The 260439-nt window shown below is 40.5% G+C and overlaps 7 protein-coding genes across 9 annotated transcripts; 5 read left to right on the top strand and 2 right to left on the bottom strand.

The window, feature by feature from the left end:
• The first annotated feature begins 21070 nt into the window (after positions 1–21070).
• On the top strand, positions 21071–40261 carry SRD5A2 (steroid 5 alpha-reductase 2). Its single transcript, XM_065632479.1, is given in 7 exon segments — positions 21071–21113; positions 21116–21136; positions 21139–21460; positions 36693–36856; positions 38347–38448; positions 39454–39604; positions 40195–40261. Coding segments are annotated over 7 exon segments (870 nt in total).
• Positions 40262–63171: 22910 nt separating this feature from the next.
• Positions 63172–104950, top strand: LOC135986995 (protein ELYS-like). Of its 3 annotated transcripts, none has more exons than XM_065631603.1 (37): positions 63172–63200; positions 65560–65648; positions 68605–68731; positions 69924–70177; positions 73882–74062; positions 74829–75036; positions 75207–75323; positions 76306–76390; positions 77097–77247; positions 78217–78349; positions 78438–78619; positions 79084–79145; positions 80084–80212; positions 81678–81768; positions 81856–81945; positions 82108–82248; positions 82946–83050; positions 83585–83678; positions 85012–85135; positions 85250–85306; positions 86345–86491; positions 87346–87533; positions 87705–87849; positions 87944–88075; positions 89204–89351; positions 89440–89590; positions 90129–90236; positions 90668–90863; positions 92081–92284; positions 93617–94046; positions 95717–95819; positions 96705–96811; positions 97237–97415; positions 99499–101320; positions 102090–102223; positions 102867–102964; positions 103604–104950. In XM_065631603.1, the coding sequence occupies exons 3-37, from the start codon at positions 68611–68613 to the stop codon at positions 103794–103796; spliced, it is 6810 nt and encodes a 2269-aa protein (XP_065487675.1). In that variant the 5' UTR covers positions 63172–63200; positions 65560–65648; positions 68605–68610; the 3' UTR covers positions 103797–104950. The 3 variants fall into 3 exon arrangements, with proteins under 3 accessions (XP_065487675.1, XP_065487676.1, XP_065487674.1); XM_065631604.1 differs by lacking the exon at positions 63172–63200 and adding an exon at positions 63263–63360 and having other exon boundaries at positions 87944–88063; XM_065631602.1 differs by lacking the exon at positions 63172–63200 and adding an exon at positions 63263–63360.
• Positions 104951–112406: 7456 nt separating this feature from the next.
• LOC135986968 (protein ELYS-like) lies at positions 112407–131943 on the top strand. The gene is given in 25 exon segments (XM_065631538.1): positions 112407–112527; positions 113720–113973; positions 116097–116277; positions 117043–117085; positions 117087–117248; positions 117819–117935; positions 118903–118987; positions 119699–119849; positions 120819–120951; positions 121040–121221; positions 121681–121742; positions 122682–122810; positions 124276–124366; positions 124454–124543; positions 124706–124846; positions 125592–125696; positions 126231–126324; positions 127553–127676; positions 127792–127848; positions 128829–128975; positions 129717–129904; positions 130076–130220; positions 130315–130446; positions 131583–131730; positions 131801–131943. Coding segments are annotated over 25 exon segments (3225 nt in total).
• Positions 131944–132170: 227 nt separating this feature from the next.
• LOC135986945 (protein ELYS-like) lies at positions 132171–148802 on the top strand. Its single transcript, XM_065631501.1, has 16 exons — positions 132171–132230; positions 134441–134644; positions 138349–138576; positions 141684–141774; positions 141862–141951; positions 142109–142249; positions 143044–143148; positions 143866–143959; positions 145062–145185; positions 145301–145357; positions 146150–146296; positions 146716–146903; positions 147075–147219; positions 147314–147445; positions 148439–148586; positions 148657–148802. Exons 1-16 carry the CDS (start codon positions 132171–132173, stop codon positions 148800–148802), a joined length of 2100 nt encoding a protein of 699 aa, XP_065487573.1.
• A 6864-nt stretch (positions 148803–155666) lies between these two features.
• Positions 155667–165888, bottom strand: SCCPDH (saccharopine dehydrogenase (putative)). The gene is made up of 12 exons (XM_065632813.1): positions 165620–165888; positions 165257–165369; positions 164295–164375; positions 163711–163840; positions 162133–162182; positions 160409–160539; positions 159756–159873; positions 158489–158608; positions 158314–158370; positions 157686–157797; positions 156722–156803; positions 155667–156286 (listed from the first exon to the last, which is right to left on the bottom strand). The coding sequence occupies exons 1-12, from the start codon at positions 165822–165824 to the stop codon at positions 156181–156183; spliced, it is 1305 nt and encodes a 434-aa protein (XP_065488885.1). The 5' UTR covers positions 165825–165888; the 3' UTR covers positions 155667–156180.
• Positions 165889–190036: 24148 nt separating this feature from the next.
• Positions 190037–245271, bottom strand: CNST (consortin, connexin sorting protein). The gene is made up of 11 exons (XM_065630812.1): positions 245065–245271; positions 229076–229510; positions 219374–219570; positions 215344–215374; positions 212738–212824; positions 212164–212278; positions 209685–209706; positions 209410–209503; positions 204513–205387; positions 196041–196176; positions 190037–194354 (listed from the first exon to the last, which is right to left on the bottom strand). The coding sequence occupies exons 2-11, from the start codon at positions 229458–229460 to the stop codon at positions 194149–194151; spliced, it is 2148 nt and encodes a 715-aa protein (XP_065486884.1). The 5' UTR covers positions 229461–229510; positions 245065–245271; the 3' UTR covers positions 190037–194148.
• Positions 245247–256772, top strand: TFB2M (transcription factor B2, mitochondrial). Its single transcript, XM_065630813.1, has 8 exons — positions 245247–245656; positions 246550–246638; positions 247568–247721; positions 248105–248253; positions 249735–249824; positions 250876–250938; positions 252148–252299; positions 253595–256772. Exons 1-8 carry the CDS (start codon positions 245332–245334, stop codon positions 253779–253781), a joined length of 1209 nt encoding a protein of 402 aa, XP_065486885.1. The 5' UTR covers positions 245247–245331; the 3' UTR covers positions 253782–256772.
• The last annotated feature ends 3667 nt before the right edge of the window (positions 256773–260439 follow it).

The raw sequence follows: 260439 nt of genomic DNA, 5'->3' as shown, positions 1-260439 counted from the left end.
CATTGCATTAAAACCTGCCCAATGAGCCATAGAGAGAGTGGCACTGAACTGCTGTGAGTTATACTGTCTTTCCTCAGGGTGGAGATGTTATCAAACTTCAGCCAAGACTAAATCACTGAGCCGAAGGGAAGCAGTTCCAAATGTTTCCCTGTAATATCTAGTTAAGAGTGTTTCAAATCACTATCCCAGAATAAAAAGTCAGTCATTAAACAATTTGCCAAAAGAACAAATTATCCCTATGGAAGAAACATAACCATTAATTAAAGAAAAGATTATGTTGATCAAAAGAAGAACTCAAAACACCAATAAACAACCAGGAATAACTTCCTGAACAGAAATCAAATCAAGCCGGAGATGCAAGCTCTACACTAGAACTAAGAAAAACTTACCTTCTCTACTTAGTAAACCAGTTAGTTCAATTGCCTTTACCCAAGTGCACCTCTGGCACAAAAGATAAATCTATTGTCTCTTGGAATACAGACTATGAAAAGAAGAGTGTCTCCAAAGAGACTTATCTGCAGAGACCCACACTTAGAATTGTTGACGTGTTTTATAGATACAAAAAGGAGCCAACTGCCAAGCCTCAGACAAACTACTGAAACTAAAACAGTTCATAGTCGCTAATCTCCAGCATCATCACTGGCACAACATGCACAGCAGCTGTCATTCTCTATAGCCTGTATCATTTCCTGTTGCCAGGCTTTAGGTATAGCGACAGGTCCCACAATACATTGATTGGACGAGTAAAACAAGGTAAAATCCAGAAACAAATATAATTCCTATCCCATCTTCGGACCCATCCAAAAAAACAACTGAGCATGTCCTCCTCAGGACACGGTGAGACTAAAAGCATGTTGATTCCCTGCTCCCTAGCTTAAAGTTGAAACCCTCTGCCAAGACAGCTGTCAGTCAGACCAACAACTCACAACTTGTACAGAAATTAGACACCAAATGGACACATGGGGAGGATACTTTCATTAACATCAATCACAAGGGAAGTTTCTAAAACAGCATCCTTGGGCCTTGCCATGAAAATAAGATGTCTCGCATCTCACATGTCAAGAGAAGCCCTAGGTGGGTGGAAGGAGTGCCAGTTGAAGAGTTTCTCTGATGTACCCAGTACCAGCTGTTATTGGAAGTCAAGGGACTCTGGACTTCCTTCCACGTGGCAATTCCTTCATTCCTAAATAACATGCTGGAAATTTGCCTTGGAGATCTAGATGAGACATGACACCAGTTGTTGGCTAAAATATGATGCTGACATGTTGGTACAGGGATTTGCTTGAGCAAATTAATTTTAAACTTTATAATTGCAGCAACAAGTAAATGAATAGCCCTTAAATCCATGCTTAGTGTAACTGTTTTTCTGAAATAGGTTTGAGAATAACCACATGCTTTAAGGAAGGCGCTCAGAAACACTGAGGTGGGTTGGAAAGAGATAAATACAAGTGATGTCACCAAATACCATTCCTTGTGCCAGTCACAACCTCTGTTTGTTGTTTAGATGATGATACTTGGCAGATAAACCATGACGTGCAAAGGTTTGACCCCATACAGGCAGAGATAGTATCGATGAGCACTTTATCTGGCACCAGGAGGTCATTATCACTGGTGGAGGACTCATGCTGTGAAAGCACGAGGGTCGGCATGTGACTAGAGTTTGGTGCAGATGGATTAAAGCCAAATGGGACTGACAGGCACTCTAGAGAGGGAAAGAGACCTATAAACCCTATGTCTCTCTGAGGTGCACAAGCCCGTGTAGGTCCTACGTGTAAAACGACAGTAGACACCAACGTTTCAGGACCTGCATCCCAGCCTTCCTGTACTTCCTGTTTTTTCTCTAACCTCAAATGATATCCTGACTTGGAGAGGGCAAAGAGCTAAGAAATGCCAGTGTTTATGTTACTCCACCTCTGGGCATGGTGGGCCCTCTCAGCAACCCCATCTCACTTTGGCTGCACACTGTGGCATCCCCTGCTCTGTTTACGATAGTATTTATGGCAGCTGGATCAAGTCTCTTCCCAAGGGTACGGCTGTCAGGACAGCTAATGAGGTGTATCTGACAGAACTGCATTCACAAGACTTTATAAGGTGATGTTAAGAGTTGTCTGCTGTCACAAAGCACAGAGCCTGGGCAAGGCATGAATTCTTCTGTGGAAACCCAGGGCAAACTATTGAAACACTGAGATGCCCACAAAAGAGAGATGCAGGACACAGTCACACCCTGAGGGTCTGAACAGCCATTGCAGAACTGCATTTACTTTCAGCAAGCTTGTGCGTATCTACAGGGCATTACAGTACAGTGAGGCCTCCATCATGGCTCCTGCTGTGTTTGCTGTCTCAGACTTACAGGCAGGGATGAGACCCGCTGTGGGAACATCACAGCTCAGGACACTTTTGTGTATGATTTCCTAGGATATTAAAGTGGCTAAGGCATCCTTTGTTGCACCTGCCTTGCATCCTTTTTTGCGCTGTTATCCTAGGGAAATGAGTGATGAGATGTGAGTTCACATACATAGGTGGATCTCCAAAAAATGAGACTAGGCAAGAAGAGCACTGAATGACCTGTGCCACTAATTTCATTGCTTCGGAGAGCTTGAATATGGGGTTTCACATCCTAAGGAAAGGCCGGCAGAAGGCACCCTAGAGCTGAAATCAGTGATGAGCTATAACTGCACTCCATCTGCCTACAGGCATGTGGGCCTTCACAAAAAGTTCCTCAGTATCACAGATGGGTACTAACCCAGGTTCAGACAGCCTGAGATGAAGATAGTGCATCTGTCTGGAGATGGAGATGAACTGCAGTCAGTTCTTTGGAATCTGTTGTGTGATGAAAGGCCTGTTACTGGGATGATTCAGCTGTGATCAGATTCTGAGCTGGTGAAAGAAAGTAATTCAATCCCACCACGAATTATTGCATTTTAAATAATTTCTTCATTCTAATTTAGGATAAAAAGTCAAAATTTAAATGAATAAACAAAACCTAGAATAAAAATTTGGAGAGAAAGAGAAAAATGTATCCAAAGTCATATAAACCACCTTATGACAGCATTACTGACATAAAAAATTGCAATGTAACGATGATAAAGAAATAAGAATGCTGCAAATAAATGGAGAGAGTTGGGCTGCAATCCCTCGTTTTTATTTTAAGTAATTCCATCATCATTATTCTGAAATTTTGCAGAAGAATTTATACATTCCCATTAAAAAAGAAATTTCAGGGAAATTAGTTTTCCATCTGTTTTGAAAATCGTGGAGGAAATCACAGTCTTTAGTTGGTAGTAAGTGATAACCAAGTGTTCTTACCAATCTGGTCTTAAAACTTGCATTTAAAAATATTGCATGGACGAAACAAACTTTTTAGAAGCAATCGATTTGCATTGAGCAAATTCCTGTTCTTGCCAGCTGAAGGCATAATTTGGGTCAGATGTCTGAGGAATACCCGGCCAGGAATAGATGAAGAATTGTTGAGATTTTCTTTGAAACCCATGATGGGGTGAATTTCAATTGTCAAAATCCTTGTAAAGTCTAAGCAGGGTAGGTTCCTGCTGACTAGATATTCATGAAAAATAGCTAGCAGCAGAAGAACGGAAAAAATGAGTGGGAAAATGTAAACCAGGGAATATAGCAAAAGCTTGAACAGGAAGCCCAGTCCTTGAGAAACTTTTTGACACCCAGAGCATGAACCTATCTTCAGTTGGATCTGTGGTCCCCACATTGCAGGCCACAGGCGCTTTCAGACCAGCAAGGGGCTTACTTTGTAATGCACCAGGAACGTGTCGTTGTTCCTTGGAGCAGCACTGTTCCCATGCTAAAAAGAGAGACACAATTGTTAGAGACAGTCTGGAGCCTGCAAAAGAGAGACGTACAGCCTATCCTAGAATGTGTGATGACAGCTGAGTGTCGCTTGATTTTGTGATTGTCTGGGATTTTCCAAAGCACCTTGGGTGGATAGGTACCCACTTCTCAGTGGCATCCAGTGAGACTATGTATTGCTTTCCTGCACTCCTTTCAACATGTTTAACTATGAAGACTGGAAAGAGGCAATTCATTTTTTTGGGGAAAACCTGTTTCTTTCTGACCTGGGAAGGAATACCAGCTCAAAAATATTCTCATCAAAGGGAGGTAAAGCCATATGGGTCTAGAACAGCTCGGCTGCTGGGGTGCCCCAGATCCAAGGGTTCCCAGTGTCCATTGGTCAGCATGAAGTGCTGTGGTCACTGCATTATGCCACATCTGTCCCCAAACCTCAGGACTGGGCAGCCCTGGAACCCCACAGCCCGCTGGCAAAGCCACCCACTGAGGGGCTTGCAGGGAAGGACTCAGCAGCGTTTCCACAGGAACCAGCATGTTGTACCTGTATGTTGTGAGTCACTGCTCCAGACAACAGGAATACAAAGCCAAAGGACATCGATGCCTCCTCCCACACAGCTAACCCTGCTGGACTCAGGTCAGACTTTCTCAGAGTTTTATAAGAATCCAAAAGAAAATACTTTTAAAAGCACTGTAATTTCAGAAACAAACAAAAGATGTAAAGTCACCCTATGTTTAACATCTACTAGAGCTAGGAAGTCATCCCAAACCCTACTTGAGCATCCTACCACACACATCACAGAAATAACCGCATTTAAAATTTTGAACTTTTATGTAGAGGAGTTTCTTTAACATTTGACTTATAACAGTGACCATTAGATGCCACTCTCTCAAGGCATGACAATTTCTTCGATGCTTTTCAAATGAGCAAAGAGTATGGAAAAATACAAAAGGAAACCCTGTTCAGCCCATACTGCAAGTGTTATGGTAAGGAAAAAAAGTCTTTGTAAACCGAAGTTTACTTTCCCAAATAAATCTCACTATTACTAGGCACTATTAAATAAAGAAATTCTGTACTGAAATGGCAATTAAATTTGAAACACATTTGAAATAAAACCAATTTAGATTACTTTTTTTTTTTGGCACAATGACAGTCCTTGTTTTTAGCCAGCTCTTATTATCTTGTGAACCTTTCTGCTGCTATATTCCCATTCCTTTACTGCCAAACCTGCTTTTCTTTCTTCCATAAAAAACAAAAATGCAAGAATGTGGTGATGTTTCAATTGATTGTGTTCCTGACAGAAATGGAAATTCAGCGGCACCATGGCTGCATCTATGTATAACTTGGTCTTTAGGAAATGAAGATAAAGCTTTGAATGTAATTGTGCTAACAAACAAAACACAGCAGGTGCTTAAATCTACTACAATTTGCTCTTATTAAGTCTTGCACCAAGAAATTGAAAATGAACATTTGTCAGCTGATCCACATTTTAAAATTAATTAATCAATAGTAATATGTTTACCTCTAATATGCTTAGTGTACTTTTTTACCTCTCAAAAACTTATAACATAAAATCAATAACCCACATTGATTGAAATTATTCAATACAATAACATATAACTTGCTGTGTTTTTAAAACTTAGGTTTTGTAATGTAGAATTAATTTTCAATGCCAACTTTCATGCTGCTTTTTTTACACAGAATTCTGAGTAAAGAACTGTTGTTAAAGAACATAGCTGAGAATGTTATCTCTGCTTTACAAGCAAACACACACACATCTATATAAAATATCTTCTTCCTATCATCTTTCACTGCTAGATTCAAAGTAGGTAAAAAAATTGAATTTTTTTATCTAAAAGGAAAGGTGCAGAATGAGATGGAGATAATAAGATGGAGTGTACAAACGTACAAAAAAGATGTTAAGACTGAAACAAAGGGAAGGGAAATGTCATACAGCAGCCCCCCCTCAGATAGAGGTATACAAAGAATTGATTAGTGCCTTTTCTTTTCCAACAAAACAAAAACCAGGCAAAACAGCACCTTTTTTTTTTTTTAACTGGAATGATATATTAGCTCATGCTTTGCAGATTTAAGCAGCTGTAGTATTAATAATATTTTTTCATGTTTTAAATAAAAATGCTCTTTTGAAATGCATAATTGACTTACGTTGACTAATTTTTTTCTCTTCATTTGCTTCTCTTTTGTTGAAAACTGAACTGAACCTGAAAACATGTTTCCATATTTCTCCTCCTCAATTGCTTTAAGCTACATGGTCTATAAGGTACCGGAATAGTCTCTGATGCCAAGATTTTTCAAAATTCTACTCTGATTGCACAAATATTGCATCCCCCCACTTTCCACAGCCTCATAGTCATTAAATGGTGTGTTAATAGTACTGTTATTCTGAGAAATCTGATTTTATCTGCTCCCAGGATGATAGGCTTTTCAGTAAGTGGGAATTATGAAAAATATCTTCTCAGCTACAGTACCAGTGTCTGAAGAGTCAACATGGATTCTGGAAGAGAGAAAGAAAAAATGGAAACATGTCGGGACATGGCTTGAAGCATTTGAGAAATTTCTGTCTTGTGTTACCAATGCATATTGTGTTTTAGAAGTTTCTAAAGGCAAATGCCTACTCAGTGGGTGGCAGAAGAGCAGAAAGCTCTTCCTAGCAGAGTATGGGAGGAGAGAAGGAGAGGTGACTGCTCAGTGCCTTCATCAGTTGGCAAGTGTGTGGAGGCATTTTATCTTAAAAATATGGTGCAAGGGCACTAAATGTGCCCAGTACTTCCTTATGCATTTATCCACAAAAGACCTCCAACCTTTTAAATGAACTTCCATAGACTGTTATGGCATATTATCAATTTTGAAGCTGCTCTACATGTGTTGTTAATATGCTATGGTATTTGTAATTGCATACGACCTCCTGTGACATTAGAAATTTGACTGTCCATCCCAAAAGACATGCACATATTTTATGAAGAGTGTGCTTCAATAAACCTTTTAATCAAGAACATATGCTCAATAAACAAAAAGCTTGTATTGATTTCATAAATGGCAAGACAATGTCAACCTTGAGCCAAGCAAACCATTGCACAGCTTACTAAAATAAGTGCGTAATGGTATATGCGTAACGAAGAATGGTAGGTATATGCTGGATGACCATCACTGGTCTCCTAGTCTCAGGCCTGGGACTAGTGAGACAACTGTCCCACCTCTCAGCTCTGCACAACATTGCAAGAGATTCCCTGTACAGGAGCAGCAAATGTGGAGGAACAGGAGCAAAAGGGTGCTGTGGTCATGTTCTGCATCTTTCCTTCATGTCCTTTTCCTTGCATAGTCATTGAATACATATTCTCTTGACAGCTTTTCAGTCACCCTCCAGTTCTTTTGGTTCTCATCCTGTAGTGTGTGTCTTGTCTTGCAGTCTTTTAGTCATATTTGCCATCTCCTGGGAATGGCTCATGAGATCAACAAGTATTTCTATATAGGCCATGCCCAAGCAGGGGTGACCAGAACACAGAAACCACACAGTTACATGGCACAACAATGTTAGCCAACTGCCAGCATAGATAAAAAGTTATTTTCCCCTAATTTTTTTCAGTTTTGGAATTTAATTTCTTTTTGCTCTTGCCATTGTGGGGAGTGCCTGAAAATGGAAAGGCATTTTTCCAGTTAAATCTCCTGGCAAACTTCTTCTACCATTGTTATGTGCCCTAATTTAACATTCCTTTGTCAGATGAGTTCTACTGGAGATGTTCTGATGATGACGGTTAGATGACATTATCCTTACTTCTTTGTACAGATCTAATGCAGCTCACTGGTTTTGTCATTACACCTGGTGCATTTCAGGAGCGTTTTTTTTCACACATAGGGCTTGCTGCTCTTGATATATTTTAGCATCCTGTGATTGCTGGGAGGAAGCCCATGGGGAGGCAGATCTCCGTGGAAAGACCCCTCAGCAAGTTGTTATGATAGAGTTTGATGCTCCATAATTTCTTCCAAGAGCTCTTTAGCATATGCCATCAACGTTCAGAGAAAAGTGTGACATTTGGCCCAGGCTGTGCCAGAACAATATGACTGGGCAGGCCTGGCCTGGTACAAGCTGAGGCCTTGTGGAATGGCATAGGCAGGAATAATTGCAGCAGCAGTTGCTCAAGCTTGGATATACATCGGCATGACATTTTAACGTATTTTGCTTTCAACTCCTAACAAAGTGGCAAAGTACTTTCCAGTTATTTTGAGAAAAAATATGGGTTAAACTGGGAAAAAAAGGGCAATATCAGTAAAATACTTTTTTTTAAAAAAAAAATATTCATATAATAACATAGATGAAGAAAACTAGTTTGTCCAAATAAAATAAGCAGAGTGGAAAAGGGGATAAATAGACTCAGCTTATTTCCACTATTCCAGAAGTCATTATAAGCAGTGACAATAATAATGCCTCTACTTGATGTTGCTAACACTTCCATGTTTTCTTCCTTCCTATATTTTCCCTGCCTGAGACTAATTAAAAGAATAGGTGAAATGTTCAGCATTTTTGGGGACATCACTCATACAGGAAAAACAATACATTTCTCTCCAGTTTTAGGAAAACCAAAATATTTTAGCTAAGATATGGTATTTTAAAGTAAAGTAATTCAAAAATTCATTCTGAGAAAGATACCAGCCTTTCTGAGAATGAGGTGGATGGAAAATGTCTTTGCCCTCATAGAAAATTCTTAAGACTAGTTTTCTAAATAGAGGAAAAACCTCTATGTTTTATTCACTTGGCAGTGATTGAGCTTGGTGCTAATTTCCGCTGAAACATACCAAATTTCGCACTTAAGATGACTTGTATGTCCTTTAGAAGCTTTTAAAAATTTGCTGACTAATTCTCCAAACACCTTTCTGTAAGGATTATGGCCTATTCCCTCCTGGCAGGCTGAATATACTTGAGCTCCGCCAAATGGCTGAATAGTCTCCATCCCATGCCTGAAAATTAAGCAAGATCATTCTTGCCCTTCTCATGGAGTTTCTCAAACACCTGTGATGTTTGCCAGCAGTGTAGGTGCCTCCACCTGCTACTTGTAACACTAGTTCCATCAAGCAACAAAGGCACGTTCAGTTACTGTGTCTCTGTAGATCCGAACTGTGCTGATTGCCTTTGCGGCAGTTCAGCTAGTTCCACGTGAAAACGTTTGTCTTTTTCAACATTCAAGTTAGAATGTCATGCTTAAATCAGACTTTTTTTCCCCCAAAGGCTTCCAATCATTGTCTTTTAATTCCAGTGTAATGAACTGGTTCCAGTTCATGTTCTATCCCGTGCACAGATCAGTTCTCATTCAGTTCTCAACACAACCAGAAGCTACTTATTACCTATGTGTATTAACAAAACTACAGCTGACATCTACATTCAGACAGCTGGCTGGTGACTGAACAGCCAGTCTGCGCCTAAGAAAAGCAGATGTTTCTGTATCCAGGAAAATGTGTGGTTTCATGCCGATTCAATACAGCAAGTCAACAGGTCAGTCAGCCACTCGCTTGGTAACAGTAAACAGTTAAATTCGATGGGACTGATGAGAATTATATTAAAAGCATCATGTAGAAACACATATATTCCACATATGTTTAGTTGCCTGCATATTTGTAAAAGTACATGCCACTTTCATATGTAATACAGGTATTCAGAACGTGTTTCTAAGAGAAACTAAAATTTGTCCTGGGTGTGCACTAGTTTAAGTGCTCATTCTGGTTTTAGAAATTTCATTTTAGTCCATGTGAATTCATATTCCACTCGTTATTGCAGTTAGACATTTTTAGAGTTTCTATAAAGATGTAAGTAGACATTTGCTAAGTTTTAAAAGTATGTAAGTTCTGTATGCTTGCCGATATGCAGAACTTCTAAGTTATGGGACCCGACATATGGCTTAGCGCAGGCAAGGTTGCTTCTCTGCTGTCACTGACACCAAGTGAAAATGTTCTCAGTTTGTTCTTTTTCTTTATGTAGGTCAGCACTTCAGCTATAGTCGTCCTCTTATTCCACCAGAATCATGTTGATCTTATTCTAATTCTCTTAATAAAAGCCATAAATTTTGATTTTAGCACTAGTTAATGATAACAATACTTCTAACTTGAATAAATGTATGTGGATCTTCAAGAGAACTGCAAATGCCACATTTCTGAAACAGACTCTAGAAGCAACAACTCCCAAATAGCAAGTTCCTGTCTCCCACCATGGAGGAGATACAAATTAAAGAAAATGTTGCCAGAACACCCCCAAGAAGATGCCATGTCCCCTTCTCCTCCCCCAGCCCATGGCAAGTCTCAGCATGCTGTTGAGGTGTGCTGATTTTGGACCAGGCTTGTAAGCTCATTGTGAGGGAGAGCGCAGCTGACAGGGAGATGATGGAGGAAAGCCACAGATCCCACCACTGTGACCCAAGAGGAGGCTTGGGAGGGAGGGCCTCCTGGCTCTGCTCAGAGGCTCAAGCCTCTGAGGACAGCTGTTGGCAGCCCCACTTTACGTGGGAGGAAATCTGCTTACAGGGGACAATGTGACTTTAAAGCTACTACTCCAGAGATGTAATTTTTGGTTCACATGCTTCCTCTTTCCTGTTCCTTTCCACTCACCCCACCTTTGCTACAAGTCCTTGAGAGTTAGTGAAAGGAATTAGGCAGTGAGCCTTACCCAGGGCTCAGCAGCATGGTTGCAAGGAATATAGGGTATCAGTGTAAGGTAAAGGGCTCCTGCAAGGGTTGGAGCAATTTGTAGTTCCCAAATGGACAGCAGGATGGATGGTGTCTCTGAACACTCTCATGAGACACGCCAGGAACGCATTAAACAAAACAGCAATCTAAACAGTCCATGTAAGCTTGACACATCCCTTAGCTATAGCCAATCCTTTAGGCAGGCATGCTCAGCAGCTCCAGAAAATGAGCAACCAGAAAGTAACCAAATGCTTGAAATACCAAACACAGAGATTTCTGCTTCCTGTATGAAGTCAGAGTAGCCTGGAAAACCAGAGATAAACAATCTTATGGCCCCTCCATTACCACTACTTGAATACCAGGCTTGCAAGCACAAAAATACTGAAACAGAAGAACAACCAAAGCTGCTTATAACATAAGTGAGAACAATGTCAAACTATTCCTAAAAGAATACTGCCAGGGGTGAAATAAAAGAATTATGTTTCAATAGCAGAGTCATAAAATCAGTGTGGCCCATGTTGTTTAAGGTCATGCCAGGAATATGTCAGCCTCACAGACTGTGAAGTCAGAAATGCTTCATCACCGGTACAGCTTGCTTTGTGCACCAAGGCACAAGTATGGGCTGTGCCATGAAGCACAGCTGCTAATGACAAGGTCTTGCAGGGCTGGCGATGCACACTTCCTTCGTTTTAGTTCCCTGTGGTCTATTTTAAGCAAGTAGCTCACACTATTGTAGTGTTCAAGAAACTCATAGTCCTGAACAAACTAGCCTTCTTACAAACCAGGGAATCATGACTTAATAGAGTGCTATAATTGCCCTTTCACAAACCAGGAGCTGAGGAAAAAAGTAATTGAATAACTTGCTCAAAACTACTTGGGCAGTTTCTGGCAGATCTGAGAAGTGAATATAGATCTCCCCAGTGCTGGGCAGAATATTGAACCATCCTTTCTCTTGCTAAACTTCTATTGTCTGCTCAAGCATATACTTAGGACAACAGCAAAGTCTGAAGAAACAATATGAGAAAATACATGTCCCCAGGCTCTCCTCTCAAATGGTCCTGATTAAATCTAACTCAAAATGGTAGCCAATGAATAGTATAGCATTCCCTTGAAATCCAAGAAAAGGCCATATCCAACCTTTCTGAAGTCAAGAGGAGTCTTTCCAAGGAATCTGAATCAATTTTCAATGAATTTACAGGGGCAGGGAGGAGTTATGTAGCAAACAGAGATTAAATGCATGTTAAACAGATGCTATGCTGATTAAAATATGAAAACTACAGACATGCACATTAAAAAAAAAGCCATAGTGTTTGGTGTTAGCCCACAGTTCAAAAACCAGTCCTTTTGGCTACATCATGTCACCTGGTAATCCTGTACTGAGCACTTCATACCAGATACTTCAAACATTCTGCTTGGATCCATGAACATATCTAATCACATGTTCAGTACACAGACACTCTGCCCACATGTCACACACCTTTCCTTCCTCACATTTGCTCCTCCAAGATCTAGCAGCCACTGCTCTCTGCTCAATCTATGAACAACCCCACTTGTGTCTTCCCTCCAGTTCCTGCTGGCATTTCAGATGCCGGACTGTAGATCTTCAGCTGTAACAACAGAAATCTAGTTGTTTTTCCAAATTTTTGTATAAAGGTAACACAAGGGTCTGGGTGCCTTTTATTATCCAGATGGTGTGTTACCCAAATTCTTACTATAACTGCCAGACACAACTGATTCTCAATCTGCATGATAATTTCATCATGGTCTATCCACTGCTTATTATATTGACAGAAGTGAAAGTTAGTAGAAATTGGCAAAGGGTGATTCTCCAGCAAGGCTTTTAGAACTTGCAGCACAGCAACATGTGGTGTCCTGTTACTAGATCAGTGCCAAATAGTAAATGAGCCAAAATTAAAACAAACTGTGAGGATAACAAAATACACCAAGAAACAATTAGAGGTATAATCAAGAATATCAGCTTCTAGCAGACCAAGTCAAATAAGACTGCTTTTCCAGCTTCTACATTGCACAACCTTTACTGTCACCGCTACCCTATTTAAATTAAACGCATTCAGTTATTTACAAGTAGGTATATAACCATAAGCATGCAACAATCCACCTGATTACTTGATCACACAACCTTTCTTAAATAATCTAATATCTTTACTGTTGCTGCAAATCTAACTGAACTGTTCAATGCAGTATGTGAAAAGCTGAACTCTAGAGGCTGGGCTGGTAAGTGTACATGTTAGTAGTTGGGTTGGTGGCTTTGTGCCTCTATTTATTTTCTCTGGCTTCTGCTGGAGAAACTCATCTATGCTCTATATGACAACTGGAGGTGGTTGGGAATTGTTACCATGTCACACTGTTCTGGAGAACACTTTATTTCTAGGCTGTATCTTGACTTCTTGAATGGCCAAAGAAGTGAACAATGTTTCTGGCATGAGCTTCATAAGCTCACGCTTACAATCAGAACAGGAGTGGTTTTAATAAATCTGGCATTTGCTTCTTCTTGCTTCACATATACTCACTCATTTCAAGGCCAGGAAGAACCTAATTCACCTTAGCTGAGTACTTAACAGAGGCCACTTTCTTTTATCCAGCTACTCATGTGTTGAACTCAATAATTATACCCACCTGAAGTATATCCTCTGGAAGTGCAGCCAGTCTTACTTGGAAAGCATTAAGCAATGGAGAATCAACTGCTCCTCTTTGAAAGCTTATTCTGTGATGGTTGCCTCCAGCTTTAACATTTTTTTAATTGAAGTTGGGTGTTTTTTAATTCCAGATATTGGGGTTTGTTACACATTTTTCTGATAAACTAAAGAGTCATTTAGCACCAAGTATTTTATCTCTGTGAAGGTACTTTCACTTGTATAAAGTCACCTCTCAATCTTAAAAAACAAGTAATTTTAAAATATTGCCGTATGATTTTTTTCAGTCCTAGAATCCTTTTATAGCTCATTTCAGCACTTTCGAAAACATCTTTTGTAATAAAATCAATGACAGATTTGGAAACAGAATTGCCCTTGTAACTGGCACCATCATTTGTAAATACCACACAGATTTAAAAGTACCCAGAGTAACTCAGAGGAGAATGGAAAGAGTTGAGAACGTGAAAACAGAACTCTGCTCTGTTTCATGTGAGGTCAGGAAATGAAGGTCCTCATCTTACAAGACATCCCGTTAGGTCTCACCAAGAAAAATCAAATATGTTTGAAAAAGTCATTTATATTTGCTTTAAAGAAATAAGTGAGGTGCTTATCTTACGTAGTTTGTGAAGAATAAGCTTGCAAAAGATGATAAGCCAAAAATCAGCAAGGACCTATCCTGCCACGTGGGAGGGAAAATATCCAGGTTCCAGGAGTCAGCTTGACAGATGGGACCTCAGTGGCTCTTCAGAAGTCGAGGCTGTTATGACAAATACCCATAATTATTATACTTTTCTTGCTCAGATACATGGTTCAAGGAAAAATTTCCCTTTCATTATTTGCACTCTGCTGATTTGACTTACTAAACTGTCAATTGTCCCACCTCTTTAAAAACATAACAAACAATAACATGTTGATTTTGTGACCATCGAATTTGTTTTAGAAACAATGTCTTCAGACTGGTGTAGAGCAATCTAGTCTTTCATTAAAAATAAATACATTCTGGCAACTTTGGCTGCATCTAGTGTGCTGAATTGGATGATGCCATGAATGGCACTACAGGGTAACTGTTAAATTGCTAGAATGATCCTTGGCACAGTTTTGGCCTAAATCAAATAAATCTCAGCTGGGATTATAATGCATGCTTCCGAAGTTAGTGCTGGCAAGGGTCTGTTTCCTACAGACAGGAAACAGGAGTCTGCAGACTGCCTAGAGTATCATCACTGAAAGATACGACCAGTTCCACTCCTCTCAGTGGGACAGGTCATACTCCAAGGTATACTTTGACACTGCAATTCACAGGCCAGTATTCTGGGCTGCCTCACTTATGCACTTGTCCAAAGGAAACAACTTATATCAGTGATACAGTATTATCATCCCAATTTTATTGCAAATTTTACTTTAATTGAGGTTTGTTTTAATGTCTTAAATATTAGGATCAAGAGATTAAATGAAGAGGTTAGCTTCATTCAAGTCTTGTAATTCTGGCAGAGAATCCATCCAGTTACTGAAATGTGTTAGCAACAGTAGTAAAGGGTTCATTGATAAGTTCCCTGCCTCAGTTTAAAAGAAATTGCCACAGAATTTAACAGAATCACAGAACAGATGAGGTTGGAAGGGATCTCTGGAGGTCATCTGATCCAACCCTCCTGTTCAGCAGCCCAGAATACTGGCCTGTGAATTGCATAGAGCAGGCTGCCCAGGACGACACCCAGGTGGCTTTTGAATATCTGTCTCCACAGACTTTCTGGGCAACCTGTGCCAGTGCTTAGTCACCCTCACAGTGAAAAAAATGTTTCCTGATGTTCAGTCTCCTGTGTTTTAGTTTGTGCTCATTGCCTCTGGTCCTGTCACTGGGCACCACTCAAAATTACCTGGCTCCGTCTTCTTTACCCCCTTTAAATGCATTGATGAGATCTCCCCTGAGCCTCCTCTTCTCCAAGCTGAACAGTCCCAGCATTCCTAGCCTTTCCTCACAGAAGAAGTGCTCTAATCCTCTCTGACCATTTCCATGGCCCTTCACTGCACTCCCTCCAGTACCTCCATCCCTCTCTTGTGAGACTGGGGAGCCCAGACCTGGACAAAGCACTTCGACTGTGGCCTCACCAGTGCTGATTAGAGGAAGGATCACTTCCCTCCACCCACTGGCAAAACTCCTCCTCACACAGTCCAGGACATGGACAGCTGCCTTTGCAGCAAGGGCACAGTTTAGAGCTGACTTGCATAAAGTACTGACAGGCAGAATGCTAATACTGCTGTATTATCACAGTTCAGAGAATTCAAGACACTATATAATACAAACAAAAATTCATATGGAGATATTCATGACAATGGTCTTGTGTATCACACTGAGTTACCCCAAGCAGCCCATTCTGTCTCACGGTGAGGGCCTGGGCTGCCTTGGTTTGTTGCAGGCTCCCAGTTACACAAAACAATCACTAGATGCTTAGCAAGGCACAGACCTAAGGTATTAATTAAATTTCTTGGTTTTGAACTTGCTAACCATTGTAAGAGCTCAGAACCCAAAACTTCTCTACTTTACATGGTTGGAAACAGACCCTACACAGGAAACTGAGGCATAAATATGTATCTGCAGGACCTGAGTACTCAGAATTTCATGCCCAGCCAACTCTATATAAGGACACCAGCCCTATTCTGTCCAGGTGCTGTCCCCTTCCTGGACTCTGCATTTCCATGAAGGAGAAAACCAACTGCATCAGCTGGAAGCTGTGACACACTCCAGGCAGGTCCTTGATTTTAACAGGAAAGTCCTAGGACCTCCAGGAACAGCATCTTCCCTGCAATTCAGCAGAGCTAGAGTTTGCACAGGGTGGATGTGCTGCTGGCTCAGAGCATCCATACCACGGAGTCATAGGCTGGGCAGGCAGCAGCAGTGGTACAGCGGCAACCCCTGCTGCCAGGATTCAGGTAGTGAAATGCAGCGGCATAGAGGCTGTTTTACCTCTTTGTTACTTCCCTACATGGCAAGTAAGGGAAAAAAAATACCAAAAATCATTAACAATGCCTGGCGTTTCCCATTGTTGGGCCCCACCTTACATCATTCATAACTTTGTCAGCTCTAACCATACAGTCTATGGTTTTCCAGGTTTGGTGCCTGCTCAAAGGGTTATGGAAAAGGTCAGCCACAATTCAACTGTTTCTGAAAAGAAAGTAACTAACCACTCCAAGACATTTTCTTTGAGCTGCTCTAGCACCCTCAGGCTTTGTAGAATTCACATGAAATTTGTCAGGAGGTGGCCTTCCCGTCTGGGACATGCCAAGCAAGAAGTCTTTGAAAATATGTGGTTTACTATGAACAGGAGAAACATGTTAGAATTTATAGCTAATTTCCCAGGAGGTATTGTCTGCAAAGACAATGTCCCAGCTTCTGGTGAACACAGAAACTGCATCTCTGTGGTGTGCAGACTCGGTGCTTTACACCAGACACCAGATGAGGAAGATTCTCTCGTGCTCCTCAAGCTCCCCCTGCTTTTCATTTTGTGATTCTCTGGCTCAGCTTCAATGAGCTAACTCAGTTAAATTGTGTTTCCTCATCTTCTTGTAACATTTAATGGCCAGAGGTTTTAGCACTAACAAGCTAGAACAGGTGGGGCAGTGTGGGTTTAAATGTATCTTCTTTCTCTGCTGAAAGAACAGTATTCTCAGGGATCAGAATATGAAAACCAGACAACACATCAAGAAATGTTACTAGATAAAATAAGATGAATTAAAGGAGAGAACTGGGGTTCAGATTCTGATCTTGTGGCCGATTTATATAGATGCTGTTCAAGAAAATCTGAAGTAAAAGGATTAAAATATTAAGTCTCTCTGTACTGTTTGTGGGCTTTTGTTCGTTGTAGCTTTTGTATTCACCCCAGTAACCATCCGAATACACTATTAAAAATAACTTGCTGCAAAACTCTGTGTGCACTAGTTTAAAGTTAATCCTGCAAGAGATTTATTCCTCCATCTTCGCACATGCTGGAGTAATCTGCCCTGTCTTCCTCAAAACCTGTTCTCACATTTCCACCACTGTCAGGAGTACAAACAACAGCAGCAACTTATTTATTAAATTTCACAAGCCAAGTTAATGCACACTTTTGCAGTTCTAATTGGTTTTTTTTTTACAGTTGCTTGCGCAAGTCACAGAACAGACCTTTAGAAATGTAGCCTTACTAACCACATGTTGTTTGGTTCCTACTCTTTCTTTGCATCAACATCTTTGACTGAAATAAAATGAATAGAATTTTCTCTGTTTTTAAATCCTTTAAATTTTATCTGCTGGATCTAACATGTGATGCGAAGTGACAGTCATGCAGCTTCTTATGTCAGTAAATGACTATTCCTGCTAAGTAGTAAAAGACTACTTCTGACTGAAAGGGACATGTCTATATCAGATTATTAATTCTGTGCTCTTGCAGCATCAAACATTATATAAGTATAGCACAATAGGAAGTGAACCATGAGGAAACGAACAGTTTCTTATTCAGTGCCTTATACATGTGATGTAAAACAAAGTGTCAACAGCAGCTGATGGCTCACAATGTTTCTTCAGTGTAACTACATTCATGTCAGCACTGGAAAGATATTTTTTCAAAATTGCACCAGTGCACATATGACTTCTGGGAGATCTAAGGAACTACCTTACAAAACTGTTCATATTACTAAGGGTTCTCATTCAGAACTTAATCCTGCAGCCCTTCCTAAAGATTACATGTGTGCAACTGCAAGGACTGTACACCTAATGGTACTCTCTACACCAAAGCTCCAGGTCCTTCTGGTAAAAGTGACAGACTTCTTCCTTCCACTGTATGCTGATTCTGGATTAAAGGAGCTCCCTCACGTAACCACTGAAAGGCAGTCAAAGAGAATCACTCTGTTCTCACTCAGATCTACCAGAGAAGGGACATCTTCCATGGGATCAGGGGAGGCACAGGCGTGTCAGAAGGCGGCAGGCTGTGCTCTGGGAATGTGACGCTCCAGTCGTTCTGGGATTCTGCAGTGGGCCCTACTGATTCTTGGTTACCTCTTGAACTCAGGGAAGAGGCCTGCAGTAATACAAAACAACCTTGATTTCCATCTGTAATTTTGTTCTGAAAAGCCTTTTTTTCCAGATGATTCCTATTTGTACCTCTGACATACCTCATTTTGTATCTCCTGTACATTTTGTACAATTCAACTCTTCAGAGAGTTGGATTTTTCTCTTCAAAGATAAAATAAGCCCAGAGTTCTAAAGTTTTATCAGATGTGCAAACAGAGCTTAGACTGTAGGAAAAACCTTCTCCCTTCAAATTCAGCAGGCCTGCAAACACTCTACTGTTGAAGTATCTTTTTCCAAAAAATACTCCCACTGAATTATTTACTGTTGAGACATAAAACAAGCATTCAGAATATCTGTAATTTACTGGAGGAGAAAAAGTCTGAATTAAATGGTCTGTGTTTTGTAGCTTGTTTGTGCTGGCTCAAGATTATTTCATGGCAAGATTCATTACTGTCTGGTGCTCCTTTGGGCTGATGAAATGAACATCCACATATGTACCCATGGGAAAAATAAAGTTTGGTTTGAAGTAAAGTTTTGGTGATCCTATACAAAACACATTCTTTTAGCACCACATCTTGTTACCTTCTCAAAACCTGCTGATGTATACAAAGAATGCTTCTGCAGCACTGTTTTCACCTTTCTCATCACCATCCCCGATGCGGTACTTAGGTGAGAAGAAGGAATTCTCAGGGGAAGATTTGCCCAGCAGTTGAATGTGATGAATAATCATGCAGTCTTTGTCTCCAACAACAAACATAAATGCTGTGGTACTTAACTTAGAGGAGTGTCTGTCCACAGAAATTACCTCAGAGCTTTAACTTATAGAGCAAGAGTGGTATTCAGTTCTTCTGACACATTTGTCTAGACATCTTTTGGAGACAATGGAGAGAAACAGGCTTTTCTATGTTGTAATTCATTTATCTGTTTTATTACCTCTTTGGATGAGATGAATCTCACCTTAAAAGTGCCTCTTTCTCTCCATGGACTGGAAATGGTTTCTACGTGACTAGCTCACTTTTTAAACACTAGAAGAACTCCCACTCCATTTGTCTTCCCCTGTAAATGAGTAGAACTAGGCCCCTTCTGCTTGAATTCAACCAACCAGGATGATCAGCAGGGGACTACGTGGAGCTACCAGTGCTGTGTTTGAGATCACAGCCCCCTCTAGTTCTTATGCTGCGCCTCCTTTATAGTTTTAGTTTGAATCCAAAGCATACTTTTGAAGTGATTCCCACAATCATCCCCAACTGACTACTGAACTTTGATATGCTTCATGAAACAGGCACCTTCCTCCACTGATGGTTCACAGCCAGGAACCGTTTCTCAAACACAGATACCTATGCCACTAGCTTCTCATCACCCGCACTGCTTTATGGCTAGCATACCTGGCACACTTCTGGTCCAGATCAGCTAGCCCTCTTTTATACACAGCTGAGGGATGGCATGTGCCAGAGTCTGTCTCCAGCAGGCAGCTTGGAGGCAGACAGGCATCTTCTCTGGGTGAAGAGTGCTCTGGCACGTGGCTGACAGCCATAATATGCCACACATCTCCAAGGCCAGACCCTTTTTTACTAATGACAATGAACATGACCTTAGCGACTACAACAATCTGCAAAGATAAGAGAGAAATTGTCCATGGCTGAAAGAGCTCCACTCTTCTGTTTTAAGTAACTGCCCCACAGAACAGCCAACATAAAAGAACAAGTGCTAAAGGATAGTCTGTAGCCTGGTGGTTTGGTTGGTCACTGCAGAAAGGGAATCCCCTCAAACAGAAGAGGCAATTGAACTCAAATTTCCTACATCCCAGATTAGCACATTCACCATTCAGACCTTGGATAAAAACCAGCCACTACCTCTGCTCCACAAGAGCATTTTGTGTGGGGTCCAGTCCCTTGAAGAGCTGGGTCCAACTGCTTTCTCAGTGAAGATGCAAAATGACACAAGATGCAACTGTAATTTATGGTCTTGAGGTGATATGCAATGGCCAGAGTTTAATGTTCCATTAGCTCTCCTGCAGTTTGACAATCCTCACCAAGTGAAGATCCCTGAGAAAAGAGGCAAAGAAAAGCCTAGTTCCTGGACTGTAGTTTTAGGCAAAGGGTTGTCAAAACTGCTTCATGTGTTTGAGACTGAAGGGTTTCTGAGCACAGCCCAAAGCTAGCACTTACCTTAGGGTCACCTTCACTAAAACTTCGGGCACGTAGAAAGTTTAAGCATGGTCTGGTTATGCTGAATACGAGCTGGAGTTGTCAGACTGGTAGGTTTTGGACTGGGTTTCCCCAGTCCCACCACCTGCATCTATGTTTGTTAATTTCCCTCTGGCTCTTAGCGTCTCTTGCCTTTACTCTCCAGCTGCATGCGAATGAGCAGCTGTCCCTGCCACCAGAAGGCTGCTGAGCCAGCACATCACAGATCACCAGACAAGCCACGGCGCGGCACATAAGTGACAGCGGCACTGCAGAGCGAGTTATCGTTCCACGGCCTGCAAGCGGCCTCGCGCCCGGTGACCCGGGAGTCCCGCAGCGACCCTGGGTGGCACTGCCAGGCCGCGGGGAGCCGAGCCTTGCAACACCTCCCCGGGGCAGAGCGAAGGGCACGCCGCCGCTCTCCTCTCAGCGGCAGCGCTGCCGCCCCGCCACCCCCGTGCTCCCCCGGGCCTCGGCGGCCGCCCTCGCGCTGGCTGCCAACGGCCGCCAACCGTCGCCCCCCAACCGCCGCCGTCACCCCTGCGCCGCGACGGGGCTGCGGGGTCGAGCCGCGCCGGCCGAGGGAGGGGCCGCAGCGGGCCCCGCGGGGGACAGCTCCCCTCGGGGCGGGCTGGGGCGCCTCGCCCGCGCCGGCAAGAGGGGCTGCGCCCTCTGACGAGCCCGGGCGATGGGAGGCAGCGCGGCGGGGCGGGGTGACCGCCGCGGCTCTAATAAGGCCGGGGCTGGCGCTGGCCGAGGGCTGTTTGCCTCGGTGCCCCCGCCCGCCCCCGAGCATGCAGTGCTTCCCCAGCCTGGTGCTGGCCCTCAGCTCGCTGCTGGGCGCCCTGGCGCTGCTGCAGCTCTCGCTGTACCTCCGGGTGCCGTCCCGCTACGGGAAGCACGAGGAGCGGCTGTGCCGGGCGCGGGGCCGGCTGCCGGCGCGCTGCGCCTGGTTCCTGCAGGAGCTGCCCTCCTTCCTGGTGCCCGCGCTGCTGCTGGCGCTGCGCAGCCCGCCCCGCCTCGAGCCGCTCGGCTGCCGCCTCCTCTGCTGCCTCTTCTGCTGGCACTACTTCTACAGGTACCGCCGCCGGGCACGGCTCCCGCACCCCCGCGGCTCCCCCCGCCCCCGCCGCCCGCCCGCGGCGCCGCCCGGAGCCGCCCCGCCACCGGCCCGAGGCGCCCCGGGGGCGAGCGGCGGCTGCGAAGATCTGCGGCCTCCCCTCGGGAGATAATAAACCGAGGGAAGCTGCGGGAATGGGCGCAGCCGCGGCCGGGTGGGCGGTAGGGCTGGGACAGGTCTTGGATGCAGCATCGCTCCCTTCCCTGTGAGACGAGGTCCTTCGCATGATCGCCAAGAGGAGGGCGCGGGGGCAGCTCATCCACGGCCCCGGCCTTTGCTCCAAACGCAGGGGCCGGTCGGGTCGGCGTCTCTCCCCTGTCCTGGCCGTCGGGGGAAGGAGCAGGTGGTGGCCGGGTACTGGAAGCAGGGGAGAGGATGTATGTTTCGGAATTTTAGCTTTAAAAAAATAGGACGAGGTTTCGCTAAACTAGAGCAAAGTTTTGGATGAAACTAGTCCAGATATTGTGTAAAGGAAACATGCGAAGCGCTTTTGTGGGCAGGAGAAGCGCAGCGCCTGCCGCGAAGGGAGCAGCGCCGGCCACCAAAGCAAGCCGTGGGAACACGCGTGAGGACGGCCCGAGTGCGCACCCACTGCGGCTGTGAGAGAGCGGGGACTGAATGGGCCGCGTTGCTGTGCAGTTAGCACAGGAAAAAATCAAAGTCACTGCAGGCTTTCTGTACTACAACAGAAAAGTTGGCGCTTTATGCTCAATTCGTCATCTCCACTTCACTACCAAAGTACCGATTTACCTTTTTTTCCCCTCCCTCCCGTTTTAGAAACTTCATCATATCAGATGTCAATGAATGCTTTAACTCTAATCAATTCTGTACTCACTAATCAGGAGCTCAAAGAAAAAGCAGAGTTTTGACCCACTGTTGGTGATAACTCTGAATTGACATCTCTCTTGAATTGTGGCCTGGTTCTGCAGTCAGAGGGACTTGGTTCTGGAGTATATCACCAGAATATATCTTCTGACATATTGAGCTCAGTGTGTTTTATCTGCTGTTCCACTTCCATTTTCTATGGAGTTCTTTCATGATGAATTTGGCTTTTAGCTCTCTGTTCATGGAAAAAACTGTTTTTTCACAAATGGCAAGTGCATGTGACAATGTTATGCCATTACATAGTAGAGAGCTATGTAGCTTCTGAGGCAAAACTTTTTCTGACTTGGTTTTTCATTTTTTACCACGATTCCTATTTCTATTTTTTATTTTGCTTCATGGAAATAGAAAACATTAATGTAATAATTGATCATAAATTATTATTTGCAACTCAACCAAAATCAATATGTTGAAAATCCAGCTGTTGTATCTCTACAGACAATTTAGGGATAGAAACTCTAGGCTGTTGTAGATAAATTTAAAACAGAGAATGGTTTAAAGTGCTAAAACACTATGTTAGAGATAAATTTGTTATCACTAACATTGTCTTTGCTGCACTAAGTCCGCTGGAGGACACTAGTGAAATCAACAAGCACCACTAGACAACTGAAATAAATGTTACCCTACTGGTATGCATACATCTTTTGAGCCCCTGGCTTTTTTTTCAACATTACTGCTAGACTTAGACAGAAGCACTGTGTTTTCACAGATTTGCTTTCTCAAATAATTTGGGAGTCTTCTCATCTGTGGCTGGAGTATACTTTTCCCTGGTAAAAATAAAAGCCCTCATTTTAATCAAGTCTGTATAACAGCCGATTTAGTTTCTAATACTGCATGTTACTCCAGTACTATTCTTACAGTGCGCACTTTCTTCTCATGCAACCCATTATGAGATTCTACTGAATCAATTAATATTTGCGATATTGTATTAAATATTAGTGCTCTGTTGTTATGTAAAAGAGCAACAAAAATCGCAAATTAGGAGTTTTTCTGGGTGTCATCTGATGCTATGGGGACAGGCAAGTGCTTTGAGGGATCCTTGGTAAAATGACCAATGGCCACAGGGTTGTGGTTATAGTTAGAGCTTTATTATTACATAAAAATTTTAACAATCAGCGTAGCTTACTGCTATCTATGATTTCTAGTAGATAGCACAGCTTATTGTTACATAGATTTTTTTTAACAATTAGCATAGCTTACAGTTAAATAGAATTTCTAATAATTTGCATAAGTTTCTTGTTATCTAGGATTTTTATTTACCTAGATTTTTAGTCACCTGGACCCTTTGCAGATTGGATCAAATTCTTAATGATCAGCATGTGATACAATAATTGTAATCTAGACTCCGACTTCACCTAAAAGATTGTGAGTTACTCACTCAGTCCTCAGAGGAAGAATATGATATTGGTGGAGGCATCCCTGACCACCGGGGGATCACAGGGTTTGCCATCCAGCAGCAGTTCCTGTCTATGGCCACTCGCAGCTGCTGAATTTTATAGGCAGCATCTCATGTGCTGTTACACCTCCCTGTTCCATAACGTGTGCTGCCATTTCCTGGCAACAGTGCTGGTGGGCAAACGGTCTTATTGCAACGTTGAAAAAGGGGTGGAAAGAAGAGGGATGGTACGTAATCAGCACACTTATGTATTATGGCTGTTTGCCTTATGAAATGGCATTGGTTATGCCAAATTACGAGGGGTTAGGAGCAGGGGGTACTGGTCACGCTGGGTTAGGGCATTTCATCAGCATATAGTATTTGGAAAGAGGTTCAGTACTTTGATATAACAGCCAGACCTTATCTCTATATTTTTCAATGTATTATCTTTACTAGAAATAATCTAACAACTGTTTAAAATACTTTTGTGATTAAACTTGACTGCAAGTGTAATGAGTAAAACATACAATTGATCAGTAATAAAATTACGTTTACTTAATGGATGCAGCCTACTGCAGTTTTTCTGACTTTAAAATTTTGAAGTGAATAAAGCTGTTCCACTGTTAATTATAAATATGTTTTGTTAATCTACTCCTACTTTTAGTGCTGATCATCTGGCGTCTGTATTGAAGCATCCCTTTATGTTTGTGGGAAACAGAGAAAAGCTTTTTCATATATTGTTGCATAATATAGTGACTTATTTCTCTCCACAGGGAAGATTTTATTATTCCTAATTTTGTCTCATCTATTACATCAAATGTGCATGCGGAAGGGAAGTTTTGATTAGAGGTATGCTCAGAAGGACAATAGAGTCCATAAGGGAGAAATATAGATTTTTAAAGGACTGCAATGCTAGCTGTTCTTCCTTCCTATGACCAGCTGTGCTGCCCTGGTAGCTTGTGTTTGAAGCATATATTTCAGACTAACTTGATCTGAAGACCCCAGAAGATGGAGGATCCATCATTTTCTTTGGAGAATCCAATGTTTTCTTTGGTGGTGTAGTCTTCTGAACTCTTTCACTATCACTTAAACAACATATTTTAAATGTCTTGCTTTAATTTGACTAATCTTGATTTCTTCCCACTGGTGCTTGCCATTTCTTGCTCTGTGCTAGTTTAAATTAGCCCTTGGTATCATTTAGTATTTTCTTATCATGATATCGCTTATACAGTAATCGGATCATCTTTCAATTTGCTTGTACAGAGCTGTCAGATCCTCCTGCATCAGTGTGATCCAGATAATATAGGAGCACATGATAATATTTCCTATGAATTGGCTACTGCACATGATACGGTGTTTACACTGGATTTATGGTTTTATGGTGGATTTATGCCAGCTACAGAGGAACAGACATTACCTGATCTGACACAGAGTTGGAGTGGTGCAGACAAATGATACTTCAACCAGCATGAAGCCGGTCAGGATAAAATTCCTTTTAATAAATTTAGGAACGGGTTTAAACCGGCAAAATTAATGTCCTGCTTTTGTCCATGGTTTCAAGTAGCTGCAACTTTTTTTTTTTTTTTTAATCTGAAGTATCCTAAACCAGATTTTTCATGTCACTGCACCACAGCTGAAGGTCCTTAATGCAAGACTTTTTTTCCCCTCAGCCCTCAGATAATTTCTGTGGCTCTTTCCATCTTTTTCCTACATCCTTTGAAAAATGAAGACATCAGTGTTGGATGTAGAATACAATACCAGATTCATAGTAGCATAGCTAGATACAGAATCACCTTCCTGTTCCCCACATGCTACTACTGCACTCACAGACCAGAAGAGTGCTTTTTGTCTTGGAGTGTTTCCAGGCTACTTTGAGCTGGTGTAACCACAATTGTAACAAGGTTACAATGTACCGCTCCTTCGGAATGGTTTGTGTTTGTATGGCTGCATTTCTTTGATTTTAGAGTAACTTTTCTATATGGGCTTAGTACTCAGTAATGCTGTTCTACCCACATTGATGTTCACCACTTGTCTAAAATTTGTGCCGTGTGCCAGCTTTATCAGTGGTAAGTTTGTGTTTATTGTGAGGTCATTGAGGAATATGCAGGAGCATTGTAAGGACCACTCTAATCCTCTTCTGGACACTCCCTGGGTTAATGCCGATGGCTCCCCATTGACAGGACTTTGTAGGACCTCTCTCCTAGCTTGGCAGAGCCCCATGAGCCAGGCCTGGCAGGTGCTGTGCTCCCATCCAGCCCACTGCTGAAAGAGAAGGGAGATGGTAGTCTGAGTACCAACTGCTGGACAAAGAGCCAACCTCCCCTAGCACAGTTTCATACAAAGATTTGCTGCCCGAGAGGATGCAAGAGGGAGGTGGATGGAGCCAGGAGACCTTCCTCCCTTCCAACCATGGCCTAGGAGCAGCAGTCCAGTAGCCTGTGGTGGACTGTGACAGCAGTACGCTCTCCATCTTTCTCTGCCACCACTAGGCAGCAGCCTCTGTCTTCGTGGCAATCACAGGCTAGTGTGTTCCCTGAGGCTTTCATGAAGGGCTGAAGGCAGACTGCTGCTGCTGCTGGAAAGGGAGGGGAGGAATCCCCAGTCCCACTCCCTGCCTCTTCGTCTGCTGCCCTTAGTTAGCCAGCTCTTAATCTCTCCATGTGTACTTTGTTACCACAGCATGGTGGGAATTTAATCAAATCCAAAAGCTTTATGGTGCTAAGGTGAACATCCTGTAAAAATCTGAATTCGTCACATCTGCTTTAGGTAAACTCATAGATTCTTCACTTTCATAAGGCCGGGCCTGTGATGATAGGGCCTTCAAAACTGATGGGGTGGGAATGCAGAGAAAAGGAGGAAGAAAGTGAGAAAAGCACTGAATGCCAAGTCTGCCATCTGTATATGCAATCTCTGAAAGCCTGGCCATGAGCTAAAAATGGTGAATGGCATAAGATGTATGTACAGGAATACTTCTTGTGATAAATTACTTACAAACTATTTTGCTCTGAAATATAGTTTGTTATACAGCCTTTCCTGCTAGAGGGGCTGTGCTGGTTAAGGAATACAGTGAGAATGCCACCTGAAGCCCTCAGGTGGTGAGGAGAAGCCTGTTTGCATCATAGAATACCAGGTTGGAAGGGACGTCAAGGATCACTTGGTCCAACCTTTCTTGGCAAAAGCACGGTCTAGACGAAATGGCTCAGCACTCTGTCTAGCTGAATTTTAGAAGTGTCCAATGTTTGGGAATCCACCACTTGCCTGGGGAGATTATTCCAATGGCTGGTTGTTCTCATTGTGAACAATTTCCATTTTGTGTCGAATCAGAATCTCCTCAGGAGAAGCTTGTACCCATTACCCCTCATCTTTCCCATGTGACTCCTTGTAAAAAGGGAGTCTTCATCTTCTTTGTATCCATCCTTTAAATACTGAAACATGGTGATGAGGTCTCCCCTAAGCCTTCTTTTCTCAAGGCTGAACAACCCCAGTACCCTCAGCCTTTCCTCATATGGCAGCTTCCCAGTCCTCTGATCATCTTTGTGGCCCTTCTCTGGACCTTCTTCACCCTGTCTACACCTTTTTTGTTTAGTGGGGACCAAAACTGAATACAGTATTCCAGATGCAGCCTGGTGAGCACTGAGTAGAGTGGGATAATGACTTGTCTCTGCTGGTGATACCCTTACTAATGCAGCCCAGCATCCTGTTGGCTTACTTTGCTGCAGCAGCACACTGTTCACTCATATTGAGCTTGTTGTCCACCAGATCCCTCAGATCCCTTTCCACCAAGCTGCTCCCCAGCTGGGTAGATTCCAGCCTGTGCTGCATTCCTGGATTATGTTTTCCCACGTGCAAGACCTTACAGCTGTCCTCGTTGAAAATCATAAGATTCTTGTTAGTCCACTCTTCCAGCCTATCCAGATTTTCCTGCAGGGTTGAGCTCCCGTAACAGTTCCCTTACCAACTCATCCTTCACTGACAGTGGGTCTGTGTTTGCATCAACCTGGATTTCTGTTCCCAAGGCCTGGGACCCAACAGTGCTGGTAAAGACAGAGTTGAAGAAAGTGCCTTTTCAGAGTTGTTGGTGACTAATTCACCTCTCCTGTTTAACAGCAGGCTGACATTTTCCTCCTGTTTCTGCTTGGTTTTTATGCACCTGAAGAACTCTTTCTTGTGGTTTTTGACATCTCTGGCCAATTTCAATTCAAGCTGAGCTTTTGCTTTTCTAACTGCATCTCTGCACACCCTGGCAATGTCCTTGTAGTTCTCAATGGGTATTTGTCTGCTTTTTCGTCACTGGTATGCTTCTTTTGTGGTTTTGAGCAGACTCAGCAGCTTGCAGTTAAGCCAAGGGGGTCTCTTGCTCCACCTACTTACCTTACCTGTAAAGGGGATGAACTGGTTTTGTGCTTCCAGGAGAGTGTTCTTGAAAAACTGCCAGCACTCACTAGCTCCTTTATCCTCCATGGAGCCTTCCCATGGAATACCTCCTAACTGAGCTCTAAATGAGCTGAAGTTTGCTTTTCTAAAATCCGAAGCCCTTGTCTTAGTACTAACCTTCAGTGTGCTCAGCAGGATCCCAAATTCCATAATAGTGTGATCTCTGCAGCCAAGGCTGTCACTAACCATGGTATTACAAAGCAGGTTTTCTTGGTTTGTGAGGTATTTTGTGTTGTTTCATAAGGAGTTCTAGTTTTTTGAAACACTAAGTGGATAAACAGAGAGATTAGATTTAGTTTGAAGTATATCTATATATTTCCAAGTGATACTCCCCTTACTAATAGTTAATATAATCAGACCATATAATAACTACCAAATTCAACCCAGACATTATTTTTTTTTCTCCATAGAATAGTTGTTTTATCCTTTTGTCTTAGAAAAATCACCATTGCTAAGCGTCAATAACTAAGGACATTTTCATTATTGGCCTCATTAACAGAGCTGGATTCCGTACTCCAGTTGTGGCCTCATGGGAGCAGAGCAGGGCAGGAGAATCTCCTCCCTTGACCTACTGGTCACACTTCTTTTGGTGCAGCCCAGGACGTGGTTGGCTTTCTGGGCTGCAAGCACACACAATATGAAAATGTAATATGAGTATGGGAGCGCTGTTGGAGACACCTGAAGTAATCTTTCCCCTTTGCATGGTGTTAATAGGAACTTAAATGATACTGTGTCCAGCTGAACTCTGCACTTTATAGAAGACAATGACAAAGTAGAAGCGGCCGAGAGAAAAAGAACTGTGGTCTAGAAATGTGACATGTAGAAAGACTGAAGGACTCAGCATTGTTTAAGCTAGCTAAGAGAAAACCAGTGGAAGACATTATAATGATGTACAACTGTATCAAACTGCAAAGAATAAAGGAGTAAAACATTCTCCTTGTCTACCGGGAACACAGTAAGAAGTAACAGGCCTAAACAGCTGTATAGAAAACGTAGCTTAGACATTAAGGAAGGACAGCAACTGTAACATACTTGCTGAAGGGTTGGAAGAATCTCCATCAATGGCAGTAGTGAAGAACAAGCCAGACGAATGTCCATCAGGAATGGTGTCCACAGTCCTTAGACTGATCATCTTTTCCTCGTTCTATGTATTTTACCTAGCAATTGGAATTCTGGGCTGTTGCAGGCTTGGTCATTACAGAGCATTGGACCTCATGGAAATCTCCCCTGTGCTAATGTCATCTGTACTGGCCAAAACACTAAGAAGAAAATTTAGGGATAATATGTGGCCAGGAACTGTCTGGGAATGGGAACTTGGAGTTATCTTGATGAGAGAGAGGCTCTGACAAGAAGCCAGGGTGCAGGGACAAGAGCTGGAATTAGCTGAGCAAAAAAACTAGTGTGAGCAAAACCTCTTGCTCAGGCTGCAGACTGAACTCAATGCCAGGCTAGCTATGTCGGTTGAAACCCTAACTAAACTTGGTCCAGATTTATACTTGTATGAGGATTAGAGGACTGGACAAGGGTCAACACGACTAGATGGATTGTGGTGATGACAAATGTGCAGATCTCACAGTTCTTCATGCTTACCTCTACTACTTGATGGTATCTAAAGGGCAGCAGTACTCACACATTACGAGAATGTTTGTTGTTTTATCTAAGCAATGGTGTGTCAAAGGCTTGGCCAGCCAGAGCATATATTTCAGCAAGGTATCACACTATTTTATTCTACAGAAATAACCACTTGATATTTATGAGGACAGATCACTTTGTTCCTATTGGCAAACTGTGAGTGTCTGCCAAAAGCATGAAATGTGTGCCAGAGTAACTTTACCAGACACTATGCTATGCACTTCAAAAAGCTCACTGCTCAACTGGAGCAGAGAGTTCAAAGAGTTCACAGAGGCTGAGAGTGTGAGCAGAACAAAAGGATGCATCTCCATGAAAAATGGTACAAAATCTAAGAAAGCACAAATCTGTGCTCTTACAAGTGCACTTAGAGAAATCGTAATTATTTTCTGTAAGTGGTCCTCATGGGGCTGAGAAATGACCAAAGGAAGCCAGACATTTAAAAGCAGCATGACCAGCGGGTTGAGGGAGGTGATTCTTCCCCTCTAGTCCACTCTTGTGAGACCCCACCTGGAGTACTGCATTCAGCTCTTGGGCCTCCGACATAAGAAGGACATGGACCTGTTGGAACAAGTCCAGCAGAGGGCTATTTGTCTTTTAAGAGAAAAGGTCCATCATGCCATATATCCTGGACTCCAAGATCCTGGCTGTATAGTGTCAGAGGACTAACTGTAGGTCTATATGGGATGGTACTGATTTCAACAGGAGGAAATATTGCCTTTGCTTTGTTAGCTTCACTTTACCTTCCTTGGCTATGAAAGAGCAGAATATTTTAAAAACAAATCCCTGTCTTTCCAATGAATTTGCCTAGCTTGGCAGGTGATGGTGAGAAAGATATTAAACATCTGGTTCTAGGCTCTTGCTTCAGTTGTCTTTGGTTATGGGCATTCAATAAATTTTTCCCAATGTTTCATTCAGCTCTCATTCAGATCTCCTTTCCACATTACAAACAAAAAGGAAGAAATAAGTGGTTAGCTAATAGCAAATATAAATAAAATAATATTTTGTAATTAACGGTATTTAAAACCTATTTGGTGTTTGTATACCAACAGGTAAACATTCGAGAAACAAACATACCAATATAAATGTTTCCTAAGTGTAACTTGCTGATGGATTGTGACTTGCCAATGCAGTTTGTTAATGCACCAAATCCAACAATTCCATTCTTGATTTCCCTTTACAAAACACATAATATTTCAAGTATAGGGCTTTGTTCCTATACCTGCGAAAGCCAGTAGAAAAGATAAATGTTTTTCATGATTCAATGCCTTTTTTACCAGTGACAAGGAAGAATTCTCCTTTGTTGGTTCTAATTGGATGCTGGTAATCACTGGGAGATACCAGATTTTTCCAGTGAGAGTTTCAGAATAATGGAAGAACAACAAGAGGACCAAGGAAATAATTTATAAACAAACTTGCAAACCACTTTTGAAACCTGCCTGCTGTTGCTTTGCCTTGGAGTTGAGCCTGCACAGTTCTTCTTTACTAATTAAAACCAAATTCCTTTTCTTAGGTCCTGTTCCTTTCCTTTTCCTTCTTTCTTTTTTTTTTTTTCCCCCCCAGCCACTTGTATTTTATTAAGTATAGCACATCTACTGATTCCTGTATTCAATGTGAAGAGGATTCAGTTTCATCCCTAAAATGTATTTATCCTTCTTACTTTGCTGTGTAGCATACCTAAAATTTGTAACAACCAATGAGGCACTACTGACAAGTGGTAGATACTCAGAATGACTGACTTTAGGTGTTTATAGTGTTGGGACTAAGCATTATGTAGCTCAGATTCCTGAAATTTGTCCAAGGTCAAATGCATCATGGCTTTTTACCTTTTTTTTTTTTTGGTTGTTGTTTCTTCGTTGTTTGTTTGTTGTTGGTTGTTTGTTTGTTTCAGCAATTTTTGCCAGTAATACAGAAGCAGCACTTTATTTTCAGCCATTCACATCAGATACACGTGCTTTTGCAAATGTTTGTAGATTTTTTCCTATAACGCCACTTTATTCAAATGCGGTTGTAAGCAATTGAGCTTTTCTGATCCAGCACCAAGGATTCAACTTGAAATCTGTATTTAACTGTGTGGCCAGAAGTCAAGTGCAGTTGCTGATTCCCTTTGACTGTCAGTCTTTGATGGAGTTGGCTTTGGCAAGTGCTGCCATCCACAGTGTCAGCCTTCCTGGGATAGCAAGTATCACTCTTGAGCTTCACTTGTAAATGCTGGTATTAAGCAATTGCTTATCTGTTCTAGGGAGTTTGTAATTTTTAACTTGTTCAGTTTGTGTGTAATGTTGTTAGATGAGTCGTGAGACATTATGAAACCCTGAAGTTACCATACTGGATTAGGGCAGAGGTTCTTCACAGCCAGTCCTCTATCTTGGCAGAAGTCAGTATTGGATCAGTCAAAAGGAAGTGCAGTACATGGTGGTTTGTTGCCCAGGGCAGCGGCTATCTTCTGCCTCAACCGGAATATGATTTATCCCCTGAAATATGAAAGTGAATATGCATCCCAAACCTTTAGACTTTTTCTTCTCTTTATTAAAGGACCTGTGTGTGTCTGTAACCTGTGGTTATCCTCCTTCTTCTCCCAGTCCTACTGAGTTCTTTATTTCAATGTTCTTTCAATATTACCTTTAAAAGACATTTCTCTTCCTTGCATTCAAACTACCTCATTTCAGTATCATGAAAACTCGTGGTCACAGCTGTTCAGCTCTCCCAAATTAATTATTTTCTAATATTATATGTTATTTTTTAACTCTAGTATGTTTGTTCTTATTAACCTCCAGTCCAAATTCAGCAGCCCCAATGGTTCAGTATGACAGTCTCTTCCACACCTATTCTTATTTTTCCGCTGAATCCTTCTGCATTTCTACTGTCTTTGCCTTAAATCAATGCTGCCCAGACTTTCTGTTCTCCATTGCCCTTCTTCTCAAGAGCTCCCCAAACCCAAGCATGATGACATCTGTCTCAGGGTTTCCTCAGTCCTTCTCCCACCCCTTGATCAGATGTGTGCCTGCGTCTCTTGACCAGGAAAGATGAGCCTGCTCCTGCCAGAAGTCTTCATCCAACCGTGAACCTGCTACTAAGAGACCACAAAGAAATAGTGTCTCTACGAACAGGCTTCAGATTGGATGAATTTCATAAGTTGGCCACAAACAGCGCAAGGATTGTAAATTGAGCAATTTTTTTAGACAGAATAATTGGAAATGAACCTGACATTACAGGTTTACTATTGTTTTATACAGCTGAATTGGAAGCTTTTCAGTAATATGTATATCTTTCTTGTTCCTTAAAGTATAGTCATCAAAAGTTTGTCCAAAGATCTTTGGAGGAACATGGAAACAGGATGTTTTGCATGAGGCTTGGAAAGGAGACCTAATTCCAACTTCATGTTAGTCATAACTAGATCTGTAAATCTACATGATTAAAATAAAAAGGGAGTCTTCTTGCTCCCATCACATCCACTGGACAATGATTTAAGATGAGTTTACAAACTGGGCCTTGGACCAGGAAGTAATTACAGTTATCTGATGGTTTCACGCAGTCCCTCTCTTCTGGAGGCTGGTCAGAGTCACAGGGGCTGGGCCAGGGCATTCAGACAGTGCCCCAGCATGGGTAGAACAAGCCGGGCTATGGCCAGCACCTGCCTTTGAAGGGAAAGGCACCACATCAGCCTTGCCCACCTTTGCGACATCTCCGATTCCTGGCCCCTAGTTCATTCCAGTTAGAGCCAGGAGAGGGCTCGGTGGCTGGATGGGCAGATACAGGAGTGGGCTGGTCACTCACATGGTGGGAGGGAGCCAGCTGCCCCCCCCCCGGTTTCTTAGCTGACAGCCTTGAGCCCTTGACCCAGCTGCCCTGGGTGTAAAACACCTCATAGGCGCTAGAAACACCTCAAGTTTCCAGACTGGAAGATGTGAGTTGCTATTGTCTGACCTACTGCATCTGGGCCCTGGAGAGGAGAAGACACAACAGCAGCATAAACATCTCCAATTAACAAGCTGTTGGAGGAGGACTGAGAACCCACTCTTAGTCGATTACGGTAACATTTGTGAAAAGATTTCCACCTTCTGTGGAAAGAAGACCAAACCTACAGTTTCCCCCATTTGGGTGAGGAACTCTGGAGTTTTCAAGGAGCTGGACTAATATTTCTAAGACAAAATTTGATGCAATGTCAAATGATTTTCTCTTCAAAACCTGTTATTCTGGAAAATAAATCATGCAGAAGAAGATGAATAATTTATTATTGACTCATTTAAAAATAAGCTGTTGGCAATGGCTTAGTCAGATGCAGTGCCTTGGGCCAGTAAAGATAGTAAAGGAATAAAGGATTAGTCATCAATACTGCACTGAAAGAAAAAGGTCAAATTTGTCACTGGTCTAAATTCAAAAGGCCAGTTTTTGTTCTGTTGCTCTAAAATGATGGCCTTCGGTACCCCTTTGATTTTCGCAGAGCAAAATAACTCCAGCAGAGATACAGACTCTTCCGTGGAGTATTTAAACCTATTAAATGTCTCTGCTTTATCTCCATTGCTTTTTCAAAATCCATCAGGAATAGTTTGTGAACCCTCAAGCAGCTATGTAGTACAAACCAACAAGTGCTGTATTAAAACAAAGACTTAGGGCATTGTTCAGATACAGAGAACTGAATCTGGCCTCTGGATTTACAGACCCGAGCAGATTTCCTCAGAGAAGTTGCTCTGCAACAAAGGTTCTTGGATGAAATCCTTACTTGGATTTTCAAAACTGCTATGAGGCAGGATTTCAGTGATGCCAGGATTTCACTCCCTCAACAAAAAAAAGCTGATGCCTCCTGGCTCCCCTGTGACTGTGCTTTGCATGCAGGTTCTTTCTGTCCTGCATCCGCAGTATCCATGGTAGATAGGTCGCTGATTTTTGCGCTCTTGTTACTGCAGGATGTCACCTTTCAATGGCATATAACCTTTATCCTGTAATAGCAGCATCGGGAAGCACCATGGCAACAATCAACTTTGCTGGGAGCTGAGAAAGGCCATCTTGTGCTAGAAACTTCTATTTGCATCAGCTGTAAAAATTAAGAGACTCACAAACATAACTCGTTTTGACAAAGGATAAAGCCGGGCAAGTCCCACTCCTATCTGCTGTATAAATCTTCTGAACTCACTTTGTGTGTTTGATATCATTCTCTTTTCTACATGATTTGCTCTCTCCAGGTTTCCATTGTAATTTCCCCACTTTTTCTCATAGCTGTTCAGGCCCAATTTGTCAATACAACTTCAACAGGCAGGTCGGATTGCTAAAACTGGCCTTGCCTACTTGTAACTCCAGCCTCCCATTCCTGAAAGGCAAAACCAATAATTATTTACTTTATCACTTTACTCCAGTGAGCTTTCCTTTCCATACTGTAATAAATAGGACAAATGTAATACCACTGTCTGAAAAATATTTTCCATACCTCTTAGTTTTCACTATAGAAGTATTTAGCACTTTTCATCACAACTGTCTTAACTGCTGGAAATCTGTCTTGCCTTCCTTTGGAAAGCAGTTAATAAATTAACATGTTGTTGCTTGTACTCTGCTTACTCACTTTCAGACATGCTCAGCATGATTTAATCTAGATTTATAATGTTATGACATTTTATGCCTCAGCTTGTTTTAATTGGTATTGGCAAAATGGGATGTGGATAACTTTTCAACAATGTTTATATACTGGTGTGATGAGCGCCATCCAAAGCTCAAGAGGGCAAAAGAAAGAAATTAAGAGTGTAGATTTTACCACATACAGAACTTAATTGGCCAGGTAAAAAAATACCTAACAAATATGAATATAAATTTTCCATTTCACTCTCCCAAGGATGATATGGATCGTCCAAAGTGTCAAGAGGGGTAAGCCCACCTGAATGAAAGTTATATGAACATTAAAAATAGACAAGCACAAATTATTTGCTTCTACACATGTTAACGCTAGTGTTACCACAACTTTTGCCTAAGGAAGCCCTAGGTGCTGGAGCTACACGGAAACCTTGGTGTTTAGCATATTAAACTTAGGGTTTTAGCTCTTCTTATTTTAAAGAAAACCTTGAAAGCATGCAGGAGAGGCAGGAACTGGAGGCAAAGCAGCTCCCCTCAAGCAGCCAACAGCATTGCTGTGCCTCTGCATCAAAGCATCTGAGCAGAGCAGGACAGAGCTGTTGTTTGTTGGAGGTGAGCAGAGGTCTCTAAGTGGGGCAGGAGAGGCTGGGGAAGGGGTTTACAGCCTGGGCTGTACACCGCAGGGGACGAGAGGGACACAGAGGTCTCAACACTGCCTTCAACTCCATCTGCCACCATGTACTAAAGCCCTCAGGGATCAGTCCTAGCAGTGGGATCATGATTGTCTTCTCCATAACAAAGCTCCTCCACAGTGTGGCATATTAACACTCATTTGGGGAATCAATATCGATACTGGTACTGCCCCTCACTGCTTTGGTTTGAACATCAGTGTGCCCATGTGGCTCCACAGCATCCTTTGCTTGGCCCTCTGCAGCATGACAGCAAGGTCTTAAACTGAAAACACTGTTCGTGGGCACAAGTTCCTCATTTTACCCACAAGGGAGAAGGAAGGCAGAGAGACGTTCCCAAGGCAGGAGCAATTCTGGATGAAATTTCTAGCTTCCCACCTTGTGTGCAGTCCTGAAGGACCAGAAAATATGGCTATCTGCAGTATTTCTTGATCCCATTAGTTGCTGAACTCATTTTTTTGCAGTTCTTTTCCATTTTTTTATCTTTATTGACCTTTTAAATATTTTCGTGTTTTGTTAAAGGTTTTGGCTTTTTTTTTCTTTTTTCCTACAGCAAAGAAATTGCAAATACAATGTTATAATGAGTAATGTGCTGACTTTATTTTCTTATCTACCTTAGGACATTTATTTACCCTTTCTTCACTAGAGGCAGACCTTTCCCACTGCAATTGCTTTTCTTTGGCACGTTATTCTGTATCTATAATGGCTTCCTCCAGGGGTACTACCTGATTTACTGCGCTGAATATCCAAACGATTGGTGCACCGACATCAGATTTACATCAGGTAATTACAGCTGCAGTATTCCCAAGATCTAATCTCCAAGCAATTTGTTAGCATTTTGAATTACATCCTAATCTTCGCTGAACATGTAAGTTAAATCAGTTGTGATAGAAATCAGCATAAAACCTGCCTGCTGGCCCAGATAAAACACATAAATGTGCAGTGATTTTTTTTTTTCCAGCCACCTTTGAAGGCATACAATGTTATGTGTTAGTCTCAAATCACCAGCCTTGTTTTACTGACACCACTCCAGAGCCTCCCACTGCTACAGATGGTGGAGATGCAATCTCAGGCTTCAGCTGAATGGGGATGCGCCCTTGCTCAGCCAGAAGTGTCCACCCAGCAGTCACCATGTGCAGATGCAAACTGTGGTCTTCTCTTCCCTGCCAGGGCTCTTTGCACTTGATGCAGCTATTCCAACTGTGAGATAGAAAAGAAGGGCAAAGCCACAGCATAAATGAGGCTTTAGAGACAAAGGGCTCTCTTTTCTCATGTAAGGCACGTGGGAAGATTAGAGATCATGCATAGTCTGGTTGTATGTTAATATGGTTCCTTTATATTCTGTAACTTAATAGCCTAGCTGAATTTCACCCTGTAAATCTCTGAGAGAATAACGGAGCAAGAGCAGCTAGGTGGCATTACACATTATGTGCTGCAAAGAGGATGTTTTTTAAATGCACATATAGAAATAAGGATTAACGTGGAGGTCTGAGGAAATGTTTTGGATACGACAGGCATAAAATAACCAAGGTACTTTCTATATGCTGTTTCAGACTGTGGATGCATGTTCAGTCTTTTCAAACAGCATCACCTATTAAAAATCCTGGACAATGTTTAGTAAGAGCTCCCATACCCAACAAAGAAAACACCACATCACATAACTTGCATGATAAATAAAATATATATTTAATTTTTTTAAAAAGCAAATCAGCATTACCAGTACTTGAAATATTAAATAAAAGCAAACTGTATGTTATGCCTTTACAGACTCTTATCAACTTTCTGTTGCTGCTGGAAGTGTTGAGGTTTTATCAGCACTTAGTCTTTCCTACACTTTGTAGCACACACCACCTCTACTTCTTTCCTTTCTTCCCAATCACTGTCAGAGACAGTTTTCTCAGTGTCTAATGTGGCATGAAATGTAGGGCATGTCACTTGCAGAGTTTCTCAGTCAAGTGCCTCTAGTTTTTCAGCTAAATGGAGTATGGTCAATGAAACATTCTGGCCAGAAGCTGTCAGGAACCTTCAGCGAGTCATGGCTTCATGTGCGCACCCATAGCTCTGCCCAGGTAGCCTCGCTGGCAGTCGACCACACTGCCCTGAGGTGTGGGTTCCCTTCCTGGCTCCAGCAATGTGCTGGAGAAGTTTGTGTTGTCTCTGCTCCTTTTTCCCCAGTTGTAAATGAGAGTCATGGTACTTGCCTACAGTTCAGTAGTTGCTCTGCAGGAACGTCCACAGCTGCTGTCTTTCTAATCTAATTGTTTGTTTCTTAGGCCTCCTCTTATTTCTGCTGGGAATGGGAATCAACATTCACAGTGATCTCCTCCTGCGCCAGCTGAGGAAACCCGGAGAAGTCACTTACAAGATTCCTCAAGGTATATTCTTATCCCCCACCTCCTTGGAGAAAGCAGGTCAGCAGGACAGACAATGTTTTCTGACTGAATTCACAGCAAAGCAACAATAATAGCAGTGACACCAGTACTGGCCAGGTACTCCATTCAGGTGCCCCTCTGAGCTGGAAGGACCAGCGTCAGCTGGCTGCAGACAGTTCATGAGAAGCAACAAGAGTATCTGGAAAACATGAGCTGTGAGGAGAGGTTTTAGGATTTTAGCCTTGTAAAAGTCAGCTGCAAAGAAGGAAATATTCTCCTCCGTGCCCAGGAAGAAGTAGTCATGGACTTTTTACACTGCAAAAGGGAGACTCAAAGTGTATACTTTAGGAGAAAAAAATAACACCAAGGATGTAAGGTGCAGAATTTCATTTCCATCTCCTTCAAGGTGGGGCTTGATGAGGAAGTATGGCTGTGGGCCAGACCGGTGAACTGGGTAATGTCTATCTCTGTAGAGCAATATGGATGAGGATCCAGGAGGTTCCTGGTTTTGATGTTGACTCCTGCTGGCTTGTTACACATGGCGACAACTCTTCCCTAGATTTTCTCACCTCCAATAATTACCTGCCTCTTGTAGATGTTGTGATTAGCTAAGATGTAAAACTGAAATCCAGATTTTGCATACCCCAAAGGCAATGGAGTTGTAAAATATTTTTTAGGCCCTGAAGAGAATTGACTAATGTTAATAATTTCATTTAAATCTAATAATGGACTTTCTTAAGCCCTTTCCCAAATGAAAATAAGTGTTTGTGAAAGTGCTGGAAGTCTCTGGGTTAGAAACACCTTTGATCGTTGTATTTGTACAAGAGTCTTGTATTATACAAGATCCTTCTTTGGCATGGCTCCACTGGCCTCAGGGCAGTAGGTTTAGGTTGCTGTTATGGGCTCTAAATAAGAAAGGTAGCATATTCTGCTGCTGACTCTACGGGAAAGAACTTTCCACGTGCATGAGATGACTGTAAAAGTTACATATTTTGTCTGTTGATGCAGGAGGACTGTTCACCTATGTTTCTGGAGCCAACTACTTTGGAGAAATTGTGGAATGGTTTGGTTTTGCCATAGCAACCTGGTCGTTACCAGCCTTTGCCTTTGCCTTTTTTACTCTTTGCTGCATCGGGCCACGTGCTTATCACCATCACAGGTATCAAACTGTTTCTCACCGTATGCTGCTTTTTGCTCTTGGAGTGCAGTTTGCAAAATATCAGGGAGGGGCAGAGGAGCAGGGCCAGGATTCAAGATAAGATTGAAATTTAATACCATGTACAAGAAGTGTATCAGCTTATTTGTGACTGGGTGAATGTAAAGCAGTCGTCTGGAGCCCCTGTTGAGTCAAGTGAGCCTGACAGTCGTTTAATCTGACATGAGTTACATCACTGCTTCCGCCATGTTAAAGCCTCTTTTTACTGAGTCTTGTATAATAAATGTGAACCTTTCCTAGGGGTTCCCTTGCAACCTCTGCAGGGCTCTGGAGTACATATGGTCCCTTGCTCTGAATTCCTAAAGTTTCTCCTTTAGGTCTGTCAGAACCTTAACAGTATTATCACTTTTTGCTTAATCAAATAACCTGGTGTAAATAGTTTTGAAATGCCTTTTTTTTTTGCAGAGTAACACACCAAGGTTACAAAGCAAGGCAGTTTGGAGGAGTTGTAAGGTTCCTCAGCTGAGCTGTATTGAAACTGTGCGGTTTGCTTGTGTGTATGCAGGTTCACTCTCTTGCTTATTTTCTTTCAGGTACTATCTCAAGACATTTACGGACTATCCAAAATCAAGGAAAGCCTTGATTCCCTTTGTTTTTTAATGACTGAAATATGGACTCTGTGTTCTGTTTTTATAGGGCTTTTTTCAATTCCTAGTTTTAATGTTAAGTCTGAGTATAATTAATTGTACAAATATAACCTGGGGTTGTAACAGACAAGAAGGTAATTTGGAACTGAAGTTCTTATTTTTAATTACAGAGGAAATTGCAGATAGTTGTGGGCAAATGGCCTCCCCAAACAACATGTTTGCTTGTCAGTGGAGTTCTCTCTATGGAAAATGGATATATAACTACACTGACATCTAAGAAAAAGCATTGGCTAAAAACTGGTGCAAAAATAAAGTAGAAAGTAAGCCCGTGACTGCAGAGAAAGTCTTCAGCAGCCACGCCAATTTATAGCACTTCTGCAGCTGCTTCTTCCTGCCTCCACGCCAGAGCACACGTGCCCTCGCCCTGCCGGCACTGCCTGAGGTGTTGCCACGCTTCAGAGGGGAGTAGAGGTCTCCTTTGCCAGGAAAATAACTCAGCCCATTATTTTTCATCTAAAAGCCAGCTTAGCTCCTGGAACCATAATGCAACAAGGAGATACTTGTGCTGGCACAAGGCTGGGAGCAGTGTGCCATAGCACAGACGTGATGCGAAGTATGTGGGGATGGAAGGATCTTAGGCTGACACTCATAAGCAGTGTCTGTGTTTCTTCGTTAAGCAATACTCTGCCCACTGGCAGATGATTAATCTTCAGCCATCAGAGTTTTTGTGGTTTGTTTTTTTTTTTTTAAATGTACTTTGTTAAAGCAATTGCAGCTCCATCAGGATATTTTTCTCTTGCAAATCCAGAGTTCTTTTCAGAATAAAAATTTGTCCACTCAAAACCACTCAACTGTTATTCATTAAAAGTCTTGAGATGGTAATGTATGACAAAAATTGCAACAAATAAAAAGCTCTGTGTTGAAGAAAATGTTCTCCAACACTGACAGTATGTTTTGTCTATGGAGAACATTGTCAGATACTCAAATTAGGAAATGATACAAAGATATTATTGAATTTTCACAAAAACACAGGATATATCTTCTTAATTTCAGAATATAGTTACAAATTTTCCCAAAAATGTAATTAACCCCAATAGGAAGAGACATCTCCATGGATGCTGGTCATTAGAGTTCCCCTTTAGAGCATAAAATCCTGCTAAGAATCATGCTGAGTAGCTGGAAAGAAAAAGACCAGACCGCACATACTAAACATTCTATCTGCTGCTGGAGTCACCTCACTGACTGTACACAATTTCCTTCAAAACACAATAAAATTTATGTAAAACAGAGCTGTGCTAGCCTATAAGTTGCTGTTCGCTGAAACAAGTCTCTGTGATGTTGCTGACCCAGGCCTGCTCGTGCTGGCTTCCTCCTTCTGGGCAAACCCTCCCTTCTTTGGTTGTACTACTAATTGTCTTAATTACCGTAGAGCAGAGCAGGCAGGTGAGGCTGGGTCCCATTGCACTAGTCCCTGTACAGCGCACACGAGAGATGGACCCTTTGCCATGTGTAGGCAAAGGTAAGGGAGCCATGAAATAAGGCACAAGCAGAATTGTCATTGCACGGGCCCTGAATTTCACATCAGCACCATAAATGTATTTTCTTTTGGTTTCCATATTTAAATTCTCCCTGTGGAAACACACAGGGAGGGGCGGTTGCTGGGTGTGAAGTCGGGGACAGAAAGACTGGAGGTGATGAGGGTGCTGGATGGGAGGGAACAGCCTCTTCCCCAGGGAGTGGATGCTGAACGTGAGCAGCCTCACAAGTGATGAGAGAGAAAATAGCCCATTGGTGTCAGTGTCCATGGCTGCTGTCTGCTCCATCTGTTGCTGAACCTGGGGAGGGAGCAGGGACCAAGCTCTGCTCATCCTTTGGACCAGAACAGGGTTTGTGCAGACTTCTCCATCCCTCCCACCTACTCCTCCTGTCAGAACAGGGCTACTCCATGCATTTATTTTCTCTGGCTTAATATTTACACCAGATGGACTGTTACTATTGCCACTATCAGTCCTGGGACCAGATACCTGCTGCAAGGATTAGGGGATCAGGGTGGGAGAACTGATGCTGGCCAGAGGTGGGAGCTGGCCTGCCTGGAGGCTGGGTGTGCCCTGCAGCCCTGTGCGCCTGAGCACAGGGTGCCTCAGGGTGCTGGATGCCTTGCAGCAGCAAGTCTACCCTCTGTCAGAGGCCTTGGACACACTGTGAGGAAAGAGGCTGCAGGCAGGAAAGGAGCGTGTCTTCCTACTGCCCTGCCCCATGGCATTTCTGGAGAGCAGGAGCAACAGGTGTGCTTTAAACCCCTTACAAGCAATGATGGCACTTAATAGTGATGGAGAGACAAGCTTTCCCCATGTCGAGTTCCTCAGTGGGGCTGATGGCTGCCACCCCCCCAGCAGGGACACTAGTCTGCTCCAGAGTAGCACACCTGGGGGCACAATGCTGCTGAGAAGTTTATTTCATCATCCCTTATTTTTATAAGGAAAAATACATTCCCCTTGTCTCTGGGAGAAAAACACAGTAGACATTTTCATATTCCTCTGCTCAAGCCTCTGGAGGCTATGTGCACATACCATCTCAGAGTTGACTGTAAAGTGTTTTGAAAAGCAGCACTTTTCTGACTTTCTTTGCAATGTCCTTTTGTTCTGCCAAAAGCAAACAGAAGTGTCCTCCAATGGTAAGCATTTAAAATAATAGCTCACTCCTTTTCTCCCCCTTTTGCAATACTGTTTTTCTGTTTGGTTTCCTCCCATCATTCACATTTCAGTTTTCCTTTATCTTCGTGGATCATTTATGTTTGGATTCTGTTCCCCTGGAGAGGGCCTTCCTGAGGACAGCTCTGAGTGTTGCTGCTCTGCTAGAAAGACCTCTCTTACATGGAGCTGATAACATAGCCTTCGTCCCTGCTGGCAGCCTGCTGAGAAAATTCATCCTTTCTCCCCAGGACTCTTGTTAATTTAATTATTTTTCTATTGTTCGAGTGCTTTTTTCAAAAGCAGACTTTCCGTAAACATGTGCTATACTGCTGTGGCAATACACAAATGGCTTAATCATGCATCTGACAGTTTCTTCTGTGAAACATGTTTTCTGCACCTAAGTGATCAGACAGACCACTTATTGGTACTATAATTTAGATATCTAATCTCTTCTGACAACCAAACGCAGAATTAAATGCTGTTCACTGGGAGGCAAAGAGGAGAACAATGGCACTTGCCAGCCCTCATTCCCATCTCTGTGCACCACACACACTTCAGCCTTTGCTTGGCTTTGGTCCATGCTTCAGATGAGAGGTCACTCAAGACAATAGAAAACCAGCTCCAGGCAACGCAGGGCACTTGTAGCTATTGTTTTAAAAGACATATTTTACATAATATGTTTATACAAAAGGCAAAAAAAAAAAAAAGGCAATTTTGGCCCTTGAGTGATTGTCTTTAGAAAAAACGCTCATCTGGGAGCTGCACTCCTGCTCCCATTACTCTCCTGGAACATGAAGCCTCTTACACTTGGCCAGAAGCCCTGAATACTTCTCTGAAATACCAAACCACGGTGTGTCCTGGAACTACAAATACCGAGGGACTCTCCCTAGATAGGTAGAGCTCTCTAATGGCTTGGGCTCAAGAATATCTGTTTTGTACTCTTGATGGTGTCACTGATTGACTGATGAACTTCAGCAAGTTACTCACCACTTTTGAGTTTGTTTTCACTTCTGTTGCTTCTTTCTGGAAGTGGTCTTGAAAGCCAGGATTTGTTTTCATCATACTTGGCAAAGCAGTCTCAAACTCAACTGAGGCTTGTAGGTACTATTATAACACAAATAAGATACAGCCTGTTGCATATTCTTGGGACACCATGTTATTATAATATCGTAATATTGCAAAATACTCTAAAGATATGTAAGATCTCAAAATGCACTGAAATGCATCTTAAGGAGATATTTCTGTGATATTCCATCACAAAAAAATGCTAGTGCATGTCACCCCTTGAACTTCAGAATGATTTTCTGACAGCAGAGGGATTGCCTACTTGTATTTGATTGACTTGTCAAATTGGCAAAGTATTTTTAATGCAAACCACCATAGGATCTCATTTAAATCCAAGCATATTCCTGGAAGCCTCATATCCTCTCTTCTTCCACTTCTGGGGTCCTCCTAATTTCTCAGAGAAGGCTTTTCACAGAATCAGAGAATGTTAGGGATTGGAAGGGACCTCAGAAGATCATCTAGTCCAATCCCCACGCCGGAGCAGGAACACCTAAATGAGGCTACACAGGAAGGTGTCCTGGTGGGTTTTGAATGTTTCCAAAGAAGGAGACTCCACAACCCCACTGGGCAGCCTGTTCCAGTGTTCTGTTACCCTCACTGTGAAGAAGTTTCCTCTCAAATTTAAGTGGAACCTCTTGTATTCCAGTTCGAACCCATTACTCCTTGTCTTACCATTGAATGTCACCGAGAAGAGCCTGGCTTCATCCTCGTGACACTCACCCTTTACATATTTATAAACATTAATGAGGTCACCCCTCAGTCTCCTCTTCTCCAAACTAAAAAGACCCAGCTCCCTCAGCCTTTCTTCATAAGGGAGATGCTCCACTCCCTTAATCATCTTTGTTGCTCTGCGCTGGACTCTCTCCAGCAGTTCCCTGTCCTTCCTGAACTGAGGGGCCCAGAACTGGACACAATATTCCAGATGAGGTCTCACCAGGGCAGAGTAGAGGGGAAGGAGAACCTCTCTCGACCTACTAACCACCCCGCTTCTAATACACCCCAGGATGCCATTGGCCTTCTTGGCCACAAGGGCACAGTGCTGGCTCATGGTCATCCTGCTGTCCACCATGACCCCCAGGTCCCTTTCCCCTACACTGCTCTCCAACAGGTTGTTCCCCAGCTTATACTGGAACCTGAGGTTGTTCTGCCCAGATGCAAGACTCTACACTTGCCCTTGTTATATTTCATTAAATTTTTTCCCACCCAACTCTCTAGCCTGCCCAGGTCTCGCTGGATGGCAGCACAGCCTTCTGGCGTGTCAGCCACTCCTCCCAGTTCGGTGTCATCAGCAAACTTGCTGATAGTACACTCTATTCCCTCATCCAAGTCATTGATGAATATATTGAATAATACTGACCCCAGTACCAACTCTTGAGGCACTCCATTAGATACAGGCCTCCAACTAGACTGTGCCCCATTAACCACGACTCTCTGGCTTCTTTCCTTCAGCCAGTTCACAGTCCACCTCACTACCCGATCATCCAAACCACACTTCCTCAGTTTAGCAGCAAGGATGCTGTGGGAAACTGTGTCAAATGCTTTACCGAAGTCAAGGTAGACCACATCCACCGCTCTGCCATCATCTATCCACCTCGTTATGTCTTCATAACAGGCTATGAAGTTGATCAAGCACGACTTCCCCTTGGTGAAGCCATGTTGACTGCCCCTAATGACCCTCTTATCCTTGATATGCCTTGAGATGGCACCAAGGATAAGGTGTTCCATCACTTTCCCAGGGATGGAGGTGAGGCTGACCGGTCTATAGTTACCTGAGTCCTCCTTCTTGCCCTTTTTGAAGACTGGAGTGACATTTGCTTTCCTCCATTCCTCAGGGACCTCTCCCATTTCCCAAGACTTGGCAAAGATGATGGAGAGCGGTCCAGCAATGACTTCAGCCAGCTCCCTCAACACCCGTAGGTGCATCCCATCTGGACCCATGGATTTATGGATGTCCAGATTGCTTAACTGGTCCCTAACCTAGTCCTCACCAACCGAGGCAGGCTCCTCCATTGTCCTGCCTTCTTCTGGGGCCTCAGGGGTACGGGGCTCCTCAGGACAGCCTCCGGCAGAGTAGACAGAGACAAAGAAGGCATTTAGTAACTCTGCCTTCTCTGTATCTTCTGTCACCAGGGCACCCACCCCATTCATCAGTGGGCCTACATTGCCTCTGGTGTTAGTTTTATCTGCCATGTATTTGAAGAAGCTCTTTCTGTTGTCCTTGACCCCTCTCGCCAAGTTTAATTCTAGGGAGGCCTTAGCTTTCCTAGTTGCCTCCCTACATCCTCTGACAACAGCCTTGTATTCTTCCCAAGAGGCCAGCCCCTCCTTCCATGATCTGTAAACTCTCCTCTTCCACTTGAGCTTGCCCAGCAGTTCCCTGTTTAACCACACAGGTCTCCTGGCTCCCTTCCTTCACTTCCTACGTGTCAGGATGCTCTGATCTTGAGCTTGGTAGAAGCAGTCCCTGAATGTTAACCAACTATCTTGGGCCCCTTTACCTTCAAATACCCTTGCCCGTGGGATTTCCCCTAGCAATTGTTTGAAAAGGCCAAAGTTGGCCCTGCTGAAGTCCAGGGTTGCGATTCTGCTTGCTATTCTGCTCCCACCACATGAGATCCTGAACTCCACCATCTCATGGTCACTACAACCAAGGCAGCCCCCCACCTTCACTGCTTCAACCAGACCCTCCTTGTTAGTGAGGACGAGATCCAGCAGCGCACCTCTCCTAGTCGGCTCTTCCACCATTTGCGTCAGGAAGTTATCGTCAATGCACTGGAGGAACCTCCTGGTCTGTGGCTGGCTGGCTGAGTAGTCCTTCCAGCAAACATCAGGGAAGTTAAAATCCCCCATAACAACCAGAGCCTGTGACTGTGAGGCCGCTCTCAGCTGCCCGTAGAAGGCCTCATCAACTTCCTCACCCTGATCTGGTGGCCTGTAATAGACACCCACAACAGTGTCACCCCTGCCAGCCTGCCCCTTAATTCTCACCCACAGACTCTCAACTTGCTCCTCAACCGCACCTGGACAGTACTCAGTATGTTGTAGTTGCTCTCTCACGTAAAGAGCAACTCCACCACCTCGCCTGGCTGGCCTGTCTTTCCTGACAAGGACACAGCCATCCATGACCACATTCCAGTCATGCGAGCTGTCCCACCATGTCTCTGTAATTGCCACCAGATCATAATCTCCTGACCGAACGCAGGTTTCTAACTCCTCCTGCTTATTCCCCATGCTGCGCACATTGGTGTACAGGCACTTCAGGGAGCGAGCTGAGCACACTGATTTCAGCCTAGGGGGATGGGAGGCCTCCCGGTCTTCATCAGTTCTAGAGTGCTGCCCCACTGGTGCAAGCCCAGCTACAACCCCATCCCCCTTTGAATCTAGTTTAAAGCTCTACAAATGAGCCTTGCTAATTCCTGCGCCAGCATCCTTTTGCCCCTGCGAGACAAACCTTTCCCTTTTCTAGAGATATCTCCTCTCAAACCCAAACACTGCTGTCCTTGCATGAGCAAAGTGATCTAGAAAACAAATCTCTGATAGTAACTCAGGGCCAGGGCCTGCCAGTTCCTCATGAGTAGTATCATACTCTGTCAGTAAAGGCATTGATGGCCACTGAGCCACTCAAGAATATGCCATTATTCACTATAAACAGACGTAGCAAGTCTCTTGTCTCTGGGAGTAAAGTCAGTGGGCAAATATCAAGAAGTGCCTAATGGTAACACCAGGAAAAGTAAAGGAAGATTTTGAGGTCTGGTTCTGGTTTATGTTATCACAAGTTATAAGTGCCTTTCCAATGAACTTGTCTTCACTGCTATAAGTCTAAAAGGTAAATGAAAACAACACAGTTTTCAGAAGTTCATTAAGTTAGTTCATTTGCATATTCAGCAGAGAACAGACTGATGCAAAATTTGGAATTCTCTGAGCACCATGACTTTCAGCCAGGTGCTGAGGCCTCTCCCCACCAGCAGAGACACTAGCTCCTTCAGGCAGTGATTCACAACACCCAAGCTTCAAGTCCACAATCCCACGTAGGAGACAGGTATGCTAGAAGTACACTCCAGTGAGCCCACATCCATCCATTAAGGGCATATGCATTGCTTATGGTTAGGTGGAAGACAGCTGTGTTTGGGCACTCTGGCCCACAGTGTCATTCCCAGAAGCTGAGTTTACTGTATCTGAACACTTCTCATATCAGCTCCATCATCACACGCATCTGCCAGGTTGCTTTTTAGTCTGCTTGGCTACTTTTCCCAAGTTTGCCATGTGAAAATACACATAATATTGTCACAGCCGTGCTTCCCTACTATACCAAACAAATCACATTTTCTTGGACTGAATTTTTTTCACCCTGCAGTGTTGCTGCCATGAGGAAAGGCTCCTCACTATATGGGGATGTGTTGCATTTTTACACTGTGTCGTAAAAGATGAGGAGGTTGCTGAGGGGTTCATTTTAATGGGTTCACAACAACCTTGCATGGGCCTGAAATGAGTCTGGATGGAGTGTGTTTCCCCTGCCTGGCCGAGCAGTGAGAGCTCCACGAGCTCCCAATCCTCCCATGCTGAGCCCACCGACCCCCAGGAGCTGTTCATGGGTTCCCCCTGCTCACAGGGCAATGGGTATCACACCAGTGAAGGGGGACTCAGCTCTCCAGTAATCCCAGGAGAGTCCTCCTCATCTGCATCCCCAGCCTCATCTTCCTCATCCTCACCCTCGGGATGCTGCACCAGAGCAAAGCCTTCCTTGCCCAGTGCAGCCAGGTACATGTACGCAGTCCTGAGTGAATCTTCTTTCTGTGATGGAAACTTCTGAAATTACTCCTGTCTCCCCAGCAAGAGGACAGCTTGCAGGTGATTTGGTAATCTGCCTCTGCCAAAATAGTACCCTGCCATTTGACCAGAAAATCTGTGTTTCAGATCTCTGCAGGAACAGAAAACCTGTCCTTTCACCAATTACAAACTTGGAAGGCATTCAAGTAGAAGAAACCAAGAAAATGTTGCTCATGGTAGATTTCTAGAGATGTGGGAAGCTGGCTCCAGTAGGCCCGTTTTTAAACACCAGCAAATATCACTCTTAGGATAAAAAGCTGGTTTGGAGGAATTAAAATACATTTGCATCATTGGAGCTGCCTGATCTAAATCCTCTTTTCCCTCTGCCGGGAATTTAGAACTGGGACTCTGGTACTAAATAGGAAAGCGTGTATTTCAGCACTGAACATACTAATCCTGCCTTCTGTGCAGTAGGGTGAAACCTTACCCTCATGTCCTGGCAGCCTCGCACACCGAGAAATGTTTCTGGAGATGTTAACTGAGCTATGTCAGGCAGTCCACTTACATGTGATACAACTTGGGCTTCACAGCCAGCAAGCTAGAGCCCAAGTCCAAGTGTTTATCAGCACATCTATGGACAAAGTCATAAACAGCAGAACACGGTGACTGTCCCAAAACTGAGATGGACACCCTGGAGCTGTGCTAGTAACGTTGGGTTGAACTCAGGCTTGGCAACCAGCACTTCTCAGCACATCAAATGGAGAAATTCTCTGTGACTTCAGCAAAGCTCTGGTTTCACTCACGCTTCATCTGTTCAGATATATTAGTGACCTGTAGCCAATGATTTTCAGCACTGTTCCTACCCAGTATCCAGCTATGTGTTAGCCATAGCAACTCAGGCAAGCTGCTTTTCATAAAGCAATATTGCCATTTTCCCCTGTTTCTGACTGAGATGCCATTTCACAGGTATTTTCAGAATTTTTTCTCTGCTTAGGTCTTGGTGTCTAAATGCATCACGTACAAGGGGGAGTATAATAGACCGAGTTTGTACCCCTAGGTCTTTCCGTTCTCTTTGTTATCAGAGTAACTCTTTCCAGTCTGGTTTAGCCACCAGTTCAAGTAGAGATTGCTACACCTGCAGCCCAGATGAGCCCATCTGCCCTTCTGGCAGGATGGAGACCAACCCACACAGCTCTTCCTCTCTCAGCATCCCATGAGGGCAAAACCTTGCACCATTTGATCCCATTTGATTAACTTACAGTTTGCATGGGTTTTCTCTTGTTTATGTGCCAAGAACAACCTCCTTGAAGAGTTTGGGTTAGAAAGGCTACCAAGAAAAAGTACACTAATTGGGCTTCCTTTATAAGATGAGGTGGGTTCTGATGCTGTCTCAAACTTATCCATTTGTCTAAATTTCTTCTGTTCTTGTAATCCAGACATCATCTGGTTCTACCTAACTAATTGTTATCATTAATGTGCAACCAACATTCAGTGAAACCAAACTACACCTTCAGGCCAAGTCCTGGCTTTACAGGGCAGCTTCTGCCATAGCACTGTGTTTCCCGAGGTTTTCTAGCTGTGAGCACACCTCATCTGAGGTCTACTGACACTGTGCCACTGCTGCTGCTCAGAGAACATCCCTGATTCCCTGAGTGAAGCAGTGACTGGGAATTGACTAAACTGGAAGTTGAGTAAATCAAAGGAATGGCTTCGATTATGCCAGATGCCCTGGACAATTAGTGCATTACAGAGGGGGAAAGACCTGAACTGCAGCAGGAAGTCTGCCTGGGCAAGCCCCAGGAGGGTAGCAAGCATGTGACAGTTTCTGACAAAAGCACCACATTTCCTCTACCCAACACACTTTTGTTTGGAGTCTTCTGCTGTGCTGAAACTCTGAGAGGAGGAACAGCCATGGAGGGATGACTCAGGGCCATGTTGGAGACCAGGAGATGGCTCAGAGGTGGAGCTGGCTCACAGGCCCACTGCAGCCTTATATCAATCACAGGGTTGACTCAGGCAGTGGTCAGGCTGGAGAGGCTGTCAAAGGTTGCAGTGACTTCTTCTTGGCATATTCTTTGCCAAAAAAATGTCCCACATGTTCACCAGCTTCCATCTGACTTAATCTTCCCTGAACACGCGTGACCAGGCTTAGTCACAGGATTGCAGGCAAGGGCTCAACCTCTGCCTTTTTGCACTATCACCAAAGCTTACTGCAAGTGCCTGGCCTGACATATCTGACAACTATATTTACCTTGTTTCATGTCTGTATCACACAGGGAACTCATCATAGTCCTGAGGCTGATTAATGCGCCATGGTGAACACCCATGACACCTGCCCAAGGGATCTCTGTGGGACTTGGAAGGACCTCCTGTGGAGTCTTCATCCAGCCTGGAGAACTGCTCAGCTTTAGCAGCTCATCCTTGCAAGAAGCAGCTCTTGGCATCACCCTCCTGCCAGAGCTGTCATAGGGAAGCTATTGTGAGAACCAGGTGCAAGCTCACTCTCCTGAGGTGGATGCAATGTGCTCCCCACCCTGCTGGAGACAGTCCTTCTGTAGGAAAACATGTTGTCCAGCTCCTATAATGGGAAATGGCAGGAAAGACTAAGAAACATATTCAGAAGAGCTGAAAGAGTAAAGCAGACTCATTCTCCTGTGGGAAAAAAAAAAAAAAATATATATATATATGTATATATATGAACCCAAGATTTCCCTGCCTCTTCCCTGAGCTCAGGAAGGTAACAGAAGCAATGAGGGGAAATGATGAAAGCAAAGGTGTTTTGGGCCTGTTCCCCTCTGGGGATCAAAGAGTGAAGAACGCAGATGGCTGGAGGAGCAGCTCATCAACAGCACGTTGCCTGAGTTGGGCCTAGCACTGCATGTGACCTGCTCTTGATGCTGGGTTTGAAACTCTTTGGCGTTGGAAGGATTTTTAAATTGTAGCAAAGTGTGTTTTGGTGATGTTTTTGTCCCTCAGTCTGAGGAGATGTTGATAGTCTCTCTTCCTACCAACTGCAACGCTGCGATTGCTTAATGCAGTGTTGTTCACGTTACTAGTTTCTCAGAGCATTACAAGTTTCTAACCTCTTGTTCAAATGATTTGATGAAAATATCATGATTGTTTTATTGCTATAGCCATAAACATCAGATGCTGCACAAGTTTTAGTTCAAACAGCCTAAACTGCCATTTACTTCAGGAAAATTACCATGACTAATTCGTATCTTTCCATTCCAGAATGAGTTCCCACATGTAGGGAATTAACTACTTTCAGAAAAAAATTGCTTATTACCAGTAAATAACTATTACTTTGACTTGCACTAACAGTTGCTAATACTGCAAGATGGGGAGGGAGAGGAACACATGTCTGTACCAGCTGTTGTTTCACTCTTGTCCAAAAAGCACGAAGAAGTTGTTGGCAATCATGGAAAAAAGATTTTCTTTCTTCCTCTTCAAGCACAAGTATAACAGCTGTTGCTTCTGGCAAGTGTAATTTTTGCCCTATTGATGTTCAACCCATACAGAATTTTATAACAGACCAAACAAACAAACAAAACACAAAAGTGATAGAAGTTGTGCAATGAATCAAACTCATTGCCCATGGTTGGCACTCAAATAAGAAAAGAGAATAATCTGTCCACATGAAGCTGTAATGGCCCTGAAACCAGACCTGTTCCTTTCACTAATCTCAGAAGAAGTGCAGCAGCAGGCAGGGCATTGCCTCAGATTTCCTACAAGTCCTTTTCTGTTGCTGTTCCAACAACTGCATGCCTTCTCCCTCTTGGCAGCAAGTGGCTTTCTTGATAGAAACTTTATTTATTTGTCCTGCATTGAGCCACAAGAGAATGCATGCCCTGCGACAAGGCAGCGGCACAACGGGGCTCCCCTACGTGTGGCTGCTCGCCTGCTCTGCTCTCTGCTGCTGGCAGAAACTTGCAAACTTTGTCTGGTTCAGCAACACAACATCTCCTTACTCGATGAAGTAGATGGAAGCACATCATTTTGGTGGCACACACAGCTTTTTCCTATAATTGTTCAGTGTCAAGGCCACAAGAACAGTCTTCTCAGTGCAAGCTCTGTCGAGGCAGCCTGGGATGTACAGCAACCAGAAACCCACATAGTGCTGGTCCTATGGGGCAGCTAAACCTTTGCTAGCAAACACAATCCCTATCACTATGTATCACAGAAAAAAAAAATCACCTTCTCAGTACAAGCAACACCTGAGCTCTGATTTTTCTTCTTTTTTTCTTTTTTTTTTTTTTTTTTTCAGCCAAGCTGCTCAGTTACCATTTTCAGCATCATCCCTGATTTCCCTCAGTTGGCCATGAGGTTTTAACACCATATGTAATCCCCACAGTTCAGTTCCTTGTTTCTCTCCTTTTCATTCTGAGGACCTCACTTTTGTCCCTCTGTCTGTCTCACTGGTACATGGCACTATATGCTGGTACTGCCCAAAAAGGCTTCAGGCTGAGGTGAAACAATTCAGATGAGCTCACTGCAAGTCTTAAAAGACATTGACTAATATTAAGGACTTTGGATTCCCTTATTAAAAATGCAGTGGGTTAACCACAACAGAACTCTTAAGTACACAATTCTGAGTGCATGCCCAGGGATCCAGTGTATCAATCTCCAGGTTTATGTTTCTTGAGTTACAGCAGTAGTTTTTTTTCTGGCAGACCTAACAGGCAACACAGTCAAAAGCAAATTCTAAACTTAACCCTCCATCACAGGAAGCTGATTTTGATTAATAAAGCTGAAGATTCGGAGCAGCTAGAATCTACCATGTATGCAAGGAACTAAAATGATTTGTGATACTTTGGAACAAACCACATTCAGTCAGAAGGGCAGGGGCTGAGGAGGAGGACTCCCATTCTCACAGTTTAATTCCAGCTGAAGTGAGTGACTCAGTCAGCGTGCATACTACAGCAGTATAATTTGTCATTTGACCAAAAGTCACAATCTTGACATGGAAATGAGTAGGTAAAAGCCAGTGATTTGTTCTCATACAGAAAGAGGGATTAGAACACTGAATTAGCCTCTTACAGCTTGAAAAATCTATGCATCTTTATTCTCTAAAGCCAGGGCCAAGTCACAGTGATTATTTTTAGGTAGAATTCCCTTTTGAAATCAAGGGCAAATGTGGACTAGAAGTCAATGGTGCCATCTGGCCCTTCAGCAGGTCCTTGCATGCTGTTAGCTTTGCAAAATTCAAGGAAGGTGATGTTAATCGCCCAGCACAGCAGCTGCTGCTGGAGCTGTTCCTTGGCTGAAGTGCTGCTCAGCCAGCAGCCAGAAATGCCTCCAAAGTATATTTAATTTAGCAGTGTATTTTTCTGAGTTTATTTCTTAAGAGGCAGCAGTCACTGGTATGAATAAATACCCAGTTCCACATACTACCCAATTTGAAGCAAGTCTACTCAAACAGGTGACTGCAAGAACTGGGATACCTGACTAATGTTTCTGGCTCAGCATTGGATCTGTTGCACAAATTTTGGCAAGGCATTTCTCATTATAGCTGTTTCCCTTCCAGTTTGTAAAGCTGCAAGCACTTTGTGAGACAGGCTGAGTATAATCCTGTCTTTATATGAAGCCTAATGAAACAGGACTCTGATCTCAGCCAGTGCATCTAGACCAAACTTGTTGAACTTAGTTTTTTTAGCTAGATGCATCAAAAAAAAAAAAAAAAGACCTCAGCAGCCTGTTGCCAGCAGCAGAGCCAGGAGCACACTGCAGTGACTGGCAGACTGCAAAGAAACCTCACATCTCCTATAGGACTGCAGGACAAGTCACATAGTGAAACCAGGTAAAACTTGCTTTCAGTGAGATCACCGACCAGAGTCCTCTCAGTGACTGGTCCTGGTTTAAACACTACTGTAATAGAATAGAATCATAGAATCATAGAATAATTTCAGTTGGAAGAGGCCCTCGAGATCACTGAGTCCAACAATTAACCTAATTCTGTCACTAAACCATGTCCCAAAGAACCTCATCTATACATTTTGTAAACACCTCCAGGGATGGTAACTCAACCACCCTATAATAATATAGTAATATATGCAGTAATGTAAATATATTAATATTATAATAAATATTACAGTAACATAAATGATTGTAAGTGAAATCATACAACTTGCTCATAACCTTTCATGGGAAGAAGCTAAACGTTATGTATTTACATGGCACCAGGGTGCCAGCCATGGTGCAGCAGCATGGCCAGTCCCATGGGGATGTGCTGCATGTGGTGGCACCCAGGAGGAGGAGATGGCTCTGCTGGAGGCGCTGGCAGCAGGGGGGCAGCACCCAGCCCTGCATCTCTACTGAGCTATTGAAATAATTCCTAGATTCATCCACTGTTTGAGTCTTTGTCTGCAAGGAGAGGGCAAAGAAATGAGAAAATAAATTACTTCTTTGTCAGCATTTTTTCAGGGAACCTCAGGTTTTTCCCGCTCACTGATGCTGAAAGCTGTACAACCTGCAGCAGAAATGTTTGCTAGCAGAAGGGAGAAAATAGTAAATATACCCATTTTTTTCCTCACTTAAATATTTTCTTACAATCAGCAAGGAACAGCAACACAAGTTGGCAGACAAACTCATTTACAATGCTCCTTGTAGGACATCAGCATCCGTTTTGCATGTGAAAGCTGCACCGACTTGATTAATTAGCATGGTACAAGCTACTGGTATAGTTTCTAGTGGAGATGAGGAGACAATCCAGCTGACCCCTGCCTCAGGTGACGTGTTCCAATGGAGCTGGTGCTACATACAAGCTGGGACTCTCTGGCAGTGAAAAGACCCCTCCTCAGAAAGCCCCTGGGAGCACCAGGCAAAGAAGTAAAGTCTAATACAGGTCAGGTAGTGCCAGTGCCGGGAGCTGCCCAAGGAGTGCCAGGCTGCCCAGGGAGACCCTCAAGCTGCTGGCACTCAGTTCATTTCCATTATGCCACTTCCAGAATAATATTTTCTAGCTTTGAAATGATGGAGTAAGAGAAGCTAAAAGGACCATTTATTCGCAGTGAATCTCTGTTCCAGCAGTTAATGAGCAGATTCAGCAGACTGAGTGACGTCTCCTCCTCTAAATTGCTCACACCAGAGGTCACCGTGGCTCTTTCAAGGGCGCTAGCTTTGTGCTAGATGTCTCTGTGTGCAAAAGGATGGATTAACCTTTATTTTTGAGTACTCGTGGGTCAAAGTCAACCAAGTGCTGATCACTTTCTGCAAGGCGCTGAAGCCCCATTGACAAATGAGGTGTCTTAGCACCTCTCAGGAGGCGAACAGCATCTGGCAGAATAAAAGGCTGCAGGGCTGAGCTACCCAGACAGCCTACACAGCAATAAATCAGACATCGCAGCTGCTGTGCTGGCAAATATATTAGTCACTCATACTCAACAGTGCCTCTCGCACAGCTGGGCACACTGACATTAAACCTTACCTGAGCAGGGAAATGACTCTTCAGCTCAAATATTTTCAATAGCTGGTCTGTTGCAGATGGTTTGAGGAAACACGGATATCCTGCACTCCCCTGCACACAGCCATGAGGAACTTGCATAATTCGCTTTGTCTGCTTAGAGAGGAACTGCCGGATACCACACACTTTTAAAAAATCTGCACTTGACAGTAATTTCAACATGTATGACCACATTCCCTGTGAAAACAAGCCAGTTTGATTTATCTTCCTTTTCTCAGGTTGTGTTTTCCAGCATTTGTGTTTTTGCTACATACGTTTGGATTTGATTGCCTCCAAGTTTTCCGGTTTACATCTTTTGGCATTTTGACCTAAGGTCATGCACAGAGACTATAACCACCAAAAAAACCACCTAATACCAACAATCTCACATTGATCCCTTCCCAGCTCCAGTTGTGTTAAATTAGGGCACTCCAAATTTGAACACAGTATAAACCACCTTACACATGCAGTATTTGCACAGTGATAACAAAATGTAGTCAGCAGGGTGATTTTGGTGCAAATGAAACAATTGTCCTCTTAATTATTGAAGTATTTTTATTTTAGACCTCAGAAAGCTTCTGCAGAGTAGTTTGCAGCATCTCAGCACAGCAGCTCACTTCTCAGTTCCAGTGCACTGCCCCTTGCTTTGTGCTGTGTAAACTGAGTTCAAAAATCCCTCTGCAACAGAAATCACAGGGAAACTGTGTTTCAGAGATAGGTTTTAAGACTTTACTCTTTAGGATTAATTTCTTTTGTTCCAAATGTGCAAACTCATTGTTCTTTTGTTTCAATATGAAAAGTTATAGGGCTTTGTCAGAGCTATAAGAGAGACCAGAAATGCCACCTCAGATCTGAACAAATTATCTTTTTTATTTTGTGGGAAAAGCTTGATTTTGGACTAATGACTAATGACTATTGAGATTTATCAGCAAACCATAGGCATAAAAACAGTACGATTAATTCAGCCACATTGCACATGTGCTATGTAGGAACTTTTATTCCTTGCCTACATAAAAAAGTATCTGTTGTTTACACCATTGAGTATAAACCCCAGTTTTCTTAAGATATGCAATGCAGACCAAGTACTACTACCAGAATGTGAACGTCCCACTTTGTTGACTCTATTGACATGACCTTCACGTTGCACAACGAGGGACATCAGTTATCATAAAGGCTGAGTGAGTGAAACGCTGCTGGAGAATTCGGGAATTTCTTGTGTGGTCAGTTAAGAAAAAGCTGAAAAGAAAGAAACTGCCTGCTCTGAATTAACTGGTATAAGGTATATCCACATCAGCACAGGTTACCCTTTGTTTTGATATGTTGGCCATTCTAGATACACTGGAGCAACAACCTAGCTTTACCTGCAAGAACCTAAAAAGAAACATGAAAGGTAAATAAATGTGGGACATGAACTTCCCTATAAAGAACTGCGTATATAATTAGCGACTCCAACACCTGGGGGTTATTTTGCCTTTCATTTCATGATCAGTATGGATAATTGGAAGGTCTTAGAGCAGTCTAACAAGCACCACATATGGGAGAAGCTGGCTTTGAGATTTAATTGCCTATGCCCTAAGCAAGGTGCGGCACCAGCTTCCCAACCCTTGATGAACAGGGCAATTCCTCCAGCCATGGGCAGCCAGCTCAAAGCGAAGCTCCCTTCTCTGCAATTTGTCTGGGTTCCCTCTGACGTTAGAGGGAGACCCAGGCACCCCAGAGGGACTTTCATGCTGACCCACCCAGATGCCTCTCCCGTCACAGGACAAACAAGGTCTCCTGAAGTGCACACTCCTTCCTCCAGCTACAGAGGGAGCCCAGATGACTTATTTAATTTATTGGCGGAGGTAGATGCTGTAGGTGAGAGGGTGTATGGTCCAGGGCACTGCAGGGTTGTAAGTGAGGGAAATCTGATTTATGGGTCAGTCAGCATAGCTAAAGAAAACCAGTCTTTCGGGCACATTTAAAGTAGATGCTCATCTTTAATACAGCTAAAGTTAGATGGGATAAATCCTGTAATAATGACCAGTTTGTTTCTAGAAGCAATCATCTCCCTTGGAGGTAAATCTGCATTCCTTCTCAGCCTTGCTATTGACAGAACAATATTAATTTTGGGTTAACATGAAGGTTATTGCATTGTGAAGAAATGCATGTACTTGAGGAGAAAAAAACTGCTTATGTGGGCAATGTAAAATACTTGAAATCTCTTGTTTCCTTACTTCGAAGTGACTGCTTTTTGTAGATCTTAAGAAGATGACATAGTGTCCCTAAATTGTGAAATTAAAAGCCTGAATGGCATTAGTCAAGCTGCTAATATTACTCAGAGGTTCCCAACTCCCTGAAGCCAGACCTTCCAGCATTTGTCATCTCTCTGCTGCTCAGCTGGGAACGCGTGTGCACAAACTGTTAGAGCAAAGACAGGTCTCTTCAGCACCTCAGCTCACACCAAACCTGTTAACCACAGGACTTCCCCAATTGCCACACACAGCAGAGGGGTGACAGAGGATCACATCCAGAAACCACCTTCCTGTCCCAACTGGATTTAAGGACAGAAAAGTCACATTTTTAATCAGCAAGAGGGAGATGTCTAGGCTTCAAACAATTGCCTCCAATAGAGGGGGGAAAAAAAAAAAAAAAGCATAAAATGCAGCTGGGAGTATCTCTGACAATCAAGCTGTTACATTTTTTAGAGATTAACCCGAGATGTGCTGCTCAAGAAAGCAGTTTTCAAGGTCTCCTTTGGTCCCTTTTTCTGCTTGAACTGAAACGTGGGCACTTCTTTCTCTCCTTTTTTTAATGTCTGCATGACTCTTTAGCAACTGTGGTTCCAACCACCATTTAGTTTTCTTTTTCTTTGGGAAATTCTGGAGTGCCTCTCTTTATATTAAATTACTGCCGCTCCAGTGGAGAATAGAAGAGATTCTGTTATACTATTTTTGGTTCATTAAGCTTGTAATTACTTCGGGTTTGATATTGAAAAACAGTAATTAATGCTTTTAATGTGTAATATGAATAGTGCCCTACAATTGAATGAATACCATTTTAAAGGAAGAATAGAAAATATTTATTCCCAATTAAATATAGAGTAGAATTAAAGACTGAGAATATTTATAAATTACTTAAGAGGAAAAAATGTCTAAAACTAATTGCTAGTATGGCATAAGCAGGCATTCTGCATCCAGAAAATTAAATTAAGATTAGTCTTTTAAAAAACCACAAAACATAAATTTTAAAAAAAATCTCAGTTGAAACAATTCACAATGAAACCCCTCAAACAGCCCAAACTCCTGCCTGTTGGGTCTGCGTCTTTTTAATAGTTGGCTTTAAAGACAGCGGATATGTTTTCCAAATAGATTCCTCCTATATAATTACTAAAAGGTAGTGTTTAATTACTGTTTTTAAACTTGTATCGTTGTAATTACATATTTGGATAAGTATAAACAAATCTCTGAGCATCCTATGTTTATAAACAATCCTGTGCTTGAAAATAATTATTACACCATGGCAGCATTTTCTTTTCTCTTCCGCCTGTATGCCACTAATATATGCTTACAGTTTGAACTTCATTTTAACACAGGGCTCTCTTCATCTGAGGATCTGCTTAATTTTGGTAGAGCTTACAAAAAATTTCAGACCGTGAGCACCAACTAAGAAGTGCTTTTAGAGGATGCTACTGTATGCTCATGATGATTTGAAAAAAAAATATTATCAAACACGCACAACTTTCCATTTTAGCTTTTTGAGGCAGATCTGCAGATAGTCAAGCAACACAAAGGCAAAAGCTTGTGGAGGTTCCTCTTTATCTCACCCGCCAGACTCCAGCACGGACGGTATAAAGCTCGGTCCTTGTCCTCTTTCTCTTCTGTTCCTTATCTCTGGGTAATCCCAACTGCAAACATAAATTCAGCTGCTGAGCAACTTAAAGATCCCGTGCTCTGTTTGGATCAGTCTCTCTTGCCCTGCGAATGTCATGTTGCCCAGCTCGTCTGAGAGTCGCTGCCCGTGTACAGCCACAAAACTAACACGCCTTCAGAATTACATTTTTCCTCCCCAGAAACACTTGGCAAGGGTCAGGCTTCCTCTTGTGCAGGCAAATACCATCTCACAGATGCCCAGTGACTGTGTGCACAATCTCCCCCAGTCAGTCAGCAGCCGGGGTGTCCTGTGCACCCTTGTTGCCTGGCACGGTGGACTCCTTGTCCATGACTGGCGCTCTTACGTGCTACGAATTAATAGATCTAAAATGGCAATAGCAGTGACCAAGTCATGGTTGGCATTTGCATAATAATATGAAGAATGGTAGACAACCTTAAGAGGCACAGCTGTAATTTAGAGATAATGTATGCTGTTAATAGTGCTGGGAGAAGTTGAACACTCCTTTGATGATCCTGCCACTTCTTAGAAGCATTGCAGATTTGTTTATTAACAAAAAAAATGTCTGTTCTAAAGTCAAAGAGTGTTTTGACCATGTTATAATACATACACTCAAAGGGGCAGCATTAGACTTGCGCTTTGAACTTGACACTTACTTGCTCTCCTTTCAGTGACTAACGGTGTAACCTTAATTTTATGTTAACTTGCTGGCTTTTTTGCATATGTTTTCATATTAAAAATAGGAGCAAAACTGCAGCTAAATAGCCTACCCTTCTAAAATCCAGAGGGACTGGGGTGGGGCAAGCAGTTATCAGGTGAGTTTGGGATATTGGCAGGGGCTTCCTCTCCTGGGAAAGAGGAGGTGAAGAAAGAGGTGAGTGTCTGCTAGTTGTCTTAGAAACTCTGAGTCTAACAGGGAATTTTTGCTGTAATGGGAAACAGATCAGTCCTTACTTAAAAGAAGCTATTTTTCTGAAAGAGTGTATGGAAGTCTCAAGTAGGATCATTTAGTGTCATTACGTGTTGGGGGTTTCTTTTTTGAGTAAACTTTTTTGAGCACGTGTTATTGTGTTGCAGGTTTGAACATTCATCTCAAATTTAGCTGCTTTGCTCCAAAATAAACTAAACTCATTACGGATGAGCTGAAGAAGTCTAGAATGCAAGAACTGGCTTGTAGTCTAATTTTTCACTCTTACCGTTTGTAGGGTATTTTAGGATGTAAATGTGGGAGTGTAAGAGAAAAGGTAGGTATTAAACTCCTGGATTGACACTTAATAGCTCTGGTATTTTCTGGACAATTTGTAGCTGTAATGAAAATTATCTTGAATGTGATGCGCAATGAATCTCTTTGTGAAGAGAATCTCTTTGATACTATGTGGGCTGGAGAAAATAATAGCACAAAAGTGAAAATTCTGTTAAAATGCCAAAGACTAAAATTCTCTCAATTTGTTTTTAAAGCTGAAAACAAGACTTAGTTCCTTAGTTTAATTGGAGAGACAAACATAAATTATGCTGTAAGCAGTACTGTAAGTTCAGTGAGCCTTAGTCAACTTGTGATAATAACAAAACACTCACATTAAAGAAATTAGGTGGCTGCCATTTAAGCATGTTAGTGACTGCATTATGCTCTGCTGAAGCTGGTATGGCTAATGGATTTTGTTTATTTCAGATAAGCATAAAAGAAATAGAGGTCTTTTGGTAGCTGAAATAGAAGGAGTGCCATATTCTGAACAGGCATGTGCAGATTGGTTAAAAACTGTCTTCTGCATGGTGATGGAGATTTGAATACACACAACACAAAGAAAAAAATGCCTAATTCCTGGCTACCTGCAGAAAAAGATGCGGTCCTAGCGACAATTGTTAGGTGGAAAAGGGGTTGGAAATATCTTCCATCATCTAATTCTTGCTCCGTACAAGGAAATGGGACTTTGCTCATTCTTTGTTCAAAAACACTGTTGCACAAGAGATACATCAGTGTGCTATCACCATCTCATCCTAACTGGAACAACATCCAGAGTGTCAAAGTCATGAACTAGGATTCAATGAACAGCAATTCACAAGTACAGTGATACTTCCCTGTCCTGATGTTGCTGATGTTCTGCCTCCGAGAAGTGAAATCCAAAAGGGTAAGTATCTTGTCAATGTGATGGTGACATATACCTTGTGTTGTGAAGTCAATGGAAAAAAGGTCACGACTCAGCTTCGTAAATCGACACAAAGAACTATCATCATGATGGTTGTAAAGGATACTTTTGTACAGATAAAGACTTCCAGCTGCCCTGGCTTTGGAGGTGAATGTGTGCAACAGTCATGGTTTCTATCTGTAACAAAATGCTTATTTATGCTGTCATATGGATATTTTTAAAGTCTGAAATTTTATCTAATGTCTACAGCTAAACGATTTTAAGTATTTTTAATTGCTAGTATTATTTCACTAAGGTCTAACTATGCTTCTGCTTCCGTGCTGTTTAGACCACTGCAGTCAAGTAGGAACAACTGCAATGAACTAAAGACCAGGGACCACGCATGCCTGGAAAATGCACAGAATTCTCTTCTCGTTGACACTTAACGTATTTTATGAGCAAATACTCCTGGCATAAGCCCCATTCAGAGTGCTGAAGGTTAGTACAGGGTGGCGGCCTTTACAGACACCTCCCGCGCTCGTACTTCACTGAAACACGGTCCCACGTTCTCCGGAGTTTTCACTGGCACTGCCAGGATTGCACCTGTTGCTAAAACAGCTGTGCTTGGCAAGAGTCTGTAATGAGGTGTAAAAAAGCCACAAACCAAGCCTGCAAACTAGTACTGAGGAGTTCGATCTCCAGGCTAAGCCGGGGCCCGAGGCACAGTGCTGCCGCCCCAGCGCCCTGTTGAACGGGCGGGCGCCGTTGTAGGCCAGAAACTACACTTCCCGGCGTGCCCCGCGCCTGCCCCGGAAGCGGGCGGGCGGAGAGCGGAAGCGGCTGGCCGCACGGCACGCTGGGACGCGTAGTGCGGCGGCAGCCGCCGCCCAGGGCCGTGTCCCGAGAATTTGAAAATTCCCGCGGTGGCCGCGGCGGCTCTCGCGAGAACTCCGCCCCCCGTCCCGCCCCCCGCGCGGCGGGTGAGCGAGCGAGGTGGGTGCCGCGCGCGGGGGGAGGGGAGCGGCGCGGGGCGCAGCGCAGCGGGCCGGGGCGCGCGGGAGCGCAGCACGGGCCGCAGTCGGTTGCGCAGCAGCCGAGCGTGTCGCGGGCGGAGCCGCCGTAACCGCTGCGGGAGATGCCGCCGCTCTCACTGGCACGTACAGGGGAAAGGCGGGCTGGGGCGGGGGGGTGAACGGGGAGAGAAAGGTGGAGGTGGCGACCACCGCCCGCGGGTTCGTCCGCCCGGCTTCCTGCGTTCCCCCGCACCGGCAGGTACCGGGTGCTGCTGGAGCGGCTAGGCCGCCGCCTCTGGCGCAGCGCGGGCCCGGCGGGGGCCTCAGGCCGCCCGGCCGCTGTCTCCCGGCCCTTATGTAAGTGACCCCCTGGGCTGCGGCCCCGTGCCCAGCCACACGTGGCCCGGCCGCTGTCGGGAGAGGCCGGGGCGGCCGGCGGCGCGGCCTGGGCAGCGCACATGGGAAGAGGCGGCTCCGCACCCGGGAGGCGGCCGTCAGAGGCTGGGGGGCGTGGGAGATGTGGCGGCTGCCGCCGGGAGCTTTCCCTCCTGCTCGGCCACCCGCCGCCCGGCTGGCGCACGCCCCCGCCTCTCGCTCCTTCGATCACTTTTCGGAGGGTCTTCCTTTGATTTCTCCTATTTTTTTTTTTTTTCCCCCCATCCCCCGCCCTCCTCCCTTTCGGTGTCGTTTTCCAGGAGGAGGCGGGAAATTCGCTCTCTGCGTAGAGCGGCGGTCGCGGGAAGAGGCTGGGTTTAATGGGGAGAGCAGAGCTTTGCAGGAATCCAGCGCGTTTTGTAGGGATCTCTTGGTTTTTTTGCATGAAGCATGCATCACGCAGCAAAGTTGCTGACTTAAACAAAAATGCTTGATTTCTTGCTTAATGGAATGTGACTCCAGGTTTGGAGCATCTGCCGCTGGAAAGAAGCGTGGTGTCAGGCTTTCAAGGCTAATAATTGCTTCCTGATCCTGTTTGGTAAAATTATGGGCAAGTTCAGAACTTAATTCTGTTGGGAATGCTGAACCCCGTTTGGGGTGTATGGCTAAATGTGGTAGTTCATGTGCTGCCGTCAGTCTGGCTGATTGTATCGGCCGTCAGTCTGGCTGATTGTATCGGTCTGAGCTGGGAGCTGCCCTGTGCATTTGGGCACACGGTCCTGTACCCTGTTCTGCTGAGGATGCCTCCTCATTCCCTGACATCAGTTCATTTTCCTGCATTGATTTGCTGGGGATGTGCTTCTTTAAGACAGTGAAATGAACTTAATGAGGCTTCTATTAATTTTGTGTCTTCTGCCTCATAAGCTGTCGGATATAGTTTTAGACAAATAATGGTGACAAGCCTTTGCTGGTGTGGCGTTGCCTTATTTGTGCAGCGGAGAGAATACTGAAATTGGTAGGAGAGAGTCAGCAAACACCTGGGCCTGTTGCGTGTGTTGCAAATGTTTTTGCAGTTCACCTTGCCAAGTTACTGTTTGTAAAAGTATGTTTCAGAACTGGATATTGCAAAGCTGTCTGGGCAGCCTGGTCTCTAGGTGGCCCTGCTTGAGCAGGGAGCTTGGAGCAGGTGACCTCCAGTGATTCTAGAAGCTCTTTCTCTTAGTTGTGATGTTGTGATTCCGGAATTTGTGCTGGTAGGGGCAAGCGTTGTGGTAGCGCAACGGCGTGATATGCTGGCAATATCTTGTTAGCTCTTGCCTCCTATTAGGAAGGCTGCATGTGCGTTCTGTACTGAGCTGCTCAGCACCTACATCTGTCTGTCCAGGTATACAGAGCAATGCAGAAAAGAGCATAATTTCAGAACTGACTTCAGGAACTTTTGCTAGCTTAGCCACATTAGACAGGGACTGCCACTCTTGACTGAAGGTGTAGTCGTGTTAGAGCATAACTATAGGTGGTAGCTGGGTAAACCGGCTCTAGTGTCAGCTTCTGATCTGTGTTGGTTTGGGTTGTTTTTTCATGTAAAGGGAAATCAAATCTATGATCTGGAGCAGGTACAGGATGTTAGCTGTTGGGGGTTGTTGGGATAGAGAGCTGAAATTCTTTCTTCTTCTCACCTTATGCTGCAGATTTGTGCTTCTTGAAGAGCTTGCGGAGCATCTGCACGAGCTCTGCAAGACAATCTGTCTGCTGCACTTGAAGGAAATAAGCCTGGTTGTAGAATTCTGATACAGACCGTCCCTGTTAGGCTAGTGGCTTATTAGACTAGAACTTGGATTTTGGATTAAATGTAGGGGTTTGCCTAAAACAGCAGGGGGAGATTTTCTGCCTAAGTGGGACAGAAATGACCCAGTGGTACTCGCTAAGTCACCTGCTAACTCACTCACTGACTGTTCTTTCTGCAGGACTAAAATAGGACAAAGTGGAAATTCAGTCAACCTGACTACTGAGGTGCAGAAAGTGTCTTTTCCATCTGCCTGCTCCTCCAATGCTTGTGAGTTGCTTTTTTTTTTTTCTTTTTTTCCCTTCTTTTCTTTTTGTCTGGGGAAAATGTCACTGAAGGAGTCAATAATAATAATTCAACAAATTCTATAATTGCCATCTTTACTTGTTATTCAACAAAGGGGATACTGATTTATCTCAAAATAACTTAGTTTTCCTTCCATTTCTTCTTCTTTGACATCTTCCTATTCTTTGTCCCGTTTCCTCAGAAAATGTTATGCGAATAGTTTCACACAATGTTCTCCGTTCTCTCATCACCAAGTAACGTCTCCTTGAAATCGCTTAAGCTTCCACATCTGGCTGAATGACAGAATGACACCTTTCAGTTGCAACCTTTTTCATTGAGACCGTGAGTCTCTAGTGCAAGAGGGAGTTAAAAGTTGACTGGGTTTGTCTTGGCTGGTGTCCTTTCTAAAAGGGTTTTTTAGCTCTCCGTGCAAACTGAGGGTGTAGTTTCAGACATGTATGAGCTGTCATAATGGCTTACTGCCACAAAGTGGAGACGGATGAATTCCCTCTCCTTCCCAGTGCATTGTCCTGCCTCCTTCCTTGTGCCAACTTTGATCCTAGCTAGTTCTCTGTGCAAGCCACTTTAACTTGCTAACCTGGTGGAAAACTAGCTACTTTTCTGGGTTAGTAGTAGAATAAAGGAGCAGATGGAGAGACGGGAGGCAGTAGCAAGGTCTCTCTTTTGGTGGCAGTGAAGTCGAGGTGTTTTGTGAAATTATATCTTCAGCTGTAACTGACCATATTTTTAGCTTTTACTTCAGTACACCCATAATGTTGTTGGCATTTGAAACGGATTTTCATGTACTGCCTTTGGTCAAAAGTGACATAGGCTACTTTGGGGGAGGGTTCATTTTTCAATGTTTTCATGAATGGTCTGGATGATGGGGCAGAATGTACCCTCAGCAAGCTGGCTGATGATGCAGAACTGGGAAGGGTGGTGATGACACCAGGGGGTCATGCATCCATCCAGGGAGACTTGGACAGGCTGGAGAAATGGGCTGAGAGGAACCTCATGCAGTTCAACAAGGGGAATTGCAAAGCCCTACACCTGAGGAGGAACAACCCCATGCACCAGTATATGCTGGTGGCTGCCCAGCTGGAAAGCAGCTTGGCAGAACAGACCCTGGGCGTCCTGGTGGACACCGAGTTGACCTTGCAGCAAAGGTGGCTGATGGTGTCCTGGGCTGTCTGAGGAGGAGCATTGGCAGTGAGTGAAGGGTGGTGATCCTTCCTCTAACCGGCACTGGTGAGGCCACACTTGAAGTACTGTGTCCAGGTCTGGGCTCCTCAGTCTCACAAGAGAGAGATGGAGGTATTGGAGGGAGTGCAGTGAAGGTCTGCAGAGATGGTTAGAGGGGATTAGAGCACTTCTATGAGGAAAGGCTAGGAGAGCTGGGACTGTTCAGCCTGGAGAAGAGAACATTTTTCCCAGTGTTGACTCATGCGTAGTGTGGACCCTGACTTACACTTCCCGTGTTGCACACGCTTGTTTTCATGCTGGCAGAAGATACTGGAGCATATTCTGAAATAGAGTGCTTGTGACTTGAAATGTAGGAGATTCCAGTGCCCAGGCTTCAGAGCATAATCTTTCTTCACAGAAGCACAACTCAAATAAATTGTATTTATTTCTAAACATTTCTCTTTAATAACTTTGTGTTGTTCCAGCGTCTAGTCTTCAAAACTAGCTGTAACCTCCTGTGCTGTAAGGAAAATAGGTTATTAGTGCATGCTGGAAGAAAGAATCATAAAACTTTATTTGCAGGAAAGCATGTAGAGTTACCGCAATAGGCTTTGTGTGCACATATAAGTGGCTGGCTGTACTGGTTTGTAGTGTAGGGTAAGGGTTCTGTTTGATGCTGGAGTTGGTCAGCATGTGTAACACCCAGGAATAGTGGACTATATATAGTGAACTATGTATATTTCTTCGTGCAGAAAGCAGTGCTGTTTGAACAAGAGAACTGAATCTGTCTTGTCTTCTAGAGGCTTTTTCAATAACCCAGAGAGCTTGTGAATCATAGTTACTTAAAGCAGCTTTTATTTCCGTATGTATGGAATATATCTTATTAAGCCTCCTATTTAATCTTGTAAATCACTTCAGCTTTTAAGGTTTCTACAAAAAAAAAAAAATCTGTCTTGACATACTGAAATGTGAACTCTTTGCAGAGCACCTACAGCAGTGTGCAAACCGTCTGAAAGGCCTAGAAATTTTTGCAAAATACTGCAGAGATGTGATAAGGACAGGCAATAGGAAGGAAGGAACTGGAATAAGGAATTATGACCATTTAAATATGGAAAAAAAAAGTGTTTTAAAGTGCTGTCCTATTTTTTCACCACAAGTGTATGGAAAACAACTTTCTAATTGATGAGCTATGCAAGTCTGTATAGCTCGTAATGTGGAAAAATCAACAGTCCCATTTTCTGGAAGAATTCGAGAATGTGGGTAACTAATAACTTAGTATTCCTCAGTGTTCAAAATAAACATTCAAAAAGTGAGCAAGACATAAATGGTGTGTGAAATCTACTGCAAGACAATTGACAATAAAGTGTAAAATCAAGAGAAAGCACAAATAGACACTTATACCTGTTATTGAGAAGCCTTTTAAAATATCGTTTTTCTCAGATAGCATCTTACTAACTTATGTGAGTAGAGTTGAACTCAGTGAATTGGGTTTTTTTCCTCATTACTTATCTTGTTAATACCCCTCTGTTGCTATTTGGTGGTGATCTCATAGGCATGAGGAAAGCAAAGGATTCTCCTTTTACTCTGCTGTGAGATCAAAAACTGTCCTGAGTGCCATTTTTTTGAGGAAATGAGCTACAGGCGATGTATCTGAGATTATTCACTGCATTCTGATGAAACTTCTGTCAATCTCAAAAATGTTTATGGCTGACATGAGTATTTCTGGTGTGTGTTTGTTTATTTGTTTTTTTATTTTCAGTGAAGAATGCGAGACCTAACGGCTCAGGTAACGAGCAGTCTGCTGCAGTTTCCAGAGGTGACTATTCAGGCACTTGGGGAAGATGAGATAACCCTGGATTCTGTGCTGTTTGGGAAGTTTTCTGGAGGTGAGCATTTTCCTTTAAATTTGGGTTTGGTATAAAGTTGTTATTGCCTGGAGGTTACCTGAAGCACAGGGTCGTAGTATCAGCTGTGTCAGGCTGGTGGTGTTAAGATGCATCAGGTTTAGAGAGAACAAAAAGGCTGTTTTAATGGTTAAAAATGCTAAGGTTAAAACGTTAGCATAGTTAAACTTTGAAATTACGGCAACCTGCACCGATCTTGTGCTATGGAAATAATTTACTTAAACATGTTGAGCCAATGAGGCCTGTTCAATTTTTAAATAAAAAAAAGGCAGTTTTCAGAAAAGTAATAGTGTTGTTTTGGGCCATGTTTATTTGTACCAGCTCAAGGTCTATGACCATCATAACATCACATGCAGAAATAGTTCTCCTGTGGTGTTACAGAGGCAAACCCCCCTGCGTTTTCTCTTCTAGTCTGAACAAAAACAGAAGGAAGAGGGAGGATAAGAGAGGATAAGCGCTGCAGCCATATTTGCAAAGTATTTAATAGGATGCAGATGAGTATCCAGTGAGAGTTGCTGCAAGTGGCTAAGCAGATTAGGTAGCTGACTTTCTAGGTGATGGGGAAGTAGAGCTGGATGCCTGTCTGGATGTCCAGGCTTCTGTGAAAAGCAGGTGGAAGCTCTGTACCTGATAGTAAACGCAGTAATTGAGTTAATACTTCCTTGGAGTTTGAAGCGGTTCAGTGAAACACCATATGTGTGCCCATGGAGTGCCCGTGTTAAGGTAATTTCTTGTTGAAGTCCAAATCCCTGCCTGCAGTAGGCGTGTGTCAAGTCAAATTAATAGACTAGAAATGAGCTGGTTTAGATTTGTTATTTTTGAAGCGTGCTTGAAGTCTCGTATTCCCGTATGCATTGAGATGATTTCTAGCAAAAACAAGCCGAATATGGTATAAAGCCTGTAGATTGACACATTGTCACCTCTTTCCCAAACAATCGAAATTCTCCAGTGCAGGAGTGACAAGTGCAAATGCAAAATAATAAGGTGGCTAATTTTAAGATGTATTGCTTGAGGATTTCAGTGGGTGATTTCAAATAATTGACCAGATTTAGGTAAGTCAGTCTTCATTTTTTAGGTACTTTCATGGGAGGGGAGGGGCGGTGACAGTGGTTGTTCAGTTGTTTTCAGTCTTGTGTTGGAAATTTGCTTTAGTCAGCTCTCTTTTCTCTTACAGGGAGAAATGGCCTGGCATGGTTGGCATGTGGCCCCCAACTGGAGGTGGTGAACTCAGTGACAGGAGAGCGGCTCTCTGCGTACCGTTTCAGTGGAGTGCATGAACAGCCGCCCACCGTTCGTGTGGTCAAGGAGTTTTCCTGGCAGAAGAGAACTGGACTCCTGGTCGGGCTGGAAGAAGCAGAGGGGAGTGTTCTTTGTCTGTACGATCTTGGAATATCACGAGTGGTTAAAGCAGTTGTTCTTCCAGGAAGGGTATGTACTTTTTATTTGCAGAATCAAAACTTTTATGTTGTTGGGTGCTGCAGAATCCTGTTTCAGCTTTTCGCTCTGGAGCGTTTCTTTGTAGGAGGTGTTTGTTCTCTGTTGCATTAATATACCATGGCTTCAGAGTGTGCCATCTATAGGGCCTTGATGTAAAATCTTGGGCTTAATGGTACCATTATCCTTTGAGTTTACTGGTAGTAAACCAAGTTTTCTGGTTTCATTGTAGAGCACATAGTTGCCTAATTCTCCACTTCCACAAAAAGGCAAAGAAAAGGAAAAGAAAACAAAGAAACTCCACCGTTCAGAGTGTCTGTAACATACATTTCCTAAATGCTTGATTTCTGTCAGAAAGACTGTCTTTCAGCTATCTCAGACTTCCCTGGTTGTGCTGTAAATGGCTTGGACACATTCCCATGATATCATGGTCTCATTCTCTTCATGTAAACAAAGAATCAGCAGAAGTTAGAACGTATGTTTTTATTGCGTTAGAATCTGTAACAAATAAATACTTATTTATTACTCAGTTTTCCATAATGTGATTAGGTTTGACTCGCTGGAATACAGGTGGAGTTTTGTTTGTCGTGCTACAGTGCCATTACTAGTAGAAAGCATGTGTATTGTGATAATTTCTAAAGCTATGAGTCGGGTTGGTGCTCCTCTGTGTCAGCTTGCTGATCATCTTGATAAATCTTAGAGTTTTAGCTGGAAAGACAAGCTGTGTGCTGACATAAGCATGTAAGCAATAACTAAATTATGTTTGTGAAAAATGACATGGCTTTGTTAAGCCTTATTACTTAATAAGTATGCTGGGAATAGGAAAAGGAAAGGTTAAGAAGGAACATGCCACATCCTGAATCTGTGTCTACAGAAGTGATTTGAAATAGACTGTAGTTATAACTATCGGTTGTATTATTAATTTTATTATTAGTAATAGTAGGGTGTTTTACTACAGGGTGTCTCAAAAAGATGGACCCAATTTCAAAGCAGTATGTTTTATGATGGCAACATGTTACAATTTATGGTGGCACAAAAACACAATCTTTGATGTGTCTCCACAATCTCAAGTCGCAGGGTGTAATGTCTGGGGATCTTGGGGGACAAGACTGTAGTGACAAGCCTTGGGGTTCCATGCGACCTATCCAATGTTGAGTCAGTGTGTCCATCTTTTTGAAACACCCTCTATACCCCCCAAAAATGAATGGTTCAGGAGAAAATATGAAGAAGCCTTGGGGGGAAGAGCTGGCTTTTGTGTGATGAAGGTTCTGAATTTTGGAATAAAGCCAAAGCTTATCTGAGTTTTTGCTCTTATTCCCTGAGTGCTGTTGATTACAAGTGTGTTTGGTCTGTTGCTTTCATCTTACTTCCTGTCTTTTTGCTGTTAGATTAGTTAGATCAGTATAGACAGGACACAGGTCTTGCTAGTTGGACTGTTAATTCATAAGTGGCGAGTGGGAGTAAGGGTAAGGAGAAACAAGTACATAAAACTTTCACTTGACCATTGTCCATATGTTTTGAACTTATTCTGTCACTCATATGTCCAAGTGATACATTACATAATATGTTTTTAACCTGCCTGAACGTTTCTCTGATTTGCACACTATTTTTAGAAGTAAAATGCAGAGCTGTTGTTAACATCACTTTATGCAGTTTTTGTTGTTACTATTTTAAGGCTTTAATGAGCACTTTAATGGATGGAATCTTTTCTGTGTGGGTATATCTTCTGTGGACAACTAAGTTGTAGAGGTTAACATGAACTTAGAGTAACTCTGGTCCAAGATATGAAGCCATTAGTGTACTAATACAGGGTATTTGTAGTGACTACCTGCCTTCTACTGTAAATGTGTAGTCATTCAGAGGGTAAAGGAATGAGTTAAAAATACCTAACTCACAAGCTTAGAAAGAATTTTGCCTTTTTTTTGTGGGAACCTGTCTCTACTTGCGCTCTGGATATACATGTGAAGTGCAGCAGAAAAGGGAAAGTGTTGATGCATTATTATTTGAATTGGATTCTACTAAAAGCGAATCTGAATGAAACCCATTAATTAAATTAAATTGGTTTATAATAGTTGTATGTTTCAGAATTCTTGAATGGTATTTTCACAAATATTCCTGGTTTGTATGAGGCAGAAGGGTAGCATTCAGATTCAGTGAGCTGAGAAAAGTTTTCTTTGTTCATTCCCAGAATGAGCTGGCAGTAGTCTAGGAGAATATGAAAAGCCAGTGCATAGTGCAATGGAAAAATATGCAGTTTCAGGAGCTTCTATGGGGAAAATGGAAGTGTTAAAACTGGGAAACATTTGTACAACCAAAAAAATCTTAGACAACAAAGTTTGAAGCAACACTTGAACTTTGGCTAATTCTGCAGCAAGATATGTACAGTTGTTCTGTTTTCCTCGTAAGGGTCATCAAGACTTGGAGCAGCAAGAATTTGAATAATCAAAATGCTTTTGATAGTCCTTCGAGTAGCAGATTAGATTAGAAATTTGATTCCATTTATATGAAATCTGAAACAAAAAAAATGTTATCTAAATTACTGTAGGTTCTTCTAAGATTAGAATTCTCGTGAGCAAGATGAAAGGTAAATTCTGTAGTAGATTGCCAGGCAGCGTAGTCATAGCAAGTGCTTCATGGGGGAGAGGGAAACCTTTGGGGCTTGGTTATTTTTGCCCACCTCTGGGGGTAAAATAAAACACATGAAGAAGTGGATCCCCTTACGATGCTCACTTATTTGTTCTATTTTCCTGTAAAAGTTTGTTGCTCATGTAAAGCTTCCTGTTTTCATGGTGTTGCATTTTGTAAGAAGGCTGAACGATGGCCCGTGTTGTTTTGTTATCTGGCTTTAGTGCAGGAATGTCCGTGTGCTGTGTCCCTGCCCCGGCAGTCGGTGCTGTCCTGGGCTGTGCTGCAGCGTGTGCTGAAGGGTCTGGCTGCACCTTGCGATCCAGTTGCACAGGGGCTGCTCCGCATGTGAGAGAGCCGGGTGCACTTCTTCCTCAGCTGGAGTTGGCTTGCGATCTAACAAGCTGCTGTTCCTCTTGCTGTTGTTTTAGGCCGGCTTTTGAAATTGTTGTTAACATTGATAAAAGTGCTGGTGTGTGTTAAAAGCTTTTTTTTTTTTTTACTAAGCCAGGATCTCCCTTGGTCACTTTCTAAAGATGTTTCATTCCCATGGAAATGGTTTGTCCACTGTGTAGCTTGAGCGCTGCCTGGTCTGACTTGCAGCCAGGAGTTATCCTGATACCTGTTTGGCAGAGAAGGCACGGACCGTATCCCAGCACTGATGGGCTGTGAGCAGTGGGAGAGCTGGATTTAGTTCTGTCTTTCTTTCTGAAGTCCCTTCCATATGATGAAGTGTCCTGCCAATAACTGACTTTATATATTTTCTTAGAGTACATTCTTCCTAAGTAGGAAATGGAAATTGGTAAGCTGTGATAGTAGAATGCACTGTTTACATTGAAATTAATGGAATTCAAAAACTGTAGGAAATCTAGAAAATGGAAGGCAGTAACAGATTTTGGAACAAGTCGCACTTTGTTTTTTCTTGATATGATTGGAAACAATGTTCTGTTTTTAAGTCTTACGATCCTGTGTTTACTTTCTTGTTTCTGATGTGCTTGTTCTGGCTTCACTTTCGAATGATTTCTGTTTAGCCTGTCAAACAGCCTAAGCATTAACGTGTGGGTTTCCTGTAGGTAACTGCTATAGAACCCATAACTAATCATGGAGGAGCCAGTGTGAGCACTCAGCACCTGCACCAGGGGCTGCGCTGGCTCTTTGGAGTGGCTGCAGTGGCTACAGATGTGGGTCATCTACTCCTGGTTGACCTTTGTTTGGATGACTTGTCTTGCAGCCAGAATGAAATAGAAGCATCAGGTAAGCTTGCGGTTTTCCACCTAGGATTTAAAAGTAAGAAAGCTCCTGTCTTTTAAATGACCAGTATGCATCCCGCATTGTAGATACTGGTGTGCAGACATTTGGGACAAGTGATTACAGGTGGCAGCTGACATTGTATAGTCCTGAACTCTGCTTCAAACTGGGAGTGGCTTAGTAGTCCTCCTAATGTCATAAATGCCTGTTTCCCACCAAGTCCCCTGCGTCGCTCTGATTCTTGCCAGTTAGGTGTAGGAATTTGACCACCTGAGTCTGTGCAGCTGCCCGGGAGGAAGTTTTGCCAGGGTTTCCCTACTTCTTGAGAATGTTCTGCTGCTGTTAATGGCCTTGGGGCGAATTTTAGGCTTGTTTTTTAAAATCAACACGACTTGTCAAAAACAGTGCATTTGGGTGAATGAAATCTCTAATTTGCGTACTCAGACTGCATCTACGGTTTCAGCTGTTCCAACAGTGGCTTCAGGAGTTGAGGTCACTTCACATAGCTTCATCATGAGGCCCAAACTCCTGATTTAAAGAGTCCAAGAAGAATTTGTCTGTGAAGGCTATGCTGTTACTTGGTTTTGAAATGCGAGTGGGAACACCTGTCTGCTCTGAGGGGTTTTCTGTTCTTTGAATACAAACAAAACGGACATACCCATTTATGCAACACTTTTTTGGCTATTTCACCTGGGATGGTAGAATTAGATTATACATCTTGTCACCTAAATGGCATAACACATTGATTTATTACCTGGTGTTGTGTGTTTAGATCTAGAAGTTGTCACAAGAATTCCTGCTGAAGTTCCACAAAGGAGAGAAACTGTGACCAGAGAAGGGAGACATATGTCTTTTCAATTACAAAATCCTTCAGGAACAGCAATAGCAACCCTGTGCTACATAAGCAGAAGCAATCAGCTGGCTGTGGGTTTTTCAGATGGCTACCTGTCCCTCTGGAATATGAAAACTTTGAAGAGGGAGTAAGTAGGCCTTTGTACTTGGTCATGCCTGGAGGGGTAGAGGTCTCAGTTTTTTTCTGATGGAAGTATGAGAATTTCTTCAGGGACTGAAATTGTGAGTATAGTCTTGGAATGTTTAGAAACACTCCCCTCCCCCCTTTTTTTTGTTTTGTTTAAAAAAATACTTGTAGGTACCACTCTCAGCTTGAAGGAGGAAGGATTCCTGTCTATGCTGTTACTTTTCAAGAGCCTGAGAATGATCCTCGGAATTGTTGCTACTTGTGGGCTGTTCAGTCTACACAAGAAAGGTGAATAAAAACTTACTGTAAGCCACAGTTTTTGTTTTGTTTTGTTTTTTTTCTATTTCTTCACATACAGTTAGGACATGTATATTTATTTTGTTTATTTAGCAGTGGAGGATATTTTCTCAGGTATGGAAGTTGTTAAGCTTACAATGCCGTTTTTACAGGGTGTAACAGATGTGAAGAAGGGCCTGCTTGTTCCTACCTTCTGAAAGAAGGCAAAGCAACAGAGGCTTTATTTTTTTGCCTACATTCTTAAATGAATTCCTTTGTTACTTGAAGACTGCTTCATGATTTGATGATATTCAAACCACTGTATTGAAAATACCATCAAAAGTAGTTGAGGCTGCAGATCTAGGACAGTAAACATGCTGATAAAAGAGCCCGCTGACCCTAAAGGAGGGTGGTGACAGTGTTGCTGATTCCCTGGTGCCACCTTCAGCAGCCTTTGGAGCCTTCATGTTCAGTTGTCCTGGGAGAAAGGAATCCCTGTTCAGCAGAACAGTGAAGGGTTTCCTGCTGGGCTGATGAATCAAACCAGTATGTGGAAGGGTGCGGTGTGTGCAAGAGAGGGACTGGAACTTTGGTGGGAAGGGAAGGGGAGAAAGACCTCTCTCTTTCAGCATCAGCAAGCCGTTTAATCAGCTCAGCTGTTCACAGAGTGGCAATTGTTTTAAGTTTGACTTTACAGCAGTTTTGATTGAGAGCTCTTCACTGTGAAGAACTATTTCCAACAATGTTTAGTCCATACAAGTTATTAAAGCTTTCAAATGGTATGGGCAGCATTTGCCCCTGAAACTGTTAGTGTCACATCACCTCCTTTATGTTTTAATGGCTAAATGTGATGAATTTTCATGTTTAGGGAAGTGGTGTTATCCTTTTCAGCAAAAGCATGGTATTAAGAAACTTCGGTCAAGATCTAATAAAAAGAGAATGAGGACTATAAAGCAGCTTTGTAATCAAATTTCATAATCGCTTCCTTTTTCAGTGAAGGTGATGTTGTGAGTTTGCATCTGTTGCAGTTAGCATTTGGTGACAGAAAGCGCTTGGCATCAGGACAAGTCCTGTATGAGGTAAGACGTGCATGTATGTGAAAAGAAGAAAATGGTCATTTTTCTCTGAGTATCAGTTAAGTCAGCAGGGGTCATATTTACCGTCCAAATTCAGAGACAACCAAAAAAAATCAACAGATTGGCAAAAGCCAAGTCTTCTTGGGCATGGCCTTTGTCCACACTTTCTGAAAACAAGTCGTACAACTTTATACTGCAGAATTTTGTGTTTGAACTAGATTCAGGATGTTCTAGACATGGACGTCCTCTCGTTATGTGCAATTTTCCTAGCTGCTGCAATGCCATGCCTACTCCAGCTTCATTTGTTTTGTAATCAAGGCATGAAACAAAGAGCTTTGCATGCATGTGCATCACAGTATTTCAGATATCTCTTTGGAGATACGTATTTAGCTTTGTAAAGAAACCTTGATGTTGCAAGGAATTCTGCAGCACATGTTTAGAACTCAATGATGTCAGGGAAATGCTAAATTTGGAAAACGTGCAGTGCCTTTACAGCCCAACTTACCCATTATGATTTCATGCCTCGTTCCCTTGCGTATCAGATGTAGTTTCTATTTGCCATTGGAAAGAAGCTCACGGGAAATATATACATATATATATATATATATAATGCATATTATATTGGATATACACATTCTTTCCTATTTAGGTATAATGTATGTTTTTATGTCAAAATGACCTTTTCTCTCTTCTTGTATTTTCTCCCCAGGGTCTGGAATACTGTGATGAAAGGTACAGTTTAGATGTCACGGGTGGAATCTTTCCCTTGAGAGGGCAGACCACCAATACCAAATTACTCAGCTGTCAGACTGTAGAAAAATTTCGCAACCATGTTGACAGAGAGGACAGCATTAATGAAGGTTTGTTCTGATGTCTGTGTTTGGTTATTCTAAAAGAAATAGGTTTGGAATCTAAGCAGTGAATGCCGTTCTGTACGCACTGCCTGAAGGTCTTATACATTGAGTGCACCCTTGGATAACACCAGTTTGGGCAGGGGTCTTGATCTGCTTTGGGGGTAGGAAGGGCCTACAGAGGGATCTGGACCAGCCGGGTTAATGGACTGGGTCCAACGGTATGAGGTTCAACAAGGCCAAGTGCCGGGTCCTGCACTTGGGTCAGGACAACCCCAGGCAGCGCTACAGGCTCAGGGAAGAGTGGCTGGAAAGATGTCTGTCAGAGAGGGTTCTGGGGGTGATGAACAGGTGGCTGAACATGAGCCAGCAGTGTGCCCAGGTGGCCAAAAAGGCCGAGAGCATCTTGGCTTGTATCAGAAACAGTGTGGCCAGCAGGACTAGAGAAGGGACCGTCCCCCTGTACTTGGCCCTGGCGAGGCCACATTTCAAATACTGTGTTCAGTTTTGGGCCCCTCGCTACAAGAAGGGCATTGAGGTGCTGGAGCGTTTCCAAAGAAGAGCAATGAAGCTGGTTGTCAGGCATTGGAACAGGCTGCCCAGGGTAGTGGTTGAGTCACCATCCCTGGAGGTGTTTAAAAGACGGGTAGATGTGGCGCTTAGGGACATGGTTTAGTGGTGGACTTGGCAGTGTCAGGTTTACGGTTGGGGTCAACGATCAAGGGTCTTTTTCAACCGAAATGATTCTATGATTCTGCAATCTGCCTGTCCATTTTTCCTCTCTAATAAGTTCTTACACCTAGAAGTTCTTATCACAGGGATGTTTCTTCTTTTGTGAATTTTTTAAGCTGTTCTTAGTAAGGGTTATGTTTCCTGAGGGATATACCAGAATTCAGCCAAACCAGAAATGATGTTTTAACAATACCAGCTATATCATATTTTTGCTACAAGTAAGAAACAATGTCTTGTCTTTTACAGCAATCTCTCCTGACACCAGTGTATCGATCTTCAGTTGGCAAGTGAATACCTATGGTCAGGGAAAACCATCTACTTATTTGGGTGTGTTTGACATCAATCGCTGGTATCATGCTCAAATGCCAGATTCACTAAGGTAGATTTTTGATAAGGTTGTTTTCAATATTCGTGCAAATAATTCATTTGACGGTCGGCACTTAGCTTATGGTCTTCTTTTCTTTAAGGCCAGAAGAATTCCTTGTTGACTGCCCATATTTTGCATTGTGGTCACTGGATACTGTAGTAAGCATGACTTCTCCGAAGCTCATTTTGGATATTCTGGTACATGAGCGGAGTCTAAGTCGGGGAGTTCCTCCTTCTTATCCACCACCTGAGCAGTTTTTTAATCCAAGCACCTATAATTTTGGTGAGTATTTCACTGCTTGTAGTAGTGATGAGTTAAGTTGATGTCAAATGCCACTTATTTGTTCTCCTCTTCCTTGCTTGTCACTCAAACACCAAGCCAAAAAATCCCAAACCCCTACAAACCAAACTAGGATCACGTTGTACAAATGACGTATTTAATATGGTGAAACATATTTGAGAGTCTGCCGCGTTTTTGTGCTTCTGTAATGTAGCCTGTGCAGTGATGACGATTATCAAATGCAAGGACTTTGAACTGAAGCTCTAAGCACAGCACCTCGATAGCAGTAGAGAGAGAATTTCTACAGCCAGTAATGATTTTTTTTAGAAGAAGTTCGTAAGTGATCTGATGAAGGAAATGGCTACTCAGTTAACATCTTTCCAGACACTGCTGTTTAAAAAATGTGAGCTGGTCAGAACAGAACTGTGAGAGTATGGAATGTTGTCAAATGTTCGTTGTTTCTGCAGATGGTACGTGCTTGCTGAACTCCGGAGTTGTTCACATGACTTGCACTGGCGTCCAGAAGGAGGTGATCTTTCGCTGTGTCTTTATTGAGAATGTCAAGAGGTGTACCTGTTCTAAGTTTTCAGTTGCACTGCTCTCAGTACAGTAGTTCACGCTTGTCCTGCCCAGCCACTCACATAGTTGCAATCATATCCTGGCAGTTTTATGCAATTGGTAATGTCTGAATTCCACGCTTGGGACTGCACAAGTACCGTTGTCTCCTCTTGAAGCACGCCCAGGGATTGAAGGTCTAGAAAGGAATACAACATTGCTCTGGGAGCAAGAACAAAAATGTCGAGGAAGTTAGGGAAAACTATTCCTCCTTTATTACCCATCAGTCCAACTGCCTGCATAGTCTTGAGTTAGGGTTTTGATCTCTGACTCACTTGAAAAAGGAGGACAGAATGGAGAAAATGAAAAATTATGTGAGCGTTTGAGAAGAAATGGATTTCTTTTTCTCCCAAACTTGGCCAAATTACAACTTCCTAGGCACTGCACAGATTGTGACAAATAATTTTGAATTCAGTTTCAGCTCACTAAATATTTCCAACGTAAATCAGCTTCTCCACAAGCAGGCATAGAAAGGGTCTTCCAAAGCGTGATTTAAAGTTGTGTGTTGGTTTTAGTTTATATAGAATGTCTTTTGTGTCAATGCTGAAGGAAAAAGAACAGCCCGTGTATTGACGGAAAAGTTACACAATCCTTAATTAAGCATTGCAAGGGCTGATCTTTTGTTTTACGGGAGTTTCTTTTTTTAAACTGTAACTGTTGGTTTGGTTGCCTTCTTTAAGACTCTCCATAGTCATGCATACCCGGATTGCTAACCTAAAGCATCCTCCTGATGTAAGCTTTCTGGCAGGTTAAGTGAATGTTTATGTTATCATTTCTCTTGGTGGTTATCCAGAACCTTAGTGATTGGATAAGAATGCTGTCTAAACCCGTGGGTTTTGATTGATGTTTCAGACCTTGAATTTTTTAAAGAAATCTGGTCCTTCAATAAGTGAGGCCATTCACGAGAGCTACAATAGGTGCCTTGTAGCTGGCCTGCTGTCTCCAAGACTAGTTGATGTCCAGCCATCCAGCTTGAGTCAGGTGAGTGCACATCAGGGAATCCAGGGTCAAACGCATCCAGCTTGTCTGGCAGGGCATTAGAGGCTACAAGACAAGATCATCTGATTTTCATATTATTTGGAAGTTGCATTGAAATACAGATCGCTGACTTGAGTTAGCAAAAGTGAGAGTATTCTTAGATCCAAACAACTGAGCTTGACAGGGAACAGGCCTCATAGATCTGTCTTGAGAGACCCATCTGCTGATTCTGTGCCACAGATGTGCACAAGGAAGCGTGCAGATGATCAGCGAGTCACTGTACAGTGGAGCAATGAGTAGGAAAGGGAGAGCAGTCTCCCCAGTGCCCTCATCTGCCTGTCTACTGGATTCTTCCCCAGATTTGTGGAAGTGCATTAGGGCAGATGACGCTTCTGCCCAGTGTGGTAGCTATAAGAAGTCTCTTGGCAAGTTGATTGAGCCCAGAGACTGTTTATTTTGCAAGCCTGATGTAGGCTCTTGCACTCAAGTCAGGTGTTTTGATGCCAACTGCAGTTGCTGAATTGTGACCGTATCATTCAGAGTCTTGTTATGCATTTGAGCAGACATTTATTTTGAATCTTAGGAGGACAAATTTCGGAGTTATGGTCAAGAAGCTTGGTTTCGAGTTTTGTTTGCCACTGTAAATAGTATTTGGTGTGTTTCTTTGTCTGAAACCCGTTTTAAGAAAAAAGATGGAAATATCGTGTATTCTGATGTGTAGAAATCTCTTCGAATGTAATGAATTTACTACAAAGGGAAAGATACGTTTCAAGGTGTTTAAAAAACCAACCAACCAAAGTTGTTGTTTGGTCGGTTGTTTTGTTTTGGTTTTTTTTAATGAAAGATAATATAACCTGAAAGATGTACGTGGGCATTATTCTTCTTTAGGATTGCCACCACATTATAGTACAGTACTTGAACAGCCTGGAATTTAAACCTATTAGAATTTAAATGTTTCACTTATTTTCTGTAATTTTAGAAAATTATAACTTAATGCTTTGTGTGTCAGACCTACTTCATGTCTTCCTTAGTCTAGAAAGCTCCTTGGCCTTAGTGCCCCTGTTTCCATGCAAACATGGCAGATTTGTATTTGTTCTGTCCCCTTTGTGCATTCCTGGTGACAAACTTATATCCACATAATGCCTCTTGGGTATTAGGAGAGGATGTTACTGAAATTATTAGTTGGAACTCAGTAAGTTGAGACTATGATGCAGAGGCATGCGGATAAAGATTTGAAATAGCCTTCATTAGGTTGTAATGTCAGAGGAAAAGTTCCATGTGTTGCTCAGACCAGCTAGCAGTCCAGCCTGTGGCTAAATGAAGAAGAAGAATGTGGAACTAGTTGCATGTGTACTAACTGACTTTGAGATATCTGAAGGAGTATGCAGTTAGAAACAAACACTTCCGTTGATGGTTCAGATGTTGCAAGTATGTAAGATTCTCATTTTATTTTGTCTGTTCTGTTTAGGAGGAGCAGTTAGAAGCGGTATTGTCAGCTGCTGTCCAGACAGGTTCCTTAGAACTTCTGACTGGATGCATTAAACATTGGATATCTGAAGGTAACACTTCTTACGTTGTTTTTATGTGATAGATTTTTTTAGTCTGAAGCTGTTGATTCATTTCTTCTTTGTTTTCTTTCTTTAAAGAGCAGCCAAGTTCTGCTGCTAATTTACGGTTTGTTCTGCAGTGGACATGGAACAAAGTGATCTATACAAAAGCTGAATTTGACCAAATATGTGAGTACTAGTGTAGTCATTCTGCACATGTAAAATCATTCTTTCTAACTGAGCTTATTCAGTAATCTACCAGTATATGATATTGCCTGCAGTTCTTTAAGTGTACTTTGAAACTCTGAAATTGCTCTGTACGCTAATGATTAAATATTTATTCTTGTACAGGTGTTCCGCTGTTTGATGGCTCTTGCAACTTTATTGACCCACAGGCATTACAGGCTCTTCAGCACTGCCAGTTGCTTTTGAGTAACCTTAGCACAGTGTTGAACTGTTTTCTAACAGAAGCACAAGAGCTTACTGAAAAAGGTTTGTAACAGTATCACTACATCTTTGGTATTCTTGGATTTGGAATTATGCTTGGGTTGTAACTGTGGAAACATGAATTTTTGTTGTTTTTGATGACTGGAAGACAGTCACATTCTGCTGGGAGAGAGAAGAGGCTCAAGGCTGAGACTACTGCTTAATATGCGTTGAGTTCAGGGAAATAGGTTGTTGTACAGTTCCTGCAAGTTGGTCAGGGAGGCTACATTCAGCAAGAAGCTACGTAACCAACTGGGATGAAGCTCGCATTTTATAATTGCATGCAAATATTGTATTGCAAATTACTAAAACACAGGAAGCATAAATGAGTAACTTGTCAAGTAAATTACATGAGTTCCTATAGCTTTTTATATTGCCATATTGACGGAAACAAAAGAATATCCGTTTGCTGTGTTAAAAATCTCTGCTACATGAAAACCAGATGTCTTATTCATGAGGGTATTTAAGAGTTCAGGCTGGTTTTATTTTTCTTACTTGAACCTTTAGTGAATCTGGTTCTTTGTAGAGGCTGCTTTTTGGTGGTGACCGTGGGTTTTTTCTTCAACTAAGAAGGTGATACAGAGTGAAAAATGCCAAGAGAAAGATTTTTGCCATGTTAATTCTAGACTTTCTATTTAGTCTGATGAATGGAGTTTTGTGAAAAAGAATTGCATAACAGAAATGATCTTATGCCTTTTTTCAGGTTTTGCAGACTTGACCAATAAGCACATGGTCACCAGCCTCATTTCCTTGTACGCACAAGTGGTCGCCTGGTTCTGTCGATCCAGTCTCCTTCCAGAGGGTTTAGGTAAGCGTCAGCTCTCATACATTGGTAACAGGAGAACATCCAGTACATGATTTCTATGAACACATGCTTAGCTGTGCTTTTGTAAACGTTTTGCTGGGAACAAGTCATGTTTTTAAGTGTCAGTGTATGCTGAAGGTCTGCAGGTGAAATTGAGAGTTTACTGTTTTTTCAAATACATAGTGTAGAATACTGCAAGCAGTTTCTTTCCTGGATGTTTTTTAGAAATCACAATAAGCCTCTGACTTCAAGGAGTTGCTCTTGTGAACAGCTTTTTGTAAATGGTGGATTTCCACTTGCAGTGCATGTTTGGAATGCTACATCAACTGTAAACGTGAAATGGCACTTGTGAAGGAATTGAGTCTCGTGTCTCACATCTCTTTGAGGAAAGGCAGAAACAGAATTTGCTTCTTTCAAAGTTGAAGGCTTGCCTGTGTTTCTTGATGCTTAGATTGTACGAGTGTCTTTTTAGTCAAAAATTTTTGTTTAAACATATGATATTACATCTATAACTTGCTTTTACTTTCTTGCCTGTAGATGATGATATGCATTTGTCTAGAGCTTTCTACAATTATCCTCTGATTCAGAGCTACTATACTGCTCATCGACAGAAACTCGAGCGTTTATCAAGGTAAGAATTACAGGAAAACTCCAGAAAACTTCTACTGCAAATTCAGAAGAGGAACTGAGTGGCGTTCGTATCCACAGTTAGTTGGCTACACTTAATGCCTTTGCAGGCAATACTCTTGACGTCAGTGATGCGTGTGCTCTGTTGAACACAGAGGTTACTTTCCTGCCTTAAAATGTCTATATTTACCTTTGCTTAGTACCATTTGTTGTCGTGGCAGTTGCACACACCCCGATAAGGTCCAGAGCTTTCAAGAGGACAACTGATGGCTCTTTACCACCTTTTGTGCCCCACTGTATTGGCCTAAATCTCCTACTCACAAGTACATTTGTGTAATTGAAGAACATAGTCGGAATTCCATGTCGGTGGCACGCCTCGCCCTCTCCTGGCTATTGGATCAAAGTCACTTGCTCATGTAAACTCTCTTTCCTGGACTGGTTTACTAGCATGCAGGTGATATGGCTTGGATTAGATGACAATAGATTTTTCTTTGCAAATGGTACTGGAAAGAAAAGGAAGACCTAAAGAAGCTTAGGCTATGGCATTGTCAACAAGATGCTGCGGCATGAGTTAAAGTAGAAGGTGCAGTGTATTCAGTATTGATTTTAAAGTTCATCCTGCATAGCTGCTCAACTTACATACAGGGTCAAGCTCCTTAGGAGCAATACAACCTCTAGTGTGCTGCTTCTGCTTTTTATCATCAGGAAATTAAAGGGTAGCATCACAGTCAGCAGAAGACTGTGATGGGCTTTTGAAGAATGTAATTTTTAAAAGTTCAGCCATCCCAAATGGAAATGGCATGTGTATAGAAACATAGATGCTGCTGAAGATGATACTAAAATTATCTGTGTGTTCTAGCTTTCTGAAAAGATCTTTTTTGCAGTAACAAAAGTGAGATGCTGAGAAGTCTGAAATTTCCATTGCATTATCTCACAGCTGTGTATTGGAACGCTCTGGTTTGAGGCATTAGATTTGTGATAAAGAATAGTCATGCTATTTTGATACTGTTACCTTTCCTCTGTTAGACAATATGGGAGCTGTTATTTTGGCACTTAAAACACTTTGTTTACACTTCCTTGGTATTGCAAAGTAACCCAACAAAAAATAAAACCTGGAACCTAAAAGGTCATTGCAACTTTGCATTGAGCATCCGTCATGTGACTCAGAAATGTCTTCCACGTCCATTTCAAGTCATCATCATGTTTTTGTATGTTTGTTACTTTCTTGGACTCATGGGAGCTTTTTTTTTTTGGTTTTGACTGGAGGAAACGTGTTACACGGAGAGGCTGGAATTAGTGTTTGGCTCTGTCCAAATCCTTGCTACCTTTCGTTGCAGAGGAAAATGGGATTCTGACTGCTTGATGATTGATGGACTGGTTTCCCAGTTAGGAGACCAAGTTGAGAAGTTGTGGCGGAGAGATGAAGGAGGAACTGGGAAATATCCACCTGCTAGTTTACACGTGAGTGTTCTGCTCACTGGAAACAACAATAAACAACAACCAACCCCTCCAAACCCCACCCAAAAGCCAACGATTTAGGAAAGACAAGAGTTTTTAAAATCTTTTTAATTTCAGGCACTGCTGGATCTTTACTTGCTGGAAGGCGTTGAAGAAAGCTACAAACATGCAATTGTATCCTTTCTAGTTATTTTTATTACACCTTCAGTACAGGCACATAAATGTTTTTACATTTTCGTCACCTGTGTGTCTAATACCACTTTTAGTTAATGCTTCAAACACAATGCAAGTGAAAACATTTAGTTCGGAATGAAATCATAGACTGGAGCAGTGGTTTAGGTCTTTGTACTGTGCAATTTTTATGATTTTTAAAAATTTTTTTTGCAAAGACTCTTCTGATACGAGAAAACAAGGTCCCTGAAATGTTAAAGATAAAAAGCCCCTTTAGTCTTTAATTTTTTTAAGCACCCCTTAAAAGCAGGCCTGTCTGTGGCAAATGGCTACTTACTAGAGTGATGCACTACAAGGGGCTGCTTCACAGCTAAGGGATTTCTAAGGGTGCTTTACCAGTACCTGATTTTTGCTGAAATATCCCTTTTCCAGAGAGAAATCATCGCTTTTCTGAGAGAGGAAGATATTTAAAAACTGTTGTACCCCAGAGCTGTTCTCTGAGAGTATGGCCCTAAAAAGGGATGTCAGAACGAGAAAATGGCACTACTAATGAGTGATCCACATAGTGGTTTAAACCCAGTTTTAATATTCACAGCTAAGTTGTATTGTAAGGATTCCAATATTTTACACTGTTTTATACACTCTGGAAATGAGAAAAAAAAATCCCAAACAACTGTAGGATTTGTTTTATTTGATAATGAAGCACCGGATGTTCAAACATGTTGAACGTCCAGCTGGTAGCTCCGCTGACTGAAGAGGGAGCCTGAGTTTATAAGGGAAGTACTTAAATATGTAAGTTTACCTTTCTGACTGCCTTAGAGAAATCAAAGATTAGTATTGCTGATTTATCCAGAATGCAATTTTCTGGTTAGGACATGACTGTCTTCGGGTTGTAACAGCTTAAATGGCAAGACTAAGACATTAGTATTTTCTGCCTCCTACCACTTGTATATTCTCATTTCATTGTGTCTTTTCTAAGTGCAATGTGATAAATTTTTGGTCTTACAAATTTATTTGCCTTAATTAGATACTTGATACCAGACGATTTACTTGCTGCTGGATATCATGCATTCCTTTCCCAATAAGACAGAAACTTCAATTGACTCCTTTCCAACTGCTTTTGCTATCCCTTGGGGTCTTGTTAAGCTTATTCAAGGTTTTTGGCTTCTAGATCACAATGACTATGAAGTAAGTATGTTACAGTTTAGTTACACACACATTGCAATACAAAGGTGTCATCTGTAAAATGATTTTTAAAAATTTGGTGCTTAGCTAAAGCATTAGAATAATTTTTAGTAATAGTGCTCTGACATCTTCAGCAATAAATTATGATGTGAAATTTTGTTTTAACTACTTTGATGCGAAATTGATTAAACCAAAGAAGTCATCCCCTTTGATAATACTTGATATTTGAATTCTCAGAGCCATCTGTTTAGGTTGTTTTCAGCAGACCAGTTGAGCACTTACATGTCCTGTATCAAGTATTTCATTAGTTGGTCATATAAGTTCATTTAACACACATTGGCCCTTAAGAAACTTTTCACTATTTTTGTTGCGTTTGAATTCTCAGAGCTAGATGTTTAGGTTATTTGTTTTAGGTACTTTGCTTTTTAGACCTATGATCATAGCTGAAAGATTTGAGATGGGAGACTGCAAAAGTGCCTTTTCAACCTTATTCATGTTTTCTCTGATGCTGAAGGTTGTTCTTTGCCTGTCACGATGTCAATATAATCTGTTTGTCTGGGAGAATCACTTATGATTTAGTAATGTGTTTATAAAAAGTGATGTTTGTATGTGGAGATTTGATTAACCTAGAAAAGCATGAATTGCTCCTTTTAAAACACTCACCTTGTTCTGCATGGCTAACTGCATTTTTTTTCTGCACTAACTTAAGACACTTTAGTTATATGTCCTGTATCAAGTATTTCGTTAGTTAGTCATAAAAGTTCATTTAACACACCCTTACTTAAGAAACTTATGACTATTTTTGTTGCATGTGTGTATGCATATCTCTTAACAAAGCTGATCTCTACCTGCCACAGAGTGCGCTGGCCCTGCTCTTTCATCCAGCTACAATCAAAACTGTGTCATGGCAACATATGAGAGTTCTTCAGTCCCTCATGTGCCAAGGAGAGCACAGGCGAGCGCTCAGATACATCCAGATGATGAAGCCACCAGTGTCAAGCAGCAGTGAAGTGCGGCTTTTCCTCACTGTGTTGTTGTCCAATAGGTAAAGAAATACATCCCACCGTTTGGCCTTCAAGTCTTGTGAAAGGTGGAGAACAAATAATTCCAATAATGACTCCCTACACTTCCTTTAAACTTCGAACACGATAGTTTTGGGGCATCTTTTTGGTTATACTATTTGTATTCCTTTACATCTCAAATAAATTAATTACAGGTGCCTGGTGGAGGCTTGGGATCTGTTGCAGCAACATACCACCAAGTTAAACATTGAAGAGCTGTTAAAACACATGTATGAAATCTGTCAGGAGATGGGACTGATGGAAGACTTGCTGAAGCTGCCTTTCACAGAGACTGAACAAGTAAGCGTGGACAAGGAAAAAAGTCATAATCATCTCTTTGAAAAGAGAAGAGGCAGAATCATACTAGATTTTTGAAATGTGTTATTTCTCACAGGAGTGTTTGGAGAAGTTTCTACAGACCAATGCTGGTGTCCAGAGTCGTGAATTTCTTTTAGTCCACCATCTGCAGCGTGCCAACTATATCCCAGCACTACAGCTGCATCAGTCAATGAAGGTTAATCCTACCGTAAGCGTAAAAGTTTTGTCAAGTGCGCAAGCTTCAGTTAGGTGTTACTTATGGGGTTTGATAGTAGTCACTAGAAATCCTGCTTTGTTTTTTGTACCGTTCTTTGAACTACTAGGAATAAGTTTCTACACCTTAAGTTGCCTCTGAACCTAAAAGTTGAACAAAATACTACCGACCATGGTTGACTCCACTTAAATTAATTTGTTTGCATGTGAGGAATAAACATATATTTTTCTCTCTTATAATTCAGTTATTCAGATACATATGTTATGTAAGGTTTAGATTATTGGAAGTAGTTTGTATCACTCCTTTCTGTGGAATGAAGAGTTTCTCGTATGTCATCTCTTGTATCTTGCCTGCAAATTTAGTTTTCTAGCTGAGAGCAGTCCGAAGGTCAGAAATTCGTTTGGTATTCTTTTTCCCGTTTTTTTTTTTTTTTTTTTTTTTTTTTTCCTCAGACTATAGCGTGAGCTCTACAATTCCAGGCTTTTCATGTTACCGCTTTTATGACAGAAATCAGTATCTAACTTCTATTTCTCAAAATAACCAGATCAAATTTGGTGTTCTGTGAACTTTTGTTATGACTCTGTGATGCACTTGCTGTTTTCTGTAACCATGGTTTTTCACCGAACCAAACTTATAAGGTGGTCTTGGAAGTTTTACATCCTATATTTGAAAACTTTCATCTAGCCAGAAGGTGTGTGTAGGTCGCTTTCTGTTACTCATGTTAATATTCACATCATTTTATCCAAGGTAATTTGCAGTTGCCCTGTACCTTCAGACATTGGTGTTTCAGGAAAAACAAGGAACACCTGCTATTGTATAAGCCATTTGAGAAGTACAGGTGATACCAAGTGTATCACAATAAAGTTCTGCAGAGTGCCAGAATGGTTTTCATTTAAAGGTGAAGGTTCTGTTATTATTCCCATCTGCCTTCCGCTTTACTAAAAATACCAGGTGAAGTTGGCGTGTGCTGATGGGTAGAACTTGCTGCTGCTCTGTGCAGTGCATGGATTTACTCTGTCTCTAAGGGAAGTGTAGCCACTACTTTGAAATAGCACAGGTAGTTCTGTGCAATGAACTTCTTGTAATTAGTTAACTTCTTGCTTTATGCTTTCCATTCATCAGAATGACCGTGATCCTCACCTAAGAGAGAGAGCCGTTGCCAGAAATTCTATATTAGACCAATATGGCAAGGTCCTTCCTAGAGTTCAAAGGAAGCTGGCGGTAGAGAGAGCCAAGCCTTACCGCTTGCCTTCATCAGTCCTAAGAGAAGGTAAGTTTTAGGGCGGTGGAAATATGGTGGACGCCTAACCATCACTTTGGTTACACAAGGCTGATATGTTTTCCTCCTTGCTTTCCAGTCTCAAGACCAAAGCCATTATCAACAGTAACCAAACCAACCAGTGCAGGAAATGTGCATACACGGGCAACTTTCATCAGTAATGTGTTGTCCAAAATTGGAGAAGTGTGGGTAGGAAATGAGCAGAAACCCAGTCTCTCACGATACGATAGGTGAGCACCCTTTGAACAAAGTTTATTCTGGAGCTACATGTTTGGAGAGAGAGAGGAAAGTCCATTGGAATTATGTCAGTGTTTTGGAGGGAAGGTGCACCTGAAGAAAGCTTTGGTTGGCTTTTTTGCACATACAGTGTAAAGCCTTTGAGAATCAAAACATCGTAAGTAATGCTTGGGGGGAGAGTTTTTCTGCTATGATAATCTTATTTATGCAAATCATATATTTACATTATGGTAAATGTGTTTACAGTATGTAAGACAGCTGAAACTAAAACGATGATTACCATCAAGCTATTGGTGTACAGAGTTTGATAGACTTGATTGTGTGATCAAACGGGAATCTTTTACCGCTTTCTGCCCAGTTTCGCCTTCGTTTCTGCCTCTCTTTAAAGAGAAACAGAATTATAAACAGTGAAAAATAGGCTAGTAGTTGTCTGATGATTTCCTACAGGTGTTATGGTCAAATAAACTTGAATTCTGGGATGTTTCAACTTCTAGGGGATGAAAGTCAGTGATATTTTCCTTTTCATTCCAGTCCTAGAGTTACAGAACCACCAGTCCTGACACACCCTCTCCCTGATGCAGAGTTGCCCGATGCATTTATTGGGACACCAGCTACAAAATTTTCACAAAAATGTTCCAGGTAGAGTAGTTTTACAGAACGAATATTTCCAGATGGTGTTGCTCATTGTGTGTGTGTCTGTGTATATATATGTATGTCCATGTGTGTATGGATATACTTTCTATGTTTTCATAGTGTTTTGTTTACATTTAGTTTGGTATCTATTAAAGAAAAGGTCAATTTAGGGACACAACTAATTGGAGAATTTGAAGTGGTCCCAGCATTGAAATGTAGATAAATTTTCTTCTGACATGAGAATGACATCACTGGTGCAATAAAAGAGAAAATGCCTGTAACTTGTTCATGGGCCTGATAACGTCACCCCAACAGTGACGGTTCACCTGCATTTCTTGTTCAATTGATGGGGTTTTTTTCTGTATCATCTCAGATTTCTGTAATGCAGTAGGATTTTTTTCATTTATTTTCATATTCCCTATTGTGTCTCTTAACAGATTGCTGCATTCGGTGGTTCATCCTGTTCCTTCATGTTCTGCAGCACAGGGTGTTTGTTGGCAGTCGCCATGCGGAGCTTCTGCTTCATTCATGGCATCCAGCCCCTTGAAATCAAATCTGCACAGTTCCATCTCACAGAGGAACTTTTCAGGATCATCACAACTGAATCTACTAGAAACTCCTCTTGTTGTTAAGGTTTGTCATTTAAGAAAACAGGAAGAACCAAGCAAACCAGAAGCCTGTAAGCTACATTTAAAAGGAAAGCACTGAAGTGTGTTTTATCACAAACACTTTGGGATTGAAATTGTGGAATATTTTCAGTATCATGTGGTTATTGTATCTACAGACCTTTTGGAAGCAGCAGATTGGGAGGGAAAGTTTAATTCAAAGTTAGTCGCAGTACGCACATTGTCCCATGGCTTCATGAAACACACTTGATTTTTATTGCATGGAACAAAGGAAGTTAAAATTGGACTTTTCAATGCACTTAAACACCTAAAGATACAATTTGTATCTTGACCATCTCATTATTTAAGTGCTCACTAGCTCTGTATAATTTGCCTTGCACACTTAGAAGCAAGAATGTTATTGCTTCAGTTTCTTAATCTGGTTAAGTGAATGACAACTAAGTGATGTCAGTTAAATGATGTCAGCCAGTGATGACTTCTTGCAGGAATTTTAGTTACTAATTGTGTTCGACTGTATTTCTATTCACTGCCATCAAGCTCTTATCATGCAAGGAAATAACACTTGACCTATCTTGTTGGTGCTGTTCTTTATGCCTTTGCACAGCTGAACAAAATAGTTATCTCTCTGAATTATAACCTTCTGCTCATTAAATGTGGTCCATATTATTAAGTTAATTTCATTGTCCTCCTTCTAAGCCCTCTCAATACTGTCAAGTCTTTTTTGAGTGGAGGTAAGAAGACCTGAATGCTTCTAGATGGAGATGTGTGGGTATTTTTACAGCAGCGTCTCTTGGTTTAGTCTTGTGCACAGGCTGTTTAATCAGTAAAAAAATTAAGCTATTACGTTTGCTTTGCTGATTGCCTTTCCTCACGGCAGTGTTTTCAATTCCCGTGTCTGGGGTAATGTTCGAAGTTGTATGTCTTTGAGAAGAACAGTGAAGAAATACCAAAAATTACTGGGATAGGAGATAACATTGCAGACAAGAAGATGCCGTACCCTTCTTCCTTCAGGAAATTAATTTGAAAAAAGAAGTGTAAAAAGCATGGGGTTTTATTATTTGGGTTTTCATACCTTTGGAAAAAGAGCATTACAGAGGCTAAACTTTGTCCTCTCTGCTGGCACAAACCCAGTTTGTAATTGAAAATAATACTTTTGATGAGTGAAGTTGTCTGTCTTGAAGATTTAAGTGCTTCTAAATTTAACGCTTTTATTTCTTTTCATAGAGAGCTAAAGTTTTGGCCACATCCACTTCTACGTCTGCTTTTCCTGGGTTTACTCCTCAGTCTATTCTCAGATCCAGCCTTCGTACCACACCGCTGGCAACTCCCTCTGCATCTCCAGGACGATCAGTTACTCCTCCTCTACGAGCAAAGGAATCCAGAATATCTTTCAGGGAGGAGAACTCAAAAGCAAGAGGGACTGTTGGGGTAAGCTGGGCTGTCGTTGTTTTTTTTACAGTTAGAGCATTTGTAGAGTGTGATTTGAATTAGATTTTTTAAAAGTTTGCCAAAACCCCTTATATTGAGAATTGGAATTATAAATCAGAATGGCAGACTTGAATTTGGTCAAAAAGGTTATGTTAGACCTTCTGTAGCATCCTGTGCCTGCAGGAACATATTCATCAAAAATACCAGTGACCTTGGCAGTTTTTACTCGAGTGTTGTTAGGAGCTGTGATGGTTCCCAATGGCTGGTTCAGCTTCCTGTGATACCTTTTCCAATGCTGGTATGGCAGGAAGGTAGGGACTAGAGATTGAGCCAGTTGTTTGGGGTTGTTAAGACTTGGGAATGAAGCACATTTGAAAGCAACAAAAGTCATGAGCTGCATTTCCTGTCAGTCTCTCCATTTGCAAGGCTGGGTTTACTTCAGTTATGGTCAAAGCAGACTCCTGATGAAAAGAGCTGTACTGTTGTGTCTTCTCTGGCTGTGACGTTCTTGGTGTTGCTTGTTGCCATGCACCAGGGACAGCATTTGTGGAGCTGTCAAATGAAGTTGGTCCATCTGAAATTTGCCCCCTTCTAGTCTTCCTTTTGCTCTGTCAGTTGGATTCCTCCATCCTGCTCATCATGCAGCTGCCAAATTCATGTTCTGAAATCCAGTGCAGAACAGGGGCATGTGCTAGTATCTGCATGTATGAGCTTTCTGTACGTGTACCAAAAATGTTTCATCATCTGTTTTTATTACACCTTTTATTGCCTGTTATAAAGAGTTACTCAGTTGTCACAAAGAGCCTCTCTCTCCTATGTGGAGTTCTTAGTAATAAAGCAGTGTGGCCAGATTAATGTACTGGTTCCGTGCTACAGGCATAGTGAACACTCAGATATTTTAGTGGTGCATACAAGTTGAAAAGGCAAGCATAAACAAAGAGAAACCTCGAGTTATGATTCTACTTATGCAAAGCTTCCTCTTCTAGAAAACACAGTGGTGAATCCAATGAACAGCTTGAGGTGACAGTAGAAACAAGCACTTACATGACCCATTTCACCTTAACTCTCCAAGGTTGTGGAAACTCAATAAGTAGTCAAAAGTGTAATTAATTTTTACACTCAGCTTTTAAAAGCTAAGATACTGCTAGAATGAAAATTAGTTTTATTACTTAAGTTGACACTTCTAAAACATGGAAATATCATGTTTGGTTTTGTTTTTTTGTGGTTTGGTGGGTTTTTTTGTTGTTGTTTGCTTGGTTTTTTTCCTTGCTTTCACAAAAATCATATGCATATTGTTGATTGTAAATCTTTTTTTTTTTTTTTTAAAAAAAGGTAACAGAAGATGATAAAGCATTGTCTGGAGCTTCATCTGAGCATTATCAGGGAGTGGTGGAGGATGTTTGGTCTGAAAGTAGAGATAAAACAAGTCTGTTTATTCTGAGCAATCCTGAGGTTGATCGTGCTGAAATGGAAGAGTCTTCAGAAAGCATATCTGGAGATGGTTTGGAGAAAAGGGTTGTCAGCAAAGAAAATAGTAACTTATCTGCCAGATCAGATGAAACTACTTTGGAGTATCATGATGCAAAATCAGCTGATGATTTTGAGGATGATGTCATCTTTATAGCTGCTAAACCAGCTAATTCTTCCACTGAAGAAACTGGTGGCTTTCAAGAATTGGAGAAAGAAGCTGACAGTGAAATAGTTGAAGATAAACCTTTCCAGATACAACCACCACGTTCATCAGAACTAAGAAAAGAAGCTGGTGTGTTTCATCCTATGATACTCTAATATTCTGAATTTTTCAAATGTATTCAAAAGGTTAAATTACTGATGAGCACAACAGTTAACAGTGAGCCTTCAGAAGTGTCCTAGGCACTTCCTTCCTAGGCTTTTAAAACTCTCCTTTTTTAGGTATCCTGGACATTATGAATGTATGCTGCTGTTGGCTGGTGTTTCTTGTGTGTAACTGCAGCTGAGAGGCAGCGGTGATTTTGTAGGAGTTTTGATTGCAGGTTTTTTAACAGCAAGTTAACTGTATGGCATGCTTTGACTAGATAGTTTGGGCTTTTTTCTTTATTTTTAAGCACCTCATTAGTGCCCAGTTAAATAGTTTTCTTCTGGAAGTGTGTCTGCTTGTCTGTCTGCCTCTTATTACAGCTATGCTTTCTCCTTTTGCTAGCTGAACATCTTATGCAGCCTTTTGCAAGCCTATTTCAGTTGTTCTTTGGTAATTCAGCTCAATGTAACTCATTCAAGCCAGTCCAGCTGCTGAGGATGTGTTCATATGAGCCGGTCTGCTGGCAGATTAGAAGAGATGTCGCTCACTAGCTGGGAAGCAGTGATTGAAGAGCTGGGAATTAAAGTAGTGCAGGAACAGGGAGAAGAGGTGCAAGAAGTTTGCTATTCCCGGGACATGTATGCAAGTGTCAGTTCTGTGTGTGAGGTCTTGAAATAATTCGTAGCGGTGATGTGTGTTTGTGTACTCCAGTGTCAGTGCATCTTCATCTTGATTCAGGCTGAAATCTGAGATGATTCTGAACGATCCTGGAGAGTAATTGTTGCTACTGAAGTTCTCAGCTCCTTTTCTTTGTCTGAGTGTTTCCAGTAAGACAGGTGAAAAAGTTTGCCTGTCCTAGTTTAGCTGTCTTCTATTTGGACGAGAAACCGAAGGTGCTTTTCATTAAGAATAATGATATGGTGCTAATCATTAAAGAATAATTTAATAAAGAAACTTTGTCGTTGCTGGACTATGGTACAAACAGTTCTGTACAATTTCAGTCCTCTGGAAGCAGTAGAGGACAGTCAATATAGCTTTTGTTTGGCCTGAGCTAGCAAAATTTTCCCAGTCTTGTATACTGGCTGGAAAGGTAATTGTGGGATCTGGGTGAAGTAGAAAGTAGAAACAAAAAAGAAAAGGAGGATGTTTCTAAAATTGAACCTTTTGAGATAAAAAGAGATTAGCAAGCAGTTGGGTTTCAGCACCACCAGTCAATCAGTAGAGAAAAAACCAAACAAATGAGAAAAGACCTTAGAAACATTCTTGTACAAGAGGGGAATGGAGTCAATAAAGGAAAGCAGCATTAGTGGAATGAGATAAATATCCTAAGAGAAATAAGAAAACTTACTACCCAATTTAACAAGGAGGGGTGTTTTCTGGAGTTTTTATGTATAAGGTCACTAACATATCAAGTTTTGTTTGTAAACAGAGTCAAGAAAACAAAATTATCATTGATACTGAATTTGTGTATCAGACTTGTTTTACTTGAAAGAAGAATTCAGACTTTCTGTGCATTTGAAATCTTGGTAGCATCATTTTGTTAGATCACTATCCTAGATAAAATACATAAAGGCTCATTTTAAAATTGTGTGAGCATTTTAAAATAAATGCTGTTAAGTGCCCCAGGGAAGTCATCCATCTGTCTGTATTTGTAGGATTTGTGGAAGAATCAAGGGCTGGACGTTTTGCCCTTCCTGAGGATGGTAGACTGGTGTTTACAGCTGCTGAGGCTGCTACTGTTGGGAGTTCAAGTGAAGGGTAAGATTATAAAACAGATACATCTTTGGGTTCACACAACATGCAACTGCTGGCTTTCCTGTGTTTGAAAACTATGATTTTGACCTGGTATTGGTTACTCCCTGTGTTCTTAAATGTAACGGCTTTTCTATTCCTTTCTATCTGTGAAAAGAACTAATTTGGCATTAATATAAGTCAAATTGAGTCAGTTTGAGCCTTTTTTCTCAAATCATTGCAAACTCCAAAGTATGGTCATAAAGACTTCACAGGCTGCATAAAAAGTGTTACAGTTCGAGGGTTACTAAGTGCAGACACTGTGAACATAAGTCCTGCTTTTGTCTGAAAATTGTGGAGCTAAAAATTACCCCTGAGATTCCTGTAAATTTAGCGGGTTTCTTTTGGGGTTTGAATACTTTCTGGCAGTATTTTCTACACTTTTTTCTTTGTGCTCTCCATTGGCATCTATTTGTTTATGGAAACGGAAGGAAGTATTTCTACCAAATACTTTAAAAGCTGCAACTGTTTAGTGATAAAGACAATGTTAGTAAATAACCTTTAATTTCAAGTGTTAACATACACTGGTACAAACTTCTGTTCAGTTTGTTCCAAATCTCCAATATAGCAGTTGCAGTCTTTCTACAGAAGACAAATAATATATTATTCTTTATTACAGCTCTGTTGTTATGTTATTCTCTAGTGTTAGGTAGCTGGGAAGAATGTGAAGTACTTGACTCATGTAACATGAGTCACAAATTGAAGGTAGATATGTTGGTAAATGAACTTCTGATTTTTCTTAATTTTTTCTGTTTTGAAACGTGAAGATTTTACAATGAGCATAATTTGTAAAGCTCTTCAGGTTTTTTTTTTGAAACTTTATGATTAATTTCTCTCTTTCTATTCTTGAAGTGAAATAAACCACCAGGAGTCCAAAACATCCTCTTCATTGGAAGAAAAAGCCATATCAGTTACAACAAATCCACAGCTTTCTGAATCCCCAGAGGCAGACAGTGAATGTACGTACAGTATGTTGGAGATGTTATGTGAGTTAAAGTAGCTGAACTCCTGAAGCAAAATGTGTAGTTACGATTTTAAAAGATGATGCATCCTCTGTACTCAGATTGTGAACAAACACCTGGCTGCTGGAGTGCCTTTACAGCCACCCTTTCCCCTGTTGTTCTTTTTCTCTATGGATTTGCCAGCTGATTTTTCACTCCTTTTTTTTTTAAAAATTTTATTTTTTATATTTAAATTTTTTTACTGTGGGGATGCCTTTTCTACCAGATAGATAGTTCTGGCTTCTAGTTTTTGGAGAAAGCCCAGTAGATGTGGAAGGATGGAGAACTGTATTGTTGGCTCCTGCTCCTTCTGTTACTTCCTGTTGCTTAAACCTGTGTCATTTCTATAGAAGTTAAGCTATAATTACATAAATCTCTTCCAGCTGTGATCCTTGACAGAGAGGATGTGGCCAGTAGTCATTCAGAAAATCGTGGTGAGGGGAAGTGTTTGGATTTACCTAAAGAATGTAACCTAGAAGCAGCTGAAGCTGAAGAAAATGTTCATTTTCTGCAGGAAGAAATAACTGTTTCTAACAATCTTCCTAAAACTGAGGAAATTAATGTAAGTAAACTTTTTTTCCCATCTTCTACAAAATAAACAACACTTTGCAAATTGAGGACAGGCGTGTCTTACTGACAGTTAGAAGGCACACGAAAATGTCTCTGTTTCTTTAGCTGGTTAACACAAGTTAAAACCTCATTACAAAAGGGCAGATACATTTTTCTCCTATGCATTTTCTGTACAGCTAACACTGAATAGAACCTGTCAAGACTTGCATCCTTGAGAGCTGTCATAGTACAAAAAACCCCCACCTAAACTACTGTTTAAAATAACCATGCACTCGTTTGGTTTACTATAACTTAAACATTTATTATTTGACTTAAAAACCAAATAGATTTAATGTTAGAGACCATGAGAAAAGTTCAGGAGTGCAGCTTCTCAACATCAGGGACTATGTACCAAATGACAAAATGATTTTGGAACCAAACTGTTTTTCAGAATGATGTAGGTGCTTAGATCCTTTACTATTTATTCCTTATTAACATAACCAGAATTCTCAGTAATGAGTTAATATCAGTGTCAAGATATTTCCAGCTACCTAAAACTTTCTTTTTTTTTTTTGTAAAAACATGTATTTTTTTAACATCTAAACTTCATAAAATATGAATTTGAAAAGGTTGTTCACATGGACTGAAAATTAGAACTAGAGATTCTCCAGTTGTCCCAAGTTTTTCACTGTTGTTCTTACTTCTGCTGGGGCTGATGAGTTATTTGGAATCATTGTGGATGTCCCCTAAGTACTATGTAATAGAGTACACTGTCAATTTCCTATAGGACTATATTCACAGGAATTCATGATAGAGTGAAACACAAACTGAAAGGCAGGCATACCACGAGTAGATCGGTCTTAAGTAACAGAAAATGCTTTTCGGTGGCCCAGATTTCAGATGAAGTTAAACAGGCAGTCACTTATCTCGCTCACCTTGGCTTTGGGATTAGGACAACACCGTAGAGATGATGATTATAGACTTGGGAATACATAAATCTCTTATGGGAGTAAATGGAAAATTTGTGACAGGAAAAAGGGAGCAGGTACAGGAGATGGCCCCAAAGCTGCTGCAGTCGTTCCTCTAGCAGTACAGTAAAGGTTTTTCTGCTTTTGTTATAACTGGTTCTTAACTGATTTATGTGTAAACATCATCTTTCTGGCTTGTCTGCCTTCACTGAATTTAGGACAAACTCCTTCCCGCTTTCTTGTTTGTAGATTTGTAAGCAAAAAGGAAAGTTTTTGCAGACGAGTATTTCTTGAATGTAGTGTTGAAGCATGACGTGTTGCTATCATATGATGCTTTGGCAACTTTTGACAAGGCAGGAGGCAAGAAAATAAGCAGATTTTATGGAGATTTCTGTTGAGTGGCTTCTCCCTTTTGCCATCATTGGCTGGCACTGTAACTCAGATGGTTGGGCAAAGGTCTTTACACAGTGATGAAATTCTCTTGACCATCTGAGTCACTTGAAATGCATAACAGATACTACTTTTGTTCTCAGGATAAAAGCTTGTGTATGTCATGTGGATTTAGAAGGAAAGAATAATTGCTGAGTGCAGGGAACTACAGAACAGGAGATGGAGGTATTGAGAATATAGATGTTGTCTCACGCGATCCAAATGACTCCTTCAAGTGCAGCATTGAGCTGTCGGATGTGATACCCAGCCAGTCTGACCAACTGTCATGACTGAAACTTTAAACTGTGGCAACATAAATGTATTTTACCCGGATAGATGCAGAGTTGGTCACTCTGTGGATTTATAGTCAGTCCAGAGAGTCCTGCAATAGGATGATTCCTGCCACTTGTGCTGCGAAGCTGCTCACCTTGTTCACAGGTGGTGCCAAATCATTATTCATGAAGAGAGATATCAGAAATGGAGCCCGTGGTTGCATACACTGAGCACTCTGTTCTCTGTCCCTTAAACACATTGTCTTTTCTCTCTAGTAGAGAGTACATTGTATGTTTCTAACTTTACATTTGGTGGTGGTCTGAAAGGAAAAGTGGCGTTTTGCTGTCCTCAATTTGATCTAGTTCAGTTTGAAGTTAGTCTCTTTGGTAGTTAATAATACGTTAACAGACATTTTTTTAACTTTAGGTTATTGAAGACGGTACGGTTAAAGCAAAAACCTCAGAAGGAGCACCTGAACCATCGCCCTATAGTGAACTACATCCCTCAGGCAATCTTCAGTGCAGCTACGATACTATAGAGCAACGGTTTGCATGTGATTTGCCTGATAATAGAGATGGTGAATGTGATGCAGCTGAGGGAGATGGCGAGTTTTTTATATCTCAGAGTAATTTTACTTTAGTCTTGGAAGGAGAAGAAGGTGAAGCAGATATGGGAGACCCTACATTAGCAGATGCTTCTAAAGTGGCTGGCACAACAACAGAGGGAAGACCTGTGGACAATTTAGGAAACACTGAACACCAAGAACACGTTACGAACTCAGTGTCTACAGTAACTAGTGATCAGGAATCTCAAAATATTGCAGAGTCACTCCCATATGTGCCTGAACCCATTAAGGCAGCTATTGCTGAGAACTTACTGGATGTAATCAAGGACACAAGAAGTAAAGAATTCACATCTGAAGTTGTAGACCAGTCGTTTCATGAAAGCATAGGGAAAAAGGTAACTAGATTCCAGAAGGCAAAAGCTGCCTTAGCAACTGTGCCAGAAGGAGTGGAAGATGAAACCAGCAGACATCAAGTAGAGTATGTCGTCACTCCTAGAACACGCACACGGAGACAACTGAGTAGAAACCTAATTATTCCATCGGCAGGGGTTCCGCAACTACTGAAGACAGATGAACCGGTTCTGTTTGGACTGTCTCCTAGGAGAAGTACCAGGCGAACAAAAGCAGCATCTGAAACTGCCAGTCTTCAAACAGAAGAAAATGCTCAAGATGAGCAAATACCTGTAACCCCCGTTACTCCCAGGAGAGGTAGGAAGCCAAAACAGCCTAATTTAGAAAAAGAGAGCAGCCACTCCTCCAGTGGGCCAGTATTGTCCGGCAGTACGCAGTCCATAGCGATTACTCCAAGAAGAGGATTAAGGAGAGCAAAGGAAGCTGCATCTGAGCTCTTGGAAGAAGCTAATGAGGAAACATCTCTTGCTGAAGGTAGCATTATTGCTTCTGCTAATTCCAAGAGGACTAGAGGAGGAAAAAGTTCAGCAGGAGGTCAAGAAACTGCCCAGACTTACGCTGATCATAAGATAAAACCAGCAGTCAGTCCCAGTAGAAGTGCAAGGAAACTGAAAAGCATTAATTTACAATTTACTGAAAGTGTTGTCAAGGATCAAGACGTGCAGCCTAGTGACCAACTCCTTTTATCTGTGCCAACTAAAAGAGGCAGAAGAAGAAAATTGAGCTCATCTGAAGTTTCAGAAAATTCTGACCTTGATGTATCTAAATCATCGCTTCCTCAAACAGAATTTAAACTTCCTGTCACTCCTAGAAGAAGTGCTAGGAAGCAGGCACAAAGTCTCTTGGCAGACACAGAATCTCTCTCTACTCAGGAAGACATACATTCAGCTGGGAAAGTGGAAATCCTTGATACTCCTAGGAGAAGAACAAGAAGAACTCCACATGCTCCACCAGAAAAAACGGATACTTATGAGCAAACACCTACACGGCCAAACGAGGAATCCACCACACCCAGAACTACAGTAAGGACAGGGCGTCGGGGTAGAAAGAGACGATCAATATTAGAGGAGGATGTCTTGCCCCAAGGACCTGGTGGCAGTCCTTTGCTGCTTGAAGACATAAACCCATCAGGATGTGGTGAAACACCAAGAACTCTGACAGATCGTATGACAAGAACCAGATCCCGCAATACTGCCATGCGTCAGAAACTGTCTGCTGAGGAAAACCAGTCCTTCCTTTTCTCTCCTCCTCTCACAAAGCTGACAAAGAAAGGTAAGAGCACTATATGTGCAAAACAGGGCATATTGCTGTTTTGTAAACTACAGAAAACAGACTGTGAGGATGGCTTTAAGTATTTTAAAGCATTTAACATGCAAAATAAAAAAATTGGAAAGAAGCAATTCATCTTTTCCCTGAGCTCCACGTGACCGACTGGCGAGTCGTGGTGGGAATAGATGAGGAGGCTGATGTAAGAGTGAAATGAAATTTAAGCTGAATTTTTGTCATGAGCTTAATTTCTATTAGTTTCAAAAACTGGAGGGTATCTGTCAATACGTGATTGCCACCCCTTGCCCCCAACAGAGAAATAAAGGAGACGTGCTTCCATGTTCTGTTCAGTTTTTAACTTAAAATGAGCTGCATCTTGCAACAAACTGCGCAGCCGTTTAATTATGTGATTGGTTTTCATGGCCATACATTTTGTTAATGAAGTTACTGTACATAGGGTTCTTTTTAATTAGAGTACATGATTAAAAAATTTTGTGATGTGTAAGAACTGTTGATCCCACTTGAGCATAATATCTTTATGTAAGTGCAGATGAAATCACTACTCTGGCTTATTTTTGTTTCACAATTTACTGTAAGAGAATGGATCCTAAGAGGCAGTTACTAGGGAAAAAATACCTCCACACTGAGTATTTATAAACCTGATTGGAACTTTCGTTTCAGGAAGTTATTGTGCCCTTGATTATTAGCTGTAATTTAACATCACTATTCTTTTTGTATAATGTACGTGCGTGTTAACAATACATTGTCATTTTAGCTGGAAAAGAAGACCATCCTGTGCAGCTTAAGGATTTAGACCTGGACTTGTCTTCTCAATTTGTCTTTTCACCCCCTCTTTTGAGGTCAAGGAGAAAAAATGTATCTAGCATTTCCCGAATTGTGAAAGAACCAGTAAGTAAAAACTCTAGTTGTCCCATGTTCTTGATTTGTGCTCTGTATTGCTTTTTCAAATAATGTTTTGCAATTCCTTGCCTTTTTCCTTGGAAGTTTATCTAAAAGAGAGCTTTAAATTAATTGGTAAACAGTGCGGGGGGTTTCTTCATGACATCTAGCTACAGAAATCAATTTTTAATCCGTTTAAGTCAATTAATATATATTGCTTTACCTTTAACAAAAGGGTGGTAAAACACTGGACCAGGTTGCCCAGAGAGGTAGTAGATGCCCCATCCCTGGACATATTCCAGGCCAGGCTGGATGGGTCTCTGAGCAACCTGATCTAGTTGAAGATGTCCCTGCTCATTGCAGGGGGGTTGGACTAGGGGACCTTTGAAGGTCCCGTCCAACCCAAACTATTCTATGATTCTAAAAGGCACAGTGGCTTTTTTTAAACTCGGTGTGTTGCCTGTTAATTTCAGAATGTGAACTTTTAGGATGCTACAGTAATTTGAGGTGGAAGGTTAGTTTTTGTGGAGAGTAACTGTCATGCATTCAGAAATAACTTTGGCATGACTTGTTCATGAAAGAAACATTGGTTTGTGTTCTGTAGAAGTGTAAGAACTTGTGTGTGAGTAATGTGTTTGTTGCCTTAACATAGGAGCTTCCAACTAAAGAGGAAGAGGATGCCAAATCCATGGGAAAGCAAAAATTAAAGAGGGGTGGAACTGCAAAATCAAAAATGAAGAAAGCAAGCAAGTACGAGATTCTTTTGGACATTTACTCCTTTATTCTGGTAGTGATTCAGCTGTTAGCCACCTAACTTCCTGTTCCTCTCTTACCTGTGCAGTTGTTCTCTGACTTTATGAGCCTGTCCAGCCTGCTGGTCTAATAGGCACCTTTTTCCCCACTTGATGGTTTAGTTTTCTGATGGAAACAGAAGAGAGATGGAATAGAGAAGGGCAAGTGGATACTACTCTTTGCAGTGGTGCTGTACTCTTATAGTGTCTTATTCTACCTTACAAAACCACACTCTGACAGTCTTTAGTTCCCCATGCAAGGCAGGAGCGGGTCAGACAATGAATAAGGAGAACTTCTTATTTCTGCATGTTTTCTGGTTCCTTCTGGAATACTGTTTGAGGACATCTGCTTTTTAAAAGCTGGAGTGGGAGGCCTCTAAAAGCTCATATGAATAGTGACTGAGAATGCTTGGGACAGTCTGGTAGGGAATGGAAACCAAAGGAAGCTTGTTTAGGTACCTTTTCTGCCTTGATCCTGCCTGCAAAGAAGGCCATAAATAATTCTTCGGTATTGATTTCGTAATTCCACGGGTTTTTTTCCTCTACTAAATACTGTTGGTAAGAAAAAAATCAATTTGATACTTCTCTTTCTTTTCAGAGCCACAAGAAAAGAAGGTTCTTGGTCACCTCCACCAGTGGAAATAAAATTCATCTCTCCTTTTGGAAGTCCAGTGGATGGAACAAAAAGCAAACAGAAAGAAACCTCAGACACAGCAGAGAAGAATCTGCGAAAGAACAAAACAAGACTGTCTAATTTTCCAAAGCCAGTTGTGCGCCGGAAGATGCTGTAACTGTTTTTTAAGTTTATAATGTACACCACTGTTTGTAAAGTCATCACAATTGTCTGGATTAGTAAAAAGAAAAAAAAATCATCTAATTTGGAAGAGATAATTTATATAAATTATTGTAAAATTTCATAAACAAATGGTCTTCAATAAGTAACTCCATATGGAGTACAATTTCCTCAGTCAATGCAGTTTTCTATTTTATATTAAGACTTCATACATTTATATAATATGTAAATACAGCTTATTTTAGGGATGTTAAATAAAAATGTATACTTCACAATATGCTTACTGTCTGATAGCTTTTTGAGTGAATAGTGGGTTGAATGGCCTGTATTGCTCAGAAATTTTACTGTTGGTTTGCAAGAGTTGCTGACTCTCAAAAGTGAGGCCAAAAGCTTTTTCAGTTTTTTAAAAGTTTGCTTAGAATTGCTATGAGGAATAAACATTTAAAACATACTCGTTTAAATTTTATAAATGATGTTTGACCTTCTGGCACAAATAATTGGACTCACAAGGCAAACTGGTAATTCCTTACATTCACGGTTAACTTGTACTGTATTGAAGTCAGAATGTAAACAATTGTATTTTAAGCTGTGCAATATTTTTTTGTATTTGTCTTAAACTTTGGGAAAGCTGCTCCTTCATAAAACTAGATCACACCTCAGGTGTTTCACTATTTTTACAATTTGTCGTCAGCAAAAAATTAACAAAATAGAGGGTGTGATGCATATCAAATGTAAAGGGATATTACCCACATACTTTGAAATTTGAGCCAAAATTATTTTCATAAGGTTAATTGGAATGCTACTATAATTGAAATAATTCTTGTCTGTAGACACATTTTGCAGTATTTGAAGCCTGCATATCACAGCACTGAAAACCTGGTGGTAAAGCTAACGTAATAGTCTGGAAAAGGTACAAAAATGTACAGAAATCTTAGTTACAAACCATATTTTTGAATGGTTATTTCATTCATAATCTTGGGTTATGGAGTAAATGTCCCTATAAAGCTTCAATTTGTAAAAATAAGTTCAAAAACCTATTCTTTTAAAAGCAGACATGGAAGTACTATTTTGATGTGCAGTCTTTTAGACAATGGATTATTTTTATGTATGTTAATTTATATATGGATGCAACTTTGAAGACTACAGAATGGTGGAACCTGACATTAAACTTTTCAATTAGTAAAAACTACTCCAGTTACTCTAAGAAATGATTTCTTGCTTAACTACTACCTTGTACCTAATGGATGAATGTATTAATAACAGACTAAGCTTGTAAAAAGTTTCTTCTGGGGCCATGATTTTTCTCTCTCAGAACAGGTCATTCTAGAGAAGCAGCTGCATCCACTTGGATATTTTTTTTCTCATTGGGAGTATTTAATGACTGAGTGGAAGCTTAAAAAAAATGCCACATGTTGACAGTGTGAGAATGGCAGTTTGAGACCTTTCAATCAGGGTAGTTATTAATTACTCTGAATATTGTACTTGAACTACAACATAAATATGGTCAAAAGGGAAAGGGGGCGGGGAAGTTCCAGCAATCTTTTTAAATTTCTCATTATACAGAAATGCAATGAATAGCTCAGAAAATGGGATGAAAGACAAACCTTTCAAAACCAGACTGGAAAATGGATGTCAAATCAAATATATCTTTTGTGTAGTGCACAGAAGTATTTATAGAATGCTCCAGTTCCTGATCAGATAGAAGTGACTAATGAAATGCTAGTGAAGATTGCTGAATAAGGTTTTAACATGTTCCTGTGTTTTATACTTGGAGTGTATTTTTTGTATGAAAATCAATTAGAACAAATGAAAACATGTTATTAGCTAATTTTATTAATAATTTGCAGTACTTTTTAGCCTCTCTATTTTCTAACCAGCTCAGCTGAATTCTCATTTGGCAGTGCTTTGGAGGAAAAAGAAAGCAATCGTAATAACAACAAAATTGGCATGAGGTTTAATAGCTTCCTAGAGGTTTGTAGTAGTCTAGTTATTTTTTACTGTAAAGGAGGTTTAATCCAATTACAGGTTAAAATGTTTTCCTCCCTTTTTTTCAGTTGCTTAGATTCAGTGCATAGTTCTTGGGTGCTGACCAGTTTCCCCGGGGAGCAGTTTAAAAAGGAGCATAAGCATAATGTGTCATGAGGAATGGGATTTCAGAAAGCTGAAGGCCAAGGAAGGTAATGGAAGTAAAAACAGGCACTGGGAATTTTTACGTGCAGCCTGAGAAAAGCAAGAGAAGCTGGCTAACGGCATCAAGATGGCAACTCTGGGATGGATTTGACTTGGATGTTTTTTGTGTTGGCTTGCTACAGGTATGTGAAGGACAGAGTGGAAAAGATCGTTTCAACAAGGGTGAGGACGATCCAGTGCATGGGCAGTGCCTCTTCATGGTGGGGATCAACTGGGAGGAAACTGCCTTTTAAAAGATTAAAATTGCCTCGGTGGGTGGCAGAGCAGGCCAGGAGGCTTAACAATTGTAGGTGTTTGCAGGTGTATCTGAGATGAAAATAATATTCATGATGCCAGAGAAGAGCATGAGGAGCTGTGAGAGAAACAGGGTGATGCCTCCTTGTGCTGGGAAGGCTATAGGAGCGTGGAGCAGCAGTTCTCGTGAGCAAGAAGAGAATTTCCCAAGAGCTACTGGGCACAGTTCATTACTAAATAGAGAAATTCTGAAGTTTTTCTGTAGGAAGTTCAGTTGCTTGAGGGAGGGGTGTGTGTTTTTTCTCCCCCTAGAGAAAAGCTACAATTTCTCAAGAGTGTTTTGATCCATCTGCTTAGATCTCATGTCAGATCGCTAAAAGCTGAAGTGAAATTGTGCATCTGTACCTTTGGGGTTGTAACCCCAGAGAAAATGCCACTGCCTTGGGATAGCAGACTCTCACCTTTCAGAAAGAATAAAAATAAGTGTAATGGCAGATTTTGTTTCCAGGAGACACATAGCAAGAAATATTAGTGAAAGGAGAATGAATATTGATAAGATTGGGGACTGTTGTTAGAAGGGAATTTGTCAAGAAAACAAATGTTTCAGTAGAAGTGGTTCCCTGGGTTACCTCTGAGAGTTAACGCAAATATTCATAAGACTTTTTTCTTCAAATGTTTAGAAGCCTAGGCTGAGGAAAGTACTCATTCCAGGTTGTAACATGAAGGAAAATCAAAGCAAATCTATTTTACTTTCGATAGCCACTTCGTGCTTAAATCGTTAACTGATTCATGTTGACTTAGTTTATTTGCCTTAATATTAGTACACCCCCAGTGTGCAAACGAGTCTGCAGATAACTGATTTAATCCCCCATCAGGACTTCCTTTTATGGAAGGCTACTCTCAGGGTCGTCAGCGCAATAAATTTATTTGCTGCAATTTCATCAGTTCCCATGTAACTAATCATAAATAGCTTAGTTGTTGATTTCTGGTGGGAATGAAACAAGCTACAGGCAGAAGCAAATCCATAGTTTCTTGTGAGTTGTTAGGCAATGCTTGTAACCTATTAGTCTAGGCCAATCTGAAAATGCTAGGAAGTAATAGAATTTCAAGTAATAGTTTATTTCTCCTTCTTTTTTTTTTTTTTTTTTTTTTTTTTTTTTTTTTTTTTTTTTTTTTTTTTTCCTTTTGTCTCCCGTGCAAAACTTCCAGGTTCCCATTCCAGGAATGCTTTTTTCACCAAAGTAGTCAAGATAATGAGTCTCTCTGATATGCTTGGACATAAATGTACTGTGGTTCCTTTTGAATTAAAGCTGTTCCTAAAATAAAATGCATTTTCCTATGCACTGTGCTGTGTGGGTGACCAATATGTGAGGTAGAGGGAAAAATGCAAGTTACGGTTGCTGATCTGTCGGTTCATTCAGGTCACTTACTCCTCAGCTGAGTGTCACCTGGCATGGCTCAGGAGCAGGCTTGTCCCACAGCAGCCATTGCTGTGGTGTGCGTTGCTGTTGAACTCGGTTTAAATCCAGACTAAACCACGAGTTATTAGCCAATGACTGATTCTATTCTGATACAACAATTCTAGTTTTAATACACAGAGAGAAGGATGCAGGAAAAGTAGGTGTGTGATTTCTATGAACACTAACAGCACGGACATTTATGACCCCAGGAACTGAGGCCTCAGGAAAACCTGTACTTTTGATCTGGCCTATTGGTCTCATAGTGGCCACCTGAAGGAGGAGAATGGTGTGCTCCTCTCAGCAGGATCCAACAGTTTTGCAGGCCAGGTAAGATTTTATTCAAAGAACCAACTAAAAGCAGTTCTAGCTAATATGCAGGTGTAGACTTGTCTGTTTATCTCCCATTATTAACATTCATGTAAGTGTAATGCAAATGACTGGCATTTATCAGTTTACTGGTTTGAAGCATTATCTAGATTTTATCTACATTTCTGTCATCCCGGAAGTCAGTATTATTTTCAAGTGTGTTTGGAAATCTTGGTTCTTAATTTAACCTGTTAGTTCCTACCGGACAGCAGTGCTTGCGTATGCGTTTGCTTACTCATTTATGAAGAGGATGCACTTGACTTTTTTATAGAGAGGTCTTTTGTGATCTTGGACAAGGCGCGTTGGAGAATGCCTGGCAAGGTTCTAACACTTCTCTGCTGGCATGTGGTCAGACCAGCTCAGGGAAGAAGTATTCGATGATCGGATGCAGTACAAACAGAGGCCTGGTGCCCATTGTGCGAGGAGCTCTTCAAATGCACCTGGAATCTGCAGCAGTACCAGGTGGGATTAGCACAAAGTGTCGTTTGCTTCCAAGACTTTTCCAGGTTGCACTTTAAAAGATTCAGTTAGTTTCAAATGAGCAAAAATAGAAACTGAGTATATGGAGCAACTTTAAAGCCATACTGGATCCTATAAAATAGTGTTGAATAAAACTTGATGTAGTACAGCTAGATTTACGGATAAACTCTAGAATGATAATTTGTCACAGGTGTAATTAATTGATCCCTAACATGAGAACCAAACATGTTACTTTTTAGTAAACCTTTTTTAACAACTGTTCAAACACTGATCTTCCTTTACCTACCGTAAAGTGAGCTGATCTTTAATCTCCTTTATGCGTCCTAACTTCACTCTTACCAGCATATTCACGAGAGAGTATTTCCAGCGCCTCAGTAAATGCTTTCCTTTGTGTGCCTTTGTAGGGTACAGAAGCTTTACAGTGCCATATGTCCCCTGTAAAGTAGGAGTGCTGGTTTTAGCCTTGCAGTCCAGTCTTGTATCTGCTCCTGTGGCACTTGCAGTGCCGTGGATTCCAGCGCTGCTGCAAGCACAGAGCTTCACTCCTGTGCAGTGGTGCCTTCTGTCTGTGAGAGCACCACCCTGATACTGAAGGCTGCTTGTGACTTACTCCTGTGTTACTTCCCTTAAGAAAGAGCGCTCTGTTTTCCCTATCCAGCCTCCCCAGCTCTGTGCCAGCAGAAATGACGCAGGGATGCCATTCGTGAATGTGTTTTGTGCTCCTCCGACATCATCAACGGTGCGCCCCTGTGATAAACACAACAGTGAAAACCCATTCCTTCCCATCTCACCGTATCAACATGGAAAAGCAAAACCCTATTTGAAGTCAAGTTACTGCTATTCCGGACAGTTCTTGGGCAGAGGAAAAAAATTGTGTCCTGGATCTTTATTTTGATTTTTAATTCTTAACCCTAGTCTTACCGTTAGAGAACAGGTTTCTTTTTGGTGTTAGTGGACTTGCTATTGCATCTCTTAACGTTTAATGCCAGTGCCTGTTGAAGTCCCTTGTCGACAGACGTGGAGAGGTGTCTGCAGAGCAGATGACACAGGACAGCCTGGGGCTGGTGAGGATGAGGAGGGGGCTCCAGCGGGGCCAGATGCCCATGGCCCATCTCTGCAGCACAAGGGGCTCAGCTCCCCACAGCTCCTCACCCAGGCAGCTCCAAAAGCTGCTCAGCCCTGGCAGGCAGGGCCGGTCCTGGGCTCCTCCGGAAGGGGAACAGGAGGGAGACGTCTCTGCAGCCAGAGGTGTTTCCGTACCCCCTTTCTGCAGGTGCAGGGGGAGCGGTATTGCCTGTTGCTTAATCCTGAGAGGCAGCAGGTCATTTGTTTCTAGGCACACCTTTGCTGTTCTCGTATCTAAAGCAATTCTTCATGTAGAAGATGTTCTGATACAGTTAACTATCATAGCCTATTTCCTTTGTGTTTCTGCGGAGTATAATTTTCTGTATTTTACTTAATAATGTCTGAGCAATTCATTTGGTAATTTTTCCTGCTGTTGATACCGTATTTTAACAGGTTTTTCTGGATGGAGCGATCACTAAACAGTCAGTTATAAATGTGGTGGATTTAGCAGGCAAAAATCGTCAGGATCTGAAAGGGACAGATTGAAGGAAGGAACATATGTAAGTCTAAGTCTAACCACACTAGAAAATGTCATCGGGTTGGTTGGTTTGTTAGTTTGTTTGGTTTTTTTAAACCCTTTCCTGCCAAGTGAAAAATGGATTTCTATATATGAAAAAAAAAAAATCTTCCCTCCATTCAGGATTTCTTGCGGTGTGACTTATAAAGATACCTAAATGAATAAAGCCTGAGATGTGTGTAAGCACAAATATACTGAAGCATATACATAAGCACGAATACACAGAGGTTTCCAATCTAGTAGCTTTTTTTTTCCCTTGCACCTCTAAATATTCTTTTGGTCTTTAGTCTTATACCATTCACATCTTTTCACGTTATTTTGTCTTCATGCTCCGGCCGAGGTTGCTACAGGAAAGACAGTGCTACATAGCCCTGCCACTGGAAAGAAGCGTGGTGTCACCTTTCAAGTCTAATAGTTGCTTCTTGATCCTGTTTGGTAAATTTATGGGAAATTTAGGGACTTAATTCTGTTGAGAATGCTGAACCCCATTTGAGGCGTATGGCCAAACGTGGTAGTTCATGTGCTGCCTTAGGGCCATCAGTCTGGATGATTGTATCGGTCTGGGCTGGGAGCTGCCCTGTGCGTTTGGGCACACGGTCCTGTACCCTGTTCTGCTGAGGACACCTCCTTGTTCCCTGACTGCACCAACTCGTTTTCCTGCACTGATTTACTGTTTGTAAAAGTATGTTTCAGAATTGGATATTTTAAAGCATCTGGGCAGCCTGCTCTAGGTAGCCCTGATTGAGCAGGGGGCTTGGAGTAGGTGACCTCCAGTGATTCTGGAAGCCCTTTCACTTCACTGTGATGCTGTGATTCCGGAATTTGTTCTGGTAGGGATAAGCACAAGGGTTTTCTACACCAAGCAATGTAGAAAAGAGCATAATTTCAGAACCGACTTCAGGAACTTTTGCTAGCTCAGCCACGTTAGACAGGGACTGCCACTCTTGACTGAAGGTGTAGTCGTGTTAGAGCATAACTATAGGTGGTAGCTGGGTAAACCGGCTCTAGTGTCAGCTTCTGATCTGTGTTGGTTTGGGTTGTTTTTTCATGTAAAGGGAAATCAAATCTATGATCTGGAGCAGGTACAGGATGTTAGCTGTTGGGGGTTGTTGGGATAGAGAGCTGAAATTCTTTCTTCTTACCTTCTGCTGCAGATTTGTGCTTCTTGAAGAGCTTGCGGAGCATCCACACGAGCTCTGCAAGACAATCTGTCTGCTGCACTTGAAGGAAATAAGCCTGGTTGTAGAATTCTGATACAGACCGTCCCTGTTAGGCTAGTGGCTTATTAGACTAGAACTTGGGTTTTGGATTAAATGTAGAGGTTTTGCCTAAAACAGCAGGAGGAGGTTTTCTGCCTAAGTGGGAAAGAAATGACCCAGTGGTACTCGCTAAATCACCTGCTAACTCACTCACTGACTGTTCTTTCTGCAGGACTAAAATATGGCAAAGTACAAATTCTCTGAACCTGACTACTGAGGTGCAGAAAGTGTCTTTTCCATCTACTGCTCCTCCAATCCTTGTGAGTTGCTTCTAGTGTTTCTGGTGTTAATGTCATTGAACCAGTCAATAATAACAATTTTTAAAATTCAATAGTTGCTCTCTGGGCTGGAGAAATGGGCTGATGGGAACCTCATGCAGTTCAACAAGTGGAAGTTCAAAGCCCTGCACCTGGGGAGGAACAACCCCATGCACCAGTGCATGCTGGGGCTGCCCAGCTGGAAATCGGGTAGTTAAGAACTTAGTATACCCGAATGTTAAAATAAACATGCAAAAAGTGGACAAGAGATAAATGATGTGTGAAATCTACTGGAAGACAATTGACAATAAATAATAAAATGTAAAATCAAGAGAGAGCACAAATAGACACTTATACCTGTTACTGAGAAGCCTTTTAAAATATTGTTTTTCTCAGATAGCATCTTACTAAAATATGTAGGTAGACTTGAACTCAGTGTATTGGTTTTTTCCCCCGTTTTTTATCTTGTCAATAACCCTGTGTTGGTGTTTGGTGGTGATCTCATAGGCATGAGAAAAACAAAGGATTCTCCTTTTACTCTGCTGTGAGATCAAAAACTGTCCTGAGTGCCATTTTTTTGAGGAAATGAGCTACAGGCGATGTATCTGAGATTATTCACTGCATTCTGATGAAACTTCTGTCAATCTCAAAAATGTTTATGGCTGACATGAGTATTTCTGGTGTGTGTTTGTTTATTTGTTTTTTTATTTTCAGTGAAGAATGCGAGACCTAACGGCTCAGGTAACGAGCAGTCTGCTGCAGTTTCCAGAGGTGACTATTCAGGCACTTGGGGAAGATGAGATAACCCTGGATTCTGTGCTGTTTGGGAAGTTTTCTGGAGGTGAGCATTTTCCTTTAAATTTGGGTTTGGTATAAAGATGTTATTGCCTGGAGGTTACCTGAAGCACAGGGTCGTAGTATCAGCTGTGTCAGGCTGGTGTTGTTAAGATGCATCAGGTTTAGAGAGAACAAAAAGGATGTTTTAATGGTTAAAAATGCTAAGGTTAAAACGTTAGCATAGTTAAACTTTGAAATTACGGCAACCTGCACCGATCTTGTGCTATGGAAATAATTTACTTAAACATGTTGAGCCAATGAGGCCTGTTCAATTTTTAAATAAATAAAAGGCAGTTTTCAGAAAAGTAATAGTGTTGTTTTGGGCCATGTTTATTTGTACCAGCTCAAGGTCTATGACCATCATAACATCACATGCAGAAATAGTTCTCCTGTGGTGTTACAGAGGCAAACCCCCCTGCGTTTTCTCTTCTAGTCTGAACAAAAACAGAAGGAAGAGGGAGGATAAGAGAGGATAAGCGCTGCAGCCATATTTGCAAAGTATTTAATAGGATGCAGATGAGTATCCAGTGAGAGTTGCTGCAAGTGGCTAAGCAGATTAGGTAGCTGACTTTCTAGGTGATGGGGAAGTAGAGCTGGGTGCCTGTCTGGATGTCCAGGCTTCTGTGAAAAGCAGGTGGAAGCTCTGTACCTGACAGTAAACGCAGCAATTGAGTTAATACTTCCTTGGAGTTTGAAGCGGTTCAGTGAAACACCGTATGTGTGCCCATGGAGTGCCCGTGTTAAGGTAATTTCTTGTTGAAGTCCAAATCCCTGCCTGCAGTAGGCGTGTGTCAAGTCAAATTAATAGACTAGAAATGAGCTGGTTTAGATTTGTTATTTTTGAAGCGTGCTTGAAGTCTTGTATTCCCGTATGCATTGAGATGATTTCTAGCAAAAACAAGCCGAATATGGTATAAAGCCTGTAGATTGACACATTGTCACCTCTTTCCCAAACAATCGAAATTCTCCAGTGCAGGAGTGACAAGTGCAAATGCAAAATAATAAGGTGGCTAATTTTAAGATGTATTGCTTGAGGATTTCAGTGGGTGATTTCAAATAATTGACCAGAATTAGGTAAGTCAGTCTTCATTTTTTAGGTACTTTCATGGGAGGGGAGGGGCAGTGACAGTGGTTGTTCAGTTGTTTTCAGTCTTGTGTTGGAAATTTGCTTTAGTCAGCTGTCTTTTCTCTTACAGGGAGAAATGGCCTGGCATGGTTGGCGTGTGGCCCCCAACTGGAGGTGGTGAACTCAGTGACAGGAGAGCGGCTCTCTGCGTACCGTTTCAGTGGAGTGCATGAACAGCCGCCCACCGTTCGTGTGGTCAAGGAGTTTTCCTGGCAGAAGAGAACTGGACTCCTGGTCGGGCTGGAAGAAGCAGAGGGGAGTGTTCTTTGTCTGTACGATCTTGGAATATCACGAGTGGTTAAAGCAGTTGTTCTTCCAGGAAGGGTATGTACTTTTTATTTGCAGAATCAAAACTTTTATGTTGTTGGGTGCTGCAGAATCCTGTTTCAGCTTTTCGCTCTGGAGCATTTCTTTGTAGGAGGTGTTTGTTCTCTGTTGCATTAATATACCATGGCTTCAGAGTGTGCAGTCAAGAGGGCCTTGATGTAAAATCTTGGGCTTAATGGTACCATTATCCTTTGAGTTTACTGGTAGTAAACCAAGTTTTCTGGTTTCATTGTAGAGCACATAGTTGCCTAATTCTCCACTTCCACAAAAAGGCAAAGAAAAGGAAAAGAAAACAAAGAAACTCCACCGTTCAGAGTGTCTGTAACATACATTTCCTAAATGCTTGATTTCTGTCAGAAAGACTGTCTTTCAGCTATCTCAGACTTCCCTGGTTGTGCTGTAAATGGCTTGGACACATTCCCATGAATCTCAGCATAGCAAGCAGGTGACTTTAGAGCAGAACATAAAAGTGTGTTGACTTAGGGTAGGAAAAAAGAGCCTTTAGTGAGTTATCTGACAGTTTGTGGGAAGACTGACTCTTTTCCATGTGGTTATATCTTCTGTGGGCATCTAAGTTGTAGAGGTTAACACAAACTTCTTTGTTCATTCTCAGAATGAGCTGGCAGTAGTCTAGAAGAATATGAAAAGCCAGTGCATAGTGCAATGGAAAAATATGCAGTTTCAGGAGCTTCTATGAGGAAAATGGAAGTGTTAAAATTGGGAAACATTTGTACAATGAAAAAATCTTAGAAGAAAAACAAGTTAGAAGCAACACTTGAACTTTGGCTAATTCTGCAGCAAGATATGTAGAGTTATGCTTTCCTCATAAGGGTCATTAAGACTTGCAGCAGCGAGAATTTGAATCATCAAAATGCTTTTGATAGTCCTTCGCGTAGCAGATTAGATTAGAAATTTGATTCCATTTATATGAAATCTGAAACAAAAAAAATGTTGTCTAAATTACTGTAGGTTCTTCTAAGATTAGAATTCTCGTGAGCAAGATGAAAGGTAAATTCTGTAGTAGATTGCCAGGCAGCGTAGTCATAGCAAGTGCTTCATGGGGGAGAAGGAAACCTTTGGGGCTTGGTTATTTTTGCCCACCTCTGGGGGTAAAATAAAACACATGAAGAAGTGGATCCCCTTACGATGCTCACTTATTTGTTCTATTTTCCTGTAAAAGTTTGTTGCTCATGTAAAGCTTCCTGTTTTCATGGTGTTGCATTTTGTAAGAAGGCTGAACGATGGCCCGTGTTGTTTTGTTATCTGGCTTTAGTGCAGGAATGTCCGTGTGCTGTGTCCCTGCCCCAGCAGTCAGTGCTGTCCTGGGCTGTGCTGCAGCGTGTGCTGAAGGGTCTGGCTGCACCTTGCGATCCAGTTGCACAGGGGCTGCTCCGCATGTGAGAGAGCCGGGTGCACTTCTTCCTCAGCTGGAGTTGGCTTGTGATCTAACAAGCTGCTGTTCCTCTTGCTGTTGTTTTAGGCCGGCTTTTGAAATCGTTGTTAACATTGATAAAAGTGCTGGTGTGTGTTAAAAGCTTTTTTTTTTTTACTAAGCCAGGATCTCCCTTGGTCACTTTCTAAAGATGTTTCATTCCCATGGAAATGGTTTGTCCACTGTGCAGCTTGAGCGCTGCCTGGTCTGACTTGCAGCCAGGAGTTATCCTGATACCTGTTTGGCAGAGAAGGCACGGACCGTATCCCAGCACTGATGGGCTGTGAGCAGTGGGAGAGCTGGATTTAGTTCTGTCTTTCTTTCTGAAGTCCCTTCCATATGATGAAGTGTCCTGCCAATAACTGACTTTATATATTTTCTTAGAGTACATTCTTCCTAAGCAGGAAATGGAAATTGGTAAGCTGTGATAGTAGAATGCACTGTTTACATTGAAATTAATGGAATTCAAAAACTGTAGGAAATCTAGAAAATGGAAGGCAGTAACAGATTTTGGAACAAGTCGCACTTTGTTTTTTCTTGATATGATTGGAAACAATGTTCTGTTTTTAAGTCTTACGATCCTGTGTTTACTTTCTTGTTTCTGATGTGCTTGTTCTGGCTTCACTTTCGAATGATTTCTGTTTAGCCTGTCAAACAGCCTAAGCATTAACGTGTGGGTTTCCTGTAGGTAACTGCTATAGAACCCATAACTAATCATGGAGGAGCCAGTGTGAGCACTCAGCACCTGCACCAGGGGCTGCGCTGGCTCTTTGGAGTGGCTGCAGTGGCTACAGATGTGGGTCATCTACTCCTGGTTGACCTTTGTTTGGATGACTTGTCTTGCAGCCAGAATGAAATAGAAGCATCAGGTAAGCTTGCGGTTTTCCATCTAGGATTTAAAAGAAAGAAAGCTCCTGTCTTTTAAATGACCAGTATGCATCCCGCATTGTAGATACTGGTGTGCAGACATTTGGGACAAGTGATTACAGGTGGCAGCTGACATTGTATAGTCCTGAACTCTGCTTCAAACTGGGAGTGGCTTAGTACTCCTCCTAATGTCATAAATGCCTGTTTCCCACCAAGTCCCCTGCGTTGCTCTGATTCTTGCCAGTTAGGTGTAGGAATTTGACCACCTGAGTCTGTGCAGCTGCCCGGGAGGAAGTTTTGCCAGGGTTTTCCTACTTCTTGAGAATGGTCTGCTGCTGTTAATGGCCTTGGGGTGAATTTTAGGCTTGTTTTTTAAAATCAACACGACTTGTCAAAAACAGTGCATTTGGGTGAATGAAATCTCTAATTTGCGTACTCAGACTGCATCTACGGTTTCAGCTGTTCCAACAGTGGCTTCAGGAGTTGAGGTCACTTCACATAGCTTCATCATGAGGCCCAAACTCCTGATTTAAAGAGTCCAAGAAGAATTTGTCTGTGAAGGCTATGCTGTTACTTGGTTTTGAAATGCGAGTGGGAACACCTGTCTGCTCTGAGGTTTTTTCTGTTCTTTTAATACAAACAAAATGAAAATAGCAAAAAAGTGTTGCGTAAATGGGCATTTTGCCTGGTATAGTAGAATTAGATTATACATCTTGTCACCTAAATGGCATAACACATTGATTTATTACCTGGTTTTGTGTGTGTAGATCTGGAAGTGTTCACGAGAATTCCTGCTGCAGTTCCACAAAGGAGAAACTGTGACCAGAGAAGGGAGACATATGTCTTTTCAATTACAAAATCCTTCAGGAACAGCAATAGCAACCCTGTGCTACATAAGCAGAAGCAATCAGCTGGCTGTGGGTTTTTCAGATGGCTACCTGTCCCTCTGGAATGTGAAAACTTTGAAGAGGGAGTAAGTAGGCCTTTGTACTTGGTCATGCCTGAAGGGGTAGGGGTCTCAATTTTTTTCTGATGGAAGTATGTTAACTTAATACAAACTTTTTCAGGAACTGAACTTTTGAGTATAATCTTGTAATGTTTAGAAATCCTCTCCTAAGTAACTCAGAAGTCACACATGGATGAAATGGACCACCTTCTCCCCAATGGACTAGGATTGTTGTCCTTATTCTGCCTGTGAATTGAGGAATCGTGGAAAGCATTTTAAGTTCAATATTGAAGTAGGCTGCAACAGTAGGAACAATCTTTTTACCTGGCAGCTGAAGTGATCATTATCCTCCTCCTTCTCAGGCAGAGGAGGACATAAAACCAGGCTATTGCATTTGATGGGCAGTAAATTCCTCACCTCTTGACTGTTGCATACAAAGTAGTCGCTTCCCTGACTTACTGGTTTGAGGTGGACGTATGACCTTCTGTACTTTGAGGACAAGCACGTAAGGTGCTCTCTTCTCTGAAGAAGCTTCTACCCTTCTACAAACAGGGCTGGTAGACTCACCCTTCTTTTTTTTTTTTTTTAAACCTGTAGGCACCACTCTCAGATTGAAGGAGGAAGGATTCCTGTCTATGCCATTACTTTTCAAGAGCCTGAGAATGATCCTTACAACTGTTGCTACTTGTGGGCTGTTCAGTCTACACAAGAACGGTGGATGAAATATTACTATAGGCCACTGGATTAATTTTTATTTTTTCTATTTGTTCACATACAGTTAGAACATGTATGTTTGTTTTGTTTATTTAGCTATGCAGAAGATTTGGGTATGGAAGCTGTTAAGCTTACAATGAGGTTTTTACAAGGTTTAACAGACGTGAAGAAGGACCTACTTGTTCCTACCTTCTGAAAGACAGCAAAGCAACAGAGGCTTTATTTTTTTGCTTGCATTCTTAAATGAATTCCTTTGTTTCTTGAAGACTGCTTCATGATTTGATGATATTCAAACCACTGTATTGAAAATACCATCAAAAGTAGTTGAGGCTGCAGATCTAGGACAGTAAACATGCTGATAAAAGAGCCCGCTGACCCTAAAGGAGGGTGGTGACAGTGTTGCTGATTCCCTGGTGCCACCTTCAGCAGCCTTTGGAGCCTTCATGTTCAGTTGCCCTGGGAGAAAGGAATCCCTGTTCAGCAGAACAGTGAAGGGTTTCCTGCTGGGCTGATGAATCAAACCAGTATGTGGAAGGGTGCGGTGTGTGCAAGAGAGGGACTGGAACTTCGGTGGGAAGGGAAGGGGAGAAAGACCTCTCTCTTTCAGCATCAGCAAGCTGTTTAATCAGCTCAGCTGTTCACAGAGTGGCAATTGTTTTAAGTTTGACTTTACAACAGTTTAGATTTTCTTCACTGTGAAGAACTATTTCCAACAATGTTTAGTCCATACAAGTTATTAAAGCTTTCAAATGGTATGGGTAGCATTTGCCCCTGAAACTGTTAGTGTCACATCACCTCCTTTATGTTTTAATGGCTAAATGTGATGAATTTTCATGTTTAGGGAAGTGGTGTTATCTTTTTCAGCAAAAGCATGGTATTAAGAAACTTCGGTCAAGATCTAATAAAAAGAGAATGAGGACTATAAAGCAGCTTTGTAATCAAATTTCATAATCGCTTCCTTTTTCAGTGAAGGTGATGTTGTGAGTTTGCATCTGTTGCAGTTAGCATTTAGTGACAGAAAGCGCTTGGCATCAGGACAAGTCCTGTATGAGGTAAGACGTGCATGTATGTGAAAAGAAGAAAATGGTCATTTTTCTCTGAGTATCAGTTAAGTCAGCAGGGGTCATATTTACCGTCCAAATTCAGAGACAACCAAAAAAAAATCAACAGATTGGCAAAAGCCAAGTCTTCTTGGGCATGGCCTTTGTCCACACTTTCTGAAAACAAGTCGTACAACTTTATACTGCAGAATTTTGTGTTTCAACTAGATTCAGGATGTTCTAGACATGGACGTCCTCTCGTTATGTGCAATTTTCCTAGCTGCTGCAATGCCATGCCTACTCCAGCTTCATTTGTTTTGTAATCAAGGCATGAAACAAAGAGCTTTGCATGCATGTGCATCACAGTATTTCAGATATCTCTTTGGAGATACGTATTTAGCTTTGTAAAGAAACCTTGATGTTGCAAGGAATTCTGCAGCACATGTTTAGAACTCAATGATGTCAGGGAAATGCTAAATTTGGAAAACGTGCAGTGCCTTTACAGCCCAACTTACCCATTATGATTTCATGCCTTGTTCCCTTGAGTATCAGATGTAGTTTCTATTTGCCATTGGAAAGAAGCTCACGGGAAATATATACATATATATATATATATATATATAATGCATATTATATTGGATATACACATTCTTTCCTATTTAGGTATAATGTATGTTTTTATGTCAAAATGACCTTTTCTCTCTTCTTGTATTTTCTCCCCAGGGTCTGGAATACTGTGATGAAAGGTACAGTTTAGATGTCACGGGTGGAATCTTTCCCTTGAGAGGGCAGACCACCAATACCAAATTACTCAGCTGTCAGACTGTAGAAAAATTTCGCAACCATGTTGACAGAGAGGACAGCATTAATGAAGGTTTGTTCTGATGTCTGTGTTTGGTTATTCTAAAAGAAATAGGTTTGGAATCTAAGCAGTGAATGCCGTTCTGTACGCACTGCCTGAAGGTCTTATACATTGAGCGCACCCTTGGATAACACCAGTTTGGGCAGGGGTCTTGATCTGCTTTGGGGGTAGGAAGGGCCTACAGAGGGATCTGGACCAGCTGGGTTAATGGACTGGGTCCAACGGTATGAGGTTCAACAAGGCCAAGTGCCGGGTCCTGCACTTGGGTCAGGACAACCCCAGGCAGCGCTACAGGCTCAGGGAAGAGTGGCTGGAAAGATGTCTGTCAGAGAGGGATCTGGGGGTGATGAACAGGTGGCTGAACATGAGCCAGCAGTGTGCCCAGGTGGCCAAAAAGGCCGAGAGCATCTTGGCTTGTATCAGAAACAGTGTGGCCAGCAGGACTAGAGAAGGGACCGTCCCCCTGTACTTGGCCCTGGCGAGGCCGCATTTCAAATACTGTGTTCAGTTTTGGGCCCCTCGCTACAAGAAGGGCATTGAGGTGCTGGAGCGTTTCCAAAGAAGAGCAATGAAGCTGGTTGTCAGGCATTGGAACAGGCTGCCCAGGGTAGTGGTTGAGTCACCATCCCTGGAGGTGTTTAAAAGACGGGTAGATGTGGCGCTTAGGGACATGGTTTAGTGGTGGACTTGGCAGTGTCAGGTTTACGGTTGGGGTCAATGATCAAGGGTCTTTTTCAACCGAAATGATTCTATGATTCTGCAATCTGCCTGTCCATTTTTCCTCTCTAATAAGTTCTTACACCTAGAAGTTCTTATCACAGGGATGTTTCTTCTTTTGTGAATTTTTTAAGCTGTTCTTAGTAAGGGTTATGTTTCCTGAGGGATATACCAGAATTCAGCCAAACCAGAAATGATGTTTTAACAATACCAGCTATATCATATTTTTGCTACAAGTAAGAAACAATGTCTTGTCTTTTACAGCAATCTCTCCTGACACCAGTGTATCGATCTTCAGTTGGCAAGTGAATACCTATGGTCAGGGAAAACCATCTACTTATTTGGGTGTGTTTGACATCAATCGCTGGTATCATGCTCAAATGCCAGATTCACTAAGGTAGATTTTTGATAAGGTTGTTTTCAATATTCGTGCAAATAATTCATTTGACAGTTGGCACTTAGCTTATGGTCTTCTTTTCTTTAAGGCCAGAAGAATTCCTTGTTGACTGCCCGTATTTTGCATTGTGGTCACTGGATACTGTAGTAAGCATGACTTCTCCGAAGCTCATTTTGGATATTCTGGTACATGAGCGGAGTCTAAGTCGGGGAGTTCCTCCTTCTTATCCACCACCTGAGCAGTTTTTTAATCCAAGCACCTATAATTTTGGTGAGTATTTCACTGCTTGTAGTAGTGATGAGTTAAGTTGATGTCAAATGCCACTTATTTGTTCTCCTCTTCCTCTCCACTCAAACACCAAGCCAAAAAATCCCAAACCCCTACAAACCAAACTAGGATCACGTTGTACAAATGAAGTCTTTAATATGGTGAAACATATTTGAGAGTCTGCCGCGTTTTTGTGCTTCTGTAATGTAGCCTGTGCAGTGATGACGATTATCAAATGCAAGGACTTTGAACTGAAGCTCTAAGCACAGCACCTCGATAGCAGTAGAGAGAGAATTTCTACAGCCAGTAATGATTTTTTTAGAAGAAGTTCGTAAGTGATCTGATGAAGGAAATGGCTACTCAGTTAACATCTTTCCAGACACTGCTGTTTAAAAAGTGTGAGCTGGTCAGAACAGAACTGTGAGAGTACGGAATGTTGTCAAATGTTCGTTGTTTCTGCAGATGGTACGTGCTTGCTGAACTCTGGAGTTGTTCACATGACTTGCACTGGCGTCCAGAAGGAGGTGATCTTTCGCTGTGTCTTTATTGAGAATGTCAAGAGATGTACCTGTCCTAAGTTTTCAGTTGCACTGCTCTCAGTACAGTAGTTCACGCTTGTCCTGCCCAGCCACTCACATAGTTGCAATCATATCCTGGCAGTTTTATGCAATTGGTAATGTCTGAATTCCACGCTTGGGACTGCACAAGTACCGTTGTCTCCTCTTGAAGCACGCCCAGGGATTGAAGGTCTAGAAAGGAATACAACATTGCTCTGGGAGCAAGAACAAAAATGTTGAGGAAGTTAGGGGAAACTATTCCTCCTTTATTACCCATCAGTCCAACTGCCTGCATAGTCTTGAGTTAGGGTTTTGATCTCTGACTCACTTGAAAAAGGAGGACAGAATGGAGAAAATGAAAAATTATGTGAGTGTTTGAGAAGAAATGGATTTCTTTTTCTCCCAAACTTGGCCAAATTACAACTTCCTAGGCACTGCACAGATTGTGACAAATAATTTTGAATTCAGTTTCAGCTCACTAAATATTTCCAACGTAAATCAGCTTCTCCACAAGCAGGCATAGAAAGAGTCTTCCAAAGCGTGATTTAAAGTTGTGTGTTGGTTTTAGTTTATATAGAATGTCTTTTGTGTCAGTGCTGAAGGAAAAAGAACAGCCCGTGTATTGACGGAAAAGTTACACAATCCTTAATTAAGCATTGCAAGGGCTGATCTTTTGTTTTACGGGAGTTTCTTTTTTTTAAACTGTAACTGTTGGTTTGGTTGCCGTCTTTAAGACTCTCCATAGTCATGCATACTCGGATTGCTAACCTAAAGCATCCTCCTGATGTAAGCTTTCTGGCAGGTTAAGTGAATGTTTATGTTATTATTTCTCTTGGTGGTTATCCAGAACCTTAGTGATTGGATAAGAATGCTGTCTAAACCCGTGGGTTTTGATTGATGTTTCAGACCTTGAATTTTTTAAAGAAATCTGGTCCTTCAATAAGTGAGGCCATTCACGAGAGCTACAATAGGTGCCTTGTAGCTGGCCTGCTGTCTCCAAGACTAGTTGATGTCCAGCCATCCAGCTTGAGTCAGGTGAGTGCACATCAGGGAATCCAGGGTCAAACGCATCCAGCTTGTCTGGCAGGGCATTAGAGGCTACAAGACAAGATCATCTGATTTTCATATTATTTGGAAGTTGCATTGAAATACAGATCGCTGACTTGAGTTAGCAAAAGTGAGAGTATTCTTAGATCCAAACAACTGAGCTTGACAGGGAACAGGCCTCATAGATCTGTCTTGAGAGACCCATCTGCTGATTCTGTGCCACAGATGTGCACGAGGAAGCGTGCAGATGATCAGCGAGTCACTGTACAGTGGAGCAATGAGTAGGAAAGGGAGAGCAGTCTCCCCAGTGCCCTCATCTGCCTGTCTACTGGATTCTTCCCCGGATTTGTGGAAGTGCATTAGGGCAGATGACGCTTCTGCCCAGTGTGGTAGCTATAAGAAGTCTCTTGGCAAGTTGATTGAGCCCAGAGACTGTTTATTTTGCAAGCCCGATGTAGGCTCTTGCACTCAAGTCAGGTGTTTTGATGTCAACTGCAGTTGCTGAATTGTGACCGTATCATTCAGAGTCTTGTTATGCATTTGAGCAGACATTTATTTTGAATCTTAGGAGGACAAATTTCGGAGTTATGGTCAAGAAGCTTGGTTTCGAGTTTTGTTTGCCACTGTAAATAGTATTTGGTGTGTTTCTTTGTCTGAAACCCGTTTTAAGAAAAAAGATGGAAATATCGTGTATTCTGATGTGTAGAAATCTCTTCGAATGTAATGAATTTACTACAAAGGGAAAGATACGTTTCAAGGTGTTTAAAAAACCAACCAACCAAAGTTGTTGTTTGGTCGGTTGTTTTGGTTTGGTTTTTTTTAATGAAAGATAATATAACCTGAAAGATGTACGTGGGCATTATTCTTCTTTAGGATTGCCACCACATTATAATACAGTACTTGAACAGCCTGGAATTTAAACCTATTAGAATTTAAATGTTTCACTTCTTTTCTGTAATTTTAGAAAATTATAACTTAATGCTTTGTGTGTCAGACCTACTTCATGTCTTCCTTAGTCTAGAAAGCTCCTTGGCCTTAGTGCCCCTGTTTCCATGCAAACATGGCAGATTTGTATTTGTTCTGTCCCCTTTGTGCATTCCTGGTGACAAACTTATATCCACATAATGCCTCTTGGGTATTAGGAGAGGATGTTACTGAAATTATTAGTTGGAACTCAGTAAGTTGAGACTATGATGCAGAGGCATGCGGATAAAGATTTGAAATAGCCTTCATTAGGTTGTAATGTCAGAGGAAAAGTTCCATGTCTTGCTCAGACCAGCTAGCAGTCCAGCCTGTGGCTAAATGAAGAAGAAGAATGTGGAACTAGTTGCATGTGTACTAACTGACTTTGAGATATCTGAAGGAGTATGCAGTTAGAAACAAACACTTCCGTTGATGGTTCAGATGTTGCAAGTATGTAAGATTCTCATTTTATTTTGTCTGTTCTGTTTAGGAGGAGCAGTTAGAAGCGATATTGTCAGCTGCTGTCCAGACAGGTTCCTTAGAACTTCTGACTGGATGCATTAAACATTGGATATCTGAAGGTAACACTTCTTACGTTGTTTTTATGTGATAGATTTTTTTAGTCTGAAGCTGTTGATTCATTTCTTCTTTGTTTTCTTTCTTTAAAGAGCAGCCAAGTTCTGCTGCTAATTTACGGTTTGTTCTGCAGTGGACATGGAACAAAGTGATCTATACAAAAGCTGAATTTGACCAAATATGTGAGTACTAGTGTAGTCATTCTGCACATGTAAAATCATTCTTTCTAACTGAGCTTATTCAGTAATCTACCAGTATATGATATTGCCTGCAGTTCTTTAAGTGTACTTTGAAACTCTGAAATTGCTCTATACGCTAATGATTAAATATTTATTCTTGTACAGGTGTTCCGCTGTTTGATGGCTCTTGCAACTTTATTGACCCACAGGCATTACAGGCTCTTCAGCACTGCCAGTTGCTTTTGAGTAACCTTAGCACAGTGTTGAACTGTTTTCTAACAGAAGCACAAGAGCTCACTGAAAAAGGTTTGTAACAGTATCACTACATCTTTGGTATTCTTGGATTTGGAATTATGCTTGGGTTGTAACTGTGGAAACATGAATTTTTGTTGTTTTTGATGACTGGAAGACAGTCACATTCTGCTGGGAGAGAGAAGAGGCTCAAGGCTGAGACTACTGCTTAATATGCGTTGAGTTCAGGGAAATAGGTTGTTGTGCAGTTCCTGCAAGTTGGTCAGGGAGGCTACATTCAGCAAGATGCTACGTAACCAACTGGGATGAAATTACAGCAATCAAATGTGGCAATGCTGAATATTGTTCTTTTTAATTCTTAGCTAGCATTGAATGCAAATATTGTATTGCAAATTACTAAAACACAGGAAGCATAAATGAGTAACTTGTCAAGTAAATTACATGAGTTTCTATAGCTTTTTATATTGCCATATTGACGGAAACAAAAGAATATCCGTTTGCTGTGTTAAAAATCTCTGCTACATGAAAAACAGATGTCTTATTCATGAGGGTATTTAAGAGTTCAGGCTGGTTTTATTTTTCTTACTTGAACCTTTAGTGAATCTGGTTCTTTGTAGGGGTTGCTTTTTGTTTTGGTGGTGACTGTGGGTTTTTTCTTCAACTAAGAAGGTGATACAGAGTGAAAAATGCCAAGAGAAAGTTTTTGGCCATGTTAATTCTAGACTTTCTATTTAGTCTGATGAAGGGAGTTTTGTAAAAAAAATTGCATAACACATATCATCTTACGCCTGTTTTTCAGGTTTTGCAGACTTGACCAATAAGCACATGGTCACCAGCCTCATTTCCTTGTACGCACAAGTGGTCGCCTGGTTCTGTCGATCCAGTCTCCTTCCAGAGAGTTTAGGTAAGCGTCAGCTCGCATACATTGGTAACAGGAGAACATCCAGTACATGATTTCTATGAACACATGCTTAGCTGTGCTTTTGTAAACGTTTTGCTGTGAACAAGTCATGTTTTTCAGTGTCAGCGTATGCTGAAGGTCTGCTGGTGAAATTGAGAGTTTACTGTTTTTTCAAATACATAGTGTAGAATACTGCAAGCAGTTTCTTTCCTGGATGTTTTTTAGAAATAACAATAAGCCTCTGACTTCAAGGAGTTGCTCTTGTGAACAGCTTTTTGTAAATGGTGGACTTACACTTGCAGTGCATGTTTGGAATGCTACATCAACTGTAAACGTGAAATGGCACTTGTGAAGGAATTGAGTCTCATGTCTCACATCTCTTTGAGGAAAGGCAGAAACAGAATTTGCTTCTTTCAAAGTTGAAGGCTTGCCTGTGTTTCTTGATGCTTAGATTGTACGAGTGTCTTTTTAGTCAAAAATTTTTGTTTAAACATATGATATTACATCTATAACTTGCTTTTACTTTCTTGCCTGTAGGTGATGATATGCATTTGTCTAGAGCTTTCTACAATTATCCTCTGATTCAGAGCTACTATACTGCTCATCGACAGAAACTCGAGCGTTTATCAAGGTAAGAATTACAGGAAAACTCCAGAAAACTTCTACTGCAAATTCAGAAGAGGAACTGAGTGGCGTTCGTATCCACAGTTAGTTGGCTACACTTAATGCCTTTGCAGGCAATACTCTTGACGTCAGTGATGCGTGTGCTCTGTTGAACACAGAGGTTACTTTCCTGCCTTAAAATGTCTATATGTACTTCTGCTTAGTACCATTTGTTGTCATGGCAGTTGCACACACCCCGATAAGGTCCAGAGCTTTCAAGAGGACAAATGATGGCTCTTTACCACCTTTTGTGCCCCACTGTATTGGCCTAAATCTCCTACTCACAAGTACATTTGTGTAATTGAAGAACATAGTCCGAATTCCATGTCGGTGGCACACCTCGCCCTCTCCTGGCTATTGGATCAAAGTCACTTGCTCATGTAAACTCTCTTTCCTGGACTGGTTTACTAGCATGCAGGTGATATGCCTTGGATTAGATGACAATAGATTTTTCTTTGCAAATGGTACTGGAAAGAAAAGGAAGACCTAAAGAAGCTTAGGCTATGGCATTGTCAACAAGATGCTGCAGTATGAGTTAAGGTAGAAGGTGCAGTATATTCGGTATTGATTTTAAAGTTCATCCTGCGTAGCTGCTCAACTTACATACAGGGTCAAGCTCCTTAGAAGCATTACAGCCTCTAGTGTGCTGCTTCTGCTTTTTATCATCAGGAAATTAAAGGGTAGCATCACAGTCAGCAGAAGACTGTGATGGGCTTTCGAAGAATGTAATTTTTAAAAGTTCAGCCATCCCAAATTGAAATGGCATGTGTATAGAAACATAAATGCTGCTGAAGATGATACTAAAATTATCTGTGTGTTCTAGCTTTCTGAAAAGATCTTTTTTGCAGTAACAAAAGTGAGATGCTGAGAAGTCTGAAATTTCCATTGCATTATCTCACAGCTGTGTATTGGAACGCTCTGGTTTGAGGCATTAGATTTGTGATAAAGAATAGTCATGCTATTTTGATACTGTTACCTTTCCTCTGTTAGACAATATGGGAGCTGTAAATTTGGCACTTAAACCACTTTGTTTACACTTCCTTGGTATTACAAGTAACCCAACAAAAAAGAAACCTGGAACCTAAAAGGCCATTGCAACTTTTCCCTTCCTGAGAGGGATTTTAGGAAACATGTTACACAGAGAGGCTGGAATTAGTGTTTGGCTCTGTCCAAATCCTTGCTACCTTTTGTTGCAGAGGAAAATGGGATTCTGACTGCTTGATGATTGATGGACTGGTTTCCCAGTTAGGAGACCAAGTTGAGAAGTTGTGGCGGAGAGATGAAGGAGGAACTGGGAAATATCCACCTGCTAGTTTACATGTGAGTGTTCTGCTCACTGGAAACAACAATAAACAACAACCAACCCCTCCAAACCCCACCCAAAAGCCAACGATTTAGGAAAGACAAGAGTTTTTAAAAATCTTTTAAATTTCAGGCACTGCTGGATCTCTATTTGCTAGAAAGCATTGAAGAAAGCTACAAACATGCAATTGTATCCTTTCTAGTTATTTTTATTACACCTTCAGTACAGGCACATAAATGTTTTTACATTTTCGTCCCTGTGTGTCTAATACCACTTTTAGTTAATGCTTCAAACACAATGCAAGTGAAAACATTTAGTTCAGAATGAAATCATAGACTGGAGCAGTGGTTTAGGTCTTTGTACTGTGCAATTTTTATGATTTTTTAAAATTTTTTTTGCAAAGACTCTTCTGATACGAGAAAACAAGGTCCCTGAAATGTTAAAGATAAAAAGCTCCTTTAGTCTTTAATTTTTTTAAGCACCCCTTAAAAGCAGGCCTGTCTGTGGCAAATGGCTACTTACTAGAATGATGCACTACAAGGGGCTGCTTCACAGCTAAGGGATTTCTAAGGGTGCTTTACCAGTACCTGATTTTTGCTGAAATATCCCTTTTCCAGAGAGAAATCATCCCTCTCCCTGAGGGTACGCCCCTGAAAAGGGATGTCGGAACGAGAAAATGGCACTGCCAATGAGTGATCCACATAGTGGTTTAAACCCAGTTTTAATATCTTTCACAGCTAAGTTGTATTGTAAGGATTCCATAGTTTATACACTCTGGAAATGAGGGAAAAAACCCCCAAACAACTGTAGGATTTGTTTTATTTGATAATGAAGCACTGGATGTTCAAACATGTTGAATGTCCAGCTGGTAGCTCCACTGACTGAAGAGGAACCCTGAGTTTATATGGGAAGTACTTAAATATATGTTTACCTTTCTGAATGCCTTAGATGAATGAAAGACTAGTATTGCTGATTTATCCAAAATGCAATTTTCTGGTAGGACCTCACTGTATTTAGGTTATAATAGCTTAAATGGCAAGACTAAGACATTAGTATTTTCTGCCTCCTACCACTTGTATATTCTCATTTCATTGTGTCTTTTCTAAGTGCAATGTGATAAATTTTTGGTCTTACAAATTTATTTGCCTTAATTAGATACTTGATACCAGACAATTTACTTGCTGCTGGATATCATGCATTCCTTTCCCAATAAGACAGAAATTTCAATTGACTCCTTTCCAACTGCCTTTACTATCCCTTGGGGTCTTGTTAAGCTTGTTCAAGGCTTTTGGCTTCTAGATCACAATGACTATGAAGTAAGTATGTTACAGTTTAGTTACACACACATTGCAATACAAAGGTGTCATCTATAAAATTATTTTTAAAAATTTGGTGCTTAGCTAAAGCATCAGAATCATTTTTAGTAATAGTGCTATGACATCTTCAGCAATAAATTATGATGTGAAATTTTGTTTTAACTACTTTGATGTGAAATTGATTAAACCAAAGAAGACATCCCCTTTGATAATACTTGATATTTGAATTCTCAGAGCCATCTGTTTAGGTTGTTTTCAGCAGACCAGTTGAGCACTTTCTCAAAAAGAGTGTTTTAGGTACTTTGCTTTTTAGACCTATGATCATAGCTGAAAGATTTGAGATGGGAGACTGCAAAAGTGCCTTTTCAACCTCATTCATGTTTTCTCTGATGCTGAAGGTTGTTCTTTGCCTGTCATGATGTCAATATAATCTGTTTGTCTGGGAGAATCACTTATGATTTAGTAATGTGTTTATAAAAAGTGATGTTTGTATATGGAGATTTGATTAACCTAGAAAAGCGTGAATTGCTCCTTTTAAAACACTCACCTTGTTCCGCATGGCTAACTGCATTTTTTTTCTGCACTAACTTAAGACTTTTTAGTTATATGTCCTGTATCAAGTATTTCGTTAGTTAGTCATAAAAGTTCATTTAACACACCCTTACTTAAGAAACTTATGACTATTTTTGTTGCATGTGTGTATGTGTATCTCTTAACAAAGCTGATCTCTACCTGCCATAGAGTGCGCTGGCCCTGCTCTTTCATCCAGCTACAATCAAAACTGTGTCATGGCAACATATGAGAGTTCTTCAGTCCCTCATGTGCCAAGGAGAGCGCAGGCAAGCGCTCAGATACATCCAGATGATGAAGCCACCAGTGTCAAGCAGCAGTGAAGTGCGGCTTTTCCTCACTGTGTTGTTGTCCAATAGGTAAAGAAATACATCCCACCATTTGGCCTTCAAGTCTTGTGAAAGGTGGAGAACAAATAATTCCAATAATGACTCCCTACACTTCCTTTAAACTTCGAACACGATAGTTTTGGGGCATCTTTTTGGTTATACTATTTGTATTCCTTTACATCTCAAATAAATTAATTACAGGTGCCTGGTGGAGGCTTGGGATCTGTTGCAGCAACATACCACCAAGTTAAACATTGAAGAGCTGTTAAAACACATGTATGAAATCTGTCAGGAGATGGGACTGATGGAAGACTTGCTGAAGCTGCCTTTCACAGAGACTGAACAAGTAAGCGTGGACAAGGAAAAAAGTCATAATCATCTCTTTGAAAAGAGAAGAGGCAGAATCATACTAGATTTTTGAAATGTGCTATTTCTCACAGGAGTGTTTGGAGAAGTTTCTACAGACCAATGCTGGTGTCCAGAGTCGTGAATTTCTTTTAGTCCACCATCTGCAGCGTGCCAACTATATCCCAGCACTACAGCTGCATCAGTCAATGAAGGTTAATCCTACGGTAAGCGTAAAAGTTTTGTCAAGTGCGCAAGCTTCAGTTAGGTGTTACTTATGGGGTTTGATAGTAGTCACTAGAAATCCTGCTTTGTTTTTTGTACCGTTCTTTGAACTACTAGGAATAAGTTTCTACACCTTAAGTTACCTCTGAACCTAAAAGTTGAACAAAATACTGCCAACCATGGTTGACTCCACTTAAAATAATTTGTTTGCATGTGAGGAATAAACATATATTTTCTCTCTTAGTCAATCTTATAATTCAGTTATTCAGATACATATGTTATGTAAGGTTTAGATTATTGGAAGTAGTTTGTGTCACTCCTTTCTGTGGAATGAAGAGTTTATTGTATGTCATCTCTTGTATCTTGCCTGCAAATTTATTTTTTTAGCTGAGAGCAGTCTGAATGACAAAAATTCGAAATTCGTTTGGTATTCTTTTTCACTTTTTAAAAAAATTTCCTCAAGTTATAGTGTGAGCTCTACAATTCCAGGCTTTTCATGTTACCACTTTTATGACAGAAATCAGTATCTAACTTATATTTCTCAAAATAACCAGATTAAATTTGGTGTTTTGTGAACTTCTCTTACGACTCTGTGATGTATTTGCTGTTTTCGGAACCATAGCTTTCAACTGAATCAAACTTACAAGGTGGTCTTGGAAGTTTTAGGTCCTATATTTGAAAACTCATCCAGCAAGAAGGTGTATGTAGGTGGCTTTCTGTTACTCATGTTAATATTCACATCATTTTGTCCAAGGTAATTTGCAGTTGCCCTGTACATTCAGTCATCTCAGACATTGGTGTTTCAGGAAAAACAAGGAACACCTGCTATTTTATAAGCCATTTGAGAAGTACAGGTGATACCAAGTGTATCACAATAAGGTTCTGCAGAGTGCCAGAACGGTTTTCATTTAAAGGTGAAGGTTCTGTTATTATTCCCATCTGCCTTCCGCTTTGCTAAAAATACCAGGTGAAGTTGGCGTGTGCTGATGGGTAGAACTTGCTGCTGCTCTGTGCAGTGCATGGATTTACTCTGTCTCTAAGGGAAATGTAGCCACTACTTTGAAATAGCACAGGTAGTTCTGTGCAATGAACTTCTTGTAATTAGTTAACTTCTTGCTTTATGCTTTTCATTCATCAGAATGACTGTGATCCTTCCTTGAGAGACACAGCAGTTCTCAGAAATGCTGTATTAGACCAATATGACAAGATCCTTCCTAGACTTCAAAGGAAGCTGGTGGCAGAGAGAGCTGAGCTTTACCATTTGCCTTCATCAGTCCTAAGAGAAGGTAAGTTTTAGGGGAAGTAACCATCACTTTGGTTACACAAGGCTGATATGTTTTCCCTCTTGCTTTACAGGCTCCAGACCAAAGCCATTATCAACAGTAACAAAAGCCAGTGCAAGAAATGTGTGTATTTTCATCAGTAATGTGTTGTCCAAAATTGGAGAAGTGTGGGTAGGAATTGAGCAGAAACCCAGTTTCTCACGATACAATAGGTAAGCAGCCTTTAACAAAGTTTAGTCTGGAGCTACATGTTTGGAGAGAGAGAGAAAAATCCATTGGAATGATGTCAGTGTTTTGGAGGGAAGGTGCACCTGAAGGGAGCTTTGGTTAGCTTTTTTTGCACATACAATGTAGAACCTTTAAGAATCAAAACATCATAAGTAATATTTGGGGAGAGAGTTTTTCTGCTATGATCATATTTATGCAAATCATATATTTACGTTATGGTAAATGTGTTTACAGTATGTAAGACAGCTGAAACTAAAACAATGATTGCCATCAAGGTACTGGTGTTTGATAGACTTGATTGTGTGATCAAACAGGAATCTTTTACTGCTTCCTGCCCAGTTTCGCCTTTGTTTCTGCCTCTTTTTATTTAAGATAAGCAGTATTATGAGGAGTGAAATATAGGCTAGTAGTTGTCTGATGATTTCCTACAGGTGGTATGGTCAAATAAACTAGAATTCTGGGATGTTTGGACTTCTGGGGGATGAAAGTCAGTGAAATTTTCCTTTTCATTCCAGTCCTAGAGTTACAGATCCACACCCTTTCCCTGATGCAGAGTTGCCCAATGCATTTATTGGGACACTGGTTACAAAATATTCACAAAAATGTTCCAGGTATAGTATAGTAGCTCTACAAAAGGAGTATTTCAAAAAGGTGTCATATATATATATGTGTGTGTGTGTGTGTATACTCACATACACATGTATATACATATATGTATGTATGTCTGTATATGTATACACTTTCTGTGTTTTGAAAGTGTTTTATTGACATTTAGATTGGTATTAAAGAAAAGGTCACTTTAGGGACACAACTAATTGGAGAATTTGAAGTGGTCCCAGCATTGAAATGTAGATAAATTTTCTTCTGACATGAGAATGACATCACTGGTGCAATAAAAGAGAAAATGCCTGTAACTTGTTCATGGGCCTGATAACGTCACCCCAACAGTGAGGGTTCACCTGCATTTCTTGTTCAATTGATGGGGTTTTTTTCTGTATCATCTCAGATTTCTGTAATGCAGTAGGGGTTTTTTCATTTATTTTCATATTCCCTATTGTGTCTCTTAACAGATTGCTGCATTCGGTGGTTCATCCTGTTCCTTCATGTTCTGCAGCACAGTGTGTTTGTTGGCAGTCGCCATGCGGAGCTTCTGCTTCATTCATGGCATCCAGCCCCTTGAAATCAAATCTGCACAGTTCCATCTCACAGAGGAACTTTTCAGGATCATCACAACTGAATCTACTAGAAACTCCTCTTGTTGTTAAGGTTTGTCATTTAAGAAAACAGGAAGAACCAAGCAAACCAGAAGCCTGTAAGCTACATTTAAAAGGAAAGCACTGAAGTGTGTTTTATCACAAACACTTTGGGATTGAAATTGTGGAATATTTTCAGTATCATGTGGTTATTGTATCTACAGACCTTTTGGAAGCAGCAGATTGGGAGGGAAAGTTTAATTCAAAGTTAGTCGCAGTACACACATTGTCCCATGGCTTCATGAAACACACTTGATTTTTATTGCATGGAACAAAGGAAGTTAAAATTGGACTTTTCAATGCACTTAAACACCTAAAGATACAATTTGTATCTTGACCATCTCATTATTTAAGTGCTCACTAGCTCTGTATAATTTGCCTTGCACACTTAGAAGCAAGAATGTTATTGCTTCAGTTTCTTAATCTGGTTAAGTGAATGACAACTAAGTGATGTCAGTTAAATGATGTCAGCCAGTGATGACTTCTTGCAGGAATTTTAGTTACTAATTGTGTTCAACTGTATTTCTATTCACTGCCATCAAGCTCTTATCATGCAAGGAAATAACATTGACCTATCTTGTTGGTACTGTTCTTTTTGCCTTTGCCTACCTGAACAAAATAGTTATGGTCTCTCTGAATTATAACCTTTTTTTTCTTATTTATAGTCCATATCATTAAGCTTGTTTCATTGTCCTCCTTTTAAGCCCTCTCAATACTGTCAAGTCTTTTTTGAGTGGAGGTAAGAAGACCTGAATGCTTCTAGATGGAGATGTGTGGGTATTTTTACAGCAGCGTCTCTTGGTTTAGTCTTGTGCACAGCCTGTTTAATCAGTAAAAAAATTAAGCTATTACGTTTGCTTTGCTGATTGCCTTTCCTCACGGCAGTGTTTTCAATTACCGTGTCTGGGGTAATGTTCGAAGTTGTATGTCTTTGAGAAGAACAGTGAAGAAATATCAAAAATTACTGGGATAGGAGATAACATTGCAGACAAGAAGATGCCGTACCCTTCTTCCTTCAGGAAATTAATTTGAAAAAAGAAGTGTAAAAAGCATGGGGTTTTATTATTTGGGTTTTCATACCTTTGGAAAAAGAGCATTACAGAGGCTAAACTTTGTCCTCTCTGCTGGCACAAACCCAGTTTGTAATTGAAAATAATACTTTTGATGAGTGAAGTTGTCTGTCTTGAAGATTTAAGTGCTTCTAAATTTAACGCTTTTATTTCTTTTCATAGAGAGCTAAAGTTTTGGCCACATCCACTTCTACGTCTGCTTTTCCTGGGTTTACTCCTCAGTCTATTCTCAAATCCAGCCTTCGTACCACACCGCTGGCAACTCCCTCTGCATCTCCAGGACGATCAGTTACTCCTCCTCTACGAGCAAAGGAATCCAGAATATCTTTCAGGGAGGAGAACTCAAAAGCAAGAGGGACTGTTGGGGTAAGCTGGGCTGTCGTTGTTTTTTTTACAGTTAGAGCATTTGTAGAGTGTGATTTGAATTAGATTTTTTAAAAGTTTGCCAAAACCCCTTATATTGAGAATTGGAATTATAAATCAGAATGGCAGACTTGAATTTGGTCAAAAAGGTTATGTTAGACCTTCTGTAGCATCCCGTGCCTGCAGGAACATATTCATCAAAAATACCAGTGACCTTGGCAGTTTTTACTCGAGTGTTGTTAGGAGCTGTGATGGTTCCCAATGGCTGGTTCAGCTTCCTGTGATACCTTTTCCAATGCTGGTATGGCAGGAAGGTAGGGACTAGAGATTGAGCCAGTTGTTTGGGGTTGTTAAGACTTGGGAATGAAGCACATTTGAAAGCAACAAAAGTCATGAGCTGCATTTCCTGTCAGTCTCTCCATTTGCAAGGCTGGGTTTACTTCAGTTATGGTCAAAGCAGACTCCTGATGAAAAGAGCTGTACTGTTGTGTCTTCTCTAGCTGTGACGTTCTTGGTGTTGCTTGTTGCCTTGCACACTGTCAATTTCCTATAGGACTGTATTCACAGGAATTCATGATAGAGTGTAACACAAACTGAAAGGCAGGCATACCACGAGTAGATCGGTCTTAAGTAACAGAAAATGCTTTTCGGTGGCCCAGATTTCAGATGAAGTTAAACAGGCAGTCACTTATCTCGCTCACCTTGGCTTTGGGATTAGGACAACACTGTAGAGATGATGATTATAGACTTGGGAATACATAAATCTCTTATGGGAGTAAATGGAAAATTTGTGACAGGAAAAAGGGAGCAGGTACAGGAGATGGCCCCAAAGCTGCTGCAGTCGTTCCTCTAGCAGTACAGTAAAGGTTTTTCTGCTTTTGTTATAACTGGTTCTTAACTGATTTATGTGTAAACATCATCTTTCTGGCTTGTCTGCCTTCACTGAATTTAGGACAAACTCCTTCCCGCTTTCTTGTTTGTAGATTTGTAAGCAAAAAGGAAAGTTTTTGCAGACGAGTATTTCTTGAATGTAGTGTTGAAGCATGACGTGTTGCTATCATATGATGCTTTGGCAACTTTTGACAAGGCAGGAGGCAAGAAAATAAGCAGATTTTATGGAGATTTCTGTTGAGTGGCTTCTCCCTTTTGCCATCATTGGCTGGCACTGTAACTCAGATGGTTGGGCAAAGGTCTTTACACAGTGATGAAATTCTCTTGACCATCTGAGTCACTTGAAATGCATAACAGATACTGCTTTTGTTCTCAGGATAAAAGCTTGTGTATGTCATGTGGATTTAGAAGGAAAGAATAATTGCTGAGTGCAGGGAACTACAGAACAGGAGATGGAGGTATTGAGAATATAGATGTTGTCTCACGCGATCCAAATGACTCCTTCAAGTGCAGTGTTGAGCTGTCGGTTGTGATACCCGGCCAGTCTGCCCAACTATCATGACTGAAACTTTAAACTGTGGCAACATAAATGTATTTTACCCAGATAGATGCAGAGTTGGTCACTCTGTGTGGATTTGTAGTCAGTCTGGAAAGTCCTGCAATGGGATGATTCCTGCCACTTGTGCTGTGAAACTGCTCACCTTGTTCACAGGTGGTGCCAAATCATTATTCATGAAGAGAGATATCAGAAATGGAGCCCGTGGTTGCATACACTGAGCACTCTGTTTTCTGTCCCTTAAACACATTGTCTTTCCTCTCTAGTAGAGAGTACATTGTATGTTTCTAACTTTACATTTGGTGGTGGTCTGAAAGGAAAAGTGGCGTTTTCCTGTCCTCAATTTAATCTAGCTCAGTTTGAAGTTAGTCTGTTTGGTAATTAATAATGCATTAACAGACATTTTTTAACTTTAGGTTACTGAAGATAGTGTGTTAAGGCACAAACCTAAGTAGAAGCACCTGAACCATCAGGCTATAGTGAACTACATCCATCAGGTAATCTTCAATACAGCTACTTGTGCTTTGCCTGATAATAAAGATGGTGAATGTGATGCAGCTGAGAGAGATGGAGAGATTTTTATATCTCAGAGTAATTTTCAGAGCTTTTACATACCTGGCCCCTTGATTTCAGTGCAGATCTTTATGTTTGGTTTGCTGTTCTGGGGATCTTGCCCCTCACTGTAACCCTCATCAAAAAAGTCATTGTGAAAGAGGTTCATCTTGTAGTGGCCAAGACAAGTGCGGTCACCAAAACAGTAACTCACATCAGGCAACCACAAGTAAAAATATATATAAGTATCTATTATGCCAAATACTATGATCCATTTAAACACAAGAGTCATTATTTTGAGTTATTGCTTAAAAGGTATCATGTCATCTAAATTTTTAATTACTTTCACTTTCTTGGAACTAGTATTGTTCTAAAGTCCATTTATTGTCTCAGTGCCTTCAGCTCTGGGTTTTTGCTACTCAGTATCCCCCTGCCACCACCTTGGACACTGTGCTGTGACCCATCCATGTAAATACATCAGACACAGCAACATGATCCATCTTTTTTCTCCTATCATTTCCACATACTTTGACGACTAATAACAGCAGCCATGACTATTTAAATATTCACAGATATCTCAACAGGCACACACTATGTGCCTTTAGAAATAGTTGCACAGACTGCAACTATGATGCTTTTAGAAGCTCTACTGATACAAAAAAAAGCCTCAGCACAGAAAAAGAATTAAACATGTTTATCATTCCCCAAAATCATGGAACCTACCTCTCAAATATTTCTGTGACTCAAGGTTTCCATTCCCTACAAATCCATACCCAGGAGTCAGACAGCATGAGAACCCTACAAGAGACTCCCGTAACAATTACGCGAGCAGCAGTAACCACGCTCATCAGGCAGAGTATCAAGTAGCATGAAACAGGCCCCTGCACCCAGAAGAACCTGGACCACATCAGGTCACACAGCTTCCAAAGGTGACCAACAGAACAAGCCTCCTCTGTAGAAGCAAAAGCACACCACAGTTCTTACTGTTTACCTAACACTACAGAAACCCCACTACACAGATCTGCACTAAGAACACTTATTACACAAAGGAAAGAGTCACTGAAAATGGTAATACAGACAAAGTATACTAATAATAGTAACTTACAGGTGTTTCTTGCAACTCTGTGTGCAAATAACGCTGAGACCGTTTCACCACAGAAGCATCAGATCCCATGAATGGAATGGAGTACTCTTTGAATTCCTGACTGAAAAACACAAGTCCTCTGCAAATGGGAAAAAAAAAAAGTCAGAAAAAAGGTTCAAATGTTCATGCAAACTGCAAGAAACTGATCAGAACAGCCCTGCCAAGATTGGCTTTTTCTCAAGCATTTTTATGACATTCTCTCTTTTCACTGAAAGAAACCACTCCAAATTTATCCCCGTCTCAACTCAAAATCCCACACACTCTAGCAAGGATGAATTTGATAATCAGAAGAATATTCTCCTCACATTTTTGTATTCTGTTCTGCTGATCACTCCTGAAATCCAACTCCGAAGTTTGCTATGTCACTACAAGTCTCTTAGAACAACTTTGAGACCCAGAAAATGAAGGGACATGTTCTTTTTCAGTAAAAAACAAATCAGCTAAACTGATCTTTAATTTTACTAGATGAGCACCTATGAGTTCATATTGTACTAAAGTCCTAAATGCATCTTTTCAGTATTTAATAAACCTTGGATTTATTACATGTATTGCACATTACTACAGCACGAACTGGCCGGTGAAGCCCGAGGCCCCGAACACCACCAGCTCGTAGGGCCGCTCGGCCACCGCCGGCCGCCATGGCGAGAGGAGCCGCCGCACCCCGCGCAGCGCCAGGCAGCGGCCGCGACCGCGCGGACACGCCCAGGCCACGCCCCTCGTCCCCCTCGCGGGGCGGCCGTTACGGCCGTTAGGGCAGTTGGAGGCTCGGAGTCCGCCCGTGGGGCCCTGGCGGTGTGAGATCCCTGAGCCACTACCCGCGCGAAGCGGCTCTGACAGCGGCGCCGCCGGGAGAAGTGTCTTTGCTCTCGGTCCTTCAGCGAGGAGAGAGGGGGAGGAGCTCTCTGAGGAGATTTTTAACTTCCTGTCAACACACGAAAGTGTACCAGGCTTTGGCCAAGTGGTTTCGGACCCCAGCAGTTGAAGCAACGACGTGTGTAGGGAAAGGCCAACATCACTGGCCCCACAGCAGACATTGTCTCCTTGAGCACGGGTCATTACAATGAGTTATTGACATAAGCATTTCGGCACAGGTAATGTAGATGAATCAAGGACTCTTAGCAATCAGAAAGAAAACCTTAATGACCTAGAAGTAAAATGAAATATTGTTTCTCCCACAGCCACAGCAAATATTTATGTTTCACTCAACAACAGAAGCAGAATAAGGAAAAATCTGAAGTTCCCGTTGCAGTGGGGGGAAGCAGTGACCCTGCAGAGCCCAAATGGTAAGGAGCATTCACAGCTGCACAGCGTGGTGAGGTGTTGTTGTGTCCTCTGTGCTTGTCACGGCCAGGCTGCCCACCTGGAGTCCAGAGGCTTGCAGCAAGTCACTTGGGAAGCAACCTCATGAATCCTGCCCGCTGGCCCTTTCTCCCAGGGAGCTTCTGCCATGTGTAAAACATTCCTGATAGATGGCTGTCTAACCTGTTTTAAAAACCTCTGGTGACAGACACTTTCACACTGTTCCCCAGGCCATCTCCTCCTGCACTTTGTTATGCATATGACTGGAGACAAGAAGCTAGATCTCCACATCCTGTAGTTTCAGCTCCATACCTTGTATCTCCTGTTTCTAGAGGACATTGGTAAAAGATATAATCCCCGAGGAATACATAAAAAATTGGAAACTTCCATGCATCTTCTCAGTCTTCCCTAGGTTAAAAAGCACTTATTACTTTGATCTTTGCTCATAGGCCACTTCATATATACAATTTTCTTTTTCTCCTGCGAACTTTCCAGCTGGTTTATATTTATTTTTCTTGAAATATAGTGCCTGCTGCTAGGCCCCACATTAGCATTAGTCTTTACCAAATCGACTGAGAAGGTTATATGATGTGCATGAATTTACTCCAGTTTCTACATGTCCCAGAGGCTTGCCTTTTTTTTTGTTTGTTTTGCAAGTGTCACACTATTGATGCAGCTGCAGCTCATTATTTCTTCCACCTCAGAGGCTGTTTCAAATCACTGCTGCTTAGCCAGCCTTTTCCCATCTCAGATTTGTAGTGAAGATTAATGTCATTTGTGAATACATTCTAAACATCTGATCTCCAAGGCAGCAGGAGATCCTGACCTCTAAGCATCAGCATCAACTCCTTGAGTAGTGCAGATGCAGTTGTTTGTAGGCCTACGCTATCAGCTGTATCAGTGAAACAACTCAGTCTAACAAAAAACAAAGAGTCAGGGAGTGAAGGACAAAGGCTGGTTTTGTGTTCTTCTTTAATCCAGATCATCTTGTTGATCTGATTTACAGAGCAACCTTGCAAAACCAGCTTCTTGTCTTTGAGGTCACTGAACATCTCACTAGTCAAGCTGGTCTCTTACTGCCTACCTGTCCTTCCTACACACTGGGATAATTTCCAGCTGTGCTCATAATACTGTTGAACTCCTCTGAGCTACTTTCCTCTTACACTCCATTTTTCTCTTCTGCCACCGATTCTCAAAGTAAAGTCCGTTTTCTTCAAGGCTACTGTCTTTGGTCTTCCTTTCTGCCTTCTGCTTTGCACAAGCTTTGCAAAAACATTGCAACAATAAGCAATAGATACTATTCCCCTAAACTGAAGTTAACAAAAATCATTATTTCTTCCAACTTTGCATTAATATTTAAAATTGTTCAGTGAGAGGAGATTGTAAGGAGTCTGGAAATTGCAGAGGGATTCTGACATGGCTTGCAGAGCAGGCTGGGATCCGCAGCCTTCTTTCTTCATCCCTTTCTTACAGAAGCGTAGTTTACTACCTATTTTATCTCTTGCTTCCATTTTTCCCAGTTATCGCCTCCTAGGTGTGCTCTGCCGACCACTCCCTTTCTTTGTTCATTGCACAGTATATCCCCACTGCTATATCCTATCCTGTACTTGTCTTGAATATGATGTTTCTGTTTGGTTGCCTCCTTTTTCTTCTCTTTCGGATATATCAGCTGGTTGTGTTCTTCCTCTTCTGAACTTGCTCCTCATGGTAATATTTTCTGATCATTCCTCCTTTCTTATTCAGCATTACAGCATTGCTGAAGGCACCTATCAAAACAGTTGGACATTGAAGGCTTTTAAAAGATGCTGTTCACCAACCCAATGTATCTGTATATCTGTATTATTGGTATGATGGGTTACTCATAAAATACACCGATTAAATCATTGCAATTAAGCTAAGCCAGAATGATCATCAAATTGTGGGGCTTTTTGCTCTCTGGAGCCCCTGGATACAGTGCAAAACTTCATCCCATTGTCACTTTGAAATGATCACAAGTGATCAAAAGTGATCACAATGATCACAAATGATCACAATGATCGAACCCAGCAAAACTACAACTCATAAGTTCTCCCACTTGGAACTTGATCTCTGCTACTTGTGAACGCTGGTAGAGGGATGGCAGCGTCCTGCAATCCTTGCTTTGCCATCAGCAGCATTTTCCCCAAATGTTGACTCATGCTCAGTGCAGACCCTGACTTACACTTCCCATGTTTCATGTGCTCATTCTTCTCATGCTGGCAGAAGATATTGGAACATATTGTCAAAGAAAGTGCTGTGAATTGAAATGTAGGAGATTCCAATGACCAGGCTTCAGAACATAATCTTTCTCCACAGAAGTGCAGCTCCTATGAATTGTATTTATTTATATACATTTCCCTTTAATAACTTTGTGTTGCTCCCAGCATCTAATCTTCAAAACTAGCTGCAGTCTCCTATGATGTAAAGAAAATAGGTTATTAGTGCACAATGGAAGAAACAATTATAAAACTAAAATATCGTAATGCCGAATGACTATACAGTTAGAAACAAACACTTACTGTTGATGGTTCAGATGTTGCAAGTGTTTAAGATTCTCGTTTTATTTTGTCTGTTCTGTTTAGGAGGAGCAGTTAGAAGTGATATTGTCAGCCGCTGTCCAGACAGGTTCTTTAGAAATTCTGACTGGATGCATTAAACATTGGACATCAGAAGGTAACATTTCTTACGTTGTTTTCATGTGATAGATATTTTTTGCTTGAAATTGTTGATTCATTCCTTCTTTGTTTTCTTTCTTTAAAGAGCAGCCAAGTTCTGCTGCTAACTTACGGGTTGTTCTGCAGTGGACATGGAACAAAGTGATCTATACAAAAGCTGAATTGGATCAAATATGTGAGTACTACTATAGTCATTCTGCACATATAAAACTATTCTAATTGAGCTTATTCAGTAAGCTATGAATATATGCTATTACACGCAATCCTTTAAGTGTATTTTGAAACTCTGAAATTGCTCTGTAGGCTAACGATTTAATATTTATTCTCAAAAGGTGTTCCGCTGTTTGATGGCTCTTGCAACTTCATTAACCCACAGGCATTACAGGATCTTCAGCGCTGCCAGTTGCATTTGCGCAGCCTTAAGACAGTCTTCAACTGTTTTCTAACAGAAGCACAAGAGCTTACTGAAAAAGGTTTGTAATAGTATTACTATATCTTTGATCTCTTTTATGAAGATTTGGAATTATGCTTGGGTTGTAACTGTGGAAACATGAGCTTTTGTTGTTTTTGATGACTGGAAGACAGTCAGTCACATTCTGCTGGGAGAGAGAAGAGGCTCAAGGCTGAGAAGCTGAGACTACTGCTTACTATGCATTGAGTTCAGGGAAATAGGTGGTTGTGGAGTTCCTGCAAGTGGGTCGGGGAGGCTACATTCAGCAAGAAGCTGTGTAACCAACTGGGATGAAATTACAGCAATCAAATGTGGCAATGCTGAACATCATTCTTTTTAATACTTAGCTAGGAATTTATAATTGCATGCAAACATTGTATTGCAAATTACTAAAAAACAGGAAACATAAATGAGTAACTTGTCAAGTAAGTTGCCTGATCTTCTATAGCTTTTGACAATATCAATTGTTCTTGGCATATTGAGGCGGGGGGGAAAGAATATCATTTTGCTGTGTTAAAAATCTCTGCTACATGAAAAACAGATGTCTTATTCATGAGGGTATTTAAGAGTTCAGGCGCTTTTTCATTATTACTAATATTTTAGCCTTTAGTGAATCTGGTTCTTTGTAGGGGTTGCTTTTTGTTTTGGTGGTGACTGTGGGTTTTTTCTTCAACTAAGAAGGTGATACAGAGTGAAAAATGCCAAGAGAAAGTTTTTGGCCATGTTAATTCTAGCCTTTCTATTTAGTCTGATGAAGGGAGTTTTATAAAAACTAAAAGAATTGCATAACACAAATCATCTTATGCCTTTTTTCAGGTTTTGCAGACTTGACCAATAAGCACATGGTCACCAGCCTCATTTCCTTGTACGCACAAGTGGTCGCCTGGTTCTGTCGATCCAGTCTCCTTCCAGAGGGTTTAGGTAAGCGTCAGCTCTCATACATTGGTAACAGGAGAACATCCAGTACATGATTTCTATGAACACATGCTTAGCTGTACTTTTGTAAACATTTTGCTGTGAACAAGTCATGTTTTTAAGTGTCAGTGTATGCTGAAGGTCTGCTGGTGAAATTGAGAGTTTACTGTTTTTTCAAATACATAGTGTAGAATACTGCAAGCAGTTTCTTTCCTGGATGTTTTTAGAAATAACAATAAGCCTCTGACTTCAAGGTGTTGCTCGTGTCTGCAGCTTGAAATACTTGCAATATTAAACAAATTACTATTAAACAACATGTGCCTGAATGCTTGTTTTTACAGTAAAAGCATTACCTGCATGTTTTGAGCTTATTATCCTTAATTGTCTTACAAATGCTCACATGACATTGAAAAAACTCTTTGAGAATATATTTGAGAATATATAAACTCTCTGAGAATATTCCCTTTGAGAATAGTTTTTTTTAATGGTGAACTTGTGCTTACAGTACTGAATGCTACATCATGCCTTGAAATGGCACTTGAGACAATGTGTCTCCAATCATTTTGAGCAAAGGCAGAAAGAAGATTGGCTTTGTTCAGAGTGGGAGGCTTGTCTGTCCTTCTTGATGCATAACTTGTACAACTGTCTGTCATTTTAGTCAAAAATTTTAGTATAAAAATATGATATTACTTCTTTAACTTGTTTTTGCTTTCTTGCCTGTAGATGACGATATGCGTTTGTTTAGACCTTTCTACAATTATCTTCTCATTCAGAGCTACTATACTGGTCACCGACAGAAACTTGAGCGTTTATCAAGGTAAGACTTATAGGAAAACTTCAGAACACTTCTACTGCAAATTCAGAACAGGAAGTGAATGGCATTCATATCCACAGTTGTATTGGCTATGTTTACTGCCTTTGCAGGCAATACTCTTGACGTCAGCGATGTGCGTATTCTGCAGAACACAGAGGTTACTTTCGTATGTCAAAATGTTTATATGTACCTCTGCTTAGTACCATTTGCTGCTATCATTTTTTGCAGCGTGCTTTATTCATTGTCTAACCTATATAATTTGCTACTACTGAAAAAGATCATGTGATTAGTATAGGATCAGTTATCTCCGGTTCAGCAAAAGTCAGTGTTCACAGAACAATTGTTTGGACACAGAAGCAAGCATGCTTTTTAAAAAAAATTGACTAGTAACAGCTGATAAAAATTTTATTTGCCTAGATCTCCTACTCACAAGTAAGTTGGTGTAATTCTGCTGGTTTTTATCATCAAGGATCTAAAGAGTAGTGTCACAGCAGAAGACTGTGATGGGCTTTTGAAGAATGTGATTTTTTTAAAAGTTCAGCCATCCCAAACTGAAATGGTACTTGTATAGAAACATAAATGCTGCTGAAGATGATACTAAAATTATCTGTGTGTTCTAGCTTTCTGAAAATATCTTTTTTTCAGTAGCAAAAGTGAGGTGCCGAGAACAAAGTCTGAAATTTCCATTACATTGTCACACAGCTGTGTGTTGGAACACTCCGATTTGAGGCATTAGATTTGTGATAAAGAATAGTCCTGGTATGTTGATACTTTGGCACTTAAAACACCTTGTTTACACTTGCTTGGTATTAGAAGAAAACTTGGAACCTAAAAGGTCATTGCAACTTTTCCCTTCCTAAGAGAGCTTTTAGGATGTCTCTTTGGAACTCCTCTAATAATTGAATAGGGTCTAGCGAGCATCTGTCATCTGACTCAGAAATGTCTTCCATGTGCATTTCAAGTCATCATCATGTTTTTGTATGTTTGTTATTTTCTTGGACTCATGGGAGCTTTTTTTTTGGTTTTGACTGGAGGAAACATGTTACACGGAGAGGCTGGAATTAGTGTTTGGCTCTGTCCAAATCCTTGCTACCTTTCGTTGCAGAGGAAAATGGGATTCTGACTGCTTGATGATTGATGGACTGGTTTCCCAGTTAGGAGACCAAGTTGAGAAGATGTGGCGGAGACATGAAGGAGGAACTGGGAAATATCCACCTGCTAGTTTACACGTGAGTGTTCTGCTCACTGGAAACAACAATAAACAACAACCAACCCCTCCAAACCCCACCCAAAAGCCAATGATTTAGGAAAGACAAGAGTTCTTAAAAATCTTTTTAATTTCAGGCACTGCTGGATCTCTATTTGCTAGAAAGCATTGAAGAAAGCTACAAACATGCAATTGTATCCTTTCTAGTTATTTTTATTACAACTTCATCCCATTTCCAGCACACCTAACAAGTCTTGCTTTTGTTTTCTTGAAAGTGCAGGCACACTGAATAATAAATGGAGATGAGAGAATAGTCATTGGGCAGAAACTTGATTTTTAAGCTGCTGCAATGTACATAATTGCTTTTGTTGGTTGTTGCCTGTCCTGAGAGGGCAGCCTAGAGAGCATGAGATTTAAAAACTGCTACCCCAGAGCCATCTTCTGAGAGTATGGCCCTAAAAAGGGATGTCAGAAAGAGAAAATGAAACTACCAATGGGTGGTCCACATAGTGGTTTAAACCCAGTTTTAATCATTCACAGCTAAGCTTTATTGTAGGCACTCCATAGTTTACATTGGTTAATATACTCTGGTAATGAGGAAGAAATAAAACCAAACGAAAACACAACTGTAGGATTTGTTTTCTTTAATATTGAAGCACTGAATGTTCAAACATGTTGAATGTCCAGCTGGTAGCTCCACTGACTAAAGAGGGAGCCTGAGTTTATAAGGGAAGTATTTAAATATTTGAAGTTTACCTTTCTGAATGCCTTAGAGAAGTCAAAGACTAGTATTGCTGAATGCAATTTTCTGGTTAGGACATGACTGTCTTCAGGTTATAACAGCTTAAAATGGCAAGACTAAGACATTTATATTTTCTGCTTCCTACCACTTTTATATTCTCATTTCATTGTGTCTTTTCTAAGTGCAATGTGATAAATTTTTGGTCTTACAAATTTATTTGCCTTAATTAGATACTTGATACCAGACAATTTACTTGCTGCTGGATATCAAGCATTCCTTTCCCAATAAGACAGAAACTTCAATTGACTCCTTTCCAACTGCCTTTGTTGTCCCCTGGGGACTTGTTAAGCTTGTTCAAGGTTTTTGGCTTCTAGATCACAATGACTATGAAGTATGTTACAGTTTAGTTACACACACATTGCAGTACAAAACTTTCATCTATAAAATATTTTTTTAAATGGTGTGTAGTTAATAACAGATCCTAAAACATTAGAAGCTTTTTTGTAGTAGTGCTACAACGTCTTCAGCAATAAATTATGGTGTGAAATTTTATTCTAACTACTTTGACAGGAAATTGACTAAACCACAGAAGACATCACCTTTAACAATGCTTGATATTTGAATTCTCAAAGCCATCCGTTTAGGTTGTTTTCAGCAGACCAGTTGAGCACTTACTTGTCCTGTATCAAGTATTTTGTTATTTGGTCATATAAGTTCATTTAACACACTCTTACTTAAGAAACTTATGACTATTTTTGTTGCATGTGTGTATGTGTATCTCTTAACAAAGCTGATCTCTACCTGCCACAGAGTGCGCTGGCCCTGCTCTTTCATCCAGCTACAATCAAAACTGTGTCATGGCAACATATGAGAGTTCTTCAGTCCCTCATGTGCCAAGGAGAGCACAGGCGAGCGCTCAGATACATCCAGATGATGAAGCCACCAGTGTCAAGCAGCAGTGAAGTGCGGCTTTTCCTCACTGTGTTGTTGTCGAATAGGTAAAGAAATACATCCCACCGTTTGGCCTTCAAGTCTTGTGAAAGGTGGAGAACAAATAATTCCAATAACGACTGCCTACACTTCCTTTAAACTTTGAAGACGATAGTTTTGGGGCATCTTTTTGGTTATACTATTTGTATTCCTTTACATCTCAAATAAATTAATTACAGGTGCCTGGTGGAGGCTTGGGATCTGTTGCAGCAACATACCACCAAGTTAAACATTGAAGAGCTGTTAAAACACATGTATGAAATCTGTCAGGAGATGGGACTGATGGAAGACTTGCTGAAGCTGCCTTTCACAGAGACTGAACAAGTAAGCGTGGACAAGGAAAAAAGTCATAATCATCTCTTTGAAAAGAGAAGAGGCAAAATCATACTAGCTTTTTGAAATGTGCTATTTCTCACAGGAGTGTTTGGAGAAGTTTCTACAGACCAATGCTGGTGTCCAGAGTCGTGAATTTCTTTTAGTCCACCATCTGCAGCGTGCCAACTATATCCCAGCACTACAGCTGCATCAGTCAATGAAGGTTAATCCTACCGTAAGCGTAAAAGTTTTGTCAAGTGTGCAAGCTTCAGTTAGGTTTTAGTAATGGGGTTTGATAGTAGTCACTAGAAATCCTGCTTTGTTTTTTGTACCGTTCTTTGAACTACTAGGAATAAGTTTCTACACCTTAAGTTACCTCTGAACCTAAAAGTTGAATAAAATACTTCACAACTCCAAAGCTGCTCTATGAAATTTCAAATTTAATATTCAGACCATTTTTTACTCCACTTAAAATAGTTAGGTGTTACTAACGGGTTTTCACTAAAAATTTTGCTTTGTTTTCTGTACCATTATTTGAACTATCAGAAATAAGTTACAGCCAAACCTAAAAGTTGAACAAAATACTTCACTGCTCCAAAGTGACTCAGTGAAGTTATATATGAAATATTATGGACTATTACTGACTCCACTTAAAATCGTTCGTTTGCATGTGAGGAATAAAAAAATATATTTTCTCTCAGCCAAGCTTATAATTCAGTTATTCAAATACAGGTGTTAAATATGGTGTAGATTATTGAAAGTCACTGCTTTCTGTGGAATGAAGAGTATCCTGTATTTTGTCTCTTGTATCTTGCCTGCAACATTATTTTTCCAGCTGAGAGCAGACTGTATGCCAATCCACAGGTAAAAATATGTGTGGGTTTTTTTGTTTTGTTTTTGGTGTGGTGTGTGTTTGTTCGTTTGTTTGGGTTTTAATTTCGTAAAGATATAGCGTGAATTTAGTGTTACCACTTTTATGACAGAAATCCATATCTAACTTCTATTTCTCAGAATAGCTAGATCAAATTTGGTGTTTAGTGAACTTCTGTTATGACTCTGTGATGCACTTGCTGTTTTCCAGAATGACAGTCTCCCAGTGAATCAAACATAAGGTGGATTTTACTCTGTCTCTAGAGGAAATGTATCCACTACTTCGAAACAGCACAGATCTGTGCAATGAACTTCTTGTAATTAGTTAACTTCTTGCTTTACACTTTCCATTCATCAGAATGACTGTGATCCTTCCTTGAGAGACACAGCAGTTGTCAGAAATGCTGTATTAGACCAATATGGCAAGATCCTTCCTAGAGTTCAAAGGAAGCTGGTGGCAGAGAGAGCTGAGCTTCACCATTTGCCTTCATCAGTCCTAAGAGAAGGTAAGTTTTAGGGGAAGTAACCATCACTTTGGTTACACAAGGCTGATAGGTTTTCCCTCTTGCTTTACAGGCTCCAGACCAAAGCCATTATCAACAGTAACAAAACAAGCCAATGCAGGAAATGTGTGTATTTTCATCAGTAATGTATTGTCCAAAATTAGAGAAGTGTGGGTAGGAATTGAGCAGAAATCCAGTTTCTCACAATACAATAGGTAAGCAGCCTTTAACAAAGTTTAGTCTGGAGCTACATGTTTGGAGAGAGAGAGAAAAATCCATTGGAATGATGTCAGTGTTTTGGAGGGAAGGTGCATCTGAAGGAAGATTTGGTTGGCTTTTTTGCACATACAATGTAGAGCCTTTAAGAATCAAAACATCATAAGTAATATTTGGGGAGAGAGTTTTTCTGCTATGATAATCTTATTTATGCAAATACATATATTTACATTATGGTAAATGTGTTTACAGTATGTAAGACAGCTGAAACTAAAATGATGATTGCCATCAAGCTACTGGTGTACAGAGTTTGAAAGACTTGATTGTGTGATCAAACAGTAATCCTTTACCACTTCCTCCCCAGTTTTGGCTTATTTCTGCTTCTTTTTATTTAAAACAAACCCAGAATTATAAAAAGAAGCAGGAAAGAGGCTAGTAGTTGTCTGATGAATTTCCTACAGGTGGTATGGTCAAATAAACTAGAATTCTGGGATGTTTGGACTTCTGGGGGATGAAAGTCAGTGAAATTTTCCTTTTCATTCCAGTCCTAGAGTTACAAAACCACCAGTCCTGACACATCATCTCCCTGATGCAGAGTTGTCTGATGTATTTGTTGGAACACCAGTTACAAAATTTTCACAAAAATGTTCCAGGTAGTGTGAGCACTTCAAAAAGGTGTTGCTTCTCATTTTGTGTGTGTGTGCTATACACTTGCTGTGTTTTCAAAGTGTTCAATTTACATTTAGATTGGTATCTATTAAAGATAGAGGCAGTGATTTAGGAAATTATGAAATGTAAAGAAATGAGTTAAAAAAAAAAAAAAAAAAGTCTGTAACTTGTTCATGGGCCTGATAACATCACCCCAACAGTGAAGGTTCACCTGCATTTTTTTTCATGTTTTTGTTCTTTATCTTGTCAGATTTCTTGAACACCTTTTTTTTTCATTTAATTATTTATTTTCATATTCCAAATTGTGACTCTTAACAGGTTGATGGATTTGGTGGTTCATCCTGTTCCTTCATGTTCTGCAGCACAGGGTGTTTGCTGGCAGTCACCAAGCAGAGCTTCTGCTTCATTCATGGCATCCAGCCCCTCAAAATCAAATCTGCACAGTTCCATCTCACAGAGGAACTTTTCAGGATCATCACAACTGAATCTACTAGAATCTCCTCTTGTTGTTAAGGTTTGTAGTTTTAAAAAAACAGCAACAGGCAACCAAAACAAAAGCCCATAAACTTTATTTAAAATGAAACCACCAAAGTATTTAACACAAATGCTGTTTGATTCAAATTGCAGAATATTTTCAGTATCATGTGGCTATTGTATCTACAGACCTTTTGGAAGCAGGACATTGGGAACAGTCTTGATGAGGGAAAATTTAGTTCAAAGTTAGTTGCAGTACGCACATTGTCCCATGGCTTCTTGAAACACACTTGCTTTTAGTTCATGGAACAAGGGAAGGTAAAATTGCACTTTTCAATACACTTAGATACTTAAAGATGCAATTTGTATCTTGAACATCTCATTATTTAAGTGCTCACTAGCTCTGTATAGTTCACCTTGCATACCTAGAAGCAAGAATGTTATTGCTTCAGTTTCTTAATCTGGTTAAGTGAATGACAACTAAGTGATGTCAGTCTCTATCAAATCCAGTGATGGCTTTTTGCAGGAATTTTAGTTATTGTGTTCAACTGTATTTCTATTTAATGCCATCAGACTCTTATCATGCAAGGAAATAACACTTGACCTATCTTGTTGGTGCTGTTCTTTTTGCCTTTGCCTACCTGAACAAAATAGTTGTGATTTCTCCAAATTATAACCTTTTTCTTCTTATTAAATATGGTCCATATCATTAAGCTTGTTTCATTGTCCTCTTTTTAAACTGTTTCAAATACTGTCAAATCTTTTTTGAGCGGAGGTGATGTTTTAGTTTAACCTCAGCTAGCAATCTAAACCACGTAGGGGAGAGAACTGAAAGGGAGGATGAAAATGCATGGATTGAGATTAAAACAGTTTAATACAATAACATAATACTAATATACTACTAGTAATAAACATACATAGAAAATGAAAACAAAACATAAAAATAAGTGATTCTCAAAGCAATTCCTCAGTAAGTCCGTCCATGTCAAGTAGCCAGTCCAGGAAAGAGAGCACCCTGGTCCCAAACTGCTGATCCTGAGGAAAGAGAGAAAAAAGGCCAAATAGGCAGAAAGGCCCAGAGGCCAACTGCAAAATGGCAGAATGACAAAAGAGTGAACTAAAGGAACTCCTGAATGGAACTCAACCAAAATGGAGCTGAACTGGAACAGATCTCCCTAGCCAGAAAACTGCACTGTCATTAAATACACAGCATGACGCTAATGGCAGGGAATATTCTCTTTGATCAGCCCGGATGTCAGTCAAGGTCTGTTCCATCCATGCCCCCCCTTTCCAGCTGCCTCACATCTGCAGATAGAAAGCCCAAAAAGACCTTGGTCTCCCAGACAACAGCTAAGGTAATAGTTCTTACATTCTCTTCCTATCAACACAAAAACACTGGAAAGCTACATGACAAAGGATATTAATTCTGGCTCGAGGTGCTATCTTCTTGTTCTCAAATGAAATCCAAACGATGACCACGCTAGCTATGAAAAATAAGAGTTTCCAACTGCATGAAGAAAATTAACTCATTTTCAGTCAACCAGCACATTCCACTCCTTATTGCATATCATTTATGTCATGCTTAGGTATTACTAATACACTCTAATTAATTACTACTACTATATATATATACACACATATATACATATATACAAACAGATATCATTCCTTTAGTCCATGGGCCTTCCTTTTGAAATGTTCATTGAGTTCATTTAGTTCATGAGTTTGAGCTTCATTTTATCACAACAGTCTCCCAGTCCGGAAAGATGGTGTACCTAGTGCAGCTTGTTCCCACAGTTCATGGGTTAAAGATGTCAACTTTGAGGAAGTTGCCAGGTGCCACTTATTAAAGCTAGCTCTGGTTTCACCATCACTGCATTAATTTGAAAGACACTTATTGAACACTGTTAGTATGGCATATAGTATTATGTAGCAATTAACATTATGCAGTTCAATATTGAGCACCCAGAATCAAATCCCCCCGAGATACGTATGAGACTTCTCCATCCTTCATCATCACCCACCAAGTGCTCCCAGGTCCTTGAGCAAAAGCAATCCCAGGAATGGGTTTGCCTTGCCCGAGGCAGCAGTAACCCAGACTGCCTTCCCTAACATATTTTTCATGTGCACTGCAGGGATTTTATCTCCTTTTACAGCACGTAGAAGTCACTTGATAGAGAGGGCTCACAATCTGACTAGTCTGGAATGTACATTCTCCAAAAACCTACAACACTCAAGAAAGCTTGTGTCTCCTTTTTATTAGATGGTGGAGACATAGCTGCTGTTTTGTTGATCACATCCATTGGGATCTTACAACACTCATCTTGCCATTTTATTCCTAAAAAAATAGATCTGATTTCCTATAACAGCTTTTCAAACCACTCTTCAGATTTTTCAGACAGTCTCTCCATAGCTGAGACACAGGACTGGACTATAAAGAGGTAGTGAGCTCGTTCTCTAAGTCCCAAAGTTGGTCAGCTACTTTGTTCACCTTCTGTGTACCTGTGCTTGTCCAGCTCATTTCTGCAAAGGACCTAGCACACCACAGCAGTGCACTCTAAATGAAATTCCGCCACATGGGTCATCTACAATTGATTTCACCTGGATCTGTTCAGTCCTGACTGCCTGGGCCAAAATAAACTATCTCCCACAGAGCTAATTCTCTCAGGCAGAGGATACCTCTCTCCATAGTGTTCCACCTCCCTGGATGACATACATCATCCTTGAAGGGATACCTTGCCTTTGTGGCTGTCAGGAGTCACCTCCAGAGGCTGCAGGATTCTTTCTCTTTTCAATCACCTTGCCAAGGGCCGCTTCCCTCGACAGAGATCCTGTCTGCTTGGCTTCCTTACCCTCTAGTTCCAGACCACTGGCTCCATTATCCAATACATAGCATCGGAGCAGCCATGTTACAGTGTTCTTGACTTCATGATGACTGAAATCTCTTTGCCTATCTCACAGCTCACTTTGAGAAAAGGATCGAGTGGTTCTCTCTTGCTCTGCCCCCTGCCGTGATGATAACACTCCCTCATCCTCATTCGCCACATTAGTCTTTCTTGTGACTCTCTTTACAAGGGTGACTGATGCTGACACAGGCTGGTCATCTGCTTGACCTATTGCCAGTCTGGATAGTCACAGTGTGTGCTGCAGGGGACTGAGTGGCCAAAGTGGCTGTCACCAAAACTGGACTAGCTGCAGTACCTGCTGTCAGGGTTGGAGTAGCAGCAATGCCAGATGTGGGGGGCAGAGTGAGTGCAGTGGCTGTGTGGGAGCTGCAGTAGCTGCATTGTGTATCACTGAGGCTCAAGCAGATGCAACATCTGCCACAGGAGTTGGAGTAGCTGCAGTCCTAATTAGCCTTATCTCCTTAAATAATGTTATCACCAGCAAGAACTGACACACATGCAGCAAACCTGGCAATACCAACAGGGTACAATCAAATCCCCAAGGATATTCTAAATTCTCAAAAACATCCGTACTCTGTCATAATGAAAAAGGAAAGGTGTGGTTAGACAGCTCTTCTATAGCCTGGCTCATCCAATGGAAAAAAACAGAGGTACAATTATCTTGAATTTCCACTGGAGGGCTCTCAAGGTACAACAATAATGAATATAAATTCACTTATTGGCTTAAGTACAATTAAGTATATGAGTGCTAAACCACACAGCAAAACCATTACTGTAGACCAAATTCCAGAGGTGACAGACTGCACGAAAGTACTGGTAAAATATGCCCGGAACATATTCAGAGAGCATGATGACATAAGGCTTGACGCAGAATTTTTAAACCAATATGATAAATGCATTCTGCTTTACCACTGCTAGATGATGTCCAAAGAACACAGATCTGTGCTTCTCTCAACACTTCAAGCTGGTACCTTGCCAAGAAAATCAAACTTGAGTTGTGACAGTAAAAACACCAAACCTCAAAATTTTAGCCCCTCTCTCATGCCAAATTTTAGTCCCTCTTGCCCCACATCGGGAGCCAAATGAGACTGTTGTGGTTTAACCCCAGTTAGCAATCAAACCCACGATAGCCGCTCACTCACTCCCCATCATCCAACCAGGGGAGAGAATTGAAAGGGAGAAAACTCAGGGACTGAGATAAAACGGTTTAATATAATACCAAAATAATACTAATATACTGCTACTCATATATATAAAATGAAAAAAAAAAAAAAAAAGCGATACTCAATGCCTCATGAATTGCATCCGCACTGAGCAGCCAGTCCGGGAAAGAGAGTTCCCTGGTCCCAAACAGCTGATCCAGGGTAGAGAAAAAGGCCAGCAAGACAGAAAGGAGAGAATATCGCAGACAACGAGCTGCCTTATGCTTCTTTCTTCAGGAAGTTAATTTGAAAAATAACATTTTATGTTGGCATAAAAACCAAAACACCAAAACAAAAAAAGCACAGGTTTTTATCATTAAGATTTTTGTACATTTGGAAAAAGAGCAGTACAGAGGCTAAACTGTTCTCCCTGCTGGTACAAACTCAGTTTGTAATTGAAAATAATACTTCTGACAAGTGAAGCTGTCTGTTTAGAAGATTTAAGTGGTTTTAAATTAAAAGCACTTTAAAAAATAACCACTAAAAATTTTTTTAAAAAAAGGTTTTCTTTTCATAGAGAACTAAAGTTTTGGCCACATCTGCTTCTGCTTTTCCTGGGTTTACTCCTCAGTCTATTCTCAGATCCAACCTTCGCACCACACCCCTGGCAACTCACTCTGCATCTCCAGGACGATCAGTTACTCCTCCTCTACGAGCAAAGGAATCCAGAATATCTTTCAGAGAAGAAAACTCAAAAACAAAAGGGACTGTTGGGGTAATCTGGGTTGTCACTGGTGTTTTTTACAGTTAAAGGCTTTACGGACTGTGATTTCATTTAGATTTTTTAAAAATTTACCAAAACCCCTTATATTGAGAATTGGAATTTGAAATCAGAATGACAGACTTGAATTTGGTCAAAAAGGTTATGTTAGACCTTCTGTAGCATCCCATGCCCGCAGGAACATACTCATCAAAACAAGCAGTGACCTTGGCAGTTTTTGCTCGAGTGTTGTTAGGAGCTGTGATGGTTCCCAATGGCTGGTTCAGCTTCCCGCAATACCTTTTCAAATGCTGGCATGGCAGGAAGGTACGCAGCCCAGGAGCGGCGGCGAGGGACAGACACTGCCCCGGGCTGTGCCGGCAGCCGTGCCCGGTGGACCCCGCGGCAGCAGCGGCCGCATCCCCGCACTCACTGGCCCCACGCAGTTGAGCACCAGCCGCGTCTGCCTCGCCATGGCGGCCAGCGAGGCCGCATCGCCCACATCGCACAGCAGCACGCCGACCTCCGCCCCGAGCGCCGCCTTCCCTGCGCACCGGAGACCGCCGTCACCCACAGCGCCCGCCGCGCCGCATCCCTGCCCGCCCCGGGCCGAGCCGCCACCTCCCCAGCGCAGCCCCGATCGCGAGGGGCTCGTCCCGCCGCGCCCCTCAGCCCTTCCCCTCACACTCGCCCGGGGGCCACCCCGAGCAGATGGGGCCCGGACACTGGGACCGCACGGGCCCCACCACCGGACCGTTTGTCATCTTCGTATTGCCAAACCCTACAAGTACTTCCTCTCCCCTTTTAGCACAGCTCACAACGGGCAAGTAAGTAAGGAAGTTAACATACCTTAAGACAACAGTTCAGTGACGGCTGATCTTTATAATAACCCAGGAAAAAAAGACAAAACTATGCCTTAAACTCTGAGAAACAACTACTCCTCTTTTATTTCACTATGGGCATCAAGGCTTTAAATATAAGAACACCACAAAATAACAGCGCCAATCCCAAACAGGCATGGGGAGTAACTAGTGGTTTCAGCTGCTAAGGCACTTGTTATCCAAGGCCTGCCTGCTTTTAGTAGTCGGGGAATGGGGCAAAGCGAGACAGCTGTGGTTAACTGTGAAGCAGGTGCCATGGTGGTTCCAGTAAGTAGTAACTGAAAAGTTAATGTAAGAGATTAAACAAAATTCTAAAACTAGTATCCAGTAAGTCACGGATTTAACATACTTTCTAATTAAAACTCAATACCCTTTATGGTTTTGCTCACTATAGCAAATAGTATTATAACTTTTACCTCGATTTTTCTTCTGTTTCTCTGTAAACAATACCACAGTGAAACTATTTTATGATTAGGCTTTTACAGCCAAATAAGTTTTATTTGAGTTAGACCCAGGGAAGGTGTTAGTTCATACAGTCATGTCCTGACTTCAGACTTCAGGCTTGCTAATAACAGAGAACTCCACACCACGTTTGTTGAGGCGATCAATCAGTTTTGTTTTGGAGAAGGCTGCTCCTGGAGAATATACACCACCTCTGTATTGAAAAATCAAAAGATAAAAACATTAGTGGTGACTGACACCTTTTTTTGAAGTAAAATACGTGTTTCCCCACCCAAGAAAGAAAAAGCCACTTTGTCCCACAGGAGAGCATATCAGCAATGTGGCAAACTGGTTATATTCATAGGTTCATTTCTGCATCCAGCAAACTCAATAGAAACTATTCCATTAACTGAAACTACAGACACTGATGGAACAGATGCTGCAAGAGCATTACCAATAACCTACGACTAGATCCTTTCAAATTGAAAGGCAGAGGAAGCTTTAAATCAGCTCATGGTGAAGTATCTCCTTTGCACAGCCATTTGGGTAACACAGAAATCCACAGGGTTATGAGTTCTGTATTTTCAAAGAGAAACACACAGAGTAGCTTTAAGGGAGATCAAGCTTTTCTGCATGGAAAAGTACTTACTGCTTAGGCAGACAAGCTGTATCCTCCAGAAGAGATACAGCTGCTTGAACCATTGCAATTGGTGTAGCAACATAGCCAGGTTCTGCCAAAAAAACCCCAAACAAACAAGGTACAGTGTGTTGAAATGCAGAACGTAATCTTGCTCTTACCTACAGCATGCTGAAGGATAATCTCTTTGGCAATGAAACAGCCTTCCCCACCTAAAACCAGCTTTTTTACCTGGCAATCATCCCAAGTAGCTGGTGAAGTCCTTAAGATCTAATCTGGACAAATACTGCTTCAAATACAGGCCTATAACCAGACAACGACCACAAGCGATCACCTCTCGGTGACAGAGAGCTCTCTGTTACAGCAACAGCTTTCCCCATCCCATGCTTAAATACAGGCTTTCGCTGTGAGACTGGCACATTAGGCTACATCTCTAGTTACTTAAAGAAGCTATGCTTCATGAAGTCCTTTCTGAATATACATTCTTACTGTCTCCAAACTTTACTTCAGCTGTCATCTCCCCTCAAAGGAATGATCTGAACACAAGTATGTTATAGCTAGAAATGACACCATGCCAGATCTGTTTAAGTTCACTCACAGCAGACACAAAATAAATAGTAAGTCCAGGCTCTAACAACTGAAAACTATCCTTAAAGCACTCTGCCTTTAACTGCTCTACTCTGCAGAAATGGAAATGGGGAAAGTCCCAGAATCACAGAATGTCAGGGATTGGAAGGGACCTCGAAAGATCATCTAGTAGAAGGAATGAGAATGACAAGAACGCAAATGAATTAGCTACTTCAAAAAAGAGGTCACGATGAACGCTAGTATCCAAGGTAATACTCTATAAAGGCTGTTGACTTTGTCCATGCTGCAAGAGCTCCTTGAGGGTGAAAACAATAGCCATGGAGCCATACACCTGTTTTAGAGCAGGGAATGTGAGGAAAAAGCAGTTAGATGCTATTAACAAACATACCTGGCCCCTTGACTTCAGTGCAGATCTTTATATTTGGTTTGCCGTTCTGAGGATCTTGCCCCTCACTGTAACCCTCACCAAAAAAAGTCATTGTGAAAGAGGTTCCATCCATCTGTAGTGGCCAAGACAAGTGCAGTCACCAAAACAGTAACTTGCATCAGGCAAGCACAAGAATTAAATGTAAGTATCTATTATGCCAAATACTATGACCCATATAAACATGAGAGTGATTGAGTATTGCTTAAAAGGTGCAATCTCATCTAAATTTTTAATCGCTTCCACTTTCTTGGAACTGGTATTGCTCTAAAGTCCATTTATTCTCCCAGTGCCTCCAGTCCACGGTTTCCACTACTCAGTCTCCCCCGTCATCATCATTTGGGTGCAGTGAGCCAGCCATGCAAATACGTCAGACCCAGCACCACGATCCATCTTTTTCTCCTATCAGTTCCACATACTTTGATGTCTAATAACAAAAGGTATGATTATTTAAATATTCAAAGCTATCTCAACAGGCACAGAAAATGTGCATTTAGGTATCATTTGAGACTAAGCAGTTGACTCTAGATTACTATTCCACCATCACCATAACAAATGTGTTCAATAACTGTGATGGAAAACAGTCAGTTACCTGTTTCTGGGTTGGTCCTTTCTTTGTGAAGCGTCCAGCAGAGAAAAATTCTGGGTACTACATAATAAGAAGGTAAAGGGAAAAAAAAAAAAAAAAAAAAAGAGACCAACAGTAAACTACAGAGGGAAAAAAAAAATCTCCAAACACTTAATTCTTTTGAGTCTTGAACACTTACTTTTACCAGAAGTTTTCTTCCAAAGCTAAACTTCACAAGAAGAAGAAATAAAATGCCGGCAAACATCAGCTTGATAACAGAGCCAAGACCACCTATGTTCGCATAAGCGCCATACTGCACCTGAGGCAAACACATTTTCAGTGATATAATTTGCATTAAAATTTTTGCATCAATTCATTTGTAAAACGAAATCTACCCCCAAATTAGGATGCAATTGTTTGATGCTATAGAGAGCTGTTTAAATAGGGCCTTAAACAACTCTCTTAGTTCTAAACAACTCTTTGAGTAATACTTCACTTTAATTCATTATGAATAGACAATACAACTACAGAAAGGCGAGGGAACGAGCATGGTAAACAAGAGCGGAAAACTTTAAAGAAAGATGTGCTTTGGCATCTGAATTCAGGCTTCCTTCCTCAGATCTTCTTTCCTCCTCTTTGTGTTTTAGTTGAAGAGAAACCAAGGCCTTGCTCTAAAATTCTGCAATAGTAATGTTAAGCCTTTCTTATTAGTAGTTCCCAAGTATATTTTCAGAGTGCTTTCTCACCTTCATCTCTCAACAACAGATGCGTGCGATTCTGTACAGCTGTAACACAGATTGTTGGTGCTGGTCTCCTCTCAGGAAACCATGGAAAACAAAAACTAAACATCTTTTCTACCATCACCACCTCACATTGCCTTTACTCTGCATACCAGAGACCCAAGCATCAAAGAAATTTCCAGATACAAATGAGCAGTGTGTGAATTCTCTATCAGAATGTTTACTATACTACGCTGACCTGACCGTAGTTGCACAGACTACAATTATGATGCTTTTAGAAGCTCTACTGATACAAAAAAGCCTCACAAACAGAATTAAACATCATTGCCCAAAATCATGGAACCTACCTCTCAAACATTTCTGTGACTCAAGGCTTCCATTCCCTACAAATCCATACCCAGGAATCAGACAGCATGAGAACCCTACAAGAGACTCCCGTAACAATTACGCGAGCAGCAGTAACCACGCTCATCAGGCAGAGTATCAAGTAGCATGAAACAGGCCCCTGCACCCAGAAGAACCTGGACCACATCAGGTCACACAGCTTCCAAAGGTGACCAACAGAACAAGCCTCCTCTGTAGAAGCAAAAGCACACCACAGTTCTTACTGTTTACCTAACACTACAGAAACCCTACTACACAGATCTGCACCAAGAACACTTATACAAAGGAAAGAGTCACTGAAAATGGTAATACAGACAAAGTATACTAATAATAGTAACTTACAGGTGTTTCCTGCAACTCTGTGTGCAAATAACGCTGAGACCGTTTCACCACAGAAGCATCAGATCCCATGAATGGAATGGAGTACTCTTTGAATTCCTGACTGAAAAACACAAGTCCTCTGCAAATGGGAAAAAAAAAAGTCAGAAAAAAGGTTCAAATGTTCATGCAAACTGCAAGAAACTGATCAGAATAGCCCTGCCAAGACTGGCTTTTTCTCAAGCATTTTTATGACATTCTCTCTTTTCACTGAAAGAAACCACTCCAAATTTATCCCCATCTCAACTCAAAATCCCACACACTCTAGCAAGGATGAATTTGATAATCAGAAGAATATTCTCCTCAATTTTTTTATTCTGTTCTGCTCATCACTTCTGAAAGCCAGCTCCAAAGTTTGCCATGTCACTAAAAGTATCTTAGAACAAGTTAACTTTGAGACCCAGTAAATGCAGGGGCACATTCTTTTTTCACTAAAAAATTAACAAATCAGTTAAACCGAACACCTGTTTAATTCTACTAGATGAGCACCTATGCGTTCATATTGTACTAAAGTCCTAAATGCATCTTTTTAGTATTTAATAATATGTTAACAAGCCATATAATAAATACTGGAACAGTTAGGAGATACCATGTTTCACATCTTAGGCTTCTTATACCTTCTTTTAAGTTTTGCACCAACTACTGGAACAGGGGCATATCCTATCTTTTTTCGAAGCTTCCTCAGGCTGTCTTGATCCGCAAGGCCATAAACAGCTGACTTCCAGGTCCCATCATGTATACAAGTACCCTGTGACATACCATGACATGGGAATTAATTCAGTAGCCAAAGCTTTCATGTGTTATTTTAGTAATAGCCTTAAAATTATTTCATGTGTTACATATTATTACAATTATTACATATATGTTACAATTACATTCATTAAAGTATATTGAAGTGTGGTGGGTTGACCTTGGCTGGACACCACCTACTCACCAAGCCTCTCTATCACTCACCTCCCTCCTCAGCAGGACAGCGAGGGGGCTAAACAAGATATAAAAAAACCCTCGGCGGTCATGAGAAAAGCAGTTTAATAAAGCAAAAGTAAAGTCCGCAGGCAGAAGCAAAGGAAAACCACAGATATATTCTCTACTTTGCAAATGCAGGCAATGTCCAGCCACTTCCCAGGAAACAGGACTTCAGTACACATAGTGGTTGCTCCAGAAGACAAAAGTCATGATAACAAATGCCCTCCACTCCTCCTCCTTTCTCTTAGCTTTTACTGCTGGGCAGACATTGTATGGTATCGAATATCCCTTTGGTCATTTTGGGTCAGCTGTCCTGGCTAATATCCCCTGCCAGGATCCTGTCCACCCCCCGTGTACTGGGTGAGGAAGAGTGAATGTTGAAGAGACAGCCTTGATGCCGAATGAACACTGCTCAGTAGTAGCCAAAACACTGGTGTGTTATCAACACTCTTCTAGCCACCAACACAAAGCACAGCACTGTGAGGGCTGCTATTAGGAAAATTAACTCCATCTCAGCCAGACCAAATACAATCTGCACCCACACCATTTGCATCATGCTCAGGTTCCACATAATTTAATACACACGTGTATATATATACATGTATCTTCTAACCATCCCATTGCATTTAATTCTCATTACTGAAATCCCTTCTTACCAACACTGACAACTTATATTACATACTTAAACTACCTTTATACTCACCATACAGATTCATGCATTCTCATTAACTACTATCCCCTGTCCTTTAACAGATATTACTCTCCCATTCCATAGGCTTCCTCCATTTCTCCAGATGTTCATAAGAACAGCCTATGACTTGGGCCCTATCTGTCAAGATAGGTGCTCAGGACTGGCAAAGAAGTATGTTGATTGTCGGGCACCAACACCAGCTTGGTTTGGGTCATCGTTGCATTATTGTAATAATGACCTTAGAATTATTACATATATTACACATTATTACAATTATTATGTATATGTATAATGCTTACATGCATTGAAGTATACTGAAACAACCTCCACCAAAGAAAAAACACCAACAGCCAAACACTAGGATTATTGGCAACACACTCTGCATCTGTTATAGTTTACTTGAGTATGACTCCTTCCCACATCTCTGCAAAAACTTAAGTATTTCTTGGAACAGCTCAACACAACAAACCTTAGGTAGACAGCCTATGGAAACGAACCTTATAAAATGGCATTTGCTTGGGATGCTTTTATTAGCTCCTGAAGAATAAAGTCCTTAGACTCATCATCAAAGAACTGCCAGCTTGTTCTTTGGTCTGAATTAATATAACAATGGTTATCCTAATGGGCTATGGTGATGTTATCACAAATACCTCCGAGTTTCCAAGAAAGTGTAACCCAACTCACCTCAGGCCCAGATTTCACCTTCAGGAAACTTTCGACAGCAGTTAACGTACCTTTAAGGGAGGAGAAAATATCACTTGGCACATAGAGTAATTAGTTAACAAAGCCAGAGTACACTCTGGTAGACTCAAATAGCAGGACACTGACATTATTAGTTGAAAAGGCAGAGCCACATCTTTATCTCAAAGTACAACAAGCTAAGATTAAGTTCCACAGCTATTTTACCTAGCAAGAATCAAACTTCTAACGTAAAGTACTTCGATGAGGGTCACTAATATTATCTTTACTCATTTTTCATTTGTCTTATCTAGTTAATGAGATAATGTAAATAATCAAATTTAGAAAAAGGAAAATAATATATAAGAGCCATATTTAGTTCTCCTCCAAGTTTCAAAATAAAGGATGGTGTAGGCTGTGAAACCTGAGATGGACTTAAGGATTTTGGTAGACCTTTTCTAGTTACAAAACAAAACAAAACCAACCAAACAAAAATTCCCCCACAAAACCACAACCAACCACACCAAACACAAAACCAAAAAAGCCCCCAAAAAAACAAACCCACAAAAAACCTGAAACACACAAGATATCCTAAAACATTTAATTTTAGCATATCTTGTGTTCTGCAGGGAATGCTTAGTTGTGATGAACAGCAAAACAAAACAACTCCTCCAAATTCTGCTTTGTTTTGCTTTGCTCAGTTCCTTCTGAGATTGTAAAACTGTACTTGTATGGGCAAATTTCAACACAGCAAGCAACTGGATAGACAGGTGATGATACCATAAAGTAAAACCAGGAAGAGATATCAAACATCTTCATTCAAACCTAGTATTGGGCATCAAATTATAAGCCCATGAGCAATGAGACACTCATTTCTGTGCCCCTCCTCCCCCTCCAATCAGATCCAGATTGTTTTCTTAAACTGAAAGTTGATGACATGCTCCAATGTAAAGCAATCCCACAAACAGCCATTTCAGTAGTACATAAAAGCAAAACATTTGGCTACTCTTATCGGCCCTTGCAGTTGAAAATCAGATCTCATGAATGAAGTATCCTCATTTGAGATTAGGATCAAGCATGATTTACATAGAATGAAATCATTTCAAATCTTTTGTCCAATACAGTTATCTTTCAGTTACTGCCTATCGCCTCTTGAAGAAAAAGGCATTGTATGGAGCTTATACAACTTACAAAACCTGATCACCCACTCATTTGCGATCCCTTTCCCACCGCCTTCCTGTCCCCACTGTCTCTGGCCCACAAGATTCTCACTGCACAAGAGGCAGTGAGGTTTGCCTAGAGTTATCCACAACGCAGGCCGAGCAGCCTAGAGGTTCTGCTCTCTCAGTGAGTAACATTACCTTGAATCCCTCCTCTACCTAATGACCAAGTTTCTCCAATCTAATGGGAATCTAATTTACTTTTAAATTTTCATCTACCAGATTTGGTTGAAACTGGTCAGCTGGTAAAGGCAGGCAAAAGAGAAACTGAAAGAGTTTTCACCTAAGTGCTGCTCCTTTAGGAAACCAGACGAAAGCATCCCCTGCATTTCTTTTTCAGCATGAGGTCATGTTTATACGTCACCTTTCAACTTGTCTCTGGTGTAGAGTACTCCCATATCGGCTGGTATAGAGTCAAAGCCACAGCTTCCAATGATGTATACTCCCTTTTCTGCAGCTTTTTTGTTGTATTTCAGGTACATTCCTTCCAGAAACTAAAACAAAGTCAGAACAAATATTTTAAGCAGAACTACGTATTTGGCCATCGGCACTTCACTGTCATATCATAGTACCCTACATACTTCAAACCACTTAGAAGCTTCTTTAAGATGGCTACATATTATTCCTGGTTTGTGCTATGAAAGCGTCAGAGCAATGCAATGAAATGTGATCCACCCAAAATTCCTACACAGAATCACAACTGAGACTTGAAACAGAACTCAAAAATTCTGGATTTCCAGACAGAACCTGAGAGGCTCTTGTCTAAAAGTAAGAAAACTATACAACAAATACACATCGATGTACTTTAAAATAATTAATGCATCTTAAAAGTGTAGATCAGGAGGCACAATTTGCCTTCATGTTCAAAAACATTAGCAGAAACATACTAAACAAATACTCCTTAAACAGATCCTTGATATAAGGGAACATTTTTCTGCTGTCACCTACCTGGGGTTCTCCACTGATGTCAATGCAGCTTGCACCATTTTCAACACAAGCTTCTACCACAGGCTCTCCAAAGAATCTATACTATAGAAGGAAAGAACACCACACATAACAAAATAAAACCCGCACAACACAACTAACCCAACGTGCTTTATCTAACATATGCATCTACAATAGAAGTAAACACTTGATGGATACTCCTTTGGCTAAGTGGGGCAAAAATTTAATAGTTCTTGTATTTTTTTGGAGGATGGGGAGAAGAAACAGTATAACAAATTCCACTGCTGGTAAATGAGTTTCCTGTGCAGATTATTCCACTGTATTTTTCTAAGATAAGATCTCCAAGGCCAATCTAATATATCTAACCTCAATTTATGATTTCTGCACTCACATTACCAGCATGTTCTCTACTTAAATACTCTTTAATTTCAAAGACATTGTCATGACCCAACTTGCAGCTCTTGTACTTTGATCTCCTCTTGAACACGCCGGAAATATTGACGTTGAGAGGTTTAAAGGGGCAAAGAACTGAAACCAGCAAGTCTCCCGGCTTCTTTTCCAGCTCTATCTTCAAATAGAACACCACTTAAAACACTTTGGCCCAACCCAAAACTCCTCCCCACTTTACAATGTTTGTTATGCCGCCTGTGAAAGACTTAGAAAGCCCCAACCCTCCGTGAATTACAGCACCAGAGACTCTGGTGAGAAATCTTCAGGCAATTACAGTATACGGCTGTACTTCGGGTTCCATTTCAAAAAGCTGCATTTCACCCGGACGGCTCCGGGAAGCCCGGAGCCCCGCAGCGGGTCACCAGCAGTAGCCGCAGGTCTCCCTGCCCCCAGGAGCCGGGCGCCCGGCCCACGCAGCCCAGGAGCGGCGGCGAGGGGCAGACACCGCCCCGGGCTGTGCCGGCAGCCGTGCCCGGTGGACCCCGCGGCAGCAGCGGCCGCATCCCCGCACTCACCGGCCCCACGCAGTTGAGCACCAGCCGCGTCTGCCTCGCCATGGCGGCCAGCGAGGCCGCGTCGCCCACATCGCACAGCAGCACGCCGACCTCCGCCCCGAGCGCCGCCTTCCCTGCGCACCAGAGACCGCAGTCACCCACAGCGCCCGCCGCGCCGCATCCCTGCCCGCCCCGGGCCGAGCCGCCACCTCCCCGGCGCAGCCCCGACTGCGAGGGGCTCGTCCCGCCGCGCCCCTCAGCCCTTCCCCTCACACCCGCCCGGGGGCCGCTCCGAGCGGACGGGGCCCGGACAGTGGGACAGCGCGGGCCTCGCCACCCCTGGACGATGGCGCTGCGCCACACGCCCCCAGCCGCGGCCCGTACCCAGGCTCTCGGCCGCCCGCTGCAGCACCGCTTGCAGCTTCTCCCGGCTCCGCCCGGCCACGGCCCAGCGCAGGGCGCCGCGCAGCTCCCCGCTGCTCGCCGCCCGCGCCACCTCCTCCACCACGAACTGGCCGGTGAAGCCCGAGGCCCCGAACACCACCAGCTCGTAGGGCCGCTCGACCGCCCCGTCGCCGCCGGCCGCCATGGCGAGAGGAGCCGCCGCACCCCGCGCAGCGCCAGGCAGCGGCCGCGACCGCGCGGACACGCCCAGGCCACGCCCCTCGATCCCTACAGGGGCGGAGCGCGAGGGCCGCTCGCGGGGCGGCCGTTAGGGCAGTTGGGGGCTTGAGGTCCCGGCGGTGTGAGGCCCGTGAGCTGCTCCCCGCGCGAAGCGGCTCTGACAGCGGCGCCGCCGGGAGAAGTGCCTTTGCTCTCGGTCCTGCAGCGAGGAGAGAGGGGGAGGAGCTCTCTGAGGAGATTTTTAACTTCCTGTCAACACACGAAAGTGGACCAGGCTTTGGCCAAGCGGTTTTGGACCCCAGCAGTTGAAGCAACGACGTGTGTAGGGAAAGGCCAACATCACTGGCCCCACAGCAGACATTGTCTCCTTGAGCACGGGTCATTACAATGAGTTATTGACATAAGCATTTCGGCACAGGTAATGTAGATGAATCAAGGACTCTTAGCAATCAAAAAGAAAACCTTAATGACCTAGAAGTAAAATGAAATATTGTTTCCCCCACAGCCACAGCAAATATTTATGTTTCACTCAACAACAGAAGCAGAATAAGGAAAAATCTGAAGTTCCCGTTGCAGTGGGGGGAAGCAGTGACCCTGCAGAGCCCAAATGGTAAGGAGCATTCACAGCTGCACAGCGTGGTGAGGTGTTGTTGTGTCCTCTGTGCTTGTCACGGCCAGGCTGCCCACCTGGAGTCCAGAGGCTTGCAGCAAGTCACTTGGGAAGCAACCTCATGAATCCTGCCCGCTGGCCCTTTCTCCCAGGGAGCTTCTGCCATGTGTAAAACATTCCTGATAGATGGCTGTCTAACCTGTTTTTAAAACCTCTAGTGACAGACACTTTCACACTGTTCCCCAGGCCATTTCCTCACCTCTTAAACATCAGCATCAACTCCTTGAGTAGTGCAGATGCAGTTGTTTGTAGGCCTACACTATCAGCTGTATCAGTGAAACAACTCAGTCTAATAAAAAACAAAGAGTCAGGGAGTGAAAGACAAAGGCTGGTTTTGTGTTCTTCTTTAATCCAGATCATCTTGTTGATCTGATTTAGAGAGCAACCTTGCAAAACCAGCTTCTTGTCTTTGAGGTCACTGAACATCTCACTAGTCAAGCTGGTCTCTTACTGCCTACCTGTCCTTCCTACACACTGGGATAATTTCCAGCTGTGCTCATAATACTGTTGAACTCCTCTGAGCTGCTTTCCTCTTACACTCCATTTTTCTCTTCTGCCACCAATTCTCAAAGTGAAGTCGGTTTTCTTCAAGGCTACTGTCTTTGGTCTTTCTTTCTCCCTTCTGCTTTGCACAAGCTTTGCAAAAACATTGCAACAATAAGCAATAGATACTATTCCCCTAAACTGAAGTTAACAAAAATCATTATTTCTTCCAACTTTGCATTAATATTTAAAATTGTTCAGTGAGAGGAGATTGTAAGGAGTCTGGAAATTGCAGAGGGATTCTGACATGGCTTGCAGGGCAGGCTGGGATCTGTAGCCTGCTTTCTTCATTCCTTTCCTACAGAAGCTTCCCTCTCCCATATTATCTCCTTTTCACATCTAATCCTCTGTCACTCCCAGAAAACAAGGCAATTTATAAACCCATGACTCTGACTTAACCATTTATAAAGAACCAGGACTGCACAAGCTTCCTTGGGCTGTATGTATTTAAGACCTGCATTGTGTCTTGGCAAGCACAAACTTGTATGCAGTGCTAAGCAGCCTGTCTCCTCTCAGTGCCTGAAACACCATATTGGGCAGACTCATCCTGCTTATCAATCCACAACTCTCAAGATTTCATCTACTTGTTCAAGGTCAGCTGTATTTCTTTAAAACACACCTGCTGGAGCAAGATAATTTACGTAAATTGCAGATTACACAAGCAAGAAATCAGGTGTTCAGAGCTGCAGAGGGACACCTGAAAACCAACTAGAGGGCATCAAAACATGAAGCAAACTTGGTGGTTTTTTTTTTTTTTTCTTACATAAAATATCGTTATAGTAGCTCCAACTCATTTTTTTCTCAGGAGAGACCTGTGGTTGGCAAGCAGAAGTGTTCTGTTTGCAGGAATCTCCAGTTTCACTCCAGCTCACTGGGTTAAAAAAGAACAAAAAGCAAAGTCTCATAGCCAGTTTTCCTTCGTGCCTGTGACAATAACAAGTAGAGGGGGAAGTTTCAAAATAGCAAACATCAAGGAATGTCAAGGCTCTGATTTTAAATGGGAGGCTTACAGCGGTCTTGACTGAAGACAAAGGTTAACCTGTCTCCCTAGTTAGCGTTGCCAACACAGGATTACAAAAATTATTCTGTGGGAAAGCAGTAGGAAGGTTTACAGTTTTTCCTTGTCCAATAGGAAGACAAGAAATGCCAGATCTGCTGCCAAGTGCAGTTCTGCAAAGGAGGTTCAAACTTGAATCAGCTTTAGAATCTCACAAGAAAAGATATTGCCGTTTCTTTTAAAATCTTATTTTTCAGATTTGAAGGTGCTTTTGCTTCTGTGTTGTTTTGTTGTTGTTGTTGCTGTTGTTGTTTTTCCCACGTATATCTGCAGACAGATACTTAAAGATTTCAGTACTTTCAATAAAGCCTCATTTAGCCAGGCTGACTCAGTCTAAAATAACTTTAACTCATAGTGGTCTCTGCCATCTTCTTTGGGACAGAGAAGCACGGAAGCACACACATGCACAAGCCATATCTTTTCAAATGCCTTAAATAAAAAGGGGCATGCCTCCCCTTGCTAGCTTCTGTTCCTCCCAGCACCTCTGCTGGGGTCTGAGGAGTTTGTGTAAGCATTTATAAGAGCACACGTATGTCCCAGCATTTTGTACGGTACATGTTCTGATAAAAATCCTTCCTATCAATATTTATATATTTCTTGAACACCAATCTTTGTGGTAAAGTTTTTATACTCATTTATAACTTTAGGGTAATTTTTGTTAATTAAAGTGGAAATGCGGATGTTATTCCATGACTACTTTTTAATTAGTGTAATAATAAGGTAGCAGAAAGAATCCAATAAGATTTCAATTGCACAATGCTGTATGAAGGCAATTTTCTTAAATACAACATGGTAATTGTCTTGTACCCTAAAGGATGAAATAAGATCACTGGCTTGCACCATTGCAAAAGTTACTACAGAACACCAGAAAAATAGAGCACAAGAGTAGGCAGAGGTGTTGGGAAATAAGGTTGATTAACAATGCATGGGTAATTCACTACAGGGTATGAAGAACTATGTGGGTTGGCATATAAGGGATTTAAAAAAAAAAAGGCATCTATGTACCTGCTATAGTTGCTCAGTACTGTAAAACCATGAGAAAAAAATCTTTCTGGAACAAAGCCCCCAGTTCTTAGTGCCATGCTGTATCTTATCATTAATTTATGCAGAATATTACTTTATGGTCAAGAGGCAATAGGCTTCAAAAAGCCGCCCAATACAGAACTTAAGAATTTGTGATAAACCAAACCATTTAGACAGGGACAAAGAAGAGGAGTCTGAAATTTAAAACTGCAGAGAATCCAACAGAGAGTTGCTTGCCACGTGTGGCAGCTCAGGAATACTTTATTTATTTTAATTTTACTTTAACATTAAAATATCACCTAAACTTTTTGAAAAAAAAATCATAGAATCATTCAGGTTGGAAAAGACCCTTAAGATTATCAAGCCCAAGTGGTAAACTAACACTGCCAAGCCCACCACTAAACTATGTCCCTAAGAAGCTCATCTACACATCTTTTAAACACCTCCAGGGATTGTGACTCCACCACTTCCTTGGGCAGCCTGTTCCAATGCCTGACAACCCTCTCCATGAAGAAATGTTTCCTACTATCCGATCTAAACCTAACCTGGCGCAACTGGAGGCCGTTTCCTCTTGTCCTATCGCTTGCTACTTGCAAAAAGAGACCAACATCCTCCATGCTACAACCTCCTTTCAGGTAGTCGTAGACAGCGATAAGATCTCCCCTCAGCCTCCTTTTCTCCACGCTAAACAGCCCCAGTTCCATCAGCCGCTTCTCACCACACTTGTGCTCCAGGCCCCTCACCAGCTTTGTCGCCCCCTCAATGTCTTTCCTGTAGTGAGGGGCCCAAAACTGAACACAGTATTCAAGGTGGGGCCTCACGAGTGCCAAGTACAAGGGGACGATCACTTCTGTAGTCCTGCTGGTCACACTATTCCGAATACAAGCCAGGATGCTGTTGACCTTTTTGGCCACCTGGGCATGCTGCTGGCTCATGTTCAGCTGGCTGTCAGTCAGCACCCCCAGATCTCTCTCTGGCAGGCAGCTTCCCAGCCACTCTTCCCTGAGCCTGTAGCACTGCCTGGGGTTGTTCTGACCCAAGTGCAGGACCATCTTTATATGTGATATGTATATTGTATACATATATATATTCAACCAAATAAAAATAAGAAATGAACAGCTATTTCCACCTATTTTGCTTACTTCTAAATTAGATTACAAAACAACACATGGCAGCCTATGACACCTGCAGATCCCACCCTTTTATTTTTTAATAAGCTTTATACACAATTCCATTCATACACAACTCTAACCAAGATCTTAAAAGAAGAGATGAAATCACCATTGACCCACGGAAGTATGGCAGAGGTCAGAGCTTTTGATTGCTTCTGAAGTTCAGGCTCTTTACTCAACATTTACTGCCATTGTCACTTCTCACAGTGAACTTGAAACACTGGTATGAAAAGCCTGATAAATGTACAGGTTTTGCAGCAGAGACCAAGCAAGAAAATGTAGGGGAAGAGCACATTTTTCTGATGACACTAAATATTAACCAACATTGCATTAGAATGCTCTATAATAAAAGTGGCCGCACAGTAAATTAAGACATAAAGAGATAAACATCAGAGTACTCTTGCTGGGTACTGCAGGGCTCTGCCCTACCTCACAGCTCAGTAGTCATTTTGAGGACAACAATTAAAGATTTGGAACTTTCTCCCATAGTTTCAGAGAAATTATTTAAAGGCAGCTAAGAATTTAAGAGTGAAAGAATTCAGAAAATGCAAACCAATCCATGCTGGAGAAGTTAAAACCCAGAATACAGCAATGCTAAAAGAAACAGGAATCAATGTTTTGCCCAGTGAATGGCAAATGTGGGAGATATTAGCAAAGCAGAAGCATCAAATTGCATAGAAGGAAATTAAAATGTCTCCATTTGAAAGTCTCATTTTAGACATTGCATTCTAGTTCAGCCACTTCCCTACAATGAACAGACTGGCAAATTACAGACAGTTCCAAGAAAACAATCCAGGAAATAATGAATCATCCAGGAGTAGAAATGGAGACATCTTCCAGGAAAAAAACTGAAATTAAAGGTATATATTTTTAAGCTAAAAATAGCTGCAGAGGTATGATAACACTTTGCAAATATCTGAGGATGTAACTTCTAGGGATGGAGGGTGAAGGACTTGGAATACAAAAAGAGGTGCACACCTGAGCAAACACAGCTGACAGAGTGACCATCGCAACCCATTCCTCACAGCAAGGGTGGTGTCAATAGGAGAATGAGACCAATGGTTTGATGAGTGCCAATGGACAGGACATGTGAAACTGAGTGTGTAAGTAGGTGGAACAATGCACCAGAATGTTAGTGTGAGGAAGCCATACATTCCAGCAAGAGTAAGCGGATGGCTAGATAGATCGCCTCTTCTTGACTGTCTGCAGCCTCCAGCATTAGACTGAATTGTAAAAGTATCTAGCCACATTTCCCTCAATTAAGTTGTGAATATAACACCAGAGTCTATTAGCTCTTAAAATATTCCTTGTATCTTATTTAAGCAAGGTCATTATAAAGGGAAAATATCTATGTGCCATAGTTAGCTAAAACTGTTTGCTGGCAAAACCGTACATTTCCTCAATCTTATTCTCTGTACTCTGCTGACTTTAGTTACCTACAGAACTTCTTGGGGGCCAGCCAAGGCCTGGCCCCACACCCAGATGCCTCTGTTCAGTGCATTTGAATGCTCTGTCAGTGTTAATGCAAAGTATCCACAAGTACTTTTCTTCTTTCAGGTTGTATTCTGTCTGTTCACACACCAAGAAGAACTCTCAGATTGACCAGTTACACACAATGGCAAAACAAGGACCACTCGTTTCTGTCACATCAACAGATCACAGCTGAACTACACAGGCATTACTGTTCTCAAAACCCTTAGCTGTCTTTGAACTGATAATATATTCCATCATGTGGCCTCCAAAATATCTTCTTTTTCCCAGTACTTTCTTGAACAGCTCCTATGTGAGGCCATCTATCCACTGCGTCTGTTTCCTTTACAGTAAGAGTTAGGGAGGATGGTCCTTCACAAAACTCTGATCTTCATTCCAGAAAGTATGGCAGCTCAGTGCAAAACACAGCTCCCTACATTCTGCAAGCAGAGCACATAGCTACTCCTTCTAACCCTATAGGGTTGCACCATCGTAACTTCCCCTGAAGCCACCCTCTCTCACTAATGCTACATCTTCATGAACTCTCAGAGACTGAATGGAAGGGAATTGCTGACAAGAGGAAAAGAAATGGTGCAGTGGTGCAGCTTTTCTCCCTCTTGCTCCTGTGAAAGGAACTGGGAGAAGAGAGCACACCATTTAGTTTTGTGCAGCTGCTCTTACTCTGCGTGGATGTTTTTTGTCAGAGAATTACTGTAGAATTTTGGGAGAGCAGAATGCCAAATATCCTGTGCTCTCAGCCCCTATACCCTGCAGAGGTATACCTATGCTGAAATATGGGTGAGCAACAACACTTCAAAGCTGCTTCTTCTATGTCTCCCATGTAGCTACTATTCAGTAGGCCCTAACTGAGCTTCTGGCAGGGTAGCTGCAATTGAATTTAGATCTTTCTGTAATATGGACAAAGGCAAGATGTCTTTCATCTTCCTCATAGGAAAGATCCTAACAGATCTCTAGGGTCTGTAATGTTGGAATGGGGCACATTTCCCAAAATCTGCTGCTCACAAATGTATCTCATCAAGGAGGTTTTCAGAGAATTGCCACAAAAATGATCAACTATATCCTTTTGTTCATTCTGTAGAAAGCAGAAGTTTAGCTTTCAGATCACTGTCTTCCCTCAGGACTGCATTTAGAGTTAAGAAGTCAGCACATGTAGCATTTACTGTGAGGATGGAAAGAACAAAAACACAATATAATGCAGAGACAGCAAATTCACCTTATTTTATAGAGCTGACATGCTCAGCAGCATGCAGAGCCAGTAACTGAACTTTGAGAAACACTAAAGAACCAAGTGGTTCTACAACATGGGAAATATCTGCAGGGCAGAACACTTTTCCATCTTCTTTGGCATATGTCCAACACTCCTTTTTACAAGGCCTGTTTAGAAAGCCCTGCATCAGTTTGTATCAGGACAGAACCTCACTTACCAACACAGAGACAATTCTTTTCCACTTTTCTGAATTTCTGGGATAGCATTGAGGTATCTAACCTGGACTGAGAATCAGTTATTTAAGGCCTCACTTTAGTAAAGGTGTGGCACACAGACTTTTTTACAAGTGTTTTTTGAATGAAAAATCAGTTTATGTGGTAGCAGTAGCAGATTCCAAGTCTGCTGTGCTGACTCTTGTCTGAATAAGAACAAATATTTTCACGTGAAGAGTGACTGTGTGATGTAGGGAGGGCTGCCTGATGACAGATAACTACCTGACCACAAGGGAAACATATTTATGAAGGTCTTTACTCATTAATCACCTCCTGAACATTAGATAAACACTTTCACAACAGCAATTACAGCCAGTCAACAGAGCCTCACTGCTGTATATAGTGCATTTATCTACTTCTCTCAAAACGCCTCCAGCAGCAACCTAGGCAGTGCCTGAACCTGCCCTCGCAGCTCAGGATGGTGGAGCAAGGAAAAATAAGGGGAAAGAATAAGTTAAAGCACAGGGTATTGGTGAAACCTAATGTTCTTTAGAAAGGCAAGTGGGTTAGATGGGGGGCACACAGTAGATGGGCAAAGGCAAAAGGTCTGGATCTGAGTGAGGTGCGTTACTCAGACAGGGAGGTAGAGCATCTAAGGTAAATACACCAGCCTGTAGGAGCAGGACATGGAGCAGAAGGATGTTAGCACATGGATCTGAAGATCTAATGAAAGGGAAGGAATGCACTAAGCGGGAAGAGGCAGGCGGGAGTGGAAACAAACCTCTTCTGACCCATTTTTATGGTCTGGGAAAAAGTGTTCTGGTAATATCTACCTGTGCTAACGAACAAATTAAAGTTTGAGACCTTCCTGCCCCAGTTCAGTATTGATTTGCAAGTTATCTGCAACTGAAGTTCAGTGTACGTTTCATAATGCAGGCTATGTAGTTGCCCACACAGAAACTGCAACTTTATCAGTGGGAGTGATTTACAGAGAAAACACAGGGCAAATAGCAGGGTGAGGTATAGTAGCTACTTGCTAGACTCAGAAACTGTGTCTGAGCTCCCTCTAGTGGGTTTGTCGGTTATTTACACTCAAAGATGAGTACCAGCTATTACTACCATATACTTATTGATTGATTAGCTAAACTCAAACCCAAAAACTTTTAAAACAAATAAACAGGCAAAGGATCTTTGTACCTGTCCTGTAACAGTTCACATCAGTTCTGATTCACAAAGCCACGTTCCTCTTTTCAGAAGTTTCCAGAAAAGTAAAGAAGAACAAATGAACTTTTAATGGCATGAAAGAGAGATTGAAGCTAGACATTTTCCGGAGCACTTGCAAATAAAAGCAGCAGACTCTCATAACTTCCTGTCGCAGGTAACATAAATATTTTCTAAAACACAGAAGGGAGTGTGGTAGAGGGCTTTTGCTGTCATGAATGCAAAACAACTGTCAGAAATAAGGCTGGCGTGTAGATCAGTTCATTTGATATCTGCTGGAATAAACAAATAGGTGAGTCACTAACTTTTAAAAAGATTCAGACTGCTTAATTTTTTTACATGACATGAACTCTAAAACGTTGCCACTGAAAGCCTAAAAAGGAGACTGTACAATTCATTTAAGTGTCAGGATTTGGGGTCCTCCCTCAATAAAATCCCCTTTGCAAACTTTAAAAAAATGTTTTAACTAGTTCAATTTTTAAAGTCATTAAAAAATACATTAAAAACAAAACCAAAACAAAACAACCAAACAAAACCCCAACCAAACAAAAAACCAACCAACAAACAAAAACTCGTGGAACATGCAGCTTCAGACATGTATGTTCATCCTGATGGTGATTTGCTGTGAGGCTGTACACAGTTTACTTCATCAGTCTCTGTAGCATATGGGACACTCCTGATCTTGGTTGTAACCACTGGTCTAGGCACTACAGCTACAGCAAGCTGTGGACATCAGCATTACTGTTTCCTGACATTGCTGTTCTCTGGCTTATTATCAATTCTGCTATGCTCATGCGACTGCATTTTGCTGCATTGTTTAGCCACAACCACAAATTGACTGCTGTTCAGGTACTCATCCTTTTTCAAGATTTCTGTGCCACCAAAAATATCCCTCTCACCTAGATATTTGGCACTAACAATCTTTTACAGTCCTACCCCGTTCTGGGTACAGCAGAGAAGTAGTTCCCTCACAGTTCCTGTCCTCACACTGCTCTGCCTGGACTTCATTTCAGGGGTTCTCTAATCCAGGTACACATTTAGGAGTGGGCATGACAGCAGCCATGAAGTTCATCAGAGCAGGGTGAGAAGTTCTTATCCCATCAGTCAAGGATGAGTGAAAGCTGTAGAGGAAGTTAATTTACACAAATGAGGAAGAGAATGAAGAACTGGAGCTTTGCATTTAACATGACTGAGCAGCAATATTTCCCTGCCCACACCATCAGGCTCGTCATAGGCTCACCAACAGGAGGTTTGTGCACTTTTTTTTACAACAGGTCTCAGAAGGAGAGGAAGCACCCAAAGGCTGTGGTAGTAGAAACCACTGCACTTTCTCTCCACCTCCCAGGTTAGTTCACCATTTGATCACACACTGAGCTTTTGAATAGAACTTTTCAAAGCAGTTTCTCTATCTGATCCTACAAATTCAGAGGTTAATTGAGGCTTTCAAGGAGAATAATAGCCCATTGACATGTGTGCTCAGCCACCAACTCTCTACATGCTGCTTACAACATGCAAAAGTTTCTAGGTTTGTTTTTTTAGCTGAAATGACCAATGCTGAATACACTGTGATACACAACAAGAAACATAGCGTGCAGAATGAAAGGTACCATACAAGTAATTTGGAGCACCGTGGTCAGATTCCGTATCAGAGGAAGCATATAATGCTGAACCATCTGGCCTGCGGCTACGAAAACACGAGAGGCATAAAACGAAGTTAAGGGCAGCATGCCAGGGTCTTGTTATAAAATGACACATTACTAAAACAAAGTAAGTGCTGATGTAGCACCACCAAAGGCTCTTTAATGGACCTAGAGACAAAGCGCCCTTAACATTTCATTATATACCTAACAGCAATAGCTGCTCCCACAGAAGAAATGTTATTTCTAATGATTGTTCTTTTATGTCTTATGATGGTTCCATACTGGTGGTAAATATTAAGAGTTCTGTCTGTCCCTCTTGCCTTTTATTTTATGTAACACACTGGAATTTGACTTCTTATGAAAAATGAGCAATCTTCTTTATAGGAATAAATAACAAGATCCAGCAGGTGAAGTTGAAACTGAAACTAGGACATTTTAGATTAAAAATAACTCATTAGTACTTAAGCATGTAAGTCACCTGAAAACAGGCCATAGATGCTCATCAGAATTACTGGTTAAAAAACAATGCTAAACCTGCATGTCTGGTTCAGAGCACGTTACAAATAACCTGAAATGTACTCCCAAGCATTCATGACATAAATTGATGATCATGCGTTTGTGCACTGAAATTAGCTGGAGCAAAGAAATCACTAAGCATTGCTTAGATCTGAGGAACAGACTTGTGCTGTTGTCAGCTATTACAGCCACACAATGTGGGCTTATTTTCCTCTCATTAACCCTTCAGTCCTTTCCTGTATTTTTATGTGACCAATTTGTAACATATACAGACACAAAGACTATCATTTCAAGCAGTTTTGTTTCAGCCGCAGCCATCAGTCTGCATCACTGAATACAAGACATCTCTTCTCACTCGCAGGGCTGCCCTGTGCAGTGATCCAGGGGGACGTGGCCTCTGGTGCCCGTGACGGGCACCTGGCTGCCACAAACGTAGCAGGTGGAACTGCTCACTGGTGCCACATCTGGGTTTTGACAATTTAACCTTCATGTATTCAGCTGACACTGGTGTGTGGACCTCACCTATGTGCTCTATCCTATTTGGGAAAGCCCTCTATCTTTAGGGTCAGGACTGCAGAGCTGTTGATATTTCTTTTGATGTAAGTAGGGAAGGAATAGGGAAAATCCAAACAAGGGCAAAGTGTTTGAAAGGGTCAACATTTGTTTTGAAATAAAAATCTGGATGCTTGTTTTGTATTGAGATGTCTGCTTACCAGTGTTCTCAGAGACTACGGTTAAATTTCTTTTTGTAGTTCTCAATACTCTCTGCTCTCAAAATAGCCCCCACACATGCCCCGTTTTCTCACTCTTGAAGGGACAGTAGAGGGAAGGAATGAAAGTGAAAATAATAATTTCTGCCAAGAATAAGACTGAAGATGTACACACAATTAGACTAAACACAATGAGAAGGCACTATTCTGTCTGGCCTCTTGCTTAAGCAAGATAGTCTCTAGCTTTTCCCTCTGTTTACCTCCAGTTTCTGGAATCCATCAAGCTGTGCCTAGAGCTTACTCCCTCTGTCTCCATCCTCTACTTGTATCCTCTTCTAGTTTGCGTCCTCTTTGCATTCTCCTTGGTGCATCTGCAAGTGCCACATTTGCAGACAGAACATGGACCACATGACCTCACACAGTCACCCACATTTTGGTGATGAATAAAGAGGGAGAGGACATGTCCTCAGTTTAATGCGGCAACATATTACCAATAATTCATTTTGATTCTGCACCAATGTATTTCAAAAACTGGAAGCACAAATTTTTGCTTGCAAGTAACTAAAAAGTCTTCCTATGTGCATGGCATTTATCTTCCTTAGATAACACCTGGAGGATCTCCCAAGGACTTTGGGGTTAGGGTTTGGTGCCAAACATCTTAATAACCTCTTAATCTTTGGAATATCTGTTTTGCTGGCTAAGTGATTGATTTAACACTATTTTATGAATACAAACAAGGAATATCTGTGTACACTGTAATGGACAATAAATACTGACACTGAAATATTCAAATACAATGAATAGGTAGTAAAAACAATCAAAGAAATCTAGTGAAGATGAGGCTTTTTATGTTTAACTTACAGTTTAACTTACAGTTAACTTACAGGAAATGCTAATATAAATACAATTCCCTATTGTTATTAGGATCTTAAATAGTCAGATTGTTTTAATCTTCATGGCTATTATTGCCTGCCTCTAGCTCTTCCTCTGAAACAAAAAACTAGAGTGGGAGGTAGTAAATTATCTGGCAAGCTTCAGAAGTACATTTTTAAAATGAAAGAAATTGCGAAGTCTTGAGGTGTTCAATAAAGGCTGCTGCTTCTTTCTGAGTGGTGGTGATGCTGTTCAAGGTGCAGCTCAGATAATATGCTAAGGTGTGCAGAGTCCTTTTGGAGCTGGGAGCAATGTGGGGCTGGGAAACTGCCAGTCCTGGGCTGGTCTGCCCAGTCCCCATGGCACCACTACGAAACCAGGCTGGAGAAGTCTCAGTCTTGCTTCCTTTTTCTTCTGACATACCCAGGATCAGATAGATGCTTGGCTTGGGCTGTGATTCCTTTGCACATCCTAGATATGCACATACGGTGTCCTTGAGTGCAGAACTCCATGTATACGTTCAGTGATACTGCAGCTCGTAGCCTGTCCCCTGCACAGCTTTTGGGACAATATTTGTTTATCCATAGCCACAAGGGACAGAAGTTTTTATGTTAAAAAATTTGGACTCCAGTAAGAATATACACCCATTAGTTGAGACTACAAAAATACTATTGGACCTGAGATAAAACACGAAGAGCTGGAAATAAAACACACAAAGGAGGCCTTCAGCTGTGATTATCACTCTCCTAGAAGCAACTGATTGCATAAAATACTTGAAATCTCAACTAATATATTGTGCGATTGCTTAGCAGCAGGTAAGGATTCTAGACTGCAAAAAGGATATCTCTAAATGACCCTTACCAATAAGACCCAGGAGGAGTTTCTCATTCAAATCCAAAAGCTGCAGTGTTTTCAGTTTTATTCCCTCCCATTCCCCTGGGCCCTTTTGCTTTCTCCCAGGCCGAACTAACTTTGCTATTAAAAACAGCTGCCACTCTCCCACACTCACGAAGTTCCCTACAGCAGCCAAACAGAAAGGCAAAGGACTCTGGTGGGTATGGATGGCACAAAGTTCTCCACAGACTGTTTCTAAATACATGCTTAGAATGGAAAACAGCAGAAACATTTATAGTGAACATGTTATTACAGACTTCATCATCAATCACAGAGCAGCTCCAGGAATGTTGCTCTGCAGATCTTGCCACCCTAGAAGCCTCCTGGAGGCACTTTGGGAATTTGTCCAAGATTCCACCAAATTTCTGGCCAAACAGCAACACCTTGGACCCGCATCCAAATCTCAAACATAGTTAAAAAAAAAAAAAAAAAAAAGAAAGCTGAACTTAAGTCTGCTGGAATCTATAACTAGTAACAATTTAGTTTTCCTCGCACCAGATATTTATGCTGGCTCAGCTGTCCAGGAAATGAGTCACACATTGATGGAGCTGGGGCAAATTCCCATTATAGGTTGAACCAAAAAAGTCATAGCCATCACCCTTACAGCTGCAACCTCTTGTCCAAGGTCAGTTGGATCCAGCTCCTCCCCAAAACCTGTTAGGAGTTGGACAAATTGCCAAGAAGCTTTGAGAGAACCGATTGCTCCCTCCAGGACTGCCAAAGTGAGAGCAAGCAAGCAAGCAAGCATCAGTCACCTAGAGGTCGTGGCAAGACAGGCAGGGAGCCAGCAAGAATCACTTAGATAACCTGTTTTTCTGTCTTCTTCCACTTTTTAAAAAGGACACTCATTCTGCGCAGTGTAGCAGAACCAATTACACAACATAGGTTTCAGACCTCTAATTACAGTGGATGCTTCTGCCTCAATATTGCTGGAGGGAAACATTCATGCAACGAAGCTGTGGTATCTGCAACAACAACAACATCATGTGTCATGCTGATCAAATACTAGTTCTTGGCTAAATTTTAGTGTCCCCCTTCCTAGTGGCAATTACACCTTACAATTAAAAAAGAATCATCACCAAGGCTGTGTACAAACAAAATGCGTTCATATGAAACAAGGAATTCAATAAGCAAAATATTGTAACATTTATTAACAATCTATAGCATAACATTTATTAATAATCTATAGCATATATTTTCAAAAAATCTAATTATTTTAAGGGCCAAAGGATGAAACTTCTGTGATAATGAATAATCCAATCTTTCATGACTGAAACTAGGTCAACAACAAATTAAATTACCCAACCAGCATGAAAAAGATTAATTGCAGGAGAATTAAAAACTGCTATTAAAATAGATTTCCAGCCTGTCTTGCTAATCCACCTGGAAGGGAAAAAATAGTAATATCAGAATGTCATTGTCATGAAAAGGAATTACACAGTGTCATACTGCTTTCCAGTTTCTGAACTGCAGTGCTATAAGAATCAAGGAGATAAAATTTATGCCAGGATAGTAAGGTATAGAAACAACAGGGAAATTATAGCAGCTAGTTATGGAATTTTTTCAGTATGTCTTTTATTGAAAAAAAATGAGATAGCTTGAAATTCATTCAGGTTGGTGAATATTTTTCTCTTCTTTTTTCACCTTTTTTTTTTTTTAACGTCTAGAGTGTCTCAAAGCATTTTATCAGTTTAGGTATGTGTCAAATCTACTGCAAATTATATTTCTCTACAAGGCCGCACTGCAACGGTGGGAGGGAAATTAAGCACCCTTATGCCTCAGCCATGTCCTGTCAAAGTGCAGGTCAGAAGTGCAGTGCTTGGAGAGCACGGCTGCTCTTATGCTGGTATTTTCTGTAGGTAAGAACGACGTGCTATGGGGGTGGAAGAAGGGGGAGCAAGGTCTGTCTGTGTACTCAGTGACTCCGGTTTATGTAGACGTGTACTAGAAGTGAAGCATATACAGAAGCCTTATGATATCAGGACCTGTGCACCACCAAGTAGTATGACATCTCATGTGCTTTGAACACTAATTATAATAGTAATAAAATGCATACCTCCAAGCTTAATAACAAATATGTACAATAATTTCTGTGCAAGAAGAGTTGTGAGAATATAAAAGTCTGGCTTTGCTCTAGCTAGAGATAATGTTGCAAGACTATCAAAAGGCTTCCTCCCATTTTGCTATGATTTTCTTTTGGAAGAAAATAGTCAAATACTTTAAGTGTTCTGATTTTTATGGAGCTGCATACTTTAAACTAATGCAGTTCTGTTGCTGCTTATCTGAAGAGCACTGTTTATTGAGATTATAAAGTCAATGCCTCAATTCCCAGAAATAAGGCTGCTTGTACTTTGTGATTTGGGTTTTTTGTACCTATGTATTATGATGTTGTCTTTAATTACATTAACACATCCTGTTGTCTCCAAGGATTCCTGTTCATGCAGTCATTGGGAAGCTATTCAGTATTCTTTTTGCCTTCTTTACTCAATGGGTGGATTCAAGTCTTAGTTAGAACGCCTCCTCCACATAAGGTTCTGCTTGTGAAACTATTCACTTGAAGTGACCAGTTAGCACTAATTTAACTACAGTGCTCGAAGGCTTTCTTGTAAATATTGAGGTATTGCCTTGAAAAGACAGAAGTCTTGATCTCCACCAACAAGTTTCCATAATTTGAGAGAAGGCTGCTCTACAATGCACATTAAACTAGTGCAAGCTGGGCCAAATACAGATATCACGCATGGTCCATTTGTTGGTTTAAAGATGATTTTGAAATTCAAATGTAGTTACACTGGAAATTTGCAGTACACCTAAACAAAATTCTTCTTCCTGAGGAGGAATACTCAAAATGAAGCAAAAAACTTCTCTTAACGATAATATGCAGTCCTGGTGACATTTCAAGCCTAGTCTATCAGTAACATACTTTAAAAAAGCAATGCTTCTCACAGCAACAGAAGAAGCAGCAGCAGGAGTCCATGACTTTTTTTTTGTAGAATGAGATATTTGAGGTCAAGAAACAATGAGAAACAAGAAATAGCCTGAAGAAAGGACAATACAGTAACATTCCTTCCTCCTCCCTCCCTCCCTCCCTCCCCAATTTGAATAAATTGGCAGCAATGAGTATTTCATCACAACAAAAATCCCAGTCATATGACCTATTTTCATCTAATTACATGACCTACCCTCCCTCTACTAAAGGGGTTTTTTACTATTTATTCACACGTGCTTTGGAAATGATGACACGTGCTGAAAAGCAGTACCTCTGAGATTTGCTGAGATAAGCACCTCAGGTCATGAAGATCTAACAACAAATTTTAATAAGGGCTGATAGGATTATTCATCTAATGTCCATGTCTGGTTTTCCTATGTGACATAGGGGTAGGCAGCATTAAATGATGGCTTCTCTGTGTTTAGTACTCCCAGCACCAATTGAAAATAATAGGACATGCATGGGTCTGAAAAATGAACGCACAGAAATGTAACAATAACACCGAAAATGGGTGCTACCTGCTGTGACCACATTATTTTTCTATTTCAGTAAGAGGTTATGATGGCATTGTTCTTCTTTGCCACCACCTGGGTACATATTTGGAAACAAATGGGCAAAAGGACAAAATCCCACAAGGAATTCACTTATAAAAAGGGGGGAAAACCCCACAGAACCAGCAGGCAATGTGCCCAAATCCTTCTGCAGTTAGGAGCATTTTCCACAGCTAAAATCTAGGACAGAAGGGTGCTTCTAGAGGTGAGTGCACTAGGGAGTTTCTAGGTTGTGTTTAGACCAGAGGCTGTATCTTAATTTGGCTCATTTTTTCCTTAACGTCAGTCTCCCCACATTGTTTTTGAGATTTCCAGTGGATAGCTTATGATGGACAATTTCTCAGTGAATCTGAAAATCAAAATCACTAAATAAATCTAAATCACTAAATCCCCACTAATCCTGTCACTACATTGAGCCACATGGTAGCAAAAAGCTTAATTGCTATAAATGCTAATACTACGGGGGACAGACTTTCAGATTCTCTCTCGAAGCTTCTAGTATGAACACTTTAAAAAGCAAGCTGCTCATATTTTCCAGTCTGTTCCTGTTCCTGTGCCCCCCACCGGGTATCCACTGGTAATATAAAGACTGTTAAAATCTTCACTCCATTGCAGATACTATAAAGTGGGAAGGACTAACAAGCCTATATACTGCAAATACCAGATACTGAAAGCCATCAAGCAACTGGTTTTATCCCTCACTCCCATAGGGAAATGCTAAGATGCAAAAGCAGTTTATAGTTCTATAGGCAGCCTTAAATAGCTGTAAAATCTCACGGTATAGTCATTATGATGCTAAAAAAAACCCCCACAAAGAATAAAACCAGATGCAATTTCTTTACTTGATGGCACAGCACAAAAACTGGCAGGAATATTAAAGTGTATGTTACTATTTTTCAAAACTTCTTTCCTATAGCCCCTCTGAAATCGCTATCATATTAATGGAAAACTCAGAAAAGGAAGTGAAAACCAAGAAGGGTTTTCTTCCCTTCTTTTTTTCAGATGTAGGGTTCATTGCACTTACTTGTGAGAATGCAGGGTAACCATTTCAAAGTGTGACTAGCAAGCTGGTGATATTGCTTAAAATGTTTTACTTCGCAGATGACCAGGACCACACTCACTGTAAGAAACATTAACATGTGTATTGCCACATCCCCACAGGAACATCAAAGGAGAATTGTCCCCATTACATAGGCGGGGTACTGAAACAGGAGAATTAAGTGATGTGCTTAAGACCTTGTAGGAAACTTGTGGGAGAGCAAACAGTTAAATCAAACCCTCCCAAGTTCCAGTTTTGTGTTCTTATCATTTAATTAACTCCCTCTCCCAACAACTTCAAACCATGTCACAGACTTTTTCAGCCACAGCCAATTTTTTTTTTTTCTGGCCATATAAAAAAAAATACTGAGCCAATTGGTTAAAAGGGATGTCATTCAGAGGCAGGAATGAAGGTCTGAGGAAAATAAACCAGAAAGGAATATAAGGACAGAACTGAAAAGCAAGTGGTCTGCTATTTAACGGTGCAGTTCAGAACAAAGGCCAGGAAAAAAAAAAATTAAATCCTACCCTGTCTCCATCTTAGTGTAACCTGTTAAACCATATTTGAATTCATGACTGTGATGCTAAGTGCTCTGTGATGGTAAGTGCCACAGAGTGTAGTCTTTTTTCCTTAAGAAACTATTTGCAGTCTGCCCTTCTTGTTCATATCTGGATGATCTTGAAATCCTGAGGCAGTCTCAGCAGCCCTGCTTCCATTCAAAACTTTCTGATGATGCTTTTGCTGGGGGACCCTAAAGCCTTCAGTCCTCATACTACATATTTCTACTTAAGGAAGATCAGCAGGTTTTGGGATTGCTCAGAATAGTAATTAGTTTGAAATACTTGTGAAAGGACCACAGGACGTACTGAGCAGTCTCTTCTATGCTGGACTGTAGGCAGTACAATCTCAGGCCCAGTCCTGAAGGACACAGCTTGATCTGCTAGCAGAACATTTGACTCGCAGTCATGGATGCTGCCCACTTACAGAGTGAATTATGTGGCAATGAGTATCTCCTCCAGGCTTGTATGGATATGGACTCCACAGGCATTTATCACCTCTCTCATCTCTAGCTGCGGGGAGTGTAGGAAAAGACAGGCTGTTTCAGAGTTTCACGACTGAAACTCTAGAGGTCTTTATAGACAACTCATGCTGTTCTGTTTGGTCTTGAGAGACCTGCAGCTGCTGGTCACCTCAGTGATCAAAGCAGCAAAGGGAAGAACACTTGCCTCCTGGCTGATCTATACCGGGAAATCGTAGCTGTGACAGGTCCCAGTACAAAGACGAACAAAGTGCCAGGCTGAGCTAACAGTGTGGGTGGTCTGTGCAAGGCTTGCTCTGCATTGCAAAAGTCAGCCAGTTCACTGAGAATATTATTTCATCATCCTACTGCATAAGTCGATAGAGATGGTTCTTTTTAATGGGGCTGTTTTATAATACATGAGTCAGTTATTGCTAATGGCCATCTATTTTGTCTTTGCAGGTAAACCACGGGCTATTACCCAGCAGTGAATTAGCTGAGAAAAGCAATGGCCTATTTATAGGAAAATATAACAGGCAGTACATGACAAATTAAAAAAAAAAAAAAAATAGTACCATTGCTTAATTTTCCTCTTTGCCTTCAACTAAGGGAAAGATTTCAATAATGCAAAAATTGAAAGGAAAAGAAGGGTTATTAAAAGCATTTTGAGGGACGCCAAGAATATCTGAAATTATTTTCATCTTTCACATTTGCAGACAGTGACGACAACTTCCACTTTATTGTCAAAAGATTTCTGTGCCTCACAAGAACTTCATTTCTGCTGGGAGGCAGAATCTGGTGACTGCTGCTTCTTTCCACATCGCTTTGTTTCCTCACTCTTGGCACAGCAATAGGCATTGTGTGAAGCCCAGCAGAGCTGCGAGATTGTGGCTTGATTTTTTAAATAGGATTCTCAATAGGGTCTGCTCTGCTAAGCACGATTACTTTCCTAGTGGTTAATAGAGCATGAGTGGTAAGGGTTAGATGGCAAAACACAAAATGACTAAAGACAGATCGAGTCTCATTGTCTGATGATAGGAGTTGCCATTACAGAATGTGTTCCCATATGGTCTGTTGTTACAATTTGCTTTAATACTTGTAAATAGCAACCAGCTACCATTGATATGATGATACCAAGTACTAAAAATATGCTAAAATAGCATTTGACTTAGTGCTGCATATTAGAAAGGAAATTCACCTCTTGAATCAATTTTACTACTTAAGATCACCACAAAATTTATGACAATCTAAAAATATCTTTAAAGTCTTCAAAACTGTGTGAAGTCAAAGATAACGTGAACAGCAGCGTATTCATTTATCTTCCTTAATCTGTGTTGTCTTAGTGGGAACCGGGACCAGACAAAAGATCAGAAGATAGGATTTATAAGCTTTGGTCCTGCTTTGCTTCTTCCTGCTATGTGACCTTGCACCTATCACTTAAATTCCTCCTAAGGAGTCCTACCAATAATTCAGCAATATTTTAACCATTAGTCCCTCTCCAACCTGATGTCATTCAACTATTGTGCAGTTTTTTTCTGTTCCTATAAAATCTGATTGAGGAAAGAAAAAAACCATCACTGATAGATATAATTATCAGAAATATTTTTAATCCTTTACTAATAGAAGATTTTTATCATCTTTGACCAAAGGTCTCTGTTACATTATTTCTGAAGCCCTTTTGCCTATAATATACTCAGTCTTTACCTTTGAGAAGTTGTTTCCCCTTATTTCATTTACTAACTTGTACATAAAGCCTCAGATCTTTGAGTAGTCACTAAGAAACCTCAGTATATATTTTTTTTCCTTTGTAACTCGTTTCAGATATACTCCTGCTAATTAACTATGGCGGGCCTTTTTGGAGGAACATTGTCAGTTTCTATGATGATAGATACTGATGTTTTTCCTCGCTGAAAATGACTGTATAGATCCTTAGTGATTCAAACCTTTCACTCCCTTCTTTTCTGCAAGTCCTTTCTATAATGCACTGAATTCAGCTAGCTCAGGAGAAGTAGTGTGGAAGTATTCTTGCTACTCTCATAGCCTCGGAGACCATCTACCAATTTCATTAGAAATTCTGGCAGGAAAGGCCAGAAGTATTAAGCTATGCAAACATGAGGATTCTCAGCATCCCATATGAGTGGCAAGATTCATGTTATCTCTGGCAAAAAGCATCAATTCCAGTTCCTGGAGAAGAAAAGGAGGAATTGGCTTAATGCTGTCTCTAATAAAAAGATGTCAAAGAAAATTGATGAACGGTTCCTAAATTAAAGTAAAAAAAAAACCCGTACATTTTTTAGGTGTAAGGTTTATGTGGAAGTAACAATATCCTCATGTTGCTCGACTTGAGTGCATATATGCTTTCACCGCCACTTCTGCTGCAACCATTACCTTCTTTCTCATGCAAGGCTGCCAGTTCAGGAGCACAGAATGAATACTGACCAGCTAGGGGGCACACCATAGGAAACACTGGCACTGGCACTGCTTCCATGTGTTACAAACAGCAATTGTGGCACCTGGGCACGTTTTGGCAAAACTGTGAAAGCCGGTAAAGTTTTCCCATTGCAGTACTCGGCACACAGCGCTTCATGAAAAAAACCTATAGCTCTCACTCTGAAGTTGGTTTTGGTAACAGCTTTAAAGTTGACCAGTCTATGAAAGCACAATAGTGGGGCTTAAACTCATTTTCAATGCCAGGCAATGAAATGGGACAGTCATTAACTGTCACTTGCCGGAAGTGTTACTGGAAACTCCTCCAGCAGCCTAACAAATGAGTCCTACATCAGGGGCCTGTCTTGGGTAAAAGATGACACTTTGCCAGACAGTTTCTTGGCAAAAAGAAAAAAAGAGACCTGACTGCTCTATTGTCATATGAAGCTGGATTCAAACTTGTTTTTGAGAAAGAGCAGCTCAACAGTTTTAGATTAATGGAGGACTTTGGTCTGGTATTAGACATGCCTTTGAAATTTTGGGTGTGCTTCCATGCTCTTTTTTTTTTTTTTTTTAATTTTAGCCTGTTTGCCATTAAAAACAAACTAAGGATAAACTCAAGTGCAGAACCAGACCTTTGATTGAAATACAGATACCAGTTCTGTTACATCTTAGCTGTCACAGAGCAATTTGGTAAAATGGCATGCATCTACTCCCCATCATCATTCTCCTTAGGAGATGACCACAATTTTTGGACATTACTGACTGCAGTAAAGCCTAGGCTCATTTAATGCCAAAAAATTGCCATGACATTTGATTCAAAGTAATACAAACCACAAATTATATGTAAAGGAGCCTCAAAGAAGCAATGTTGAAAAAAAAGAATTGTTTAAAAAAGGAATTTACAGTTAAATACTTTAGGCTGCCTTGGGTAGTTATTTTAGAGAAAAATATTTAGATGATTTCATTAAGACACACAGAAGTCAGCATGTGATCCTTTAAACACCAGCTGTTGAAGAGCAGTACAAGAATCAGCCTGAGTTTTGAAATCACTGCTACACACTAAGGAATCAGTGAGACTCGTCAATAGTTTTTAATGTAATAGTAGTTGTCATGGCTATTTCGGTTTTACCTGTGGCCTCATTACTGATTTCTAAATATTGGTATTGAATTTGAGAGTGCAAAGTGGAAGAGGAAAGGAAGAAGCACACAAGATCCCTATTCTAATGGGAGAATGTGGGATCACTATCAGGAAGGAAGACGCTGTGGACAACAAAGCGAGAAGAAAGATCAGAAGGACACTGCTAGACAAGAGCATTTAGCGTGGAGAACATATGGCTTTGGGGGACCTAGTAGCAGCCTTCCAGTAACCATGAGGAGGTTACCAAGAAGCTCTTCACAGCTGTACACATCAGGATGCTGAGACAACAAACTGAAGCAGAGGTTCAGACTGAGTACAAAGAAGAACTTTATCACCCCGAGGACAGCCAAGCAGTGGAATATGCCCAGGGAGGCTGTGCAGTCTCAGTCCTTGGAGGGTTTCAAGACCTGTTTGGATTAAGCCCTGAGCAATTTGGTCTGATCTCAGTTGACCCTGCCTTGACCAGAAGGTTGGACTAGAGACTTTTTCTGAGGTCCCTTCCTAACTCATTTGCCTTATGATCCTCTGAATGATCGAACACATGCTATTTCATACTGTGAAAGAAATGGTAAAGGCAGAAGGAGGCAGAAGAAATAAAGCGGACTCACTGGGATGAAGATATGGATAAAGACTGCAGCAGCTTCACATACAGGCAAGGGCAGAAGACTGTTCACAAGAAGGTTGTTGAGGAGAACGGAGGAATGAAAGCAGTGACTGCCAGATTCAGCAACCTCAGTCTGTAGTAGTACTGAATCAGCACAGCAGTCTCTACAAAGCTGAAGCCTAAGGCAAAGCCTGTCTTTTGGACCAAAGAGTTTACTGACCAGTTCTGGAAGCCCATCCAGGTTCCTGAAGATTACCAATGCTTCTGGTCAGGAGTCAGATCAAGACTCAGAAGTGGAAGATCAGCTGGTTGTCTTCCTGAAACCAGATGTCAGTCTTTACAGAAGAACCATTTACACCACCAATTTACTTCCACACATAAAGACCACTCTTAGGCCACACCTCCGGGTTGCCAGATATTATGTTAAGATTTAGTTTGGTACTGTGAAGTATTATCTCACAAGTTTCAATGAAGTTATATGGAAATCTCTTATTTCTTCTCCTTTTTCATTGTAGTTCTCACTTTTTCTGACTATGAAGAACGACTTCAAAGCAACACAAAGAAAATAAAACAAAAACAAAATGCATAAAACTGCCCCATTTTCTCTTAGGATTTCACTACTTTTTTAGCAGTTTAAAATTCTGGTTGGCCTCATTCCATGGCTTTTGAAGAAAGAGCCAAAGGTAGGGGCGGGGGACATGTTGCAAAACAGTGTTGGCATGCTCCAGTTCAAATCAGAGGCTGCTGCGTTGGGTTGAGTTGGAATTGTCTTTTTTTGCTATTTAATTAATTGAACTCAAAGAGCAGACTGGACTGTGATCACTGTCCAGGTCACCCACTCGGTTACTAGAAATTCTGAAACCTACCACCTGTCAATTTTTTTCAGAACAGTGCAGTAAGTGAGCATTTTAGTACTCTAAACCCACCTGTCTGGAGGAAACCAGGCTCTGGGAAGAAGCTGGGTTTTCATTTAGCTATTAAAACAAAGGCAAACCATCCCATCCAGGAGAACTACATTACGCCAAAACCCAAACCAAACCTTATGTGTTTTATCCTCATTTTCCATTCTGGTTTGAGTTTGACCATGAAATTCTTATTGGAGGTACTGCTCATTTACTTAATTTCATAGAAAATCTTCTCAGTCATTTTATACATTTAGAAATCACAGTACCCAAAAATATTTGTATATTTTCTTTGGGACAGTTTTTATTTTTTTTTTGCTACAGTATTTAAATTACAAGCTTGGGTGATGGTTTCAAACACAATTATTTACTCCTTTTGCTAAAGGAAGCTTAAATCAAATTTGTTACAAATAGTTATTAGTCCTTTCAGATGGTCTTGGTTTTACATTACAGTACAAAGTAGGCAAACATATTTTCTTAGGAGGGTAACATCCCTTTAGGTTATCAAGTAGAACAGTACCCAGTCACACGAGAATCTGGACTTCCAATCTACTCTGCTTATTTGATAGTTCAAGCTTGCCCATTACTCCCAGAACACCCTATGCAAGAGTTTCTCTTTTCGTTAGACTACTTCCTACTGCTCGTCAGCAGGGCTATGCATTTTCCAAAGCAAAGATATCAGAAGAATTTTAAAACATGGGCTGTGTCTTGCTGATGAACTTCTGCTGGCATATCAGGGCTGTGGAAAATGCTTCCTTATGACACTGTTTTGAAAACGAGCCTGTCATATAGTGTGGCTGCACCACAGCATTGCTTTTCTTGGTGTAGTCTGGGCTATTTGGAGTGAGGGTGTTACTCATGTCATCAGAAAGCTCTTTTTGGCAGCGTATGCTGAATCTACATCAAGAGTCTCGCTGGTTTTGCACTATTGTGAGAATCTCTTCAAAATAATCATGCTCAAAGAATTCAAGTGGAAGGCGGGGGTTTCTAGTAGCGTGCTGCAGGTGCTTAAGCGGCCACAACTTCTTTGAAGGTACACTATCAGCCTGAAATCCAGTAATATTTTAAGAAACTACTTTTAACTGCTGTCAAATATTAAAGCATTCCCTGGATTTTCCTACCAATTACAAATAGTTTTATGCTGAAATGGTATGTTTCCCCTACTGCCAAGCATAACAGCTAGAAATGACAGTGGCAGGGAAGGATACAGAATCAAATACACAAAAGGCTTTAAAATGCACAACAGAGTTTAAAAAAAAAGCGCCCTTCCTCTCTGTTTTTTCCTACTTATAACCACCTTAGCTGTTGCTCGGTATTATTTTACCTCCAAATGCTCAGACGAGAGGAATAACTGTTCAAATAAACAATTTCTTTTAGTCTGGATTTACCTGACTGTAAGATCCTATACCCTCAGGTCACCCAGATGGAAGCAATGTCACCAGCAATCCAAAGAGAACAGAGTACATAGGAAGGCCAGCATCAGGCCTACCCGAATGCTCTTTGGAGTCCAACACAAAGGAAATTTTGTTACCTTGGTAGCTGCAAGTTTGATAATGTACTACAGACCATGCAAACTATTTGCACTAACAGAACTGTCACGCGAAACAAGAATTAGTACCATCAGCTTTTTGTAAACGGATGCCAACAGAAATCAGATCCAGACTCAACCACTTGGTTGCAACTGAGGAGTGAACAGCTTAGATCAGGAGCTGGGCAGCCGTTGCATATGTGCCCCTGCTGCTCCCTCAAATCCTGAGAGACTTCGCAGGTGTGGTACCTTGGCATAGGCTGGGAAGGCTGGAAAGATGCTCCAAGTTACAACACAAGTATAAAGTAGTTGAGTTACACAGAATGCCTGGATGCTCAGTTTTCACTGGGTACATGTTGGTAAAGTGGTGCTCAACCTCTCCATCATCTTCTTTGTAGGCAGTTCTGCTGATACTAGTGAGTCTTTGCTCTGGGAATATAGTACAAAGTGGACAGACCAGGATTTGGACCACTGATTTTAAACGGAACTGCTTATTAAAAATTGCTTTGACTTTAAATAGCTTTACAGTTTTAAATAAAATAATTATTTTAAAATAGTTTTAATTAAATGAACCTAGAAGTAAAGGGTATTTGATCTCCATATCTGATATACTTTTGAATAAATAGTTCTATATATACTTGATCTTTTTGGTGATGAAGTGCACAAAACCTTAAAAAGATTTTTTTAAGCTGAAATCAACAGTTGTCTCTTTAGGAACAAACTTAATATCTTGAAACACTCAATGCAAAGTTACAGAAACCCAAAATATATTCTAACTACACAGTCACTATAAATACATATTTTAACTGAATGCATGCTTTTTAATTACTCTGTGAGTAAATCACCAAAAAAAGAAAATTAAGATTCTCTTAAAAGAAAAACTAAATAAATAAACAAACCCAGACTTCAAATAATAAACTGAACCAGCCAGTAACACTTTAAAATACAAAAGTGTCTTTCCCTTTCTCCTTTAGATTAGCCCAGCATCATAATACTCTGAGGACAACAAACCAAAAGTCTACCAAACCACCATTCTCAAGTTTCATTCTAAAATCAGAAGTTTTCATTAAGTTGGGCATTTCAAATTTGCTAGTTTGATATAAAGCTGCACTTGAAGCTCCCTAAGGTATAAATAAACTAAGGCTCTCCAGTGAAAACAAAAAGAGAAATCATACATGCAATTTATTCTAGAAAAAAAGGTGATTTTAACTTTCACTTTAAAAACCCATTAAGTATAACAGTGTGTTAGGAACAATCAAGCTCACTACGGGGACAATTTGCTTGCAAATGCCAAAAAGCATGATCATTTAATGTTACATTTCTGAGCAGTATCTTGAAGATTTCACTTCATCATATTTTACATGATAGTATTCTAAACCTGAACACACTGCATCATACAATGTTAGTAAGCAGGAAATGACGGAGTGGAGTGAAGTGGATCCCTCAAAAGTGCTGTTTCCTGAGGTGTAAAGGAATCATTTCACACTAACACCTTCAGCAGGGCTGAGCCATTATTCTCCGTGCAAGCACAGCTGCCGCATTTTGACCAGTGTGGGCCAAAGGCCTGTGCATCTAATTCTCACCTTCACAGTCACGTCAGTGGTTCTCTCACATATCACACAGGGAGGGCTGAGCACCACGTGATAGAAATACCCATTAAAAAGTGACTCTTTGTCTTGACTTAAATTTGTTTGTATAGCTGATAGAAAAAGAACTGATTTTACAATATAAGTCTCAGAACCGCAGGGCAAATAGATGCAAATGTGCTTTATCTGCTGCAACCAGTGTCCCGGACTGCTAACAGGCCGTGGATCTGCAGTGCATCTCTGCACCTCTCCTGCTGGATCAGTCCCACTTTACGTAAGCATTCACTCACTGAGAGAGGCTGCAGCCACACAGTTCAGTGGTCCTGTGCACTCATCTGGGATGAATCAGACAGGAGCCCTAATTGCAATAAATATTCACAGACAAAGGCAAGGATTATTGTTCCCCATGTATGGAGGAGAAACTGAGGCACAAAGTGATTACTGCAAGTCAGTGACATAGCTGGACAGAAAGCCCACCTGCTATCAGGTCCTTTAAAACTGGCCAAAGCCACTTTACTATTTAACACAAATAATTCCTTTAACGTCTTTCTTCTGTTTCTGTGTTCAGTGAGACCAATGATTTCTTTTTTAACCTTTCATTTCTCAAATAACCCCCACAAAACTGCGAGTTCCAGGAAATTCAGTGAAATCTGCCAGCAGATTCAACCCACTCATGATATTCACCGTAAGCTACAAGATACAGGGTCAGCCTGTTCATCACCAAATGAGGGCTCTGTGGATGCCGCTGCACTGTTCTCACTCCACCCAAATAATTACATGACTCACCGGGAGACATAAAATGGAGAAAAATCATAAGACTTAGAAGAAAAATAATGTTTCCATAAAACACAGACTTATTGCATGATAGCTGGAGGCAACACCTTTGCACAAACAGCTGCAAATTAAAGCTGTCCTCTTACTAAGCTTCCAGAGATTGCTTACACAACGTGTGGCAATGGGAGAGCAAATAGAAGACAATTTTCTTCTTTCTTCTTCACTTGCTCAAATTGCCGAAAAGCTACTTGCCTGCTCTCAAAAGCATGAAGAGAATAACTTTCTATTCTCCCATACCACACTGCTACAGCTTAAGAGGTGAACATTTTGCCACTTGATCGCTAAACTAGAATTTTCTTGATTTCTAAGTACAAGTGTAAGTACATAATCAAATAAACATCACTTGCAGGTGGCAAGTGTTTGAGAACTTGAAATCACTATTTTTTTCTGCCCTCTCCAGTAAGCATTGGTGAGCTCTCAGTCTTTTGTCTACGCTCATTTCAGCTATGAGAAGGCTATCCAGTGTTTAAGTTCTTCCATACGCTGCAATATCTGCGTATAATAGAAATCCATGTTGGCTGCAAATTCAGTACACACAGGGGATTCCATGTCACCAAAGGTGCAGTACAATGCAGTTCCTCCAATGCTAAGGAAAACAGTTGCTATGCACAGCAGGACCAGCAAAATACAGGAGCCACCAGCTACTTCATCTGTAAACACAAGAGCAGAAAAGGTGAAAAGGATGATATACAAAACAATATGAACATACGTGAGAAAATCCAAGATAGGTTTTTACCATGAATGGGTCAGGAGGTAAACCCACTTCATAATGCTCACCGTGTCAAAGTGACCATAACACATACCAGGAACTGTATGTTTCTCTACTCACTCTTTTCAGAAACCTAAATAATTATATAACTTCATTTCTGCAACCTGTGTACCTGTCCTTGCTGATTTCACTTGTGGAGTCATTCCACGCTGAAGCAAAATACACTTAACTATGAGAATGTTGCAGAACCAAGCCTTCCTGCATGGAAATAGTTGAAATAAAATGAAAGCTTTGAAAATAAAACAAATGGAAACATTCTTGCTTCATTTGTACTGACACTGGCTGTACTAACGTGAACTGTTTGTGTTTGCTGTCACATTTTGACTGTAAGGATAGACACAAAACCTTCGGGGTAGGCTAACGTGAAGGGCTCTTTTACATCTCAGTTATCCCATGGTAACTGTTTGCATCACTGTTTATTCCAGAGTAAGAGCAATCAAGAGCTTGCAGAGGTGCTGCTGCATCCTCACAATCTCACTTGTCCTTGGTAATTTGTACGCATGAACAACATCAGCATCTTCTATCAGACTGAAGAGGCTCTAAGAAAATTTCTGAACTACCTTCACTCTACATCATGGGGAAGAAACCGGGGAAAAGAAGAAAAAAAGAAAAAACATTCAAGCACTTTTTTGGTGTTTGAAATCAGATTTAAAATAATAATAAACATCTTTCATTTTGAATCACTAAATCCCTGGAAAAAAATCATAGAAGAAACTCTAACTGAAATTTTATTTAAAACAAAAAATTGTTTTAAAACAATTTCAACAAAAAGACGGGAAAAGCTCCCTTTTGGGCAGTGAATGGATTTTCTTTTCAGTGTATGAGACACACTTAATACACTTTGAAGCACTAAAGAGCTCCATTAATACCATTTAGTGGCTGGCACACACAGTAGATACAGAAAATAGTATCATTAGCAACCAGAAGTGTTTTTCTTAACATCTCTTCAGTTTTAATAATAGAGACCTTAAACTCCAAGAAAAGCATAACAAGATAATGTATTGTATTTCTTATGAGGCTATTTAGCCCATCAAAAAGGCAGTAAGGTGCTTAGCCAAACTTAATGACAGCTAGCAAATATATGTGCATGTTTAGTTACAAAGCAAGGTTAAAATCTGACACCCTTCAATCCTACGGTCTACTAGAAAGGGTTGGAATGTTATCTGTGGACAAAGCACAACAGACTTGTTTTTTTTGCATCCCTCTTTACCTACATGGATTAGATTTAGGCAGAAAGCCTACACCTCCCACCTTTAAGCTCTAAATATTAATGAAAGGACGTCCATTAGATGTCACCTGCAAATCATTCAGCCAGAGGAAAACGCCTGTGGCTTCAGTCTCAGCCAAGTGCTAAAACAGAAGTGTACTTATTGTATCCTTCTGTAGCCTTGTTACCCAAACCTGGTATAGAACAATCTTTGATCAATCACCTTCACTTATTACTTGACTAAGCTTTAAAAAGCCAAGACAGTATGACAATGAACACTCACTTTGCTCTTGTGAACAAAAAGATCAACATCATGTGCAACTCAAGAGTGCAACCCAAGAATTAACAGCTTTAAGTTACCTTGATCCAATGTGTCTTCCATTTCTTGGAATCGCACTCTTCTCTTTGTTTGCTTTTGCTGGACTTGAGCAATTGTTTTTCCTTCTCTGTCATCTCTCTTCTTTAGTATAGACACCAAACCTTCTGCTGGGGCAATCTATCAGGAAAGACAGTGAGTGGCACAAGGATGTAAAAAATCCAAGCATGAGATCTATTTAACAATGACTTTAAGGAGTTAAAAAATGGTTTCCACTCTACTTTTCTTAAACATTGCAGCACTTGTGAATCCTCCTTCTTGAATATGTCAATTCCTTAACATGCAGGACAGCTGCATTCTGCTGTCTGCCTACACTACCTGCTCTTAATTGCTATCAAAGTTAAATACACATATGTTTACTGTTCGGACCATACTTTGTATTCACTGCAACAGTTCCTTTGGAAGCTCATGTTTTTAAATCACATGGGTTGAGGCAGTGGCGAGGAGGGTTCACATCAAAACCATGATCATCAGAGGGCAACAAGAAGTCAATGACACATTGCTGCTGCGTCTCCAAAGATATAATCCTGTAGAGACTACCAAGTACTTATTGTGAGATTAATTTTCCAGCATTGCAACTGCTTCTCCAGGGTGGACAACAAGCTACAGTGGGACCACAAAACCAAAATGAGGTAACACCAGAGAAAAAGAAAGCTTCCATGCTCTGGATAGATTCCAGCTCCACATTGTAATAAGCTCTCCAGATACAGCAGCAGTTCAAAAGTCCTTCCCTACAGGCTGGTCAGGCAAACAGCGATGGTCAACAAGTCAATAAACTGTAATTTCTCTTGCCTTTGCTACAGCATTTGCTTAGCTGCAAGAGTATATGCTAAGCCATACTATGATGTTACACCAGCCTGAGCAGTCTGTAATGTGCTAGGTATTAGAGAAATAAAAGTAGAGGAAGCATCAGCAGAAAAATTCTTTCCTAAGCAAGCAGTTCCCGGTGTGCTAGAAATAAACAAAAACCAAAATAGGAAGCATGTTTAGACATGCCTTTTTTAATCTGGAGATTATCTTGACCTGAAAAAAAGTCTTAGCCATCTCTTCATAAATCTCAGTAGCACTTTAAAAAACTTATTCTGTAGATCAGTAATAACATTTGTTAAATTGAAAAGTAATCTGTACACATCTGTGCAACAGATAAGAAAACATATCGCATTTGCAACTGACACTGCAACTCATCTATGCAGATGACCCCAAATGCCTATAATTTTCATTAGAACTCTGAGTAGAAAAACCCCCAAATTTCTAGATAACGCTGTAGTTGCAGACAACTGAATGCTTAACTCCCCACATAATCTAATCGAGTTAGAAGACCATGCATAAAATCTTGCTTGCATTGCAACTATAAGAGCTGTTCAAAAACAGAAAACAAATGACTTCATAACTTATGTCCCTAAGCTTGCTTCATGCTACAAGCTTATATAATGCATTGATGCATGCTGTAATTGGAGAGATGGTGCATTGAACACGGCGAAACACAAGCACAGTCCAATAGGCACTGCAGAAACTACAGCATTTGGTGTTTGCAACATTTTAACTGGTAAGTGTACCAATGACATTTGCAGGTCTCCAGTCCGGCAGTATTTTATAGGCCTCAAGTGGACAACGTTGCTCCGAACAACTCACAGAATTGGTCACCGTGAGGATATCCCTACAGTCTAACAAATTTTCCCAAAATCACAACTGAGAAGATAAAACTGATCTCTGCCACACTTCCCCTTTTGATACTCACTTTCCCTTTTGATTATCTGCTCAAGAACTTAAATGGATTATTTAATGAAACAATGTAATGAAGTACTTACAAAGTAGCAACAGAGTAGAGGTGGTAAAAATAAATTAAGTCAACATATAGAGCACCACTATTTGGCACTCATGAACCCGAAACAATAGCCCCTAAGTGTTTCAGCACAATAGACAAGGGCATTGGGGTGAAGCTTCTACTGGTAATACTGGTAATGTTAAATTAGCCTTGCAGAGCTGCCATGAAAATTTATCAGGCCAGCTAGAAAATTAACACTTATGCTTCCTTGTTGTGACAAGGAAGAGGGATTGTGTAGGAGTGCATTGATTTGATTTATTTATTTGGGAGGGCGGAGATGAAAATATGTCCTTCAAAAGAATAGATTATTTTAAGCTTCTGTGTGTGGCACTGCTTTCGTAAAGAGGATCAATGGCTCCTCCCGCCCCCACGCAGCAAGCTTGCTGTCATCTGGCATGCACGTTCCCAGGTGGCTCGGAGTGCACTCGGAGGGAACGTCACCCAGGGACGGCGGGGCGTTTGTACCAGTCTGCCCTAAGATCAGCATGTGGTGCGCCATTCTGCAAGTTGTCATTTCAAACTGAGATGCTTCATTTTGGCTGTTGAGTCTTGGTGGTTTTTGAATGACTGCATCACAAGCTTTGTCTTCTCCAAGCTTAAAATCAGAGGGCTATCTCTGACAGGATTATGTGGAAACGTGTGTTTCAGTGATTACAGTTACGTAAAAGGCTTGCAAAGGAAAGCCTTGCTACAATGAGGTTCACTTACTCTTCCTGTCAGCATACATGGCTATGTTTCAGGATTTACTTCTAAAAGTATAAAGAACTAATTGACACAGCACAGTTTTCTCTACTCTGAATATCTTCTTTTGCTTAAAAAGGGAGAGTAAGGTCTTTTGATTTGGAAAAAAGAAAAAAAATCAGCGTGGCTAGTGTTATTCTCTTGTCTCAACAAAAGCCATAGACTATATTTTTAAGATTGTCCCCCCTTTACCTGAGATGTAATTCATACCTAGAATATTTCATCTGCCTTCAAATTTCACAAGTAACATAATTAAGGTTTATGTTTTGTTCTGCAGAGGACCTACAAAGCTGTGCCTCGTAACCAGGATACACTTTATTGTTAAAATGAAAATTCAAATGTATAGAATTCTGCATAAAGCAATATTTTCATCTTCTTTTCTACCATATTCTCAGCTGCAGCTCAAAACTATTTAATGCAAACATCACCACAGTTTTTTTATTTTCAGTCATAAAAACATTATTACTGTAAGTTTGTCACATAAGAATAGGGTCTGTCTTGCTATAAATAAAATCTTGTTCATTTAAAACAACTGTAAATGTATTTTTCTACCATAACTGTAATTTAGAAAGATTTCAAAGCAATATATGAACTGATTGTATTGGCTCCATCTCCCATTAATTAAACATCCAAGGAGAGGGACTCAGCTGCCTTGCAAGACTTGAAATTTTCCATCCCAGTCTTTAGAAGGCAGGAGGAATTTAAAAAGGCAGAATACATTCTTTAAATTGGAAGTTAATGAGGGAACTGTAGTTAATAGAGTTGACCACAAGTCAAGTCTCTGCTTGACTTGAACCACAGGAGGAAAAACGTAGGCTTGCACCAGGCTGCAAACAGCTCCATGTTACATAAAGGACCCTGTTGAAACAATAAACATCGTCTTAATTCTAAGTTCAAAAATTAGCAAAAGATGGTCTCAGAACATCTATGTAACTGAGCTTACCCAATCATCTCTCCTGGCTTTCACAAAATCTTTTGACCAGAACTTTTATAATTCCTGTACCAGAACTGCAAATGGCATATGGCTATGTGGTGGCATTTTGACCAACAGTCAAAAAGGAAAGCAGCAATGACTGTTGGTTAACTGAAACTCTGTTTAACATTTTAGCTTTTCTCTATTTACCACTATTAATACAAAGTTATTCTGCTTCTTGAAAAAGTTTTAAACTTTTCTGGATAAAGTTTAATATCTTGGCTGCAAAATAAGAAAAAAAATAAGCTCTAATTAAAATACCTGTCTCTTCTCTGTTTAAAAGAGCATTTGCTAATAAAATATTTAAAAACCTTATTACATTATACATATTTTTGCTAAGAAAATAAGGCCCTGTACTTCAAGCTCTTCAAGAAAACAGATTAAATTTAAATATTGGAATCATATGTAGCATATAGAAGTAAATAAAAACCCCCAAACCGAAGGGGCTGCAAAGTGGGATTTAGGAAGAAAAGTTAATTGTATGAAGCATTTTGGTCTGAATGCAGAGAACTACTCAAGGAGGAGTTTTGTCTGTATACTCTTCTGTGGGATGTATTCCTTATTCAGTTACTTGGCAAAGACCTACAGTTACATTTCTAGCAATACCAGATTTTTTTAAAGTGGTAATCCATAACTGTACAACAAATCGATAAAATCAAGACTACCCTGAGTTAAGCTATAAGCAGCAGACAAACTCCTTTGCTAATAAAATACATTGCATACATGAATAATTTGACTTTGAAAAGAAGATAACTTGGAAGATTCAGTATTCATAACACAGCATCAGACTTTAACCATTTTTCTGCTTATACACTTGCCATGCAAGTACTGGAGCCCCTTTATATAGCAATAAATAGCTCAGATACTCTGTAATAATTTCATATGGAAACATGACATTAGGCCAAGTGCCGGCTCCTGCATCTGGGTCACAGCAACCCCAGGCAGAGCTACAGGCTCGGGGAACAGTGGCTGGGAAGCTGCCTGGTGGAAAAGGATTTGGAGGTGCTGACTGACAGCCAGCTGAACATGAGCCAGCAGTGTGCCCAGGTGGCTGAAAAGGCCAAAAGCATCCTGGCTTGTATCAGGAATATTGTGACCAGCAGGACTAGAGAAGTGATTGTGCAACTGTACTTGGCGCTGGTGAGGCCCCACCTTGAATCCTGTGTTCAGTTTTGGGCCTCTCATCATAAGAAGGACATTGAGGTACTAGAGAGAGTTCAGAGGAGACGATGACGCTGTTGAGGGGCCAGGAGCACAAGTCTTATAAGGAGCAGCTGATGGAACTGGGGCTGTTTAGCCTGGAGAAAAGGAGGCTGAGGGGAGACCTTATCGCTGTCTACAACTACCTGAAAGGAGGTTGTAGCATGGAGGGTGTTGGTCTCTTCTCCCAAGTAGCAAGTGATAGGACAAGAGGAAATGGACTCAGGTTGCATCAGGGGAGGTTTAGATTGGGTATTAGAAAAAATTCTTCACAGAAAGGGTTGTCAGGCATTGGAACAGGCTGCCCAGGGAAGTGGTGGAGTCACCATGCCTGGAGGTGTTTAAAAGGTGTTTAGAAGAGGTTCTTAGGCACATGGTTTAGTGTTAGAGTTACGTTATGGTTGGTCTTGATGATCCTGAGGGTCTCTTGCAACTGAAATTATTCTATGATTCTATTCTATAATTCTTGCAAACTCAAAACTACAGGACCCAAGCCATACCAGAGAACAGGAGATCTCAACAAGGACTCTGCTGTCCTGGGAGACTCTGTCTCCAGACCTAGTACAGATAGGTGGAGACTTCGTTTCTGCAATCAAATCAGCTACAAGTCCGTACGTACTCAGTACTTTTTTGAAGTCTTGGTGTACAAACAGTGCTAGTACAAACAAAAGCTAGTACCTTTTGTTGTGGTAGACAGTCTCACTGTCTCTGCTTTCTGAAAAAAACCCTCAAATGATAATTTTCAAATAAGGAAAAACATTAAGATTTTATTCTTTTCCCTAATCATCACTCGGATTAGGGCTTATGTTCTAAACTTTTATTTCATGTGGCAAAATGGAACTTATATTATCGAGGTTACAATTTGCTTGACTGCTGGTACATCATTTCATTCTCACAGAAATGACAACAGAGATCAATGAAGAGGTTATACACTTCTGATATCTGCTGCTGCCAACTGCTGACTGTGCTTCAAAGTTCTTTGTTAGCTGTATGAACCTAGTTTCTATAAAATGACAGTGATTTTCTATCATCTGCATGTTTACAATACGTAAAGTATTTCAGTTTTGCTATTATTTAAAGCCGGAATCAGAATTTAGTGGATTTTCAGTCTTGTAATTAGTTATTGTAAATGGTAGACTAAAAGCAAGTGACATAAAGGATCTAAATTAGACAACTACATGAGATGATTCTTTGACCTCACTATGACGTCAAGCAAAACTTACTAACTGTAAATACATACAAAAGTACTTACTCTTCTCCATTTTCAATAAATTAATATTACATCTCCATTTTAAAATATTAATGAATTTTTGTCCTACCATATGATTTTTGTACCTTGTTTGTTTCAAAATAATCTTCTGCCTTCCATTCTAACTTATTTGTGGCGATTTTGTAAGTACTTATTCCATGACAAGTTTTAGCACAGTAAATTGATTTCTTTTTTTTTTTTTCTGTCACATTGGTACATTTCATGTAATTAATTTCATTTCATTCATGCACTACCAATGCATTTTCTAGGTACTTTTTTCACAACCACTGTATGAAAATATAGTCCTTTTATCAGATAGCCACAGCCTGAACAATGCAACTTCAAAGGCTCCAGGAGGACAAGAAAGGAAGAAATGTTATGGCTGGGTGCAAAGATAATTCTGCTTGTCAAACCATCAGTTGAATATTATTTTAGTACTAAAACAAGATCAGTGAAAGCAAGTTAACAGTACTGCTTTCTCAGGGGTGCCAAACCCTCTCCATTCCTGGTGTCTTCCAGGCAAGCTGGAAGTGCTTGCCACTTCTGAAAAGCAGCCCCTAGGGCAAGGATGTTTGGTAACATTAACTGGAAAAACAAAATATAAGTGTATAACGAAACAATACAAGCTGCTGTGCTGTCCTTAACTCACCCTGCTGCACCGAGAAATTTCAGGTATTGCAAAACAGCCCCAGATGCTGCATATTACAAATTTTAATCAGTACTGAGATTAATCCTTCTCCCTGATTTAACCCCCCTGCCTCACACACAACTCAGGCCTCTTGTTAAGAACGATTCAAAAAGACTCCCACCAGTGTCAGCCAACACTATGCTTCATACAGCCAGAAAAAGTGCTATGGAAAGACTCAAGGCACTTTTTCCTCTCCAGAGACTCAACTCTGAGTACTGGAAGTCCTAGCATTGGGATAGCAAACTAGAAAAGAAACTAGATTCCCTGTAGAGCATAAGTTTTCTAACAGTATCAGTATGCTGTTTCTCATCCCATCCTGTAAAATGCAAATGGCATGAACAGAGCAATTTAAAAACAGCTTCTGTAGGATTAATTTAGGATTTTTCTACATGAAACTCTCCTGTAGCTTAAAATGCTGAACTTGCAGTGGGCTCAAAAGAAAACTAATCCAGAGGGATGATATTTAATTTATTCTTCTGTTGCACCTGTATATGGGCTTAGCACAGACTGTCAACAAAATGCTCATTTTCAAAACCATCCTTTAAGTGACCACAAGCCAACAGATTTAGTTCAAAAGTTTGATTACATGTATGAACATGTACGTGGGTTTCCACATCTGCATGTTGGCAAGAGCTTGTGTATAGCTTTGTGCACACGGCCCTTAGTCCTGGTATGTGGTGTGCTTCCTGACACCCCACAGAAAGACAAAGTGTTTTAGGGAGAGGTCACAACGAATGATCTTGGAAAGGAGATAAGAAGCTCTTTAGGTGGGGAGGAAAAACAAAATGGTCCATTTCCAGCTCTGGAGAATTTGCCAAATGTAATAACATCAGCATGGATCCCCAGTATTTAGTTCCGTGCTTGGCTGCTGTCCCTCAGCAATCATGGTTTCTTGGTCTCTATGCATTAGCTTCTGATCTACAGAGAAGTACTGTTACTTTATTGTCAAGGGATGTTGTATTGTTAAATGCATTAAAAATAGAGATGAACTAAGAAGAGACGTTTTTACAAGAGTTCCCCCTCCAGCATCTGGAATCGTGTCATTTCACAGTAATTGCATTTTTTTCATTTAAAGAAAAAGCTTTTAAGGTCCCATGATTGCAAATGCACCACAACCAGAAGATAAATAAAGTGAAGCATCATACACGCTCCAAAGAAAGTCCCAAAGCAATACATCTTCTATATTTTCAGAAGAAAAAGTTAGCTTATGAAGCACTCATCCTTGTTGTGGCCTCTCAGCAATGCTACAGAAAGGTGGCTTCGGGCTTATAAGTTCTTTCTTAGTTTTGGTTGAACACAAAACTGCCTAAACTTGGCAAAATTAGAAGCCCATACATTCATATACAGAGTTTATTACATATGTAGTTCTCACCTATACAGAATAGGCACAGAAAAGCAGATTTTATTCTACGAATAGAAATGAACATGTTACATCATGGGCATTATGCTGACGTCTGATGTGAAACTGTGATTTAAAAGGAATTGTCAGCCCACCTCCTAACAGTCTCTGTCAGAATTAAAAAAAAAAAAAAAAAAAGGTGTTCACACTCATATGTAAAAATCAATCTAATTTTTAGAAACACAGAGCACTGCTGGTCAAGAAGGAGGTAAACAGGCAAAATATTTTTTTTTCTGAATTAACTCAGAACAATTAATAAGTATAGATTACAGGTTAAAAATGATATAGGAAGGAATATTTATCACAGTTTGAAGCTGTAAATTTCTAAAATATTTTAATTGAGATAAATATGGAAGATTTTATAGGATTCACAGTATTTACCTCGGCAATCTCTATCCTTCTTGCAAGTTCATCAAGAGAAGAAAAGCTGTCATCTAGTGACAAAGCTTCCAGTGAGTTGTAAGATGCTCGTTCAGGTGAAATATCTGGAACAGCGTCAAAGTCCTCTTGGCTTCCTAAGTCTGCAAATGATTCTTCAGTGTCTATTATGTTACCATTTAAAAATCTGAGAAATAAGTCTTCTTGTTCTTCATTATTTACCTTCTCCTCCTGTCCTGCTGTTCTCTGTATTTCCTTGCATACTTGTGAATGGGCAGTATTCTCATGCTCAGACACTTTATTACACCCAGAGCATATATTTGATGCAGTTCTGTCCTGTGAAGATCTATCATCATCACCAGGCTGTTTCTGTTGCTGCTTTAAATCACTGTTTCCAAGCTGGCCACTACCAATTTCTGAAGGGCCAGCATCATGTTTTGATCTGAGCAGATTTCTATCAGCTTGCACACCTTTATCAGCAGGAACCAAATCAGTAGGCATAGAATCAGCGTCTGTTAAAACCAAAGCATCTACCATTGGCTCAAGAGGGCGTTTCACTCCAGGCTCCCCAGCTGCGCCTTCTATTTTTTCTGCATCCTTAGAGAGTTGTCTTTCTGTCGGCTGCAAACTGTTATCTTTACCGGCATCCCCAGATGACAAACAGCCTGAAGAAGGCCTGCCCACTGTCCCTGTGGACTGGGTGTGTGGCTCCAATGTTGATTCAGCACTGCAGTGCTGCTCCTCCATGTGGTCCTTTCCTGCAGCTACCCGAACGCTTGCTGCCTCTGTCTGTCTCTCAGTTCGTTTTTCACCTGGCGAACTAGTGCTCCGCTGTTTATCTTCTTTCTTTGGTCCAATGCCAGGACAAGTTTCAGTACCTAAGTGCAACAGGAAAAACAGTTCCAGTGTTTTTAAATGATTCAAAGCATCAGCCCAGGGGGGAAAGAGTATACTGTGATTTGATAACGCTGTAACCTAATGCTTTAAAATGCACTCGCATAAAGGGCAGGTTATTTTATGCTCCAGAGTCAGAATAAAACTTTCGTTAGTGGTCTGAAAAGCTGACTCATGATTCAGCAAAGTATTTGCACACGTTCTTGCAGGCAAAGCACATGCTTTAGTGCCCTCCTGAAAAGAGTCACTGCCATACTTCAAGCACTATATGTATGTAAGTATCTTTCGGAACAGCCACATTTCTTCTAAGGCATATTTTATGTGAGTGCATCTCATGGAGGCCTGGAGTTCAGACAAATGCACTTAATTACAGAAAACTCTATTTTGATGCCATTGTATCTATCACACAGGGATCGTGATCATACTAATTTAATAAATTTTAAATTCGGTTATTTTAAGTGGGTAACTAACTCCTTTGGTTAATGCTGAATTAAATATCCCATTAGAATATTTTACATAACGGACTGCACAAAAAGATGTTGCTTTTTGGATATGTAAGTTAGTTTACATGTTAAAAAATGCAACTGGATGCAGATTATTTCTGTGTTCACATTTACAATACTAATGAAGACTGATTTCTCATATCTGAAATTTCGAGAGAAACAAGGTGAATTCTACACAGCTTGTGAATTCACCTACTGTTGCAATGACCTGCTGATGAAGGAGTAGATGGTTAGCCCAAGCTGTCAATAAAATTATTAGACGTTAGCCATTACGAGAAGCTCAAAGCCAAAACTCCTCTTTCAGGCTTATGAAGAGAGAAAGGACATGTTTACAATTAGAATAGCAAAGAAAGCTAGCTATGACAGAAACTTTTATTCAATACTTTAATAAAAGCCAGGTTAAGACTACTGTTACAGTAGGACTATTGTTACAGTAATAGTAATAACCTCAAACAACAAATTAATACCTCTAGAAAACACATTTGTGTTATTTGTGCATAGCAAAAAGCAGAAAGGTCTTATGAATAGATTAACGAAGAGATCAAACAATGCCCTTATTAACTGTATATGTTCTCACAAGAATGACTGAAGATCTTTATGCAAATCTTATCCTCCCTCACCTGTTAAAACCTCACTTAAAATCTGAGCAATTTCCTGAAGTTGTTACATGAAACAGGATCACGTTCATTAGTCTTTAAAGAAATGTTTGCATTAATTCATTGTATTGAACAATTTTATTAAATTATAAACCAGCCCCAGTTTGAGGGATAATGAAATACAAGGTAGCATAGAAAAGACAGGCTTGGAAATTGAAAAAGAGAATATCCAACCATCTCAAAATGCAGAAAAAAATCAGAACAACGTTAACAGGAAGAAAGAAAAAATGGGTATGAGACAGGGATTTTTCTGAAAATTAGACACAGAGGAGTAGATAGCTCAAGGGATTTGTAACAGGATACTGAGCCCTTCACATATAGGTCATGAGTTCAAACACAGCCTGTATTAGTGGTACAAGACTTTGTTACCATCTGTCAATTTTTCCTAGTGGATATATCCACCTTACAACAGGCATCTTTGTTGGCAGCTCCAATTGCAACAAAGATTAAATGGAATTGGAAATTAAATCAATTCTTTACCATGAAAGGTGTCCCTGGAGCTTAGGGCTCTGTTCCTAAGAAAGTAATAAATGATCCCAGCATTGTTATCTAACTACAGATTAATGGACTAATTTTTGCTTTAGATTAGTAAGGAAGTGTGATTTTACTTCAAAGATGCTACCATAGTATAATGCAACAATCTACAATGTAATATATATATTTACATATAAGCTAATACTTCTTCTTATTGATAAATGCTAGATAAACTATTATTTTGAGCATATGAAATAAAGGGCAGTCTTCAAACCACTTGAGAATTTCCTTTTCCTGTCTTACTCTAAGTCATACTTCTATAATACTACCAGCAGCTAAGTTAAGTAGCTCTCCCTGCAGATTGGTAGATAAATTTCTAAGAGAAGAAAAAGTTTACAGATTTACTTCTCATTTTTCATGATGCAGAGGAAAAAACCACACCCGAAAAGCAGAAGACAAGCATTCTAAGTTTCCAATGACAAGGTCCATGCATCTAGGCTAATGCTGAACAGACTCTATGGTTATTACAGTATAGGATTCTGCTGGTGTTCAGGCAAAATCAAAAACCATCCCCAAATGGCCACATTGCTTCTAGTCCTGAGCTGGATTGCTCAGCCACACCTCAAATATTTTTTTGCGCAACACTAAGCACTAAGCAGTGTATACAAATTCAGAGTTACAGATTATCTTTGTCCGATTTCTGTATTAGTGCATACCGATGACTTCCCTACCCACAACCTTCTAACTGCAACACCAGCATTCAGCCCGTGCTGCTGCTGCATTGACTCAGTGAGGGGCAGCAGTAGCCAATTGACCACACAGTGCCTGAACAGATCAAGAGACCCGGCAGGGTGCGTCCTCAGGAATGTGCTAATCTTGTGAAAATCACCTTTTGCAAATCTTAAGCATTTAAACTTGAGTTAGGCTTGAAGTATTTGCATCTTTGTATTGAAAAAGTATTTAGCAATGCTGGAAAAGTCTCAGCAGAACTGCTTTCTATTGGATGACATAGCTTCCTTAATTTACAAACATTTCACAGGAACCCAAACATTTCCGTAACATTTTGATGAGTTATGTTGAGAGAAAGGCATGAAAAATCCCATTTACACCATTAATTACTGCCACATTAGGTTTAATATGTCTCGGCGTTGAACTACAGTACTTTAACATTGACACAAAATTCTCCTTAATTCAAAAGTTTCAAATGTTCAGAAATCCTGCTCTCCAGAAAGCTTTTGTTCCCAGCTTGGAGTAAAAGTAATGAAAAAATTGTAAGTGCCTAAATTTTTTCCATGGGAATTTCCAGCCATCCAAAAAGCACTGGGTTCTTTTGATCTGCTTTCTGAGCTGTAGAACATGTTTGGTTTGCGTTTTCAATGTTTTGTGTTTAGTTAGGTTACAAGAACAAAGACAGAGAAACAGCAATAGAGGAATCAAGGTGAAAGAGGATGAAGATGAGGAGGATCCCCACGTGTAGAGAACCGTGACTGTTCATTAATTCCTGATTCTCCTGAACATCCTGGCTGATAGTTTAGGTTGAAAGGGACCTCCTGAGGTCACTTAGGTCAATCCTCATATTGTAAGAAAGTCTAGCTGTTTTTGAGGAAACAGTTTAGGCCAATTTTGGCAAACTGGAACATAGCAAAAAAAGGAACTTCTTGCTCAAAGACAGGAGAGAGAAAGCACAGCCTGGTAGTATACCAATGCTCTTTCACCTTCTGTCTCCATTTTAACAATTCATTAATTTGCAAATGTTTCATAAGAACCCAATGGTTTTAACAAATTAGTCAGAACAAAACAGCCACTGCCCCAAGGCAGGAGGAGGAAAATGAAGCTGACATAAAAGTGTATACTGAAAAAAATTATCTGAAGCATGTTTTTCTCATCAAGTCCCCCGTAAAAGCTTCCTAATTTTCTGTGCTGTAACAGAAAAATCTGTCTCAAAATCAGCGTATCATATGTAACTTAAAATAGTTACTAATACTGTTAGCTATGCTAAATTGACACAACTCAGAATATTTGCGATCAGATAGTTTACCTTATATTTTATACATACAAAATATGTATCTTATCTCTAGCTCTACACAGTTTTGTAGCTTATGTAGGCTGCTATAAATGCGTGCACACTTAAAAGACTTTTTGATGGAGGCTAGAATTACTTTAATTACAATTCTGAATATCAATGACTAGTTAAAACAGCATAGTATGTCCATTGTACAGTTTTGAAAAAAATTAAAATTTGCACAAATGGATTAATCTGTGGGAATCTAACAAATGCTGTAGCTTCAAACGAAATACTTTCATATTATTTATAGGAATATGTCATTACAGTATATTTAAAACAAACATAAACACACATACATACACACATACCTGATTTTAAAGCAGCAGCTTCTCCTTCCATTACATTTTTTGATTCCTTTAACTGAAGCAAACTGCTTTCCCATGTATTTTCTGCAGCTACTAGCTGTAAAATATGATAGTATTTCCTGTAATTTTTGGAATTAAATAGGAACACTGTGACCTTTTGAGACAACCAAACTTCAAACAGTTTCTATACTAAACTGCAAAGACTGCACCTAACAATATTAAAAATATATTTATTAGCATTCTTTGACAAAGCAGAACTCAATTAAACAGCTGCTTACCTGATTTTTGTATGCCTGTGGCCTGCAGCAATAAAGAAAAAAAGAATAAATTAAACAACTTAGTAGCAACATTCTTCATAACAAATGTCATTGAAATATTATAAGCCTTTGGTCTGCTCTAATATTAGCGCAGAACTTTTCCTACATTGAAACAGTGTCAGCATGGTAGCGTACTTTCAAGCACAGATCTGTACCATATGTGAATATCATCAGAAGACCAATTAGCCCAAACATTGTTCCACCTAATTGAGAAAGCAGTCAAAAGAAAGTTAACTGCAACACATCAAGCGTCTAAATTCCTGCAAAACTTTATACTCAGAAGGAACTCTAACAACTTTTAAAACTGTGTAAGGACTCACTATCTACTAGTATTAAAAATACCAATCACTATAATAGAGATTGAGGAATGGGAAAAAAATAAAACAAAACAACCACAAAATATATTTCCCTCTCCACAGACTGTTTACACTAGGACACATTTTCTGGGTAGTGTAAGATATAGGAGCTTCCACAGATTGCACTGGGATTCACAGGTGAGTCAGCACCACTAACAGTCACTGTAGACTTTGCAAACTGTGTAGAGATTCATGTGGAATGTGTTTTATCAGGCACAATCTGTCTTGCAGCCTTTCATACAGCAATGAAGATAAAATGTCGAACATTTTGTTTAAAGCTACTGAAAAAAAATAAAAGTAGGAGAGACAAGAGGGAAAAGCACTGATGTTCATACTCTAAAAAAACTTTTCAAAGTTGCACTGACTTAATTTTTACCATTTAAACTTCAAATAAGGGATACTCAAAACTATCTTTTAAAGAACAAACATGTCTAATATGTAGCTGTAGACCTTGAGTATCAGAAAAAGTTATATTACTTTCAATTATAAAAGCAAAATGCTCACATTTTCTGAGACCTGCATGTTATTCATCAAAAAGTATAATTTTAATTACAAAATAAATTGAGATTGAAGCTTAGGAAAAAAAAAACATATGAAACAATAAAAATGAATAGGCTTTTGCCTAGCGAGTTTGGAACAGTAATAATAATAAACACAGAGAACTGATCATGGCAAATAAATAAAAGCCTTAATTTTTATCAAGTTGCAGGGTTTCTCAGAAGTGGGAATGATGTTACATAACTGAAATTTTGTATTTTAAAGGAAGGCTGCACGGAAGATTTGGAAGCAGAAACCAGAGTTATTCTCAACAAAGTGACAATCAAGGTCACAATAGGGAGGTGCTGCTTGTTGCAGCATATAAATTGCAATAGACTTGAATCTTAATCCTTCTATGGGCTTGCAAGGTCATGTGCGAGGAAAGGCAGGCTGAGGAACCCTCCAGGCACTCAGAGTGTGATCATGCAGTAGCAGCAGGCTGTGGGTGTAAACATGCAGCTATGGCGCTAGAGCTGCCTCCTCCTCCTGTGGAAACAGAGGAGTATGCTCTCCAGGGGTTCCCTCCCAAACGTATTCAGACTACAAATAAACAATCCCTGCCCAGGTTCTGGCAGTCAGCCTCTGTGTTTTCAAACTTCTATATGGTCACCCAGAAGAAAAAAACGTGAAAGTCAAATCATACTCTACGAACAACAGGAGCATTTTGGTTTTTATTACATCCAGACTGACTAAGCCAATACAAATGCATCTGAAAAAGTTCTCTCTCCTCATCTGATTAAGAGCATCTCCCCTGTCACAGCCTGGTCTTTTCACAGCCTTTAGATATTATTAGTTTCCTTATTGCTGTTGGCTGATCATTTTTCAGTGGCAGCTGGTATAATTTTTTTCCATCCGTCCCTTAAACTCAACATCTAGTAGGTAGGACTTTCACCTATGAAATGACAGTTCTTCTCCTTCCTGATGGTTACAATCCCATCTGTGTTACTGCCCAGAAGAGCACCCAGGGCACTGCCCAGAAGTTGGTGATATTGTGACGTACTGATTCAGGAGGCTGCTGAATCAGAGAAAGCAGGTACGAACTAAGCTTTCACTACTTTTCAGAATACTGCCTTCCTAGGAAACTACTACTATTTGGGAATAAAAATCATATCGCATAGATGTGAGTGCTGGAGTCTGAGATGCTGGGCAATTGAATTTAAAAACAGTGATTAAAACAATAGGTATAGACATAACCACCGTCATTTACAGTCTCTCTCTCTTCCTAAATTAACACTATTCAGTCTTCGCTTTGGCTGAAAATGCTCACAAATTAACTCAAAACTCCATTTCTGGCAAACTAATGATTTGATGAAAACGGTTCCGATCTAGTCCCTATACATTCCTCAAACTGCATTAAAACACTGTGAAAATTGATGGTAACAAAAACATTTTAGTTACATATCAAAAAGAACAACCACTTTATAACCAAATTCACTGAAGTCAATGGGATACGACTTTTATTTTGAGATTGACCTACACTGGCAAGTAGACAACAGCTGTGCTAACATATTAGTACTGGAAAAGTCAAAATACATTCTTATACTTACTGTTGATGAGAAGAGCAAACTCTAGTAAGCTTTTCTAACTCTTCACTGCTCAGTTCTTTAGCTGAATCTCTCAGTGTTGTAACTGGACCAGGAACTGCTGTTTTCCATTTTCTTTCTAAATAAAATCAAAATCATTTTTACCCAAAGTATTATAAAAATAGTATTTGCTTAACATTAAACACATACATGAAACTAATTAATGGAGAAATATTGACAACACTTCTGTGTATGCTCCACAATCTTGTTTCGGAGTATGCAAAAAAAGCATTGTATATTTTCACAATATACTTTATATTCATCACACCAGATTCATCAAGTCTAAACCAAAAATAAGCTCAAAACAACCGTGGATCAAAGTCTCAATTAACAGAATAAAGAATGATGAACCATTTGCATCTGTTTCATGAAAAGTGTGAGAAGAAACCTTTTCTTGTAACAAGCTCACAGAAATTCTGATATAAATGCTGCTTTTGCTATGTAACATTTTTAAGCTGTAAAAAGGTATACTCTATTATTTAGAAAAACAAAACAAATTAACTTTGTCTTCTACCATATCAGTTTAACCTGTACTCACCCCACTGTTCTTGTATGGAAGAAAGATTTGCAAGCAGCTGCTCATGATACAGTCGTTCAAGTTGAATGAACTTCATTGCCTTCTCATCTGAATGCAAGGTTAAAGAAAAATGTGCACATGTATGGACATGTAATGACTTATTTATATTTGGCACCATATTGGAAAGGCAGATCATTATGTACCTGGAATTTGACATAATTGAATCAAAATGAACAAGGGCTAGCATCCAGATTTCTGTGCAAGGAAGAAAACAATAGCAGACATGAAAACAGCAAGTAAGAAGTAAAATAAGCTGAGAAAAGTTCCAAAAATGAAAACCCTATTCTTTTCAGCAGGTACCTCTTCCCACATGCCTTACGCCCAGCAGAAGTTCTACAAAAGAAATGAGGAAAATGTTATTATGCTGACAACTCTTATCAGAAAATGAAATCTCTGGGAAATGAAAAGCAAAACAATTACACAAATAGCAGTATGTGTATCTCAAGAAATACAATTATATGTCAATAACCATAACTAACTGAAAATATGTCTCCTTTCCACTGGCCAGCTGGAGATCATATTTAAAAAATTACCCCAACTCAAACTTGCAATAAATACCCTCCCCCTTTTCAATCATCGTATCCAACATGGATGTACAGCTGAGTTCACCTTTCTTCTTCTTTCTGAAAATTCTGCTTACTTTTCGACTACACTAAAAACTCTTCTGCCTCCCTTAGGGTTATCAAGATATTCACAAAGTTACACTGATAGTTATTTATTTTGTAATAGTCAGGATAATTCCAGTTACATCAAGCCTGAGTTGTTAGTTGTTCCGTTTAAAACCGTGTTTTGCCAGCTATTTGAAGTTTAATTGTACGTTACTATGAGGTTAGAAGTACAGTGAATGAGGTTTTTAGTAATACAGAAAAAAGAAATTCCATTATTCATGATAATTAAAATACTGGAGTAATTATTACAAAACCACAACCAGTATTTGTTATTCTTGTTAACGTCGTGCAACATATACATAGCATGGCTTATGAACAACAATATTACTGGAAAGAATAATCCCTGCCTTCAAGAAATCTGTTCTTAGAAAAAGGATTACAGATCAGAGAGATAGCCTTAGAGGATCACAGGAACAAGCCCCGAATTATTGTTAATATGAAGTTCTACACTAGATGAATTACAATGTCTGCCATGGATAATTAATAGAGTGCAACATGATCAAGTTAGTTCTTTATTAACCTCAGGAAACTGACGGTTGCAAGTACAGAAGAGATATCCTTCATAAATATGTATTATACAGTGGTGTTGAATTCCACACATCAGGTATACATTGCATTAAAAATATTTCCTTTGATCAGCTTTAAATACAATGCCCTTCAATTAAAGGAACTTCTATGAAAGAAAAACTGTCTATCCTGCTGTTGAATGCATTTCCCCCTGCAGAGCCATCATTTGCTACAGACATTTTCCATGCCTTTAATTTGTGCTGTGTATTTTGGATTTTCGGATGGATGCTATTGAATTAGGATGACCAAGCCAGAAGTACTGTCTTCTAAGACAGTGATGGATATCTTTATGTATTGCTTTTATAATATTATGACAGTTATTTCTCTGGTTTTGTACTACAGGCTGACATAATTTGGCTACGTTTCAAGGATACCTTTCCAGGTTTCTTATGCCTTGTTATTTAACCATGATAATTGCCTATTTGCCGTATTTTGCTTGTAACAAATTACATACTTTATGATGCATCGTAGTGATTCACTTATACCTTAAGGGCTTACCACTCTTCACTCTTCTTTTTAGTCTGATCCTTTTCCCTTAAAAACAAACTGAGGAATAACCAGTCCACCTTTTCTAAAAATGTAATTTCACTTCAAGGTTTAATATGATTATTCTCTCCCACAATTAGTGAAACATAGTAGAGTAATTAGCAGCAGTTCAACTATTACAACTTTTTGACCAAACTTATTTGTATTATCTAGGAACAAATCAAAATAAACTGAATCATGGAACTAGCTGTTCCCAGAAGTAATTAGCCAGTTTCCTATGACAGTTTCTCAAACGACCTTGATATGATTTTGACTAATTAGCATTTGCAAAACAACACATTGCTGTTGTTTGAAGACTGCTGATCTCCCTCAGCTCACTGTGTTTGGTATTTTTATTCTAATCTAGACACTTGTAGTACATATTCTAATCAACTGTTGTGATAATTTTGTTCTTGCTATAACAGTGCCCTATTTCATATAATAGAGAACACACCCTATCTAGATTGGACGTATTCCTAGTTAATAATACTAAGAACAGAACTTATCCTATGAAAACAGAAGTTCTTTGAAAATATTTTCTTACTTCCTTGTTTGTGCACAGCTACTGGTGATTGTATCAGTACAGCTTTTGGAAGTGGATTTATTACTTAACTCATATTCCAGCTGTCTGATTAAGAAGGACTTGCAAACATATTGTAGACTAACTCAAAGGTAAATTACGGCTGTTTACTTCTTTGTAACCCTGTCCCACAACCTGTGAGTCAATGGTGAAGCACTGGTCTTTTATATTTCATCATGCCAGATCATTTTAATATCGCATAACAATTTCTACAAGTAAAAGGATACATTCCTCCTCTTGAAAATAGGTCTCAGCTATCTGCAAAAGTAAAAAAAGAAAAAAAGAAAAAAAAAGATTCTATAATTTTCACGAGAGTGGTAAGGATACAATACAAACTTTTTATAACAGCTTTACACATCTGTTTTGCAAGTTCACATTTAGTTTGGGTAAAATACGAATGTCCAGACTGAATACATGTATTCTTATTCTAGGAAAGATGTTTAAAAATAACATTTCTTTGTTGCATGATATTAAGTCCTCTCAAATGAATGGATTTGCCCAAATATTAGTTGGGTTTTATATCGTTACAACAAACAATTATTTCAGAAACCTTTCTTGTGATCATATTAGAAAGTTTTAAAATTACATAGAACAGAAATACCATGTTTACTGATATGAGTTGAAGAGTTTTAATTCTGTTTTTAGTTTTTAATTCTGTTACTGACCATTGCTTCCTTATGTTTGACCAAAGTACAGTCATTGCTGAGTTCTCCTGAGCATTACAGTGCAATATGATAAAATAGAGAAATGGAGGTTTCCTGACTGATAAGAAAAGAACAATCTTTGGATAAAAGACACTAAAAATACCACCTACCACAGTGTCAGAGACATACCAACAACCTTCCTGTTTATATCCTATTTACAATAAATAATTACAAAAAAAATATTTAAAGTACATAGAATTTGAAATATTTACAATACGAATATTTGAAATTCATGAGATAAACATAAAAGGACTCAAGTTCTGAATTTTTTTCTGTATTACTCCTAGTCCACTCACAGAAGCCAGACAATACCTTTGCAGCGGACTTCTGCCACTTCCTTTCCTGAAGCTGCTCCGCTGTTTTAAAAAGATTTAAAGATCCTCTACCTCATGTGTCAGTTCACTAAGCCTAACATCTTGATATCTGAAGCTCTTCAACAAGAGAGCAAGTCATGGAGTTAAGCCTGATGGCAGTTCTTTGATTTGCACCATGGTTGTTATGACATGGAACAAATCTGAGGCTCTTCCTCCTTAGGTTGACATTTCTATAACAGAACAATTAAAACTGGATTTTTAACAAGACAGCTCTGTCAAAGATGACCATTGAAAAAAAAAAAAACCCAAACAATTCTTCAAGACTTGTTCTTTTAGATGGATGTTAAGTTAATATAGATATGTCAAAACAAAGAAATACCAGGGAGTCAACACAAGAAATAAGCAAATTTTTCCTGTTGCATTTAGAGCTCCAAGTGCTAAGGAGGTTTAATACAGGAAACAAAAATAATTCTAAAGCAGTTACTGAAGACCGGGAAAATCAAATGTAAGACAGACTACATATAAAAAAAAAAATACTTGAACAAATAAGTCAATCTCTCGTACTTCTTGCTTAACAAAATGCTAAGCTGACATTAAAAGCTGCTTTAACAACTGTTACCTTAACCAACAGGTAGGAGTTGAACAATGGATCCCTATGCCTAAGCATTCAAGATATTTAGCTGCAACGTCTGAAAAAACAACTTCGCCCCTGGCTGGGTAATTTTATAAACACCCATCTTTGACAGATCACTGCAAAAAGAAACAGTATATATATGTTCACCAAGGGTTTATACACTGAGAAGCTGTATATAAACCAAGAACATGGGCATGCAAACATAAGAGAAAATTATGTTCCTGTATACCAAGTTATTGCACTACCAAAGCTACATGTTAGTTGCAGACTACTGAAATAGATTTGCTATCCTCTTCCTAGTGATGCTTTTGCTTTCAACCAGCAATTTCAAAGCCAAAACTACAAGCACAGAAATGGCAGATCTTCCAGAAGAAAAGCTGAGATACCAGTTAGAAAAAATAATTTTTCTGTTTATCAAGTAAAAGTATCAGGTGTTTCCCCCTCTGCCTTGAGAACTGGCATAAAGGATGATTTCTTGGACTAAAAGGACAAAGACACCATTGTACTAGAGGCCATGCAACCAGCTCAGAGAAAGCAAGTATCCAAAGACAGTCAGAAAATGAGCATACTTCTAATGAGCATCAGAATTTTGCTTTGACTCTGAGTTGGTGGTGAGGAGTATCATAGAAAAGACAGAGCCGATACCTGGAAAGGAAAAAGTGTAACACTGCATAGAAAATCTAACATGGTAACTGACACATTTTTCTTCTAATTTCTCTCTGTTGACAAATAATCTTTGAGATTTGCAATGACAAAACTTATTTGTGCTTGCTAGAAAACGAGGCAGGGCTTCCCTAGAAAGGTGAGGAATAGTGGTGGCTTTGTTTGCAAACGGAAAAAAATACAAAAAATATAGACCTCAGAAGTAAAAATATTTTGTTCCACAGAACTCTGCAGCATCAGTGACCTTTGCAAGCATTAACTAATCAATCTTCAGGGGCAGCAAATACTGGCTGTCTTCTGATTTGCATGGTGTGGCAAGGGCCACGCTTTCAACATGTGTCCAATAATTGCAGGCACCCTGATATCTGAACATTCAGGTTGAGACACCTTGTAGCTGATACTCCAATGACTCTGTGGGAGCACACAAACATTCGGTCTCAAAATCTTTGGGGCATATCAATTTAGGCATTCATAATTTGAAGGGCTTAACAAGTGGGCACCTTCTGTAAATGTCTAAAGATGATTGCTCAAAAAAGACAGCGACTTGACAGAGGAGTCTAGATTACATGTTGCATATTCCTGGCTCTCAGCCTTATTACTAATCATTCTGAGCCTAGTACCTCCCAAAGAGAATTGGCAAGTGACTTCTAAGGTTCTTTTTTTGCACATTTTGTCTGCTATCCACAGTAGCATTCTAAGGATTTCTGGAGTTTCCAAAGCTCTGTATCTATGTTTTTTATATATTTAAGTACTTCTTAGATCCTGTAACAAATACTAATCAAATCACATGAATCCCATTCAAAACAGGAAGAAAATTACATCCTGTTTTAATTAAAAGTTTACCCTTAGAACAGCCCATTATATTCCACAGCCTTTAAATATTTAATTCAGGCTTCCCACTAACAACGCCGATTGTTAATACGCCAGAACATCTGACACAGCTCTTTATTTTACATTGAATATTGTCATGCAAAATAAAAAGAGAATGTGATAGAAGAGTATTTGCTAGACTTGGCATAAGAGAAAGTTACTGGCAGGCTGTATTAGCAATCTGAAAAGAAGACTGAAGATGACGGGTTAATTCGCTGGAAAGGGAAAAAAAAATCTTAAGACTCATTTTAGAGGAAAACATGAATACTATCTTTAAAATCCTTTATTTTTTCCCCAGATTAAAAAGTGTGTTATGACCTTTTAAATTCTGTTAGCTTTCTTTCAAAAACTCCATTCAAAATGCTTGATATTTCTTAGGAAAAAAGAGATACTGTTTGATTACAGCTTTGAATCTGGAAATGCAGATTCTGTTCTCAGGGCTGTCACAGTTCCTGTATGACCACCAACTTCAGCATAGCTAAAAGTACAAATAGTTTACACTAATGTTAAGTTTCAAAGAAACTTCAAAGGAAAAACACACTGCCCAGTTAGTAAAAAAGACTGCTTTTCAAATTGCACAGTATTACCTTTGGTCTTGCAGGTGTGGCAACTGTGCTAAAGTTTAAACTAAGAAACCTTAACTCCTAGTATTCATGCACGAAATTCATGTTAGAAGGAAGTCTGCAACAGTAAAAAAAAATCCAGATTTAAAATGTTATTTAGACATCAGCTGTCTTGTATCTATACCAGTGTCTTACAAACTGTGTTTAAGATATGTCAAAGAGCGACTTCCTTAAATCTTCCTGTGAAACTACAATTTAGTCATTTGCGGAATTAGAAAACCCATCCTTAAGAGTTTCCTTTAACTGCAGACTATACTTTCAAGGCAATTTATAATTTAAGATATATTAGAAGACCTTAGAGAAGGTATTTGCCATGACCACCTGTTATACATCAAAATACCCTGTCCAGATATGAATATTTGCGTATGTTGAATTAATGCATTTTTTCCTAATAAATAAAGGTCTCAAATAAAAACAAAATTGCAACACCTCAGAATCATAGGAAGTACCTGATGGAGACACAGGGGCAGTATCTTTGAATCCATCTGCTCAACCTCTTCACGGAGCAAAGAGAAAAGAGACTGCAATTTTTCTTTTTGGTGAAAGTTTTCATTTGCCTCAGCAGCACCTTCAGCGGGCACAGAATCTATATCTGTAACAAGAGTATTTTCCTCCTTGATTGCTGCGGTTCCCACGGTAGGAATTCCTTTAAAAAGAACAAGTACTCAGGTTAGGATTCAAAAAATACATCAAGTTACTTTTTTAGGAAATTTCAATGCAAAACTATGAATAGGAGCCTAGTATCTAAATAGCATCCCTGCAAGTAAACAAAACACTGGTGTTGTCAAAATTAGTTGTGATAGGTCTGTTTCAGTGTCATCTTACCAACCTGAAAAAACACAATAACATACATTGGATAATTTTGTACATTTCTACCTGGGACTTGAGTTTAACTTGGAGCAAAAAAACTCCCACCTAGTCTAAACTGTTCTACAAAGTTATTAATAAAAGACCAGGATGACCTAAAATAAAAAGCCTTGTGCCTGTTGTTACAGTTTCAGCTAAAAAAAAATCAATACTTGGATCCAAGTGGACAAATTTCTATGTTAAGACTGAACTGTAATATAGCAGAGGCAGAAAGCATGGTTGTTTGCAACACAGTTTTACTCAAAAATGACAAAAAGAAGGTAGGCGAGGGGAGTGTGAATGAGGTTCTCAGTTGGTCTCTTCACTCCTGCCAAGGAGGTTGTACAGGGAGAAGTCCTGGGAAGGAAGGATGGGCAATTTGACCTGTTCATCAGATGATAACACAGTGGTTCCTCACAGTAACGACAGGATCTTAAAGGATAAAAAGAAGCAGATGATGACAGTGGGGGATTCTATTGTGGGGGACAGATGTCCAGGGCAACTGTCCCGCTGAGTGAAAAGGAAGACCCCCCCTAGATAGCTGGACAGTTTATTTGAGAGTTCAGCAAATGAGCCAGTAGTGGTGGTCTACATTGGCAACCATGACACAAGGATCTGTGAGCTCAATTTAGCCTCCAGAACTTCTTGCTAGGCAGAAAATGAGGTTCTTCATGGCACATTCCCTTGCAGTCCACTGTTGCCTGCCTCCAGTTTTACAGAAGTTGAACAAGTCAGACATGCACGTGGAAGACTGGCAACATGTATGAAGGATAATGTAAAAATATTACAGGAAAAACCTTCTGGGTGCAAATCTCACATTTTATTGTTAGAAATGCATTTTTTGAAGTATATTGCTGATCATGATATGGCAGTTATCAGGAAATGTTAAACGAGATTAGGGAAGAAGTATAGAGCAGGCAGTAGCAGTGGGAGAAATCAACTACCTATATACAGACTGGACCAGTTTAATCACAAAGATCAGAGAATAAAAGCAATAAATGATGGTTTCCTATAACACACAGCCTTAGGAGTAACCAAAAAACTACAGCTTATTCCATCAGTTCGCGAACTTTTTTTTTTTCATAAAACAACATTGAATTTGACACATTTACATAGGACTGAACTTAAGAAAAAATAATCCCATAATTTTTTAAAAAACATTTTAGAGATTTTGGCCACTGAAATGTGCACAATAAACTGTTATAAACCCAAGTTATCACAGAATCACAGAATGTTAGGTATTGGAAGGGACCTCAAAAGATCATCTAGTCCAATCCCCCTGCCAGAGCAGGAACACCTAGATGAGGTTACACAGGAAGGCATCCAGGCGGGTTTTGAATATCTCCGGAGAAGACAACTCCACAACCTCCCTGGGAAGCCTGTTCCAGTGTTCCGTCACCCTCACTGAGAAGAAGTTTCTTCTCAAATTTAAATGGAACCTCTTGTGTTCCAGCTTGAACCCATTACCCCTTGTCTTACTGTTGGTTGTCACCGAGAAGAGCCTGGCTCCATCCTCATGACACTCACCCTTCATATTAAACATTAATGAGGTCACCTCTCAGCCTCCTCTTCTCCAAGCTCAAGAGACCCAGCTCCCTCAGCCTTTCCTCGTAAGGGAGATGCTCCACTCCCTTCATCATCTTTGTGGCCCTGCGCTGGACTCTCTCCAGCAGTTCCCTGTCCTTCTTGAACTGACGGGCCCAGAACTGGACAAAATATTCCAGATGAGGTCTCACCAGGGCAGAGTAGAGGGGAAGGAGAACCTCTCTGGACCTACTAACCACTCCCCTTCTAATACACCCCAGGATGCCATTGGCCTTCTTGGCCACAAGGGCACAGTGCTGGCTCATGGTCATCCTGCTGTCCACCAGGACCCCCAGGTCTCTTTCCCCTACACTGCTCTCTAATCAGTCATTCCCCAACCTATACTGGAACCTGGGGTTGTTCCTGCCCAGATGTAAGACTCTACATTTTCCCTTGTTATATTTCATTAAATTTTTCCCTGCCCAACTCTCTAGCCTGCCCAGGTCTCGCTGGATGGCAGCACAGCCTTCTGGCATGTCAGCCACTCCTCCCAGTTCGGTGTCATCAGCAAACTTGCTGATAGTACACTCTATTCCCTCATCCAAGTCATTGATGAATATATTGAATAATACTGACCCCAGAACCGACCCTTGAGGCACTCCACTAGATACAAGCCTCCAACCAGACTCCGCCCCATTGACCACGACTCTCTGACTTCTTTCCTTCAGCCAGTTTGCGGTCCACCTCACTACCAGATCGTCCAGTCCACACTTCCTCAGTGTAGCTGCGAGGATGCTGTGGGAAACTGTGTCAAATGCTTTACTGAAGTCAAGGTAGACCACATCCACCGCTCTGCCATTATCTATCCACCTTGTTATGTCTTCATAAAAGGCTATGAGGTTGGTCAAGCACGACTTCCCCTTGGTGAAGCCATGTTGACTGCCCCTGATGACCCTCTTATCCTTGATATGCCTTGAGATGGCACCAAGGATAAGGTGTTCCATCACTTTCCCAGGGATGGAGGTGAGCCTGACCGGTCTATAGTTGCCCGGGTCCTCTTTCTTGCCCTTTTTGAAGACCGGAGTGACATTTGCTTTCCTCCAGTCCTCAGGCACCTCTCCCGTTTCCCATGACTTAGCAATGATGATGGAGAGTGGTCCAGCAATGACTTCAACCAGCTCCCTCAGCACCCGCGGGTGCATCCCATCTGGACCCATGGATTTATGGGTGTCCAGATTGCTTAACTGGTCCCTAACCCAGTCCTCATCAACTAAGGCAAACTCCTCCATTGTCCTGCCTTCTTCTGGGGCCTCAGGGGTATGGGGCTCCTCAGGACAGCCTCCGGCAGAGTAGACAGAGACGAAGAAGGCATTTAGTAACTCTGCCTTCTCTGTACCTTCTGTCACCAGGGCACCCATCCCATTCATCAGTGGGCCTACATTGCCTCTGGTGTTAGTTTTATCTGCCATGTATTTGAAGAAGCTCTTTCTGTTGTCCTTGACCCCTCTTGCCAGGTTTAATTCTAAGGAGGCCTTAGCTTTCCTAGTTGCCTCCCTACATTCTTTAACAACAGCCTTATATTCTTCCCAAGTGGCCAGCCCCTCCTTCCATGATCTGTAAACCCTCCTCTTCCACTTGAGTTTGCCCAGCAGTTCCCTGTTTAACCACACAGGTCTCCTGGCTCCCTTCCTTCACTTCCTACGTGTCGGGATGCTCTGATCTTGAGCTTGGTAGAAGCAGTCCCTGAATGTTAACCAACTATCTTGTGCCCCTTTACCTTCAAGCAGCCTTGCCCATGGGATTTCGCCCAGCAATTGTTTGAACAGGCCAAAGTTGGCCCTGCTGAAGTCCAGGGTTGCAATTCTGCTTGCTATTCTGCTCCCACCACATGAGATCCTGAACTCCACCATCTCATGGTCGCTGCAGCCAAGGCAGCCCTCCACCTTTACTGCTTCAACCAGACCCTCCTTGTTAGCGAGGACGAGATCCAGCAGTGCACCTCTCCTAGTCGGCTCCTCCACCATTTGCATCAGAAAGTTATCATCAATGCACTGGAGGAACCTCCTGGTCTGTGGCTGGCTGGCTGAGTAGTCCTTCCAGCAAACATCAGGGTAGTTAAAATCCCCCATAACAACCAGAGCCTGTGACTGTGAGGCCACGCTCAGCTGCCTGTAGAAGGCCTCATCAACTTCCTCACTCTGATCTGGTGGCCTGTAATAGACACCCACAACAGTGTCACCCCTGCCAGCCTGCCCCTTAATTCTCACCCACAGACTCTCAACTTGCTCCTCAACCGCACCTGGACAGTACTCTATACATTGTAGTTGCTCTCTCACATAAAGAGCAACTCCACCACCATGCTTGGCTGGCCTGTCTTTCCTGAAAAGGACATAGCCATCCATGACCACATTCCAGTCATGCGAGCTGTCCCACCATGTCTCTGTAATTGCCACCAGATCATAAACTCCTGACCGAACGCAGGTTTCTAACTCCTCCTGCTTATTCCCCATGCTGCGCGCATTGGTGTACAGGCACTTCAGGGAGCGAGCCGAGTACACCGATTTCACCCTAGGGGTGTGGGAGGCCTCCCAGTCTTTATGGATTCCAGCATGCTGCCCCACTGATGCAAGCCCAGCTACAACCCCATCCCCCTTCAAATCTAGTTTAAAGCCCTCCAAATGAGCCTTGCTAATTCCTGTCCCAGCATCCTTTTACCCCTGTGGGATAAACCTTTCCCACATATCACTGACTGGACCGGTGTCTTATCAAAGCCGTTATCAAAGAATCCAATTATCCAGTTATGATGAGTTATGTTATTCTTCCTCAACTATTAATACACCCAATTTCTGAAAATCATGTTATCATTGAAAAGCAGGACATGTGAGGGATCTGTTTCAAGTAACCATCACATTTTGTTTCTACAGCTTGGGCACTCAGCATATTTCAGACCCCCTTGTGTTCTTTGCAACTGAAACTGTAAAGTGATGATTCAGGTTTAAGATTTAGGGCTTAAGAAAGGCATTGGCTTGTCCGCTGAAGGCTCCGCTTTTCTATTTTTGGTTATTTTAAATTCTTTATTAAGTAAACTATCCAGGTCGGGAGTACTAATAATCTCTGTGGGTGCCTATTTTCACAGGGCTTATTGCCAGACAAAATATGTGTCTAACTTAACATTGCTTTTTCAATATTAACGTGTATCTCTGCTTTTCCAGTACTTATTTAGGTTTGCTGTGGGCGAAGAGCAAGCAAAGAAATAACTGGATGCAAGATTCAAACCAGGAAGTACTTTTAGGAAAGGAATTACAGCTGTCTTTCAAAATATAGGTTTCTGTTCAGCACATGATCGTGAAACCAGAAAAGAGGGTCCACATGTTCTGCCAAACCTTTTTGGTCAGAAAAAAAAAAGTCACTTCAAACTGCACTTGATGAAGTAGTTAATAATCACTTATCATATCAAAACATGAACATCAAATGAAACATGCTTAATAGTGACTGTCAAGTTGCCTCAAGTTGCACCAAGGTAAGTTTAGATTGGATATTACGAAAAAAAATTTCACAAAAAGGGTTGTCAGGCATTGGAACAGGCTCCCCAGGGAAGTGGTGGAGTCACTGTTCCTGGAGGTGTTTAAAAGACTGGTAGATGAGGTTCTTAGGGACATGGCTTAGTGCCAGCGTTGGGTTAATGGTTGGATTCTATTATCTTTAGGGTCTCTGCCTTCATATAGTTGAGCTGTCACTCACTTGGAATCGAATTCTACCCTCAAATTACCCCCCTGATTTGGAAGCAATGCCTTACAGACATTCTGGTTAATTCTGCCTTGTTCTATTTTAAACACAATACAGCATTTGTGCCTTGGTAGCACTATAACCAAGAGCTTTTCTTGAGGTAGTAACAATAATGCTATCCCATAAGACCTTTATGATAAAATAAGATCCCTAATTATTTATTTTCTCTCTGTGTTCATGAAAAGGGCACAGAACACTGCTTTTTTCCTGGAATCAACCAACCTTACCGTTTCAAGCAGATTTTTTTTTTTAACTAAAGAGTGATATATATATTTCTGATGTTTTAAGAAGCAAGGATTAAGTTTTCACTTTGGAAAGTATTCGTCTTTAAAAATCAACTTGTTCCAGAATAGAATGGAACCAAAGCCTTTATTAAAATAAATGTGAAAAAACACAGAACATATGAACCCTCCAGTGGCCAGAGCGCTCTCTAGGAACATGGCAGAGAGTTGGGTTCATGCTTCTGCTCTGCCAGACTCACAGAGGTTTTGGCTGACATCTTTGATGCCCAGTTGAGTGTGCCGATGTTTCCTAAAACATGGAAAGAAGCAAATTTTCTCAAAATTTCCCTGAGAGTTCACAGAAGCAGCCCCATGATTGCAAAAAATTCCATTTTTGACAGACCTTGTGAATAAAAATAACAAATGCATTTTTCAATATGTTTCACCTTTTTTGTTTTGTCAGTACTGCACTTATATAAAATTAAGATGGTCGTGCTACCTGGCTGGGAATGAGTCAGAGGTGCAAGCATGAGGCATTTGCTACCAAATAAAAGTTATCAAAATAAAATTATGGATATTGTTCCCTGTTTTTTAATTGACATTTAATTTTCACATGCAGTACTGTTAGCTTAAGTCACCAGTAACAGAAGTTTCTAGTACAGAAAACATATGGTAATCTTTTTTTTTTTAAAAAACATTCTTTGGTACTCAGTACCAGAAAGCTGGTTCAGGCTGATTCATTCAAGAACTATCAAAAAAAAAAAAAAAAAGGGCCAGGAAGTATTTGAAAGAATATTTCATTTTTAAGAAAAGAGATTTTAACTCAGGAGTGTTAGTGGTAAAGATATAACTCTAACTGAGCAAGCTCAAAATCTTGTTTAGTGCAGTACAGAACACAAAATAAAATAATATGGCTTGGCTATTTTTATAATTTGACCAGTTTATATTAATATATTTCATTTGCTGCAACACCAAATCCATCCCAACCACTCAATTTTCTTCTCACACCTTCAAGCTGCTTCAAGAAAGAAGTCGAATAATTTACAGAAAAAAAATGTACATTGCAGAACTTAACTTGGGGAAAAATGATTAAATGCAAGTTACCACGCTATACTACGTTAAGGAATTACACAGTGTGATTTTTACAATATTAAGTCACTAGTTATGCCAGCACTGATTTTTCAGAAAAAGATGAAAATATTTTCAGAGAACAGGGATAATTTGAAGTCCACATTTACAAAAATACATTGAAGCAGATGACACTTCATGAATCACAATCTCTACTGCACTAAAGTTAGTACGATGCATCGCAAGGAATCCAAGTACGAATAATCAACAAAGTTTAAATTTGTCAATTTAAATTTACATCACTTCTTTGATCATCAGTGTCCTCTTTAAAGAGATATCATCATAGTCTGTTCAAAACTACTATTAGTATACAAAAAGAATGTGAGAAAAATTTGGGATCTGGAAGCTATAGACGTGTCTATTCACTCATACATCTACTGCAGCATCAAGACAGCTAAAAGGAGGCGCTTCTTCAAATGATGCATAGGTGAAGTCTTGGAACTCCTTACTCCAGGACATCAAAATGGACTCAAAAACCAACTGTAAGTCAGGTGACAAATTCACTGTAAGCTATTACAGTCTATTGATTCCCACTTGAGAAGTCCTGAATGGGCAACTGACGTCAAATATCTTTTCCAGAATGGCAACATTTAACAGTTTAGCAAGAAAGACAAGAAGATTCATAAATCTCTTCTTTAGCTATGAGTCAAAGCAACTCATCCACGATTTCTCGGTAGTTAAAAATAAAAATTTTAAAAAATATCACCGTAATACAGGCCATCCAATAATTTAGTTTGTGATTCCAGCTTGCCTGTGTGATACTTTGCTGTCACCCACTCAGGGATCTTCCACTCTGGTTTGATTATTCTCTCCTTTATCTCTGAATTTGTATGAAGACAAGAAAGCTAGTTCAGTTCTTTTATGTAGAGGGATATTTGGGAATTGTTTAAAATAGCTGTTGTTAAAAATTAAAAGGAAGATTCTCACTAAAATAAATACACTTGCAACATCAAGAAATTGTGACACAGTCACCACATTGTGTGAAAACGGGAGAACCATCATATGAGAATATCTAAAAACCTACAAGTAAATTAGCCCATAAGCAATGGGAGATATAATGTAATTCTATATTTTGGTCTTCTTTCTAAACCTTCAAGGTCCTTCATTAATAAGTAGTAAGAGTTTGTTCATAAGAATTAAACAAAACTCTTAAAGAGTTTTGGAGGCAGGATGTTCTTTGTTGTGTGTTTTTACATCTCTAGATTCTTTCAATGAAATGTTCTATATTTTAGCTTTCCGCCTTAGAATTGCCATCTACTGTGCACAGCTCATTTTATGGTACTTCTGCATCAGTTCATTGCATTTATCAACAATACAAACTAATATAGAGAGAATAAAGGCAAAGCTTAACCTCCAGTGTTTGGGTGAAATTCTCCTCCTCGTGCTACAGACACTTCTGTCCACATGTCTGTATCACATTTCATCAACTTGTTTTCTGGTATTCCTGTCATACAGATGACTGGTTCTCAATTACTTCTGCCAATCTTGTTTTAATCAAATATTTTCTTCTATTTTTAAACATTAAATCTGCCGTTGAAATATATACTTAATGACTTTCTGTATCATTTAATAAGAACTCATTCTCCCTATAATGACAGATTTTAGGATCCTCTTATCTCTATTACAAAATATAATTTTTCTCTTCTAGATTTTGCCTATAAGTACAAGATATGGAATGCAAGGCTTCCTTCCCTTCCTTTCTTCATGTATTCTATAGTCCTTTTCAGATTAGGCCATAAAAGTCTTGCCATTTAGCAGGAAAACTGTATTTTAAAACTATTTTAAGTAGCCAACTTCCCCATCTTCTCAGTTTTTAGATGAAAAAGTAAATACACGGGGGAAAAAAGCAGGCATGATTCAGTTGTTACAAGCAACTTCCAAAGATACCTATGTGGTGAAACACACTGATTTTAATTAATATATTTGCAGCACTATGACATATAAGCTTAATGATTCACGGCAAAAACCTAATAAAATAACACATTCTACTGATGCAGACAAATCCTAGTCATTGAAAAAGGGAAGAAGCATCTCAAATAAGAACATATAATAAAGATTTACATTTTCCTTATCCAATTCATATCCAAAAGATCTGAAGGAGAAGTAACATCAAAAATTGGTAGAAACACATTTGTTGAATGGCTCATTACCCAAAATGCATCACCTAGGACTATCTATTAAGCTTTCAAAAATGTAAGTAAATTTGGACAGCAGCAGGCCAAGATCAAGTTATTTCATACTCATACCAAGATTTCAAATCTTGACACTGGATCAAGACACCAAAATCTTCCACTCGAGCACAATGCTCAAACGAACAAAACCGTATTGCCTGAATTTCTGGCTATTCTGATTTGGGAGTCAGCCCAATTTCCATACTGAAACTGCACCTCCCTCTACTCGTGCTCCCTTAGTATGTCCCATTTGCAACATAGCCAACATGGAAATATGGAAGATGAAAACATCTAGAAATGAATCTGATTCAGGACAATTAACACAGTTAATGGAAAGAAAATTAATAAAAAATCATTAGTGAAATCTAAAAAATAACTAGCATGACAACTGGAATATATCTCATTAGCTCACAGATTAGAACTACACTATTATTATTTTAAGTAAACAGAACAAAAATCTGTTTTTCTAGAGTACCTTTAGATTTTTTACTGGAGCTTCTTTTGCTTCTTGGACTTCTTTTTCCACCTGGTTGTTTTTCCGTAATAGGCTTTTCCTCCAGCTGGGGGTCCATATGGACATTTACAGATCTCTCAGTCTCATGTTCCTTACAGTTTGGGGTACAGTCTCCACTGTCCATATTCTCATTATTATTGATGCTGTCCTGCTCACCTTTATCCTGTCGCCCCATAGCAATGCTACTACTGGTCAGAACCTTATTCCCATCGTTGTCAAGTTGATTTTCATTTTCATCAGCTGAAGAAACCAAACGAGATGTCAAACTTTCCACCCTATAGTCAGCACGAAGACTGTCCTTTGAGTCTATTTGTAGATCATTTGGTGGAAATTCTCTGTCATCCATTAGAGCGTTACTTGTTGGAACACTTAATCTCCCTCCAACTATTTTTAGACCTAAAATACAAAAACAGAAGAAATATTTATAACATGTATATTATAATGGATGAATGATCTTGTACTTAATGACAGCCAATAAAGAATCGCATTAGCCAAGTGATACAGTTTAAAAGTACAAGGAAATTCTTTTAAAAGTAGTACATTGCCCCATTGTAAGTCTTAAAGTGAAGCATATAGACATTAAAAAAACCCGCCAAACAATTATCTATAAATTTGTATTTTTATGCAATTATAATCAGTCCTAGTTACCTGACTAATAGCATAGCTGATCTTTACAGCAGTGCTCACAGTGTTACAGCTGAGGTAACAAGAAAAACAAAAAGATAAACAGAAACCACCCTCACCACCCCCCCTTAAATCCATGGCTAAAACAAAAGCATTCTTGTCACATAAGATCATGGTTTGCCTGAAATAAAAATAAACCAGGGAGGAATAAAAGCAGAACAACTTTTAATTCTGTCAGTGATGGTATCACATCAAATATGCAGACAGGTTAACTCTGTTACAAGAATTAGATGCAAGTACAACCTGTTTATTGACTCAGACTGTCACTTTATTTTCAAAAAAACGTTCAACATGTCTTCAGTATACACAGAAGCAGATGGTTCCTTAATAAAAAAAACCTAATCCCCCACCTACTCTCAGCAGGGGTCAATTTTCCCTTTTTGTGAACATGCAACTCTAAGCAACGCTGCAATTAGATGCATATTCACAGGAGAAAAACGGTAACTCTTAGCAGCAGAGCTACATGGTACTTATACGTGACTGTTACTCTATCAGCTCCTACCTTTGGCTTTTAGAAGCATGGCAATACTGCTGGTTTCACTTAGCAGCTATATAGGTGAAATACAGCTCCATTATGTACATCTCATTAGATTTAGCTCACATATTTGAAATAGCAAAGCCAAAAATCAGCAAGCACTCTTCTATTATACAAGAGCTTAGACAAGCCTCCTACAGTAGGCTTCCTATTCTTTCCTTTAAATTAAAAGCCATTTAGGAGACTTGTCTTCACCAGCCTTTCTTTGGTCTTCTGGTATACACAACAACCAAAATAACAGAAATACATACTTCCTAAATATGCAAGATAATATTTCATTTTACTTGCTAGAAGAAACCAAATTGCAGAAAATGGAAGAAATGCCTTAGAGAATAAGTAGGTTTTCCCTCACAGACAGAAACACATTTCTGTTAAAGATTACTAAAAGGATTTTCCCCAAATTATTCCTTCACAACCTTTGTGTTTGCTAAAAGGACTGGAAAAAAGAAAACATCACTCGTATCTTTGAGAAGGACAAGAAGGAGGATTCAGGGAGCTACAGGCTGCTCAGCCTCGCCTCAATCCCTGGAAGGTGATACAGCAAGTAATCCTAGAAACCATTTTCAAACACGTGAAGGACAAGAAGGTCATCAAGAGTAGTCAGAGTGGATTTATGATCGGTAAACAGTGCTTAACCAACTCAATAGGCTTCTATAAAGAGGTGACTGTCTCAGCAGGGGAGGGGAGAACAATGGATGCTGTTTAGCTTCACTTTGGTAAGGCTTTTGACAGTCTCCAGTAACACTCTCACAGACAAGCATACAAAGTAGAGGACAGACGAACAGTGAGGTGGACTGAAAACTGGCTGAATAGGTGGGCCAAGAGTGTTGCGATCAGCCAAATGAAGTCCAGCTGGAGGCCAGTCACTAATGGTGTGCATCCAGGGGTTGACAGCAAGGCCAGTACTGTTCACTAATGATATGGGTGATGGACAGGGACAACCCTCAGCAAGTTTGCAGATGATACACCAGATGGTTGTGCTGCTGTTCACAGGGGTCTCAACAGGCTGCAGAAATGGGCTTCACGTGGTTCAACAAGGGGGAATGCAAAGTCCTGCACCTGGAAAGGTACAACCTGATGCACTGATACACACGGGAGACCACCCAGCTGGAAAGCAGTCCTATAGAAATGGACTTGGGGGTCTTGGTGGACAACAACTGACCATGAGCCAGCAAAGCACCCTTGTGGCATCTTGGGCTGCATTAGGAAGAACAGGTAAAGGGAGGTGATCCTTCCTCTCTACTCAGCACTGGTGAGATACACCTGAGTGCTGGATCCACTTCTGGTTTCCCCAGTCCAAGAAAGACATGGACTTACTGGAGCAGGTCCAGCGCAGAGCCACAAAGATCACTCAGAAGGTGAGGCTGAGAGCACTGTTATTGTTCAGCCTGCAGAAGGCTCAGCACAGGGGTGTCTAATCAACATACATAAATGTGGTAGGAGCGAATAAAAGTAACGAACTCTTCTCCACGGTATCCAGTGAAAGCATAAGAGGCTATGGACACAAACTGAATACAAGAAACTCTGTTCAAACATAAAAAGAAGCTTAACTTGTAAGGGTGATTGAACACTGGAACAGGGTTGCCCAGAATAGCTTGTGGAGCTGCCATCTTTGGAGGTATTCAAAACCCGACTGGTCATGGTGCTGAGCAGCACACTCTAGCTCTCCTTGCTTTGAACAGGACTGGAGGCTGGACTAGACAACCTCCAGAGGTTCCTTCCAACATTAACTATAAGATTCTAAGACTGTGTATGGTGGGATCATTAATTAGATACAGGCCATGACAGGGGGGAAAACAGGTGTAAATCACACCAAAAACTTCACTCAGACACTATGTTCTTAAGTCAAACGTGTATGCGCAGTTGATTTAAGGAAACTCTAAAATTTTCTTGAATTTCTTTTTCCATTTGTGGGATTAGGAGGGAATGAAAAGGAATGACACAAGTTTGTGGAGACCGAAAGGACAGCACAAAAACTATCCTGTGCTCATATACATTCCAGGTACTGCAACTGCTGCTGACAGTCTATGCTGTCAGGGTGCACAGGCAGTAGAGACTTTACAGCATTAACTCTTTGTAATTGTCCACTTCTCTTTCTCCACTACTTCCAATTATTTTTGTCCACTGTGACTGCCCTCTACGCCTGTCCCAAAATATTTTTTGTTAGCATTCCTGAACAGCTTATTTCTAAAGACTTTATTCTTAAAAAAACATCAATTTTGTTGAGCTAACAGTTGCCAGAAAGCATATTAATACCACCTTCAGTACTCTAACCCTTCTTAGCAAAAGTTTACTTCTCCTCTGCTCAGGTATTCCTGGCCCCCTGCATCACATACCTTTCTACTGGTTTTAAGGGAGTGGTAAGACCTGGGTAACACCTACTCTTAGACAACACTTCAATTTGCACGTGCTCTTTAAAGGTTAGGAATTGGACAGGCATATGCCAGGGGAGGTTACAAGGACTGCATGCCAGTATTGTCAAGAAGAATGTCCTAAGAGTTCCAAGGAAGCATGTGGAGTGCAACGAGCCACCACCAGCTGGGCAACACAAAAGCAGAAGTCCCCACCAACTAGGACAACTCCATCTCTGCTTCCAACCTGAAGACCTTGTTAACCTTTTCCAGCCATATCAGTCTAACAAAAAATACTGTTTATCCTATAGCATACAAGCTGCACCAGGGGAAGTTTAGACTGGCCATGAGGAAGCATTTCTTTGCTGAGAGGGTGGCCAGACATTGGAACAGGGTTCCTAGAGAGGTGATCGATGCCCCAAGCCTGTCAGCCTGCCCTTAACAACATGCTTTAACTTTTGGTCAGCCCTGAACTGGTCAGGCAGTCAGACTAGATGATCCTTGTAGGTCACTTCCAACTGAAACATTCTATTCAAGAAGAATAATGACTTGTACACTAGAGACACAAGTCATAACTTCCTTTAGCAGTCAAATAAGAGAATTTGCTTTCCTTGAGCACCAAAAAGACAAAGAAGGGAAAACTAGAGGAGATATCTATCTGGAGAATGCATCTATCCATTACAAGGATGCTCCTTAATCAAGTCCTTTTCTGTCAGAGTCAAACATGAAATCAAAGGTTAAAAGAAGGGTGGAACTTAACCAGACCAGCAAGAATCTGAACCAGAAGATATTATTTACAGACACCCATACCACAGTTATGTTGATTTACTGACGACAGCTGTTCTAAATCATTTTAAAAAAAAAAATCCCAAATACTATGTTAAACTTGAAAGGTCCACTTCTTACTCTTCCTAGCATATGAAATAATAACTACTGCTGCTCTCCCCAGATCATAGATTAAATGATATACCAAGAAAAAGAGGTTGAAGTAAATTGCCCAAAGCCAATGAAGAAGTAGTTTTAACAGCAGTAATTAAAAGTTAGGATGTCCTACCACCATTCTCTTGTTTCTGTCAGTAGACAACAACTTATCCTTTCAACAGCTATCACAGGGCAACAGAAACATGAGCACATTTGAACAAGGTGTTTCCTATTAGATTGTGCAAAATGAGGAAAAGACACTTTTGACAAGTGACATTTTCTATAGAGGAAGCTAACATTTTGATAGAAAATATTAACTAATTTCCTTTTAACATGTGGCTAAAACGATAGTCCCGCTCTAGTTGAGAGGCTGGAGAGCTTCTGCGGCTGGCATAGATCAACATTTCTTGGTTTATTGTTTTAAACCCAGTATTTCTCCAAATAGAAGTAGCTCTGAAAGTCTATTCCTTTCTACAATCCTTATGACTCTTTAGAGAAAGAGCTAGATTGAAGAGTTTAGAACAGTCTTGGCCTTGATCTTTTAAAAGGATTTTTTTCACCCCCAGATGAAACTCTTTTTTTGCTTCCTAGTTTTCAATGTTGCCATCTGTTATTCCTTTTGACTTTACCAAGGCACCAGGCAGGCACCAAAGTGATGCTAGGTCCTGTGAGAATTAACTTTAGCTGTCTAAAAACACAAGTAGAAATGCATATTTATAAACAAAAATCAAATTAAAATCACTAGTGATTTGAACTATATTTAACAAACCATTAACATGCAGTATTTACTGTTTTGTCATTGAAATGAATTCTACACACAAACAACATTCTAAGAAAATGTTTGCTTTTTCCTAAGCACATCTTTCCTCCATTCACTGGTTGCCCAAAACTGAAATAAAAACTAACACTGAGTAGAACTGTGCTGACCTCTGTTAAAAGGTGCCGGTGAATGAAGTGCTTCAGTTCCAGTTGCCACACAGATTCATGCAATTGGCATATATAATCATGGTGATTACAGCACCAAAAAAAAAAAAAAAAAAAAAAAGCAAAGATGGAAAATACTTGCCAAGTGGCTAAAAGACAGTCTGTATTGAAGAAATTAGTCGTATGCTTGTTTGCTTTAGTACAAACAGTATGTACATTACAGAAATATCATGGTACTCCTATTTTAAGTCAATTTCAATTCTAAAAAGCCTGTGCTCTTCAGCGTTCTCTTTCATTTACTTCATCTAGTTTCAACAACTTTTTTAGTTGCTCATTTCTGTGTGTGTACAGAGCCTTTCTTCCATTTACCCTTACTAAGGAAACACAACCTTAAATAACAGTTGTTTGTATTATATTCTGAAAAAAGGGATGAACTGGGATCTTTCCTGATCTGACACAGCCAAAATTTTCAGAGAGTATTAAAAAAACCAAACCAAAACCACAAACAAACACCACCACCACCTCCCCAGCTCCTCATACTAACTCAGCTCCTTTATCTTGGAAAGCTGGTGGATTTTGTCAATGTTTACTGAAAATATAGCATAGTATTTCATTTGCTAATCTCAGAAGTATCTTACAGAACAGATCAAGATCATAACACCATTTTTGCTGGCAAAAGGCTAAAAAAGTTCTAACATCTGAAAAGTTTATGGCAAATAGGTTTTTTTTATTCCATTTGACTGCCTTCATAGAGCTGTTCTGCCAAAGACACTATTTTTCCTCTTTCGTTCTCATGCCACTTAATTATTCTATGTTAATTAGGAAGATTTAAGTCTTAATTCTTTGAAAGTCAGTTTCTTCACTATATCACCTATATTGCTCCATTCAAATTGAATGGGCATTTCAGATTGGTTCACAGTGTTGCTTCTACTCAATCTTTCCATTAACTTTGATGAAAAAACACAATAGCTATATAAAATCTGAAGTTAGAAACAGTCATAAGTATTTTTGAGTATTTAATTCAAAATTAATTGTAGCAATAAGTGCTCCAAAAGGAATAACATGAAATCAACCAACAGACCACACTGTGTCTTTTAGAATAAATGAAGTACATCTATACGAAATAGGGATTAACCAGTCATTCTGTTCTGATGAAAAGCATCCCGTGAAAAGATACCGAACAGAAAACTGAGTGTGAGTCCAAGGTGTTTTTTTTCTCCTGAGATATAATACAGCAAGTGTTACAGGCACAACAGAATCCATTATGTCCTATCAGACACTAATCAATTACAGCCGTATATTTTTGTTTTGTGCACAATAGATAAAAAACAAGATGTACACAAGAGAATCTGGATTACAGTGAGGTGAGAGTTCTAGAGAGGAGCGGACAGCACTAGAGGTGGTGGCAGTTATTCAGCCTAGAAGAGGTTGCCATATAAACAACCAAACAGGCTGTCTAGAGACGTTGTGGAATCCCCATCCTTTTAAAGAAGAAGTTAAGCAAGTCTCAGGTCTAAGGACAGGTAAAAAATAGATAGTACCTAGGATTAAGAATATTTTTTTAGTATAATATGAGCAGCTTCACAAGTCCTAGAGAAAAAATATTCACACTGATTCTGTGAAAAGGAAACAGTATTTTTTAAAATCATTATCTTGACAGAGTTGGTGCTTCTACCACTAGAACAAAAAAAGGAAAACTGTAGAAACACTGAAATTCAAGAAATTACTAAACCTAACCCATATATTTCTTAAAAAGAATAAATCTGTTGATCTTTCCGACAGATGGTGTAAAGATACATTACATGGCAGTATCTCATTTCATATTGAGAAATAATCTACTAGAAATTAATACAAACCAACATGAAAACTATCATGGATACACAAAATCAAAACATGTACGGCAAATTCTTATTATTGCACATTAATTTCAACATACAAGGAATAATTTCAATCTCATTTTATGAATAATTACATTTACTACCAAAATGAAGATGCAGCAACAGAAAGGGAGCTCTAGATGACAGAGTAGCTACATGGCACTATCTAAAAACTACATACAACATACAAGTTTGTTAGCTTGCAAGAAAAAGGACAACGCTTCCTCTGCTGTTACAGGAGCTAATAAACAAAAACCCCATATGTTCTTTCGAGAAACCACAAGTGCGATTTCTCTACAACTGTTTGCTGCTTCTCCTGATTTGGAAGCCGAGAAACACCTAAAGAAACCTGGAATATTATCACCAGATTGCTTCAGAGTGCCCTTGCCTCACCACAGTCAAGAAAAAGAACACTGAAAAGTACTAGTTATTGAAGATGTACTTGATCATCACACAATTTGCTGCAGAAGGAAAGAGACAGTAGATAAAGGAGGTAGGCAATTCATTTAGCTATAATCATCTCACAAAGCCAGACCACTTCCAGCTAGCAGAATTCTGTTCTGCATTGTGTTTTATGTGCAACATTTAATGGTTGCGATGCTGCTGTTTCTAAAGAAAAGGAAATAAAAATATTTATGTGTATACTTCCATTATCCAACCACATATCTCTGCAGAAAAAAAATTACCATACTGTTGTGCTGTCTTACAGTATGGACTCATTAGTAGTTTATCATTTCAGAAGATAGTCTTACATCCAATCCCATTACTGGATAGCCTCACTATGAGAGAATCCCATTATCATCCTCCTGGCTGTTCAGTTTGCCCTATATTCAGCTTTAAAATAATGTACTAGGGCTAAAAATATCTTTATAAGTGTTTTCTGCTTCTCTGTCTGATACATGGTTTAGGACGTTTGTCTCTTCAAACATGTTAAGTCTGCTGTCCTCCAAGAAGTATGGAGACACCGGAGTAGTTCATCTAATTTCACTGAATTTAAAAAAAAATGTCTGAGCATGAACACTTTGGTGGTTTGGCACTTTCTAACACTGAAGTGACATTTCTCAAGTGGCAGTGGCATTTAAGGGCATGATGATCTTTAAATCTATAAGCAGCAGGAATAGCAAGGTTTTGAGAGGAAGTTCCGCATGTTATTTTCAACTTCTAAGCTTCCTAGTCATACTGCTTATTCACAGCTTTAATAAACAATGATAAACATATACTGCCAGGCATAACCTACTCTTCCACATTTAACATTACTATAAAAATATGTTTCAGTCAGCAGCCAAATACAAGAGGTTTGTCTGGGAAGAAACAGTATCTTTTATTAGAACATATGACAGAGTTCAGACAAAAATTTCATATAAGCAAGCTCTTTTTTCAGCACTCAAAATACACAATGATCAGTCCTGCGAGTGTCTGAAAAGTTTTGGGTTTCAAGCTTCAATAGGACAAATTTCACTGAATGGTATAATAAAAAAGGACCTCACCATCTGATGTGTTCATTTTTGTTCTTGTCTGCAGCAGAACACCAGAACATAGCTCAGGTAGAGGCAGAAATGGAGAAACTCCCCTCACTGCAGCGCTTTTATAAAGAGTCTAGACAAAACTCGGTCAGGAATAACGTATGAGTAATTGGTCCTGCCTTAGGAGGCATGAATCTCCTTTCAAGTCTTATGAGATGTAATTTGCTTTTTTTGATTTTTATATTTTCCTTCTAATTGAACAAGTCCCAGACTGTTGTTACACTTCAGAACTGTTCACAAGCTTCATTAAAAACTTCATACTAGGCAAATTTATGCATCTTTTGTAAGATGGGTACTTTTTATTATGGGGAAAAAGAAGTCCTGCAAATCAGTAAAAACTATTTTTATGAGAACTAATCAGTTCAGCTCACTCTTATTCAAATCTTTATTTTACCAGGCCATGAGAAAGCTGATATATCCTACCACCTCATAAGAGGTAGCTAAAACACACACAATGATCTGAAATCCCTCATGATCTCAGACAACAACTTTAAACATGTATGAAAAGGCAGAAATGACAGAATACAGTGCCTTGAAATGGAAATGAAGGAAGAATGAGGCAATTATGTAAAAATTGCCCATCTGAAGAAACAAGAGTGTTCAAGACTTTCTGACATTTGAATTTCATAGTGAGATTGAATTCCATAATTTACACCTGAGGGATGAGCAAGTTTTATAGCTTTCATCAATACAAAGAAAATTAGTATGGTCAAAATATTCAGTTAGGTCCTAAATCGTATCAAGGCCAGAAGCAACCACAAACAGAATGGAAATCTGTCCATAAAATTTATGAAACAATTCTTGTCTGCAAGTATCACACACTTGTGGTCCCTTTGTTATCAGGCCTGCAGGTCCAACTGGAAGGCTAATCAAGAAAAAAGCTTACTCAGAGCTTCAATAATTGTCATCATTAGAAAATTTGAATATCCAGCAGCTGTACCAAAATTTTGCATCAGTAGTTTTTATATTTCAGAAGGGAAGGATGGCCTAGGTTCTACATTATTCAGTGTCAGATACAAATGACTGAGATCAAATCCTTTCTTTGTTCTGAACCTCCTCCATGAAGTTGGTCAAACTTACATAATCTTTAATTCATTTCTTAACTACAAAATACTGCTTTATTTCACAGGGACATAATAAAGATGTATACACTAAGAAAGACTGTGAAACAGGTATTTTGGTAAAGGGTACCATACAAGGACTGTAAAGAAGTACAAACCAGACACTTAAATCTGGTTAAGTTTTTTTGCCCTTAAATGCATGAGTAAGAACTCAGCCATGTATAAACCAGAAGAGACCTATGTTAAACAAATCACAATCCCCTCAAAATTAATCACTGGTGTAACTTGGTTAAAGTTAATGAAGCTGCGACCACTTAAACCCAGTGGTGAATTTAGCCTTGAGTGCTGTGTCAACTCTCCGTTTTCCAACAGGATATTATTACGGTAATTCATTTCAGCTCTAATTGTGTAAATAGATGCTGGCTATATTAGCTGTCTCTAATAATTTACACATATTTTTAATTAATAGACCTTGGAGAGGTTTTCTGTAGCACACAGTTATCAGTTTTTCTATTAGAATTTAAATGTATGTTTGTAATACTTGAGACTATAAATTATAATTTGTTTCAGATAACTATTATTATCAAGGCCAGTTTAGGTAGTAGTTTCCATTTTTAAAAAAAAGCACATTTCCATTAGAAAGTCCCAAATATCATAAACATTAATAAAACCTAGCATCAATACTGTAAGAAGATAAAAACTAATTTCACTTAAAACCCAAAGACAGTTTAAATGATACCAACACAGGAAGATATTTACAGCCTATATAGACATCGAATGCTTACTATTTCTCCTTGTACTAATGATGTCATATTTCAATGCTAAAATAGTAGACTTCAATAGTCTTCCATGAGAAAAAGAAAAATCCAGATAAGACACTATGCAGCTACCAAAACAACATTGGATAAAGGGTAATTTTATATGCCAGCTGTTATAAAATCTTCCTGGGATCAGATGTGCAAGCTCTGCACTGTGAATAACACTTTGTTTTATAGAGATGAATAAAGGAGGATGACAAAATATTACTGAACAACTTACAGACCTGTAAGTTTCAGGGCAGAAGCACCCTAAATTGTTTATTTTGTCACTAGTCAACAGTAAAACCAACAACAGAATGAACAACACCTGGACTGTGATGCAGGTCCAGCTGACATATTGCTCTAAAGTAGTAAGATCACCATGCGCTCACTTTGAGGCTAAAAGTACACAAAATTCCAAGTTTTAACCATTAGGAAAGAAACTCCAAAAGGTTCACTATAAATGTCCATATTATTTAAATGACATATTCCTCAACTGAACCTAAAAAATCTTCCTATCATGCTCATATTGCAAAGATAAAACAAATACCAGAATTATTTTTTTTAATCCCAAAGATATTTTGAATTAACCTCAATTTGCCCTGCAATGTAATATTATTTTTCCAAACAAAATAAAACAAGAAAATTAAATGAATCCCATGGATATAGAAAAGCAGTGTTAAAGTTCATATTATAAGGCCACAAGTTAGTAATTCAGTTTGGACAGATAGTGTACTGGAACAGTAGAAAAAACTTCATGCTACTAAGCAACTCTTCATAAAAAAAACAAGCATGCGACACACCAAAATTTCTCTACAGAAATATTTGACACTAGCATCATTTCTCCTCTACACTTTCCTTATAAGTTAGCAACACATTTTCAAAGACATCACAGTTATACAGTAGGTAGATAAATAAGTAAAATAGTAAAAAAATATGTAGGGTGACCACGTCTTGAACAAGATAACATTGCCAAAGCGCTCGAAAATACTTATGACAAGATATACACACACATGGGCTGAGTGAACGCGAGAGCCAGGAGAATGTGCCCATCAGAACTCAATGAAGACCAATTCTGAAAGAAGTAAACAGACGATGCACCTATTTGAATGTTTTTTACTCCTGTCCACAAAGGTTTAATAGTACTTTTTTGCAGGCACACGAAAAATATTTGCAGTAAATTTAGTGCTGATGAAAGATGCCAGATTGATAGCTCTAGGGACTGAGTTTCTCTGTATACACAGAACAGATATAGCACAGAGTGAGAAAGTTTGTACTCCTGCCAAAGTGCCTTACAATACACAACTTATGCAACAGTCTTCACACTACAGAAGCCTTTGCCTCTCCACTGAAAACATCAAAAATATTGCTGCTCAGTGTTCATTATAAAGGAAAATAAGATGTGGACACTGTTATTAGCATCAGTAGGGACAGAACTCAAGGCATCAGCTCATTTTAAAACGTTTATTTTTGTACTGAGTGGCTCTTTTGTCAGTTGTGAACTTTGCTGCAGTGTTTGTAAGGCTGCAAAGTCAGCCCGCACCTGGTGTGAAAATGCCTTCCTATTAAACAGCATGTTATTACAACAGAAAAAACGAGGAGTGGTTTAACTTTTTTTTTTTTTTTTTTTTTTCAAATAAGCTTATATTAACATACACAACTATACACCTAGTGCTCAGAAACTAGGAGAAAGGAGAACTAACTTGATAGCTTCACTTAACTGGTACCTGAGCACCCACTCCCAGTGATCTGCACAATTGATCTAGCCCACTTTTAATGGACAGTCATTCCCTATTAATCAGGTTTCCAGCACTAGACTGGAAGCTACACTGTCACACGGAGCAGGCAGGCTTCCAAGGAACCTTGGATTCTTATTTCCCTTACTACTAACAGCTTGGCCAAACAGCAAAAAAAACCTCCACCCGCCCCCTCACTCCGAAATCCAAGTGTCCATCTATTCTTCATTGTCAACAGCTTACACAAAGAAAAGCAGTAAGTTAAGGTTTATAGAGCATAGTGGCTATAAATACAGAATTGTCGACTTCATTATAAAGACTGATTTTCACTTAGAAGGAAGATGTCCAATACAACCCACAGGTTTCAAACTTACCGAATCGCAAACCAGATTGTGGCACAGGATTAAATGCTACTTCAGTCCTTGGGATGTTTCTTTTGTGCATGCATGGGCTTGGAGTGAGGGACAGGGATGACAAGGGAATAGGACAAAAGAAAGACACTGCTCTCTGATTGATTTTAAGAATTTTAAGAATTTTTAAGAAATTTAAGAATTTAAAGAATAATTCTTCCTAGAGACTATTTTCCTAAGTGCATAGCACTTAAAGCACTTTTGAAGAAATCTCTTACCACTCCTACTATTTTCCTTAGTCACCATCCAAAGTATTACAAGATTATCAAAGTATGCAGAATAAAATATGTGAAAACGATAACCGCATAACAGGTAAGCCTTTCAATATATGCATAATTAAACGAAACAAATAACAAAACAAACAAAAAAACCCAAACTAGCACTCAATCAACATTAGGAGTAAAGCTTAAGATTAATTTTACAGTGAATTAATGATAAAATGGTATATGATTAATAAAATAGAAAGATAAAGAGTTTCTGAAACAATTATATGCTAACAAACTTAATCTGTATTCTGAGCCAAATAGGAGACTCTAATGACAAGCATCACTACCAGGACAAGAAAAATTATGATCCCGCAAATTTCCATTCACACACCTCTTGGGGTTTTTTTTGTGCAAGATGAGAATTCTACTGAATTTGTACTTAAAATGAAGTATGGGCATAAGAGTTTGAAAAACTGAGATCAAGATGTATATACTACTGTAATTTCCCCCCTTACTTAGAAGTGCTTTTCAATATTTACTACAGCTAAATGGTTAATACATGGCAAAATAGTAAAAGACCAATGCTTTAATATTAACTTGAAACATAAACTTTTAATGAAGCCAAAAAAAAGTAAATGCAAAAGACATTTAGAACCATTGAGCAGAAGAAATATCTCTTTACTGATTTTTTAACCCATACAACTAATGGGCTCTTTTGGGTCAAGCATAAGCTGGAATCCAATCAAACTGGTAACCCTTTTGATTCCTTCTCTGATTTATTTCAAAAAACAATAATTAGGAGGAAGCAATAATTTCAGAGCACCCAGCTATGCACTTAAATTACAATGATATAAGGCTCTATGATGTAAGACTGTAAATTCAACTATTTACATGTCACAATAGCTGTATTAAACTAGAAAATATATGCCACAATGAGCTATTAACTTACAAATAACTGCTCAAATGTCCTTGGGATACACTTTAATGTATTAAACAATTTTATACATTGTAATTTCTAAACAAAAAAAAATGTACAAAAACTTGCCATTTTCCTAAGGTTTCAACAGTTTCTCAAGGATAATGACCAGGTCAGAAAGAGGTAGTCCTTTATGCATGCAAGATTCAGCATGTATCTGACAGTTCTGGGGGAAAAGAAAAACAAACAAACAAAAATAAATTTATCCTATGGAGATCTATGGTTCAACGCAGGCAAGTGCTAAGCTAAAGTGAATAAAAATATGAAGAAAAGTGTATTATTTCTAGTGTATGGAGAATGTCAGGGCATTTTGGCTTTACTTAGTAAAAACTCCTCTGAATTGTCTCAATCACTCTGAACAGCCCATTGAAAGATGACCCTAGCACTTCTGAGTGCTTTGACTAGCAACAAAAAATTCCAAAACTCTTTAATTAATCTTAAAATATATGGAATACAACATGCTAATATAGTTACCACACCTAAACTTTCTGTGGCCATAGCTATCAATAATCTTTGATAAGGAAAGCTGAATTAGGATGTTACTAAACACTTGCTCTAAGAAAGCCAAGTTCTGCTCGATGTTCTAAAAGTCCTATGAATTACTGAATTATCAGACTAATTAGTAAGAGAGGAAAAAAGCTATTAAAAACAAAGTCCAGTTTAAAAATGGATTGAGGTCTATCCCATCATCCAGCTGAACAGTCTGTCCGTTTCCCTTAAGGCACGGGGAAGACAATTACAGCACTCATTGTAAAAGAGACAAATATTTAAAAATAAATCACAGATATGAAGAGCTGAAAGCAGTTGCAATCTTTCCTAAATTCTGCCCAGCACCTCTCCATGCCACATGTCGATCTACCAAAGAGAGAATAAGAAAGGCACAATCTTCTGTCCTAGGTTCTGTTTAATAGAGATTTGTCAAACAAAACGACTTTGTTTACTAAGTAGGCATGTGTCAATTTCTCTATAAACAGAGATTTTTACGAACCTGTACAGAAAGTCTACTTTCGAGCCATTAATTTGAAGACCAATCCACTCTGTGATTGCCAGACCACTCTTGCCTTCTGCACGGACTAGGCAGGGAGCAGGGAAACACGTCTGGGAGGGTTGTCTCTCCCGTAGAACCCATCACACCACAGCCACCCGCCTGCCACCGGCAGGTTTTAGCACCGAATCCCCGATGGATGAACTCCAGTTTCACAGAACTTGAACACGTCCTGCACTTATTACTCGTCAAGGCAAGCTGTTGAAAAGACAACGTCGCTGCTGCTGCTGAATGACTGGTTCTACCTAAAACGTAACTGCAAGACGGCATCGGGCAGGACGAAACCGCCGAGGACTGATGTCGCAGATCTGCCGGAGCAGGATCCCGCACCTGCTGAGGGCAGCAGGGCGATACAAAGAACCGAGTCCCGGAGTGCCTATTTAGCTGCACACGCGGAGATCAAAGACTCTCATAAAACACCCGGGCAAACCTCAAAACTAAATACGTAGCTCCTGGGATTTCCACCAACAAAACCGAGCAGAGGCGCGCTCCCCCGGCGCCCGGCAGAGCTCTCTCCCCTGCCGAAGCCTCCCCCTCAGCAGCACCGCCACACGCCTTCTCCCGCCGGTTTGCTGCCGGGGCAGGAGCAGCCGCAGCACCGGCACCTGCCATCCCGGCTGAGGCGGGCAGAGCTCAGCCCGCCCTGCCCGCCCGGTACCGGCCTCCCGCCGCCGCGCGCCGCGGCCGTTTAACCGCCGCCCGCCCTCGCCTCGCGGCGGAGCTTCGCCACCGCCGGGCGGGCGGCGGGAAGGTGCCGTTCCCCGCCGCCTCGCCGGGCGGCCCTTGCCCTCCCCCGTAGCCCCCGGTGGCGGCCGGGACGAGCGGAAGGCGGCGGCGCGCGGCACCGGGGGAAAACATCTCCCCTTCCCCTTCTTCTCTCGGGGATAAGCCCACGTCAGCTGACCTCAGCTCCGCTAAGGCTCCGGTGGCCGGGACCCGCCACCCGGCATGGCGTGGAGGTGTGGGAGATGGTCCTGTCGCGCCGCCGCTGCCGCAGACTCCCGGCGGTGCAGGGCTGGCACCATAGAGAGGACGGCGGGACGATAGACCTCCGACGATAGAGCGGAAGAGCGCTAGAGAGGCCGGGCAGAGGCGGAAGTGACGCTCCCGTTGCCGCGGCGATCGCGCACCCGGTGCTCGCCAGCGTGGGGCCGGTGGCGGCGGCGCGGTGATGCTGGCAGGCCGGGCCCCGCCGGGCGCTGCGGACTGCTGCCGCCGCCTCCTGTCGGCGACTCTGGCGGCGGGGCTGCGGCCGCTGCTGTGCGGGCTGCCGCTTTGCTGGGCGACAGCGAGGCGGGCGGCGGGGCAGTGGCCGAGCCCGGGCCTGCGGGTGCCGGAGGCGGCGGAGACGGAGCGGCTGGTGCAGCAGGCACAGCGCAGGGGTGTGTCGCTCCGCCGCTTCATCGCCTGCCCGCAGCTGGCGCGCACCGTGCAGCGCTGCCTGCAGAGCGGAACCGGCCCCGGCCCCCAGCCCGTCCTGCTCGAGTTCGCGCCCGGTAAGCTGCACCGAGACTCCTGCCGTCCTCTGCTCGCTGCCCTCCGGCGGGGATACTTTCGGGGTTTCGCCGTCTCCGGGGCCTCCGGGACACGGCGCTGCTCGGCGTGCCCCAGTGACCTTGCGGGGTCAGTGTGAGCTACCGCCCTCGCCACCGGCGGTAACGGGCCCCCGGGCCGCGAAGAGCTGGTGCCACTGAGGGAAGGGAACGGGGCCCTGCCTCTCCCTGGGTTTCGCGTGGGGGTGGCGGAGGAGATCCGTGCTGGGGGCTGCCCCGGCCCGCCGGCTGCCGCCTTGTGTCTTCCCGGGGCGGGCGCTGGCGACCGGCAGGGCGGTGTGGGTGTCGCGACACCGCGCTGTGCCTGGGGCGGGCGGCGGGGGAGCCCGTTTGTACGGAGCTTGGAGGGGAATGAGTGAGTGCTCGGTCTGGAGACTCGAATCACTGGTGTTAAAACTTTGCTATGGAGTAAGTAGGGTTGTGAATTTCTGTCCAGGTAGCATTTTGAACTTAGTTGGTAAAAGCATGTTGGTAAAAGCTCTGTTGGTAAAAGACTGTGGGCCACTATATGGCTAGCCCTCTGCAGTTACTTTCTCTTTGTTTTATTTTACATTTCTGCAGAGGGTATTTTACCTGTGTGGATAATATAGGTAAGGTTTCAAAGAATATTTCACTTGGCCAAAGAAAAAATAGTAATTCACTGAGCAGTCTCAGGCAGGCTGCATGTAAATATTTTTGTAGCTCTTGTTTTGAAGTGTGTTTAAACAAACATAAGTTATCTCTAGTTGAAAGTGGTATGTCTTAAGTGTTGTGTAGGGAAAAGTCACTAATGGAGATCACTTAGAAAAAAAGCCCTTTCTTTCCTTTTTAAATTTTTTTAAATTTTCCCCCTTCAGGTCCTGGAGTCTTGACCCGAACTCTGCTCAATGCAGGTGTTAAAGTGGTAGCTCTAGAAAGTAACTCAGTTTTTCTTCCAAACTTACAGGTACACTTTTGATTTGTCAGCACATTTCTAAAACTTAATTAAACAGAAAATAAGAAATTAACTTATAATTGTGTAGTAACTGTTGGATCAAAAAGGAATTAGCCAGTGATTGTTACTTGTAACATTTGTAATAATGCTTAATAATAGTAAGTATTGTTTGGTTTTACATTGCACACTCAGCAACAGACTATTTTATAATCAGTTGATTTGGCATTTTGTGTGTGCAGGAACTCAAGTTCATAGTCTTCCTGTGAAGTTTCATGCATAAATTTGAAGCTAATGCTAATCAGAGTCATTGTAATTGTGTATATTTAAGCAAGATGTCTGTACGTAGCTTTCAGAAATCTGTAAAAAGAGCCTTGGTTATTCTGATTATCTCATGGTACAATTTAATCTGTTGCCCTGCAATTTGCTGGCAGTATTAAGATATCTGTGTTGTCCTCTCCTGTTCACCTTGGCTTTGCATGGATTCAAAGGTGGTCAGCCATAGAGCTGCAAAAGTTGCACTAGAAGGATTGTGTTACAATGCAGTAAAGTAGAGGTTTGGAACCGAAGATTCTCACCTGACATAAAATGTGTATAAAAGGCATTCTCTCTGCATATATGAAGAATTCCAGTTGTAAATCAAAATGCAGTGGTTTGCTTAGTTAAGTATAGCTCTTTTTTTGCAAAACATTGCAGAATATCTTACTAATTTAAGAATGTGTTTTAAAGCCCCAGTTGCACAGCACAAAAATGTCAAAAAGCCCTGCACAATGAAGGGTGTTATTCTTTTTATCAGCTATAAGAAGCAGCTCTGAGATTTGATTCTTGTTGACTGGGTAACAATTTTAGGTAGTGTTTGAATATTGTTTTTTTGTTTGGGTTGGGTGTTTTGCAAGACAGGCTACTGCATCCCAATTTCTTCAACTGACATTAATTTTATTCAGTCCCTAGAGAACAGCCTGGATGGACAATTAAAGGTAATTTATGGTGACTTCTTCAGACTGGATCCTTTGGTATCTGGAACTCTGAAACCACCTGCTATGTGTTCTGACAAACTTTTTGAAACCATGGGTTTAGCAGCAGTTCCTTGGATGGCAGGTATATGTACATAATAACACATTTCAAATCCTTCTGAAGGGTGCATAAGCAGTTTGGTGAAATCTTTGGGATTTGCTTGAGGTATCTATTCTATTTAATAATGCTGGAATAATGAATATTGTACCCTACATTTGACCTTTGTTTAGGTTCTTGATAGCTTCAAAACCCTTGTGGCAATATGACATCTCAGCTGTTTGCTTGGTTTAAAGGTTTAATCTAGTGCAAACTGGGCTTAGCTTTGACTGAAGCTTGAATCGTATTCATTTTTGAACAACATGAGCTGGGAGACTTTCTTTTCTTCATTGTTCGTAATTTAGCATTAATGAGATCGTCTAGTACATTCTGCAAAATTTTAAAGATACTTTTACACACTGTTGAAACAGATGTACCTGTTAAAGTTTTTGGAATCTTACCACAAAAAAAGGAACGGAACATGCTTTGGAGGCTTCTTTTTGCCCTGTATGAATGCAATTCCATATACAGATACGGAAGAGTAGAACTCAACCTTTTTATAAGTGAAAAAGAGTACAAGGTATGTCTAAGAGATTTTACAGGTAGTAAAGAAAAAGTAGTGCTTCAAAGAGCACAAAAACATTTATATTCTATAGTTAATGTTTTTGCTAGTCAATTTCTGTTTCTGCAAGAATTTTAAGTCTTGTTTCTTGTTTTCTTTATGTGCTAATAGTGCTGTCAAGAAACGTTCTGTTGTCACATAACCACAAATGTTACAAATATGAAGGCTGGTCCTTGAGAAGGCTATGCAGCAGAGGAGCTGCTTTCTATTGTAACTTGTGAGGTGCTTAAATTCTGTAACGTGTTTGCAACAAAATTGTTTATTAGTTGCAGGTAATAGTCAATGAAGACTGACTGAAAAATGCCTCATGAAGAAGATTTAGAATTACTAAATACCATACTCAGTGAGATGCATTTACTCTCTTGAGCCACTTTTGTAAGCAGTACCGAAAAAAATTGAGGCAAAATATGAGTGATTTACTAAGGCTCTGTACACCAAGGTGCAGAGCAGCTCTCTGGGTTACGGGTTTCTAATTTACGTTGTCCCAAACCTCCAGAACTATACTTGTAGTTCAAGGGTAACTTTTCTTTCTTTGAAACTGTGAGATTCGTACAGAGCCACAAACCTTTAATTATATGAAGTAAGCAAAGACTTCCAGGTGTGCTTACACAACTTCTTTTGTATCTAACACTCTACTGAAAAAAACTAGAAGTCTTAAGTATGTTCTTCTGCAAAATGACAGGTTGGACACCACTGAAATGTTCACTTACATGGTATGTTTTTAATGGCCAGATTTTTAGCAAACAGAGGGCAACCTATTCATTTAATGCTGTCACTGTGTAATTTGTTTTGGTGTTATTGTGAACCCTGTTAAATAAGGGTTGTGTACCTAAATAAAAGCAATTGGAACTCCTTTTTATCTTTTGCTTGATCCATCTTCCTGCTACAATTTCCTTATTTTTTTTACCTGTTTGAGAAAAAAACACAAGATTTTAAATTTTTTTTGCCCTGAGAGTTGTCTGATCTGTAATATTGGTCAGGATGATGACAGCACAAGCTGCTTAATATTCAGTGACTTCACCTAAAGGCTTACTCTGCTTTTGTGTCTTATTTGGAATATTATCAGTGTGAGCTGATAACTCTACCCACGTTATGTTTTTTATGCAAAATATGATACCTGTTTCTCTTCTGTGTGAAACTTCTCTGCCTTAAATGGGACCAGAAAGTATAAGCTGAAAATTCCTACACAGTTCAGTTATCCAAATAACTTCTGCAAAGAAATACTTAAACTGCCGTAATGTCTTCTAATAACGTGTTCTGAGAAGATGTACTAAACCAGCACAAAATAATGTATTTGAGGCCTAATGTAACTTCGCCTTGGAATTTTAGACTTAACTATGAGTTTCTTACCGCTTGTTATATATATAAGGATTTTGCTTAGATAAGGAAGCAGTCCTAGTTTTTGCAACAAAAATGCTCTTTCTTTGCCATTTTGTTAGGTATTAACAGCAAAGCCTGGGGAGCCGAGGGCTTACCAAGCACTCACTGTACTTTGGCAACTAGGATGTGAAATTCAGCTACTGCATATGGTAAGCTTTTTGTACTAGCTGACATGGTCTAATGCTATGGACATGTTTATAGGAAAGGGTTTATAGTGTTTTACTATTGTAAACTAATTGGAAGCTAATTTGATGTTTAAATTTGTTGGAGAACTATTGAAAACTTTTGGATGTAGAAACCTGAAATAGTAGTGTTGTGTGTCAAGCTCTTCTACTTATGCAGCACCGTTATTAACTATGATGTCAGTATTTTTGTTACAAGCCAGTATACTCAAAAACATTCTCAGAAGCTGCTAGATGTCAAAGAGAAGTTTGTGTAACAGATGAAGTATTTTGCATCTTGCTAGGGGTTGTTTGAGACTAGAAGATTGCCCTTCCAGTCTGTTGTAGTCTGCTCTCTGTTATGTCCTCTGCATCTTGCCATCGTGTGCTTTCAGCTTCATGAGCTGTGTTCAGTAGAAATATGTTTTTCAGTCTTGGTGCCTTTATGTGCCAAGCAAGCCTGCTTCTCCTGCTAGTCAATAACCGTCTTACCTTGTCAAACACGCTATGGTTTAGTTTTAGGAAGTTTATGTTGTCACCCCACCTCCACACGAGCACACGACCATCAACTTTCACTTACTTTGTGCTTTTTAGATTGACCTTTGTTTGTGCTCTGTTCATAGTTTAAATGTTTTGCTAATCTAAAATTAAAAGTTTTGCTATCTGTTGTTTTCCAAATACTTTGTACCATGAGGTATATATTAAGGTAAATATCAAGGAATTAAAGAATCAGATGATGCTTAAGGAACCTATTACATATGCATATCCTGGTCATACAGTGTTTGCTACACATCTGCTTATTGCTGCTTCAGAAGACAAGTTATTGAGCTGATGGGACTTTTGTTTGGACTGAGCGTGGCCTTTGTGTGCTTTTTACTTGACTCTTTTTTTTTTTGTAGTTATGATATATTTACATGATTTTAAAGTAAATTTTAGGAAGGGGTAAACTTCTAATTTGACAGGATTGATGGTAAATATATTTCCAAATTCTAACAAAGCACTTTAATTCTGTAATATATTTATTTGCTCCCTCTCATAGGAACCTTGGTCATCATTTGTAACTAATTTGAAAAATGGAGGACTGTGGATACCAAAAAGTGTGGTAAGATCGTTATGTGCACTTTTTTGCTTTTGGACATGCACCTAAACCACTTTAATTAAAGTTAAAATAACTTTGTAACAGCATTTGCACATATAATTTTGGCTGTGAATAATGTATTTTTAAAGAAGTTTTCTAATTAAAACTTATGGGCAGCATGTAGATGTGCTGTCGGAAGTGGGGTGAATAATTACTATTAGCTTAGAAACTGAAATAAACCAGTTTCTTTATTATCTATGATCAAAAAAATACAGTGAATGAACAACATAAAGGGATGTGAACAGGTAAGGGTCATATCTACCTGCTTGAACAGGTGTTACCACAATTAATAGCACAATCAGTATGCTGCTGGTTTTTATTAAAAGGGTTATTCACATGTCCAGTGTAGATTCTGTGTCCTAGTTAATTGCTGAAAAGTGTAAGTCTCAAAGCTTAAATTTGAAAAGTGAAAAAATACCCTGTGTAAGTTCTTTACTTTTATCTTTTAGAGAAGTAATGATGTTCCTTTGTATAATTTAAGAATATTTATATTTAATACCAATAATATGAATGCATGTTTACTTGATATTTGGTTTTACCCTCCCCAGAAAACTGCTACGATAGTATATTGAGTGCTGTTTGAAATGTGACTGTACAATATAAGTGACTGTGAATCCAAATGACTGGGTGTGTATTACACACTTCAATGTGAGACCTATTGGACGATACATCCATTGCTGCCAATACAGAATTACATTTCTTTCAGTTAAAGACTCCATCCCCTCCTAGTTTCATAACATCCTCAAGCTGCAGTATTGTCTTAGTGTTATAGTCAAATAATTCCGTCTTCATATACAAAAGGCAGGTAGATCCAATACCTTGCATAGTGTAGAAATACTATAGGCCATATAATTGCTTGAAAACTCCCATCAAAATTGTATTGTCTATTTCAACTACGAGAGTTCAGTCTTGAAATATAAAAATAAACCCAAAGAGATAGTATATCTGTTTTCTTTCCTATTTCCTTTCTATTTTGGGGGTGGGGGAATGTAAAGCATCTTTGTTCTAGAACAACATTTTAAAGCATCAGCTTCCAACAAAGTAATCTTGTTTAGATTTCTAAAACTCTTTAAGAAATGTTACAGGTGGCACAGATGAAATGCTTACTCTTAGCTATAGACAGACGCTGTCTTAAAAATGACCTTTCAGTGGCTTGTTTTGTTTTTCTTTCAGTTTCTGCCAAATGACCATTTATGCTTGGTACGACTGACTCCTCAGCAAAATCTGTTTACAGGAGGCTTGAAGCCCACAAATGGAACTACCTTTATTTTCATGGTGAAACAGTGTCTTGCTAAACCTAAGTCTAGACTTACTGATAGATTACAGTAAGTAAGAAAGAATTACAGTTTTTATACCTTTTTTTTCAGGGAAATATAGAAAAATATTAAAATGTGTTCTCAAAGCAGTATTTATTTGCACACTTGAGGTTTGACTGGAAGGTCAACAAGTATTTAGAATGTAGATGTGCAGTTATTGTACCTCCAATGGACGTGAGGTCATGTGTCTGCAAGAAATTTTCACTCACTTTACAGACATAATAATAAAGTCATCAAGAGTTTTGCAGGTATAGAAATTAAAAGCTGAAGAAGTTTCAGTTTATAACAGACATCAAAGTAAATATAATGAAAACAACTAAAGGTTATTGAAGATGGAGTGGGGCTGTCCTCAAATGGCTTTCTTTTATCTAATTAAAAAATTAGGCTTTAGTCTTATTTACCAATTATGGAACTTTCTTTAGTTATTCATTTTGGCATTACACTTGAGCTGTTCACTTTGCTTTATGATCAGCAGATTTCCTTTTCCCATAAATGGGAAGTTTTTGCAGTCTGGAAAGCATAGACTTCCACTTGTTAAGGAAAATAATTAATATATTTCTTATTTGCTGATAGTGGTTTATGGAAGTTAATTTCCAGAAAGGAAAAAATAAGAACCTTAATAAATTCCGGTAACTCATTTAGCAAAGACAAGTGCAAAGAGCCTTAATGAATTTCGTTTTTGAAGCTTGGTGGTGTACCAAATCTCCACTCTATCCTTCGGTCAGGAAGTGGAGCTGACCTTGAAGGCTTCTATTGTGCATCTTCTGTCTATTTATACACCCTTTTCTTGCCTGGGAAACAGTTAATGTATATGCACATTTATAAGAGGTCTAGTTTTCACAGCAGTGATGTAGATGGGGAGATACTGGATGCGTTTTTTTATACAGAGAAGGAAATACCTGTGAAGTGTAAGTCACACTAACTCATGCTATACTAAATCAGCTTGAAGATGATCTTGGCAGGCATTGAATAATAACCCTTTTTATGCTGTAATGCCTGTTACTGACTTATGCAGTTGGGGCAGAAGAGGGAGGAAGGGAGGGCACCCACACTCTGATGAGACGGCTAATGTGATTTGGTATTGTCTATGTCTGCTGGGGGGCTTTCTTTGGTGTTTATATGTCTTACTAGCACAGGTTTCTTCCTGTTTGCAGTATGGATTGAAAATAACTTGTGTTATAGGAAGATGGTAACTTCTTCTAGAAGCTGCAAAAGAGTGAGATAGACCTTCAGATACTGTTTCTTGCTGATTTAATTTTTCATACAAAGACAGGCTCTGTTATGACTTTGTTTGTTTGTTTCAGTTCATGGAGCTTGGATGATGCTGGGAAATTACTGAGACAGCTAGAAATTCCAAGGAAAGCTCAAGCACGTGACTTATACCCAGAAGACTATAAGCATCTTTTTGAGGCTTTGCAAAACTCTAATTTGTTTATTGAAACCTGGTTCCATGATGAAGCCTTGGAAAGTATAAGGAACATAAACTTATAAATCTAAAGCTGCTGTCTTTTGGAAGATCACCTTTGCTTCTGGAAGATTACTTTGATAAGAAATGATTTAAGTAACATCGGAGGTACCGTTAGCTAGATGAGTTCCTGTCCAAACAGGAAAATAATTTAGCAAGTAACAAGAGCCCTTCTACACAGGATGAAAGTAACGGATTCACAGTTGTTTGATCACAATCCTATCTAGAATGGACAAACATTGTGTATTTTCCAGGAGTGTATTAGTGGCGTGCTGCTTTTGGATGTGCCAGTTTAAAGGAACTTTTTGTTACACTGCTGTATATTTACAACATTTGAAAAAAAAATCAGACCAGATGTCATTATTTGTGTGGTTTGTATTTTAGTGTTCAGTGACCTTAATGCCCTTTCACAGATTCCCAAAATACATAGGTCTTTCCAACAACTGAATCTATTACATTGTCTCCTGACCTAAAAACCTTGCAGTCTACAGTCAATATAATTTCAATAAATCAATAGTAGTGGGTTGATAGGTGAGAAGGTAATGACAGCATGATAAAACATCAACTGAGAGTTGGGGTTTTTTTTCTTAAACAAAGATGATGTTATCTCTGGGGAAAAAAGACGTAACAATTCTTTCTTTTGAAAATTTGAAAAGAGCACTGGGCAGCCTGTTCTAGTTTACAATACGCAAACACTTGTATGCATACAGGCTTTATCTTATTGTAGGTCTAAAAGCAAAGCCCTCAGAACATTCAGTGCTGCATAAACAGTTTGGGAAAAAATCCCAAACATCATACCTGCAACCTCTGACAATATGTATTTGTTTCATGTGTATTATATGTACAAAATAACTTAATTCAAAGCCGTATGCTAGTAAAATTCTCCTTTTAGCAATAGTACCCCATAATGCAACCTGTTCCTGGTTTCTCTTCCTGTCTTACCATGTAACTGTTCTGTTGTCTGATAGTGCTGGCAGGCTGTACTGGTTCTGTGTTGTATACTGTCTCCTCTGAGAAGACCTGTGGCCAAAAATAAGGGTGTTTTTTTTTTTTCTTTTAGCAGAGCTAAAGTAAAGGCTGAGCTATTTTCAGGTTTCGGAAGACGACAGTGACTGAAACAATGCAAACACAGAATTTTATTTCTTAAATGTAGTGTGAGGTATAGATGTGACAAGCGTTCATCTCTGTCTTCTCAGTGAGGGTGACAGAACACTGGAACAGGCTGCCCAGGGGGGTTGTGGATTCTCCTCTGGAGACATTCAAAACCCGCCTGGACGCCTTCCTGTGTAACCTCACCTAGGGGTTCCTGCTCTGGCAGGGGGATTGGACTAGATGATCTTTCGAGGTCCCTTCCAATCCCTAACATTCTGTGATTCTGTGATTCTGTGATTCCTCCTGCAGTTCCTGCTGCAGAAGAAAAATTGACTTCAGGCAGCCTCAGTTCACTCTGCTCACTTGGTTGCAGCTCTTTGCTTAAGCTGCCAATAACCCTTGGTAATGTTGTGGTGAAACTGATGGAAAGGCTGAGGTTTGATTTGCAGTCTGTCTCAGAGCGTTATTGGTGTTCTGGTGTAGGTCATGAAGATTTGAGGCTTTCTTTCTGTTTACATCTCTTACTGTTTCAGATAACTGGCATTTTAAATAGACTATGAGTGGCAAACTTGCATTAACAGAGGCAAAATCCACCTATTTTCAATCTCAGTAGATGGCAACTGTCCTGTCTACTGGTCCACAAGAAGGCAGTGTGTCCCGGACTTTTTTTTTTTTTGCCCCCCCCCCCGCCGCCATCAAATACCTTGCTCTTGTTGCAGCAAGATGCCTTATATCAGCATACCAGGAGAAATATTCAATGCATAAAATATAAGACCACCACTGTCTAGATAAAGTTCTTTTTGTTGATGATAACATTTCAAACATGAACTGAAAAAAAAAAATTGCTGTTTTGGGTTGGTGGTTTTTGTTTGGTTGGTTTTGGGTTTTGTTTTGTGTGGTGGTGGTTTTTGTTTTTTGGTTTTTTTAATACTGTTGGCAAACAGCAATTACTGAGCTAGTGCAGAAACTCCCAGGATAACAGCAGGAGTCAGTAAGTGGAAGAAATATTGTGTAACTGGGGACTTGAAATGAGGAGATTTAGTGCTAACCAGAGCTCTGCCATTAAGTGCAGGCAATACGTTCAGCCCTGATCACAAACATGAAATGAAGAAAACAGTGTCTGTCACTATAAAAGTAGTTTTGGTATTGATGGAAAGATGGAAAAAAAGTGAAAATTACTGGTGTACGTGAATGAATATGGGGGAGTGAAATTGCAGTAGGTCCATGGGTTCCTTGATGCTGCCACTCAGTACTTCCTACTGGTGCAGTTTTACAGCTTCTGTAGGATAATGCTGAATGCAAACTTTCACTTAAATTTCAAACTGTATATAAAGGCTTCTTATGCACTTTTGTTGATTTTTTTTTTTTTTTTTAACCAATCCTGTACTACTTGTGTTCCTTTCCTTTGCATCTTGTGTTCCTTTCCTTTGCATCTTGTGTTCCTTTCCTTTGCATATCTGCCTTTGCCATATTCCTTGACATGTTGATGGAAAACTGAGCCAACAACTTTTCAGTTATTTTTGATTCATGTAAATGCAAAGACAGACCTTGTAACTAGGAAAACAGTATATAAATTTAGGTTAATGTTTATATTTTAATAACCTTCCAAAATACTATTCCAAGGGAAAACAAAACTGCAAATTCCCTCAAAGTTTAAGATGTTAGACTTGTTCAGAAGAGATGATCTTCATGCTAACTTTGAGACCAAAAGGTTCACAGGAACTACCTTTCTGTCAGGGTGGGACAGCAGTTTCCCGTTTCTGAAAGTGCATTAACTTTCAAGTTACTGTGCCAGATACAGTAAATAATAAAAATTTTGAAATTAGCACCAACATTTGAAAACACTGTCCAATTCAGTTGGTTTTTACGTAGTTTTGTGTTATGACACTTTTTATATGCAAGATGTAATAGAATTTTTAAATTGCATTAATTAGCTGCAATCTTTTTGTGTACTTTTATTTTTTCCTATGTTTTCCTTTCTTTGAATTTGTCATCTTGGATGACATGAAGGTGACAACATACATACATTATACTTAATAGAAGGTCCACAGTATAGCATATTCTTTTCAATTATTTCCAGACTGTGAGGTTTGTTTTTTCTTTTCCTTTTTTGTTTTTCTCCCCTCAAGACTGATATAATTCATTAACATCTAAAACATGAACACACGGGATACATCTACCAGGTAGAACTCTTAAGTATTGCTTCTACTCTTCAAATACTGTTTCTTAGAGGAGTTGCCAAGAAAATGGTTTTTGGCATGCCAGATTAAAGCACCAATATATCATTGTTTGTATACTGACTGTAAGTTCAGAGGTGCTACTTTTTTTCTAATGGCCCCCACTTGTGCCATCCATCTGCCTATAAAAGAAAATTACATGACTGATGGCAATTGTCTAAATTTTTACTACTTAACCACATTAAAATCATAGCAAATAAAACCAGAAAGACACTTGGTCCTTATGATGCCCAGTTAATGAGAAATTTTGCCACTTGAAATTAGATCAGTCAAATTGGATTCTACAGTTTGTAATTCTCTTTGGATGCAGAAGAAGGATTTGTGACCTTGTAGTAATTATTAATAACATGGTAGATGATGCGATAAGGGGTTGTTAAGATGGAATGTGTACATACTGGTTACTAGGCTTGTTAAGCATTGGACATTTTAATAATTACAGCTTAGCTGTCCAGGTAATAATGATAATGTTGATAGAAATATCAACATAAAATTCAAGAAACATGTTGTTGTGGTGTAGTTTAAAATGTGTGTGATAGGAAGAACCTGATGCTTCCTGAGAAACATGTTGAATTAATTGCTGTGGCAGGCTAAACGCAATCTATAAGGCTGGAGATTGAAAACTCCAGTCTAAGCTTTGCAAGCCTTTAATTAGCAAAGCAGTAGCTTTCTTTTATAAACATTTTGAAAGTGGAGATAACAAATAGCTTTTCCAGAAAGGACAAGAAGTCAGTGCGAGATGTTTATTCACTCACATTGCGCCCTTGCTCAACAGCTATTGCGTCTTTCCTCGTGTGTGCTGTTTAATGTGTCACTGCTAAAAATAGGCACCCAGGCTGTCCCCAGCTGATAGAACACAACACACAGCAAGCACACTGAGCCCAAGGGAAACTAGGGGTAGTGAACATACACCAAATGCAACAGTGAGTTACTCATAATGTAAGCAAGACTTTGACACTTGATGTAGTTGATCCTATTGATAAGACACCAAACAAACAGTTGAGAAATTATGCCGGTAAACTTCAAAACCTTGTTTCTGCCATCTAAAGGAAATTCATGTGTTTGAGACAGGGAGGACTCAAAAGTAAAAGTTTTTGTAAAGTTCATAATAAAAAAAAATCAACAGGTAAAATTATGTGAGTGAGTGAAATTCGTTATGAATTTGTGCTTAAAATGCTTCTGCAGTGAGTTTTACATTCTAGAATCAATTTTTAACTAGTGCACCAACATGAAAAGTGAAGAGACCTTGTCTAGAGATTCCTATGTGTTCATAAAATACCTGTCTGTGCTTAGAAGCTTTCAACTAATAATTCGATAGCTGTTCTATGCTGCTTATTGATACAAGTTTTGTACTAATTCAAAATTTAATGTTTCGAGCCATATTTTGTTCACAGAAGAATTCATTTGTGTGCCATGTTGTTTGGAATGGGTATTGCACGTTTATGACTAAAGAACAGAATTTGTTTAATTGTTTGGATTATTTAATTACTGCAATTCTTTCTGTAAATTCATGTTGTAAAACACCCTGTCTTGAGATAGAAGAGCTAAACTTCCACTACGGTGTTTTGTCTACCGGCAGTAAGGAAGTCTGACTAATTCGGCAGCATCAGCCACAATTAAGTGATATTTCCCACAAAAATGCCTCCATTACATGCCTTGACAGTTGCTTCTGTCCAGAATGTGTCATGCATTTCAAACAGCTGTTGGGAAGCCTGACCTGTCTAGGTCAGTGGATGACTTGGTCATATAAAAACCCCATACTAATAATGGGGATTAATTCAACTAAATACAGTCCAGGGCTAAATGACCACTTACTGGGATATATAGCTATAATATCATTGCGCTTTTCAGAAAATTCAGACTGATGTTTCCAAAAGCATCTGAGTTGGGCATTCAGTTGATCTCTGTTGCTCAGACTGTGTTGAATGAGCCTTCTAGGCAGACCAGTCCACAAACTGTAGGTGTAGATATCCAGAATTGGCGTTCCAGGCTCTTCTTACAGATGTCAAAATACTGAACACTGCATGAATGCAAATGTTTTTGCTGTATTTAAAAGCTCATCTATACTAGAAAACCTCTATGACTACAATTATGTTGTCATATCATATGAAATACGATGTCAGCCAAAAGTTCTTACTGGGCTTCTGTGGCTTATTTCCTTGTACAATTTATGCCAAACTCATGAAAGCCCCTTTCTTCAGGCATTTATACCTGGAGTTTTGCTAGAGTAGCTGGGCTCTCTAAGGTGGTGATTTTTTTTTTTCTTTTTTTTTGGGAGGGGGGGGTGGTGGTGTATGAATGGAGACTGTTCCCTCAGAAACATTTTTGTAATTTGTGAGATTTTGTTGTGTTATGGGACATGTGAGAATACCTGACTTGGAAAATTGAGAAAATAATGAAAGATATATCTGGTATTGTATATTCAGATTATCTGTTCCTTGAATGCATTTTTTGCAGTTCATGGGTAGGACTTTAAGTTCATGCTTTTCCTATATTCATCTCTCAAGTTCATCCACCCAAGAGATAGACATTAACTTCTGTTATGAGTGGGCTTATGTTACAAGTTTTGGGCAATGCCTGCTTAGAAACTCAATGAAACAGCATAGGCAGGGAAATGGAGACCTGGTAGGTGAAAGAGTAAAGCGTAAAGGCCAAATTAATATTTGAATAACTGTTAAAGCTAATTCTTGATTATCTCGCAGTATCACTGTAATTGAATAAAAATTGCTAGGAGAAATAAAGATAATCATAGTAATATGCATAACTGGCAGCCAGATTGCTGTCAGTTCTGTTGGTAACAAATTATGTCACTGCAGCATTTAAGTGAATGTCAAAATACATTTTTCTGTGGGAATCCTGTTCCTTGGTATATGTTGGTTCTTCCCAATAGCAGCATTTTGGATATATATATTGCCATTTCTGATCATGCTGTTGCAACTTGGATGAAAACAGTTGCAGACTGAAACAATCATTACTGAGAAGAAAACTGAGTATGTTTTAGAGATGAAAAACTGTTTTTCAAAACTGTTAGGTATGTGTTCTTTGACAGGACGACTCGTCACTCCTTTCCAAAATACAAGCCCTAACTCCCTCTACAGGCATAATAAGGAAAACCAGACTAAGTCTATCTGCAGTTTAGCACATTTAGCCTCTCCTCCTTGAATGAAAGCTACGTAAACCCATACGAAAACCACTTATTATCTCATGGGCTTAGGGCATCACCATTTCAGAGTGTTGCTCTCAGTTAATCCCATAAGTGTTTTGCGTTTCCCCTGTCATTTATCTGGTGCCTCTAATGATGACAGGCCGAGTTGGCATTGTTCAGCCTGGAGAAGAGAAGGCTCTGGGGAGACCTTAT

Source organism: Caloenas nicobarica, chromosome 3, assembly GCF_036013445.1.
Source record: "Caloenas nicobarica isolate bCalNic1 chromosome 3, bCalNic1.hap1, whole genome shotgun sequence".
Taxonomy (NCBI): Eukaryota; Metazoa; Chordata; class Aves; order Columbiformes; family Columbidae; genus Caloenas; species Caloenas nicobarica.
The sequence above is the reverse complement of the archived record's forward strand: the minus strand, read 5'-3'. Positions and strand labels throughout refer to the sequence as shown.

Coding starts and splice junctions, on each gene's coding strand:
- LOC135986995 (XM_065631603.1), top strand. CDS start 68,611: ATGCGAGACCTAACGGCTCAGGTAACGAGCAGTCTGCTGCAGTTTCCA. Junction 79,146..80,083: donor GCACTGGCGTCCAGAAGGAG/GTGATCTTTCGC, acceptor TTGATGTTTCAG/ACCTTGAATTTTTTAAAGAA. Junction 102,965..103,603: donor AAAATGAAGAAAGCAAGCAA/GTACGAGATTCT, acceptor CTTTCTTTTCAG/AGCCACAAGAAAAGAAGGTT.
- LOC135986945 (XM_065631501.1), top strand. CDS start 132,171: ATGGTAAATGTGTTTACAGTATGTAAGACAGCTGAAACTAAAACAATG. Junction 143,960..145,061: donor AAACTTGAGCGTTTATCAAG/GTAAGACTTATA, acceptor CTTTCGTTGCAG/AGGAAAATGGGATTCTGACT. Junction 145,358..146,149: donor AAAGCTACAAACATGCAATT/GTATCCTTTCTA, acceptor ACTTGATACCAG/ACAATTTACTTGCTGCTGGA.
- SCCPDH (XM_065632813.1), bottom strand. CDS start 165,824: ATGGCGGCCGGCGGCGACGGGGCGGTCGAGCGGCCCTACGAGCTGGTG. Junction 165,370..165,619: donor GCGGGCGGCCGAGAGCCTGG/GTACGGGCCGCG, acceptor TCTGGTGCGCAG/GGAAGGCGGCGCTCGGGGCG. Junction 156,287..156,721: donor ACAGCTTGTCTGCCTAAGCA/GTAAGTACTTTT, acceptor TTTTCAATACAG/AGGTGGTGTATATTCTCCAG.
- CNST (XM_065630812.1), bottom strand. CDS start 229,460: ATGGATGACAGAGAATTTCCACCAAATGATCTACAAATAGACTCAAAG. Junction 212,825..215,343: donor CTATTTTCAAGAGGAGGAAT/GTATCCTTTTAC, acceptor CCTTGCATTCAG/ATGAGAAGGCAATGAAGTTC. Junction 196,177..204,512: donor GAAGGATAGAGATTGCCGAG/GTAAATACTGTG, acceptor CTTTCCTGATAG/ATTGCCCCAGCAGAAGGTTT.
- TFB2M (XM_065630813.1), top strand. CDS start 245,332: ATGCTGGCAGGCCGGGCCCCGCCGGGCGCTGCGGACTGCTGCCGCCGC. Junction 249,825..250,875: donor AAATTCAGCTACTGCATATG/GTAAGCTTTTTG, acceptor TCCCTCTCATAG/GAACCTTGGTCATCATTTGT. Junction 250,939..252,147: donor TGTGGATACCAAAAAGTGTG/GTAAGATCGTTA, acceptor TTTTTCTTTCAG/TTTCTGCCAAATGACCATTT.